The sequence below is a fragment of the Hippocampus guttulatus genome, chromosome 11 (assembly GCF_054856545.1).
Source record: "Hippocampus guttulatus isolate MCC_2025c chromosome 11, RoL_Hgut_1.0, whole genome shotgun sequence".
Lineage (NCBI taxonomy): Eukaryota > Metazoa > Chordata > Actinopteri > Syngnathiformes > Syngnathidae > Hippocampus > Hippocampus guttulatus.
In genome coordinates, this window is record NC_141271.1 from 14,993,110 (window position 1) to 15,281,467 (window position 288,358).

At 43.1% G+C, this 288,358-nt stretch overlaps 11 protein-coding genes and 1 long non-coding RNA gene across 16 annotated transcripts; 5 read left to right on the plus strand and 7 right to left on the minus strand.

The window, feature by feature from the left end:
• The first annotated feature begins 2,601 nt into the window (after positions 1 to 2,601).
• gdf3 (growth differentiation factor 3) lies at positions 2,602 to 4,255 on the plus strand. Its single transcript, XM_086123894.1, has 2 exons — positions 2,602 to 2,866; positions 3,422 to 4,255. Exons 1-2 carry the CDS (start codon positions 2,602 to 2,604, stop codon positions 4,252 to 4,254), a joined length of 1,098 nt encoding a protein of 365 aa, XP_085980020.1. The 3' UTR covers position 4,255.
• A 915-nt stretch (positions 4,256 to 5,170) lies between these two features.
• On the minus strand, positions 5,171 to 6,783 carry LOC147198288 (olfactory receptor 10J5-like). The gene has a single exon (XM_086123177.1). The coding sequence runs from the start codon at positions 6,781 to 6,783 to the stop codon at positions 5,866 to 5,868; it is 918 nt and encodes a 305-aa protein (XP_085979303.1). The 3' UTR covers positions 5,171 to 5,865.
• A 2,374-nt stretch (positions 6,784 to 9,157) lies between these two features.
• On the minus strand, positions 9,158 to 10,927 carry LOC147198289 (olfactory receptor 1P1-like). Its single transcript, XM_086123179.1, has one exon. It carries the CDS (start codon positions 10,074 to 10,076, stop codon positions 9,162 to 9,164), a length of 915 nt encoding a protein of 304 aa, XP_085979305.1. The 5' UTR covers positions 10,077 to 10,927; the 3' UTR covers positions 9,158 to 9,161.
• Positions 10,928 to 11,091: 164 nt separating this feature from the next.
• Positions 11,092 to 34,533, minus strand: LOC147198290 (uncharacterized). 2 transcript variants are annotated; one of them, XM_086123181.1, is made up of 9 exons: positions 34,396 to 34,533; positions 18,089 to 18,128; positions 16,119 to 16,194; positions 14,811 to 14,893; positions 14,511 to 14,726; positions 14,313 to 14,378; positions 13,947 to 14,040; positions 13,271 to 13,370; positions 11,092 to 13,196 (listed from the first exon to the last, which is right to left on the minus strand). In XM_086123181.1, exons 3-9 carry the CDS (start codon positions 16,162 to 16,164, stop codon positions 13,100 to 13,102), a joined length of 702 nt encoding a protein of 233 aa, XP_085979307.1. In that variant the 5' UTR covers positions 16,165 to 16,194; positions 18,089 to 18,128; positions 34,396 to 34,533; the 3' UTR covers positions 11,092 to 13,099. The 2 variants fall into 2 exon arrangements, with proteins under 2 accessions (XP_085979307.1, XP_085979308.1); XM_086123182.1 differs by lacking the exon at positions 18,089 to 18,128.
• On the minus strand, positions 18,759 to 20,095 carry LOC147198291 (olfactory receptor 10J5-like). The gene has a single exon (XM_086123792.1). The coding sequence runs from the start codon at positions 20,084 to 20,086 to the stop codon at positions 19,169 to 19,171; it is 918 nt and encodes a 305-aa protein (XP_085979918.1). The 5' UTR covers positions 20,087 to 20,095; the 3' UTR covers positions 18,759 to 19,168.
• LOC147198292 (olfactory receptor 6N2-like) lies at positions 31,666 to 32,559 on the plus strand. Its single transcript, XM_086123798.1, has one exon. The coding sequence runs from the start codon at positions 31,681 to 31,683 to the stop codon at positions 32,539 to 32,541; it is 861 nt and encodes a 286-aa protein (XP_085979924.1). The 5' UTR covers positions 31,666 to 31,680; the 3' UTR covers positions 32,542 to 32,559.
• Positions 33,766 to 37,910, plus strand: rnaseh2b (ribonuclease H2, subunit B). The gene is made up of 11 exons (XM_086123178.1): positions 33,766 to 34,186; positions 34,412 to 34,480; positions 34,636 to 34,749; positions 34,850 to 34,926; positions 35,564 to 35,678; positions 35,747 to 35,811; positions 35,900 to 36,005; positions 36,249 to 36,330; positions 36,420 to 36,465; positions 37,494 to 37,571; positions 37,737 to 37,910. The coding sequence occupies exons 1-11, from the start codon at positions 34,123 to 34,125 to the stop codon at positions 37,845 to 37,847; spliced, it is 927 nt and encodes a 308-aa protein (XP_085979304.1). The 5' UTR covers positions 33,766 to 34,122; the 3' UTR covers positions 37,848 to 37,910.
• A 2,222-nt stretch (positions 37,911 to 40,132) lies between these two features.
• Positions 40,133 to 43,356, minus strand: c9h13orf42 (chromosome 9 C13orf42 homolog). Its single transcript, XM_086124196.1, has 3 exons — positions 42,205 to 43,356; positions 41,834 to 41,978; positions 40,133 to 40,516 (listed from the first exon to the last, which is right to left on the minus strand). The coding sequence occupies exons 1-3, from the start codon at positions 42,598 to 42,600 to the stop codon at positions 40,281 to 40,283; spliced, it is 777 nt and encodes a 258-aa protein (XP_085980322.1). The 5' UTR covers positions 42,601 to 43,356; the 3' UTR covers positions 40,133 to 40,280.
• Positions 43,357 to 44,439: 1,083 nt separating this feature from the next.
• Positions 44,440 to 45,684, plus strand: LOC147198295 (TLR adapter interacting with SLC15A4 on the lysosome). Its single transcript, XM_086124591.1, has one exon. The coding sequence runs from the start codon at positions 44,601 to 44,603 to the stop codon at positions 45,495 to 45,497; it is 897 nt and encodes a 298-aa protein (XP_085980717.1). The 5' UTR covers positions 44,440 to 44,600; the 3' UTR covers positions 45,498 to 45,684.
• A 9,028-nt stretch (positions 45,685 to 54,712) lies between these two features.
• Positions 54,713 to 58,945, minus strand: LOC147198296 (uncharacterized). Its single transcript, XR_015102365.1, has 3 exons — positions 58,801 to 58,945; positions 58,593 to 58,724; positions 54,713 to 55,174 (listed from the first exon to the last, which is right to left on the minus strand). It is a non-coding gene; the product is annotated as an uncharacterized LOC147198296 (long non-coding RNA).
• nr0b1 (nuclear receptor subfamily 0, group B, member 1) lies at positions 58,300 to 60,771 on the plus strand. Its single transcript, XM_086124521.1, has 2 exons — positions 58,300 to 59,340; positions 60,309 to 60,771. Exons 1-2 carry the CDS (start codon positions 58,632 to 58,634, stop codon positions 60,548 to 60,550), a joined length of 951 nt encoding a protein of 316 aa, XP_085980647.1. The 5' UTR covers positions 58,300 to 58,631; the 3' UTR covers positions 60,551 to 60,771.
• Positions 60,772 to 64,111: 3,340 nt separating this feature from the next.
• Positions 64,112 to 242,622, minus strand: il1rapl1a (interleukin 1 receptor accessory protein-like 1a). Of its 4 annotated transcripts, none has more exons than XM_086124363.1 (12): positions 242,172 to 242,622; positions 222,162 to 222,269; positions 158,063 to 158,348; positions 150,905 to 151,091; positions 148,067 to 148,220; positions 114,814 to 114,888; positions 80,363 to 80,495; positions 74,209 to 74,354; positions 71,103 to 71,246; positions 69,352 to 69,522; positions 68,639 to 68,683; positions 64,112 to 66,091 (listed from the first exon to the last, which is right to left on the minus strand). In XM_086124363.1, the coding sequence occupies exons 2-12, from the start codon at positions 222,241 to 222,243 to the stop codon at positions 65,370 to 65,372; spliced, it is 2,145 nt and encodes a 714-aa protein (XP_085980489.1). In that variant the 5' UTR covers positions 222,244 to 222,269; positions 242,172 to 242,622; the 3' UTR covers positions 64,112 to 65,369. The 4 variants fall into 4 exon arrangements, with proteins under 4 accessions (XP_085980489.1, XP_085980488.1, XP_085980491.1 ...); XM_086124362.1 differs by having other exon boundaries at positions 71,103 to 71,249; XM_086124365.1 differs by lacking the exon at positions 68,639 to 68,683.
• Positions 242,623 to 288,358: the final 45,736 nt, after the last annotated feature.

Consider the following 288,358-nt stretch of genomic DNA (forward strand, 5'->3'; position numbering starts at 1 on the left):
ATGTGAAAAGGAAGTGTCTTGTGTGTATGCACCGTATACCGTATAGGACAATTTCTCTATTGCATTGCTATTTTCAAACATTGCACAAATAATTCAGAAAGGTTATATGGTGATTATATGACTACTAAAAACACATGAGATATGGCAAATTAATGTAGAGCTTTGTGTTGGCCCTACCTGTGGCGCAAGAGAAGCCCTATGAACCTAAAATAGTACGAGGGACCCCCGCAGAATTATATAAAAGGCATGACACAGCTTACAGTCATCTATTAGGCAGGAAAACACACAACATGCATCCTACGCATCTTCAGTGGAGCACACACAGAAACAAATGAATGGTGCAGCTGGGGGAAGAAGAGAAAAAAAACCCAGTGACTCATTTGACCCACAGAAAACCAACAGGGAATTAACAGTCATATCCTGAGCTGAATGACAGAGTAAGCACCCATAAAATGATCAAGAGTCATACCAGTAACATTAATGACCTGCCCTCTATTGATATTTACCAAAACTGTCCTCTATTTTATGACAAAAGAATGTACAAGGCCATTTGTTTGTCTAACTGTTTCCCACCCACAATTACTACACTTTTTTTGCAAAGGTTTTGCAGAGGCTCTACAAAATTTTCATTTAATTAGCAAGACTGAACAATTCACACAATTCAACTGGACCACTAAAAATTGAGATGCAAAAAGCAAACAAACAATGGTCATCATCTGAATCATTATGGCCAGTGCGTCCAAAATCAAACCAGTGGGACATTATTTGATTCAAATGATCAGGATTGTTATGTAAGCACTACGCAACGTAGTTTACATTTTGGTGGTTGTGGTGGAACACCCTGAATTGGTAGGGTCACTAAGATAAATACCCCAAAACTTTGGCATCTACAAGGTATGACATTCAATAAAATATGACATTTTAGCTCTGTTTCTATCGCAAGTGTGCGTAAAATAGTATTTGTCGAAGGTCTTGGGTGACCCCAAGCGTCGTTGTTGGAGAACTACATCAAACGTGACGTCACGCCTGTATATACTGTACCACTTTAGTACAGAGAGGGGGAAACGAAGGAAACATAATGCCTAAATTGTATACGTTTATCAAAATGACTGGGCGTAAAAAACATATTTGAACCACTTAAATAATCTTACGAAGTTATGAAAAACAGCAGAATAAAGACCATAAGACCGAAACTGTGGCGATCTCCACCCCCCCCCCCCCCCCGTGACGAATGGCGGATGCTGGGAGAGAGGCGCCTTTTATGAACTAATTTCAAAACGCACACGTTTACAGTCGCTTGAACTTGTTCGATGTCATTCTACGTTGAATAAAAACAAGGTCCAGCTTTTCACCATGGCCTTGAACCAGAAGCGAATCCCTTACGTGTATAACAAATGTTTTAGCTGAGATTCGGCGACTTTATTGGTCTACATACATCCGTGCTGTATGTTGCACATAGAGCACATTTGACAATAAAGTTGACTTGAACTTGAACTTATCTTAACACGGTACCATTCGCCGTGTTAAGATACGTTACGGATAGCTTGTTTGCTCGCATGCAAACGCATCACGGAGGCGTCACTGCTTGCGAATATTTCCGAGTGTTGTCAAGTAGTTAAACTTTAGTGACTTAAGACTGAGTATGACTTACACTTAACGTCTTCTCTTCCTTTCTTTCTCTTGCATGAGATATTTAACCACGTCACATACCTGACTTTGCCTCCAGACTATGTCAGACATGCAGAGGAAAGACGGACAGTGACCCCATTTTTGTGACACATCCATTTCCGGTATTTCTCGGCGGTCCAACTTTATTTGTATTGCACCTCATCATATTGCACAGTTAAAAACAAAAAAATACAATTTAAACTCAACCAATAAACCTGACAACAAACGCCCACAGTGTGGACGCCCACCAGCGAGGAACGAGTCAAAACGGGATGAAATAAGATACAGGTAATATTTAGGTAGCAACGATTAAGAATACAGAATATGGAAATGCTTGCATCACAAGTGGATACAAGACAGACACACTGATATGGGGGAAAACTATTTTACACATTTTAACTTTTCTGAACTATGGACTTATTTTTTGAAGTAATTCGTGAATTGCTTACATGAATATACTTAATTTAGACATTTAACGTTTTTTGCGTTTAAAGTTTTAAAATACACGTGTTAACATTTTGTTACTCATTTTACTGCTTGATATGTGAAACATAACATTACCTGAAGTGTAAAAATAGGATTAATTATTTTGCTATTATATCAACCATATTAACTTTTTGTAACTATTTGTATTTGTTCTCCATTATTGGCACTTTTTTAAAAAAAAACTCAAATGTGGCTCTTGAGCTCAGAGGTTTGTGCCAGAGGTAGAGCTGATCTGTAATGACTTGAGTCACGTAATTGTTGTTTGTTTTCTAAAGCTTTTATCAGTTCCTTGAGTCGCAAAAACTGATAAAAAGTTGAGAACACAAACCAAAATGTTTGGAGCTTCCCCGCCCCCTCCCTCACCATCTTATCGATCACTCCGGGAGGTCGCGCCATTTAAATCAAACGCCCAGCGCCCTGCCGAGCGAAGTTGTCTGGGCGAAGAACATGCGTGCGCTCCTGCTCCTATTCGTCTTGGTTGGCATGGACGCTGCCCCCTCGGAGCGGCTCTTGCTCGGCGCCCTAGGCCTCTCCGAGCCGCCGTCCGCCCCCGATGGTGCCCTTGGGTCCCGGTCCCCGCGCCACGACGTCCCACCGGCCCTTTGGAAGATGTTCTGGAGGTCGCAGCGCGCCCAGGTCGATGAAGGCGAGCCGTGCATGGTGTCCGAGTACGGCGTCCGTGGCAACATCATCAGATATGTGCAAGACCAAGGTAGTGGCAATGGTACCACCAAGACCACGTCATTGTGTGGCTACAGACAATATGCCATTTGTATCTGTGCGTGAACGTGTTTATGTATATGTGTCTGTTTCCGTTAGTGTCTAATCGTGTATACCCACGTGTACCTCCGTTTGTCTGTTTCTCATTTGCAAAACACGTTCATCGCTTTGTGTGTTTCCATGGTTGTGTTTGTGCGTATCAATGTATACCTGTTGCATCTGTCCGCGTTTGTGTGTCTCAGTTGTGTGTCTGCGTGCGTATGTGCACGTGTCTGTCTGTTTTCTCTGCGTGTACATGTCTATTTGTGTGTGTGACCACGTTTTTGTGCACGTGTGTCCGTGTCACAATGTCTGTGAGCATACAGGTGTTTTATTATTTTTTTTTTTTTAGTGTTTCTTAGTTTTGGTATGTCTTTGTTGTTTTGTGTGTGAATCAATGTGCTTGTCTATAACCGTGTGCATGTGTGCGCATGTGCGTGCACGTGTTTGTTTGTTTATGTCCATTTGTATGTTTCAGAGTGTCAATTTATGTTTTGTGTGCGTGCAGGTAGTGTTGTTCCCGGTTCTGGCGTAGCATGCCCGGGCTGTGTGGACCAGCATCTCTTTTTCAATCTTGCGGCCCTGGAGTCCTCGGAGGTCTTGTCTCTGGCCCAGTTGCACATCCACTTCCTGTGGAGGGCCGGACCCAGGGGCTCTGCTAGGATGGCAACCCTGCTGCAAAGTGGTCCAACCGTCAGTGCCGTTCTGTATAAGATGGTCCGGCCCACGCTAAAAGGCGCCAACCCTCGGGCCAACCGCCGCCTTCTGCTGTCCCAGTCAGTCCAGTTGGGCCTTGAGGTGGTGTCGGTCACCTTGGACGTCACCGCCCTGGCCGAGTCCTGGCGCCACCCAGCACGCAATTATGGTCTGCTTTTGGAACTCCGGCCTCTTAATGCTGACCCGGACCAGTCCTGGGTAGCGCCATCTGTGCAGGCCTCGCTGGTGGCAGTGTCGCTCCACCCGCAGCAGTGCCGTTCCCGGCAGAGGAGGAGCGCTGCCCACAGCCTGCCTCCCGTTTCGCCCAGCAACATTTGCAAGGCTCGCCGACTCTATGTGGACTTCAAGGACGTAGGCTGGCAGGATTGGATCATTGCACCGCAGGGCTACGTTGCAAACTATTGTCACGGTGAGTGCCCCTTCCCTCTCAGTGACAGTTTGAACAGCACCAACCACGCCATCCTGCAGACTTTGGTTCATTCGCTGGATCCGGGAAGCACCCCTCAGCCCTGCTGTGTGCCCGTCCGCTTCTCGCCCATCTCCATGCTCTACTATGACAACAATGACAACGTAGTGCTGCGCCACTATCAGGACATGGTGGTGGATGAATGCGGATGCAGATGACTGAAGCTCGATAGTCCCATCCACTCCCCGGCTGTGCTGCTCTGCCAATTTTTAAATGATGCAAATAAAGTTTTGAATTAAAAATGTGAAGCTTTGAATAGACAACATGCTGCGGTTATCTATCACATATTGCAAAAAAAAAGTATTTTGTATTTTTTGTTCGAAACAATTGATCACCCTCCCCAATATTGATATTTCATATGTTTGTGTACGCATGTCCTTTAAAAATATACAATGCCTTATTTTCTAGTGTGAAAACATTACATCAATTTACGTCAAAATCAGTTACCGTATCTGTATTTCCGCCGACCAGTAGTTATGTTACTGAATAAAGGCTGTTATGGTCGAGAGGAACAACAGAGATTGAAAATTTCTCCATCTAGTGGACATAAGGTGAATTATAGACGAGGGCCGAACCTTGAAATTTCGAATTGCGTTCTTACCGAGGAAATGTGCATGTATATCTTCCCCCAGACTTATTGGTACAGTCTTACACCGCACACTGCCATTTCGCCGTAGAGACAGAAAATGACATGAAAACGCTGTGGAGAAATCCATGTACAGTATTTATGTTCAATAAACAAACAAACAAACATGAGACGAGCACAGCGAGTGGCTAATTAAGATGGCTGCCGGTGGCTTCACTTCTCGCGAAGGCCACTAAGCGGCATCGTTTGTCTATTCAAATATAAGTCGTTGGTAGCGTTTGTTTTTGTTGGCACTGACGCGGATCTCATATAATCCTGCCGTTGTAAACTACCCCACCCTGCATTTTTTTAAAGTTTACTGTTGTGTTCCACTGTGTAAACCTGAGAAGTTGTTCTCACCAGTCTAATGGTATGGCGGCTTACAATTATCTTTTAGCTGTGTTATATTTTTCTGGTGTGTCCTTGTAAAAAATAAAACAAAACGGCAGAACAGTGTTCAGCTACATCTTTATTTAACTTCTTTTCAGACAAAAACGTTTTGCAAGTATTAAAGCACAAAAGAAAATATGTACTCAAACATTACACAATCTAATTTTTCTGTGTGAATAAAATAAATATAAAACCTGTTTTGTAATCCTAAAAATATCAAGCTATGAACATGCTCCATGCACTCGTGTTCCTGCAGAGTTGTTACGAATGACATAAATGTAATGTATGAGGAGCTGAGTTTTAGGATGATGGATATTTTGGTCTTTGTTTGGCAAGTGTTGTCATTTTTGAGGAAGAAGCAAGGCAAACTAGCCTCAAAGTAATCCTAATTCCGCGAGTTACATGCTAACACTAATTCCTGAAAGACACGCTTATTCGCTATATCTGTAAGGCCATTAATAAACATCTCAAGTTGATGTTAAACCCCTGGCTAAAAGTAATAACTGCTGAAAACATAGTGCAGTACAAAAAAAAGTAACAATGCTTCCTGAAAGGAATCTGTGTGTTTTTTTTTGTTATCATAGGTGACACACATTACAATCAGTTGTGCTTTGAACACATTGAAATACAAACTCCAAATGACATCTGACAAGTGTTAATTATCTAAAAAAAAAGCTTTATATTTGATGAAACATGTTTGACGAGCTAAATGCCCAACTGGATTTATTTGACAGAGTAATGTCTAAATTCGAAATTATTTGACAAGGTGATGGAACAACTTTTTAATGTGTTTCCAGATTTCTTTCATCTTCACTCCGTATATGATTGGGTTGAGGAGAGGATTGTACACCACTATTTGCAACATCATGATCAGGCGAACCAGCTTTGAAAGCTTTGACTCCATTTTGTCCACAATGATGTCGAATGAAGCCAAGCAAGAGAAACAGAATAAAACCATCAGATGAGGGAAACAAGTGTCGGCTGTTGTTTTCCAGGCTCCCCCACAACTGCGATACACGACAACAAATATTTTGAAATACGTATAGAAGATGAACAGAACAGGGAGAAATCCAATATTGATAAAGATGAACACAGTGTAAGCGACCAGCATTTGTGATCTCACACAGTGAAGCTTATTCACAGAAGTGTTACAGAAAATGCCACCTAAAACAAACCTGCACAGTTTTTGCTTTGCATTAATGAAAGTTGCCACCGCAATCTGGCAGCCAGGCAGAAACCAGGCCAAAGCCAAGAAGATGGTGACATTGGTTGTGCGCATGGCGGTTGCATAGTGCAGAGGCTTGCAGATGGACATATACCTGTCGTAAGCCATGGCTGACAACAAAAAAAAGTCTGAACCAGCTAAAGAGTAGAAAAAGAACAACTGAAACATACACCCTGTGTGAGAAATGCTCTGCCGGTGAGACAAGACGTCCACAATGAGTTTGGGGTAGATAGCCGTGCTGAACAAAAGCGAGTTCAGAGACAAAGCTGCGATGAAAATATACATGGCCTCATGAAGGCTCCTGTGAATCCAGATGAGACAAATGATGGTGCCATTAGAGCAGAGGATGAGAACGTAGAGCATCAACAAGATCACAAAGTAAACATATCGGTACTTATCTACATCGACATAGCCGCCAAGACTTATTAGGCCGTTTGTTACGTTCATCGTGTTCCATTCATTTGCACCATGCACACAGGCGGTCAAGAATCACGGGAGTGTCAAGTCTTTTATGATGGCTGTTGAGCCTCCACGGATCTCATTAAGAGCCGCTGTCATGTCAACAAATTCCCCCAAGTCCTTTTCGGCTTCGCGTTGTTGTCCGTCACATGCAGCAGGGTCAAACATTTGTCAGACATGATGTTCAACAGAGATGATACTGTAAGTCCATGATATGATTTGACCCTTGTTGTCTCTCAACTTGTTCTCTTCTTGCAACTGTCCTCTCGCACCTCTATGATCAATTTGGACCACAAAGTCAAGGACACAATCTAGGATCTAGTTAATGTGCTCTGTGTGTAGCTTTGTTAACTTGCAATTTTAATGGAAAAGTGAATAACTGTTACAGAATGACTGATGTCATTAAGAAATCTCAGTGGCGTGTTGAAGTTGCGTTGATAGCCGATGTGAACGTGCAGTTACAGGTGAAATTTTACCCATCGGAAAACAAATGTCAACCGGGCCAAACGTGTTGACGGACAATTCATGTCAACCTGCCTCGATTGAGCGCCCATCCGTCAAGATGAGCTGCGAGTTAAGTTCATTGCTGTGGAGCTTGAAGTCAGCGATCAAATCCAATTAAAAAAAGGACTATCAAATTAAAAACTCATTAATTTCCAAAATCTGATTTTTGAGGTTTTATTTTAAGGCCAGATTGCCCAGCCCTATATTCGTCTCAACAAGCTGGACAATTGAGAAGAATCTCATCTGTGGGTCGAAAGTCAACAGACTGGGATTGACTTATTATTTTCTGCCTTCATTACAAAGCTTAATTTGAATGGAAAGAGCAATGTAAGGATTGTGTCATAACAAGGTCAGCCTCAGGGGAGCTGTTAATGATGAGCCCGTGGTCACAAGTCATGAGAGGCTGTATCTGACAAACAAGTAAATACTCTAGACGACACCAGAACCTCCACGTCACTATTTTACAAACAACTCAAGTCACAGTTTGTTTAGAAAAAATAAAAACAGTCCAACATATGCAATCAAACAAATGTCACAGTTAAATATGACACACATTCAACTTCCGTTAACACAAACACACAAAAGATTAGCATCCTTATTGCTTCATTAATTAAATGGATCACCCCATGCAGTGCATTCTGGGAACTCATCGCCTCATGTCATGATGCTACGTTCAGACCGAATGTGAAAAAAATCACGGCGCTGCGTGTCTCACGTGGGGTTGTACGCGGGGGTGACTCACTGACTGAAATATGACTGTGACTATAGCTAGCCGTTTGCGACTGAAGCCAAAGGACAGCCATCTTAAATTGCCACTCTAACTAATGACTTCAGTTATTTTATTTCCCTAAAAACACTGTCACCAGTGTGTTTTACACCGGGATCCCTGAATGGAGTCCTGAGGGCCTCTGAAAGAATTAAATTCACTGTTTGCATCGACTGTGATCGAATTGTGATCGCCAGAGCTTAGGTTTACATTGCGCAGCGAATTTTATTTTATTTGTAATTTTATTTCTGAAATCAGATTCATCAATTAATCGGTGGGCGACTGGTAGGCGCGTCGGCCTCATGGTGGAGAGGTGCTTGGTTCGATTCCTGCTCCTTCCTGTGTGGGGTTTGCATGTTCTCCCAGTGCCTGCGTGGATTTTCTCCGGGTACTCCGGTTTCTTCAGCGACATTTGTATTCATTCAAAGCTGTTTGTTTCACATCATTAATGATGTATTTATTGAGGTTGGTTACTTTTTTTATTTTGTGAAGCTTTAGTGTATTTCTGTCAGTAAAAATATGAATATTATTTCTGTGCTGATGCGAGTTACTGAGAGGTGCTGGGGAAAATACTTGCTGAAAAAAAAGAACACTTTCAAGGCTTGTTTGAGAGGAGAAATGAGGTGAAGCCTGAAAGAGGGGAAAACAATGGGTACAGATTTTAATCATCTTAAATCTGGAAAATCCATGTCTCTCACCCCTGACAATCATTGCATCCTTGAAGCAATGGATAGCCGAATAGGTTGGTAGATAGAGTCTTGTTTTTGTTTTTTCATCCTGTGATGGCAATTAAATAGTACGTTTCAATTAAAAACAGAAACAACACTTCCTCAATGTGCTTTTATTTCCTCTCTTTTTTTTTTTAACATGAGTGAAACACATTCCAATCTGTTGCGCACTGAACGCACATCAATAAAAACACCACCTTAAAAGTGTGAACCACTCTGAAAACCTTTTGCAGGATGAAATAAGGATGGTCATTCATATCAGACTTAATTTATTGGATACATACACTGACTGACTTGATTTATTTGAAAAATAGAACACCTGACTTGATTTATTTGTACTTTTTGACAGGCTGAACGTCAATAGTCGTTTATTTGACGCGGTGACAGAACAACTTGATGTGTTTCCAGATTTGTTTCATCTTTGCCCCGTATATGATTGGATTCAAGAGAGGACTGTACGCCAATATTTGCAAGATGATGATCATGTGAACAATCTTTGGAACATCTGACTCCATTTGGTCCATAATGACGTCGGACGCAGCCAAGCAAGAGAAGCAGATTAAAACCATCAGATGAGGTATACAGGTCTCCGCTGCCTTTTCCCAGGATCCGTTACGACGGCAATAAACGGCGATAAATATTTTAACGTATGTGAAGAGGATGAACAAGATAGGGAGAAACCCAACATTGACAAAGATGAACATACCATAAACAACCAAAGTTTGTGATCTCATACACTGAAGCTTCTTCACAGAATTGTTACAGAAAATGCCCCCTAAAACAAAACTGCACAGTTTTTGCTTTGCATTAATGAAAGTTGCCACCGCAATCTGGAAGGTGGGCACAAACCAGGCCAAAGCCAAGAAGATGATGACATTGGTTGGACGCATGGTGGTTGCATATTGCAGAGGCTTGCAGATGGACACGTACCTGTCGTAAGCCATGGCTGACAACAGAAGGAAGTCTGAACCACCTAAAGAGTAGAACACGAAAAACTGCAACATACACCCTGCCTGAGAAATGCTCTGCCGGTGAGACAAGACGTCCACAATGAGTTTGGGGTAGGTGGCCGTGCTGAACAAAAGCGAGTTGAGAGACAAAGCGGCAATGAAAATATACATGGGCTCGTGAAGGTTCCTGTGACTCAAGATGAGATAAATAATTGTCCCATTCGAGCAGAGGATGAGAACGTAGAACGTCAAAAAGACCACAAAGTAAATATATCGGTACTTATCCACATCGATATAGCCGCCAAGACTTATGAGGACATGAGTTCCATTCATCGTGTTCCACTCATGTGCACCATGCACACCGGCGGTCGAGAATCGCGGGAGTGCCAATTATTTTATGATGGTTGCTGAGCCTCCACGGATCTCATTAAGTCATGTCAACAAACTCCCTAAAGTCCTTTTCGCCTCTGTGTTTTTCGTGGGCTTGACCTGTCCATCACATGTAACAGGGTCAAACTTTTGGTGAACATGATGTTCTAAAGTGACAAGTCCATTGTCACATTATAATATGATGTGACAAGAGAGGAAACCGGCGGAAGGCAATCATGGAGTCAAAGGCCAAAGAAGAGTGCCAAAAACATGCTGATGCTGCTCATTTATAGTTTTCGTTTTCCACGTTGGAAACTTTTTGACCCAAGATATGTACTTCCAAGTAACAAATGTTGTATAAAGGTGACTCACCTCACTTGTACGATTCGACATGAGAAAAGAGCAAGAGAGATTTATGTCAAGATACATTTTTTTTCTGATACGTTCTGATATATGGCCTAATGATTTGATACAAGGCGATTATCACTTTTTTTGAACAATACAATTCATCCATCCATCCATTTTCTGATCCATTTACCCTCACAAGGGTCGCAGGGCGTGCCTGAGCCCATCCCAGCTGTCTTCGGGCAGTAGGTAGAGGACACCCTGAACTGATTGCCAGCCAATCGCAGGGCACACAGAAACGAACAACCATTTGTGCTCACAGTCACACCTGGGGACAATTTGGAGTGTTCAATCAACCTGCCATGCATGTTTTTGGAATGTGGGAGGAAACCGGAGTACCCGCAGAAAACCCATGCAGGGGAGAACATGCAAACTCCACACAGGAAGGCCAAAACCTGGAATCAAACCCCGCACCTCTCCGCCGTGAGACCGACACATTAACCAGTCAACCAATGGGCCTCCTCACAGTACAATTCAATACCATCAAGGCGATTTCGATACAATATTTTAACACATTAACTCTTCTGGACATAAACCTGTACTAATTAAAGGGAACTCCAAATCCACGATAGAATGCTGTTTCATTGGATTTTATTTTCAAACCAACAACGCTTTACTGATTCCTAAATGTTGAAAAAAACAACAACTTTAACATCAGAACAAGATAGTTCTCATAATATTCTAGCATACATACATATACATTATATATATTATAGTTTATTTATTTTTTTTAGATTTCTTATTTAAAGCCACATTTTTGTTTGTCTCTGAAAGGAAATTACAACAAGTTGGACAATTGAGAGGAAGGTCATCTGTGTGTAAAATGTCAAGGGACTGGGGCTGATTTGTTTTTTCTTGCCTTCATTATAATGCTTAATTAGAAAGGGAAAGAGTGATGTAAGGATAGTGTCATAACAAGGTCAGCCTCGGGAGGCTGCTAATGATGAGCCACAAATGATGCTATCATGGGAGGTTTGTCGATGGCAAACAAGCAAATTCTCTGGACACCGGCAAAAGTGTCACCTTTAGTTTGCCCCCTGCAAATCGCAGGAAGTCGGTTTTATTTATATGATGCCAATTCACAACAGAAGAAAATCTCAAGGCCTTTTACTTTTATGGCAATCAAAGGAGCCACCGTTAGCACCCATGGAGTTGGGCGGGCTTCGTAAGCAGCGGTGAGGAGTGGAGAGGTGAAAATGGAGCAGCATGTGAGAGTTCTCAGCACAATGAATGGAAAATTTACATTCCAAAAGCGCCCTGACGACACAATTGATGAAAGTAGAGAGTTGTGCCTAATTTGTAAGGAGTTTGCTTACCACCGAAGCAGCTCAAATTTAGCCTCCCACATCAATGCAAAGCACCGAGTCGTGAGTGCAGCCACAGCTAACGTTAGCATCAAAAGCGTCAGCATGATAGCGAGTGAGCCATACATAGCAAAGCTCTTCGGCAAACTAAACTCGAGAACACCCCACGTACGAGGCATAGTTGATGTGCCCTCTGTAGACTACTAAAAGTGATTGATGCTTTTTTCAGCGCTTTTAGTTTGTTATGAGGAAAAGTGTTATTTTAGTTTAGAATTTTTTTTAATTGTTTATTGAACATAAAAACATATACAGTAATAAATTGACAGAAAGTAAAGGTAAGTAACATTATAAAAAAGGAAATGAAAACAGTCATCATACAACACAATTATATGTTCAAAAGAGTAGGAAGAAGTGAAAAAAACTTATCTGGTCGTACCCCACATTATGTATTAATATATAAATCGATCATTTTATCAATCAGAAAAGAAAGTAGAAGTCTGCATAAAAACTAATGTTTTTACCCTTATCTGTGCTATACTTATCTATTTTTACAACTTTTGGTTTGTATTGAGATTATATACATACATACATACCCTAGCACTTTTATATTTCAATTTTCTCTTGTATTAATAATGGATATTGCGGTACATTACTCAATTTATCAACTTAATTCTGATTTATTATTATATTTAATGAATGTTTCGAATTTATCACCTTAACTCTGATTGATGAAGTTTTGTTGTACTATTCTCTTGAATTTGTTTTTGAACTCAGCAATTTACAGCACTGTGATTGAAGGGTCTGCTTTATTTATTGTTTATTATCTGAAGCAAGTTCAGTGTTGAATACTTGTATTGCTTAGAAAATTGTTCTTATTGTTTTTGATATGTTAACCTAAGCACTTTCTAAGGACCTGATGTTCTATTTTATTTTTATTTTGTAATTCTTTGGAGATTTACAAAAACAAACAAAATGGTGATATTCCACCTCGTGGTCGAAACTAAAGGTTGCAGGTAGGACTTTGACGAGTCTCAAATGCAACAGAAAGTAAATGGCTAGGACTGCATCTGTCCACGTATGCTGAAAAACAATAAAATACTTTATAATGCCACTTTTTCTTTTATCTTTTGATCTGCCTCAATAATGTAACAAATCTAAAATGAAAATAAGGCTTTTCTTAGTAATTTTTAGATGAGATTAAATTATTGATTAATTCGATTAATTAATTACAGACCATAATTAATTAATTACAACCTTTTTTTCAATCGCTTGACAGCACTAAATAGCTGGAATAGGAGGGGTCGGGAGAATTTCAGCTGGCTGGTTAATGGGGCTCCAAATCACAGTCATGGTGCACCCGGACTTCCTTGAGCATCTAGCAGAGGTAGGGTGGTTCGCTCAGCAGATTGTGGGAGTGGCCTCATGACAAATGACACAGAACATGCTTACCTTGGGTCATCGTTCGAAACGGTGAGGAAAGCTGTTGAATTACATGTCACAAAGACAGTTTCGGAGACACATGTCTCTGTTCCCACTGGATAGAATTGACCTGGAAACAACACACAGAAACAAGGCATGTGAATCCCAGATGCGGATTCCAACACAAAACAAAGGAGGACACGACCTCGTAAGCAACAGGGCATGACACCATTCATTCATTCATTTTCCGATCCGCTTATCCTCACGAGGGTCGCGGGGGGTGCTGGAGCCTATCCCAGACGTCTTCAGGCAGTAGGCGGAGGACACCCTGAACCGGTTGCCAGCCAATCGCAGGGCACACAGAGACGAACAAGCATCCACACTCACACTCACACCTCGGGACAATTTGGAGTGTTCAATCAGCCTGCCATGCATGTTTTTGAAATGTGGGAGGAAACCGGAGTACCCGGAGAAAACCCACGCAGGCCCAGGGAGACCATGCAAACTCTTCACAGGGAGGCCAGAGCTGGAATTGAACCCGGTACCTCTGCACTGTGAGGTCAACGCGCTAACCACGAGACCACCAGGCTGCCCGGGCATGAGTTCACTGACAGGACTGAGAAGGAACTGAAAGGTGTCATGAACGTTTTGATCGGTGTTTGTTAGTCATGTGTACAAGGTACATGTTTCAAAGAGCTGCGCTTACCCTCGTGTCTGCAGCCTCGAAGGTAAGCATATGTTTCAGGAGCTGACAAGTCTGTCGTGCTGACCAGCTGTCGCCTCACTGATGTCGTGACGGTCTACATGCAAGACAAGCAGGTCATATGTGAGAGTAGGAAAGCTATGAATATCACCTTAAAACTCATTCATCCATTTTCCACATCTCTTGTCATGTCATTTGTCATTTTGATGTGGCAAACATTACTAACAGAGGAGAAATGTTTTGAAAAGTTGCTCGTCTTGACACAGTGGAATCATGATCGGTCGACGATATTTGGGGTGCTGACAACCGATGCGTGCTGCTACCTTTGAGTTGCTTTGATTTCAAATGCAGGAAAAGTTTTCTTCTTACCAGTGGCACGAGCGAGGTAACTAGGTACGCTCCCTGATTTCCAAATGTGCGGAAATGCAAAAGGATCTGGATGTGAGAGAGAGAGAAAAAAAATGTATATATATATATATATATATATATACAGTATATAAATGTGTGTGTGTGTGTGTGTGTACAAACATGTAGCTAAAATTAAGAAATACAAAACACAGTACCCACCGTATTCGGAGAAGAAAACAAACTGATACCGTAAAAGCACGGTGACGTCCCAACAAGGTCTGGCAGATTTAGGGCAAATTCAGAAGTTTCATTAGCGACAATAAAGGTTGGCCCAAAAGCAACAAGTTGCACTTGGTCATCAAAGTTGAAAGTCATGAAGTCAGAGCTAGTTTGGTTGCCAAAGTACAGCGTAAATACATTCTCCAGAGCGATCCCCTGTTAACAAGACAACAGCAGTTATCGATACGTTAAAATTTATTCTGTGTTAGAGAACAAGACATGTGATATGAACTGACTCACAAATGCTTCACTGTAAGTCTCTCCATAGTAGTTAATGGGACACTCCGACAAGGGAATAACTGGACCAACTTGAGATGTTGCGCCTACAGACAAAAAGACATGACAAAGTCAGTCGGCAGCAGTCCACACGTGACATATATCCTGAAATCAAATCTAAACACTTGTAGCAACACATCATAGCGATTCGCTTTTGTAACCAACCATTACCGTGTACAAGTCAAACATTCAAGTAAGTAAAGCACATTTGTAAGAGAAGTACAGCAACTGTACGACTTAAATTTTAGGCCCCTCTTTTCGTCGAGAGGCGCCTGTACGCTCGGTGTAAAAAAAAAACAAAAAAAAAAACGGGCGCATCAAGTCAATGTTTTCTTCCGCAATGTCAAGCTAATGCATGCTTCAACCGCTCTGATTTTAAAGGGAATGTGGGCTGCCGCTTCGATTGGCCGGAAGTTCGACGGCGTTCTATGCCACAATGGCGCAAATGCGAGATTCCACCTGTGCAAGTCTCGGAAAAGATCAAAAGAAAAACAATTCCACCCATGTGCAAAAATTAGACTGTGCTTTGCGCGAGACTATAATGTGATGAAAGTTGGTATGAAGTCAATGAATCAATGACGTCATTGATCATTTTCATCACAGCAACATTTTTTTTTTTACCGTGGACGAGTTTCACGTACGTATTTATTCCGACACACTGGAAAAGAAACAAAAACAGTTGATTCAAAGTTCAACTCACCATCATGCTTCGTGTAATTGTTGTAATTAGTGGGAGACCTGCACGTGTGTTGTTCTATCAACGGATCTCATCTTGTGTTCCATTGCATGTAGTGTTTTAACACTGGACATTTTAACCAAGCACCCCAAAAGTAAAACGTCTCTCTCCTGTTTCTAGTTCAGTTGTGCTTTTATTGTATTTGAGGAGAGACTGCCATTTGTTGTTCTAATTTTTCCTTTGATAACTTCGCTGCTGTGAATTGGGAATTTCTCCATTGCGAGACTAATAAAGGTTTTCTTATCTTATTTAGTTTGGGGTATTTATGCGTATGCCACACCAACAAGCTTCAACCATGCGGACTAGTAAAGTAGACTTGACGACTAATTGTTTCAACCACAAGTATAAAGGGCCGTTCATATCAAAAAGAAACAGTACATTGTGAATTTGACAGGCGTTATGACAATCGAAATTCTTTTGCCCATTATTGGTACCGTGAATCATTTTACGCTTCACGCGACATCAATGTCCAAGTTTGCAGAACTACAAAATGGCAGAGGTGAAGAAGATGAAACTGAAAGCGTATAGTTAGTTACCTGGCAGCAGGCTGATGGCGGCCGTGACCACCAAGACAAAGCGCATGTTGGGCACGATTAATTAGTTGGCTGAATTCTGAAAGACATAACAGACAAGTTGTACTTGAGAACACTAAGTGTTCCTACTTGATTGCGCTTCACGGGTGCTAAGAAGCACTCGTCTTCAGTCGTAAAAAAAATTGTAGCAACTCCTTGCTGGTCCATCAACAAAAATAGCACCGTGTTGTATAAAAACATGAAACATAATAAAAGCGATTGTAAAGAAAAAAAGTCATGGAAAAGAAGTCACAAATAAAGTTGCCTGCAATGCAATGATGCGTAAGATCCAGCAGGTGTCCGAATCGAACAACAGAGTGACACAGGACCAATATTGTGCTCATTGTGCTTGAATCCTACACCAGCACTCGTCTACCCATAAAGGAACAAGCCAAAAGAAAAAAAAGAAGACAGAGCAAAACAGATAAAAATTGAGAAAGTGACTACTCATCAATGGAAATACTGATATATCGGGGCATTTGTAAATCAATTTTGTTATGGTTAGCGTGGGGTTGAGGATAAACTTGCAGGGAAGGGAGGTGAGGTCGGTATGCACTCGAAAGTAATTTAATTTTCATAGAGCAAAAAGAAGATATTTGGGTTAGTCAAAAAGATAAGAAGAATAAAATGTGTGTGTGGGGGGGGGGGGGGCGGGGGGTTAACATCTAAAATTACAAAACTGACGGAAATCCAAATACAGTACTGTACGAAAGCATCGGGGCAAATTGCGCTCTCTGCTGGGAACATTTGATACTACACCCATCCAACTCATTACAGCGTCATGTCGCCCATTTTCAGGGCCCCTGAACACGCTTGACCAGCCTCCATGGCCCTACAATCCTCTGTTCACCCAGAATTTATGTCAAATGGCCGTTTCGACCACTTCGATCAAACAGCTTTGTTAGCTCCACCCCGAATGAGGGTTGATAGTTTGTAATTTTTTACTGTTCAATAACATTTTAATGAAGATAAGCGTTGCGTCGTAAGACTGCCCATAATCAAAAAGAAATAGTTCAACAAAAAAAAAGAAAAAGAAAAAAAGGCTCTTAGAATACGTGTGGGCGCAGTCAAATATTTCGCTTCGCCCACGTTGAGCCACGCCTCGAACTGCACTCTGCATCTTGGGCTTCTCGGAAATTTCTGCATGAATGGGTGAGGTAATTACGCGGAGGTTTTCGTGCACTGCGCCATGCATGCTATGTTAAATTGACAACTCTTCCTCCTGGAGTTGTACCTTTAGCGAAATTCTGCGTGGGTGGGTGAGGCCATTTCGCGTGTACGCATGCGATGCTTTGTTCATTTGCGCCATGGAAAATTAACAACTCTTCCACTCCCAAATAATTCCATCCCCAAAGTACAGTTTTCACTACCCCATCCCTACAACACACGCATACAAGACCTTCACTTTGAGCATATGCTGATTCACTCAACAGCATTTCTTGTTGCTAGATTTGCCTCACTTTGTGTCTTTTGGACACATGCATTTTTTATTCATTTTTGTGTAAGTCAGGGGTGTCCAAAACTCGGTCCTCAAGGGCCGATGCCCTGCCTGTTTTCCATGCCCCCCTGCTGCAACACACCTTATTCATATGATCAGGATCGTTATCTTTCTTCTTCAGAGCTTGCTGATGAGTTGATACTTTGAATCAGGTGCATTTCAGCAGGGAGAGCCCCTGAGCACCAAGTTTGGAGTTATATTGTTGGGTAAAAAATTGTTTAATCTGCACATTGTTATTGTATATTTTTGTCGATTTGAGCGTAATGCTCTGATTTAAAAAAACAACAACACCACGACTCACTGGTTACTTAGTACTGAATACTTAATCTTAATTATTTGGAGGGCGACTTTTTAATCTTTCTTGGGTCATAATATTCAATAATAACAACAATAATAACAATACTTTTTCTTGAGCAAAATTGGCGGGTCTACCCACCTCTGAGTCCGAATGAAGATCTTCTCAGAGTTGACTTTCCCTGCACCGATGAATCCAACTGTAAAACCTGCTCCTTTTTATACTGCTCTCGTTTTTATAAAGCAAATGACATCCGGACATTTATACCATCCCAAACGGGGTTTCCCAAAACAACATTTAACATCAAACAGGACAAATGAAAATACGAAGAGTAGATCAACGATAACTTCAAATGCAACAGCACCGGGATATGTGACAGAGAGTCAAGACTCTTTGGTTACGAGGAACTAATGTGCTGATTAAATACCAGAAAAACCGGAACAGTGTGAAGATGAGCACGATCGCGCTGCTGTCGCTGATTAATTGTCAGATCATCAATTACCCTACTTTCGAACAAGTTACATGCCAGAAGACTGTATCTCATGCAACAGGCCTAATGTAACAGTTCTGTGTTCCGATTGTCTTTTTCTTGGCACCATTCTCTGTTCATTGAAAACTTTGAGTCAATTCATTCTCAATACTGTATGGTTCCTGAGAATATGGGAGCAAATTCTGAGAATAAATATTGCAATAGGATACTGGAATAGCGGTCAAACTCCTTTTCCTCGTGGGCCACATCATAAATACGTATATGGTTGGATATACGTATTTATGATACTTCTTAATACTGTGGAAAAATAATTAAACAGATATTATGACCTATTCTTCTTTGCACAATTGCTGTGAATCAGCAACACTGCATTTTAAGGCTGTAACATTCTTGGAGCAACGGATAGCTGGATAGATAACGAGACAGATATATATATATATTTTTTTTTTTCATCCTGTGAAGGAAAATAAATAGGTCAGGATAATAAAACAGTAACTAGACTTCCTGAATGGGATTTTTTTTTTAATCTTGAATGGAACACATTACAATCAATTGTGCACACATAACACATATCAATACGACCATCAAACAACAATGACATGTGAATTATCCAGGATACCTTTTACATTATGAAATACGTGTGACCGGTTAAATGCCAAATGCAATAGACAAATTAAATCCCGGCTTCATTCATTTATTTATTTTGTGCCGGGTTGAACATCTAAATCCATTTATTTGATGTGGTGACGGAACACCTTCTTGATGTGTTTCCAGATTTCTTTCATCTTCACGCCATATATAATTGGATTGAAGAGAGGATGGTACACCACTATTTGCAACATCATGATCAGGCGAACCGTCTTCGGAAGCTCTGACCCCGTTTGGTCCACAATGACGTCGAACGCGGCCAAGCAAGAGAAGCAGACTAAAACCATCAGGTGAGGCAAACAGGTCTCGGCCACCTTTTCCCAGGCTCCGCCGCAACGGCAATATGCGACGATAAATATTTTAACGTATGTGAAGAGGATGAACAAGACAGGGAGAACCACAATGCTGATGAAGACAAACACACCGTAAATGACCGTCATTTCTGATCTCACGCAATGAAGCTTATTCACAGTATTGTTGCAGAAAATGCCCCCCGAAACAAACCTGCACAATTTTTGCTTTCCATTAATGTAACTTCCCACAGCAACCTGGCAGCCAGGCAGAAACCAGGCCAAAGCCAAGAAGATGGTGACATTGGTTGTGCGCATGGTGGTTGCATATTGCAGAGGCTTGCAGATGGACACATACCTGTCGTAAGCCATGACTGACAACAGAAAGAAGTCTGAAGCACCTAAAGCGTAGAAAAGGAACAACTGAAACCTACAAGCGGAGTGCGAAATGCTCTGCCGGTGAGACAAGACGTCCGCGATGAGTTTGGGGTAGATAGCCGTGCTGAACAAAAGCGAGTTGAGAGACAAAGCCGCGATGAAAATATACATGGGCTCGTGAAGGTTCCTGTGAATCCAGATGAGACAAATGATGGCGCCATTCGAGCAGAGGATGAGAACGTAGAGCGTCAAAAAGACCACAAAGTAAACATATCGGTACTTATCCACATCGACATAGCCGCCAAGACTTATGAGGACGTGAGTTCCGTTCATCGTGCTCCACTCATGTGCACCATGCACACTGGCGGGTCAACAGTTGCCGGAGTGTCAAGCCTTTTATGATAGCTGCTGAGCCTCCACGGATCTCATTAAGAGTCGCTGTCATGTCAATAAACTCCCCAAAGTCCGTTTTGCCTCCGTGTTTTTCGCCTTTGGGCTGTTTGTTGACGTTACCTGTCCGTCACATGCAGCAGGGTCAAACATTCGTTGGACATGATTTGACCCCAGTTGTTTCTCAGGTTCTTCCATCGTCATCAGTTAATGTCGCAAGTGTCATATTCACACTTGTATGATCAAGTTGCACCATGAAGTCCGGGATACAGATGCTTTGTGTGTGTGCCCTTTTGTGAACTTGAGATTGTACTGGAACATTTGATATCTGTTACATGATCCAGATTGACAGGTTGTATGCTTCAAGCAGAGCAGGAGAAATTTATCTGTGCTTTTCATCTCCAGCAGACTTGATTATTGTAACGCTCCTTGTATTGGTATCCTTCAAAAGAGCATCAAACAGCTGCAGCCCATTCATAATGCCACATCTTGCTTTCTGAACAGATGAAAGAGATTACGAAAAGAGTACCCCAGTCTTGAAGTCTTGACACTGGCTCCCGATCCGCTGTAGAATCGATTTTAAAATTCTGCTATCAGTCTATAAAACACTGAATGGTTTGGGTCCTGAAAAACAGAGGTGGTCATTGTACGAAATTTTGCTGGCACGTCATTCTTTATCCGTCAGCGGCCAGGACACTCGGCCGTCATTTATCAGTCCGCCATTTTTCGTGACGAACAGAATTGTAATCGTCAGGCCGTCAATTAAGTCTGTCGGTATGCCCGTTTTATTTTATTTTATTTTTTAAATTACTTCACATTTGGTCTTAAAGAGAACCAACACAGCAGTGTGGCCCAGAACAGCCGAGAGTGGCACCAACACTGGAAAATAAAGAAATGTAATTCATCCGAATGTTGAAAGCAAAATTTGCATTGCAACATTAATATCTCGTAGCAGGGAAAAGGATAACGAGCTCACAGCAAGCGACCGGAAGAAGCATGCAACCCACCTGCACAATTAATGGCCTGGAGAGGAAAAAAACCCAAAACATTCCCCTGCCCATCCAAAAGTGAGACTTCTACTTCGGACCCACTTTTACTCTAAAAACTACAGTGCTTGGTGATTTTCTTTCTTTCTTTTTTTTTATTTAATTCATTCAAATTTGGCAGGCTTGTCATCCATACTCTTCTCTGTGGCATGTGAAATTTACAAGACTTTTTTTTTTCCACTTTACTGAGTCTTTAATGAGATAATTGAATGAAAAAGAAAAATAAGTGAGTACATTTTAACAAACCGATTTACGGAGCAAAAACGACTAAATTAATGAAACAAACTATACCACAATCTTGCGAATGTAAATAAATGGTGGTCTTGATTAAAGAATGGAGGGGGCCATATGTGGTCCACGGGCCACATTTTGACCAAGACCGTTTGAGACGCTGCTCGATGCTGCTAAACTCCACCGGTCTCTTTAAGACTCTGTATTCAAGTGTGAAACCGCATCATAGCTAAAATAGTTGAAGTTCCTCTACATGGGCCAGTTGATTGCAAAGGCTGAAAGCCTTGGTTGGGTAGCCACATCCGATGAGACGATTACCAATTTCATGGAACCAAAAGGAGAATCGAGGTGGTAAACGGCTGCTAATCAGTGACCCTTGCCCCGTAGTGCGTCGGCAAGCAGAGAAGGCCTTAGCGGCTGTGATGGCTTACCACTGCTGCTGCTGAGGGGCCAAGCGTAAGAGCATGACGATTGTTATTCGCAGCATGCTTCGGGTGATTTTTTTTTTTTTTGGTGGCATCGTCCAGAGATTTGACTTGTTTGTCAGAAACAACCTCCCAAGAGCATGACAGTGACCACTGGATCATAATTAGCGGCCCCCTGAGGCTGACCTTGTTATGACATGTCCTTACATCACTTTTTCCCTTCTAATTAACCCGGTGGGCTCTATGTGAGGCCATTCGTGACCACCCTGCTTCCCTTCTTTTAACCATTTTATCTGCGTCAATGCAAATATAATCAAACTTTCCAAAGGTGTGGATTCTTGTCTAATTTTGTTACTTCCAGTTTCAACTACTTAATATATACAGTATAACATAATTAGGCAATTTGCAAACTTGACAGATAACCCCTCCCAAAGTTGAACATGCGTCTGTATGTCTGTTACGCATATATTGTGACTTTTAGAAAAGTTCTGACCCATCAACAACTCATACCAGGCTATCATACATACATCAGTTTCTGTGAGGACATGTGTGTACCAACGAAGTCCTTCCGCTCCTTCAACAATAACAAGCCATGGTTTACTCCCAAACTCAGGCAACTCAGGAAAGAGAAAGAGGCCGCATTTAGAAGTGGAGATCGGGCACTGTACAAACACGCCCGAAACCAATTGACAAAGGAAATTAACATCGCTAAGAGAAGCTATGCAGAGAGGCTGAAAAACCAGTTCTCTGCTAACGACTCTGCATCTGTATGGAATGGCCTGAAAGCAATCACTAACTACAGAATGCCATCCCCCCAAACAGTGAACAATAAGGGTCTTGCTAATGAACTAAACATGTTTTTCTGCCGATTTGAAAAGGACACCCCCATTTCCCACACACACCCACCTCAACCAGAAACTACTCTATCTACCCCTCCACCCTCTTTTTCTCCACTACAGATCCACGAACAGGACGTGAGACGGCTCTTCAAGCAGCAGAAGATCAAGAAAGCTGCGGGGCCCGACAAAGTGTCCCCCTCCTGCCTGAAAGTCTGCGCTGACCAGCTGGCTCCGGTCTTCACACAAATCTTCAACAGATCTCTGGAGCTGTGTGAGGTCCCATCCTGCTTCAAACAGTCTACCATCATCCCAGTTCCCAAGAAATCGGCAACATCGGAACTGAACGACTATAGGCCTGTCGCCCTGACGTCTGTGGTCATGAAGTCCTTTGAACGCCTTGTGCTGAACCACCTAAAGAACGTCACCGGACCCCTGCTGGACCCTCTCCAGTTTGCCTACCGGGCAAACAGGTCTGTGGAAGACGCAGTCAACATAGGTCTGCACTACTTCCTCGAGCACCTCGACAGCACAGGGACCTATGCAAGGATTCTGTTTGTGGATTTCAGCTCTGCGTTCAACACCATCATCCCGGAACTCCTCACCCCCAAACTTCTCCACCTCGGTGTGTCCCCTACGATCTGCCAGTGGATCCTCAGCTTCCTGACGGGACGGACACAACAGGTGAGACTGGGAGCAACAACATCATCAATACGCACCACCAGCACTGGAGCCCCACAGGGATGTGTCCTCTCTCCACTGCTCTTCTCTCTCTACACAAACGATTGCACCTCAACAGATCCAGCTGTCAAACTCATAAAGTTCGCAGACGACACCACGGTCATCGGTCTCATCAAAGACGGCGACGAGTCTGCGTACCGCCAACAAGTGGAGCAGCTGGAGCTCTGGTGCAGCCGACACAACCTCGGGCTGAACACGCTCAAGACTGTAGAGATGATCGTGGACTTCAGGAAACATTCTTCTCCACAGTTGCCCCTCACACTATCCAACTGCCCTGTGTCAACCGTCGAGACCTTCAAGTTCCTGGGAATCACAGTCTCCCAGGACATGAAGTGGGAAGTCAACACCATCTCCATCCTGAAAAGGGCCCGGCAGAGGATGTACTCCCTGAGGCTGCTGAGGAAGCATGGCCTGCCACAGGAGGTGCTACGACAGTTCTACACGGCAGTCATCGAATCAATCCTGTGTTCTTCCATCACGGTTTGGTTTGGGGCCGCCACAAAAAAGGACAAAATCCGACTTCAACGGACAGTTAGGACGGCGGAAAAAATCGTTGGCACCGCCCTACCCACTCTTGAGGACTTGCACACTGCAAGAATCAAGACAAGGGCACGGAAAATCCTCCTGGATCCCCCGCACCCTGCCCACCACCTTTTCCAGCTACTCCCCTCAGGCAGACGCTACAGATCCATGCGCACCAAATCCAGTAGACACTTAAACAGCTTCTTCCCTCTAGCCATTAACTCCTTAAACAGTCACTGACGTAGTCACTCTTCTTGTACTACAAATACTGCTACTGGTTACTCTAAAATGGTTCAATGATTTGTTGTTTACGATGATACGTCATCGGGCGCCGACAGGTATGGCAGCCTCGGTCACACGCTCCCTAGTATTATCCCTGTTTTTGTCATTCGTTAGTTTTTGGCGACCCTGAGCGGCTTACTTACACGAGGGAAAAGTTGCTGCGCATTGGGGAGTCTACGCTCGGTCTTTTTTCACCAGCACGCGAAAACCCACAAGGTTTTTCGGAGCTAATCGCGAGCGGAGCGGCTGCGCTGTACGGAGCATGGAAACGCCGCCGGAGGAGGGGGAAGAGAGCCGGCGTGCTCGTCAAGCTCCGGCAGCGCGGATTTCGAACCCCGCTCCCATCGATCCATCTTGCTAATCTACGATCTCTGCCAAACAAGATGGATGAACTTCTTCTCCTCGCAAAGACCAACAAAACCTTTGCACGTTCTGCTGCGCTCTGCTTCACTGAAACCTGTCTCAGTGACCGCCACCCGGATTCCGCGCTACATCTACCCGGCTTCCGCCTTCTCCGAGCCGACCGCGACACGGAGCTATCAGGGAAATCGAAAGGTGGCGGGATTTGCTTCTATATCAACGAAGAATGGTGCACTGATGTCACGAAGCTCGACGCACACTGCAGCCCGGACCTGGAGTCGCTGTCTTTAAACTGCAAGCCATTCTACTCGCCACGTGAGTTCACCTCCTTTTTACTAATCGGTGTTTACATTGCGCCACAAGCTAACGCTAACACGGCGATACAAACGCTAGCCGAACAAGTAAACAAACTCGAACTAAAATACCCAGAGTCACCCCTGATAATTTTGGGCGATTTTAATAGAGCACATCTTAACCGTGAACTTCCCAGATATAAGCAGCACATCGACTGTTTCACCAGAGAAGGCAACATTCTAGACCACTGCTATACAACAATCAAAAATTCATACCGATCGGTCGCCCGTGCAGCATTGGGTCTTTCTGACCACAATTTAATCCACTTAATACCTACATACAGACAGAAACTCAAATGTGCTAAACCGGTTGTTAAGACTGTGAAAAAATGGACAGATGAAGCAAAGCTAGCTCTACAAGAATGCTTAGACTGCACTGATTGGGGCGTCTTTGAAACTTCAACGGGCACACTGGATGAATACACAGACACTGTAACATCATACATCAGTTTCTGTGAGGACATGTGTGTACCAACGAAGTCCTTCCGCTCCTTCAACAATAACAAGCCATGGTTTACTCCCAAACTCAGGCAACTCAGGAAAGAGAAAGAGGCCGCATTTAGAAGTGGAGATCGGGCACTGTACAAACACGCCCGAAACCAATTGACAAAGGAAATTAACATCGCTAAGAGAAGCTATGCAGAGAGGCTGAAAAACCAGTTCTCTGCTAACGACTCTGCATCTGTATGGAATGGCCTGAAAGCAATCACTAACTATAGAATGCCATCCCCCCAAACAGTGAACAATAAGGGTCTTGCTAATGAACTAAACATGTTTTACTGCTGATTTGAAAAGGACACCCCCATTTCCCACACACACCCACCTCTACCAGAAACTACTCTATCTACCTCTCCACCCTCTTTTTCTCCACTACAGATCCACGAACAGGACGTGAGACGGCTCTTCAAGCAGCAGAAGATCAAGAAAGCTGCGGGGCCCGACAAAGTGTCCCCCTCCTGCCTGAAAGTCTGCGCTGACCAGCTGGCTCCGGTCTTCACACAAATCTTCAACAGATCTCTGGAGCTGTGTGAGGTCCCATCCTGCTTCAAACAGTCTACCATCATCCCAGTTCCCAAGAAATCGGCAACATCGGAACTGAACGACTATAGGCCTGTCGCCCTGACGTCTGTGGTCATGAAGTCCTTTGAACGCCTTGTGCTGAACCACCTAAAGAACGTCACCGGACCCCTGCTGGACCCTCTCCAGTTTGCCTACCGGGCAAACAGGTCTGTGGAAGACGCAGTCAACATAGGTCTGCACTACATCCTCGAGCACCTCGACAGCACAGGGACCTATGCAAGGATTCTGTTTGTGGATTTCAGCTCTGCGTTCAACACCATCATCCCGGAACTCCTCACCCCCAAACTTCTCCACCTCGGTGTGTCCCCTACGATCTGCCAGTGGATCCTCAGCTTCCTGACGGGACGGACACAACAGGTGAGACTGGGAGCAACAACATCATCAATACGCACCACCAGCACTGGAGCCCCACAGGGATGTGTCCTCTCTCCACTGCTCTTCTCTCTCTACACAAACGATTGCACCTCAACAGATCCAGCTGTCAAACTCATAAAGTTCGCAGACGACACCACGGTCATCGGTCTCATCAAAGACGGCGACGAGTCTGCGTACCGCCAACAAGTGGAGCAGCTGGAGCTCTGGTGCAGCCGACACAACCTCGGGCTGAACACGCTCAAGACTGTAGAGATGATCGTGGACTTCAGGAAACATTCTTCTCCACAGTTGCCCCTCACACTATCCAACTGCCCTGTGTCAACCGTCGAGACCTTCAAGTTCCTGGGAATCACAGTCTCCCAGGACATGAAGTGGGAAGTCAACACCATCTCCATCCTGAAAAGGGCCCGGCAGAGGATGTACTTCCTGAGGCTGCTGAGGAAGCATGGCCTGCCACAGGAGGTGCTACGACAGTTCTACACGGCAGTCATCGAATCAATCCTGTGTTCTTCCATCACGGTTTGGTTTGGGGCCGCCACAAAAAAGGACAAAATCCGACTTCAACGGACAGTTAGGACGGCGGAAAAAATCGTTGGCACCGCCCTACCCACTCTTGAGGACTTGCACACTGCAAGAATCAAGACAAGGGCACGGAAAATCCTCCTGGATCCCCCGCACCCTGCCCACCACCTTTTCCAGCTACTCCCCTCAGGCAGACGCTACAGATCCATGCGCACCAAATCCAGTAGACACTTAAACAGCTTCTTCCCTCTAGCCATTAACTCCTTAAACAGTCACTGACGTAGTCACTCTTCTTGTACTACAAATACTGCTACTGGTTACTCTAAAATGGTTCAATGATTTGTTGTTTACGATGATACGTCATCGGGCGCCGACAGGTATGGCAGCCTCGGTCACACGCTCCCTAGTATTATCCCTGTTTTTGTCATTCGTTAGTTTTTGGCGACCCTGAGCGGCTTACTTACACGAGGGAAAAGTTGCTGCGCATTGGGGAGTCTACGCTCGGTCTTTTTTCACCAGCACGCGAAAACCCACAAGGTTTTTCGGAGCTAATCGCGAGCGGAGCGGCTGCGCTGTACGGAGCATGGAAACGCCGCCGGAGGAGGGGGAAGAGAGCCGGCGTGCTTGTCAAGCTCCGGCAGCGCGGATTTCGAACCCCGCTCCCATCGATCCATCTTGCTAATCTACGATCTCTGCCAAACAAGATGGATGAACTTCTTCTCCTCGCAAAGACCAACAAAACCTTTGCACGTTCTGCTGCGCTCTGCTTCACTGAAACCTGTCTCAGTGACCGCCACCCGGATTCCGCGCTACATCTACCCGGCTTCCGCCTTCTCCGAGCCGACCGCGACACGGAGCTATCAGGGAAATCGAAAGGTGGCGGGATTTGCTTCTATATCAACGAAGAATGGTGCACTGATGTCACGAAGCTCGACGCACACTGCAGCCCGGACCTGGAGTCGCTGTCTTTAAACTGCAAGCCATTCTACTCGCCACGTGAGTTCACCTCCTTTTTACTAATCGGTGTTTACATTGCGCCACAAGCTAACGCTAACACGGCGATACAAACGCTAGCCGAACAAGTAAACAAACTCGAACTAAAATACCCAGAGTCACCCCTGATAATTTTGGGCGATTTTAATAGAGCACATCTTAACCGTGAACTTCCCAGATATAAGCAGCACATCGACTGTTTCACCAGAGAAGGCAACATTCTAGACCACTGCTATACAACAATCAAAAATTCATACCGATCGGTCGCCCGTGCAGCATTGGGTCTTTCTGACCACAATTTAATCCACTTAATACCTACATACAGACAGAAACTCAAATGTGCTAAACCGGTTGTTAAGACTGTGAAAAAATGGACAGATGAAGCAAAGCTAGCTCTACAAGAATGCTTAGACTGCACTGATTGGGGCGTCTTTGAAACTTCAACGGGCACACTGGATGAATACACAGACACTGTAACATCATACATCAGTTTCTGTGAGGACATGTGTGTACCAACGAAGTCCTTCCGCTCCTTCAACAATAACAAGCCATGGTTTACTCCCAAACTCAGGCAACTCAGGAAAGAGAAAGAGGCCGCATTTAGAAGTGGAGATCGGGCACTGTACAAACACGCCCGAAACCAATTGACAAAGGAAATTAACATCGCTAAGAGAAGCTATGCAGAGAGGCTGAAAAACCAGTTCTCTGCTAACGACTCTGCATCTGTATGGAATGGCCTGAAAGCAATCACTAACTATAGAATGCCATCCCCCCAAACAGTGAACAATAAGGGTCTTGCTAATGAACTAAACATGTTTTACTGCCGATTTGAAAAGGACACCCCCATTTCCCACACACACCCACCTCTACCAGAAACTACTCTATCTACCTCTCCACCCTCTTTTTCTCCACTACAGATCCACGAACAGGACGTGAGACGGCTCTTCAAGCAGCAGAAGATCAAGAAAGCTGCGGGGCCCGACAACAGTCTACCATCATCCCAGTTCCCAAGAAATCGGCAACATCGGAACTGAACGACTATAGGCCTGTCGCCCTGACGTCTGTGGTCATGAAGTCCTTTGAACGCCTTGTGCTGAACCACCTAAAGAACGTCACCGGACCCCTGCTGGACCCTCTCCAGTTTGCCTACCGGGCAAACAGGTCTGTGGAAGACGCAGTCAACATAGGTCTGCACTACATCCTCGAGTACCTCGACAGCACAGGGACCTATGCAAGGATTCTGTTTGTGGATTTCAGCTCTGCGTTCAACACCATCATCCCGGAACTCCTCACCCCCAAACTTCTCCACCTCTGTGTGTCCCCTACGATCTGCCAGTGGATCCTCAGCTTCCTGACGGGACGGACACAACAGGTGAGACTGGGAGCAACAACATCATCAATACGCACCACCAGCACTGGAGCCCCACAGGGATGTGTCCTCTCTCCACTGCTCTTCTCTCTCTACACAAACGATTGCACCTCAACAGATCCAGCTGTCAAACTCATAAAGTTCGCAGACGACACCACGGTCATCGGTCTCATCAAAGACGGCGACGAGTCTGCGTACCGCCAACAAGTGGAGCAGCTGGAGCTCTGGTGCAGCCGACACAACCTCGGGCTGAACACGCTCAAGACTGTAGAGATGATCGTGGACTTCAGGAAACATTCTTCTCCACAGTTGCCCCTCACACTATCCAACTGCCCCGTGTCAACCGTCGAGACCTTCAAGTTCCTGGGAATCACAGTCTCCCAGGACATGAAGTGGGAAGTCAACACCATCTCCATCCTGAAAAGGGCCCGGCAAAGGATGTACTTCCTGAGGCTGCTGAGGAAGCATGGCCTGCCACAGGAGGTGCTACGACAGTTCTACACGGCAGTCATCGAATCAATCCTGTGTTCTTCCATCACGGTTTGGTTTGGGGCCGCCACAAAAAAGGACAAAATCCGACTTCAACGGACAGTAAGGACGGCGGAAAAAATCGTTGGCACCGCCCTACCCACTCTTGAGGACTTGCACACTGCAAGAATCAAGACAAGGGCACGGAAAATCCTCCTGGATCCCCCGCACCCTGCCCACCACCTTTTCCAGCTACTCCCCTCAGGCAGACGCTACAGATCCATGCGCACCAAATCCAGTAGACACTTAAACAGCTTCTTCCCTCTAGCCATTAACTCCTTAAACAGTCACTGACGTAGTCACTCTTCTTGTACTACAAATACTGCTACTGGTTACTCTAAAATGGTTCAATGATTTGTTGTTTACGATGATACTAATGCAGCGTGTTATACCGGAGACAAATTCCTTGTGTGTTCTACATACTTGGCCAATAAAGATGATTCTGATTCTGATCAATCAAACTTTTTACACATAAAAATGCAACTCAAAGTGTTGTACAATTAAAACTTTATAATTACAACATACACAGATACATATCCCCATAAGCATGCCTATGCTTGCTCGCACACACAATATATATATATATATATATATATATATATATATATATATGAACTATTTTAAAATAGACATAGCAAGGCACAGAGAAGCTATACGAGGAAAAGAGCACCCGAGGAAAGCTAATCTGGCATGTGTGCTATACTGTTTTGTACTACCTGTATTCAGAGTGCAGTTTGGCAGATAGTCAAACGTTTTTCAAAACCAGATACTGTACGGCAAACACACACAAAAAAAACCCAGAATGAAACACGTCGTAGAACAGACCCAAACACATGCTTTGTCTGACAAACTCATGGCCGCATCGCTGTGAGCTTCATGTTTCGATAGAATACAAAGCATCGCAGGTGGGCTTACAAACATCATGAATGTTGCCGTGTTAACCTTGAAATAAATATTGAAATGCATACGGGGAAGGAAAATGGAAAAGAAGAAAAATCCAGAAGGAGGATATAGGCTCCAATACAATATTCACAGGCATATATTCTTCCTTGAGGAAAAATGATTTCTCGCTGCAGCGTTGCTGCGACATTCTGCTTTGTGTTTGTTTTCAATTAAATCCACACGTTTGATCGGCGGGAGGGCCAAGGTGCTCACGTCAAAGGCACAGAACACAAACTCAACTTTATTTTGAGAGTAAAAACACACACACAGCTGAAACGAAGTGCTGGACTTCGTAAAGATATCAATATAATAATACTCATTATATAATAATTTGATGTCGTGCCCAATCAAAGATTTATGCAGTAAAAGAAGCAAACCAAAAAAAAAAAAGAGTCTTAAAAATGACAAAAGTCTGTGTAGTAATAATGTACACAAACAAGGTCAGAGGAAGATATGCAGTTTGTTTCGCCTCAACGTACCGAATGTGAACCTAACTATGACCTGAATGAGGGTGTGTAGCGAATTATGAATTTTTGGGGCACCATTACACCCCAGAGCAATTATACACGTTTCAGCGTGATAACAGGCCCACGAAGGACCACCGTGACTTCCTGTGATGAAAACAAGTTTGACAGACAAGTCTTGTTCAACTGACCGTGCCACACGTGACAGACAGGTGATGCCACACAATCCCTCGAAGAAAGCGGAAAAAGCCTTGGAGCAGTTTGTTGACATGACAGCGGCTCTTAATTAATGAGATCCATAGAGGCTGAGCAGCCATCATAAAAGACTTGACGCTCTGGCAACTGTTGACCGCCAGTGTGCAGTGCGCACGTGAATGGGGCACGATGAACGGATCACACGTCCTGATAAGTCTTGGCGGCTATGTCGACGTGGATAAGTACAGATATGTTTACTTTGTACTCTTGTTGATGCTCTACGTTCTCATCCTCTGCTGTAATTGCACAATTATTTGTCTCATCTGGATTCACAGGAACCTTCATGAGCCCATGTATATTTTCATCGCGGCTTTGTCTCTTAACTCGCTTTTGTTCAGCACGGCTATCTACCCCAAACTTATTGCGGACGTCTTGTCTCACAGGCAGAGCGTTTCTCACTCCGCTTGTATGTTGCAGTATTTAATATTTTATTCGCTAGCAGGTTCGGACTTCTTGCTATTGTCGGCCATGGCTTTTGACAGGTATGTGTCCATCTGCAAGCCTCTGCATTATGCAGCCACCATGAGCACAACCAGTGTCGCCATCTTCTTGGCCGTGGCCTGGTTTCTGCCTGCCTGCCACGTATTGGTGGCAACTGTCATCAGTGCAAAGCAAAAAATGTGCCGCTTTGTATTAGCGGGAATCTTTTGCAACAATTCCATTCAGAAACTTCAATGTGTGAAACCGATGTTTCTCACAGTGTGGGGTTTGTTTGTTCTCACAAATATTACTCTCATCCCTGTGCTGTTTATTCTCTTCACGTACATAAAGATATTTCTGGCGACCTATCGAAGCTGCGGGGAAGTCCGCAAAAAAGCAGCAGAGACGTGTTTACCCCACCTGATGGTTTTAATCAGCTTCTCGTGTTTGTGTGGTTTTGATGTCATCATCGCACGACTGGAGTCGGATCTTTCAAAAACTGTGCGGCTGATTATGAGTCTACAAATCGTGGTGTATAATCCTTTGTTCAATCCGATCATATATGGAGTGAAGATGAAAGAAATCTGGAAACACATCAAGCGATTGTTATCGTGCGGAACGCATCCAAGAAGTCAAATGTCTTTGTCAAAGTAGTCTTTTTTGCTGTTTTACTGTTTGGTGCTTTCTACCGCCTTTATTACCGATTTGTCTTACTGTTTATTGTGCATGTTAAATTGCTCCATGTACAGCACTTTGTATGCAGCGATGGCTGTTTGAAAGTGCTCTATAAATACTGTTGACTTGACTTGACTTGTTGACTTTTTTGCTGTTTGTTTCAATTTGTGAAACTGTGCTGATCTGACGTGTATTGTTTACCGTTTTTGTAGAAAGGTTCAGAATAAATTGTATTGAGGATCATTCACTTGACTTTCTGATTTTATTTGTCATTTATGACATTTCTTTTGTCCCCACAGGAAAGGACAGTAAAATGTGGTTTATTTATCTAAACTTTATTTATCCCCGTGGGACATTTCGCAGCAGAGGGCAGCACAATTACCGGTATTTACATAACATTGTTTTTTTTGTAGCATTTCAATGACTCCACGAAGGATGGAGTTTATTACAAAGTGAAATTATTTAAACACAATTGGGAATGTGTAACTCAAATCCAATCCAATAATTCAAATTCATCTTCACCTTTCGGTGCAAAGAGGAAGGTTTTCTTCAGATGATGATGCTTATTGTTCCATACAAAATTAGCAAATACCTTATTCATGTCTTTGCCTGCAGAATCACTAACATCAAGGGGGAGAGATGGGAACACAATTCTGTACTCTAAAGAAATCTTCACAAAATTGATAAATGTCATTGAATCCTTGTATGCTGTACTGTTATTACTATATTATTAGTGTTGTTAATTTTGTTTTAATATTGGTATACTGTATTCTGTCATCTGGGGGAGAAGCTCGGTTATTGGCGCTCCCTAATATTCAGACAAACACGGAGATATCGAACACACTTCTGAAGAGCTTTGGCGCGTTTTCCCCAAGAATTCTATTTGCACTAAACAACAAATATACCAGTATTATATATTAATATTCAAATTTAACAATATACAATAATATCAGTCAATCGATTCTTAGTTACATCTGTGATTTCACCATCAAACAAATGTATCTAAAAATAAAATACATTCACTGTGAAAATAAAATTCACAGTAAAACATATATGGATATTTTTCAACAAAGCTTTTATTGGGGAAAAAAGTTTTCAAGAGTTCCAACAGTTTCCTGTTTTTTTTTGGTTGTGAGATTTGCCTTTCCGGAGAAGACCCGATACGAAAACGGTAACGTCACGACTGTACGTACCACGGGATTACACAAAGGGGGGAAGCAATGACAACGCGATGGTTAAATAGCTTGCGTTTCGCAACTTAATCCAAATGATTCGGCACAACACATTTGAAATTAAAATAGAGCAACCTAAAGGGACTCAAGATGTACTGACAAGTAGCAACAAAAGCTAGTAAAGACGCAACTGTAATTGCATTCACCCCTTGTGAGGAAAGTCCGGATGTTCGGAGAGAGGCGCCTTTTCTGAGCACTTGTCATAAAACAGTAACACATCATCCCTTGATTGAATTTGGTTCGTTGTCTTTGAGCGATAATTGAAAAACAAAATCGCACACAGTGTGACAACTGCAAATCATTTGGAAGCAGGGTCCCACGTTTCACCATGGCCTCAAAAAAGAAGCGAACGCTGAACGTGCAGAACGATAGCTGGGTTGTTATTGCTGCAGGTAACTACTGTCTTCACTAGGCCCGGCGAAATTAGCTTAACACACGGTGCCTTTCGTCGTGTAAAGTACTTGATTTGTTCGTTTGCTAGCATGCTAGCGCACCACGGAGGCGTCGCTACTTTCAAAGATTTCCGAGACTTGTCGAGCACTTATCCTTTCTTAGTTTGGCTGAGCACGATGTTTGCATGAAGTGTTTAACTGTCACCTACCTGACTTTGCCTGGAGACTCCGCGATAGACAGCCAGAGGAAGGACAATGACCCGACCTTTGTGAGGCTACGGAATCCAGCCACAGGTAGAACTTCCAGTCCATATGCACGTTCTGGCCACTCAACTGTACTCCCGCTCTCTACTGACATAAAGGGAAACAAGTCCTACTTACTAAGAGTATGGGAGAAGTGTTATTACGGTAAAAAAAAGTACCTTTTTTAATTTGTTTTGTTTATGCAGATGCAGCTTCCCTCTACATGCTGAGCGGCGGCGGTTGCAACTTGCAACTGTACGAAGTCAAAGCATTTGAAGAAGACTTCCGGTCCTGGTTTGTTGGGCAGACTGTGCAGAGAGGTCATTGTTTTGATCAAGTCTGATATAAATCCATTCATGATTACGTATTCGTTGTCAGTGTTCAGTGACTTGTCAATCAGCTGCTCCTGTTTTTACACAGATGGGAGGCTTCTATTTGTCACACAGATGGATCCGCTTTTTCTCATATTGCCTTACTTGATCAAATCTGCAAAAGAAGTAAGAGATCATTCACCTTAATCCAGTGAATCCCTGTTTGCTGTGGCACATTGTTGTTGTGCGGGAAATAAGCACATGTTCAGTTATATTTAATTTAATTTGTCTGGAAGTTATATCCACTTTTTCTGACATTTTTGTTTGGCCGTGTGCTGTGAAATTATTTTCTAATGTAAAATGTGGGCTCAATCAATGTTTGGAACCACGGCCTTAATCACGCATACAGCATCTACATCAGGGGCGCTTAACCTACGGCCGACTGGCTAGACGGGCCTGCTTTGCAATTTTATAAACAAGTAAATTCTGAAAAAAAGTCTAAAAATGATTATATCATCATAAGACATAATGAAAAATGATCAATCGTTGCATCGTACTTTTTTCCCCCCGACTTTTCCATGGCTCAGGCATGGCCCCCTGGTGTAGATGGACCACTACCATCTTTCACTGAGGCTGAAGTGTGATGCAAGGTGTTGTTTTTCTCAAAAGCAAAGGTCATGTCTTGATTTATTTAAGCGTCTTGACTGTCCTTCACTCCACACATCTGTTTGTTGCCCTCTTACCCGCCTTGTGAATCACTTTACAGTCCAGAAAGACTATAAATAAACGCCTCCTTTAATGATGCCCTCTGGTGTCTGTTTAGGGCAAGTTCCAGCGGCTGGATCAAATGGTAATGGACGAAGAGTTTCCGGCGTGTAGCGGGTTGCTGAGCTGCACTCGTTCCTTGGCCTCCATGCATCACATTGCGGATGAAAAAGGTTAGCAGCTAATATGCTCAAGGTTGCCGATATAGAAAACAGGGGCCTCACTTTTGTTTTCTTGCTAGAGGTGGGAAGCCATAAGTTTCACCGATACAGTCAAGAAAAAACAATGGCTTGGTTAAAGAAGAAGGTATATCCTCTATTCAGAAACAGTCCATCTTGTGATGAACATTCCTGTTGAATTCATGTGTTAGTTCCCCCCCCCCATGTTGCTGTAGGTGGAGAAAACCGTCCTTGTGCTGAAGAAGAAGAACATCTCTGTGGGGGAGGGAGTCAAATCCTCCTCATATATCCGAGTCAAGATGGAGTCAGATTCAAGCAAGGGTAAAATTATTTCTCCTTTTAAAATGACATTCAATGGCGGGCCCTCTCAGGAGCAATTTGGATTCAACTCTGGTTTTTTTTCAGGTTTTCCTCTCCGATTAGATTATTTCAGAGGTACTTGTAGTACTCTTGCAGGTCCAATAGATGGTGGCAGCAGCGTATCTTATCTGTCTCAAAGTATTGACAACCGTTTCATTCAACCCTGTTGTAATGATTATGGTTTGCTTGCATCCCCCACTTCAGAGGACTACCTTGGCTACGCCCATGGCCTGATATCGGAATACATCAACAAAGACCTGAGCAAGGACCTCCGCCATCACCTGCAGTATGTTTGCATGCGCGTACACAAATTTTTGGTCTTGCCAAGTCTTTATGAACGTGCATTTAAATGAGGCCCGTTTTGTCGCCGCGCAGGTTACCAGAGCTCACGAGTCCAAAGGAGAGCGAACCAGCTTCAAAGGTGCAGTATCTTGCATTTTCATGCAAATCGAACAGACTTGTCTTGTCATGTTTGCTGTCGCACCAAATAGAGATCATTGCGAGAGAAAAAAAAATCAATCGGGATTGATAAATTGTGGTTCCTTTGAGGAGGAACCACAATTTACCAATGACCCAATGGCAGCGATGTCTCCTTTGAATGTCTGCCTTCCTACTTTCTGAAACCAAAACAGGCAGATAATGCAGAGCACCTTCTGTTCCTAAAGAAGAACCTTTACCTCGCCTTTTTTTAAAAATCAATAATTATTGATTTTATTTATTCATTCATTTTCATCAGTTACAATAAGAAAACAATGACATTGATTCAAGATAAAATAAAACAGACGTATCCAGAGGAAAGTACCGTTCAAAATATCTGGTAGGAAAAAATATATATATTTTGTCGGGAATATACACCATTTTTGTGTACAATGTAACGTAGTGTAACGTGCAACGTTGTTTCCATCCATACTCCTCTCGCAGTGTCGTAAATGCGGAGGATGGTACCTCAAAGTCAGAACGTTGATACACAGTGACATTAACCTTCCTTCGTTGCTCATACAATTTAAGCGTGGTGAACTAATACTCGATTGTAGTGCACGTTTTACAGTTGACCAATCGTCTGAGGACTACTTTATTGTTTTACTTGCCTGGTTAATTTGTGACTTCAGTGCAATGCTGAGGCTCCGAGCTGGCTAACATCTGCACTACACTTCCCATCCAAAGGCGTGTCAGCTTGCAATATCACCTTACATGTTTTGATATCATGTGATGGCAAGAGTTGCACTGAGGTGACATTTATTTGAACAAAGTTAAGCCCGTTTATTGGAAGTGGAAATTCGTTTTGAGTGGATATCACAGCCATGGCCATACTTATCCATTCCAACAAATTCTCCTGAAATCTTACTTCCATGTGTTTGATTCAGCTTTAATGTTGATTTTCTGGTTGTGTTCATAGATGCCATAGACACTGTCCACACTCTAAAACACATTTGTCTTCCTGATCGCCAGAAGCGGAAACTGTCGGACAAGCCGGTGGAGGCGTTAGACGACTATACCAAATTCAACAGTGGAGATTTTGCTCGCAAAGTGAGTGTCAGTGATTGAGACCGCGATTCGGTCATGACAGTAGGACTGTGTTTGTCATCTTACATTCAAGCTCCTTCAACCTTGAGAGATTGTGTTTGTGTCCTCCTCGTTTCTTTGAGCGGAAGGTCAGGCGACACGTTCGACGTTTTCTTCGTCTCTTTGCAGCCGCCCAAGAAGATGACAGCCGCGCAGAAGAACCTGGCAAAGGTGGACAAGAGTGGCATGAAGACAATGTCGTCCTTCTTTAGCCCCAAAGTGAAAGCGGAAAAGAAATGATGGTTTCTCCCCTCTGTGCTTGCTTTTGTACATGACACTTTTGTAATAAAGCAAAGAAAAACACTTTTCGAGAGGAGCTCTGTTGCTAACCCACGCAACAGCCCCTACTAATTCTTCATCCAATGTTCCAAAAACGATCTGAGCTCAATTGAAGGCTCCAAATTGTCCATCGCTGTGAAGATAAATAAATGGTTGTCTGTCTACTTGTGCCCCGCGACTGGTTGGCGACAAGTGCAGGGTTTCCAAAGTGCGCTCAACCGTCACCCTAATGAGGAAAAAGCACTTTAAGATGATGGATAATTTTCTCACTGCTAACAGTTGTCACCAAGGATGCTGTGTCATGTTATGTGCAGTATTCAAATCTATGTTAGTTGGTTGTCTGTTAAAAGAATGAAGTAGTCCCCATTTGTTGTCGCCGCGGTTTAAGTTTTTGGGCCAATGACAAACCCATCGCTTTTATGCTGCCCTTCATGATGGTGGTCTGTACTCATTGAGGGCACTTGTGTATTTTATTTGTATTTTTTTATGCCTCACAGTTCTTTTCTCCTTTCAGCGCACTTAATACAGAATATAACCCTGAATATACGCATTAGAGAGGTTCAGTAGTTTGGATGCAAGTTACAAGGAGGATTTTATATATATATATATATGTATTCGTTCATTTCATTTCATCTTCCGAACCGCTTCATCCTCACTAGGGTTGCGGGGGGGATGCTGGAGCCTATCCCAGCAGGCGGGGGACACCCTGAATCGGTTGCCAGGCAATCGCAGGGCACACAGACACGAACAACTATCCACGCCCACACTCTAACCTGAGCTTCTTGCCAAGTCTAAAGGCCTTGAACTCTTTTGGTGAAGCAGCCCTGAAAACATATCCGGCTTCGAGACAGTCTTGTTGCTGGAGCAGCTGTTGTTGTGTCGGTTGCCTTTGATGCCTTTCAAAAACGAACGCACTCTAAATCCCTTCAGAACTTATTTGATTATTTTTTTATTTTGATTTTTTCCACTTGAGTAAAAAAAAAGTTTTTAACAAGGGGCTCTGAGTTGCTGGATGGGGAAAACATTCATTCTCAGATGATAGATGTGCTCGCTTGCTTTGATGCTTCATTCGGTACAATGTTCTGACATCCAATAACAAAAACACCGTCAGAGTGGTTTTAATCACCTCTGCCACGCACAAGGCAGCAGGTTTGGTTGTCAGGATATGTGTAGATTCAAAACTGAACAAACACTATCGTTAAAAAAAATGACTGATGGAACCGGAGATTTACCATAATAAGGGAAATCAATTTTCAACATATTTTAAAGTAGAGGTTTTGAAATATTTCCTGTATATTACCATTATACATTCAATGTATTCCTAAAAGGAAAAACCTGAAAACGTCTTCACTCGATTCTGCAAAAAGTACCGGTACTTTAAATGGCTCATATACAGTAAATTAAATGTAAATGCCAAGCTGTGCGGCTTTGTAATAAACAACATGGAACATATTTTACCCTATTTTTTGGGACTCCAAGTCACACTTATTTCATAATTTATCTGTAGGTGCGATTTCTATTATATTAATATTTTATGAGTGAGTGTATTAATATTAAAGCTTGGACACCCAAAATTCCCTTTTCCTGATCGTGTTGACTTTCTGTACATGACTACCACCTTGTGTCCACCAGCGGTAATGCACCAAAAGTATTCGCCCACTGCCACATTGCGACACGGCATTCGAGTAAAGGTAAGACATTTTCAACAACAAAGAAAAACCTTTCCAGAGGCAAAAACCGAGGTTTAGTTTCTTAGTTGGTGCCGTCAACATAGGCGTATTCGGAAATTCACTTCTTAATTTCAGAATGCAGACAAACTAATCAGCAGCTCATGCTTCAACATCTGTACTGCCTGATGCACTGGCACGACAAACGCATTCACGATTAGGGAACAGGGATTTTGGGGACAAGTCCGAGCTCCACTCTTGATCTCATTTTTTGCCAAATACTTACCTCAAGATGCAAATTCTACTCTAGCTCGAGATGTTTTGACTGGTGCGACTGGTCTGAAAAATACAGTGCATATACATATATATATATTTTTTTACCAAATGACCCCTGAAATACATTATTGTCACAGAGTCAAATCGAATTTTAAGTGTCCGCCTAGTCTTAGAATATTCAAAATTGTTACAACTTGCATTGGCGCTATATGAACTAATAACCCACTGTATCCAGCAGAGGGAGCTGTGAAGTTGCTACTGTTTCACCGTCTGTTTTTTTATGCCCAATACGGCCCCCTACAATCCAACAAGTCAGACTTTCATATTTGGTCCCAGTTCCATTCTACTAGTAACAGTCTTCCACTATGGCGCCGGCGCTTGAGTTCATTTAAAAAGAAAAAAATTCTCTTACCATTCGAATGAGTGTCAATCCTAATTGTCTTGAGCATTTTCAGGACTTTTTGGACTTGAAGCGAAGTGTCTGCAGGGCGCTCTCCACCACTTTGGGCAAATGGATGGGGTTCCTCTGTAGGCGCAACCTACTGCTCGTCGACCCGCTCTTGTTTTTCTGGAGTTTTTCTTTGTTGGCATGGACATGAACCTCCTCCTGCTGAATGTCACCTACCAACCGAGGAACCCTCAAGACCCAGTTGGAGTGGAGGTCATGTTCTGCTGAGCTAGACGCCACTGTGTGGGGAGACAGGGCAGAGTAAAATTTACCATCAACAGCAGTGATTTTAGCATAACACACTGTTTGTTTTCTTTTGTACTTAAAAAGAAAATTAATAAATGATGTCCATTGCTCCATATTGACTTACCTCTTTATGACTTTATAGGTCAAGGAACCATAAAACTGGTGTATCATTCTGAAAATTCAGTATTTTGAGTCGATATTATCACCTTACCATCGAAGTGGACATTGAACAAAAATATGAATGCAACGCTTTTGTTTTTGCTCCTGTTTTTTTCTTTTTTTCTATGTACGCAAAAGGACCAAATATTGTTAACACAGCTAACTAAATATATTTTAAGACACATGAGAATTGTTTGACCATATGCAAAAATTGCATTATTATCTCATTTACTTAAAAATAGCGTTGCAGTTTGCGTCCAATCAGACTTTGTAAAAATGAATGCATTATTTTTAATCTAAAGTTTTAATTCACTCGTTGTTCTGGTTTTCTCTCCTTATTTGGGCTGGGCGCTGGCAGGAATTTATTATTATTATTTTTTTATTTTTACACGGTTGACATCACCACCAAGCCTGCTGTTTTGATTACACTGATAAAGACGTAATTTCTCCCACGCCGACGGCAGAGCACTGGAAATGTCAAGGTCATATTTGATTAAACACCCACAGTGAGACGATACGGCGCGCTGAACAGCCACTTTAGATGAAAACCTTGCACTACAGGACACGCATAATTCAATTTGCACCATCAACCCTTGATTAAAATGGCATAATTTACAACACTCTCCATCTCAAGACAAAGTAATATCACTCAACCTTTTGCTCATACATTTCATGGCACCTGTAATTCAACATTACGTACCATGAAAAAAACAACAACAAAAAAACACCTGTTCATTTTCTCACAAGATATGACAGCTGCTGGTCACAACATTAGGTACGCCGCATCGCAGATAGAAGCCGAACACATCTTGATATGATGTAGTGCATGCAGTTCCACACCACTTGTGCCAATAATATACAAATCATAGTGAGATCAATAGTGAAACTTAAGACTGCTCGTGTGTTTTTGACGGCATTATTGGATGTAAAGTGACCCATGACCTTTTTATACTTTTCACTGCACTTAACTCTTTTTTTGAGATCGTCATTGCCGCATGGTCTCGACTCATCAATTGAAAAATGGTCACCTTTTTCAGATGAACAAATCTAGAAATCCAGGCATATATCTGTCAATGAAATAGATTGTCACTCCGATCAATATTAATCTGCACTAACATCACATAACGGTGATCACTGACGGAATACGTCACCTATAAAGTCCACGTCGTCATGGCCATCATCCAAGTAAGGTTTACGCTGAGGTTCACTGTCACAGCTCGCAATCACCTCATCTAGAAATTGCAACGTGTCTTCCACGGTGGGCACGGGCGGTGCCGAGGGAGTGGCTCGAGAGACCTATAAACAGGCACAAAACACAGTTATGTTGCTTATTTCGAATATTGCGGCTTCACTTTTGAGGTTCGGAGTTGGAAACTTGGATGCCGGTGACTTCAGTTCTTGAGACGGTGAGCATTACGTGCCCAGGTTATTTTTAGATAACCGCGTTGCCCGCATTGTTTTGAATTGATTTAGGGGTCACATGGCTGTTTTTGTTTTGGAACCAAAAAAAGTGGAAGCTTACCGTGTTTCCTGGCTGTGCCGGAAGTGCCGCGTTCTTCTCGGAGGACACCGCGGCTTTGACGTCGCCATCGTTCAAGTCGCTCACGCTCTTTGCGTAGCGCCGCCGCAGAGCCACCAGCGCTCGCAGATACTCCAGACAGTTCTGCTCGTGGGAGTGAAGCCACACGCGGTCCTCTTGCCTGTGGTAGTGGTACAAACTGGATCCCACACTCAGGGTGCTCTTGCTTCGTTTCAACGTGGCGCCCTCACAAGACTGCGTCCTCTCTCCCACAACCAGCATGGAGCTGCTGCGGACCAGCTTGACGGTGCAGGCGCTGTGGTACTCCGGCCCGAACTCATCTCGCTCTCTTTCCCAGTGATGATTGGAATGGAACGCGTGGGCGATCTTCCGAAACATCCCTCTAAACAATCAAACGCTCGCCTCTGAGGTCCATATTCCTCACTCACGAGCGAACTGAAGCAACCGCCTGACGCACATAGAAGCGAGGCCGTCCATGATGCTGGATGGTCGCTGGTTCAACCTGATCTCACCGTCAATGTTATCAGTCGCTGCTTGGCAACATGGAGGCCTCTGTAAGACAACACTACTGAGCGGCAAAGCCCGGTTCAGGTGTCCTGACCCAGTAACTGTCACTCTCGCTGAGGCCTATTTAAACTACTGCCCTGAAGAATCATTCAGCAAGACATCTTGATCAACTTTTTGTGGGGGGAATAATATCTGCATTATACCACATCATGCCAAGGATCGATCCACCTGATTCAAACGATCATTATTAGGCTCAATTGTGTCTCGTTGGAACTTTACTTTTGAAGATTCTTCAATGCAGTCAAATTTGGAGAAAAAAAATTGTCCTCAATAAATGGAAGCAAAGGCAAAACTCATTTAGGTTTTCACTTTGACATGATGCAAATTTCATCCGCTCAGGCACGACAAGGTTTCTCGGGAGGAAATGTCCTCTTGTGGTTCCAGAACGAAAGTTGCACTTCTGCTTGACTAAACTTGACACGAACAGTGGCGCAAATGTATCTGATTACAATCTGTAAAACTGCATTCAGCTGTAATTTGGAACTAATGAGACATTTGTTTTTTGGTGGCATTTTAGAGCGCAAAATTAGACCAGTAAATGAACAGTCACATAAGGTTCTTATCCGTTCGATGATTTCATATAATACGATCAACGCTTTTAGGAGTGCAACCAGCTGCCAATCAGTGGGTGAGATAATGAGATTAAAATATCTGAATACATTCAATGGAATTTTCACAATCATTAAAATTGCTTCTAAATGTGGACGCAGTTTGAAATGAAACAGCTAAGTTGGGATAGGAATGAAATAATATAAGATGTATTTTTGCCATTATAAAAAGGAGTGACCTTTTCTTTTTCCTTTTTTATTATATCAGGAGAAACAAAATAACCCATGATAAAAAATATTGTTGCTGTATGAATTCAGAACATGTAATTATAGAATAATCCATAATGTAAAAAAATAAGTTATCTGAAATTAATAATGCTGTCACTTTCTGAAAATAGAGTTTGATATTAGTTTGTATTATTTGATACTATTACATAAATAATACATAAATGTTATTCCTTTTGGCTTTTAGTCTACCTGAGGGATTTTTGGACAATTTTTAAAAATTGTTATTTTAATGATGATGGATGGGTGTGTACAACAAATAGGGGCAAGCCTATACTCACGTGATTATATGCAAACATGATAATGAATTGTATTGTCACTCTCCCATATAAAGCTTCTAACTTAAAATTAAACAAAATATATACAGTATATATATTTAAAAATCTGTGTTTCAAAATTTGTTTGGACCGCAGTGATTTTTATTTTTTTTATTTTCATGAGCAGACATCTGCGGAAACAATCAGATTTTTCTCCTCGCCGTCATGAAACTCAGTTGTTCGTTGGTATGTTGAAACGCGGCCGTGTGCACTGACAAGGGGATGAGATGAGTCGTACGAAATGAACACAATTTGCAATTCAAGATGCTGCAAGGATTATTCCAAACTTTTCATTGTGTCCAAGTTCCTTGTTAGAAGCCGCAGTTCATCCCACTTCTCACCTTGAAAGTCCCCAGAAATGTCACTGAACTTTTTTGGGCTAGCGGTGATAAATGCCACCAGCTGGAGCAGTGATTAAGAAAGGGGAAGAGTGATTATTTAAAAAAACAAAACAAAAAAAAAATCTGTCTTGCTTCCTCTCAAGGTGGGTGCATGGAACCAAGCAGACTATTAGACTCGTCATTTGATTCACAGACAGTGCCTTAAGGTAAAAACAAGTTGTACTTCTCCGCTGGCTTTTTTTTTTTGTGTGTCAGTGACTGATCATTTTTTAAAAAATTCTATCATTCAGTAAATTGCCACCCAGTGAGACATTGCAGAGATGCTTTGTGAAGTGAAATTGCTGAGCATGGCCTACGGAGAAGCAGATGAAGCGTGCTCCCCGCACTGCGAGACGCGGGAGAGTACTGTCGGATCCTCTTCCCGCTCTACGGGCGCCGTTGCGCACCTTCATACTCTCTCAGAGCAGGAGGGCGTCGTTGTCGGCGGGACTCCTCCAGAAGTCTCCCTGCTGGAGTCTTTGGATCTGTACAGAAACCAGCCAGGCAGAAAGAACTCTCCCGGGGTCCAGATCGCATCTCCCCGCTCGGGAGGCGACGCCACCTTCCTGGTTCCGTCCTTCTGTCAGAGCATCTGCCAGAACTACAGCGACCTCCACATCGGGGGCGACCAGGTTCTGCCGATGTCGACGGACGATGCGGAGGAGGTGCATGTCGATGCTCAGGCGGTGGGTCCCTTCTTGCAGTCCTGTGACGTGCCCCCGCCTGGGGAAGATTCTCCTCCAAGACGAGCTGCGCAGATCGGGCTCCTGCTGCCTCTCAGGGGGGGCTCCAATCACTGGAGACAGGGAAGTGGTCGAGATCGCAGCTTTTTGTTCCAAGGGCGCGAGGGTCCCTTCACCAACTCCCTCCTTAACGGCTATCTGGAACAGAAACTTCTGGACCTGTACCAGCAGTACATGATGGAGAACATGGCCAGGAATTCGGGCCCCCTACTGGGTTCAGAGATCTTCCTGACCAGCCTGGACCAGATCACCTTGCAGCTGAGCCGGGATGGGAATCTTGAAGCGGGCGTGGCCAAGGACATGGTGATGTCGTGCCTGCTGAGGGTGGCTGGGGAAGTGGAGTCCAGCGAGATTAGCACACCTTTCCTGCAGATCTCCAGTGAGGCTTCCAAAGAGCTCGTCAACCAGTCCAAAGAGCAATGGCGCTATCTTTGAATCCAGCAAGAATAACCCACCGGTGTTTAATCCATATCCTGCCATTTTGCTCGCTTTTCCAATGTCACGTGACCAAACTCCGAAAACCGGTGCGCCGTGATGTACGCAAGCTGTGCCCACGTGGGCAAGTCTCAAAGCTTGTTTGATATCAACAGGAATAAAGCAAACCATTTTTTATTTTCAAAAATCCAGTATTGTGGTTTTCATCTGGTGCGACGAAAATTTTCAGACGAGCAAGTACGGTATCCTCAAAAGGTCATTAAGGTGCGCTTCATGGAGCATGAACATGAGTTTGTGAATATGTGTGATGTCACCGAAAGCTGCTTTAAGAAATGTTTGATAGCGGCATGTTTCACAGAGGCTGCGATACAAGTCGCGCTGCTTCGTGAACAAGACGGAGATTACTTTATTGTGAGGTGAGTGTGTGATTTGCAGACCGGCTGAGTGCAGACGAACCATGTTATTTTTCTACCTTTCCTCCCATTTTAAAGGATGTCTGCGCGTCACTGCAGTTCAACGCACTGCTGACCTTCCTCCGCTATTCCTGTCTAAACAAAACGCCAGCAGGAGGAAGCGACCCGTTTACAGAGCCGAACGCCGGCCGCGGGTGGAAACCTGGGAAGTGTCAAGGCGACGGAGAAACTATTCCTGCCTTTCTTCCCAAACATTCCCTGCCAAACATTCCAGGTACGCACGGAAGTAGCCTGTCCTGTACCAGGAAACAACAATTTAATTCCAGCAGAAATTTCATGTCAACTTTAATAACAGCCATGGCTGAAATAAAGTAATGTACATGGGCTGAGTGGCCTTGGTGGTTCGATCCCCGGCTACAGAAGCTGCTTCTATAGGCACGTGGATGATCACCTCTCTGGCCGGGAAAGGGCCCAAGCTTGTGTGCTAGGTTGAAAGGTTCTAACCAGACATCGGCTGTGTCCACATTTGCAGGCTGCATCCTCCGAAGGCCGCGTTGTTTTCCGCTTTCGCCTCGACTCGACCGCATGTGGTTTTCAAATTCTAGAAAGACAAATTGCAGGCCGGGTCCTTCGACGCTGTCAAAGGCTCCTCCTCATGTAGCCTCAGTGGAGCGCATAAACTATGGAGAATTTGGACAAGCTTAATGTGAATTTGAACTCCACGCGCGTTCAAGTCGTGCCACCTATGGAGGACTCAGCCTGTGTATTTGGACGCAGCCAGAGTCGGGCTTGCCATGTCACACAGCTTGGACTCTGGTTCCAGTCCTCTTGAGGTGTTGGACTCTCACTCTGGAGTTGCCCCCACTGAGAGGCACTGAGGAGGTGAGGGCATATTTGTTGCCCCTTTGGGTTCGGTGTTGTGCATTGAGGTTCCCTCTGGTGGACAAGAGGGTATTAGGTCAAAAACAGCCTCAAGCGGGTCAAAAAGGCATTTGACCCCAAAAATCAAATGATCAAAAAAATAATCCATGAAACAATCGCCCAAAATTAAATTTTGCAAGAACACCCCCGTTTGTTTATTTTAAATTCATTTAAATATTCATCCATCCACCCATCCATCTTCTACCGCTTATCCGGGGCCGAGTCGCCTGGGCAGCAGCTTTAGCAGGGAAGCCCAGACTTCCCTCTCCCTATCTACTTCTTCCAACTCTCCCCGGGGGATCCCGAGGCGTTCCCAGGCCAGCTGGGCGACATAGTCTCTTCAGCGTGTCCTGGGTCGTCCTCGGGGTCTCCTCCCGGTGGGACATGCCCAGAACACCTCACCAGGGAGGCGTTCAGGAGGCATCCGAATCATCTGCCCAAGCCACCTCATCTGGCTCCTCTCGATGTGGAGGAGAAGCGGCTCGACTCTGAGCCCCTCCCGGATGACCGAGCTTCTCACCTTATCTCTAAGGGAGAGCCCAGACACCCTGCGGAGAAAGCTCATTTCGGCCGCTTGTATCCGGGATCTCGTTCTTTCGGTCATGACCCATAGCTCGGGACCATAGATGAGGGTTGGAACGTAGATCGACCGGTAAATTGAGAGCTTCGCCATTTGGCTCAGCTCCTAATTTTCCAACCACGACAGACCGATACAAAGTCCGCATCACAGCAGACGCTGCACCGATCCGCCTGTCGACCTCTCGCTCCCTCATGCCCTCACTCGTGAACAAGACCCCAAGATACCTAAACTCCTCCACTTGGGGCAAGATCTCCTCCTCCTGGGGCAAGATCTCCTCCCCGACCCGGAGGAGGCAGTCCACCCTTTTCCGACTGAGGACCATTGTTTCAGATTTGGAGGTGCTGATTTTCATCCCAACCGCTTCACACTCGGCTGCGAAGCGCTCCAGTGAGAGTTGGAGAGCCCTGCTTGAAGGAGCCAACAGTACCACATCATCTGCAAAAAGCAGAGATGCAATACTGAGGCCACCAAAACGGACCCCCTCAACGCTTCAGCTGCGCCTAGAAATTCTGTCCATAATTTTAATATCATTTAAATATTATCATATTAATTTGACCCACCCTTTTTGACACAATGGTTAGAGTGTGTGGAGGAAAACGGGAGAGCAAACAAACTCCTTCAGAAGGTTGAAGCGAAGATCTGAAGACAGAACCTTAGAGGCCATACTCTAAAAACAGTTTGGTCAAAAATTGGGTCAATGAATAACCCACAAAACAGCTCCAAAAATGTGGTTGTTTTGTACCAAAAAAAAAAAAAAAAATTAGGGTCGTTTTGACAAAACAACTCCAAAATTATTTGGCATTCAAGCATTCTGTCTGTCTGTCTGCACATGATTAATAAAAAAAATGAATGATATGAAATGAAAAATAAAGGTTTGTCTGTGTTGGAATAACAGATGAGGTTGAAGCCTTTCAAGGTGTTTCCAAAGCACTTTTCCTGCTCACAAAGAGCTTTTAACATGTGGGCTGGCCCAGACAAGGTCGTGCGATTTCATATCAAACCCAAGGTCCACGCCACTCTCGCCATTGTGGCTTTAACGCTGCAGCCGCGTTGCCTGTATTCAAAAAAAAAAAGAAGCTTTTAGTGCCTTGCTTTGTAAAAAGCAGCACAATCATATACTGTTGTGCGTATATATTTCGTATTTTTCCGCTTCCCCTTGCCACTTGATGATATTTCAAAAACAATTTCAAGGACTTAATTAAGAGTCTAAAACTCTTTACAGGATTAGTTAGGCACACAATATTAGTGAAAATTGGAGTACTTTCCCTTGGTTTGTGACTGCAACCTTGAGGCCCGTGTGTGAATCCAGATTACACCTCACATGTGCAACTTGCTGGAACGTTTAATGAGTGCTCCGTTGCCATGGAAGGAACATTTCCTGGTCAGTTAGCCCCTCGAGGTTGCCTGGGAGCCCAGTGACCTTGGCTGCACCCCCCCCCCCCCACCAATAAAAAAAAAAACACCACCCCAAGCGGCCTGCGAGCCCCACAAGAATCATGTGGTAATACAGATATTGCGCCATATGGCGTCGACTTGCTGAACAAATGCTCTCATTTTGGTAATGGCTTTATGGCAGCCCTGTATAGCTTGTGTTACGCACCTGCTTTTAGTCAGCCTGAAAACTAAATTCATATTATGCTTCAGTATGAAAGAGCTAACCAGGGACAAAAATCACTTGCAAAACATTAAGAGCTGTCTCTTTCATGTTGCTACTTAATGGCCCCTGCAAACTGCAAGGTTAGACTACTTGGTTCCACATGGCTTCCAAGTTGCTCAAATGTTCCAGATTCAGATTCTTTAACTGACTGGCTACCATCAGACACATGAAATTTGTAGCACCGCATCTCAGAAAAAAAAAATCAGGTACGTGTCACATAAAAAATCTGAATTGAAGTGTGGTGTGAAAATAGACTCAGTCAGTATACACTGAAGAAAGCCAACTTCATTTCATTCCGTTTACATATATTTCAAGCCGAGTTTAGTCAGAGGGGGTTCAAATACATGGTAATACTAAATGTTGAATTCATATTTATCTGGCGACGTCAGTCAAAACTGTCTATTATTACCTTTTATTTACATACTGCTACAACACGTGTCTTGGCTACCATCAGACTGTACCTAAGGTGAATGTAAAAATATGATTTGGAAACTCTCAAGTGGGCCATGGTCACAAACCTACCCAGAGAACTCTACCAGGTGAGGCTCGTGTTTGAAATGCTTTATAGCATAAACCTGTACAAAGCTAACTCATAAATACGTCCCAAACCGTGGGCGTAATCTTATCCTTCTCCTTCGTTCGTCGTGTATCTAAAAGGGCAAACAATAAGTTCAAGCATCGGCCTTGGTAAATATGGACAAGAATGGACGATGACGTCATTGTGGAAGGGGAAATATAAATGTAAATATGAAACTGTGGCGGACGAAGGACGTGACCCTGCCTTTCATCCACATGAGCGAGGCCGGTGGACACAAAGAAACATAGCGCGGTTACACGGATGGAACTCGGCCGGGTAGAATATGAAGGGCAGGCGAGAAGATGGTTGGAGGTGAAAATTCTGGTGATAATTCCTTTCAGCACAAGGCTGACCGGTGTGAGGCAATACGGTGCCACGGGGCAGCTGAGTGGATGGAATATACAAAGAAAAATAAAGATTAATTGTACAGTCGAAAAAGAAAGTTAGCTAAATGCTAGCTGCTAGCTAAAGGTGTCACAACATTGCTGTGACAAACTTTTCTCCCTGCGATTTTTAGTGTTGAATGACTAATAGCTAAATGTTAGCTGTTAGCTAAAGGTGTCACAACATTGCTAGGACAAACTTTTCTCTTTGCCAATTTTAGTGTGTGGATTGACTTGGGAGCCATTTTACACCAACACTCAACTCAACTATTTCCTTTACAAAGTGTTCGGCAACAGTGCGGAATAAAGACTGCTTCTGCATTGGCTATTGTTGACGTTCGCGTCACACTCAACGGTGTGTCAATGAACACAAAAGCATATTATTCAGCTTTCAGGTGCTTTTCACGGCGAAACTAATTGATCGCGATGAATCAAGCCACACATGTTGATTTGGCGAGTATGCCTCCAAGCAGTTTTGAAGCAATGCCGTCATCAAATTAACATGCTCGGTGGCTAGCTCATCGGCAAATGAATAACAACGTGATAAGTCAAGTCGGAGATATGAAGGACAACCGAAAAAAAAAATACTTACAGACATAAAGATAACTTTTGACGCAAAGATTGATCCTCCTCTGTGATTTTATTGGGAAAATAAACGTGTCACACCCCTTTTATTCCCTTTATTTCCATTGTAAACATATGAATCTTTTGCCTCACCTTGGTCTGTCAACACCAAACACCGCCCTCTTCATGTTGCCACCTCCCCCCCTTTTTCTTTTTTCTTTTTTTGCAGCGCTTGGCAGCCGCCACTGTTATTAGTGTCGTAATTTAGCTGCCTATGCAAACATGACCCCGTCCTCCAAAAATTCAAACGGTAGTCACAGCGAGGCCAGTAAAGTGGAAGATAAGAGGGACATAAATTATCACCGTGCTCCCCTCCTCCTCCATGTTTTTGTGAGTGTGTGATGGTTATCGTAGACGGGCACTGTTATATGACATCGTGACATATATTTGGATGCAATGAATTTGAGCAGCAAGGACGGAGACAGAAGGGACCAAGAAGTAAATGGAAATATGCAGACAATTTACTCTACACGAAGAGGAGGCTGCGCGGAGCAATCTGCATTTTAATCACTGCCATGTCGAAAACACATTTTTATGACCCTGCCCCCTGAATAAGGAAGTCTTTTGTGATTTAATGCATGTGCATGTGGTCAGCGAAAGATGCAGGGAAAAATAGAGAGGGTAGTTGAAATGGTAGCGGACTGCCGAGTGTGTAGCCCTTCAAAGTGGCACTGTGGGGCTTATTGCGCTATGGATTCAACTCATGAGTTTGACCTTGGCGCATGCACACACACGCACACACACATTTACCCTGGGGTTCCACTCAACCTTGACTAATTAGCTGGCGTCCCCCGTGGCATATGTTCGCCACAGAGTTGATCAAGGACGTTACATCTGCAGTGTCCCCCTCCTCTCCCCTATGTTAGCCCCCCACTTTTCTGTGGCCTGCACTGTTGTGGCAAGTCTATGACAGATGTTCAGGCAAAACCTCATAAGTCACAATTTGGTAAATGTCATATTTTTTCAAAAATCTATAATGTTGTTCAGTCCAGATGTGTGCGTGTCCATTTTTTTTCTTTTTAGAAATTATTGAGCAGTCGAAAGTGTTGAAAATGCAATGTTAATGGTTGAATAAAAATGTTGTCTTTGAGGTCTAAAGTGACTATTTTGGAGATACAATGTTTTGGCCAGATTCCAGCGGGATGCTCCAATGCTCCCCAGTCCATGTTTTTACAGTGCTGGAAGTATGATGTAGCAGTTCAAATAGCTGAATTTAATGTCCACTCCAGTGCCTTTCTTCTCTCTTCTGCTACTGTATGTCCTGCTCTGTCCGAACAAGTGAATGCTTCGGTTATTTAACTGGATGTATGAAGTACTGGTTCACATAGCAGGGCCTTAACCTGCAGTGTCCCGCCTGGGTCATGTCGACTCTGCTTTGCGGTGACCAATATTATGCAATCAGATTCTTCAATACACTTGGATGATAGCGGTTCACCTCGATGACTTCAATGCTCGCTGCAATGTCCTACTTTTTTTTTCTTTGCTATTTTCCTTTCAAGTCTGCTTCTACTTGATACTGGAAGTATGATGTCGTGATTCATATAGATAACTTAAATGCCTACTGCAGTGACTCTTGTTCCTGTTAACACAGCCTTGCAGAGACGTGGTCTTCACTCACAAGTGTGTGCATAGCCTGAAGTACTGTAGTGGTTCATATAACTGACTTTAATGCACCCGACAGATGAAAATAAAGATTTTTTCTACGGTTGCAGACTGTATTTAGCATCCCGCACGGGTTAGCGCTGCGTCGATGTGGCCCATCCTGCGCTTGCTAGTATGTCACAAAACTGACTTCAATGCTCGGTGCAGTTTCTCGCCTCGCTCTCTCACGTTAGTGCTACCTTGCTGTGGCCTGTCGGTGCTCACAAGTCTATAATCCTGCATTGTATTGTAAGTATGGTGTAGTGGGTCACATTACATTTTTGTCATGTTGGGACTGCAGTGCTGTTAGCTTCTCAATGCAATCTGCTTCGATTTTATACCTGGAGTATGGTGTAGCACTTCACACAGTGGTGTTCATAAATCAATATTGTTGTAATTATTAATTTTTCTGCATAGTTGCGTGTTTTCTAGTTGACTACATTAGAGGGGGCACATCAATGAGGACAAGCGCGACATCTGCGGCTTTGTTTGCTGTGAGCCCGCCGCGCAACCTTGTGCAGTGCAAAGCAACCTTGAACACCACGCTGTTACCAAACAAGGCAAACAGACATCTGGTGAGCGGTCCGCAAATGCGAGTAAACAACATGCAAAATATGTTTTGTTACATACAGTAATATTTTATACACATCTACAGATCTATATATCTGTCTCTTTCTAAAGCCAGCAGCTTATTTATTATTTGTTATTTGTTTACTATTGCCATCGACTCTTGTTTGATGGATTGGATGCTTCAAGTTTGAAGAGGCAAGGGATTTTGGGCAATTTATTATTCATATTTATTCATGTTATCAGGTGACAGGTTATCATTATCGGTGCATGAAAGGGTTAATTCTTCTCAGTAGTGTGTGGCAGGACCATCCAACGCCACAATGGCCGAGCGCCTCCTCCTTAACTCATTCACTCCCAAAGACGTTTTTAAACGTCTTTTCAGACTTGGTCTGGAATTGGCTGGTACTGAATGAGTAGATGGCCACATATTGCTACGGGATAGCATCAAATTCTTCAACCAGCATTTATCAGAAGGTGTTGGTCACTCTGGCACGAAGACCACGGCCGAGCCGATGCCACAAGTGTTCAGCGCTGTTGTGGTCAGGCCATTACATCCTTTCCACTCCCAAATTCTGGAGGTAGTCTCCAATAACTCCTGATCCGCGTTTTCACAAATGCATGTGTATTACAAATGCGGCTTCATTGGGAGACCAGAGCTGTAGATCCAGAGAATGTCGTGCATTGATGGTTCACTGCCCGCATTCTTCTGGAGGTCAATAGCCGGGATTGAATCAAGACCCCGACTTTGTTGAAGGAGCCAAACTAAACTGGTGCGTCTCTCCATACATGGCGAGTCTGCCACCCGTCACAACAGCCGCTTGTCCAAGGAGTTTAGTTGAATATGTTTTTGGAGGACACGCAGGGCACAACTCAACTCAACTCAAATGTATTTATAGAGCACTTTCAAACAGCCATCGCTGCACACAAAGTGCTGTATATGGAGCAACTAACATATACAAAAGTAAAGCAAAACAACAAATCAGTATCAAAGACGGTAGAGAGCACCAAACAGTATAACTAAGATCATAATTTGGGTCATGAATACAAGTGAGTTTTGAGGCGGGTTTTAAAGATGGGCAGTGAGGAGGCTTGCCGAATGTCCAATGGGAGGTCATTCCAGAGAGTAGGACCAGCAATGGAAAAGGCTCGATCCCCTCTGAGCCTCAGTTTAGTTGTTTGTACCTCTAATAATGTTTACTCGTCATGCACTTCAAACGAACTGTCGACGGTTCTTGTGAAGCAAAAAGAAAATAACAGTTGTTCGTGTATTTTTGCTGAGATCGGCTCCTCTTTCATTCCCAGCATGTTTTGCGAGATCACAAACCTTTTTATGTAATAAGGAAGCAATATCTGGTGTGTCACCTGGACACGTTACTGAGAATGACACGAGAAGGCTTTCGTTTTTCTTTGGGTTGAAAGAGTTTCCGTTAGCTTGAGCAACAGTTTGTCTATATTCGTCTTCTTGTAGTGGAGAGGAACCCGGGAAAGCGATGTGTGCCATCTAGTGGTGAGCGGTGTTTTTACAACTTAAAAAGGATCAAGTGTGGGTTGTTTTTTTTTTTTGGTCAGAGGGCCAAATAAAGCGACAGGAAAATAGATTATGTGTACGAATACAGTACCTAATTATTTCAAAGACATTGACAATGTGTTTTTTGAAATATATATATTTTTCCTAACTTGATGACATAGTCCACTTAATAGAGTTCTTTGTGTTTACCGAATGCAATGTCCCATAAGAACATGTCATCATTACAACCATTTAAATTGTCCTGCTTGACATGGTTTTGCCATCTGTTCTGCTCCTCCCAAAAATGGAAAACTATGAAAAAAAGTTAAAAAAATTAAAAAGTTCAAAAAAGTTGCTGTTTATTCAGCTGGTCTTCTCTAATGCACGAACACATTTTCACAGTGCTCTAAGTCGACACGAGTCCTTGGAGAGTGCAGTATTCAATTTGTAACTATTATAGAGACAAGGACACGCTCCTTTATGTCGGCCGCGGCGATGAGAGAAAATGGAGGCAGTCGCCATGGTAACCGCCAGAAGAGTGCCCAACAAATCAACAAACAATGCTCGGCAAGACTTTTGCAGGGCAAGTCATTTAGTGCAAAGCCTTGAATCATACAAAGTTGTGCTCTCATGCTGCCTTTCGAGTGCCTGTGGGTGTCAAAGCTGAAGGAAACAAAAAAAATAAAACCTTGTGCTCTTCTCCAAGGCCGAGCCGCCGGGAACGTGCCAGGGAGCCATCGTCTTTTGGTCATGCTGACCTCTCGATTTCACTGGTGAGTTCACATCTTCCAGAAATGCTGAGCCCTGCACAAGCAAATGGGGGGGGGGGGGGGGTGTTACAGGGGCTCCAATGGCGGGAATTCGTTTCAGCAGCCCAAAAGCCCATTTTTGTTTTATTTGGAGACAAAAATAAAAAATGGTCAAGATCCACATCCAAATTTGTAAAAACATTCAATAATCGTGAATTTTAACAAAATGAAAAATGGTGACAAAATACTCGGAACATTTTGAATGTTTTTTTTTTTTTTAAACATTTTTTCAGTCAACAAGAATGATTTGTTCCGTCGTCATCGCATCACTCCAATTCTGTAATTCATTTCTGTTCTTTACTCCGACAGAGACGTTATCCAGCCATCATCACAGTTTGAGTTTGAACATGTTTCTTTGTGGTCACGTTGAGTCGCCATCGTCAACGACGCCTGTCCGGCGGCAAGTAATGCGCTCAAGGCGAAGTAAGAGCCACTAGCTCACCAAAGGTACACCGTGGCGAGCTCAAAGTACACCTCGCGCAGTATACGGGACGCAAGTACCGGGGATGGGCTGATGCTGGATTTCGTAACGGCGTGTTTGCAACAAGACATCATGTCATCTCTCCTTGAGACGGGAGCGTTTTTATAAGCGCTGCCGGCTGGGCCTTGAGCGCGCAAGAGAAGAACTGAGTGAAGGCTGTTTATCCCGCGGCGACCTTGATATAAACATGTGAAAGAAGCTCGTCGCTTTCTCTCGTCTGCTCCATCAATACAAAGATTTTCAGCGGAGGCAACAATGTGTTGCTGAGTGCCTCTGCAAAAGCGTGTTTTTTTTTTCTCTTGTTGTTTTACGACGCCGACTTCATTCACGTCGACCTTCGAGGTGACGCAAGGGGTTGCGGGGGTCGCGCTTGTGCCTTGCGCGTGAATGCGAACGTGCCGTTTTTGTGTCCGCTTTTACAAAAGGCAACAAAGCTCTCGCACGTGACGGTTGACCCCAACGCCGGGCCACACGCTACACTTCCCCTACTCGACATTGACTTTTACCTTCCACAAAACTTGTCAACGCCTTTCGTTGTTGGGTGCGTTTGTCTTTATTTGCTCACAGGTTTCAGGTCGCTCAACCGCGTTCCCTCTGAGGAACAATTAGGCGAAAGCGCTAATTCATCTGCTTTATCCACAAGTGTCTTTTCCAAGCCTGACTCCGCCCCAGCCATCTCCCCATCCCTTCCTTCCTCTACCGCTGCAGCTCCTCATTCCTCTTTAGTGACAAAGGCAAGGAGAGCACTGAGTCATGACATCATAATTCACCAGCTCCTGTTTTCTCCGTTGAATCAATATCAGTGTGTCCGAGTCAAGGTTGTTGGCTGGCCTTCACAGCTCGCCTCTTCCAGCTTCTTTCTCGTGGAAAATCGTATAAATTGTCCCTAAAATAATTAAGCCTTCAGATCTGTCACTGCCCTATATATAATTTTTTTTTTTTTGGAGGGGGACCAACTTCCTGCCTTATAAACAACACTGACGCAGCGTCAAGGTAATGCTGCGGGTAGAGCCGACTGAGATTTTAAGGACTTGCTGCTTAAGGACTTATTTTTAACATCTTGTCTAAGAATCTGAACGAAACTTTTTAAAGTGCTAGTCTTTGAAGACGTGTCTTGTTAAACTCAAAGCGTTTGGAATTTGTTTTGAAGGACTTGTTTTTTTTAAAGACTTTGCTTTAAGAACTGAGGTTTCAAAACTAAGGTATTTTTGCAAAGGAGGAATTAGCATTAAGGTGTTGCCTGTATTCGCAAAGTTTAACCTTCCTCTGAGTTCTTACCTTTAAGGACTAGTCTCCGAAACTTTGGTTTAAAATTTTGTCTTGCGGGACGCAGCTTTTAGTACTTAGCAGAAAGGACTTCTCTTTGATTTCTTGTTTTTGCTCTTGTCTTAAAGAACATAGCCTTAAGCGCAATAACTTCTTTAAGGGTACCACCTTAAGGACTAGTCTTTGAGAACTTAGCTTCAAAGATTACTCCTAGCTTTTCTTTCACTGGTCTTTAAGAAGTTAGCTTTAATGCCTTCTCAGTGGCCACTAGTCTGTAAGAACTTTGAGCTAATCACTATTTTTTTTAGAAGTTAGCTTCCAAGACATAATTTTAAGGACTCGTCTTTGAAAATTTAGTTTCAAGGACCTCTCTTTGCGTACTTGTACTTAAGAACTTGATAACCTTTAAGGACATCACTTTGGGTGTGGGGGACTTTTTTAATGACTTGAAGAATGAAATATCACTTTGAATAAAAAAAAAAAAATTCTTCACAATTCTCAATGCCGCTTTTTACTTCGGTTTGCTTCTGCTTGTGTAATGAATGTCTTAAGCAAGGTTGTGTGTTCGTTTTATTTCATGAAAGCATGACTGTGGGTGGTATGATAAACAATGACTTCTCACCCATGTTTGCTTACCAGGGTAAAAAAAAAGATAAAATTGATATTGACTGTAGGAATCAAACACTCTATTCTCAAAGACAGATTCTGAAAGAAACTGAAATGAATTTATCGCCGTGGACTGCAGAAGAAAAGGCAAGAGATAACAAGCACTTGTTTTCAAAACAACCAAAGCTTCTCGACTGACAACAGCAAGAGCCAGACGCTCCTACCAGTTACAGTAGCACTGCTGATGGAGCATGCAGGCGAGATGACACGAGTGACGCTTTTCGTTTCGAAGATGCGAGTACAAAAGTGGTTGAATTGGAAACTGTGTTAAATGTCCATTCGTGTTTTTAACAGTGACAGAATAAGCCTTGAGACAATCCATTTGTTCGATAGTGAGCCCCAGTCAGCATTTTAGGGTCCTTATTAGCGCAAATAACGGCCTGCTTCCATTTGATGATAAACATTTGTAAGCTTATGTTAAATTATTCATTATTTTCATTTTATATTTGAGCATTATATTGTTTTATGTTATAGTTATCTAAATTATATTCTGTTTAATAATTGGTGAAACATTCTTATGTTGCTTGCGTCTGATTGGCTAAAGAGAAGCAGGAAGTGTTTTCATTACTGAAAGGAGGTTGTGTTCTCGTTCATCCGTTCGGAGGTATAGACGTTTTTTTTCTTTCTGCTTTTAATAAACTGCATTAAAGGATTCCATCTCTCCTTTTGTCATTCGTAAATAAGAACCATCCACTGAAAAAAACCCTCAATTTACACATGAATGCTTAATCCTTTACAGCACCTTGACCGGTTTGCAGTAACGGGGACAGTACCTTTGCCCATAGCGAGAGGGAGAGAGGAAAAATAAAGCGAGGGAGGTACCTTTTACTTGTGGGAGGCGGAAAGACCATCGGATGTGAGTGGAGGAAGAAAAAAAAAAGCGGAGAAAGTGGATGCACACACACGGGAGCGCCCCCCCCCTGCCCCCCAAACAGCGCGTCGCCCTTCGCTCGGAGGCTATCTGGAGCTCTAAATTAAACGGCGCCTCCTCCGCACTGACCTCCGCCGAGGGACGCGCCGCGCTCTCCGGCCAGCGGTCATGGCCACGACGCTGGAGGGCTGTCACTGTCGGGGTGCGAACCTCCAAAGCAAGAGCAGCGGCGGTAGCGGCGGCAGCATCCTTTACAGCATTCTTAAGAGTGACAGAGAGGAGCAACAACAGCAACATGAAACGTTACAGAATTTACTCCACAGCCACAGGACCTCACCGTCTTCTTCATCCGCCTCGTCTGTAGCCTCCGGGCCGGCGTGGCGACATCAGGGGCCCCGGCAGCAGCAGCAGCAGCAGCAGCAGGCGGGGTGCTCCTGCGCAGCAACGCGGCGTCGCGGTGTCCTCAGCTCCCCGCAGGTGACATGCAAAGCGGCCTCCGCCATCCTGGTCAAGACGCTGCGATTCGTCAAGAACGTGCCGTGCTTCAGGGAACTGCCCGAGGAAGAACAGGTGGTCCTGATCCGAAGCGGCTGGGCTCCCCTGCTGGTGCTGGGATTGGCGCAGGACCGCGTGGACTTCGAGACCACGGAGACGGTGGAGCCGAGCATGCTGCAGCGGATCCTCACCGGGGCGCCCCAGAGTCACAGCGAGGCGGCGGCGGCGGCGGTGGCGGTGGCCGATCCGAGTCGAGGCGGGGGAGCCGGCGTGTCGTTGGCCGACATCGAGGCCATTCGAGGCTTCCTGAGGAAGTGCTGGAGTGTGGACATCAGCACCAAGGAGTACGCCTACCTGAAGGGAGCCGTGCTCTTCAACCCGGGTAAGTCCGTCAGCCCCTTGAGGGGCAACACTCTGGGCAGCCTAAATGGGGGTGTTCACCACACCGCTTTTGGAAAGTCACCCGCAAGTTCACGGTTATGTCAAAAGTACGTATTTGAGTAGCTATTTGGCCAGAATATCAGGGACACATTTGCACGGCATTTCAATGAAAGCAGCAATAACATAAATGAAAAACACACGAATGCTTGTGGTATTTTTTTGATGTCATAAAATCATGTTACATCTATATATTTTTATACTTTTTAAAAATAGAAACTATATATGGATGCAGCTGTACACCAAATCGTTAAAATTCAACTTGTTATTCTTTTCATAAGGTCTCTTATTGACACACACACACATAACTTATGATACCAATTTTACTTTTTCATTTAAAAATGCAATGTTTGGAGAAAAAAATCTTGGAACAATTTTTTCAATACACTCAAAAGCTTCCCAAAGAAGGGCTATTTTTACCTGATGCAGGGTGCCCCTAAAGTTTTGTTTTTTAACAACAACAGCAAATCTCTTTTCCGAGATCAGGACCATTCGTCAGTCGTTAAAATATACCCCGTATTTGAATGTTAAAGAAACTTATTTGACAACTTAATTGGGCATAATATTCTACCGAACGTTACTTAACATTTCAATTAAAAAAGAAAAGGGAAAGAGAGAAATTAAAAAAAGAAAAATAATAAAGATGTTATTTAAGAAAAATAGACATTTGCATTTCCTAAAGCTGTTTAACATTTTAATGACCCCCCCCCCCCCCCCAAATAAACCTTTTAAGTAAACATTTAAATGTTAGGCACATTTATTTTAGGAAGATATAAGTAAATCATGTATTGGATATCACTAGATTGCACAGATGTATGAGTTATCCGAAATTTGTGTATTACCATCATACTGGAAGTTGGAGCCATCTCTTAACATTGCCTTTTCTCCCTCTCGTCCTCTATGTCTTTTCAGATCTGGAGGGTCTCCGCTGCCTGCCGTACATTCAGTCGCTGCGGCGCGAGGCTCATCAAGCCCTTAACGAGCACGTCCGACTGATCCACCGCGAGGATGCCACGCGCTTCGCCAAGCTGCTCATCGCCCTGTCCATGTTGAGGTCCATCAGCCCGTCGGTGGTGGCCCAGCTCTTCTTCAAGCCCATCATTGGCAGCGTCAACATTGAGGAGGTGCTCATGGAGATGTTCTACGGGAAGTAACACAATACTCCAAGCCCTCCAGTATATGTGACCATCCGGTTACCCGACAGACTGTAAAGCTCTTATTGGACAAGTGAAAAGCATCTACCAAAAAAAACAAAAAAAAAGGAATGCGTGTGTGTGTGTGTGTGAATGCTTTATGTTACGTTAAAGCAAGCCACTGTAATTCATAGCTTAACTTATTTGTTTTATAAACTATTTTTCTAAAATAAACTCCCTCGAGTGTTCTTCTTCAGTGCTGTTATTGACATACTTTCCACAGGGTCAGCTGACCTCGGTGATACGTGATACATGCAGATAAACGGCTGACAAAACTCACACGGTTACCTTCAGTGAATTTGGGTCACACTGATTTGGGCCAGCAGCTTGTTTACGTTTTGATAAAGCTCCATTGTGACAAATGTGAGCCTGCAGGAGGCTTCATTAAAGTAGAATCAGCATTCACTGAGCCTTAACAGGTACACTTGCACAATGCGATGAAATGCATTCAAAACGTCCATCAAAACCCAAATGTAGTATTTTTGGAATGGAACGATTGTTTTTTTCAATTTTGAATTTTATTTGCTACCACCAGAGTGTGACAAACGCACCACACGTACATCATTTTATAAACAAGAAGTGGCACCAGATTTTAGATATAGACTTGATATTTAGCTTTTTTTGTACTAAAAATAATTTAAAGAATGACTATAAAAATCCTCACATAAATACAGCTTTATTGTAAAGTAAAACATTTTCTTTGACACTTAACTAGTTGTCAAAAAGGAACTACTTTATAACAGTATGCCTTTTCCTTTCGCCAAAACAAAACCTAATTGTAGCATTATTCCAAAGTTATTTTTTTTCCTTTAAAAAAACAACTATGTTGTCAAACCATTTATCCTTGAAAAAAATGGCTATTTTCATTCTAGGTCATTTTTGCTTAAAAATATAGTTTTATTGTCACAATAGTCCACCAATTTTCCCTAAAAATACAATATTATTGTCATAGTATTGATTTGTTTTTGGGTTTTTTTCCCTAGAAAAGGCAAAGCACGAGTCACAGAATATATTTATTTTTCCCCGTTGGCTTTAGAACTCCTTTGAGATTCAAAGTATAATGCTGAGTGCTACTCTAATGACAGGAATACAGCCAAATGTGTTAAAAAAAGGGGGTAAACTAATACTGCATGTAGGACAAATAAAGTGGCATTTGTAAGGAGGAGAGCAAGTCTAATTGTGTGACATATTTAATAAAAGGTTGTTGAAAATAGAAGAATAAGTATTTGTACTGTGAAAAAAAAAAGGTAGATTAAATGCGCTGAATTTCATTTTATCAGGTGGTTGAAGAAAATAACATCATCCGTCCACATATTTCTTTTTAAAAGTAGATGTATAGTCTAGTTAAAAATATACAGTGTCTGGATCGTAGACGTTAAAAAAAAGTGCTATCTATCAGATGAGCAAATACTGTACCGATTGGCAACAAATCTCTTCTGCCCTCTAGTGGTGCAATATGAAAATGTAGGTAGATAAGTATGATCTGTCACTCACACCGACGCCCACGCATTCGTACACACGATGGGTCTTTCGTACTCAGAATATTCTTATTCTTGCCTACGTTTGTTATACATTCAGAGAGATATGCTCCAATTTCTTGGACGAGGTGCGAATGTCCATGTGAAACTTTCAACGAATCTATTGGTAAAGATTTTTGTGCTCCCCAGGGCAGAAATGCGCCACAAATTAAAAAAAAAAACACAGATTACTGAAACGGTTAAATAGTAGATAAAGTTTATCCTGCTCATCAAAAAAAGATATAGCCATCTGATAAAATAATTTAAAATTTCATGTCTTGATAATATTCATGCAACCTGGCGCCCTCTATTGTAATAGCACTCTATGGCCATGTCTGAAAAGACACACAAAGTCTTCCATTTTGGTTTGAAGCAGCCATTTTAGGGTCATTTTGCACATTTCCAGGGGGCCCTATCAAGACCAATTTTGAGAGAGATTTCATCCAATTGCAAGCAAATTGGAACCACATCGACTGGCAATAAGTTCACGGTGTATCCCATTTCGCGGCCGAAGTCATCAGCTAAGGTATCGGCCCTAATGAGGATAAATGTTAGAAAATGTAGGGATATACTAGACAGAATGCTTGTGAAGTTTAGTGACTTGACACAAAAACAAAACAAAACTAAGCTCCACAAGGTCAGAGGAATGGATGACCAAACGTGACTCCAAACATGAAGAATTAAGATTCAGGTCAGAAGTCAAGGATTAACAGGGGAAGCTAATGTTCCTGCATTTGTGTACACAGCATTAGAGTGGTAAACTATTATTTCTTGATTTTACTGTTTAATTTTGGCCTACTTTGACTTTTCCTCTGTGGTGTTGCAGTGTTGTTTACCATTCATTCTAAAGATTGTCTGTGTGCGCGAATCCCCAGGAGATGGCACTGTCTGGCAGCATTTATGTAGCAATCATACAAATAATCAGATTACTTGTGCAACAGTGAAAAGAAATGTGAATGGTTTTAGTTTGTCTACTTACGTGTCAATAGACACAGCATGCTTTCCCAAACAGGAAGTGCAATGATTGACAAGCAGTTCTGTCTTATAACTCTTAACTATACCTAATGGACTCCTCACAGCAAGAGTGCAATGCCGGATTGGCCATGAAGTGCAACGTTAGTGCATAAACAGGAAGTGTGCTTGTTTTAATTGGAGAAATGACGTTTATAGACTGGAAGACAGCCGTTTATCCAAGTCCACTATGAGGTCATTGAGGTGCGTTATTTCAAGTGAGAGTGCATGTACTTAGATGTAAAGTACACCAGATACTGTACTTGATGTGTTTTATACTCACATGGAAAGGAATCCGATGAGACACACACAGTAGTTCAGCCGTCAGCAGTCTTCGGTTACTCAGCTGCGGACCTGGTGAAGTGTTTATTCAGAGTGGGGCTTTTACCTGCAGGCATTTTTGTCAAAACTTCATCCACCCATTTTCAATAGCGCTCACCCTCATAAAGGTATTCCCAGCTGACTTTCGGCATTACGCAGCCCATTGCAGGTCACATAAGTATCTGTCGCGACCAAGTCTCGATCTGATACCTCTGCATTACATTACGAAGAAAAAAAAAAAGCACAGCCAAATCGGACCAAGCGCCTTTTCGAGTCTTCAAAGATTTTATGGAGCAATTTTGTGTGATGTTGACAATAGCTGGCAACCACTCCAACCACTCGTCCGTGATTCTTGTGAGCATAAGCAGCATAGAAGATGCATGGAGGCTGGGGAAACGCCAAGAAATGTGACCCCCCCCTCCGCAGCGAAATAGGAATACACAGCATTGTGGAGTGTGTCTGAATCCCCGAAACGCAAATTGTCTCCACGTCAAGTACAATCCTGTTCAACACTGGAGACTTTCCGACAGTCCTTGAATTCATCTGAGGGACGTACGTCACATGTTGGGGGGGGGGGGGGGGGGGCTGCTGTTTTGGTTCGCAACGGAGTTCCGAGACTTTTGAATTTTACTGTGCAGAGTTGCACACAAAAGGGGAGGCGTACAAAGGAAATCAAGGTTGTTTTTAATGTGCAGTGAGAAAGTATAAGGGGCAAACTGATCAGGACTCGTGTTCCTATAAAGATAGACATTTCTCTCCACGTGAAAATTGTGTTGATATATTTATATAAATATCTATATTATATATAGAATACAGATCTATTTGCTATGCATACTCAAAAAAGTCACACCTTCAAATATATCTAAAGTCTTTGCCCCCTGAACACAAATGTACTCTTTTTTTTTCTTGCCTTAAACATGAATTATTGTTACATAGGAAACCAAAGTAGTTATCAGAATGTGAATATTGTTTTTTTTCCTTTTAAAAACAAAACAAACAATGAGAATGATTAGAGTTTGTGTGGGATTCAAACGTCGTGTACAAAACACTGAATTGTCCTCCCGTGGTGGATGAAACAATAAAATTTGAGTCCTCAGGCAACTGCTTATAAAAATAGAGTTATTTTTTTTAAAATAATCTACACGTTCTGTTTTTTTTAAGGTGAGGCATTCTCAAACAGCGTCTCAAATAGAAAATACCAAACGTCTTCTTCTTCTGCTGCAGGGAGCTGATTGATGTGGACAAGCCCCACCCCCTCCTTCTCAGCCCCACACTTTTCATTTTTGCATATTCTATGTTTTTTTTTTGTTTTGTTGTTGTTGTGATACACCGTTTTTTTAAAAGTAGATACACCCTTTACAGGTCAACCCCCCCGCCCCCCAAAAAAAGTCATTACAGCTCCTGGAAGCTGTTAAAATGTCCAGGGAAACCTAGAAAGAATGCAATTATTTCAAATGAAAGAGTACACTGCATAACTGGCTTTTCGAACAAGCACATGGGCATTGAATAGTAAAAACAAAACCAAAAAAAATAAAATACTGCAGTGATAAAAATATACACCTCTGGAGGTTAAAGCAAACTCCTAGGATGGAGAAGGCAACAGACGTGTGAATGAGAGAACAGAAGAGGAATGCTACAAATGAATGCAGATGCCGTATATGTACAAGACCCTGTTTTCCTTTTGCGTGGATGGATGCATGTGTGTGTGTGTGTGTGTGCATACGTGTGTATGAGTGTGTTAGTGTGCGCGCACCAGAGCGTTCTTCTACGCGAGTGTCCTTGGACGCTTACAAATCACCACGTAGAAAATGACCCAAAACAGAGTGTCGGTCCTTTCAGTGGGAGGGGAGACGGGGGGGAAACGGGCGTCTCCCGTGGAGAAAGAGAAAAGGACTTTTACCGCGTGGACTCTCCCGGCTTTGCGAGCGGGTTTACCAGATGACGCTGGAGATGCTGGTCTCGCGCGGCAGCAGGGGCAGCATGGCGTTGTTGGCGTGCGCCTCCTCCAGGCTGTGCTCGCGGCTCTTCCCGGGCGGCCTCTGGCCGTTGAGCAGCGTCAGGGGGATGTTGCAGTAGGTGTGCTGGCTCCCCAGCGACGAGAGCGGCGGCAGGGTGCCCCCCGCGGGCAGGTCGAACTCGTAGCTGCGGTAGTAGTGTTTCTGCCTCACGGTGGTGTGGTAGGAGTTGTGGAAGGACGAGCGCAGCTCCGGGTGGGCGGTGGCCATGGCGGTGGATGTGGCCGCCGCCATTGAGATGGCCGAGACGGTCTGCAGCTCGCCGAAGGCGCCCTGCTCGCTGACGTCCAGCGCCGGCTCGTGGCCCAGCATGGGCTCGGTGCGCCTGAAGGGCATCTCGTACTGCAGCTGCTTCCAGAACTTGGAGTGCAGCTTGTTGCTCTTGGGGCCGCGCCACTTGATGACGGTCAGGGTCTTGATGGTGTGCTTGAGGGCCTCCACCTCCTGGTAATTCATGATGCCGCGCAGCTCGGCGCACTCGATGAGGATCACCTTGATCTCGCCGGTGACCAGCATGTTGCGCAGGCGGGTTTCCAACTCGAAGATGCTCCAGCCGCGCCGCACCACGTAGTTGGGCGTCATGACGATGATGAGCCGCTTGCTCTGATCCACGCAGCGCGCCACGTCCTCGATGTAAGCTGCGGGAAACAGGAAGGCTGGTTAAAAATGAAAAGAAAAAAGAAAAAGGCAATCCAGGGGGCGGGAGGATTGAAGAGGTTTGTTTGTTGGAGGACAAGGGGCAACACTGAACAATAGACGCACAGAGTTTGACGCAAGACAATAGCTCATTTCATATCCAAGCCTGGAAGGCGTCAATTCGGGATGGGAGTGTCGAAGTCGACTCAACAAATTTGCCAGCTTCTCGCATTCGGTAATTTTTCACAAATTTACCGATTTGGCTTTTTTTTTCCCTCAGTGTAACCTTTCCATATCTACGGTGTAAAAAAAAAGGTTGGGTGACCCCAAAATTTCAACGCAACGGAATTTGAAAACATTCTAAGTTGGGCAATTTTTGCTGTTCTGACAATCGTCTTTCCTGCATTTCACAGCAAAGAAAGAAGACACATTTGTCCCTTTAATGGGACTTCAACTTCAAAATATGGGTGAAAACAACTCGCTCACTTTTAAATGTCAGGAATTTATAACGTTTTTCAAACTAAACCGATTTTTTTTCCAACCCCAAAATACAAGTTGAATTTTTTATAGTGCATTTACAGTATTTGCACTCTTTTTGAAATACACTAAGATGCCACAAGGTGCCGCCAAAGCACCGTCTAAATAGCAAAGTGATGCGTCAAGGAAGTATGTAAGTTTAGCCTGGGTTGTTCGCGGAAGTTACAAAGACTCTTACTTGCAGGCTTCTGGTGCATTTTTTTTTTCAAAAGTAAAATCCTGGAGGTATTTATTTTGAAAGATATTTTTGTAAAATGACAACGTAAGAATACATCACGACACTGCACAACAAGGCTCTCTCACGTTATCATTGTACTTCATCTTTTTTTTTTTCCAAACATATCTCTACTGTAATTGTAACACCTTAGCCTACGGCAGTGATAGACTACAACACATTCAGTCGTAAGCGCAAATTCAGCTGATGTCACCAACTCTGTCCAAAAAAAAAAGGACCCCTGTATTGTTCGATAGCAATGAAACAATACCGGATGTAAGATGACTGGAGCTGTGGGACCAATTTCCTCCAGGTAACCCACCCAAGATGCCTGGAGCTTGAAGGTTTTATTGTATCGTCTTCAATTTACTGCCTTCTCTGTTGCGACCAATCAGTTCCAAGTTTGGATCCATAAATCAGAGCGATTGTCTTTTTTTAAGGCTTTGGCATAGAAGGATGATTTTCTCTTCTTGGACTCGGGGGCTGGAGCTTAGTAACGGGCAAAATAGTGTCTAAAAATGTAACTGATAAAGAAAAAAAGTTGTCCGGAGGTTTGTTGAGACTGCAAAATGATGACACAACTATACAGTGGAACCTGAAAAATTCAGTTTTCCACAAAATATTTGCGAAAACAGTGCATACGAACATGGAGTTCCAACTGACCTTGGCAAAAGACTTTTGTGAATCTTGCGCGATTACTCGTCACAGTGACGAATTTGACACAATTGAATGACAGTTAACATGCCTAGTTCAGGTTCGATTAGAATTATTTGCGATGGGAAAAAAAAAATGATTGAAAGTGTTCCCCAGCTCTGTTGTGTTTCATCCGTGGCGGATTTGGGGGAAATTTATCTCCTTGTTTATTGCGCAATCCCTGATTTGTGGTTTGTATGAGGTTTTATCGCTTTTTATAGTCATATAAATATTGAAGATATATCAATATGGATGAAAATGCAGTACAAAGTACACGCACGTAGCGAATGTAAAATAACGACAATTTAAGCTTTCTTTTTTCAAAAAATCATGATTTAAAGCATGCAGAGCGGGTAAAATTATGGTTGAAAAAACAAATCTTTTTTTTTTTCTAGACAACTATACTGCACGGTAACTGTCAGGACGTCATCGACTAAAATAAAAGAGAAATGCCTGATTTGAGTCGTCACCTACTGTAAAGTCAGGAAAGACAGTTAAGTGTTACATAACTCCCAAAAATAATTCTAAGCGATTAGCCTGTGGTGTAAGGTGTGTTTATTCTTTCCTCCCGGTTCTGCTCAGAAAGCAGCTGACAATCGTGAACGTTCAACCTTTTCCATGTTTACAATCACAAATCCTTACGTGTGTGGTCAACACGGCCACGCACTCCGTGATAGCGAAAGTGGACGAGAAGCACATGGGAAGCGCAATAAAAATGACAAGGAGAACGGTTTCCACGCTAGTAGTACTCAGGGAAAAACACAACTTGTATTCTGGGGCCCAAAACAGTCATTTAAGTTCCTGAAATTTATGGCAACAATGTTAGCTAGCGCAACAAAGCGAGCAAGTTGGGGTTCCATAAAAGGCATAACCGTTCCTTCCGTAAACTCTCATTTCTTTGTTGTGAACTGCGGGAAAGCAAAACTTAAAATATTCATTTGAATCGCCCAACTTCAAATGTTATCGAAGCTCTAAAAATCGGTATTTGTGCGTACCACCGTCTTAAGTTGAGGCGTCTCGATGCATCTAATTCGTATCATCCTGTGAGGATCTGAACTTGATTGGACAGCGTTTCGGGGAAAAAAAAAAATTCAGGGCAAAGTACCTCCAAAGAGTCGCGTGTCATCCTGGTAATGCTCAGTGGTGAGACCTAAACATAAACATGTTGACATTCAGGTCATGAACACACAACACGAGACATGCTCAACACAACAGCCTTTCGTCAAAGTGGCCTCATCTGCTCTCATTGATCTTTCGCGTCACATTTGATTTCAATCACGAGCCTCCCGAATTGGACGTTCATCTGCCATGATTGTGTCAGGCGCAAACGCCGCCGGCAATTTTGCTTTGATAAATAGCAAAGAGGCAGAGCAGTCAGCAACGGCTCGGAGCCTTCAACACATTTCCCCACTGATGTTTAATTCTGTATGGTCCAACCAGGACGTGTTTGCGTTTCATCTGTTCCGCATGAAGCCGACAGTACAAACACGCCGCATCGCTGCTAACTAGAGCACGCTATGTACTGGCGCCTCAGACAGCCTACCGAGCACAGTTAGCATGCATGAAAATTTGTTCAGACGGAATTTTCAGCGGTTTAAAAATGCATGCGGCGAGGCACGCAAGATGTGAGCTGTCTTCATTACATCAGCTTGCCCCGTGCGCTAGATTGCACAATACGATAAACATTCCAGGAGAAGCACGTGTGTTCGAAAGGCTCGAAGGAGAAACGTCCACAAAACACGAGACACAAAAAACCCAACAAAACACAAAAGACACAAAAACACTCAACACGAAAGGGTGTGGCAGCTCGGTGCTTACTTCCAGTCGGAATGAGGTCCCGGTCAGGGATGAAGAGTTTGTAGCCGTAATGCTTCTCCAGCACGTCGGGGAGAATCTCCAGGGCAAAGCGTTCCTCCTCACGGGTCTCCTGACTCCACTGGTCGGGGTCCACTTTGGTGTAGGACAGGTAGGCGTCATAGTCCTTGTTTTCTAGAAGAAGATATTCAATTATATTCAATCATTTCCCACTCTCCAACACGTTAAAAGTACCGTATTTTCCACACTAAAAGGCGCCTTGGATTATGAGGCGCACCTTCAATGAATGGCCTATTTTGTAATTTTTTTTCATACACCGCATTATAAGATGCAATCTGTAATGCATCCACTAGGTGGCACTACGCTCCAGGAAAGGCCAACAGAACAATCAGATGTCAGTACACTACTTATTTAATAAGGCAGCGACAGATCGGCTTAAGTTTGAACTCTACCTTGTCAGCATGTCTCGAGCAAGGAGCCATTTTGGGGGTTGAAATATTACCGTAATGATCATACACAAAGCGCGTCGGATTTTAAGGCGCGCTGGGAGCTTTTAAGAAAATGGAAGGCTTTTAGCTGCGCCTTTTGTGCGGAAAATACGGTATATTCAATCACTTCCCACTCTCCAATGCGTTAAAAGTAACCGAGTGGCTTGACTGATGACCGGATGTGAAAAGTTCAATTACAAGTTACTTTCTTCGTTAGTTTCAGCAGAAGCTGACAGCCCCACTTCGCATAAAAATGATTTGCAACTACTTTACGGGAAGCGCGGACTTTCTGACTTAATGCCTTTCATGCACCCTGTAACCTGATAACATGATGAGCTGTCCACTGTAGTAACCGCTGTCCCTGAGAGGGTTAATATAAGCAATTTTTTTTTTTTCAGAAAAATGTGACTTTCCGCGTCGCGCTGCATGCATGGGTCAGACTTTGGATTTTTTTGTGTCACTCTAACGTCAGTGCCTCCATAGTCCGGAACCTCACAGCATGCATGCCACGGTATGGATAAAACAATAGTTGCCATGGCAGCGCATCGAATTAACCTCTTAAAGCAAACTTGGAGAAACAACAACTTCACAATGGCCATATTCCTGTGGTGATTGACAAATAAATTGCTGGAGGAAATACCGAACCACCTCCAAATGATTTCCCACGAGGCGGTGGAAAGAAGTGAACAGGCAGAAAATAGACGACCGGAAGAAAGTATTAGTTGTGACATGTTCACTAAGTCCTAGTCATTATTCTCTGTGGAAGCTGGAATATGGGCCAACCCAAAAGGAAAGAGGGACTTTTTCATCAACTCTTTGAGGAGCACATGCAGCTTTGAAACGACAGCGAAGGAAGGCCACGCCGGGCTGCCTGCGCTCAGTAGGACGGCAACATCAAACACCCCCCATCTCAAATTAGCAACCAACCTTGCAAATTAACCACCTAGCAAAGTTGCGGGAATCAAAACAGCTTGTACCGGCGCGGCCCCCGACAGTATGACTTAATCATGTGAAAGTTTTTTGACGGCAAAACAATGTCGCATATCCATTATTCATGAGCTCGACAGAACGTGCGACAAAGGACAGCGTTTTCAAAAAAAAAAAAAGATGATTCTGAAAGTGAGCAGACTCTGCGGAAGAAACAAAAAGTTCACATTTTGAGGCTTCTGCCTTCGCTGGCCCTGACGCTTCACCACCGATAGATTTCCCGCCTCGATGCGGACTTAACCTCAATTCCAGGAACAGGAAGGGGATGATGAGGCTTACCTCCGTCCAGGTCCTCACTGCCAAAGTGCCTCCTGTAGAAGAGCATGAGCTCAATCCGGTAGCATTTGTACAGCGAGATGAGGAAGATCAGCAGCAGCAGGATGGCCCCGAGCCCTCCGGCCAGCTCGACCGTGTACATGAGCTCTGCTGAGGATGACACACACACACATACACACACAGACAAGGCCCCCCCCCCCCCCCCAAAAAAATGTCAGTCGCGGTGGGATCAAACCGAAGCAGACAATTTCAAAATGACAGTGTCAAAGTCTACTGTCATTTTGTACCGAGATCCAAGAAGGGAGTGGAGGTCTTTCATTACTTTATTCCTCAAGAGGTGACATTGAGTAACTGTATGAATGATGGCACCACACTACTTTCAGGGGACAACTTATGTGAAATTAATTTTAGTTGATTATATGCAAATTATTGGACTTCTGCCTGCCTGTCCATTGAGTGAGATATGAAACAACTCATTCAAGCTTTTGTTGCCTGGAAAATGTTTCAGTGAGGAAGAACTACTGGGCCACATTGGCAAAGAGTAGGGTTAATTTACATAATAACACAAAGTTTCTCCACCCATGACATGATAGGCTGGATGGGTGAAGATTCAGGGCCACTTTCAAGTGACTGATAGACTACACTGTCTGAAACGGTTTCCACGCAGAAACACCCTCAGCCCTCCACAGATGGGACGCCGATATGATCATTTCAAAGCCAAAGGTAAGCAGAGCTGCATTACGTTGTGGTGGATGCACGGCGAAGTATTAGCTAACAGCGCTAAAAGAAAAATACTTGATCGCTGAGAGAAGTTGTCAATGCAGTAGCTGACGGTATTTTATTATTTTTTTTTTGTGACGTGTCCACGCACCAAATGCACGCAGTAGTGGATGAAGTACTGCCGAACGTTATACCTTGGTGTTAAAATGACATTTTTGACGACAGCGTCTTCATGAACTCACCTGGACATTAACCCTTTCAGGGACAAGCGATTACGACAGTGGACAGTTTATCATGTTATCAGGTTACAGGTAATCATTGGTGCATGAAAGGGTTAAAATCCATAGTCGGGCATAGGACATCCACTTGTGACAATTCTAAAAAGAAGAAGTGAGCATTTTCTTCTGACAAATGTTCTGCTTCTGGGTGTCCCTCGTTTGATTCGGGCCTCAATAAGAAGAAGCTGGGCTTACGAATATGCAACTTTAAGCTGACAGTCATCCACTTGGTTACACATCCACTCCCTGGACTGAACCATCATCAGTATCGCGGGAAGCTAAGCTCTCAGCGAGGCGGCATCCATCATCGGGGGGAGGGGGGGCAGGCACAAGAGGTTCATCGGTTGGGGAGGGATGACGGTGCACGGGGGAGGAAGACAAATAGAAGACGAGCAGAGAGTGGATTCATTCGGTTGGCGCGGCGCAGCAATGAAACGGCACTGCACTTTGGATGCCTTCCATGAAAACGGGCATTTTAAAAAACGAGACGGGCTCGCTTTCCTCATCGCACCAACGTCCCTTCTGTCTTTACCGCTTAAAATTAAACCCCCCCAGCCCCCACGACACTCTTCCACCCCCGTGCTGCATTTCTCTGCTCATTTCTCTTCTCTATTATCTCCTCCCAATCTCCCCTGTGGGTTAGCACGGGGCGGGATGACTTATGTTGTGAATTAAAGCAGCATTTACCTGCTTTCCCTCCGCTAAAGAACTGCTGCGCTTTAAATCTTTGGCGGTTGAGCCCCGAATGGCTACCATCGGAAACATAAGCTCACTTTGCACTTGCAATTATGAAGGTCCACTACAAAACGAAAGCTATTTCAGACATTGTGCTAGTTTAATAAAATGGGTGATTTTCAAAACTAGCTATGAAGTCAGGAACTTTCCCTTTATTATTATAAAGGTCTTCTTAAGGATACGATTGTTACACTGGCCGTACAGTCCATATAGGTCAGATTACTTCTAATTCCATTACGGTCAAGTAAGCATTTTTTTTTAAGCGGGTGCGGTGTCATGCAATGGACGATGTTGGACCTTGGCAGTTCCACTACATCAGCAGTCAAAGTAGCTCTCTAAGATGCACAAAACGATGATTTGAGTCGGCAGAAATGTGGAGCTGGGAAGTTTTGCAGTGTGGCGTCAAGGGAGAGTCGGGAGAGCATGAAAGAAAAGTGAGCGAGGAGAGTGAGAGAATGAGAGCGACTATTGGACTTTCTTCCAATCATTCGAAGGATATCTTCTTTTTAGTGTTGTTGCCGCACGCACACATTTGTGGGCTGTTGATGTGCAGTGACCAATTCAAACAGAATTGCTGTGTTTTCAAAAACCTCCCACAGAGATTGTGATAAAAGCTGTGGAGTGCCCTCATGGGGACAAGAACGCTGTACTATCAAAACTTGTGTCTTCGGGGCCCCTGAATGGAAAAGCTGCACGATCTAGTGATTTTACGAATGATAGTCATGCTCAGTTTCAATTGACACTGCTAGCGATGTATTAATTTTGCGATACGATTATTATTGTGGCTGCAATTTTGCCAGACATGTTTCCAAGAGCGCTTTCGTTGGCCATGACTGAAATAGGCTATGACCACTCTCACAGAGGCGCAGCCTTCCCTCTCGCAGATCTGCCGGTCAACACTCGTTGGCGAAATTAACATCGGGTCTAAACTTTCTCTGTGCAGAGTAACACAATCGGGGAAAGACGTCATGTACAAGAACAAGTTGTACATTTCTGCAAAGAAAGTTGTAAAAAGTGAAAATAAACCATTCAATCTGACCAAAAAAAAAAGGCTGGAATGTGTAAATATGGCGATAGTGTTTTTGGTGGTCAGACAACCTGACCTCCTAAAAGTATTGATAATTCAAGAGAAAAGTTTTGGTGCACTCTCCAATGAATATGTAAAAATGATGCATATTTCCATTTCATTTATCAGTGCAGTCTGACTTGAAAAAAATTCAGCGGGTGGCTTTAATGAAGATTTGGAATTGGCTGTCGGACTCCTGCTCGACAAAGAGCAAATAAGCATTTCTCTCAACCTTGACATGATCTCTCGAACGAGACTCATAAAATGCGTGTCAGTGGGTGAACACTCATTACGAATGTGGCGTGCTCACCCTTCCTGAAGAGCTGGATGGTTGCCTGGCGACGCCCGTTGCCATTCTCCACATAACAGGAATAATTTCCCAGATCCTCCTCCTCCAATGAGTCGATGATAAGGGAAATGGCGACTTCCTGCTCGCCCAGGTGCTCCTTGACGATCCTGTGAGGTAAAAGGAGAGGAACTTTTCAAAATAAGATAATATACTGATTTCATTTGCATTTTTTCTATCTTCTCCATCCATTCTCTTCCTGTTTTCCAGAGTTGGGCCGCAGGGGCTGAAGCAGGGAAGCCCAGACTTCCCTCTCATTGTTTATAATTTGAAATCCAAGGTCAGCCATTGTCAGGAAGAGGACTCTGTTGCATCTTTCGAGGTTCCATATCATCATTTTTCACTTTTCTGCATCCATCGATCATCAAGTGTATCCCTACTGAGCTGGAGCCGATGCGAGCTGACTTTCTAGAGATGGGGTACACTGTGGATTGGTTGCAACGCAGGACACGACACAAGAATCGAACCTCAGAACTGTGGAGCAGGTGTTTTTCACCACTCGCACATTAGGCTGCCAGTTTTCTGCAAATTAACTTTAACTCCTCCCAAGTCTAACGTCCACTGCCACAACGGTAATGAAGTTTGACAATTCTTTTTAAGACAAACTCAACATAAAAATGTAATCCGGGGCTAAGTCACTTTGGAAGAAATACTGCAGCTTGCCTTCATTCGCTTTAGGAGTGCTTTCTTGAAGACCTGACGATAAAAAAAAAAAAAAGTACCTGCATGTAATGGCCCCTTCACTGTCATAAAGTCACCATATGTTAATTTCTTTGCCTGCACTCAAAACATATGAGATATGAAAATCAATAAGGGTTCTTCCTCAAGACCACGCACCATGGAGGGAGGGAGGGAATCAAATAATGGCGATGAGAAGAAAATCTTTTTATAGCGGCTGCCATGGTAACGGAGAGGATGTAATATTCCATAAAGTAAATGAGTGTCCCCGGCCCGGCTGGTTGAGCCTGATGGAGGGGAGAATAGGGATATCATGGCCTCCTCCCCACCGGCACAAACACTTCTACTTAGCTCACTTTAAAAGCACCCTCTGCACAAAGGCGAAGTGCAAAGGAGAAAGCCAACCCGCTTGTTTGTGCGCGAGCACCGGCTGAGCTGAGTGAGGCGGCCATGCGTCATTGGCTGGATGTGTTAAAAGAGGCTGAGAAGAAGGCTGTGTGCGTGTGTGTGTGTGTGTGTGTGTGTGTGTGTGTGTGTGTGTGTGTGTGTGTGTGTGTGTGTGTGTGTGTGCGTGCGTATGCAAGTATGTGAGTGTGTAGGTGGGGATAATGACTCCAGCAGCCCTCAACTCACTTTCACTCGCTCTGTAGCCTTCAAGCCGATAAAATGCGCATAAGGATGGCGAGCTATGCCGGTTTTGGCACCAGTAATTGAAAGTGTGTCACGGACTCGTGATATTTGTACGTCCGGTTTGTTGTTGAAAAGGAGGAATAATTCATGTCCCCGGCTTCTCCTCAAGGGTTTCGCGTGTACTTTGAAGATTCCTGGTTCACCAGCAGGCACAGCGCAATGGCTTGCTATCATAAGATGGCAACCTGCATCTCCCATGGAGGAGAGAAGGCGAAGTTGAGATTGCGACACAGAGATACAGGTGAACTGCAACTGTAGACAGGAAGCCAGCTCTAACATTTCAAAACAAAGTTTGTAGCTGGTCCACTACATTCTGTTCTCTAACATTGAAATTGTTGAATGAATTCTTAAAATGAGCAGGCTAATACTCACCAGCTAACATGGCTAGCCAGTGTAAGTTAATATTCGCGATTCAAACAGTCAGCCATCAAAGTCCCTGACAATAAAGTGTAAAAATCACCTGGCTAATATTCACCAGCTAACATGGCTAGCTAGTGTTCGGGAGTATTAGTTCATGCCATCTACATTTTTCAGACAAAAGTTAAACTTTTGCAAGCAATAACGCAACTTTAGCTAACTGTGACTCCATTTTGTTGTCATCAAGGTGTGAGAAGACACCACACTGCTCGCGTACCCGACTCGCACCTGCTGGCGAGTGTCATCGGCAAGCGCAGGAGTGACATGAGGATGCCAAGTTGTTGTTTCTTGCTTGTAGCTATTGCTATAGCATTTTGCTACTCTCACGTTTGTTCCGCATTACACGTTTGTTCAGTATAGTCACTTCTTGTCTCATGTTTTCAGTCCTACTGTGATTGTCTTGTGGCTTTTTGTATTACCTCATGCTTGCGTGCGCCTTTAGTTCAAATAAATACTGTATTCATTCCTGTATATAATGTACCCGTTGTTTGCGTTTGCTGTTCTAATTAAGCAAAACATACTGTCATGGTTAGCCTGCAAACTACATTCAGCTCAACAATGCACTAACTAACTAACGAGTGGACAAATCGGGGGTCTCATGCATTTAGTGGACATGCTGTACGTCAGAATATTCATCATTGATTAACACAATATGAATACATCAAAAATACCCCTCCCCCTCCAATACATTGTGTGGATCTGTATAAAAGGTACAATCCCCACAATCATGTATGGTTATAAGAGCATCTCACTCATTGTGTCAATCAAAACTAAGCACTAATGCTTTTCAAGGCAGGGTTTTTGCCATATTGGATATCTTTATATCATGCAGGTGTACCGAATATTAATCTGGCATTAAGACAGTCAGTGCATCAAGACTTCTAATTGCATGTAAATGTTTTGAAAAAGTGTGTGAAGTGCAGTTCATGGAGAGGTACAAATGAGTGCATTGATTCAGTGGCTGCTGCAGGCGCATTTAGCGTTCTGTTACTTCCTCATAAGAGAAGTCTGGGTTTGCTACTTAAGTGATTAATTTCAGACTCATTCCATTTATTATTGTGCCCACAAAATATGCCCGCAAAACACCACCCGAATTGGGTCAGCGGTATATTGATCACCTTCCTCAAATATGCAAGCTAGGATTTTTGTTTTGCTTATTTATTAATCTCCCGCACGATATGCTAATGTCCATTCATCTGCGCTATGACAGCGACGGTGGCCCTGTCCTGGGGTTGTGCAAATGAAAATGTATGGGCTCGCTGTAGAAATGAGCTCGCCTGGATCAATAAGTTAGAGAGCTGGGTGTATATAAATGGCAGAAGTGAGCTGTTGCTCTAAAAGCGCAGGTTTGATGCATTTGTAATGAAGGCCGAAGTCTGTGTGGGGGCCAGGGGGAAGTCTGCTGTCGGATGAGTGCAGATTTGTTCACGTGGAGATGCTCCCATCCCTTAAGTGCGCACTGCGTATCGCTGGATGACTCCATGGGAGTAAACTTGAGGCCTTGGCTGGATGGGGTGAAAAAAGCCGACGCTGGCAGCATTAGTAGCACAGGGCGATTGATCAAATCCTTTATTGATCCACCGCAAGGAATATAACGGTGCATTTGGGGGAAATCCTCGTACGGGCGTGGGTCGCTTAAAATGAAATGTATTTTCCTCGCATTTTCAGATCGCCGCACACACACATCCCGGATGCGTATCGGATACCTTCACCCTCGGTTCAATCTTTCAGTCTCTCTCGCCCATCTGTGTGCTGCTGGAGGTGGGTGCACAGAGAGAGATAGCACAAGTGGCAGCGGTGTGAAAAATGGTGGCTGTTAACCATCTGACAGGGGCTGTCTCCCCCAGAGCTGCAGCCGCTCCAAACAGCCCTAATGGCAAACCTGCACGCGGAGCGCCAAATGGACTTGTTTTAAAATGTGTTCTATCACGCGTGAGGAAGACGCATCAGAATTGAGCTCATTTTGGACATCTTTGAGCGGTAGTCTCGAAAGTGAGGCTTTTTTTTTTTTGTGCCGCGCTTTGAATGTCATTTTTAACAGCGCATTAAGCAACACTTGCTGGGCTCTGTGTAGTGACAAAGGAAAGAGCAATGGAAATGGACTGAAAGGAGAACGCTTGAATGAGGGAAGACGGCAACATTGACACGATTTCCCCATGAGAAATTAGGGAATCAGAAACCATCGGTTTCGAGGCGAAACCATTGTGTCATAAAAGCTTGAATAACTGTGCGGGCAACTTTTTAAGTAACATTTCATCTTTTTAATGGCAACAAAAATGTAAAAATAAGTTAACCACTGTTGATTTTACTAACTCTCCTTACTTGGGTCAAACTGAACTATTTTGAAGTTTAAGCTAGTTTTTTTTTTGTTTTTTTTAACCTTTATTGGACTAATGTAAGTCTAACCATCAACACAATCCAACTCCATTTTAGATTATGAGGCGCACAAAAGCTAGCCTCTTTGTGGCTAGCTAGTTAGCAGCTGTCGCTAATATCCGAGGTTAGCGACCAACGGTAGCTTCAATGTCGTAATATAGTTGGCTGGCATATAGCAATGAAATCATCTTATCTTCATTGGCACACACTGCGGTTTTAGTGATTTGAATGCGAGTCTGTGTACTTTGCTCAAGTGCAGGCAGACAAAAGCCATACATACTGTATGTACAGGTGAATCCTTTCACGCGTGATAACATGAAATAAATGACAAGAATATAAATGAAATAAAGGTGATTTACTAAAGTTGAGCTGGGCTAATCCATTTTAAAGCACCGTCAAGATATCAGTTTCGTCACATACGAATATTTATATTCAGTTTGTTACTTCCACCGTAATGGAATTGTGACGACGCTTGCTGGTGATTGCAGTGAAGGTTGCGACACATAATCAATGTAGCGCTGCAGCAACACTGACATCAGTTTGCTAATATGCCGTGCTAGTGAGGCAACATGTACGGTATTTTCTTCATTTTAACTCATGAATAACAAGTTGAAGCAGCATTACAGGAAAATAAATGCAGAGCAGCAGCTGCTCGGAATGAGGCAAATGCATCACCGGAAAATTGTGGGTTTTAGTAATTTGGAGTCAATAGGCTGAAACATGCAAATTAATTTTCGACTGAATGTATGCCATTCCTCTTGGTGGCAGTACTACAGCCTATTAGGACACTTAGCTTTGTGACTACAGCCTTGCATGTTCATGACCAACAATGCTGGGAAAATGTAAATTGAAAACAACAACATAATGTACAGTATACTGGTAACTTTAGGGGCAATATTACACGGACATGAGAGCATGAGAGCTGACATTTGAAAAAAAAATATGTCCCGTGATCAGCTTTCCTCATTACGATAAGTACTGTAGTATAATATGATTATATTATATTCATGAATGATTAATGAAAGATCAACTTCTCCAACTCTACATGTTCACTATTGGGTAAATATGACCTACTAAGTATGTAACTTTTCGTGAATGTCAATGTATTGCCAAAAGTACAACCTCTGATAATGATGAATGGCTTGCGTATGGTAAAAAAAAATAAATCTGCAATGCGCCAGTTTGTTATTTAAATCAATGTTGGTCAACTGTACTTCTCCGACTTAATTGTTTGGAAAATCAACATGTTAGTTTGCTAATTTAACTCAGTGTCAGATAACACCTCTCCTATTGAAGAGGGTATTAGTTGACTAATTTAACTGTAACTCTGTGAATTTGGGGTCAATTTTTCTCAGTAAAAGGTTATTTCTTCAACTTTATTATGGGGAAAATCAACTTTTTGTTGGCTAATTAAATTTCATGTCAGTTAACATGACCTTTTGTTCAATTATTCAGTACAGAGTACTTGCGATCCGAGTCGAAATTGTTTTGTGACCACACATAACTTAAAACTCTCGTGCTTCAAATCCTCTTTTCTCTTTTTTTTTGTCAATTTAACTTAAAGTCAGTTGATTTTACTTTCTCCAAATGAAACGTTAGATGAATACAAACGGCTAATTGTGTAACTGTACAAAAATGTTATTAACGCTGAACCTTTTACAGCCAGCTAGCTTGCCTTAATCTTAGCTAATGTTACTTCTCCAACTTGCCGGGAAAACAGACATGTTAGTTTACTAATTTAACTCAATGTTGGTTAATGCTACCTCTCTGAGTTAATTGTTAAGCAAATAGATGTGCTAGTTTGCTAATTTAGCTTAATGTCAGGTAACGTTCCGGCTTGCACTTCATGGTCGAGTAAATGGATACATTCATTTGCTAACTACACAAGACAATGCTAATGTCATTACCATTTAATTAGGCCCGATCTGAACTTCAGTTATCCAGTTGTGTTCCTTACTTGATTTCAGACTCCTGCACTCGCTCCTCGTCCAAGTCTTCGATGAACTTGTCTCCCTTCATCCAGTAGATGAGAGGGATGACATCGCCGCTATAGCCGAAAAACGCCCGGCACGTCAGGTTCAGTGCGCCTCCTATGAAGAACAGAGACACCACAATTAAGCATCCCCTCAACTTACATCCTTATTAAGCAGATACAGTACAAGCATTGCTACATGACAAGTAATATAAAATGGAACCGCCTGTGTGTCTGGTAATGGTGATGTCTGAGTACTTTTGCCTATTTTTTGTGTACCATCAGCTACATGACGTTACCTGTGTGACACTATTGAGGGCAAGGCCCCGGGTGAGAGATTGGCGAGTGAGAACAGCGCACACAGAAACCCACTGATATGATGTCGTGCAAACTGTAATGAACACATGAGGGCACTCCACAGCTTCCCAATGACCCCCTCGGAGACCGCACATCAACTGTCGGAAGAGAGGGAGGGAACAAGGCTATCGGAAGTGAGGGGAGGCTGACGATCACATTATTTTATTTGCCGCTTCTGTTCATGAGGCACGGTCAGAGGTTCAACATTTGCAGCCAATCTGTATGTGCAAGTGACAATCTTTTATTTATTTTTTGATTTGGCTCCACAGACGAGTTTAATATGAGAACAATGGGATTGATAGGGCATTTAAAAACAGATTCAATAACATGAAGGTAATGATGTTTTTTTTTTTTTTGTCTGCAGAAGATAACAGTCGTGGAGAGATGCGTGCGCGTGAAAGCGTGATTAACAGCGAAGTCGGTGTATTCTTTCTCTCCTTCTCACAAGATGCATTGCAAGTAGAGAACACACATGTAAACAACACGCCAATGAGGGAGGCTCATAATTCATGATAGGGTGGAGAGGAGGAGGAGAGACATTGCAGTGACTGGCTCCCAGGCATGCGATCTGAGACGAATACAGAGGGCAAAGTGTGAGGTAGGAGGCGCTGTTTCACCGTAGCTTAGAGCGGCACAATCTCATCAGATCCAATCACAAATTCTGCCTCCACAAAGATAATAACGCTCAGATTTGATTGACACTCGCAAGGAGGTGTCCATTACCTCTGCCAGCAAGGTTATGGATTCGCGATATTTTATTTGTCAGGAGTACATACATTAAACAAAATTGATTTCCGCGGGGTGGGGAATGGGCTTGACTTATGGCATTGAACTTAGAATAATGTCAGAACAACAAAACTCTAAATAAACTCATTTTGTTGAATTAACCCACGTTTTTTGTTGAATTGAGTTGAACTGGTCTAACAAATATTTCATCGAGTGAAAACATAAGAAGAATATAAATAATTGAACAGTTTATGCAGGATGATTTAATGCTTCAATGCCCATTGGCATGGTGCTCCTTCTTTTGTGCACACCTTGGCCACAATGGGGCCGTATAAAACAGGCATCCATAATACACGAAGAAGAGTTTCACAACAACCTGTCTCAGTAAGCTGCATGTTATATTTTTCGGTGTCGCTGCACCGGTTGTGTTCGAATATCCATTCCTTAAAGGGTTATAAGTACCGACACATCGACGCTAGTTTCGGTTGCCCGTCTATGGCGCTTTGCACTGTGCATGAGCATTAAGCTTGCAGACCTCTGTGCGTTCTGTGATTTGATTAAACTCACAATGCGTAATTCAATTTGTTTCATGTTTTTTGTTTGTTTTATGCTTGACCATTTTTTAATGGTTCACTAACTACAACTTCTTTTGAAGTTCGCTGCCATTGTGTAGCACTTGTAATTCAAAATTTTGCTCACACCTCAAGAAAGAAAAAATATGCCCGAGCAACACTTGTATCTTGAAAAATTTGTGTGGGTCAAGTCAAGATAGCGCTTAACTTTGTATTTTACACTACACGCAAGCTCACACATCTAACTAAGCCCTTGTTCAGACTGCTAGCCATAAATCCCAATTTTAGCCCACCCAGAGTGAAACTGGACGTCTCTTTTGTCATCTGAACAGCAAAGCGGTAAAGAATGAAGCACATTGAAGAAACTGAAAACAGCTATGCCTGGACACAGGACGATACAGATTGCCTTATCGGTCTGCGGGGTGAAAGCACCATACAAGCAAAGCTGGAAGGAATGTCAAGTCAAGTCAAGTACAACTTTATTTGTCAAATGTGCTGCACAGATGAAATTTCTTCCCTCTCAACCAGGCAACAAGACAACAAGAGGAGCCGCTGCGGGTGCCCGTGCCACCATAAAAAAGAACATTTAACATAAATGTATCGAAACAAGTCCATTCATGAACGTATTTTGTGTGTCTGAAAAGCTAGCTTGTGAGTAGTATGGGCAGACAACACAAGAAGGTGGGACTTTCTTCCCAAATTTCAAAATGGCTATGATAATGCTGCTATCATGACTGACACAAGACCAGTCAACAATTTTTGCATGGCATCATGCTGCTCTAACGATTAACAGGTAAGACTGGCCAATGACTGCCAGACCAGTGACAAACGGTACATTCAGACTGAGCAGCAAGGCGCAACGTAAAAAGATTCCTTTCTGGAGAACCAATTATTTTTTTTAAATGGTGGGCTGTATGCTCTTTGTATGTCCTCAGAAGTGGGTGTGTTTCAGGTCAAACAAAAATCTGGTCACCGTAACTCGAGGAAGACTCTAGCACCTGTACGCAGGGAGGATGCTGAGGAGATGATGTCGGCAAGGAGCCCTGGTTGACATTTCCCAAATTCAACAGCCTCTCGCAGCTTGCTGTTTGAGCACAGTCGGACTCGGCAAGCGGCGACACGGTGTACTTAAACACGACGCCAACGTATAGGCGTCGACGAGGCACATCTCCCCTCTCTGCAAACACTTGATTTGTGCGGCAAACATGCAAATAAGTGGCCCACTGTGCAGCTGCGTGCGTCGCAGCTGCCGCATTTCCCTTCTCTGTTTATCAGCTGTTAGTTAATCCCACACATCACTTGCAAATTAGACGTGTCGTGCTGCTGGCAGCCATGACCCACCGAGGAAGTCTCTACTGAGCGCCCCGGGATTGCCAGGAAATGGTTGAGGGCCTCACGCGGTTCCTGGTTGGACGCACATACAAGTCAAAATGCTTTCTTTTGTGGCAGCCACACCATCAACTCTTTTGATAACACGAAAGATGAGGAGGAAGAACACGTCGATTTGGATTTGGGGCTGTTACACATCCGAGTGCTTCCGTTCCCCAGTGATGGCCGTTCATCCGAAAAAGACATGAGATTTATATGCAGTTTGACAAATGTGTCTTTTCTTGTGGCGGCAAATTGGGCTTTTATTTATTTATTTATTTATTTTTAATTGTCGTGCCACAACTTGCTTCGGTGAGCGACTGGGAACACTCGGCTAGACATCAATACATTATTGATATTCAGCGTGTGCAGGATCTTCCGCTTCTCTTTGTTTGAGAGCAGCTCATATACTTTGACCTCAGACACTCGATACATACTCTGTTATTTCTTCATTTTAGCAAGTCATTAAATTGTTCACGTTTTTCCATTTTTAACCCTTTCACGCTCCCTGCAAACCTGATAACATGGTAAGCTGTCCACTGTAGTAACCTCCCTGAAAGGGTTAATTTATGAATTCTTGCATCACGAGCACTGTCTTTTGTGTCTTATGAGTAATCCTGCTAAATCCTGCTAAAACTGAATGACTATCAAACGAAGCAACGAACTCGCAGATCGACCCACCAACTGCCTGAAAGACTGATAAACTAACCGGCCAAACAACTAAACAGACGACAGGTAGACTAACTCACCGAACAACCAACCAAGCGGCCAACCAACCAACACACCTGCTAACTAACAGACCCGTTCCCAAGCTCATTAACTACCCAATCAAACAACGAAATAGCCGACTCAACGTTTGAGTGACAAACTAACCAAGCCACCAGCCGCTAATTGGTCAGTAGATTTCACCAACTGATCAATCAATCCTAATGACCGGCCCATCAATAAATTTACCGACCAAACAACCAAGCAGCCAACTAGCAGACTGACTGACTAACCCACCAAATAATCCAATGAACAGCCAAACAACCAACTCACAGATCCATCAGCTGATTGACCAACCAACCAACCAACCAACCAACCAACCAATTCAAACTCGGAAGATTTGATCGCCCAAACCAACCAAAGACAACCAACCACAAGATTAGTTCAGTGAAGTAATCAATCAACCAACCGACCAACCTGATCAGGTTCTAATGAACAATCCACCTGGCATTTTACTGACTGATTACGCTGACTGGTTCCGAATACCAGAGCGCATCGTTTCGAGTAATTTGCCAAGCGTGTATCTGGCTTTGTCCGACGGACTGTGCTCCTGGTTCTGCTTCGTTGTGTACCGCTGGTTTTCAAAAAGGAACTGCCTAACAACAAGTGGCTGCAAACATGATTTGATCAAGAAAACAATTCAAGGAAATCCAGTCGTAATTCTACAGAGACCAGCCATTTAAATGGCTGCTGCCATTTGTTTTAAAACATACGATCCCCGACGGATGTGAACCACCATAGCAGCCATGAAATGGACAGTAAACAAATACAGCGGTATTATTACTTCCTGCCCTCTGCCTACATTAAATATGCCCCCCCCCCCCCCACACACTTCCACCAACGCCTATCCACTATTTGCAGACAAATCCAGTCAGCGCACAGGCGCAATAACAGCCAAGTTATTTAAAGTGCTACTTCTATCTACCCGCCTTACATAAACATTGTGTAACTACAGCTGCGGTTTAAATTGGCGGTTGTGAAAAGCATTGGCGCTTGCGAGGCTTTGGAGAATGACGTCCAAATATTAGCCGGGCGTAGATTTGAAGGCCGCTTTACATATGGCTCACATGACTCGGTCATTAGCCTCTGTGCTCGAAGCGCTGTGATGCACAGGCAGTTTGAAGTGAGCAGATGGTGCGACTGGAACAATGAGGTGAATAATTTGCACGCTATCAAGTTACAGAGTTGAAGGAGGCGGAGCCATTTAAATCCCTCTTATCTCCTGTGGCAGTATCATTGTTATGTGATTACTGTTAAAACCGGCAGCCTGCGTTAAGAGTGAGATATTTAAAGCGGCCAAGCTTCATATTGAAAGGATGACCTACGCTAAGAGCTGACCTAAGATTGAGGTTGTGCATTTTGCTATTTTTTTTTTTTTAAATAAAAATTTTTTGTACGGTGTTCAACTGATTAACACATCTGCCTCACAGTACAGATGTTCGATTCTGGCCTTCCTGTATGCAGTTGGCATGTTCTCCCCGTGCCTGCGTGGGTTTTCTTAGGGAGCTCTGGTTTCCTCCCACATTCCAAAAACATGCGTGGCATGTTAATAGAAGACTCCAAATTGTCCGTAGGTGTGATTGTGAGTGTAAATGGTTGCCCATTTATGTGTGCCCTGCGATTGGTCGGCAACCAGTTCAGGGTGTACCCCGCCCACTGCCCGAAGACAACTGGAATAGGCTCCAACTCGCTCCCGCGCCCCTCGTGAAGATAAGCGGTTTAGAAAATGGATGGTACTGTATGCCGTTAACATTAGCTTGAAACCGATTAGCACACCAGCAAAAATGATGCATAAGTGGCATCCTGAAGGCAGAATTTTCCTCAACTGTATTGGATTGATTAAGATTGTAGAGGCATATCTCATCCGTGACTAACAGGCACCAAATCCAGGGTGTACTTTGCCTTTCAGCCAAAGTCAGTTGGGATGGACTCCAACTCATCGGTGACCTCACTCAGGACAAGCACTATCAAAAGTGGATGAATGGGGATGTACCTCATATTCAGATTGATAGTTGAAGTAACAGTGGAAAAGATGAAGACAATGTGATTTATTTTTCCAATTAATCCGGAATGCTCAAACAAGGATGCTTTTTTTAAAAAAAAGGATGAAATTGACAACAAGTTGGCTATAGTGTCCATATATAAATGCTCCCATGAGAACGTTTTGGCAGGAATTGACATGCCAAAGTATCCCTTGTGTGTGTGTGTGTGTGTGTGTGTGTGTGTGTGTGTGTGTGTGTGTGTGTGTGTGTGTGTGTGTGTGTGTGTGTGTGTGTGGGCGTATGTGGACCAGATCCATGTAATGTGGCTGATTGACATCTTTCCTGTAACTGAGAGCTGATCACGACACCTGTCGGAGATAGCAGCAGAGTTATCTCCTCTTTCCGCCTCAGATCTCTCAGTCTTATATCTTATATTAAATGATACAGTATATCTGTCTTTCACATTGACTTCATGAGTCTTCTGCTCTGTCACACAAGCTACAGATGGTTGAAGAGCGAAGAGCAAATCAAGTAATGAGTTTTGAAGAGTTGTTTTCCTGAGCAGGGGTAGCTTCTAATGTTACACCCCGAGGCTAGCTATCTCGCTATCTAACTAATGAACAAACTGAAGGAAGAACAGACTGGCTGCAATTAATATTTATGTGGTGCATTCTGACATCTATCGACGGACCTACCTAACGTAGCTGATCGTCTAATGAACAGATTCACAAACAAAAAATTCATTCACAAGATTTGCTTATTTAAAAAAATGACAGCATTACATTTTGTACAAAATCTTCAAGTTGTTATTAGAAACGAATCTCGTAGTGGGAAAGAACAAGATGGAAAGCGAATGCGAGTCATTTCTCATTTGATCGCCTTCTTTTAGAATCCACTCCCACATGGTGTTGTTTGAAGTAGACTTTTGCTTGTGCGACACCCACCAACATATTCTCAGAATGAGAGGAAAAAAAACCTAACAAACAAAAAAACAAGTCACATCTCAACATAAAATGGCTCGACTTCAGGGGGGAGGGGGGTGATTTTTGGCACAAGATGTGGTGTCATGCTTGTGGCCCTCAAAAAAACACACCGGCACCAAAAGAGGTTGCCCTCAATTCTACTCCAGTGCCATTTCCCCCCCACACTACCACGGCACATCAGCGGAACTTCCAAATCTGAATACAATTTGTTCTGTTCTGTGATACTGGTCAACCGATAATTTGTTTGGAGTCCAAACTGTCAGTTGTCAACTACCTTGCAGCAAACGTAATAATAATCTAGCAATGTGCATCTTCAGCTCCTCTTTGTCAAACTTAAATGGTCAATAAAACCTGTAACATGACAAAGTATCATCACTAATGGGAATTAACAAAATACCAATATTTCAACTCTGTACCAAAATAGATTTTTCAGTCATTTGTACTTCACTTGAAAATTAATGTTTTTGACGTCTTGAGCATGAGGGATGGAGTGTTGCGAGTTGGGGTAGGTTGTTGAGGTGCACTAATATTCTGTGTTTTTTTTTTCGGGTTGCACATGCCCAAACGTTGGTTAGCGTAACATTGTGTCCAGCCACTTTGTCAAACTTTGAGATTGACCACAGGATGGAGGCAAGACGGAGAATAGAGTGAGATTTGGTTTCGATGGAACAAAACAGAGACAAGACAGACATGGACCAGTGAGCTTTAACAACAACAATTTTGACTTTTTTTGTTACTCGGGTCACACAGTTAGCAAAGCTATAACAACACCTTGTTTTGATGGGCATAAAAATTGAGCCAGTCGACAGTGTGAGTGCTCATAAACCTCACGTTTCAAGTTGCCTCTGGATAGAAGGCTGCTTCGTGGTGTTCTATGCCCGCACTATCTTAAGGCTGTCTGCATGCGTGTTCAATAAACGGAGCGACATCCATCTGTGTAATTAAAAATTGATGGATTGCAGTACAAACATTGCCATCTTCCAAGTCTCTGGTGCGTGTTGCATATGATAATCCATACATTTTCTTGACATAAACCCTGGATTTACCAAACAATGAGGTGCAATGGGGGGGGGGGGGGGGGAAATGGTTGGGTGGGATTGTCAAAGCTTATTCTTATCCGGGCCATTCCAGTTTCTATAAAGCCTTTCAAGGGGATAATTTTACATCCAAAAATAATGATCAGATAGCTAGCGAGCTACCGAGCTAGCAAGCTACCGAGCTAGATAGATGGATAGCTATCTAGCTAACTAAATAGATAGCTAGAGAGAGAGAGCGCGAGAGAGAGAGAGAGAGAGGGAGAGATAGATAGATAGATACAGGTGGTCAATGAAAAGATAAATTGGGTTTAGAACTCAAACACCTCAGCATCTTCTCTTTTCTTATCTCCGGAGACAAGCCCTTCATTACCACGAGATGCCGGAGGGCTTTTTTTTTTTTTTTTTGAATCCTTCTTTTCCCCTCTTGTAGTGCCTCCCCCACATTTGTTCTGTGGTGTCTGATGGTCCATCAGGGGAAATGTAAGCCTTTAATTACTGGTGGGAAATTTCGGGCTTTGCGAACAGGTATTTGGTGCCCTCACTTTCACCCACTCTTTTGTCTGCTAATTGTTACTTTGTGATGACATAATAGGTGTGTGTCCGAGGCGGCAGAAGAATGAGGGCCCATTATACGATGAGAGGCACCGCCGGGGATTATGTGATGACGATATGAATAATGCTCTTTTATCTTTTCAGCATTTTATTACCGAGTGAGGGATAAACAATCCCAGCTTCCTCAAGCTCACATTTAAACTTTGTCCACTTCCCCCATGACTACGCACCAAATTCCTCTGCACGCAATCAGCGTAACCGTAACCTGCGATACTGACCTGAAAAAAAATATATAAAGACATCACTATGAAAATCAACACATGACCCCAAGTCTCCGTAAGCTTCTTCTCAAAGGGGCTCATTGAAATTAACTTTGAGTCCGGTCTCACAGATCTTTACTCCTCGGAGCCATGACGAAACAATGTGTTAAATATTGAGCCCAAATAGAAATGATTAAAACATGCAGTTGAGTTGTTAAGAACTGGTATATCAATGACTGATTTTAACATAAACGGCAACTTTAGAATAACACTACGGTCTAGCGGGCAAATGGAGGTCAAGGTAAATACGGACACTTTGGGATAATATGGTTGGCATATGGTTAGCATAGGTGCCTCAAAGTCAAAGATTTTGGATCTGAATCCCAGCCTGGGGCTTTTGATGCAGGGTTTGGATTTTCTCCGCATGACATGATTTTCCCACATTCCAGATGGAATGAAACCCTTTTTATCATTTCAGCAGGTTGGCAGCACGGCGTACGAGCGGTTAGTGTGTCTGGTTCGCAGTTCTGAGAAACAGAGTTCAAATCACAACTCTTGTTCTCACCGTACTTACTTGGGTTTTTCTGTGGGTGCTTTGGGCCTCCACCCACATTCTGAAAACCAGCATGTTCGATTTATTTAAGACTTTAAATTGTCCGTAGATGGTTTTTTTTTTTTTTTTTTTTTTAAACATGTGACCTGCGACTGACTGTCGACAAGTACAGTGTGTATCCTGTCCCTCACCCTAATGGGAACGAGCGGTACATGGATGGGTTCAAGTACCTTTCCACATCATCCCTACTTTGACCAGGTTTCTTTACAACCACCCTGACAGTATTGGTACAACTCTTTAAACAGACAAATGGACCCATAACCTCTCAAATCAAATCTCCAAAGGAGAGTGAAGAGGAATCCTGCAGCTAATAACGAAGCGCAGACATGCAGAGCGAGCGAAGGAGTCACAACTGGCTACTTTCCAGGGTTGCCCCAGGCCAATTAAACGGTGGGAAATTTAACACTCGATGAGGAGAAATCACTTTAACGAATGACCCGAGAGTTGGCTGGCTGCAGGCACTGACCCACTGACCAGAATGCCCAAATGGGACCTGATGACTTCACCCGAAATGGGAGCTAACAAACCGAGAGCAAGTCACATCGACTCAGACGGCCGTGCAAACCCCATTTACACACTTGTGTCAACACAGAGGTCCTCGAATGCCTCGGTGCGCCATATGCCCAAATCGAAACGAGCAGTGCAGTTCGGTATTAAAACCACCAAGGTCGAGGTCAAATACGATCCAGATCATTTTAAAAATAACTTTTCCCAGAAAATACTGTAGGCCATGACAGAACCAGATTTATTCTCCCCGAGTGGCCATTACAAAAAATTTAATTTGCTTCTCCGGTTTCTTATTAAACATCGTGGAGCACTACAGCCTGGATTAAGGAAAAAAGCCAGATCCATTTTGGGGGTAGATCTAAGCAATGCTGTGCTTGATGGAGGTACATGCTCTACAGGGTGCCCTCCTAGTTGTGTTACATCTTTGAAAACACACTCTCTGGGGTTTTGCACATACTGCTGGCTTAATGCACGCACCCTCGTCTTGAGAATAGCACATCTAAAGGAATTAATTTACTCTTTTCTCTTTCATCTTGTTTTTCGGTGCACAACATCCTTCTGTTTTGCGGCCAACTCTTTTCTCATGTCATCCTTTGTGGGGTGAGGGTGTAGTCGTTTGCCTAAACCAATTCTTATCTCAAGAAAGTCTCGCCACGTCCCTCATTCGCCAGTTTTGAAAAATTTTTAGGTCTTCAAAAAGTACATATTTGCACACAAATGCAACTGTGTGTCTTTATGTAATGCCAAGGATTGCTCACCACAGCCAACCCACTCGAAGCTTCTACTTATGGAACCTGACACCATCATCATCATCATCTCCTTAAATGCTTAACGGAACTTTTTTGTTTTTTGCCGCCTTGTTGTCTGGTTTGATCGTTTCGAATTTCAAAAAGATGTTGGTTTTGAACATCCTCGGAGAAAGATCCAACCACCCACCTTAACACTATCAAACCATTCAACATCAATCAATCAAACACCCACCTGCCCATAGACTGCAACCCTTCCTCATCACTTTATCCCATCCAAGCAATACCCACCGACCCAGTGATCCACCCAGTGAACCGCATTGACTCTTCCATTTGTGATTATTCTGCGCATGGTCGTTAGATCCTATCCCAACTGACAAAGTGTAAAAAGGCGGGTTACATCCTGGACAGATTTCCAGGCAATTGCAGGGCTGACAGAGTGACAGGGACTTTGTTCATCTTAAAAGTTTTATTTTTGACACCCACCTGACCTATAACATACCCCACTTCTCCCTCCTCTGCTCTCTGATGTTTCTCTGTTGGCTTGTGAAATGTGCCGATTGGTGGGAAAACGAAGAGGGTGGTCAAAGTCCATCAGCGGATTTCCTGGCTGAGAAGCGAGTAGCAGAGACAGGAGAGTGGCTGGGCCCGAATGAAGGCCTACTTTACTGTTGTTGCCATGATCTGGCAATTTTGCGGGAAGTGATGTGAAAGGGGCTACAGACGCTCGTTTCTCACGAGAGTCTTCCTTCCCGTAGCATCTGTAAAGAACCTGCCCAATGCCTTTCCACTGAAAGCAAGGCTGACAAATGACGCGGAGAGCCGGATGGGCCCCAGAAGTGTTTACGCACTAACACAGGCTGATGATGTCCCCCGATATGCGAAACGCTACGACATAATTTCACTGTGGCGCAATACAAGGGGGAACGGTGCGCTCGCTGCATCTTTGGATGACTTGCAGCCAATCAAAAGCGTAGCGGGGGGAGCATGGTCGGATGTTAATTACCGAGGAGATTTGCTTCGAGAAGAAGGCTGTGTTTCATTTCAGAGTCTACCCACTGAATGTGGCGTTCTTGCTAAGGCGGAGCCGCACTTCAAACAGTGTCTCCTTGAACCCCAAAGGTGCGCTAAACAAATCCTTACAATGAGAAGCCATTACTCCTTCTGGATTCACTTCAACACTTGATGATTTCAGTCATTCGTTCTTGCTAGGACCTCATTTAGAGCACATCAAAATGCAACAAATCACGTCGTATTTTCACTCGTCTCTTTTCTGTCCCTTAGGCTCATTATCAAGATGATATCGTTTCTATAGTAACACTCCTATTTCTTGCCCTTTCATTGAATCAATGAGGAAAACCGGATCACCCGAAATGAAATTATTTGCACACCAGCGCAAAAACAACAATCTGTACACTTCTGAGGTGGACGCCGCCTGGCACAGCGCGTTGCAATTACAAACCATCTACAAAGAACTTGCTTTACGTCACATTTGTTTTCTAGATTAAGACACATTTCAACACAGTTTGCATGCCGCTCATCATATTAACACAGACACTAAATCAACGCTGACATGAAAATATTTTCTAGGCCCTTTTCCAAATTCCCCTGGGCAAAAATCACTCATACAGCATTATGTTTAATGGGGATGGTTAGACATGATACATATCCTACTCTTGTTTTTTGAAATGATGTGTTATGATTCACAGATTTATTAGATAAAGGAATAACATGTGAATTCAACGGGTCAGTTTCTTTTGAAACTGATTCCAAATTGTGATGATATGCAGAAACGTAAGGCGAGTCCAGAAATGAAATATCTGAGAAAAAAAAAATGCAGCAAACGCAGGCAACTGCATGCGATACAATCATTTTTGTTTCTATGGTGAAAACTCAAGAAAATTCATTTGTTGACCAGGGCTGATGTGTCAATGATTAACAATGAATTTTGAGACAGTTGTTGGAATAGCAGCACTATTTTTCAGACTTCATTTATCAATAGTTATTTCAATGGATTGCTAAAAGGGATTTACTTGATTAAAACCAAATGTTTGGGCAAAGTTATTTTAGATATGAAATTGCCAAACACTATTTATGCCAAAATGGACATGACAGAATGGAGATAAAAAGCATAATAATAAAATAAAGAACTTACAACAATAGTAGTCAGGATTTCTTCAGCAATCAATTGGACGGGAACAAATTAAACGTTCTAAAAATGACATGAATAACCCGTAGCGCATTGGTTATTCATGATTTGCTTTATTGTCAGAGCAAGGGCTGGCACTTTGAGGCAATTAGGTGTTCAGTTTGAGTCTCACTTTTTGTTTTTGTCCGTGAAAACCTGTTGACACATTGTGCTTTTTGAACAAAGGAAAATAAAGCAATTTTTGTGTCAAGAGGCAAACTGAATAATGGCGGATGAGTTTTCCCATTCAAAAAATGAAATGTGAAAGAATAGCAAATTTTTATTTGCCACACACTAAATATGACAGCCTTGAAGCCTGGGAAGAGCTTACATGCCGCCTCTGTTCAAGTGAAGAAATAATTGCTTGTCACGAGCGAGAATATTTTTTGTTTTTTTTGTGTGGAAGACACTTTACTTCCAATAGTTACTAGAAATGGTGTTTGTTCTGAGGTTTTTTCTCGTGAGCCATTTTGTCTGACTTTATGTTGAGGAAAAGACCCACAAAACATGACATGGTGAACCTTTGGGAGTGTAAATTATACAGCAACAACTTTCCCACTCTCAAAATCATTTTGCAATTGCATTTTTTCATGCTTGTGTGCCGGCCGCTGGTGCTGCGGGAATGATTAGCATGTAAGACTGACCAACATATGTTTGACCAGTGACTGTAGAAACGGCAGTTAGATCAGTGTACGTACTGTACACTATGTCTGTATACAGATGGACATATTGTGTAAACCACAATCGGAATAATGTGCGCCACTGTTTTAATAATGGTTAACTTTCCCTAAAGTGTCTCTGGTTTGTGGATCCACACACCCACACTAACACCAAGCAAGGAGGTGAGATATTGGACGAGCATGGCGCCCGGAAGCCTGTTAGCCAGCGAGCTAACCATGAGCTATTCAGTGAGCTAGCTGCTAGCTAGCATAATAGACAGTTAACCCTCCCTGAAGTGTCGCTGTAGTGTGGACCCATGCACGGCGTATGATGCGAGACAATAGCAAATTGGACTGCCCCACCGCTGGTCCTCATACCAGCAAGTGAAACAGCGGCTAGCTACTTCCTGTTAGTCTCACCGCTGACGAGTGCCATTAAACATACTGTAATTGTAAATGCATTTTTAGCATAGTTTTCGAGCAAACTGCATGCTGTAGTGGTCAAAACGGTTCAAGTTATTATTACTGAGTAACTTATTGTAACCAATTTGCTAATGAAAAGATGACACTCAGTTCCTGTGTCGTGAGGGAGGGCTAACTCATGCCAGAGGCCAGGTTGCTCCACTGGCCCCAAAAATACAGACAACTGAGAAGTGGAAAGAAAAACAACAAAAATGCTAATGACGGTAGAGTCACACTGTGAAGGCGGGAATGAAACATCAACACAAATCATAACGAATACACTAGCTAAAATAACAGCATAACATGACAGATGAGGGATGCCGCTTTGTGTAAGTACCTGAAACCTGACACTGAGTTCTCTCGCTCAATTTTGATGAACATAATTCTCTTGCAAAACAATTGTTTTCATTGCCTCTATAGATGCTGTCGCCTTCATGCATCTACTTATCAATTTACAAATTGCCGTGTGTTACCAGTATACCTTCCTTTGCCATATTATGTGACAAAGACTAGCGTGGATGAATGCCTGGCCTTGCGGCATAATTGCAAGATCTTTGTGGCTGTGCATTTACTTAAAAAAAAAAAAAACGTTTTGCTGGAAAGAAGCAAGTAGATGGCCTCACAATGATGACTTGAGGCAAGCCTGATGCATGCGGAAATAAAAGCGCCACTTATTAGTCACTGTATTGCAACCGTTTGATTTCTCGCACCCTGGCACAAAAACAAAACAACCTCCCCAAAAACAATTCCGACAGCAAACTGCGACAAATGCAATCGTATTATGCCAGAAAACCATTCGTGGAATTTTAATAGTTTTTGCTTATGTTCCAAATCATATTGAAATACGGTCAGTTTGTTAGTTAAGATGCAAATGAGAAGAGCATGAACCTGTAAACATATGCTGGCAGGAAAGTTTATCTAAAAAATAAAAAACTACAAGAAATTAAGAAGAAAAATCATATTGAAGCAGCGATAAGACAAACATCCAAAGAAATAGACCTCCTTCCCTTAAGCTGCATCTTCATTCTGTCACTTATTCCGGTTTTGCTTCATCTTTCCTTGAGAACTGCGGCATTTTGCCTGCGTGGAATCTTGCCGCAGTACTCTCTCAGAATGCTAATATGCTCGGCTGATGTGGGTCAGGACTTAATCCTGTAGAAATGATTATCGCTGCACGACTGGAACTTGTGCTGTAGGATATCATTACCATTCTGCACTTTTCCACTGAGCTATACGCTTGTTTTCCCACCAAGACAATCAAATCACTCAGGAGAAAAGCGGAACAATTAGCATGTGCACTGCATGTGGCAGCAACCTGGCAGGTACGGTATTTATATTGTCTTAATTGAAAATATGTTGGAGTTTTTTTTTTTTGAGGTGCAATAGGGTTCAGGCTTCATCAGGTGGTGTTTTGCTAAATGTTTGTCTGCATCACTGTTGTTTATTTGCTGCTCTTCCAAGCCAGGCTTGGACACCCAACCTAAGCGATGGCATGCTCCATCACACTAAATCCGCTTCCGGAGGTGTAACGAGTGCTACGCCTCGTATTTATTGCACAAAGGTCACCTGAGCATGTCAAGTATAGCCTTCTGACACCATTTGTCACTGAGGAAGTGTAAGTTCAGCTCACATTTCAAGGTGTTTAAAAAAAAAAAGACACCTCGATACTGACCAAGACACTAAAGATCCAGATTCTTTAGCACAGGTGGTCAACCTCGATTTGAACTCTGGGCAGGTTGGCTCGAAAACCTGCACGCTGGCCGAGATGAGCCTGGTGTCCGCACAGGTGTCCCGTTCGAGGAACCGGGTGCCTCAAGGGGCCTTCCAATTGAACAGGTCATATGTGGCTTCAAAGTTCCACACCGCCCACCAATACAGAAATGTTATCCAGTTAACTTTTGATTGTGTCTTCGACATCTAGCGCTCACCCTCGCTGCTGCACTTTTTTTTTCCTTTTACATCGGAATTCTGATTGGTCTGCTCACTTTTCCCCCCAGGCCATAATCCGGATCTGCTTTAAATTTGTGACACTCCTTCCACAATCTCTCTGCAATACAAGCTGAAGTGCTCACAAAGGTACAGGCAATCACTCGAACTCCCCCCCCCCCATAATAAGCCAGTGTGGCTTTTCATGTGGTGGTTTAAGGGCTACGCCTGAAGGTGATGAGCTCAGGCCAGAGAATAGCAGAATGAAAGCACGAACGAGATAGCCGCAAGCTTTTATCTCAAAGTGTCCGGGCTCGCCCCTCGAACCGGGGGATGCGATGAGCCTGGAGGGAGGGAAGGGCGGGTGTGGATGGGCGGGTGGGGCGTTGGGCAGCTAGAAGAAGCGCCCGTGAAGCCGCACCCGCACTTTGCTGATGAAAAAGTCAGCGGAGATGCACATCAAACTGTGAGAAGAACTCTGTGTGGATGTGGCTATTTAGGGGAATGTGTGGGAAGAAAATGGGTAGATGGAGAACTCATCAAACAGCAATGATTCTTGACTCAGGCATGGTGTGTGCTCAGAGTGTGTGTGTGTGTGCGTGCTATCAATTCACACGTAGAGCCAAGCTACCTGAAAAGCAAGGGGATCTGGGTAATGGAAAAGTTAAGCCCAAGAGGAAATGCGATTTATTCGATCATAGAACTAGTGCACTCGTGTGTGCTTGAACAACCAAAATGTGCCTGCATAGTTTCCAAGCACCGACACATGCTATGAAAGCAGTACCGTATTTTTTATTTGTATTTTTATTGCCGAGCCGTCCAACGAGCGAACCTTTAGTGTACACCTAAAGTCCGAGAATACACATTAACATTGCATAAGCTCCATTAAAAAAAAATGACTCTCCAGTGGAGAGGATGCAGGGGATGGAGGAAAGCCAGCAAGGCAAAACCGTTTTGATTTTAATTAGTACTGCCGCTGCAAAGCTAAAATGAAAACACAGGTCAAGTCTATAGATTTGCCGTGATTGTTGCAGTGTAAAAAGCGAGATCTACATTTATGTTGGGAAAAAAAAAGATGGCAAGCGATAAATTGAGGGAACCGTTGGAAGGAACCAAAGGTGACAGATGACTTGCGGTTCCGTTCTACCGAGCAGAATGTCAGAGGAGGCCTTGCAAGCTTGGTCACATTCATGCATACACGCTACGGAGGTGACATACTTTCTATATTTTCATTTGCCTCCAGACTTTCTCCCCCTCGGAAATCAATCCAGCTTATGTCTTAACGGTCCGCCCCGTTCACAGCTAACTTTGGCTTCGTACTCCCCGCAGCATAAGAAACCACCATCGCGTTAAAGGTCACATTTGGCAACAGCGTTTTTAAAAGCCACGCGGTCCTGGAAGACCTTAAAGAGAAGAACTTCAAGAAGAAAGCGTACAAAAGAGACTTGCGGTAGAATGTCGCAACTTCCAATGCTTCACTCCAAGCACGAGTTGGACTTTGAGCTGGACTGTGGAAAGCAACGTTTTCTGGTGCTTGTCAATAAAAGCGGATCAGAAAATGGATAGACTGATGGATGGCTTTCCTTAATTGCTTTTGAAAGTCGAGAATGTACTTTGAAATAAGGTGCCCCAAAACAGCAAAATTATCTAAATAGAAAGCAGCACGTTGTACTAGTGGCTAATTAGTTTGCCCCACAGTACTAAGGTTTGGGATTTGAATCTTGGCTCAGGGTTCCTTCCTGTGCGGAATTTGCATGCGTGGGTTTTCTCAGGGTGCTCCAGTCCCATTCCCCAAAACGTGCCCGCTCGGTTTATTGAAGACTCCCGATTGTCTTTTCTGGCGCGAAGCTGTGTGGCTACATCTTCCTTGAGAAACCGCCCTTGCTGGGATGTCAACAATCTGAATTCATGTGAACAAATCAAATGCCTGAGCTTGTTTCAAAGCACAACATTGCCTGTTTGGCTGAACATTGCCTCTTTGGACTCCTCACATCTCAAGCCACTCTCTCGAAGTCGGACTCTGGATAATATTTGATTGGCTGAGTCATGTGTTTGTAGACATTCACGACTGTCATAAAAAAAGAAAAGATGACGGCAAGGCTCGCCAAGGATGCGCTGTTGAAATTACACGCTGATCGAAATTTTCCAATAAAAGATCTGGATGTGGATTTGGTCTGGGTTCTGGTTTTAGTATGTTAGAGTATCCTGATCAAGTGTTGATAATAAAAATAATACTGCACATACAGTCGGTGGTTGTGATTCTTTTGGACTTTCCCGATTCATTTTCTGTTACTCCAAAATAAAATGTTCAGGATTTATTTTCTGCTTTTGCAGCTTTTGTGAATCCGGCTGTTTTTAAGCTGCACATTGCTCTCTGGATCGCATGAATCACTTGAACAATCGTAAATCATAGCTACTTCCTCCCTTCCCTTTGCCCATACGCACACATCCACACTGAAGTCACTTATTCTTGGACTCGTGGCAGTCAATTCATCCCAATGGCAGGTTCCTTTTTTTTTTTTTTTCTTTGCCCCGACTGCAATTTATGAAGCAATGTTTCCACTCTTCATCCTCCTCGACTGCCTCTCACTCATTTTGCAGCTTCGCCGTGAACGATGTTCATGCTGAGGCACACGATGCCACGTGGTCTAAGGTCACACTGCCGGGGGTGCTCATGATTTATACAATGTGCTACAATCATGTACAATCGAACCTCGAAGTGGAATACAATACATTCCATGATACTGGTCGACATTCATAAACAAGAATATAGTCAAACGACAGGAAACCTACCAAATGGACATTTTTGAACATGCTAATTGGTGTCAAGGATGTACTTGGAAGTGATATATCTTCAACATCTTTTTTTTTTTTTTTTTTTTTTGGGTGGTGGGGGAGATAAAAGTTAACAGTCTCCCGCGAGTGCCTCAAGATTAAGCGTTATTAGTGTTATTCGTGTTATCGGCCGCACACAGCATCGTGAACTACAGTACGTAGACCATGATATTTTCGTTGCTGAGCCAGTATGATCAATTCAAAATAAAATGACTGGCCATTCCTATTTCTTTGTTATGGCTTTCATGTATAAAAACATAATATTGTGTTTTTTTTCTTTTTTCCAATTCCATTTTTTTTGTGTGGGGTGGGGGGCAACTTCCTGACAATATCGTGATATCACACCTTGAGGTTCATATCATGCTAATTTTGTATCATGCCACACATGCTGCCACACAACATCCTTCATCTCAATATGTTAAGTTACACGGGGTTCTATGGTTATTGTGACGTTATTGCTAGCATCCAAAAGATGGGAAATACAGTAATCCCTCGTTTATCGCGGTTAATGGGGACCAAAACCACCCGCGATAAACGAAAATCCGCGAAGTAGCGTCCGATTAGCATAAACAGGTAAAAAATAAAAGTTTTTTTTTAAAAAAGTCCGCAAACGGTCCGCGAGAAGCTGCAAAACAACAGCGAGTCACATAGAGCAACATATACAGTACTGTACTCCATGTATATGTTAAAAATATATATATAATTTTTTTTAATCCGCGATGCACTGAACCCACGATAAACGAGTAGCGAGGGATCACTGTATAACATGCTGGCGGAAAGCAGTTATGATCCAAATCATGCCGCGTCATGTGTTAAACATTGCTGTGATGGCACGGGCGTGTAACGTAGCTGACAACTGACCTGCACTCAACCATGTTGTGCTGAATAGAATTTAAAAAAACAAAAAGTGTTTTACTGAATGTGACAATAAGCGCTGAAGAGGATTGGTTGAAAAGTGTGACAGGTAGGATCGTGGCGAGAGACCTGCACTTTGACCCCAGCCACGTCGGCCATTATGTCATGGGAATAATTAAAAATGAATAGGGTTCTTCCCATTTACTTCGACCATCTTGACATTATTAAAAATGAATGGAACTTTGCCTTGGATTTATCAGATCCCGAAAAGGATGACCTCAGCTACCTGCCAATCGTTTGGTGGATGTCATGAAAAATAGATTGGGTTCTTTCTTGAAAATAAGGGCGGGGGGGGGGGGCGATTGGAAGGAGATATACAAAAGCTTTGCTCTTGTCCGAATAGTCAAATTCAGTTCAATATATCTGCTAGACGTCTTCTTGACATCTTGAATCTTTAAAGTTCTTCGTGTGCCCCAGCTGTGCATCCATGGTAACAGAATTTCCTCGTTTCCTTTTTTCCTCTAAAAGGCGTGATTAGTACCACAGAGAGTAGTTATTAAAGGAAGTAAAACTGGTAGTTAGAGTTCCTGATGAAGAAGGTAGTTAGCAGAGGAAGGAGATAAGCAGGGAGGAGAAATTGCAGAGAAAGCCGAAATAGCGACAGGAAATTGTGAGTGTCGTCTTTGCACTGGGTAAATTAGAGTCTGGGAGAAGATAAACCCCGGTCGGTATCTTTTTTTTTTTTTTTTCTCATTTAAACCATCATACGTGTGTCAATGCATCACAGAAAGCGAAATTACGTTTGAAGAAGAAAATCAAGGTTGAACACAATCGAGTCATATCACCGGGCAATTTCCTCTCCTTATGAGACTTAAAGAGTATGATAAAGAGGCAAATCAACACAAATTGCAACTTATCATCACCTGTTAGCAAGAATCATATTGAGACTATCGCGCAACGTGTTGGTGCATGAATGTCTGTCAGGATGTGATGCGTTTTGCGCTAAAATATCTAAAATAATGCAAAGGTTAATCATTTGGCCTTATTGGCTATAAACAAGATGGGTTTAGGCTTTTTAATGTGTCTACTAGGGAGCGAAAGAGTGAGATCCACCCCCCACCCCCGCAAAAAACAAAACAAAACAGTCAAATTAAAGCTAACTACATCCGATCATGAACTATTAGCGCAAGAATCATTACCATCTAATAAAGAGGAGAGGGATAAATTCTGTCAGGATATTGAAGAGTGGCATAACTAGCATCATTAGAAAAATCTATACAGTGCAGAAGCAGCTGCGCTTTTAGTGCTCCAAATATAACAAATCTGCGCAGGATATCCGAAAATGTGGTTATTTTGGGTTGCATCTCAGTCACCCGTATCAGGGCAGTCCACCAAGGTTGATTAGAAGCATCTGTCCTTTTTTTTTAATGACTTCTTGGGTCGGAAGGACTGAGAAAGGCTGTTTTCTTTTTAATAGATGAAACATCTTCCAGTCCAAAAAAACAAAACAAAACAAAAAAACAACTAAATTCTGGTGCCTTGAATTCAACCTTGTGGATGTATTTATTTATGAAAAAAAATGACACACAAGTCCATTTTAATGGCACAATTACTGCGCTATGCTTCACATTTTGACCTCGTCTTGTGGAATATGAATGCGTAACGAGCGGGCCCGAGAGGCTGGATGGGGGAAGACAACCATAGAGAGTCCATTAACCCACTTGTAAACCAGTCAAAGCTATTTACCCCATGCTGTGCCTCTCGAATTACTGACTGCGCTCAGGATGCATACCGCAAATGGCAATTAAAGACGAACCGTCGACACACACACACACACACACTTGCATGCTCTCCCCAAGACAACCGTTTGATGCCGATCCACCGATCTCCATAGCAACCTAAACTGCTGTGGGCGATGGTGGCATTAAAAAGACTGATCGTCATAAGAAAATCAACAGCGGAGCAGAATGAGGGCATCGGTAAAAACAATCGCACGCTTCAGCGCAAAAACTGGAGATTTAGTCGGTTGGCTTCAGTCTCTTCCCGCTGCTGAATGATAAGGCCCTGGGAAATACAACATTTAAGTCACATTTCGTCGGTCCGCCACCTACTGTTTCCTAATCAAACCTTGCGCTGACAACAACGGACGGAACAGCGGCGGCCTTTTGCTCTGAAGGTGCTTGTTAGGTGTTTAAACCGCAAGCTCAAAGAGTGCTTCGGTTGTTCGCGGAGTCACGCAGAGCCAATGAATGGTTGTAAAAGCCGCAAGGCAGGCCCGCAATGCCGCTGAGGGCACAGATTGGTCTCGTATGGTTGCATTCACAACTCCTTCATGACATTTGTACTCAACGCGGTCTTTTCATGGTTCGCACTCGACAGGAGATCCCTTTTTTTGGATTTTTGTATGAATTGTTCAATGGCGATCAAAACCATATGACAGACCTTTTTACATTAACCTCTCTCTTTTTCTACCTCTCTTTGGAAGCCTGATGAACATTTTCTACACCTCTGATCCTTCTAATGGACACGAGGAGCTGGAGCCCATCCCGGCAGACTTAAATTTCAACCAAGCAACATGGTTCACAGTTTAGTTTCAATGCAGATAGTCCACAATATCCAACTCATACGGCCTCAACTTTTCCCTTTCGCTGGGGTGATGGTCGTCCTTCGGGATTGCTTGCGCCATCTAGAGCAAGACACCCTTGTCCCCGTAGATTAGTTGAGAGAGAATTGCAACTTGAAACGGTGCCATGCGGATTACGACTTTGAAAGGAATTTACGCCCAGGTGTCGCTTGTTCACGGCCTCTGTGGGATCTTCTTTGTTAATCCAGCGAGAAACAATATCTTTTTACAATCATGTCACACTTTTCAAGTTATGAATGCAGCTATCCCTTCCCCAAGGGGTGGAAACACGAGCCTGAACTATAACACAGGGAACCAAATGAATGCGGTATGTTTGGATGCTGGGTACCATCAAGCGGCCAAGTATTCAATGAACCAAACCGAAATGTTTGTGGACTGTGGGAGGAATCCACAGTACCCGGAGAAAATCCTCACGAGAGAGAATAACTCCTCTCAGAACCTTGTTGCTGAGATGTGGAGGTTACCCTGTTCTGGGTAACATCTGAGCTGGAGCCAATCCCGGGCAAGGTACAACCTAAACGGGTCCCCGGTCAATCCCAGCTAGTCGAGTTACAATTATTCACATTCACATTTCAGAAAAAGTGCAACATGCTTGGTTTTGGAATGTCACAGGAATTCCAAGTACCCCAAGAAAACCCACACTGAGAAGAACTTTTAAGCCCCGCCCTACACAAAGATCTGAGCCCAAGATTCAAACTCTGAATGTTCTTACTTTTTTTGACACATGGGAGGCACATGTTGTCCTCACTTATGATTGAGTTGAAAAATATGACCGATTAGGTCAAGGAATATACTCAGAGAAGCACAATTGTTTCCATGTTAAGTTGATATAAATAGAAAACCCAAGAGTAGGTTTTGCCTTTGAAAAAAATAGCTGCGAGTTCCCATTTGATGAGACCATGACAATTGGTCGTCCAGGTATTTCATGAGTCATCGAACTCAAAAATCCGACTTGTTTACCATCGTCAACATTTGGGTGGCAGCATCATTCTTCAAGAGCATATTGTGTTGACTATTTAGGAGGCCCCGGTGGCAGTCTCGCCTTTCTCGTCGTTCCTTGTTGCTGATCATCAACTGTCCGTTAAGTCTGTTGTCGTATTGTACCAATTAACCACCATGACTATGTACGAAGCGGAGGGACTCGGCTGAGCTCAGCCTTCAGAGCTTATGTAACGAGGAAAAGGAGAAAATAATGGAGGGGCAAACTGTAGGGAGCCCTCTGGGAACGATCCTCCACTCTCATCTGTTTATCCTTTCCCTTCTTCCGTTTCTGTCTCTTCATCTTGTTCTGTCCAGCAGCTCTCTGCAAACGCGTCGTTCTATCTTCTCTCCGCACCACTCAATGATCTGCCTTTTTTTTTGTTGTTGCTGGGTTTTTTTTTTTTTTGGTCCATGATGCATTACTCGACACCAAAGCGCTGTGTAGCTAAGTATCAAACTTCGTGGACCAAATTTTGCCACTAGATTGTCGAGAACATCAGAAGGCCTGACTCTGACTCGCCTGCTTTTTCATCCCCCCTCTCTGTACCTTGCCTTGTTTTTGTGGCACTTGTTTTTCTTCATCTGTCTGTTACGTAAAGGCAGACAGAAGTGGAGCAAGCTTCAAAGTGAATGGCAAAGCTGCCTTTTCCCTACTCGCTTCCCTCTTCATGCATGTCGTTCCAGTGCCAACGCCATCCTCCTAGCCCTGTCCTCATCATTTATTCTAACTTCGCCAATTCGATCCTGTTACTGTAAATTTACTGCGCCATTTTTGGGAGCCTCCGATTCTTACTGATTGCGTTACAGACAGATATCCTCTTGCGCTACGAGGTGGCAGTTTTCCGGAACGTGGAAAAGCTCAAGCGGGAGATGGATCTCATTACTGCTGCCTCTTCCTCCTATCTGCCTTTGTTGTATCAAAAAGAGCGAGGCAGGGATGAGCAGGGTGCACCTTCCCTTTGATTACCTGTCAGTGAGACCCAACATCAGATTCAGACGAGGTAAAAGCCACCATTACCTAAATCACTTCTCTTTAAAGACATCGCCCTCGCTTAAAAGGGAAGAAACCCTTACCAGCGACTGATTCGACGAGAGTGCCCCACACACACACACAAACACACACATATTGTATATGTGCATACACAAAGCGCTTGAGTGACAAGACTGAATATACAAGTTGACTGATATCATCAAGTTAAGTAAGCTCAGGCTTGGAAGACGAGTCCAGTCTGATGAACTCATGGGGGCTAAGGCTCTTGGCCCTCACAGTAAACCGGTGAGGCTTATGTTTCTGGCCACTAAAAGCCACTTTGGGCATAGCTTAAATTTTGGCAACAAGGTCAAGCATCTGGGGCATGCCAATGCCTCTTTTGAACAAGCTCAGTTCAACTTGGCTCGACTTGACTCTTGTTATTTTGGTTATATTGAACATGGGCGGGCAATGATAGGACACTGACCGGGATTTGTCCCTCACTACCACAACAGTAGTAATAATTCACAAAAACATGCAAGACTTGGAAGGAAGCCATTTATATCGCACAACTTGATTTTAAGGGTACACTCCACCCTGGATTCGTCGGCAGTCAATCACAAGGTTATTGTGAATTGGGTCGCGAGAATGATCTGACCCTGTGGCAGCAGCATGAAGGTTTCTGGAAAAAACTAAAAAAATCAACTATCCCAGAGGACTTTAGCCAAAGGTAGACTACAGCCTGGACTGTACTGCAAACAGGGTGATTCTGAATGAGTGAGTGAGATCTGTCCTTTCAAAAGCCGCGTGAAGGCCGGCGATGTGAAGCACTTCATGAGTAATGATGCCATCGAAAATATGACGCTCAGGTAAACAATACATCTACTCCAACTGACTTGAAATCCAGACCCTGGACTCGACATCCTGGACTTATTGTCAGCCAACTGAATGGAGCGGTGAGTGGGAACTGACCCAGCCCCAGCTGCATAAAAATCAATGATTGTACATGAACAACCACATTATGAAGGTTGCGACAGTATATCCGAGCCGTCTTAGGCGGAGAGGTGGACTACAGCTTGGACTGGTCAGCAATCTGTGATCGTGACCGGGGCAGCGAATGGGATTTGACACTGATCCTCTTTTTCTTTTGTCATGTACACATGTGGACATGAAATTTGACCTCTGCATTTACACTCACTGTTAGTGGCACCCACTGGAGCAGGGGGCTGCTTAAGCACATGAGGAGCAGTTCGGAGTATCGGTGTCTTGCTCCAAGACATCACATCCATGCGGGATGGTCTTGACCAGGGTACCGGTGGCAGGTGATGGTCTTAACCACTTGGCCTTATTCGGCGCAAAGGTGGACTCTCTCTACCATCTATTGCATTGCTCCTGCTGTCAGCGATGTGAATCACTATACTAGCAACTGTGTGACAGAACTGTGAATGGAAATCAGCAATCCAACAAATTACTTCGGGCAGGAAGTGTTTGCAAGAGTGAGTTTTTTTTTTTTTTTTGCCCTTTGCTCGTTATATGCTTGACATTCTCGCTGGTTGAACGTTGTCACCAAACTTTTTCTTTGTGCCTACTTTTTCAAGACTCATCTTTTTCTCCGGGAAGGCCAACGACGACATTAATTGGGCAGTGGAGTGAGGAGCTAGTCAGACGGCTCTTTCGCAGTGACAGCATCTGCCACCGATTCGAGGCGCTGAATCGGTTCAACGGCTCCTGATAAGGTCTATTAGAGGCAGGGATGCTGGACGGGCCTGTAAAACTACAGCCACTGGAAGACAGTGGCTGACAGTCCAGCGACAGGCGGCTGCCTTGGTAAAAAAACAGGCTATTGTGAATTAAGGCTCAAGAACTCAATTCTTGTTCAGTTCCTTGCCCGGCTAACATCAAGTGATGGCTAAACAAGCATCTGAATGTGACCCACAGTGGTTGGTTGTGTCTGTCTTGCATGTTTCCGTGCATCACGGCATCCTCCTTCATCTCTCTCTCTCTCTCTTCCCCCCCCTGTCAGCCCTGTGCCGCGTCGCACTCGCTTCATTTATTACACCACAGCTTTCTCTCCCGCGCCGATTCCGGGCCTCTGTGAAAAATGACGACCACTCACATGCTTAAACATTTCGTTTTGTTCAGCTGACACACTAGTTACCGTGCCGGGCACCACAGGTCACCAAACAGCTGAGGTACTGGGGGCGGGTTGCAAGCAACTTGAATGATACCACCCAAAAAAATTGTCCACATCAAAATGACCTTTAACGCTTTTAACGCAGTGGTGTTGCATCGTTAATGCAAGTATGAGGAAAATATTGTGCCTCGGTAGCAAAGCTATTCAATCATGATGTATTTTTCATAAACTCCTGTATCCCTACTTTTGCCAGAAAATCTTTATCATCAACTCAACAAAGCTACATACATTTATTTGTGCAGACTTTTGATGTACAGAATTCAACATCTATTCCCCTTGCCTAAGAGTGACAAGTGCCCGTCACCCTGCTGTGTGAAATTTCTGACACACAGGCCCCTGAATGGAAAGCACTGGCTTTTACAGGCAGAGTAAAAGGGGTTGAAGTAACAAAAAACACACACCACAATGATCCTGAGAACAGGAGAGTTTCAATTTTGCACTGCATTTGCGCTATTTTCCATCCTACCCGCTCAGCAGATAATCTCTTTGATGACGATACAAAATAGCAGTGCATTTGCATCTAATTAAAACATATTTTTTTAATGATTAGACTAACATTCATCTGTATTCTCTGAGGTCCCACACTGCACCACTACAAGAAAAATTGCATTCGCATTCAAAAATAGGGCAAGCATTGAAAAAGTCAACGGCAACAAAGTCAACCAAAACCATGGTGCCAGTAACTCCTTATCAGTCTCTCGCAGCAGCAGAACACTGAAAAACAGAACACCGTCGTCAATTCTGCCTCTACTTACGTACTTATTTTAACCTCATTGTTCATTCTACTCAAATTCCGCTTTCCCAACATTATTTGTGCCTGTGAGAGATGTTAAGAGTTTAAATGTTGCACTTCCATGAACTGTGTGTTTTGTCTCTGGCTATTGGTTACTATTTTGCACAAAAAATTCCAGCTTAAGAAGCAACTCCAGAAGTTAAGGTCTTAAAGCGCTAAAGTCGCTTTTCCATTAGCCCTGCCCTTATACGTGCATTCACTGAACCCTTCGTCATTAGAAAAATAAAATGTGATTTTTAATTTTTTTTTTAAATTTCACAACATACAAGATGTACTTTTACGTAGGCCCGGTGGCAATACCAACAAATTTGGCATTTCAAATGATAACAGTTTTACGACGGCGACAATTTGAACGAGCGTATTTTACCGCACCTTCAATGAATGGCCTATTCTAAAACTGTTTTCATACAGTACAGGTTTATAAGGCACATAGAATAGAAGCTGCAATCGTGGCTGCGGTTGCGTTATGCATCCACTAGATGGAGCCACGCTAAAGGGAATACAATACAATACAGCTTTATGTATAGAGCTTTCACAACCACTGCAGCTGTAACAAAGCGCTTCATAGAACATGTAAACACTACATCCAAGTAATCAGAATATTGATCCATATATAAGGATTATCAGGTGCACAGTCGGCCTTTGAGAAAATTAAATGCTTTTAGGTTCGCCTTATAGTACGGAAAATACGGTAATTATTTCTATGGGATGAATTGAATGTCAAATTGCGTTTGACTTCCCACAGTATGTGAATTGACAAGATAGTAAAAAAGATGTGCTGCTGTCTCATGCCCCCTAACCCCCGAAAAAAAAAAAAAGAAATCCAAGAGAATGGTTTGAGATGGCCTACCAGATATATGAGAGAAGTGGACCAATGAATGTATGTGTATGTGGGCAGATAGAGAGCATAAAAGTGACAAGAGGCAATTTGGAGACGTGACTGTGGGTTGACCCCCGTGTAACTCTCCAGAGCAATGTCAATTTCAATTTCACCCACTCGCTGGGGCTCGGTGACATGTCACAGCTGTGCTCAGCACACAACACCGTCACACTATCGAAGAGGGGAAGAAAGGGGCAGGGAAAGTTTGGCCGGTGGACTATGGGAGAGCTGAGGACGGGAGAGGGCAGGCTGCAACTTCAACACTCTTCAGAAAGCCGTCTGATCTTCACTGATGTGTTCTGCGGAGGTCAGCGGACGAGGTGATGAGGGTGGGCACCCAACAAAGGGATTTGAGTTGAAAGAAATTCCTTTTACATTGGTTTGACAATTTTCCACGTTGCTGTTCTGTGTAAACGGAACATGGAATTGGGGAATCAAACCGACTTGGGAGTTTTCCACCATTAGAGAGAGCATGAGAGCAATAACAGAGGCGGAATGGGCCTGTGCGTGAAGGAATGCCGAAAAGGCATTTTTTTCCCTCAAAAAAGTGAATAGCGAAGTGTGAAATAAGTGCTCATCATGTCAGCAACTTTATAACACAATTTCCTACCCAGTGGGGGTCAGATTGCAATCCACCCTGGCAATGATTTGTGAGCCTCAACTATATTGAACAAAAAACAAAACAATGCAATACTTGATTTTGCTCACATTTTTCTATGAGCCGAACTCAAAGACATTCAGAAGTGGAGTATCTCTCTCAAACATTGTCTATGATTCTGGCCCCGTACTTCCTTTTCGGTTTCTTAGAGGAAACCTTTGGAAAATGAAATGGCCAACCTGCTTTACACACAGGCGTCGTCCTGCTGCTGATACAATCTCTTAAGGCCGAAATTGGGCAGGTTGATTTGTTGAAGGCCTTCACATGTAGCCTTTAAAGAATTTGAACTAATACACACACTGCGGTTCGACATGACTGCAAGATGTAACCACAAGGAGAAAGATCTTGTTAAATTAACGGACAATATCGATTTAACCGTGAACTGTTACACGTACTGAATGCCTTTCAGGAATGGCGACATCAACAAATACATACAGCTCGCGTTTCTTGTTTTTATTTAACAGTTTTTGTACTTTCACAGCAGCGCCCAAACGAGCACTAAATGGCAAATCTAAACAAGCTGAATCGCAATTTTAAAAATGTCTATGAAGGATATTAGCGCTGCTCGGAAATCACTTTGGAAAACTTGGAACAGGTAAACAGTCAACACATTGCACATTGTGAGAATGAGCGCCAAGGTTGACATAAGCATTAACCTGTCCGTGCTCACAGCCAATCCGTAGGTTTGCTCCGATCTATTCTGGCTACACCAGCAAATCTGCTAATTGCTGCCCGATTGAAATGAAAAATGTGCGTCCTAGGCGTTGGCATTCCGACAAGGCGCTCGCGGCGTTGTGGGTGTTACTAAGATGGAGATGATAAAGATAGATGGGAGCAACGCGAGGGAAATCAGCCATCTTCTGAGTTGCCGTGCTTCTGCAGATGGCGAACACGTAAGCGGAGAGATGTTTGTCGTCTCTCACGCCGTCGTGTCCCGCTCTGTGAAACAATGGAGTTTCATTACATTCCGCTCCAATGCGTCCATCTGTTTGCTTTGGGGGACAGTAAAGTCCTCAATCAGTTACAATTATCACACTGTTTGCGAAGACTTTCCCCGGCGAGCGTGTGTGACCTGATCAGTGCAGAGACTTTATGCACTAATATCGGCGCGTATGTGAGTCGAATCACAAAGCCTCGTCCTCCAGGGAGCCAATCACAAAGCCTCCAACTGGAAGTCACAGTGGACCCTCAACTCTTGAATGTCTCAACCAATGCTCATAATATTTGATTTCCGGGGAAAATATGCCCAATCATAACTGTTATAATGCACAATGTCAGCTTAAGATGCCAGTTTTTTCAAGTTTTATTAAAAAAAAAATGGTACAGTGAAACTCCTCTACAACGTAACATCTGAGATCAAATTTGAAAACCCTCCTGTTGTGAAAAATGTCTTGCTGCAAACATGATTTCATTGTAGAGGAGTTTCACTGTACACCTGCCTGTGTCACTGAGAAATACACTGCTCGTTTTGGTCAGTATAGTTACATGCAATAGTTAAAAAGGTAAGGCCGCAGGCTAAGAAAGATGAATAAAACAACAAATGTGTTCGACGAGCTCCTTCACAAAGAGGAAAAGGCTAAATGATGAAATAGAAGTAGAAGAGCCCAGCAAAAAAAAAAAAAAAAAAAAAGCTGCGTTAATTAAAAGACACTATCAGGAGTCCTACTCACAATATGGCTTTGTGGCTCCCGGTGATTGTCATGCACCAAGCCCGCTCCGCATAATATTTAGTGACAGGCTCCTAAATGTGACAATGAAGCCTTCAAAACTGCCAAAAAGAAAAAAGAATGGCATACCTTACTATGATGTGCAAAATCTTATTTTTGGCAAGTGGGAATTTCTGAAATGACACCGACCAAAACAAAATTACCAAGTAGGCTAGACATAAGTAACAGACGTCTGGTTTCATTGGTTCCCATCACCTTGGGACCAAAATCGATTGTTAAAGCCAGCGATGTGAATTAAGGCAGGATACAGTTTATGAAGGATACTCGACTAACAAATTATTCCCTATCTAATGATTCCCCCCCACCCCCAACCGTCCGTAATGACTGCACGTACATACAAGGTGAAAATGGCTGCAAGGGTTGCCTCCTGTGTAGTGCACACATTTTACTGCCCTTCCACAACATCCCATCACATTCCTACTTCATCTCCCTCCATGTCCAACTTAAAAAAAAAAAAAAAAAAAAATCTAAGAGGGCTGGCCTCCATCTGTGTGCATTCTGGCCACCGTAAATCTGCCGGGGCACCTCCATAAAGCTGCCCGGGGCGTGACTCGACAAATATTAAGGAAGTGGGATGGAATAAACTAAAAATAAATACTCGTGGGAGAGACAACTTGTGTGCAGACAAAGAGCTGTCAAATATTTACCTGGTGTGGGACACTCTGCAGGGAGTCTACGGCGGATCAGTGCATGAAATAATGTACCTTTTCCTCTGGTGCCCTTTTTTATTTTTAAAAACCTAAAAAGACTCAACAATAAGAAGCTGCGAGATGACAACTTGACAGAGAGAAGCCATACAAAATATTCTCTTTAACGTCCCTGTGTGAATGATTTGTGGGTTATTTAAGGGATGAATTTATTTGCTAAGTTGAATTGTACACAAGGTAAGAAAACTCATGATGTCATCAATGCATTCTAATTCATTTTGACATGAAAGCAACAAAAAATAAATAAATAAAAGGCCGCTTGCTCGTCAAGCCCACAACAATAGCTCAAAGCAACGGTCGACAGGAAGGCGATAAGTCTAAATCTAAATCACCTGCACCGTCTGACTGTGCCAGGTAATTTGACGGTGGAATTAGGATCTCAGAACTTTGCAATTCAATCAAGCCGGACTTCCATCACTTGACTCCAGATGGCCATGGAGCAAAAAAAAAAAACAAGAGTGTGATGGCACAATCAGAGGAGTTCAAGTGCCTCTCGGTAGAACTTCGTTGCCACATTGCTCACGTCTATTGTTCTCATTCCCTCTCCCGGAGTCTCCAAGGCCGACGCGAGATGCTAAATCACCCCGAACAGACGAAGACAAGGACAAGCTACAACCAAACTGCTGCCGGGACTGCGGCCAAAAAGCTCGACACTGACCGATGGCCGACCATTTGTACTACTACACACACAAAAATAGACAGTCTGGTGCGCACACATGCAGTGGAACGTCAATTTCTGAATGCCTTGAAGGATATAGCTGCCTTAAATTTCAAAATAGTGATGTCAGCAGGTCATACGAGCGAGCCTCACTTGACTCCATTTCGGTCAGCATCAAAGGAAGGACTCTCTTTGCTTTTTTTCTTGGCTTTGGAGACACTTTTTTTTTTAATAGCTCATTTAAAGAAGAAAAGACTGTAAGAGATGTCCAATGATTATTTCCTGAGCATGAGGTGGGTGTTTTATGGGTGTCATGATGTAAAATAGTGGCCAGCAGTCATGTGGATGACTTGCTGTGAGCATTGTTAGCGATTTTAAATCTGGCAAGGTTTTTACTTTCTCTTGATTTTGTTTCTATTCCCCTTGATAGGATTCTCTGTCTGATTTGGATTTGACGAGGAACACTGAGTGATCAAGGCTGCTACCTCAACTTTGCTCGCTCGCCACCTAATGTCAGACTTGCAGCAAACCTCACCAAGTCTGTTTTGGAAGTGCACGTAGACCACCTCAAATATCGGATCTTGGTCCGCACCAAGATTCGTTTGTGTGTATTCACACCCGCATAAAAGGTCCAGAGCGGTGTGGGGAACAAACGCTGGTATGTGGACCGAAAAGTGCAGGTGTGAATATACCCTAAAAAACAAAAACTTTAAGCTACAGCTAATATGTGAATCCAAGAGAACGTTGCTTTGCGTGCGTCGGCGTGATAGTGCCTCTGCGCAATCGAGTACGGTGGCCAGATTCCAACCGTTGTTGGATCTGGATCGTCGCCTCTTGTCACAATGCAAAAAGCCATTGCAGGGGTGGTTATGATGTACATGAGCCCCACTGTTATGTAACAGTAAAGCAGAAGTGCAAAACAGAGGCAGGTAGCTAAAGATCTAGTTGCTTGTGTAATTTCACACGTTGTAATCACTCCACAGTATTTGGATACAAGCCATTAATGAAGTCAATTTTCCAAGTGGCCCCCTGTTCCACTTTGCATCACATTAGCGTTTGAATCCATTTTATACCACAATGTTAAAATACAACTAGCATGACGGAAAAAAACATAAAAATTGCGTTTTACTTTCTAGCTTTCTGCGGCGACACATTTGCTTCGCATCTCAGTGCAAACAATACAAACAGCAGAAGGGCCTGTCATTGTGCAACCTCTTCATGTACGGTCACGCTGGCGTGCGCGGCTCAGCTTGTCAGTTTATCAACGGCATCAATTTTTCACTCTTGATCAGCCAACTGTGCAGCCAGATACCTGCTCTGCTTTGGCGGCGTGAGGCGGGAGACAAAAAGCTTAACTTGCTGTGAATCATTACGCTGTCTCTGTCTGGACCCCCACCCTCCCTATCAGCCCCTCGTCGGCTTTTCCAGACCTCTCTATCTTCTGTGATGCGCCTCGTCGTGACAGACACCATTCAGCAATGCGGCCCCCGCCGACATGTGCCTGGCAGCACGGGCTCAGAAACCAAGTGGCGCGCTATTGCGCCCGAGCGGCATGCGCGCACACGTTTGGTCGGCCATGTTTTGACCCCCACGTCAGCAAGAAGACAAACAACGGCGATTGGCAGCGACCGCCTCTCCATGTGGCGCGAATCAGCGTATGGAACCGGGCGCCATATGGGCTCGCCATTGTTGACAAAATAGCCCAGGGGGTCTTCGCACTCACCGCCATTTGGAAAACACTAGAGATGCGGAGTCATTTAAATAGCATTTAAAAAATATATATCATTACTTGGAGGCGGCCCGAAAAATGAATGAATGAATGAATTATTACTTGGGAAATTAATTTCTATATAGAAATTGATCATTGGTTAATTTGTCCTACTCTAAACTTCTGAATGCCCAGGCGAGTCCGCTCAATATTTCAGAGCTTTTTGCACAAATTGTTGTGCATTAACAAGAAGCAGAATGGGGAGAATTCACAACAGGTGTTTGATCCATGAATCGATAAATACATCGCTGAGGACGTCTATTCCCTCGCCTTTCTGTAACTCTGTGTCTCTTTTTCAGTCCGCCGATGACACTCTGTTACACTTTTAGCTTGTCTCAGAGAACCTTCTGTTTGAAGCCCCAAAATGGCATGGAGCTTTTGATCAATTTTTTTTAGGTGTTGTCTGGATCAAAGTGCAAACAGAATGACGAAGAGGAGCGTTCAGTCCCATTTGCAACTGAACCAAGAAAAGTAGATTCCATTTATAGATCAAACACCTGTTGTGAATGTTGACGCTCAGCTCTTTCTTCGAGAAAAGCAAGTTGTGCAAAAATACGGAAGCATTGAACAGTGGGCCATGTGCATTCCAAAGTTTAGAAAAGGTCAAATGAACTTCAATCGTAAAGGTTACACAGTAGTGCATTTCCATTCATACTAAAGTTTCCCCAAAAGACAAAATGTGCCTAACTTTTGTGAGTAGTTTATATTGACCAGAATAATCCCTGTAACGCCATCAAGTAGCTTCGCGTGGATGTGAATTCCCGGAGCCGACGTTTTGTTTGTCTTCCTTTGACAGCAATGGAGAGCGAGAGTGCCTCTGCTGGTTGCAGCCAAGAAGTACACTTTATTTTCCTTCACTTGCTTCAAGACTCAATGAATCACCAATTAATTTCAGAATTAACACTCAATCAGTCCATTAGAACGCCCACCCCTAGAAAAGCTCGTCAACACTTCTTTTACGAGCAAAAACAACGTCAGCCAGCATCCTCAAGCGTGCTGGAGAGGTCTGTCGGGTGTCATGCGACAGCCACACAGCGACTGATACCAGCGGAACAAATCTTACCTAGCTGCAGCTCCATGTTGCTAATCTTGTTTTCCAAGGGGAACAGGATCTTGGGAGGCTTGTCGGTCAAAGGCGCTGAAAAAAAGAGGAGACACACGTTAACATTATTGGGGGGGGCAAAAAATGGAAAATCGTTTTCACAGGAACATTTGTCGAGCAGACATTTGCATGAACTTTCCAACTGAGCTTCTCACCCCCTTTTTCATTTTCTATCCATCGCATCGTTTTCGGAGTCACGACAAGGTTTGACCTGTTGACTTGAGCGGACTACAATCACGGCTGGTCACCTGACAAGCGTGAGGCAATTTTTAAATGGGACGGACACTTTTTTTTGCTCTTTATTTCGTTTCTGTCTGACACATTTAAATCGTTCAGGTGGGAAGTTTTGACACAGAGTGTTCAGATCGGGGTGTGTTAACATGGTTGGAAGCTTCAGTGTTGCTCGTTTGGCTTTTTTTTTTTTTTTTTTTTTTTAAGTGCTGAAAATCAAAAAAAAAAAAGATACTTGGTTGTTGCATATTTTCGGGCAAAAATAAGTACACAATGTACAGCCACATGTTTTGCAACAATGGGTATTTTTCCATGACGACCTTTGAGAAAACCGGTGGCTGAGATCACAAAGCATGCGAGAAAGTGAAACCTCTGGAAAAAAAAACAAACCCAAAAAGACATGGAAGATGGTTGAGACTCATGCAATCTTTTTCTTTTTCTAAATTCATTTACTGACGACAGCATTGATTTTTATTTTGTCCAAAATCAGGTCAAATTCTCATCCTAAGACGCACAAATTATTGAAATGCGTTGGGCATTTAACCGCAAAATAGACATCGCAGGCCTCGGAAATGATGCTAATTACACAGAAGCTTGCCTCCAGAGCTGCGGCTACCTCCGGGAAATGCTGACAACCTGGAGCTGTTGCACTGTTGTGAAAAGGCAACCAGGTATTCTGCGAGGAAGGCCGCACTCCGACAGGGGGGGGGGGGCGTTCAAAGAACACCAAAAGCTATTCGTTGTAACCGCAAACCTGAGCAGCTAAGAGGCGATTGAAACGCATCTATGTTTGGATGCCGGGTTACCACCGCTGTCCTACTCAGTAGACAAGACCAACATTTCTATTGTGCTTTCCTGCTGAGAGTACACACACATTTGCAATTTAGCGATTAAAAAAAAAAAAGAGAGAGAGAAGCCGGTATTGAATAAAACAGACGACTCCCGGCAGCATACTTTTCAGGCACATCTAATTACGAAGCGCCGAATTTGCAGCGGCAGCATTTTTTGGCCTTTTTTTTCCCCTCCCCTCCCCAAATAAAGATGCTTCCTCTGAGTGTCCTCACAAGATCTCTTCTCCGGACTTATTACCAGACCGCTCTAACAAGCCCTTTGAAAACTCAGCTCTTTTGAGAAGAAGTCGACAACGCAGTGTTTGCCGGACTTTGGGAAAAATGATCAGCAACGCATGGCTCATAGGAGTTGAAGCAAATCAGTTAAAGGCTTTTGAAGGCAACTGGATATTGCTCAGGGAGTTAAAAAAACAAAACAAAAAAAAACGCTGCCAGCAGTGGAGCTGTTTTTATTTTATTTTTTTCCTGCACCTGCTGGTTGGTAAAAAAAATGTCAGTGGAGTCGGGTGACGTCAACGAGAGGGGCGGTCACAGGCTCTTAGGCACAACTGCTTGCACTGTTAATAGGTAATCAAACGGCAAACAGATAGAGTTTTAATTACGCATCAAAGCGGTTTACGTCAGTACACAATGTGTGATCCGACAGATAATTAATGCACTGGGCAAACAAATGAGGACAAGCTGTTGAGTGGATAGGAGAGGGGGGGGGGTGCAGGGGGATGACCGCTTGACGATGGTTCGGTAAATAGAAGCAAGCTATTAAGCGCAACTGTCAACAAAATAATCTCAAGATATTTCATAGTTGATTAGTCGGCTTGATCCGGAAGTATTTTGCTGGCTTTCGTCAACGTGATTGTACCCGCTCTTTGTTATTTTGGTCATCGCCGCCTTGTTTGAATTTTTTTCCGTGCGTTTTCTGTGCGTGGGGATGTGGTGGTGGTGGGATGGAGGGCTGAGGATCAACAACGGGAAATACTTGGTCAGTATGAGCTTTTCGAATTGTAATTATTATTCATATCAAATGGAGCCACTTGGATGAGCAAAATTCTACTTTGGTTCTCGCTTTTTTTTTTTTTTACAAGAGCCAAGTCAAAAAGTAGGTGGCCCTGTGGTCCAATGGTTTGCGCCTCGACCTGACACTGCAGAGGTTGTGGGTTCGATCCCGGCTGTGGCCTTCCTGGGTGGAGTTTGCACGTTCTCCCCGGGCCTGCGTGGGTTTTCTCTGGGTATTCCGGTTTCCTCCCACATTCCATAAACATGCATGGCAGGCTGATTGAACACTAAAAATTGTCCCAAGGTGTGAGTGCGGACGGTTGTTTGTCTGTGTGTGCCCTGCGATTGGCTGGCAACCGGTTCAGGGTGTCCCCCGCCTACTGCCCGGTGACAGCTGGGATAGGCTCCAGCAACCCCCCTTGTGAGGATAAGTGGATGAATGAAGTCAAAAAGTGCATGGGGTCGCTTTTTGATCGATTTTTTTTTCGTATTCAAAACAAGAAGTGTTGCGATGACATCTGGTTTTATCTCCATTCCGATCATCGCGACGGGAAATTTTCCACAATTTATTTTTAGAGAAAGTCAAACTCCATCCCGTTAAATATCCAAATACTTCTGCGATATCGTGGCAGTAAAGAGAGCGTCTTCCACCGCTGCGAACGAAGCAGAATGTAATTCCACAAGGTGACACAAACTATCTCTGCAAAATCTTAGACAATGTGAGAATGGTGCTGATTGCGATTCCTATCTTGATGAAGGAAGTTGGCATAAATGGCGCGATAAATGGGCAAGTCTGCGCGATGAAAACTGTGAAAAAGAAGGTCTTGATGTGTATTTATTTTTAATCACCAACCCTGCGATATGGCACTGCGAGTTGTCTTTAAATTCAATGTACAGTAGCTCGGTGTGTGCCGGCATCCATGTAGATCTGCTAAAAAACAGAGCAGAACTCTGTAACTATAAGCGGTATGATCAATCATCCACAATCCCATTAGCGCGCAGTGGCGGGAAAAGCGCTGTGGACTTTCTGGATGAATTGTTCAGTGTGGCCGAGTGGAGGAAAACTCCAAATTAATGAAAGCCTGGTAGAGTCTCGGATTTTCCTGCATATGAAATTTGCACGAGGTTTAAGTTTTTGCATTTGCGGTTTCGAGGGTTAAATCAGTGGCGGTCAACCTAAAGCCAATGAGACCATTTGATCCAGAACGCCATGCAATTCTGAAAAACAACAAAAGGTGGGAGCAAAGGTGAATGGGCTGTCGGAAGTCCTCGGTTGCGACGATCTTGTCTTGCTTGAGTAATTTTTCAGACAAATATTTATGAGCATTATAACTTTACTATCATAAGTTACAGGCAACTTTTTTTTCCAACTTTGATGTCCTGGTTCAGCTATCAGGCTCCTTCCTTGGCGGACATGCAGCACTCTCTCAAGTTTCAAGCTTTTGCTTTTCTTTGCAGACTGGCGAGCATAAGAAGCTTTTTCAGGTGAGAGCATACCAATGGATACGGGCGCGTCGGGCCCAATACTTATGCAATCACCGGGTGGCTGACTTTCACTGCCTCGCGGGTTCTGTGTGGTCCTTTACTCGGAAATTGTCTTCTCCTTTTTGCCTCTTTTCAATCAGCACGGCACCAAAGACCCCGCGAAGGCCGCTGAGCTCCGCTGGAGAAGCGTCTTTGCACCTCAAGCATCCGCCGCTATTGTGCCTGTCACTCCTGTCAGCTACTTCAACTACTGATGATGACATCGGCACAAGCAGAACTATCCTTGGAATATATAGAGAAAGCCACATGCCACTTTTTCCTCCTCACTTTTGAACAGTGGTGAGGCTTCATTTATTTACATCTACCTAAGTCGATTTTCACGTTTCTGTAATTGACCCTTTCATGCGCAGATAATAAAAACCTACATCAGGATTATTTTTTTCTGAAGTGTTTTGATTAGTCTCTAGGCATTAAAAAAAAAAGAAAATTGCTGTGGACGGCAACACACGTAAGGGCCCACTGCAGTGGTTGATGCACAACTGTGACATTACGATTAATTAATATAAGAGAGAGAATCTTAAATACCCAAAGTATCAGTACCTGTACTTAAGTGCAGAGTGCAACGCTTTTGAAGCTAATAAAAACATCTCCACTTACTGGCCACTTAATGAACAGAACATTTTAAAAACCATATTTAAACGTTTTTCAAAATGAATGACTTTGACAGTCTCACTCAAAATGAAGCGCCACATTCATACCAAGGTGGCCATTTCACAATAAATCAGCATCAATTAAGTGTCATTTTAAATCAGGCTTCAATAGGGCACAAAAGGAAACATACCCCCCCCCCCCCAACACATTATGCACCCATTATGCAGTGTTCATCATTGAAAAGGCAGCCACATTGACTCCTAATGAGTTTATTTACACTCTGCTAGAGTTATATTTAAGGCAGGTTGATGGAACGCAATAAGAGGTACAATTAAGCAGTCGGCAGATGTGAGGAGGCAGTTTTGCAGAACAATGGAACGCTTGAATGCAGCACTCAAGTAATTCACCCTCATATTAAATCACCATTTTACATGGGCATGAAAAAGTGGCGGGCACCGACTTCAACCACGAGCTCTCACTCTTAGCGTCACTCTTCTCCTTTTCGATGGCCATCAATCAAAGACTCAAAACCTGGCCCTGTCATTTCGTTTTTAGTAGGCCAGTGAATCGTTTTGGAGGGGTCCCTTGATGTGAGACAGAATTAGCGCGACACAATAATTTCTCCCCTAAATCCAGATTAAATTAAGATGGAAATTACTGTTCCTTCGTGCCTGCTGCGCCACAACGAAGAGAAAGGACAGAACAAAGGGTTGAAGAAAACCCTTTGTAAAGGGCGTCAATGATCCGCAGATTTTTGCTATTTGCAAGCCAGCTTGACCCCTGTGCCACTGTGAACAATTTCCTCACAGATTCAACAAATTCTAACCTCAAAACGTGAACAATCCCCAAAATTTTCAGTGAAAGTTTTCCCACGTGAATCGATTTATTAGATATATTTTTTCACAAATTTACCTCTACCCTATAATAAATTTTTCATCCAATAATATTTTTACATTATCCATCCATCCATCCATTTTCTGTTCCGCTTTACCCTTACAGAGGTCGCGGGGGGGGGGGGGGGGGTGCTGGAGCCTACCCCAGCCGTCTTCGGGCATTAGGCGGGGGACACCCTGAACCGGTTGCCAGCCAATTGCACGGCACACAGAGACGAAAAACCACCCGAGGTCATACTCCCACGCAGGGAACATTTGGAGTGCCGAATGCTAATTAACTGACGAACCAACGACGACGCCTGGAGTGGTTGCAAAGTATTGCGCTCCCTTTCGCCTCATTTGCTTCTCGAAAAGAGCGTAATAAACAATCACTTGCACACAAAAGACAGAAACATTCATGATCATCTCGTCAATTATTATTCATTATGACGGCCATCCCGACTCGTAATGACAAAAAACGTCGGCGTGGTTAGACTACTGTTAACCGTGAAAGGACAGCAACTGTGCGACTGATTTGCACGAAACAAGTAATTACACGCACAAAGCCGGCATGGTAGCATACAAAATGGTTCTCCCTGCTCATTTGCACACGCAGGCATCTTGGCCACGCAGCAACACACTTTTTTTTCTTTTTTAATTTGGTACAGTCCGTAGGGGATCTGTGACACATATAGCGAGATAAAGTTACACCATTCCAGCCTTACAGTTCACAGATGCTCAAGTCGGAACAAAACAGAAGGGCAAACAGTTCAGGGTGAACCTCGCCAACTGCCTGAAGAGAGCCGGGAGAGGCTCCAGCATGCCCGCGACCCTCTTGAGGATAAGCAGCTTGAATAATAGATAGATGGAGCTTTACTGGCCTGGACGTCACCTACCACGGTTAGTTAGTCCGAGGTCAAGGGAAGCTCGGTCCTACTTACGCCGCAGCAACCAGTCAGCAACAAGATTTTGCTGGCTACTCGGGCTCCAAAACACATCGCCGAGACACTCCTAAGTCACGAATCATCACCTCTGTGGTGGCGAATAAGCTCCAATTCTGACAAGTATCATTCTCATGAAAGGATGATGACACCAGACGGAGAAGCCAAATGCTAATTTCAGAGCGAAACTAAGATTGACACGTTTAACACCAGAATTAAGTGCTTGAGTGATCGAGTACACTTTTCTCAAAGCGGAGACCGTCTCACTTAAGGTGCATGTCAGCCAGAAGGGGTCGAAAGTATATAAATACAGAATTAAAAAAAATATATATATATATATATGTGTGTCACACACAAACATTTGTAGCATACAGCCTTCCAACAAAGGCAATGGAATCCACCACACGAGGGAAAATATTCAAACGTTCTGAAGTGTGCTCGTGTGGTGAGTGTGTTGGAGTGTGCGTATTCATGCGTGTAAATGTAATGTAATTTGGGAGTGGCGAAGGGGCATGGAGAGGGAGACAAGAGGAGGAAGGTGGAAGGGGGAAAAAAGAAAAGGAAAGAAAAGAAAAAGCATACGCTGCATGTTAGAGGTTCGCTTGTGAAGGCGCATGAAAAAGGAGCTTGTGTGTGTGGGCAATGCTTGTGATCTTCAAGTGCACCGGAATCAATGGGGTGGCGTTATGGGAATTATGACAAGCTTCTTGGAGGTTGCTTACTTATGCGTATAGAAAGGGGAATGAAAAGGGATAATAAGCCACTGGACGACCAATAGACAAGCTAACAATGGGCCCTGCACCTCGCTTTGAAGTGGCGTGCTTTCTTCTAGCCGACCAGCAAAAAAAAAAAGAAAAAAAATGAAGGTGATACATAATGTAATTTACTGTAGTACCTCAATGAGAAGACAGTACTGTTTAGTCAAGTACTAGGCTAGGCATTTATCTCTGTCATTATACAGTATATATATATATATATGTGTATATATATATATATATATATATACTATATATATATATACAGTCAAACCTCGGTTTTCGAATGTCTCTGTTCTCAACCAAATCGTTTTTCGACCAAAAATTTCGAGTTTTTTATGCCCCGGATGACGACCAAAAATCGGTTCTCGAAGAAACTGAGCGCACTTGACTGAACGTCATATTTACTATAACAAGACTGCCCTTTGTCACGATTTTGTTCATAACTTCATGTACTTAATTCCTTGTCACGGCCAAGGCGTTAAGAAGGTTGCGTTTGGTGGTCTCCGTATTGTGTCTATGCTCTTTGCAGATAATTTGGTTCTGTTCGCTTCATCAAGCCACAAACTTTCACTCTCCCTGTAGGGGTTTGAAATGTTGTTGCGGTTGAAATGAGAGTCGGCACCACTGGTCCTCAGTTTGGAAAAAGGTGGAGTTTTGTCTCCGGGTTAGGGATGTGATCTATCCGGAAGTGGAGGAGTTCATGTATCGTGGGGGTCTTGTTCATGAGTGAGGGAAGACTCGCGTGGGAGGTCGACAGGCAGATTATTGCAGCGTCTGCAGTGATCCGGACTCTTCATTGGTCTTTTGTGGTGAAGAAGGAGCTGATGTAAAGCGCTTCATTTACCGGTTGATCTCGGTTTCCACTCTTGCCTAGAGGGGCTAGCTGCTCTGTGACCAAAAGAACGAGATCGCAGATATCAGAGGCTTAAATTAGTTTTCTGAGATAAGGTAAGAAGCTCAGTCATCTGTAAGGGGCTCCGCAAGACGAATTGGTTCGGGCATCTGGTTAGGATGCCTCCCTGGCATGTCCCATCGGGAGGCGGGTCGAGGGATGACCCATGACACACTGGAGAGACTTTGTCTCCCGGCTGTAATGGGAATGCCTCAGGATAACCCTCAGAAGAGCTGGACGAAGTGGCTTGGGAAAAAGGAAGTCCAGGCTTCCCCACCAAAGCTGCTGCCCCCACAATTCAATCCCATACAAGTAGAAGACAATGGAAGGATTGGATGGACATCAAAAAAAAAATGAAGACAGTAAATAGCTCACAAGCAACCGGACATGCGCCCATGAAAAATGACTTCCTCGGCAGAGGTAGCAAAGATGAGTAGAAAACGACTGACAACAGAGAGGAGATCTGTGCCAAGTACACATTGATGCTCGTCGCCAGTGGACGTTCAATGCTACTGTTGCCTTGGTAACGCTCTGACAGATGTACCACATTTTTCACCTGTCTCTGGATATTAGTATTCTCTGCTCTTATTCGGCTGAGTTGTGTCCCCTTGTCTGCCCCTTCATAGCGTTTGATCTCACTTCTTTTCAAAAGAATCTCCCCTGCCCTATTTTGCACTCACTAAAAAGGCACTGCCGGCTAACTTTTCACCCCTCTGCCCCCTATCCCCAAAGTAAACTTTGCTACTTTCGTTTTTTTCTGTCTCAGCACTCCACTCAGGTTGGCCTTTTATTGGGCCTTAATACGCGCGTGTCTTTCCAGAATGGTATGGCTGTGAACATCCTCCAAAGGTTGCAAACGCCATCCTTCCATTAAAGGCTCGGCGTGCAGGTTATCAATAATGCACGGTGAAGAATTGACCACACGCTGACATCAAGCACGGTCACATTTCCCATGATGCACACGGCTGATCGGAACTCTAGCATGGACAATTCAGAGTATGCTTCACATTAGCTAAAGCACGTGATAATTCATGTATTTTTAAGCAACCCATTGCATATTACATATTATGTTAACTTTATTAAATACCTGAAAAAAACAACAACATCTGCTCAGTACGCAAATGTCAACATTGGAAGTAAACAGCTATTCATTTTCAAAGCGTTATGTACCGTCATAAAGTGTGATGTTAGATACCATTTCGATGGCCAGGAGTTGGTTTAAAGTCAGGTAACCTCCGAATTCTATGGCCTGTTCCCCTCTGATGTTGCATATTTAAAGGTGTCTATATACTAAGTAGTATAGTTTTTATCATGGGTTTCTCCGATCTTTCCGTCTTCGATAATGGTGTCCTCGATTTACGACGGAGTTCCATTCCGACGGTGGCAACGCAACCCGGATTTGTACAAAATTTGGAAGACGCTAACCTGTGCTAAAGTAACATCAGAATTACTTTCAATGTGTGTCGGAAAAGTGAATATTTAAAAAAATCGAATGAAAAACTACGTACGGCAGTCAATGAGCATGTTTTATTGTGCCCTGCGACCGCATAGTCTTAAGTCCAAGTGCAAACTACTTCAGAACGTGTTCTTCATAAACTCAAAATGATGGTAGCAGCTAGAACCTCCATGAATGTGTTTGGTGTGATTCTGATCGGAGAATATCCGATAAAACAAAGAAAACCCGCAAGCACGGGCAGTATACGCACACAGTAGGTATTTTTTTTCCTTTTTTTTTTCGTCGTGGCCTTCATCGAATCTCTCTCCTCCTCTATCATGACGTCGTGAGCCACTTGAACTCTAAACCTCTGGGTCTTAACAAAACTAGTGTCATTACAGAAAATGCGAAAAAATACGACAGAATAATGATGCTGCCCTGACTGAAACGATATCTTTTCACACATTCATGAACTATAAATTCTTCAGCACTTCAACGTCCCAACACGGGCACCTCAGAAGTGGTCATTCAAATTTTGCACTCAAATGTTTGATCAAAGATGTTGTTTTCGTTTACAAGTTGCTCTATTGTTCGTGCCTCTGCTCATTCTGCTAAAACGCAATTTAGTAAAAGTATGAACTATTTCCCAAAGAAAAACACGGTCACATCAAAAAAATTTTTTTAAGGATCTGCAGATCTTTTTAAATTATCAAATGTAGGATGTTGTCACATTTTAAATCCCACTTCAGCAGTGATGGACTGTCAACCGCAGCCATTTCCGCTGAGCTCTTCACATCAACGCCACAATTAATACGCGTGTGCGGGGCTTTTGTGGTCATGCAATAAAGAAGAAGGAATCAATACAGAACACATGTAAAACAAGAGTGAAAGGGCCATAAAAAATGTGTCCGCAGGCAATGATGGAGAATAAGGTCTCGTTTTATCAGTTGCAGATCTATTGAAGAGGACTTTCCAGAGGGGATAGCCATTGTGTCTCAGAGCAGGAGGACAACGTCAAGGGGTTGAGCAAAGCAGGTGGATTCACAGGATTAACACAATCCTGGCATATTATGAGCAGCATGTTGGACTTTAAATCCAGAAGGGGAGTCCTTTCCATGCAAATTCGCCTCAAGTGCGTGCCCATAAATCACGCCAACGGTGTCACCGTGCCTGCCGAGGTGAATGATACAGCATAACGCTGCGTGTTTACATGAAGTACACGAGGAGCGAACAGAGAGGCGACCCGCAGAGGCTCACCTCAATGCCATCTGCTCCACCGGGTCCTCTTTACTCGTCTCCATGACGCTCTCCCTAATGCGCCTAATCCTTGACCCCCCACCCCATCTCACATCTGATCATAACAGCAATACGGGAAGCCCTCGCCACTTTACGCTTCATGTTTCAGTGCTTCGCGGGTTTTTCCAAAAATGTACTGTACATGCCACGGGAACTCATTCAAGGTACGTGATTGGTTCTCGGCACTACATTGACCAATGAGAGCACGAGTGGATTAAATCCGTGAGCTGACTGGCTGCGCATCACCGCAGCCTCACCCAGTACCTGCCCTTGTGTCTCGTTGACTGCTTAGCCTACTGTATCTTAGTTTTGTGTATTATATATATATTTTTGGAGCAATATCTTTTTTTGATTAGTTATACTGCGCTCCAAACCCTTGCCGCCACTGAAACAATACGCGTGTGGGAGCATGTAAGCCGGCTTGTCCCTCCACGGTGATGGCACAATCAACAGAGACACATTGCTTCAACGGCGGCGCTGGGGGAGGCCGGTTCGCAGCATTTACCGGGTCAAGGAGATTTATTTTGAAGGTTTCCCCGACCTGGGTTAGCTGTTTAGAGACGTCACAAGGAAGCAGTGAAAGCTCAGACGAAGGCTGAAGTGACAGCCGAAAGTGTCAGCTAGGTAAGAGTTTGCTTCTTCTTGAAAAAAAAAGACCATTGTCTGATAAAAAAGAAACCTGTTCTCGTGCCGCCGTGATTATTGCCTCTGTGCTGTCTTTCAGTCCAGCTTTTCTTAGCCATGGGTATTTTTTTTTCTCAATGTCAGACACTTCTTCCATTTGTTGGTGGTACTTGACATGCAGGGATTTGTCTTTTCATGAGAGTCCATCTGGCTCCTTCTTATTACTTGGCTTCTATTGCCTGATCCATTCACTACACAGGTGGTCTGTGGGGGGGGGGGGGCCCTCAGGGACCTGAGTTTGACACCTATGCAGTATAGGCTCGTCAAGCAGCACTTAATTTCAGGAGCATTTAAAACCATCAAGTATGCATTCACAATTAAGAGCAGGAAACCAAATTTATAGATATTGTCAAAAATAAAAAGATGATTTAAAAATACAAAATATGTGTGATCTCAAACAAGTCTGTCCTTATCTTGGCATGTCTGATTACTGGCAGGCCAAAGGTGTCCAAAAATGCGTCAGCCCTCTCCTTTTCTGGAGTTGAATAAATGACACCCCCTACCCTCTCAGTTAAGCTTTGGCTTTTTAATTATATTCATCCATTTCATTCTCTTACACTTTTATTGCGTTTCGCGGGCAAAACTATTTGACATCCATCTTATTTTGTAGTAGTCTAGTGTGTTGATGGCGCGAGTAGAAATCCAATACACCCAAATGCAGTTTTTGGTGGGTTTGCACGGCTGAGAGAGCATCACCCCCTCCTCATATATAACACATGTGCATCCCTATGTGGACGCCAGCGGAGAGCTAATCTCTCAGCTAAATGAGAATTACACACTCGTAGACACATTCCTCGGCTTGAGTTTATTTAATGTTCCGCCCTCGGAGGAAAAAAAAAAAGAATTGTGGCGTGGTGGGGAAAAACGTCTCCAGCATTGAGATTATGGCACACGGAAAATAATAATAAAAAAAAAACAATGGAGGTGCTGAGAATTTTTTGTCAGCAAAAGCAATTTCCCCAGCAAACCAAATAATTATGCACTTCTCCCTCAGAGCGGCTCAACTGTTAATTACCACTCAAATTTTTTTTTTTTAATCACGGGGCGGTCATGTAATTTTGACTTTACTCAGGTAGCAACTTAAGTCTGAATTTAGTTGATGAGGACACCGTGAACTCTGTTTCAGTGAATTAGAATAGAGAGAGAGAGCTCGAAAAACAACGGTTCTCACCTTCGTTCAAGAGTGAGTAATTTTAATATATTTCAAGGGTTCAGTGCGTGTTGAAGATGTACAAACACAATTCAATCTGCTCATTTCTCCAAGGTAATGTACATGGAAGCAGAAACACTCACGTACGCAGTGGATCTCGAATGTCTGCACTCCCCTGTTCAAAGGCCAGATTTTTGTAATAAAAAAAATAAAAATAGACCAAGAAAAATATTTTCCAGATATGAACGGAACAGAGGTGTGTTGTCTCTTTATCAGCATCTCTGGTGTGTATGTTTTATTTAAAGTTTTTATATTGATAAAATATTTCTTGTGAATAGTGATATTGTACTTGAGAGGTTTGGAGTTGTTTGAAGGTGAGGTAGTGCAAAATACGGTCAAGGTAACTGTGGATTCTTCCTCAAATATGTGAATTGCATTTTTGTACGTTTTTGTATTTTGCGTTATTAAGAGGTACTTCAGGTCACTTAAGTGGGGATCACTCACACCTCAGGTCCAAAACTCAACAGACATGGCAATGTGAGGAGCAATGTTGAATTTGTGCAAAAAATGAAATTCAAGGACACTTGTGGTGATTATGCATTCACAGTCATCGTGGCCCTCTGAGACGTATCAACGACATGGCCCGCGCTGGAATTTTGTTTCATATCCCGGCACTGATTTGTCCATAAGTGCAAATAGTTTAGCACGATTGGCTATTGTGACCGCACCTGTCACCCAAAGTCAGTTCGAGAAGGGTCCATCTCACTTGCAAATGAATGATTGCCACGGTAAAGGCAATACTAAGAAAAAAGAAAGCAACACCGCATGTAAAATCTTAGCATGAGTGATAGTTTGCAATGTTTTAAGGCCCCCGGAAGGGTAAATAGTGACACGCAACCTGAGTCCAAAATAAATTCTATTGATCACACAAAGGCAAACGCGCTGCTCCGCTCATCATCAATGTGACTGAAGTGATGATCCAAAGTGCCCGAGAGCGACGGTGACTCAAATGAAGCCAGTCACTTTACAAGCTGCCAGGGTGATCGCTGCAAATCATGTGTGTTTGTTTCCCCCCTTATTCCCAAAGCCAAACGATGCTCTTCTCTCCCAGCCTTCCAAGACAGATGGAGATCATTAGTTCCTCTCTCGCCACCTCCCCTGACGCTCTTTCCAATCTGTCACATCTAAACCATACTGCGGGCGCCATTTCTCCCACCTTTACCCCCCACCCCCACCCCACACACCTTATGCCCTCCCTCCATCCCATCTCTCAAACCTCCTGCGCTCGGCGGCACAGTCCGTCCCCGACGCACAGATTTATATCTTCTGACGCGCCCCGGCGCAATCTTACAACTTTCACCTCTACTTCATCACTCATGTCTGAACAGGTTATGGCAGTCACTTCCCAGGAGGAGGGATTGATGAGAAACCATCCGTCGGATGTTTCCCTGAACATGAAGACCTGAAAGCACGCAAACATTGATGCATGGCCACGGACATCCTTTCGCATTGGGTAACGACTCCCAGGACTGTTTGCACATGGATCTGCGATCAACAAAAGCGATAAGGTTTGAAAACCGCAATGGTGGAAAAGTACAGTCCTCCAACAAGGCTTGGAATCAGATTTCCTGAACTTCTGCTTGAAGCTGTAGTTTCATTTGTCACCGATTCCACCTTTTTACCATCAGCAAGTACCGTATTGGCCCGAATATAAGACGACCCCCTCTTTTTCAAGACTCAAGTTTGAAAAAAGACTTTTTGAACACCAAATTAATTTTTATACAGAAAATAATTACAGTACATCTGATACAAATGATTATAACAATATATTTGAGAGAAAAAGCATGTTATTTTGCCTCATTCAAATCTTAATATCTGAATATTTAAATATGTAAACTAAAGTGCAATCACGTTAGTAAATGAATGGCTTCTGGTTTTTGAAATGTAAATTACATCATAACTTCTCCTCAGCTGCCGGTTAACCTGGGTGATCTTCGACTCACTTTTCTCCCGATTGTTGCTACGTTTCTCCATTTTCTGTTATCTCTTCTATTATTTTCTTCTCGTTTCTTTCTTACCGCAATTTGTTATTTTTCTTCTTGTGCTACCCGCTATTTTTATTTTTATTCTTCGTGACAGGGGTTCAACTTTGGCCTGGGGAGTCAAGTTCAGCATTCCCTTCAGTGCCGTCCCATCTGTGAAAGCGCTGATACAACCTCCGAAGGTGAAAAAAAAAACTTTCAAATCAATTCAGACTTTTACAGGTCGCGTAAAATGGGCTTAAGCCTCGTGTATTATTCACAGAGCAAAAGCCTTTGCTCGCAACGTTGCCTCAAGGGGAAAGATTTGTGGCTCTGCAGGAAAAATTAAATGTGTTCTTTTTGGCTCACCCGCCATCAAGCTACATTAGTGGATTGAAGTTTCTTTCGCAAGTGTGGAAACATATGGAAGTGGAGTTCATATATTTCCAACGATTGCGAAATGTACGTTTCCGAGACTGCGACAACACTTTCATTTTCTAAAATAAATAAATAAATAAATTTACATGAAAATAATACAGATGTATTTTTAAGGATCTTAGAAGCCTAGCTCCAAAGTACAATGTTTGCGTGAGCGCACTCAGTATTAAAGTATGTCATGCCATCAAGAAAAAAAATATTTTACTGCAGTAAAACCTTAGAGTATTTTGACTACCATAAAATTAAGAACTGTTCTTTTTAATGTTATTTTCGTCGGCCAGTGATGAAGATATAAGCATGCCCTTTGAGAAGTACAATTACCAAGGATGAACGGATTATCAAATATTATGCATTTTATTTTAAACATTTTTTAACCGAAAAGTCTCGAAATTAGGGTGTGGAAAAAAGTGTGTACTGTACCTGTAATTTGAAATCTCAAATAATTTCATTCATAATTCTATCATATTATCAGATCACCCACTTGATGATTTTTGCTTGTCGTTGCCCACCAGACAAATCTGCAACAACCATAATAAAATTCTTGAATTTGATGATGGATTTATTAGTAGACCGGCGAGGATAAAACAAACACTTGCCGGGGCTTCATTGTTCGCGCTGTTAACAGTTATGTGCCTGTTTGCAGTTGTTGAGAAGTGCTTACAGGACTCCTGCTGTTGTGCCTGAGCTCGCGACCATCTGGACGGGATCCATCACGTTGTCTTCTTTGCCCTCAGTGGCCTTGATATGGCGGGGAAAAAAATAATCTGTGTGGCGCGGTGTAACGGCAGCCAAACACAATGGAAAGGCAGGCAAATGAAGGAAAATGTGCTATTGAGGTCAAAATCGTGTAATAATAAATCATAACCTCTCTCAAACTGATGGCGCACCGAAATTGTTTGAAAGTCAACAGGGAGAGTTCAGGGCAAGTATGGTTGAAAAGTGATGTTTTTTTTATTTTGCAAAAAAACAGTCAAATGTACAATTCAGTGTCATTTTTGACCGAGGCTACTTTGAGAGGGAACATCTCAATAAAATCGACCTGGATCCAATCTTACAATTAATTAGGATTGGTCATTTGATGAGGTTTACTTGCTAGCATAGCCTCATCGGAGAGGTAATTAAATGTAAATTGTTAGAATTAGACAAAGATTTTGGATTTTGACCTGTCGAGTTATAAACAAACAACAAAAAAAAATCAGTGAGACCTCACACTTGAAAGAGAGTTTCCGATAAGTGCTGCTGTTTTGGTTAGCAACATGAAAATGGGCATGTCAGCAACGGTTTAATATCTCTTTGTGTTTAACTTGAACGAATGAATGAACTCAGATCGTTTTGCCACTTTTTGCCTTAATGGGAAAAGCGAGGCATTCATTTGTATTAAACGGATGATGCACGTTGCAAGTCCAATAAATGAGCCAACAGCATCCATTAAAGGGCCGGCCATAAATTCAGGGTTTGCCTCCCTCGCTTTTGCGTTTTCCTTTCACGAATGTGTCCCAGAAACGCAGAACATAATGAATCCCTTTCCCCAAACCTTGGCCAGATACACCTTTATCTACCGGCAAGAAAAGTCATTGGAAACCGAAGTGTGTGATTTATTCCATGGCAGTTATTTCACTCGGGTTTCATAAATACGGACAAGTACCGGGTTCAAAATGATCAAGCCTACCAAAGTCCCATTTAATTCCACTTGGAAGAAATCATTTTTTTGCAGAGGTTGTGCTGGCAGACGCAACCGCACGAGCATCAAGTGCATTTTGGAATGAACCACCTGTTAACTTCAAAGATTTCGACTCGGGGAAGAGAAGCGCCAAGGGTTTGATAGTAATGACTAATAACGGCCCAGCGATGCAAAGTGAGTCTCCTCACAGGGCGGGGGGCTTTGATGCAGGTGAATCACATCCTAAACATACTTAAAAGTAACGGAGGGGAATTGGGGAGACGAAGGGAAGGGTGAGTGAGAAAGGAAGACCAGAAGGAGGAGAAATTTGTTCCGCGCGTTAGCTGACATGCTTGGGTGCGCGAGAACAGAAGGTTGGCATAATGAATTTTGGCATGCAAATGAAATAAAGAACCCCGCCCAGGCAGAGGTGTGAGCGCGTGTGCTGAAGTGTGCAAGCAGAGCACGGAGGTCTTTGAATGCAGAAGAAATTATGAATGATTTAGTCCTCAATGTTTGCGGCATTTAAAAAAAAAAAAGATTAATAATTATTAATTATTTAAATTGTTAATCATATCTTTCCATTCTCAGGAGGCTCGGTTTGAAACACTTTTTTCGTATTTAAACCAAATAATATGGACGGAAGAATGTGCAAATTCGAAACCCGCGACGGAGGGGCGTTTACTGTATCTTCGTTTTAAAATGTTTCAAGATGCATTGTGGGATACACTAAGGGTACGCACAGGGCTGGACTGATTAGGCTCACTCCAAATTTGAACAGTGCAACAAAATGGCAAGTTCACCATACGGTGCAGTACATAGTGGGGTGTGAATTTCGACGAGATGTGTGATTGTAGAAATAAACATGGATACACATAGCGGCACTTTCATGTCAGTGTCTACTGGCTCACTGCTGTCTCTGCATAACTAGCCCAATTCATGACTCCGCAATGACATTCAGAGCAAGATGCTAACAAGTCTCTCAGTGCTGGATTAAATAACGACGTAACATGACCTGATTTAATTTCTATTCAATTTATAAACATGCAGATTTGGTGAGTGAGGGAGAACCGGCAAAGGGAAAAGAACTCTGTCTCATGCAGAAAAAAATTATATATATACCGTATTGGCCCGAATATAAGACGGTGTTTTTTTGCATTGAAATAAGACTGAAAAAGTGGAGGTCGTCTTATATTCGGGGTCTAGACTTTATACCCATTCACAACGCTAGATGGCGCCAGATATCATTGAAGTGAATGCTGAACTTGACTCCGCAGGCCAAAGTGAACCCCTGTCATGAAGAATAAAAGTAAAAATAGTGGTAGCACGAAGAAGAAAAATAAAAAATAGCGGTAAGAAAGAAACGAGAAGAAAATAATAGAAGAGATAACAGAAAATGGAGAAACGTAGCGACAATCTGGAGAAAAGTGGGTCGAAGATCGGCCAGGTTAACCGGCAGCTGAGGAGAAGTTATGATGTAATTTACATTTCAAAAACCAGAAGCCATTCATTTACTAATGTGATTGCACTTTAGATTTGAATGAGGCAAAATAATATGCTTTTTCTCTCAAATATATTGATAGAATCATTTGTTTCAGATGTACTGTAATTATTTTCTGTATAAAAATTAATTTGGTGTTCTAAAAGTCTTTTTTCAAACTTGAGTCTTGAAAACAAGGGGGTCGTCTTATAATCAGGGCCATCTTATATTCGGGCCAATACGGTACATTCAGCCAAAAATGTCAAAGTACGCAGGGAATGAGCCCACCACACACAAATTCGTTTGTGATTATTTGCAAACACCGGAAATTCCAACCATGCGGAACCCACCGCTGTGGTGTGCCCTGGACAAATTTCCCCATTCGGTTGAGTTATGCAAATGTTGCACAGCTCTCCAAGTGGCAAGCACACCGAGCAAAAAGATATTTTTTTTTCTGGCTGGAAACACCACCATCACATGACAGCAAGTGGACCTTCACCCGGACCACCTCCTCGCTCTTGTCTTTTAATATTTATGAGCTGTTCATGATAGATGAATATACTTTGGACTATTTCAAAGCATCGCCTGCTCCTATAATGCTCTTTTCGATTGTAAAATGTATAAATAATAAGACTTCATCGATTCAAAATTGTCACAGCCACAATGCATTGAAGGCAGACTTGCAACAAGTTGTAAACAGTCTGACATGAATCCGAAAGTCCCGGAAGACCGTCTGTCCGCACCCTCTTAACGCAGATTCCCTAATTGAGTGTTAATTGGGCGCTAATCATGGAACACGTTCTCCCACAGAGACACCCCCCAGATGTCACGAGATGAAGGTGCGCGGAACAGTGTGCGCTCGCCATGTATGAAGGCATACGCTACTCGTTGTTTTGTCGGCATCTGTTTCCCAGCGTTTAATGACTTGGAGTGACAATTAAACCGCACTCGCAGAGCCGCTCTGTTTGATTCCGCATCAAAATGAGAAAGAAAGGCGTCCTCACGGGTCCTATTGTTCAACCTATAGTCTTATGTCTAGAGCCGATTTGCCCTGGGTGGTTTGGCCACCGCGTGAAAAATGAAACATGTTTCACAGTGACACTTTGCCTTGTGTTTTGTGCGCATACATTTCATAGCAGGCGCTAAAAATGATGCCCGCTAACCATATCGGGTGTTCACTTACACAAGAGATGCATGGTCATATACAACTGTAGCGTCGGTTGAAATAAAGTTTTACGGGTGGGAGAAAGTTTCCTTTTTATTCTTTTCGTGCCGTATAAACCTCTCACACCGGAAGAGCTTCAGCTACAGAAAAGAGATATGAGTCACGCTTATCTACTATCAATGGTAGACTACATCAAGTAAAAGGAGTCACGAGGAGTGCGCCACAGAACTCAACTGAACCTCACTCACATCTCTGCATTCTCGAATAGATTTCCTTTTTATTTTTCTAATTTCAAAAAGAAGACCCCCCACCCACCGCCCTCACCCCCACACACCTTCAAGGGCCATATTGCCGGCTAGCGGGGTCAGCAAGAATCCATCAGTTGTGGTGCAGGTAATCAGCGCAAAGCCTTCTCCGGTGCACCGTGGGTACCGACGGCCCGCATGGTAATGGGATTCAAAACCGTGCCGTAATACAGGCGGGCAGGCCTACGCGGGAATGTTTGGATTCTGCAGAGGATGGCAATTCCCCGACAAGAGCATTTTCTGCGGTAATGAAACAAGATTTAAATATCGACCACGGGGACTGCCGGCGGGAGCAAAACGGCAAGGGAGTGAGAGAAAAGCAGAAGGTGTAAGGACAATGAAATAAAAGATTGAATTAAACAAGAATGCAGGAGGAGAGCTGTGATGGAAGGAAATAGAAAGAGGTGGCTAACAAAAAAGCTGAAAAACCAGGTCTGACACCTCCATTATGACTCTTTTTTTTTTTAAACACATGGGCGTGAACTCCAGGTCAGCTCGAGACGAGTGTGCCTTTCTCTGTCTCTATTGTTTCCTCATTTCACCCCAATAATTTGAATCCACACAATGCAGGGAGCGAAAATTCACCTTCAATATAATTCTATTCAAAGGAATTGTTCTATTAACGGAATTATTAAAGGAAAGCTAAAATGTAGATGAACGGTTAAATAAGCAAAGAGAAGCAAGGTGCATTAGTTTGAAATTAATGTTCCTGCCTGGAGTATTGAAAAAAAAAAAGATGTTGAAAGCAAATGGAATGTAAACAACACGAGTACCAAGTTGGAGTCTTTTTTTAAACTTTTTTTCTTACTCCTATATGTTTTTTCTCACAAATTATGAAAGGGTTTGTTCACATTTGATTGTTTTGATGGCTCATATTTCAGTGGTTCAATTTATTATTATTATTTTTTTAATGACAGTTTGGAATATTATAATGTTACTGAAACATTGCCCGTACAATAATACACGATTTAGGATGCTGAGAGTTTGACTGAAGACTTTACTTGTATCCTCACGGAGGGGGAAAAGAAAAAACGTTTCAAAATCGGAGCGAATCGAAAGTCGGCCAAGTCTTGAATCCAATTCAGCGGGCTTACCTCACATTTTGGAACAGCAGTTAAATAAGCGACAAAGCGCTTTGGGAGCTCAGCTATTGTCAACGAATCATCTCGAAGGATTGCCGCGAGAAGAAGATCGAACATAAGCGACATTCAACCACACTCGTCAATCCCCTCCCGCGTATTAAAAATGGAGACACGGGACGAGAGTTGCCTATGCCAGTTCTTTTTAGACAACTCCCAGGCTGAAGGGAGACAGGCGTGTGCCTGCCTGAGAGCGGCAACGAGCCACAAACAGACCTGCGAGAGCCCAACGTGACAACGTGGCTTTGGGGACGAACAGGTGTAACAGAGCCGATGCCCTCTTTTTTTTTTTTTCCTTTGCAGCTGTTACAGCTGGCCTGGCTGGCACGCGCTGATGCACACAAACTGTACGCCGCACACCGAGGGATGCGCAGGTGTAGGAAAACAAACAGGCGCGCAAACGCGTCCAAACGCGAAGCCGAGCTGTGCTAACACTGACATGACTTTGCTTAGCATGACGTGCGGCGCGAGCGACAATGACTGGAGCGCAGTCATTACTTTTGTTCTCTGACAGTGACAGAATGAGTTGAAAATAGCCGGAAGGGCGCATACAGGCGAGAAATCATACGATTCAGTGCACCTGCGTATAGTGACCCAAATACACGTTCAGTATGTATGCACGGATGCACAGCCGTCATCTGAAAGAGGGCCGAGTTCGAGGGAAGTGTGGTTTAAGCCTTTCATGCACCCTGTAACCTGATAACATGATGAGATGTCCACTGTAGTAACCGCTGAAGCTGAAAGGGTCAAACCATTGCTTCTCAAGAAAACATCTCAAGGCACGCCACCAAACAAAAATGTCATGAAATGTAGGTTAATTACTGGAAGCGTCTTCTGCCTTCTGCGGAAGAACGATTAATTGCTCTGGCTGTCATGATACATCACTGACATAGATAGCTAATCAAAGATAGAAAATGTTGTTCGTAGTGATTGCAGTTGGATCATTTCCTGTGGCGCAACCTGATGATCTGTCAAGGCAAACTAATGGCTGGGGACAGGCTTTGAATAGGTTTGGATTTTGTAATTTTATACATTTTATAATTAGTTTTCATTTCGTTTTGACGTTTGTTGTTCAATTTCACATGGTTTGAATGCATTTTTAGAGCAGGTTTGTTGATTTTGGTTCGTTTTTAGGTTTTCGAAAATGCTTTGTTTCTATTTCATTTTGATTTGTTTTAGTGTTAGATTTTTTAAAATAATATATGGAGTATTTGTCGAGTGAGAGACTAGAAAATAGACCATTAAGTGAACAATAGCAAAATAAATAAACTTCAAATGAACTCTGAAAGCTCAGTCAAAAATTAAGTACATTTTTATCATATAAATATAAAATATAAATGTAAAATGCAGTTGTTTTTTAAAAAACTTTTTAGCAACTTTATTTATATTGTAAATTGGGCAACTCAATGTACTTTAAAGCACTTTTGTTTTTTATTTTATATCAGTAATGATTTTTTTTTTCAATTTCAGCTACAGTTTTTAAAATGAGTTTCAATCAACTATAATAATTTTGGTCAGAAAGCAGTGTTTTTTTTGAAGGCATTACGTAGATACAATATTCCAACGCGATCTCCTTCCAGAAACCCGCAAACCTGACTGAAAATACTGTGACTAAATACTTTAAGAAAGTAGATCTTGGCTTGGTGTTTTTTTTTTTTTTTTTCGTGTGTGATTTCTTTCCTTCCGATATCGTAGGTGACACAGCTTTACAACGGTCCCGGTCATCTACGTCACCGCCAGGTTCCGCATGGCAAACGATGAGCTCATTTGAGCAACGATGGATGAATACGTTGTATGATGACGCACTCGGTCACCGCTGCACTTTCATTTGATTGTTTCACATTTCGCGACACTGTTGGAACGGAACTCAGTCTAAACCCGGGGCCTTCTTTATATCAGCCTTCGTAAGAGATCTGTCTGCACAGAAAAGAGATTGTACCACGGCGGTGACAAGTCTTGGGTATATATTTGGAGACACGCCAATAGAAGCGCGCACAAACGAGCAGAGAGGCACTCATGCACTCCTATTGCCGCCCTTAATTAATTTAGCCCATTAAAGCCTGTGCCCGTAACGTGCGACACTCTATCCTCTGTGGCTGTTAATGAGTACCTTCATATATTTTAATTGATATTGGGGCATTTCCAAAGCGCTGTTTGTTCTTCAGGACTCTCATTAATGGGACGGTCATTTCATCCTCCTCTTTGAACTCAAGCCTTTTCGTCTCTTACGAAAAAGAGGGAGCGAGAGGAAGACCGTCACGCCGCTGCGATTACAACGGAGCCGCGAGACAAAAGGCAGGTGGAGGGAGCGAACAAAGACAAGGGGAAGAGGAAGAGGAGGATGTCGACGGCGTATGTAAGAAGCCAATTAACAGCGCCGTAGCCAGATCTCAGACACAAAGGCCATAGCCCGTTCCGTGTCAAAATGGCCCACGTGGATTTTGACTTCATTAGAGAATCGAAAAATGAGCAAAGATATGTCGACAATCACTGTAGGTACATGAAGGTTACGGTGGAAGTGGCACTGTGTGGACTACAGACCTCTGCCCTTTCAACGACCGCTGCACACCAACCCCCCACCCCCCAAAAAAAACCAACCCCCCGCCCCCAAAACGGCATTTCTCTATCATTGACAAGCATTCAACAATTTGGGTTGGTGTACTTGATGCAGTTCCATTTAACGCGTTACCATTTGATAGTTTGCCGTCATTCACGTCGATTCCGGCTGACTTTGAGCGAGAGACGACACGCAGTCAGCCAATGGCACGTCCCGTGGAAACAAGCGACCATTCACACTTAATCGTGTGGTTATGCCACCCATGAGGGCTAATCCCATTCCGTTTCGTGTGTCAGCCGGATCTGAAGGAGGTCAAATTGTTTTCTCGCCGCTCCGGAAGCATATCGCTTCCTGCTTTATCCGATTCGATGAATACTGTCACAAATGAATAAAATGTAACAGGGAATATCGTATAAATTAAAAATAAACTCCTATAAGTCAGGCAGGTGTCCCCCCCGCCCCCTTTTTTTCCAGCAGTAGAAATGATGAAGTGAAGTCGTCTTATTTTCTCAAGCTTTCATGTGATATTCGCAACTCCTCAAAGGATCCCGGCTTCATTCCTTATCTAATTGGAGTCATGAACGGGAGCTAATTAGTTAACCTCCGCTGCATTAGACACCTGCTCCAAATTAGCAGGTCTAAAGATGTCACAATTAAAGCGAAGAGACCAAAAAAAAAGGAAAAAAAAAAGGGGGCTCTGCAGAGGAGGTTCACTGCACACAAAGTGCTTCTGTGAATGCACCAATTGACCAATCAGCCACCGTTTTCAACAAAATCGGACAATCCCACATTCGGAGGGGAGCCTCCATCAAATTCTGTGTTTACAGTGCGAAGAAAAAGGTAATCAGAGCACACTTTCAAAGTCTTTGGGAAGCTGGAGAGTATAGAGCAGCAGAAGGAGAGTTTCCATGCTGCTAGCGTTGTGAGCAGAGCGAGAGTGACAAAGTTCCCGTGCGCGCAAGGCCTAAAGAGTTTTGTGAAAGGAAGCTGACGCGGCATGCGAGGTTACACCCTTTTTGCATATGACCTTCAAGAAAAACAATTTCAGAGTAGGAAGCCAGAGCATGTTACGAACACTGATAACATTTAAAAGGGACAGCGGCGGTCTCAAGCGTTTTAACTGCCGTACACCTCGCCGGAAAGAACGATTCCGTATAAGCTTGTGGTGTTCTGCCCGGCGGAGTAAATCTGGCAGAATTCACATTATATAAGAACGAAAAACGGATTTATAAGGACATTACAAGAAGGTGTCAGCTCAGAGGGAATGATTTACATTTTATGACAAAGAAAACGGGGAAAGTGGTGGTGGTGGGGGTGGAGGGGGGTTAGGAGGGGAGGCCAACTCCTTTAAAAGATTATACGAGGACGCACACTCCCTACCATTGCTGGGCCTGAAGAACGCAGCCAGAAAATTTGAAAAATCGGAGGCAGGGTCATAAAAAAAAAAAAAACGATGATTGAAGGCAATTACAACCCGTTCCAATCAGATCGCTTGATCATTGTTATTCTTTTATTTGTTCATCCCCACTATTTTGGCATTCACACACATTACGGAGTTGATTATTTTCACCTTTTGGAAAGTGGAAGTTCCTTGCTGGATGAGATTTCAGTCGCTCTATAATTTTTTTAGTCCACACGCTTGTCGGTTTACAAACTATCAGACCTTTCCCACAAGAGACTTTTTTTCAAGATGGCGGCCGGAAGAACGACAATGTCGTAAAATTGTCGCAAACAACCATGCTCCGATGTAATCTCTTATTTTTTCAACATTATACCCCAAGCGGTCCCATTTTGCAAAGAATGTGAAGATTTCTATGATGAATGCTGAATGGCTTTCGAAAATCTCAGCAGGTCTCAAATTTGTTCCTCTTCGCTAAGTCGAGCCACACGCCATCGAGTCGACTCGACCTTTTCTTTATAATCATGTTGCTTATATTCTGCATTTTGTTCCATATAGGGGACACTTCCCATACCCGTGACCTTCCATAGTGACAAGCACACGGGATGGCTGCTATGTGCATATTTATCACATAAACATCTCAAATGTAATCTCAGGCCTGAGAGCATGAGTGTCACACCTAATATGTGATTCCGCCCATTCCTGCTTGCGGCGTTACGGTGCACAAAATGACCTTCAGGCCAAGTGGGAAATGTCCCGGAGAGCTCCCGATGGAACATTCTTCGCATTGGGGGAAAAAAAAAAAGTTTCTTAATTGAACCCGCGCACCCTTTAAAGAAAAAAAAAAAGGGGGGAGGGGAAAAGAAAAAACCTCAAAAGACAGAATTGTGATGTTAATTTTTATCCGTGCTCCAGCAGCGGCTCTCTAGCCGCTTGATAATGATTATAAGCGGGGAGAGAGAGGGTGGCTGCGTGGGCGGAGCAGGGTAGGTCAGCCAAGATTAATTGTGGGGGATGTAAATTTCATTCGTCACATGCAGATTGATGTCAGTTTTAATTGAATTAAAACAATGTGAGCTCGGAGCCGAGGAGGACAGCTGTGGACGGTGATGGAGCGAATCGGAGAACACTTAAGAGAAAAGGGGGCGGAGAGGACACGCACACACACAAAGATTGGCTTGGGGGAGGAGGGGCGGGGGGGCCAAGAGCCAAAGTTGACCCCAAACTAATGAGCCGTTGTACTCCACCATACACAGTGAAAAAAAAAAAACACTTTGACGATCGACGCCGTCCTTTCCTTGTGGAATCAAAGCGTATTCGATCGTGTGGACCCGCACATCACACAAGGTCAATATTTTCCTTCTCTTTGTGATAGTCCAGGTGCTCTGTTGAGGTGCACTTTGAAAGCCTCTACTCGCCCCCCCAATGTGTCTGGACTATGACGTCTGCCCCCACCCAAATGTATTTTGAGTCGTTCTTGTGTACGTCCCCTATCCATGCGGCTGCCGCAGTTTTTTTTTTTCCGATCCCGTACTGTGCTTGTCCCTTTCAAGAAGCAAAGCTTGGGACTATTCCCCCCCCCCCCCCCCCCCCGCCCCTCCTCGTTTTTCTTTTTCCATCAAAGAAAATCAGGCACCATCTTCGGCGACTCAGGTTCCCCCTCTGTTAGTAATTTGTTTTTTGTTTTTTTTGTCTCTTGGATGGTTTGGAAGTGTTAAGTGGATTTCGTTGCTCTGCATGCTCATTGACAATATATTTGATCCCATTCAATAAAAGCGATTTCATTCCACGAAAACATGAATAAGCCAACGATGCATTTAATGCCCACTACATTCAATGTGATTTATTGACAACTTGTGTGGAGTTGGTATGTTCTCCCCATGCTTGCGCGGGTTTTCTCCGGGTACTCTCGCTTCCTCCTACATCCACAAACACGCCTCTTAGGTTAATAAAATATTTTAGGGTATAAAAGTTTGTGTAGTTCATCATCATTATTATCATGATCCTCATCATAGCAATAATATAGTCTGCAATTTAGTTATACATTTAGTAACATTCAGGAATTAAGGGTAAGCTTCAGCAACAAGTGGATTTTGTTTTTCTGAAAGTCAGCTATACCTACAGTATAACAAACGGTAAAAGCCGTGAGCGGCACGGTGGGCGACTGGTTAGCACGTCGTCCTCACAGTGCAGAGGTGCAGGGTTCGATTCTGGCTTTGGCCTTCCTGTGTTTCTCCCTGTGCTTGCGTGGGTGTTCTCTGCGTACTCCCGTTTCCTCCCACATTCCCCAAAAACATGCATGGCAGGTTAATGGAACACTTCAAATTGTCCCTAGATGTGAGTGTGAGCGCGAATAGTGTGGCCGGAATCAAGCTGGGGCGTGAAAAGTGAATCACGATCAAACGGCGGACCAAATATGTGATATTTCATGTCTGTCATCGGATGCCACACCAAATCAAGCGAGTGTTGATTTGAAATTTTAGTGAGGAATGCTTGCCCGTCACCCTAATTCGAATGGCTCTTTCGAGCAGACTGTCTCTCATTTGTCCACAACCAGAAGACATTTTGCCCCGCGTTCAAGTAGCTTACATTCAGCTCAAAGTGCAAAGTCTCGAAGGATAGCCCAAACGTTGCACCGCAAACAAATTGCACGGGTGTGATTTTCATTTGCTCATACAGTATGTGGGCTTACTCTTTGTGTGAAAGTGAAGGAAAAATCAACTTCTTGTCTGGGCGAATGGAATTTACAATATCTCAGGTGCGATGGTATCATCCTTTGGCCCACGGGTACGTTCAACCTTGTGTTCACATGTCATATATAGACAGAGTTGGAAAAGATTTCACTCAAGAGCAAACCAATCTGGCTTCTCTCACTCTGCACGTCTTATCTTGCTCGCCGCTCTCATATCAGTGCGAGCCACTTGCTCTCCATCCATCCAGCCAGCCATTCATTGGCCCATGGATCAGCCATGCGGGTTCTTCTTTCCTTTGCTAGCACACATAAGATTTCCCTCTGCTACCTCCGTCAGAACGTCATTCATGCACATGCACGCAGGCTGTAACATTTTATAAGGTCATATGGAGCGATCGCGCTTTTTAAGGTGACCCGATAGCGGAAAGCAGCCTTTCACAGCAACGAAGCAATGTCCTGGGTCACTTCCGCACACACATACGTACAAAACGCACACGCACGCACACGCAGACGCACCTCGTCAAATTCAAATGTCAGTTCATCTCATGAAACTTCAGCTCAGTGAGCAATATAACCACAGAATGGTACCAGTGACGGCAAAGATGAAACGATGCGATCAGAACCACTGATACAGAAATGGACACTATTAAGGCGTAGGAAAAGGTTTGGAAAGTCAATATAATAAGGCCACTTAAATGCATTATTATGATGATTATTAATTTATGCGAACCCATATAGCATTTAGCTCAACCATACGAAATGAACGGGAAAAAAAAAGATTATGTACTCTCTCCGTCTCTGTCTCTCATATACGTTAGCTGCCATGCGTCTTCAAAGTAGTTGAACTTGATTTTCCAGTGGTCTACCATTTTTGGTTTTTAATCACAGGATTTTAAAAGTTGGACAGTGTGCCCGAAAAAGTTTCAAGATAGTAACGGTTTCAACTTGGATAGAATTTACCTCAACTAATTCCGATAGAACGTTTGTTTACAAATGAGAATGGCTTCGAAGTCAAGCATTGGGTGTTTTATCATCAAGCCCATCTGATTTCTTTGCCCGAGGCCCGTTGTCAAGAATCAACTTTTATTTTGCGGTCGGCTTGTTACTATGTACGCTGTGGCTGTTGAGTGTTTACAGCGTGAATGTAAACAAACAAAACACCCGCAGCCACCGCACGTTCTGTTCCCTTCTCACGATATTTATATGTATAGATTCCAAATGCATTACGCTACCCCCAGTCGCTAACTATGCAAGGCGCATATGATCCTCCTCCCGATTTCGTTTTGCCCCATGCCGCCCCAATCCGCCTTTGCCAAACGGCTACATTTACATCGGCTGTAACCTCAATCAGCGCTTTCGCAGCCCGCGGTGAACGCGCCGCGCGCAGGTGTTTGCGCAGCGAGTGAACGCCGAGAAAGCGGAATGGAGTGGGGGAGGGAGCGAGGAGCTCGGATAGAACGGGGCGCCTGAGGCATCCATCAAACCAAACGACTCCATTACAGTAAGTCCGACGGAGGCAAACGATAATGTGCACTGTGATAAACACTAGGATAATAGTGTGTTTATAGTCTTGAACACACGCTTTCTGCCGCAAAACACCGGCGTGGAATAGCGATAAGATACAGGATCACCAAAGGTTTCCTTTTTTTCCCGCCTTTCTATCGCTCCTCTACTTTTGGGTTATCAGTCACTAGTTCTCTTTATCCTTCCCTCGCTCGCTCTCTATAATATTTTCACCCCAACACAATGCAGGGGGGAGCCGCATAAATCAGCAGAGTGCGTGTATTTTTATTTATTTTTTTTATTAGGTGTTAGCAAAATTGTAGTCTTGTTGACGCTGCGGAGGACTGAGCTCAAGAAGAACCGCAGCCCATCGAACCGTTGATTCGCTTGCATACACTGGATTCTTTTTTTTTCCCCATCACATGATCAGTGTTTGCTTGTCCGCCATTTTGGAGTTTGAATCGTGTTTGTTTTCTCCGTATCACGGTAACCAGCTAGCAATTTGATAATGTACATGTGTACATGTGCTAAGTGCTAAGTGGCAAAGACACGAACAACAATGTTGACACAATAGACAAAGTGATATTGACATGAAGAAACGGGCAAATTAGCTCATCAATCTATTAAAATAATTGTTTATTTTTTTTGTTATGTAATACTTTTGTGTACATTTGGGTTTAGATGCTCACTGACCTGAAGTCTTACTAGCATAGTCGGATTTGCAAATTCTACGGTTGTTGTCTCATTTTTCTTCTACACTGGTATCTGATAGCCAAAACCTGAGGAAGAGCAAATCTAGATCATGTGTGTCTTAAAGTCCAGCACGGTGGCCCTTTGAGGCCACTTTTGATTTTATTTAACAATTAAATAAAGAAATAAACATCACGCAACTTTATACTTCACAAATAACAAAACATAAATGTTATATTGCCGTTTTGCTGGTTAACACCAATCTGAGGTGTGAATTGTACCATTTTTTCCCCCAATACATTTACGGATTTAACATATTTTTTCGCCCTGGTTTGTTTCCTACATTTCTGTACATAGGGGAAAATCTCAACACATTCCCCGCTTTAGATACTCGTTGAATTGAGGTGCTGACCGACTAAAAGAGGCCAACATTCCCCTCGGTGGTTTCCTGTGGCCTGTGAGCGCAATTTTCCGGAGCGTTGGGGTCAGTTTACACAAGGGCGTTAGAATGTAGAGGTTCCGCAGAATTATCGATGCACTCCATTAGCACAGTTCGCAACGCGCGATAAGAAGACAACGTTAAACAAGTCAAAGGCGACTCCGTTTCTTTTACATTTCCATTAACCCGAAGAGCACGGGCGCTTGATTAAGGGTCTCGCGGATCTGCCTGATGTGAATGAGCCTGTGTCTCTACCCATAGTTAACCTCGATTACAAGCCTGACCTGGGCTCGGATGATGGCTGCGCTACCGCTTCTAATGTTGGGGCCGTTTAGCATCGTCTTCACACTGAGGGTTAAGGCAAAGACAAGCGTCCGCGGCTCTCGATTTAAGATCACTTTAACTTAACAAGCTCCTTCATCCTCTCGAGATATCGAAAAGAGTAGCCATCAGTCCTCTGACACTATTTGGACTTTATTGTTTGGGCGAGGTTGATTATTAACAGTGTAGGATGAAATATGCAGAATTGATTTATATTCGAACTGATTTTGGTGGGATGTGCAGTAATTGATCGAAATGTGTCCGTGTGCTTGGGATGTGCGGGAGGGTTCTAAAGTTAAAGTTGTGAAAAAATGGCCAAACAATTTCCCGAGTTAGAAACGCCTTCGCGAGTGATTTCACATGAGATGTCAATTTAGCTCACAAGATCTTAGTTTAGAGAGGCATATAAAATCACTCGTTTCATTTTTCTTTGGCTTTTTCGGGGGTGGGGGGTGAAGTGGAGAGGACCCATAAGCCTCAACAAAAGGACGTTAAAAGTTCAATATGTGAATTGTTATTTTCGTAATACGCCTTTGTGACAGTTTAATTTGTGTTACAGTGTTTAATGTCTCTTTATATTTAGGAGTTGGTTATTGATTAGTGATGTTAAAAGTTATTACTTTTATTGTTTTTATGTCTTGTCATTTTTTTGTCAAACAACTATTTGACTCCACATTTTGCGATTTGTTCCCACTCTCCCGCAAAAAGAAGATTAATTGGAGCATTTATGTTGTTTGACCATGTAATCGATTATTTTTTTCAGTTTTTCCATTTTTTCCTTTGGGGTGGGGGCAGAAAGTCTGAAAATCCCACTTCAGCGAGATTGACCCTCGATGTTCCATCCTATTGTCAAACAAACAATAGTATTTTTGTGAGAAAGGAAAAAAAAAAAGGACCCCATCCAAACAATGGTTTTTCAACATGCTGAATAATTAATAACTCGGAGTGAGTCACCGAGTTGATTTTGTCAGGGATGCACACCTCAGTGGTAATTATTTCTTGTGCTGCGAGAAAAGAAGCAATAATGGGACCCCCACATCAACCTGGTGCTGCATTCAAGCACAAGGGTGTCACATGTAATTACCTCCCCTAATTTGATGACTTATTACTTATCTTGTGCGCTTCTAGGTGTGCATACGGCCACAGAGGCGTGATGCATGAAACGAGGGGATAGGATATTAAAAACAATGGGCGGTTGAATTCAATGGCTGGGTTATGGATAATTTGTTGCTTTTAATAGAATAAAAACGACCAGGGGAACACAGATGCATGTTTCCAATGAAACAGGGCCCAATATTCTTATGTAGTGAAATATAGGGTTGAACTTTTTGCATGATTTTCTTCAAAATTCAATATCACCGTACAGACCGGCCCCTTGAATAAAAAGAAAACGGCTTAATCTTTTCTCTGACCTCCTTTGACGACGGTCTCGTACAGTATCATTAAATTGAATGATGGAGTATATTTATAGCTGAATAAAGATTTTATGATAGCCATCAGTGATGAACGAACGCGGACGTCAGGCTCACTCAAGGCCCTCGGGGAAACAAGCATGTTCATTAAACAGACAAGCAACAAAGAGTTGGCTTGGTGACGTGAACGCTGGATTCTTTAACCTTCAAGTACACGGGGGATTAACCCTCTCGTGCACCATGTAACTTGATAACATGATAAGCTGTCCACTGTAGTAACCGCTGCCCCTGAAAGGGTTGAAAAAAAAAGAAAAACTCTGCCAGCCGATCTGTAGCAACATGTTGATGACTCTCTCGGCTCACTCCCCTCTGAGAACATCCTGTTTGAAGCCTCACGATGGAAGCGGACTGATGATCAATTGCAAAAGTGTTGCCTCTGTCTCATGATGTGGAAATGTGAACGGCAAATTTGCAGTCCAGCTCCTTGTTGCAAGACAGCCGGTTGTGCAAAAAGTATTGAAACACTGAGCAGTTGGTGTCTGTGCATTCAAAGGTTTACAGAGGGTTGAAGGAAGTTCAACTGTAAAATTTAGAATGCATTACGAAAGCTTAAAATTTTTCTGAGTCGGGATATTGTTGATATCTATTTTACTGATGCGATATTGATTAATTTACCGATAATTACATTGACCACTATGATTTTTTCCCCCAGTACATTTTCTCAATACAGTGAAACTCCTCTACAACGAAATCATGTTTGGAGCAAGAAATTTTTCACAACAGGGGACTTTTCACTGTAGCAAATTTCATCTCAGATGTGAACACGAACAAACAAAAAACGAATATGTGGACTTTTTATTCCAATACTGCATAAGTATGAGCATACACTTATTTGACACTTCATATAGCCAGCATAGAAAGAAAAAAAGGGAAAGAAATTGCGAAATTTACGATCAGCATTTACTTTCACTTACATCAATTTGGATTAGACTTTTTGCGGAAGGCTTGTTTTTGTTGTCGTGAACCTCATTGCAAGCCAAGAGCAGAGAAAAATATTTTGTATCATGGAACAGGGGGACTTTTCCTCGTAGGGGGAGCAGAAATGTGGGAATGGCTTTCATGCATGAACATTTTTTCACACTAGGGGGTATTTTTGCCCATGTAGGTTTCGATGTAGAGGAGTTTCACTGTTGTCTTATTTTATTATAGTATTCCATTATTTAGAAAAAAATGTCTTTTTTTCTGGCACATTAAAAAGGCCACGTGCATTAAAAATAATTCCACAAATGAACAAATAGTGTTGGAGCATGAACTCCAATGCGAAGATGACAATCAAGGATATGAAATTTAGACCAGGGGAAAGAGACTGACCGCACTATAGCAGATAAAGGGTGCAATGAATCCCCTCACCTTGGCCTTTGCGCTCTCCACGTGTGTGTGCTTGAGTGTGTGTGTTTAACCTAGTACCTTAAGTACAGTATTTGACTGCCAATAGACTGACTGGAAAGCGCTGAGGTGGAAAAGGAAGCAGAAACGTGGTAGCGGGCCGGGCCCCAGCCTCCCGAAGCAATTAGCGCAGCAGCGGGATATTTCAGCAGTGCTCAGCGGTGTGCATGTTGTGTGTTTGCCATCAATTCATTGCCTCAAATACACCTCCAGCGCAAACGACTGAAGCTGATTCATCCAACATTAGCCACACTTCCCCAAGCCTCCGACTCCAGACGCGCCTTTTTGTCATTCCGAGCACCTCTTACCGGTCACGGCGAGTTCTGTCGTCCTCCTGACCACAAAGCCGGCAAACTGGACCTCGCAGGTGTAATTTCCAATGTCGTCTTCCTTCACCTCCTGGAAAGACAGAATGTCTCTCTTCTGGATGATGCTGGCACGCCACTGCTTCGGATGACATTCCTGGGAATTACAGCATAATCTGGTTCCACTGAGGGCTTCAGCTAAGCACATCACACGGTGGAGACAAAATTCACAACCGGTGTTTAATCCCTAAACATTTCTTAGGGTGACTACTTATACGCCTTTCTGTGACGCTTCCCGTTTCTCTTTATTTCTGTTATACGATGCCGATGACACCCGGCACTCTGAGACCTTGGTCACTTCACTCTAAGAATCTGTTTGAAGCATTGCGACAGTGAGATATTCTTGATTCAGTCAGCTTGGTCGAAAAATTAACAACATGATGGAGAGGACGGTTTAAATATCAACTCATAATCATTCACTCCCTGAGACATATTTAGATGTCTTTTAGGGTAAAAAAAAAAGGGTCTGAAAACAGCTGCTACTGAATGAGATTCCCTTCATGAATGGAACACCTGTTGTGGATTGTGCCGGTCAGCTCATTTTGAGGAAGTTGTGCAAAATATATAGAAATATTGAACAGTTGCAGATCCATCCATCCATTTTTTAATCCGTTTATCCTCATCAGAATCAGAATCAGAATCATCTTTATTGGCCAAGTCTGTAGAACACACAAGGAATTTGTCTCCGGTATCATCAGCGTCGAAGGCGTGCTGGAGCCTATCCCTGCTGTTTTCGGACAGTAGGTGGGGGACACCCTCAACTGGTTGCTAGCCAATTACGGGGCACACGTAGACGAACAACCATCCACACTCACACTTAGGGACAATTTAGAGTGTCCCATTAATCCGCCACGCATGTTTTTAGAATGTAGGAGGAAACTGTAGTACCCGCAGAAAACCCACCAGGCACGGGGAGAACATGCAAATCCCACACAGGAAGGTCGAAATCGAACCCTGCACCTCTGCACCGTGAGGCGCTAACCAGTCGACCTTCGGAACGCAGTTGGAGATGTGCATTTAAATGTTTATGACAAAATAAGTTCAACTGTAACAGTTCTAGCGCATTCTAGGTTCCTCCTGAAATTTCATTTAGCATCGCTCATGGGGATAGCAGAACTCATGGGGAATAGGCTTCGATTGGCTGGCAACCAGTTCAGGGTGTTCCCCACGCCTACTGCCCGAAGACAGCTGAGATAGGCTCCAGCATGTCCGCGACCCGTATGAGGATACGTGGGTTAGTAAATGGAGATGGATGGATGGATGGATGGGGATTGAAAAAAAACCCCAAACCCAAATGTTAATAAATGCTTAACTATCCTTTAAGAGCAATACGAGTGGCAAAGGACCACAAATGCTTTTTGTGTGCTTTGTCTGTGCACGTGTACACATTTTATATGGGACCGAGACAAGATCTTAGGCACTCATGCCAGGACAACGATGGCTCTGTGGATTCCATTTCTCCGTTGCTCCCGGCATTCTTCGAATTCAATCACGGTGGCCCCGCAGTGGTCCAAATAACTCCAGTTTCCAGCGCTCACTGTCATTACCTGGAAGGTAATTGAATTCTGGAAAAACCTAGAGGTTGTGGCTGTCCACCTAATCTACTGCTGATCTGCCTGTGATTAGTCTGGCCTGAACCCTTCACCGAGGGTCCTCTGCGCTGTCCGCAAGCATTGCCAAACCAGGGAGAGGCGAGAACCCAGGAAAGGAGTAAGCTGGCACTTCCTTGTAGGGACGCCCACTTGTTCCACAGGGCAGTGGATAACATGGCATCATTTCCCCCGCCTTTGTGTTCTTTCCATCTCTTACTCCCTTCGAAAGGCACTGTGACACAGTACATGATACATCGCAGTGATTTGCATCCAGTCATAATCTGCTTAACTGATCTGGAAAGTCAATTTGAATAACATTTTCAGAGACAAATTTGATGAAAACAAACCAATTAATCTTTTCGCAACGTTTCTCAAGAGTATAAACCAAATCCTCTTCCATGTTTCTCGCACCGCACTGCTGGATTGGCCTTAGGTGAGACATTTTATGCATATTTTTAACAACTTCAAATATGTCCCAAGCGTGGTAATCACGTCTTTGACGTACTTTCTTTGCCCAAAATACACAAAGGATCAGTTATTATAGGACATTATGCACCCGATATTTCTTGATTCACTCAATGTAGCCTGTTTTTAGGGGCCATCTCTGTCTCAGGCAAGCAAGCGACTGTATGTAGCAGCCCTTATATTGCCGGGCCAATAAACAAATATGGTAGTTGTTATATAATGATGACCTGGGTGAACCGTACGCCTTGGGCTTCAGTGGCCTGTACTCGAGATAGCATAGCACAGAGTGTGCAGTCATACACTGCATTGTGTCAATCCATAAATATGGCCCCACCACTACTGCTCTTTGTGTGTATTTAGTGTGTACTGCTTATCAAAAGCCAATCATGTTAGCTAATGCTAATCTGTGCATCCAACTAAACCCATTGCAGCTCTGCTTACCCTGTATGTTTGACATGATAATATGGCATTGCACCCGTAGGGAATGTGGGTTGATCTGATCCTGTCATGGTTGGACAAACCCAGCGTGGGGGGTGCTTATTATGCAAATTAGCTCCCCCGTTACCCACCATGTCATTAAAAATAGGCAGATTACAAAAGATTTTGCAAGGCTGGTCGATTCCACACTTTGTGTGTGGGCAGGCACTTCAGAGACCATTTGTCAACAAACCATTAAAAAGTAAAGTTTCCATTCTAGGGCCTTTCAAATGTTAGCCTCACTCACCTTGTACCAGGTAATGTCCGGTTGTTTGCCGGACTCAATGTAGTCGTCAATGTCAGGGCACACGATGTCTTTGCTCTTGCTGAGCTCAGCCTTCTCCATCCGTCGCATGTTGGAGTTGTAGCACTTGTTGGTGTCGTTCTCTGCGACGATTAACGACATGGAAACCTTCATGCAATAAGTGGAATTCCTGCGGAGGGACAAATAAAGACCCTCGGTTACACATCGAGCGTTCTGAAGTATATCTTGATCTAGTACATCTTGAGCTTCAGAACACATTGTACTCTTCGAGGTTCAAGATTATGACTGAGTGCTTCCCAGCTGAATGAAGACAGAAAGTGGTGGCAAGGCCTGGCCAGATCACCTGCCAATCACAGGACCGACCAAACCAATCACTCGTATTGACACCGATGCACAGTTGACAGTCATCACGAAAGACGAGTCCATTGAGAGAAGAAGCCCGGAACAGGACGACGATCCAACTTCTCATCAAAAAGACCCGGGCTGAGATGCAAATCTCTTTACTCAAGTGTCATCTTGAATCATAGATCAGTCATGTACAGTCATGCGTTATTGTTCTTACCGTCATCCTACACTTCAAAGCACATTTCACTGCTGTGGCGCAATGAAATTGACTCTGAGGCCATGTTCAATATTGTTACCGTGGAACCAAATATCTACTGCCGGATGATGCTTGACTTCCAAGTTATTATAATTTCAAAACCCATTTTCCCATTGGAAATTGCCTGGATTTATTAAATTCTTTCCAAGCTGAACCTGTTGGCATCATGAAACTTTTACTTAACTGTACAGGAAACATTACCACCTAGGTTTAAAAAAATGTTTTTTTCTGTTCATTTCATGTGAATAATTGGTCATTGGGCTTGCATCAAAATTGTATTTGAATTCGCATTTTATGTGGGCTTATAATGAATTTTCCCATGTTTTAATATGTTCCATTCCTCCCTCAGTGGTTATCATGCTCTGGTATGTTTTTGGTTGATTTTGTTTTTTTTACAAATATTTACTGCATTCGATGATTCAGATCCAAATCCAGGTTACATCACCGTGCAGGTACACTTGAGGACTGCCTAAACGGGGGTCAGTGCTCTCCCATGTAATGTCCTTCCAATAATTTTCATCCACCTCTCCTTGGCCCCTCCCCACTGTTTCACCACATTTGTGGGTTTAGCAGTAACTACGTATTCCAACATCTTTAGTGAGTCAAGAATTCATACCTGCGACCAATATAGGATTTATGGAGGAGTGGGGAGGCGCGGGGCGGGGGGGAGGGGGGTAATCAGACGGAGCCTGGCAATGCTAAAAAGCAAGCAGACAAACCCTCGGGCCTCCCACCAGGAAGGACAGAAGTGGGCGAGCCGACCCTGCCCCCGCTTCCTCGTTTCCTAGCAACCATCAACACACTTATGCTGTGATGAATTTGAGCTGGAGGAGGTCCCCCTCAACCTCGCCCGCCGTCTCTCACTCCATGTTATTTTAATACCGCATTTATAATGGTCATCGTCATTATCTGAGCCATTACAAAACAAACTGTGTCGCTGCATCAATGACACTCGGCCCCCAAAATATATCGACACGCAAACAAAGCACAAGGGCACCTACGGTTGCCATAACAACATGGCTGCAGGGATTTGCTGCCATTCATTCGCCAAAGCATTAATAAGGTCAAGCAGTAATGTGGCGGCACGCAATGCTTATTGCGTCGCGAAAATTCGCTGGTCGAGGAAGCACAAACACACCTCACCTTGTGTGAGTCTAAAATGTCACCAATGGGTATAAAACCAAAAACTTTTTTTTCCACAATGCCAGCCCTTCATTAGATTTGGTTTCATCACCTCAAGTTTATATCTAACTAGAGATTCAGTTCTTACATTTGGCAAGTAATCTGAGCCAAAGAGGAGTTCACCACCTCAACTTGACAGCAAGCAAGTACCGTATTTTCCGGACTATAAATCAGTTTTTTTTCATAGTTTGGACAGGGGGGGCGGGGGGGGGGGGGTGACTTATACTCTGGAGCGACTTATGTGTGAAATTATTAAGACATGATTGTCATTTCATATGTTATTTTCACATTAAACCACAAGAGGGCGCTCTCGGCCTGTGTTGATAAATCGACGATGAGTCTGACGTAAGCGATGTAGAAGAGGAAGCGGCACATCGTCTACCTCCCGAGTTGGGGGAGTTGTTCAAAAGTGACACAGAGGATGAAGATTTCATTGGATTTAGTGATTTGGAGTGAAACTGATAGTTTGGTAAACTTGTTAGCATGCTCTTTATGCTAGTTATCTGAATAACTCTTAATATGTTACATCGTGACTGACATTATCAGGCATGTCAGTCATGTAACGTTAGTATACCGTACACTTATTCAGGATGTTGTTCTCTATTTTATTTTTATCTTAAATTGCCTTTCTAGATGAAATGTATGTTTTTGGTTTTGGATTTTATCAAATAATCCCCCCCCCCCCCCAAAATGCTACTTATACTCCAGTGCGACTTATCTAATTTTTTTCCTTCTTAATTATGCATTTTTTGGCTGGTGCGATTTATAATCCGGAGCGGCGTATAATCCGAAAAATACGGTACTTGTATGGAGAGACAATTTTTTGTTTGACCACCACTGACACTTTTGTTTTGGTCGCCAAACATTGTCACCATAGTATCCCATGTGGAATGGGTCAGCACTTCCAACAAAAGGCCCTTGTCGTGTCCAACATGCGTCCTAGTGCAGAAAGCAAGGTCCGCTGAAGCACGCTCGGATGCGTTTGGTGTGGAAGAACTAGACTGGAAACCTCTTTGCGATAAGCTACAACAGAGATCGTGAGCCCTCAACATTCCGCCAAACGCTCTTGTCCATAAATGCACGCAAAATCCCAAGGACAAAATCTTGTCGTGACACTTTTCAGTGACTGCGGGTGGTATTAGCCAGCCTTCTCGACACTTGTGTTCACCCAGTGTTCATCATTGCACCACTTTGCCCTGCCTGAGCGATCCTGGTCATTTTTGAGGACAGGTCCGCACCGGCTTTTCATTCCATTTCATTACATTACATTTAAGGCTCGGCAGATACTCCCATTCACTGCAAGCGACGGAGGGCTTCATATGATCTACTCAGGTTATGGAAGCAACACACTTTTGCCCCCCCCCCCCCCCCCACCCTCCCCCACCATGAAGCTATAAAACACACATGCACATACGTATCCTTACAATGTTCCAGAATTTGGCTGTAAGAATTGCCGTTGAACAGGACCAGGATCAGTCGAGAGTCCTGCTCTACATCACAAAGCGGACGACAAAAGGTGCAAATGGAAAATGCTGCCGGAAGCAAAAAGAGGCGATGAGCAATGGCCTTTCAGGTAGCTCGAGTAGAACGAGCGAACACTTCAGGCCAGTCCTGTCCACTTGAAGGATATTTAAAATCATGCATTGTTAACATATATTTGCATATGTAGGCAATCGCCTGCCTGGTTAAGCAAAGCAAATATGAGCAGAAATAACACAGCTGAGCCATGGAGGCCCACTGGGAGCAGACGGATGTATATTGTAAACATCCACACACGCGCGCGCACACACACACACACACACACACATGCACACACATGCACACACACACAGTGTCATTGCGGAAGGGTGCGTGTGCAAGGTCGCCGCATTGATGGACAGCCAGAGGTCAACTTAGTGGTGAACGTGTTGTCAATGTCCCACTTGATACATCTGCAGGAGTTGAATAAGGTGTGATGTGATTCTCCACACGTTAATTATCACATGCGCGATGGCAGAGACACATGGATTACACCGCTTCTCTTGACAGATTCAATACTGGGATTGTTATGAAAAAATACGTGGCAGTGTTGTTGTTGTTGTTGTGTATGTGTGTGTGTGTGTGTGTGTGTGTGTGTGTGTGTGGTTGACTGATTGTCTGATCCTAATCAGTGTTGCATCTCATAGGAGAGGTGAGGGAAGGGAACTGCAGAAGAAACAAAGAGAATCAGTTGCCTTTACAGCTGGTCGACAATTTCTAATCTGCAATTTGTTTGAACTTTAAAATTATTTCACAGGGGTCCTAGGCTGACAGCGGCCCCGCCATACAGTGCTTTGACATTACGAATGGCGCGCAATCAACTCGTTTCCACTGCGGCGTAAGAATATGTTGTAATGCGGCCCAAGAGGTCAGACTAAGTCAAACATAATTTACGCTATGCGTGTTGAGTATCAATATTATCATGATATTTAACATGTACCTCAACAAATTACATCATGTTATCTAACTATCCATCAACCGAGCCTGTCCCAGCTTTCTTCGGGGGGGAGGCGGGGTACTCCCTAAACCGGTTGTCAGCCAATTAAAATATATATATATATTTGTGCAGCAAAAACAAACAAACAAACACCCCCCCCCCCCCGATATGTTTCACCTGGAGTCAAACACAGAGCAAGAGGAGACTTCTGCTCAAGTAGGCGAGTCACAGATACAAGAGGAGTTTAGTAAATGAGTTTTGGCACATATATGACATTTGTGGCGGCTATGCTTGGGATTGCTAGCTTTGAATATGATATAGAGTACCTGGGTGCCGCTTATCTGAAGCTAACGCTGACAACACCAATCTGCGCATCCAACAACACGGCAGCTCTTCTTTGCCGTTGGCGGCGGCATGATAGCGGCTACGTACGAAAATAGCGGTTGCACGCTCAAGTGGCAGCCATTTCATGAGTGGAAAGGAAATGCTGGAGGAAAGACTTTTGCTTCCAGACACATTTTCGGCTCATAAAAATGTACTTGGTTGTGTAATTTCACAGTTGATGGGCGGGCAGCCACTCCGGAGAGACTCATTTCCACAATTTGCCCCCCCTTTAACCATTCATAACGGTCACGCAGGTATCAAAATACGTCGCAGCTGTGGGACAAAACAGTACACAGCGGAGCATCCAAAGTGGAACACGATGAAATTGGTATAATTTGGGAGTTTGACAAAGTCCTCATGAAAAATGTGCCCCCTGAAAATGAGGAAAAAGGCAATGTCTGTAAATTGCACTGAGACCTTGGTTCGGTGAGCATCAAAACTAAAGCCAAAAGACAAAATCTATGTATGGCATTACGTCCTTGGGGTACATACACGAGCCCCCTCACACCTTGTGTCAACAGTGCAGGGGACATCTATTGCAATTGACTTTTCAACTGTGTCGACAAATGATGGAGTATCTGGAACTCCTACTCCATCCATTTTTCGATCTGCTTTATCCCATCTTCGGGCAGTAGGCGGGGGACACCCTGAACCCGTTGCCAGCCAATCGCAGGGCACACACAGACGAACAACCATCCACGCTCACACTCACACCTAGAGACAATTTTGAGTGTTCGATCAGCTTGCCATGCATGTTTTTGGAATGTGGTTACAAACCAGAGTACCCGGAGAAAACCCACGCAGGCCTGGGGCAGAACATGCAAACTCCACACAGGAAGGCCAGAGCCGGATTGAACCCACGACCTCGACACTGTGAGGTCGACGCGCTAACCACTGGACCACCGGGCCGCACTTAAACAACCAAATATATTTTTTATTAGCCTATTTCTGAAAAAATGTGTCGAAAATCAAATGTTAAGCAGAGCTGCAGTGAGTTTTTCAGAATACACAGATTTGTCAAGGGGGTTATCTGCACACAGTGTCGTGCTCAGCCCTGATATAGAAGCTCACGTGCGTGAGACAAGGCTCGCACGTTGAAATGGGTTATTTTAGAAACTAGGGTGTCTACCGTTTCATCAGTGCATGTCACCAAAAAAATGTGATTTAAGACACTCCGATCTGTTTAAATTGTGAAAAAATAATGCATAAAAGAGCAAGTAGATAATTCGCTGATTAAGTTTTACACTATATCGGTCCTGACACGCGAAGTCCACCCACCTCGATTTTGCGGTTGATAAAAGGCTGCATGGAGGTATGCAATAGACAGGAGCATTCGAGTGGAGATGCTCAGGTCACAAGTGTGACTCAAAGGCTTACACTCCAACAAAAAAGACAATCGATTTCAGCTCAGAGGAAAATCTCTCACATTGTGCCATCCGAGAAGACAAAAAAATAATCCCAGCGGCTCCAAAGCACATTAAATAACCCCCGGGCGCTTTCTTACACCAGACTTCCCATGTGCTCGGAATTCTAACTTTTAAAAACAACATTCTGTAGTCAGATGTTAAAAAACAACAACAAAAAAACACCAATTTGTTGCCGAAAACTGCGGGGGCTTCAATCACATATTCACCATCATACAAGCCCACTTAGCGCACTTCAAGCCTCTCTGGCTCCTTGAGAGGCCTTTAACCCAATTTATTAAAAACTCTGCGAAATGAAGAGCTGCAATCAGACAATTATTGAAGGATGTTATCTGGCATAAAGGTTAATAAGTTACCGTGACACCAATGTGCGTCTTAATTTTATTACGCACCTCCATGGCAACAGAAACTACCGATAACTTGAGCGCCTGCTTTGTACATATAACTGCCACACCATTAGGTACATTGTGTTAAGGGTCTTTTGAAGTTAACTGGGTGGGAATCGAAACCTGTCACGACTTTTTCACTTGGTGGAACAAGAACCCGAAGTTATGGCAGTGGTGAGCAAAATACGGCCCGTGGGCCACACATGCGCCGCTTCTTTCTTTTTAATCTGCCACACTGATCGTTGACATGATTCAGAGTCTGGAATATTCATTCATTCATTTTCCGATCCGCTTTATCCTCACAAGGGTCGCGGGGGTTGCTGGAGCCTATCCCCAGCCATCATCAGGCAGTAGGTGGGGGACACCCTGAACCGGTTGACAGACAATCGCAGGGCACACACAGAGATGAACAACCATCCATGCTCACACTCACACCTAGGGACAATTTTGAGTGTTCAATCAGCCTGCCATGCATGTTTTTGGAATGTGGGAGGAAACCGGAGTACCCTGAGAAAACCCACGCAGGCCTGTGGAGAACATGCAAACTTCATTAATTTAGATGCTTTCACTCCATCCATCCTTCCGTTTTCGATTCCACGTCTCCTCATTAGAGTTACAGGGGAAATGGAGCCTATCCCAGCTGACAGTGCCTGCTTAAGCTTCTGTCCTCGTTCAAAAACCATTATCCACATATTTCCGCCATCTTACCGTAAGACGCAGGAGTAGAGTCCGACGTCCTGAAGGTCGGCGGGTCTGAACCAGATGGCGTCCTCCTCCTTGCTCATGCGCACGCCGTCGAAGGAGATGGGTTCCTCGAAGTCGCTGTGGCCCAGGCCCGAACTGCGGTACCACATGAGGCTGAGGCCGACGCTCTGAGCCTGGCTGTAGTTGGCACGGATGTAGCCATAAAACAGGGCGCACTTTAGCCGCACCGGCTCGCCCTGCAGCACCTGGTACTTCAGATAGTCCACTGACCAGTCTGTGCAGCCGTCCACTGTAAACAAACCAGACAAAAACCTTCATCAGTACTTGCTGACATTTGCTTTCGACGCAACAGGACGAGGGGATTCCCTTCTCCTGACACCACATCCTGTCTGACCTATTTTTCACTTTTCAGCCTTGCAATAATAGTCCAATGAACTGCTGTATTGATGTACCACCCACTAAAAATGAACATGTTTGCAAATTCATTGGACACTTTTCAACAGTTGAAACCGCAGTTCAGTATAGCCTACACTACAACCAAGCTTGGGAATGCACCAATCAAGATTCAAGGCCCGGAGAGCTAATTAAGGGTCTAGCGCAGTGCATTATGGGTGTTGTAGTGTCAACAGCGTGAGTATGTTCCATTCTCGCCAACCGAGTCTAATTTGCATTTTGTGGGAAGCACTCTCCCTCCCGTGCTTTTGTTGTGTATTCTGAACATGTGTGCCATGTTGGCCTCAGCAGGCAAAAACTCCTGCAATATTCAAATGCAACAACTCGCGTTGCATCTGGGAGCAGCCTGTAAAACGCTCCATAAATGATGTCAGACTCTTCTATGTGCTGAGGATGCACAACGGCACACCTAAAAAAAAATGCAAGGCAAGATATTGAACCAGGAATACGCTTATAAAGGGAAAAAAAAAGGCAACACTCCTTAACTTTCCTATGAAGAGATATTTGTGCTGAAGCTCCTCTGGGTACACACCTCTACTTTTTACATGACCCCTGGATACAATTATTTATGACTCTAGTTCGTCCTAACCGGATACGAAAGTTGCTGAACATGGTTGACATTAAAATAGCTTATATAGAAGCATTTGTCCCCCTGAAATCGGGGAAACTGACCAATTAGTCAATGATGGAAATGTATTCAAATACCCATTCTGATATAAATGAGCTTTGGCTTCACTCGCACGTCGTATGGTCAAACTGTTGCATTAAGAAATGGGAAGCACATTGCTATGCAAATCCCTCCCAATAGTCAAGCTTCCTTATGGGCCACTATCAGTCTTGTACCGGCATGTCAAGTGCCGCAGGTGTACGGCATATTTGGAGTACATGACGGTGTAAGAGAGTGAGTTGTTGTTGGTGGTGATGGTGGGCTGAGATAAAGCCATAAGAACGCCAAGTGGGAGCGATGCGCTGTCTCAAAGGAACAGCTACGATTGTAATTAATACTCTTAATTAGCGGGGAAGTCACACATGCATGCATTCCCTATATGAATAGTTGTCTGCCTAATTACAGCTGCTAATTATCAGCGGGCTTGGTCACAAAAAATAAAAAAATTAAAAAAGAAGGGTTACGTGAGAATGTGATCGGAAAGGAACTCATCATTATGGCACAATGTGTGAAACCTGGACTAATTATCGCTGCTAATAATGAGAGCGGGACCCATCCAGTGTACTTACAAGCAGGAGCACGTGTGTTCAATCCAAACTCTTATTAACACAGTTGAGAGCAGGATAAACAGAAGATTTTAATCTGCGGCTATTCAAAAAAAATGCTGTTGATTTAGTTTCTGAAAAGGCACCAATAATAAAAATAAAATCAATGGAAAGTTAGCCAACACTGATTGCCTGTAAAATAAACCAAAGCGCCAAAATACCATATTGCAATATTATTCCCGAAATATATTGCTAAAATCATATTGTAAGTCGATCTGACATTCCTGAGATGATTAAACAGTTTTTCAATATAATTTATGAAACAAGAAAAAGGACTCCTATAATATGGAACACTGCGTATGAAATTCACGTTGGCAAGTGAAGCCTCCCCAAACAATTTTGCCGCTTGGTGAGACTACCGCCTTTGCACTCTTGACTGCTTATAAATGATGTATGCAGACACACCTCATAAACATTCAGTGTGTGGGACTGGTCAAACTTCAAATTGGGTAAATTTAGGGATTGTATACACACACACACACACACACACACACACACACACACACACACACACACACACACACACACACACACACACACACACACACACACACACACACACACACACACACACACACACACACACACACAGAACCTCCAGAGACCTCCCACTGGGGTTTGTCGAAGTGGATCCCTTTTGTGCGAGTGTTTGTGTCGTGTGTACTGTAGATATTTTGATATGAAACTCAGAATGTTTTTTTTTTTTTTTTTGTAACTAGCATCTTTATTATTTCAACCACACATAGGACCATACAAATCTGAACATATGAATACAGAGGACGTCGTACATTTCCGCCCGTGTTCAGTTTCCACAACAGCGTCCATACATGGCTGTGACGGCCCTTTAACATAGGAAACAACAAATGACGTACAAAAACATATTTGGGGAAAAAAGGAAAAAGAAAGAAAAAATAAAGGATAAAAAAATAAAAATAAAATAAACAACACACCTACAAATAAAAATAGCAGAATATTGTGAACAACAGTGACAAGTGTCCCTTTTAATGGATTTATATCCATAATCTATAGTGACCTCTCCCGACTTGTGGTGTCATTCCCTCCTTCATTTGTTTTTGTACTCCTCCCATTTTTCCCATCTCGTTTTAAACTTCCCTACTTGGACCCTTAATATGTATGTGAATCTTTCCAACTCAAATATTTCTTCCACTATTTCCAGCCATTGGTTCTTTGTTGGCGGGTCAGTTTTAAACCATGTTCTTGTTATGGCTTTCTTGCTGGCACCCAGCAACACTTTTACCAGGTACTCGTCACTCGTCAGTACATTTCCTTGATTTATATCGCCCAGATACATCACTAAGCCGGTCTTTGGTATTTCATATCCGAGTATCTTCTTCAGTTCTCTCCAAACCCCTTCCCAAAACCTTTCAGCCTTCGACATTTCCAAAATATGTGTGCATGATCCACAGATCTGTCCTGTCCACATAACCGCCAGCACTCACTCTGCCCTTGTTTGTATTTCCCGGTCATCTCTGGGGTTATAAAAAATCTCATGATACAGAATGGTTTTATCAACTCAATTAGAGGCTGACATTTCCCCCATCCCCATGCTGGGCTCCAAATCAATGTTTCCCCACTGGAAGCACACCGCAGTCACCCCCCCCCCCCCCCCCCCCCATGCAAAGCACCCACACAAACTAAACGTGATTCTGCCGACACCTCTGGGACATCACACCTTTTCGAACGATTGTGCTCGGCCACCCCTAAACAAGATGCGACTTCGAGGCAGGCTTTCATACGCATGTGTTTACAGAATGGCTTCGCTTGTGAATTATACTGCAACATCCGGGACTGCAGCATTCTTCTTTTTTTTTATTACATTTTATTTTCATGCACCATCAACGCTACTGAACATTCGTAGGGGCCATAGGTGTGGGCGGTTGGCTTGTCAAACAACTAGGATTTGTGCGCACCTCGGAGCATTTTTACATTGAGTTTTTGACGCAAATGTGACACAACACTAAGGCAATAAAAACAGAGCCAGCAGCTTGAATAAATGTACCCACATCCATGCATGAACACACAATGACAGAGTTTGCGTGTTGCTTTCTTTGTGGGACTTGAAAAAGGCTCGGTCTGGGATTTTAAAACCAAACGGTTCATGGGTCGGTCAACATGTAGAATAAATCACAGAATTTGTCAGTTTGTCACCTAGTAACCCATCTTTGTCGTTATGGCTCAATTTCTTGAATGAAGTGATTCATTCAAGAAATTGACTGAAAAATCAGTCACTTTTAGGCAACATGACTGATTGGCTGGTTCGTCACCTGGTACCTAACTCTGATCTTTTGGTTCCGCATTATAAAATAGAATCGAATCTCATTGTTTAACGAGTAATTGGCTGATGCACATTTTAACGATTTATGGGAAAATGAAGCTTCAAATTTGCTTCATGAAGCAGTTGTATTTTTTTTTTACTCCTCTGGATGGCACTCTCTGTTCAACATTGGGCTGAAAGCACAATGACTTGCCGTTTCTTCAACCGCTTTAAGTAAACCAACCGTGCCATCCAGAGGAGTCAAAAAATACAAATGCTTCATGGAAGCAAATTTGAAGCCTTATTTTCTATCATCACTCATGATAAAGTTCCAGTGTATAAAATGCACTCGTGACGTCGTGCTGGACTAATCGAACGCAACGACCTAAATCCGAAGCGCATGCATTGTGAAGCTCGTGCATTACGGTGCCACAGAGAGACCACACTTCGCAAGCAGACCACAGTTTCCTCTTCAGTAGAGGTGCAAGCAAAATGTCATCACAAACGACTTCTAGTGTTCCCTCAAGTGACAAAGTAAGTACATTGCATTTATTACACATGTAGTCGCTGATCCAGATAAGCCCGTTCGCTAAATGTGTCTCCTTCGGGTATAGGTAGCAGAAAGATGGCGGTGTAACATGTCAGCCTCCTGTAAGGTGAGGCACGACCCATATAATATAATTGGTGATTACGAGACATTAAAAAAAAAAGTATATGTTGATGTGATAGAACATTGAAAAATCAAAAACAAAATTCCACACACTGTCCCTTGAACCATTTCAGGGACAGCGGTTACTACAGTGGACAGGTTATCATGTTATGGTTACAGGGTGCATGAAAGGGTTAATTGTCACAGGGAGCACAGATGACTGGTCGGTTCTGTATCCGAGTAACTTGTGTTTCTCTTTGGGTCCAACCTTCTTGCCTGATCTTTGAATGTAAAAACGGTATCATCGTCATTGGCTGACATCTCTCACGCTGTTCTTGATAACTTGTTGGAGGCCATACAAAGATATGGTCACCGTAGCCAACTCATCAGTTCCTCCATAATTAAAATCCGACCATCTTTTCAAACAAAGCCCAGTATCATCCTAAATTGCTTCTCTCACTCTAAGCCTCATCACTACCTGCTCCTCTAATGAAGTGTAATTATCAGATTTTCGGCAGGCGGAGGGGTTGCAGCAGGTCGCAACGAGAGTCAATGATCTATACTGATAAGAACTCTTAATAACGATCTGTCACATTGGCTTTCTCTTCTCCTCAGATTATTTCCACACACACATCCGTCCATCCCCGCGCAAGCTAAGGCGAGGCCGGTGCTTGTTTGAGGGAGCGGTTGGCCCAGGTCTTAGGCCAACCGATCTAACGTGGCGGCTTTACAACGGGAGTTTCCACAGCGGCTACGAGCGAAGCCTTGCGATAACGGGGACTGTACAAATAAAAGTCAGAGGCGAACGGAAAAACATAAACTGCAATCATGCAGCAATCATGCAGCAAATCAGCCCCGTTTGAAGCATGCTATCCAATCAACAGTGGACAGCTGTAAGCACTGTTTGTTCTCACAGCTGGTCTTAAAATACGGCTCTATCGGGTTCTCCGCCCTCACATCCAAATAAACCCAAATAAAAATCCAAATAAACATGACATAAGGCAGTAATGCATTTCCGTAATGGGCCGGCCTGGGTTGTGTTTTACAAAGCAATTTGGCTCACGGATTTGTTGGACAGGGAGTGTATCAAATATATCATTTTCAAATGATTCTAAAGTTATAATCAAAACAAGAGCACCTCCGCCAAGGCTTAAGCTGATTAAACAGAAAATAATGACTGGACATCTATGATCCAATTAGCTAAAAGCAGGTTATGTTTCTTTTTGGAGCCACAGGAGCAAATAGGAAGCAGTGAAGCTCCGTTCAAAGTTGACAGTGGTTGTGATTGATGACGCGAGAAAGTTAATAAATCATCCAGTATCATAATTATGATGATCGCTCTTAGGGAAATTATTATTGTTATCTATTGAATGTATTCAATCATTGATTTATTATTTTTACTATTTTCAGTCCTAATGTAAAACAGTGCTCAACATTGAGTAGCGTCGCTGACTAACTTACTTTTGAGATCTTGTGAAATGTAATGACTCGAAGTGGCTGATGCCAAACGATTCCACGCTCTGCCCAAGCGAACGCTAAGCTCGATTATACCCGCCCCGCTTTGCCGTTTCAAAGCCTGCTTATATTGCTCACAACAATAAAATCCTTATTGTCATCCATAAAGCTCATAAATGGCAGCGCCATCTCAGATCGAGTCATGTAAATATTTCCCATGATCATCGCCATGGCGATTGAGTCAACTCCGAGAGATGAGTCAAGAAAGAAAGTCGAGTTGGAGCCTCGGGTCTCTTTTAAAATGAAATTTGAAGCAGGATTCAAGTTTGACCGCGATAATCATGTAAGAACACATTAGACCGATAAGGCCTTGCTTCATTCAGCTCTGCTGTCTGGGAGTCACATGACCGCATCCCGTTGATGCTCTGTTGCCGGTCCATTAGATTAGTTCTGATAGGAATTGGCATGGACTGTATAAAAGTTACGATCACACTTATGTTATTAGATAGGATCGGTCACGTTTATGCATCGCATCCACTAAAAACCTGACATTCCACCTTTTACAATACGGTCAAATCCCAACCGACATTTTCAGGCAAAATATGCACCAAAAAGCCACAAAAACATTCACGTCACCGTGTTTTTCGGTTTTTCTTTAGCCGTATTTGAGTAGCAATGATGGCAAAGAGCTAACATGACAATAACCATAGAACAGGAACTGGCGCTCCTTACGACTAGCCAAGCGGCACACAGAACACACAATAGTTTTAGTATCCATGATGAGACTTGTATGGCAGATAAGAACCTTAACTCTACATTTCCAAAGATATGGTTTGACTGCGGAATGATTGAAATTCACAATATTTAGATAAGAATCCAAGGTCGAAACGCATTCGGAAAAGGACCTTGTAGTTTGCGCTGTATTTATTGTAATTTGTGTGCATTATCCCCCCATGTTCTTCCTCATTGTCTTTGCAATAACACTAGAGAAGTTTATGTCCTTTTAATCTCTCCCGTCTGTGTTGCGCCGCTCCAAATTTCTCCGTCTCCGAGCACTGATGGCTCACCACTGCTCATTTAAATGCAAATGTGGACCAAACACCGATAATTTTTAGACGTGGGAAAGATTTCCCTTCTCGTCACTTTTCCGTCACTCACTTTCTAATTTTCCCGTCCTATTCAGTGATTAGAATAAGCCAATTCGCTTTGTCAAGATTACATCAGACGACAAAAATAAATAAATAAAACCTGCCAAACCAATGTTAGCTGTATGATTTTTTTTATTTCTACAGGATTGCACACACAGTCACTCTATGGAGATTAGTGTGACTATTAAATCGTCCTTCAAACTCCATGCTGAATGACTGACACAGTGGCACCGAAACGTAACCTATATTCAACTCTTTACCATATTGTAGCGCCCTCGCTGCCTCGAGAGCGCCGCAATCTTAACACTTACTGCCCATACAGTTATTGATCAGTCTGCATGCAGCAGTTTTGACCGGCCAATATTGTTTAACGGCCACTCACATTTCTCTGCAGTTCAATTCAATCCAATTATATTTATATATTAGAGAGCAAAATCCCAACAGAAGTTCTCTCAGGGCACTTTTCACATATGGCAGGTCAAAGAGCACACTCTTCACTGATGAAAAGACCAACTGAACCCCACGTCGAAAGCAATAGGCGACAGAGGCAAGAAAAAAAAACTCTGGGTAGGCAAGTGAGGCAGTGCCATCCCCTGCTGGCCATTCTTTGCATGTGAAGATTGTTAAACTATTGTTAAAAGTTAAACTGGAGGGAATTGCGACCTTGTCAACGTGTCCTTGAGCCAGTTACTAAACCCCCAATTGCTCCTGATTCTGCATCATCAGTCGATACATTAGGAAACAAAGGTAGAAACATGCTGTAAAAGTGACACCCCATTTACCAAAAACTTATGATGATTATATTAAATGATGGGTCATTCCAGAATTGGAGATTTTACATCCCACCCATCAAATTTTAAATATGACATAAACCAAGTACTAAAACATGCAGTACATTTACTTGTCCTGGATTACCAAGGTTAGTCTCATCTTCAACAATTGACTGGAAGAAACGACATGGTTTTACTGCCTCTCCATTTTTATTTAAGGTGCCACTAATGGATCCTTGCCCTTTAAATGACTAACCATGTTTATCCGTATTACCCTTTTGGTTAATAAGTCCGTTATGGGGCTGTATGATAAAGTAGCTGGCCTTTTGTGCAGGTTTTTTTTTTTTTTTTAAAAGACAAAACAAGTGGCACTGCCACTTGAGTTGGAGCTTAATTGTGCAGAACAAAAGCCGGTGTACAATTCGGAGATCGGGAGGGTAAACAGACTCAAGCCGGGAGAAGGAGACAACCTTTGATGAAATGTGATGTGACGGCCGCATATGCAAATAACACAAGCGGCGTGTCTTGCAGGCCTTCTGCCATGCAGCTACCCACCGACACCAGCTGAGCAAAACCAATGCCAGACTGCTGCGGGGCAGCCTTTGGTGACGTACTGGCATTTGGCCGCTTGCTGCTAATTATTCAATGAAGAATACAGTAATCTACCTTTTTACCTCATTGGGTCGATTCACATATGTAGTCAGTTGCGCCACATTTTCCTGCCCGCAAGCAGAAGAGGCAGTGAATCATCTGTTTTGAAAATGCTGCTGTACGATGAACAAAAGTAATGGGTTAAAAATACTAAAAAAATGAATGTGAACGGGGATTTAAAATGAGGCCAGTGAACATTGGTTTTCCACAAAACTGCAACCACCAAGCTAATTTGACCAATAATGGCATTTATTATTTTTGTTATCGCTCATCTGCATACAATAACCCAGAAACTGCTTGACCAATTAGCGGGCAGCAGATGTTTATGACTGGATTAGAAATAGAACCTCACAGTAACTTGTTTTGCCGATGCGGAAATGTGCAATTTAAAAGAAGCCATTGGCCAAACGCAGTACTTGCGGCAGACGAGACGTTGATAGAAAACGACCGCAAAAAGTCGTTTGCTAGCTTTCTCGTTAGGCTAACTTGGCTGAAACGCAATGATGCATGCCAAATGAAAGCAATCTCATACCACGAATCGCTAATGACGGAGAGACACACGATTATTACCTTGAAACATCAGCTAGGTAAACAGACCCTGGATGAACTTGTGTGTGCCACTGTATGATTGCATGCTGATCTGCTGACATCCGCTCGTCACCGCAAACAAATTGAATCACAGCCTCCAAGTCTGGTGCAGTGTGCATTGCATCTATTTTTTTTTTCCTCCCCCACCCACCCAGATCATATTTGTAGAGAGCGTGCTGTAAATTGCGCCGGAACGCACGCCGCCGTTGCACTGGAGCACAAAGCTCGCCACCTGAGAACCACAAAGACGGATATAGACAACAACAGGGAAATGAAGCTAATATAAGTTCTCCTATTTGCATACATAGTGGCAAGACTATAACTTGAAGGGCTTAGATTAACAAAAAAAAAAGAGCTAAAAAACAAAACAATAAAACAATACCTGCGTCTGTGGGATTGACTCAACGGGCAACATTAAAAAGCGCGCGGGGTCATTTAAAAGACCTTTGCGCCTGAAGGTGACACTGGCTTGGAGCGTGGATTTTATTGCCCTTGACCAAGTTCATCCCAGCTCACTCAGATCCTTTTAATAACTCTCCAATTGACTTCAAATTAACCAGGACCCGTTATAGAACAGAACCATTTCCCCTGTTGTGCGCGAAAAGGGTGTCAGCGAGACATGAGCTTTTTGACTTACCTCCCTCTCTATTCCCATTTCTCATTCTTGCTGCCTTTCTTTCTGCCCATAAAAGGCCTCTTTTTAAGGAGAACATAAAGCTTGTCAGGATTTGGGCAGCTGGTGAAAGTCATTTGAGGCCCAAATTGATGCGCTCTGGACTCTCAATAGTATCTCGCCAATGCTTGGGGGGGAGGGGGGGGGATAAAGGCGTCTTTATCTCGTCAGGGTGAAAGTTGGGAAATGAGCAGCAACGGGCGTCGGTGGCGGCTACTGGAGGGTCTATTTTTAACAGATCGGGCTGTGAACTGACTCGCCAATCTTTCATACCGCAAACCACACCTTTCGCCCATTCGTACTGCAACACGACTGGCACTTTCATGATGTAACCTAAAAACCTCACTTTGAATCCCAACCAACACTGTCATGAAACACTAATCTGAAATCTTAAAACTTCCTTTTCAACTTTAGTTTCAAACTTTACATTTGAATAAGTAATTTGTAACAATAACTCAAACCATTGGAACCGCATTTGTAAAAAAAAAAAAATAATAATAATTCAAAAGTCCATTTATAGACGTTGGTACCTAATGGAGGATTGTACGCGGGTGTTCTCGTGAGGATGACCAAGCGTTAAATAGAATACAGGGAAAAGTGTACATACACACACACACACACACACACACACACACACACGCGCATACCAAATAAAGTCGTGATTAGGCCGTGCGTGAACTTCATCCATCATGCTGACGAGGTGTGAGCAGGACACCTGGAGGCGGGCCGAGCCAAACCCCATCGGAGCGTGACCGCGGTGCATTTCATATCCAAAAGGTCTCCAAATGCAAAGCGCATGGGAGAGATGTCTGTTTGTTTATGCAGGTGTCAGTCTGCCGCATGGAGAGCTGCCAGCCATTCTTTCTTTGTGCGCGCTTCCATTGTGTGCGAAGGCGATCCCATGAGATTGTGACGGCGCTATGATTCGCTAATCTCCCCCCGGTAGGAATGGGAGAACGTCATCGGAACATGTCAAATTGTGTTTACGCTTGCCGCTGGTTTCATTACTTCTAATTTGACAAGTCATTATCACCCTTTCTCGTCACCCCTCGTCCCTCATGACACCAGAAAGAAGAACGGGGAGGAGGGGGAGGAATAGAGGAAGCCGTAACCATAAGACCCATAGATGATATTTAAACAGCTTGAAAAGAATGTTGTTTTCATTAACACCAGCTACGCCAAGGTGGGGGTTTTGACACATGAAGAGTGGCACCTCAAAGTTGGATGACAGTGCGAGAGAATCATTCATCCATTTTCTGTAGCTCAATCCATTACGGGGCCGCTAAACAGAACTTCATTCAGCACCGCAGCATCACACTCTTTAAACATACATAGAACACAAACTCAACCACCAATGTAACGTTAAAAAAAATAAAAGAACACGCTCCTCCTACACTATTTCAACACAGGTCACAGTTATGGCAGCTGGTCACTCAGGGTCTCGCGCAAGCTAACTTAGCAGTCTTTTCTGAGAGGACTCAAACGCACGACATGAAGATTTAGCTTCTCACGAAAAACAAATCAAATTGGATCATTTTCAAACTGGAATTGTTTATTGAGCATTCCTACACACAATGTATGTAGTATTTGCTTGACTTGTTTGCTTGCACTACAAGTCGAGCTACTGGATCATCCACAGTAAAAAAAATAATTGACTGCTTATGTTTAAATTCAATTGCTTTACAATATTTTGTTCGTTGTACTGAAAACAAATTTGAAACCCTAGTTCTTGTTTGAAACTCAACTACTTGAAACCCTGACCATGGCTGGAAGCCATATCTTGAAAACTTAGCTCGAAACCTTAAATTTAAACACTCAGCCTCACCTTTTCTTGAAACCTATATTTGAAACCCAAACACTGTATTGACATCCGAAATTGAAATCCTATCCCTCAAATAAAACTAGCTCGAACCGAGGCCAGAAACCCCAAACCTGTCTTAACATTTTTACATGAAATGCTACATAAAGGCCAAAAATACAACCAAGCAAGAAACCCGATCGTGATATCCCTTTCTTGAAATATTTTGAAATCTCTGGAACTTACTTTGCAACCCTAAACCTAGTTTGAATCCTATTTTCAAACCGTAAAACAAGACCCCGGTTTGCTTAATTCTGCATTAAACTGCATGACTTCATGTACTCAACCATACCACGGAGTCACAAAACAGAAGAGGTGTCTGCACGTACTGCGTGGAACACCAAACGACGGCTTCAATACACTCAGCCTGGCAGTTGGGTTACCGTAGCAACATGTACACAATATAATCGACTCCTATGTAAAGTAGCGCGTGGCGCTGTAGGGAAAACATGCTTTGTGCCGAGTTGGTGGCAAACGTACAGTAGATTACGCGTGTCGAGCAGCGTCCAGCTGCACATTTTCAAGATGCATACCGGATTAGTCAGAATTATCATGAGATTAGTGGATTTGTTTAAATGGCCCACAATGCACTGCATCGCTTCCAAGTCTGCACAGTTTGGGATTTTTAAGGCACACACACTCTCGGACTGTTAATACCACAGTTTTGTCTGGAAATATGGGACGGATTTATCAAATAGAGTAGTGATTGTATCCCGCAGGAAGAGACGCGTGCAGCTCCAGGAAGACAGAATGCAGTGTTACATTTATACTGCATGGGTGGGAAACCTGCACCCTAACGTGCGGCAAGTGCTTTTCTGAGTAGGCGCCACTCTATAAGACGATTCCAGTAAGTGGAAGGCAATCAGCCCATGAAGTGTTCCCAGTCCATTTTAATCATTCTAATAAGCGCATGTTTGTATTTGATTCAATAAACATGTAGTGGCTTGTGAGATGAAATTTAAAACCCTCACTTGCAAACAGCGGCGGTCTCTTGAGTATTTTGTCCATCGATTGTTACGCACAAACCTCGACGGCTTATCGGTTTTTCCTCCGTTCTTCAACTCGTAATAACTGCAGCTTCCATCACGATCGTGTTCATTTCGAGCGCTCGCTCTAAAAATCTTCCCCGAGATCAAAACACGTAATCTGTGAAGTCAACTCACCTTCGGCCAAAATTGCCTTCCTGACTTCCTGCCTCTGTCAAGCACCGAACAGTGAATCGTTTTATCTGCGAATGGCGACTATGCACTTCAAACATTGTCTAAACATGTGATTATTATTTTAAACAGATGAATTCATTTTCTCTTATCGCCTAAAGACATTTAATCATCCAAGTGTCACAGTACATCAAGTAGAGGATGGCAGATTACAATCTCTTTCGGGTTCCCGGTATGTTTTGATAATTAAAAAGAAAGCCCCAAACTTAATTTTCACTTTGTCATTACGGCATTACAGATCGATTTTTGAGGGAAACTCTACAAAAGTTGATAACACATTCTGAGGTGATGATTGTTCAAAACTGCACTCCGGCCTTCCCGTATCTCCTCACATATTCCCAAAACATGGATGTTAAATTAACAGATGACTCTTAACTTGTACAAATCCATCCATCCATCCATCCATTTTGCGATCCACTTTATCCTCACATGGGTTGCAGGGGTGTGCTAGAGCCTATCCCAGCCATCTTCGGGCAGTAGGCGGGGGGACACCCTGAACTGGTTGCCAGCCAATCGCTGGGCACACAGAGACGAACAACCAGCCGCGCTCACACTCACACCTAGGGACAATTTAGAGTGTTCCACAGCCCGCCATGCATGTTTTTGGAATGTGGGAGGAAACCGGAATACCCGGAGAAAACCCACACAGGCACGGGGAGAACATGCAAACTCCGCACAGGGAGGCTGTAATCAAACCCGGTACCTCTGCCCTGTGAGGTGGATGCGCTAACCACTGGCTCGCCGGGCTGCCCAAATTGTACAAATGTGACAGTGAATGATTCTTTGCCAGCAATTGACCGGCAACTAGTCCAGCATGTACACCACCTCTCGCCCAAAATCAACTGTGATGGGCTACAGCTCACCTAATGAGGAAAACCAACCAAAAAAGGATTGATGGATGGAAAGATAACACATTACATTACACATAGACTCAGCATTTACCACTGTGGAATAGCTCTCGAGTGACACAGTAGACACAGTGCAAAATTGCGTAGTATTCGCTCACATGAGCCACTTTTGGTGTACTTTTGTGATACTGGGATGTGTCTTTGTGGCTGAAGAGTGGGTGAGAATCCAGTCACAAATCCTGCCATTTCCCCTTTACGAAAACAACCTTCCCGAACTGACGGTTCTCTGCCGATGTTTAGAGCCCAATTGGATTTTGTACCCTCGGGGGCTTTTTAAGTCAGTATTTCTCATGGGTTCTCTTACAAGGCCTAAAAGCTTCCAGCCTGGAGATGGCTTTGGGAATGCGTAATGTGGCCGCAAAAAAAGGGAAGAAATTGCATATTTAGCCGACGCCGCTTGGACTAAAATTAGCTTTCAATCTCTCGACATGTCGGTTCTTTCGTTCGCATTTGCGCTCAATCGTCGATGCCGGGTGACCGTCGCGGGCGGAAGGGTGCGCACCCGCACCGCCGGCAATGTGCAGGCTTAATGCGCCATCCTGCATCTAGACCATCAATGTCACATTCATTATATAGCATCTTTCATTAGTCATGCCTGTACAAAATCTCACTGATACCGAGATGCGAATGCCAGTTACGGTGGGACAAAATAACGACATTGCAATGCATCGGTACAGTATCTCTTGCTTACATTTGCATTCCAAATAGGCTGCATATCAATGCAATGCTTTCACATCATGAGCTGTAGTTTAAACAATTGTAGCGCTAACCTGCTTGCAGTTTTTAACAGGAGACTTGGCGCCTCCAATTACCGGCTCATCTACTACATACGCATGATGAAATTCAAGTCTGTTGAGAATTGTTAAAGCTTCTACATATATTTTAAAAAGCAGTCCAAATGTTCATACAAGTCGTCTTTGGGTTTATGCCCCCAATAAATAAGGTTTCAAAGAAATGATATGAAGCTCAATCATTGGGACTGTTTTTCATTTGATGATGGCTAAGGAGTGTTTTCCATACAACCATACTTCATGATGCTGGATGTTCTCGTTCTTAAATTTATGACGTGTCCTCATACATTTATGAATCTCTCTCTCTCTCCGTCTCCCTCCGTATATAAATATATAAAATAAACCATTGGCATGTAGAGGACGTGATGTTCAATCAAAGTGTCGATGTGGAAGGAGTGACGCGGAGGGGAATGTGGGTTGTGTAGCGGTCAATGAGCCATCCTGGCCATAAGGGAGAAAAAAAAAAAAAAAAGAAATTTCCCGTGAGATTTGATACTCAGGGGACGACTGGAGTTAATGACACTGTCCCCAAAGCTTGGACCCAGGCAACTGGTTAGAAAGAAATGTTTGACAAAGAAAAGTGAATTGGAGCGTCAGTCGAGATTGGGACGGATCAATCAGAGCATGGCGTAAAAAAAAAAGAAAAAAAAGACCAAAATTGCAGCAAGTGGACCTTATGTAACTTGATTAGAATACATGTATCTGTATTTTTTAGAATAAAATAATTTACGATACATGATAATACCTTTGTATGTTGATAATTTTTGAATTTTTTTGCGGCCCAAAGATGCGTTCTTGTCAGGACTGCCGAGAGTTCTAAAAATGCCTTTAAGTCCGAGCTCAGCAAGCTCGTCAGCTATGTGAACCGGAGAGGCTTCCAATTTCTTCGCACTCTCCATTTGCAGCACTGTTTTTGCAACACTAGGGTTTGATTGAAAACACATTTATTTGCTTTGCTAAATCATTTCTGTCACGCCACGTTGGTTTGCACTATTAATTAACGTCACAGCTGGAAATGAACAAGACTACTTGGAAAAGTGAGGATGAAATTCGAGCCAAGTTTTATTTGGTCTAGCTTCATAAATAATATGAGTGGAGGAAACAAAAGTTATGCAGCGAATCAACTCTTGTTACCGTGAAAATCTAAAAATTGTACAAACAATTTTTTTTTGTGTGGATGCTTTGCAATGCTAGGAATCTTTGATTACATTCTGGCGCGCTCAACAAAAATAGCATCTCATTTCAAGTTGAAGCAGGCAAAAACTGTATTGGAAAATAAAAAATAAATATATGTTAAAACATCACTTTGGAGAGCAACAATAATTTCCTGAGCCCTTGTGATACTGTCAAAAGTGTCCTGAAGCAAGATATTGAACCATCAATCGCTCCTGGTGCTGCATCGTCGGTACGTGAATGAGGAGACGGTGCGGTAGTGTTTTAAGTGTGTTGAACGAACAAACAAGGGAAGGAAATAACGAATAAATAAAGGGATATTGAAGCATCACCAGTCAAGGACCCTTAAAAAGGCAGATTCCAACAAAAAACGGGAGACTTCCTGTGCCTTTTTGGGCATTTTTGATGCATTCATGATGGATAAGCCATTCGATCCCGAGAACAATTTGGACCCAGACAACAACTTCTTCCAGAACAAACAAAGGGTAACAAACTCTGACTATTACCTGGATGAACAATTCAACACTAATATAAAATTGGAAAATGCACTTTCAGTAATACACTTAAACAGTAGAAGTCTCTATAAAAACTTCACAAAAATCAAAGAATACCTGACTAAATTCAATAAATTCAAAATAATTGCCATATCAGAAACTTGGCTTGATGAAGATAAAACAACTGAAATGGAAATAGAAGGTTATGAAATGTTTGCAACTAATAGGGAAAACAAAAAAGGAGGGGGGGTTGCAATATATGTAGACAAAGCACTTAAATGCAGTAAAATCGAGAGATTGACAAACACAATAGAAAACCTAATGGAATGTCTAACCATTGAAATACATAATAAAAAGGCATCAAATATCATCATAAGTTGCATCTATAGGACACCAGGATCATGTATTGACACATTCAATAAAAAACTAACAGATATGCTCAGTTACAACAACGATAAGAAAACACGAATAATATGTGGTGACTTTAACATTGACTTATTAAACCCAAATGGACACAAAAAACAACCGACTTCATAAATACTATGTACAGCAACAGCTTTTTCCCAGTAATCCTGAAACCTAGCAGAATAACAGTTGACACGGCCACATTAATAGATAACATATTTATAAATAAGATTGACCATAAAATGGAAAGTGGACTTCTCATTAATGACATAAGTGACCACCTACCTGTTTTTGCAGTTTTTCATAATTATTTTGATAGAAAAGCCAAGTCAACAACTCGCATAACAGAAATAAGACTAAGAACCCAACGCTCCACCGACGCCTTTAAGCAAGACCTAGAAAAACAAAACTGGACCGAGGTCTATTCAAACGAAGACCCAAATACAGCGTTTGAAGTATTTCAGTCTACCATAATCTCCTTATATGATAAACATTTTCCATTAACTAAAGTCTCCAAAAAGTATAAAGACCCAAGTAAGCCATGGATAACGAAAGGCATAGAAAACGCATGTAAAAAGAAAAACAATTTATATAAATTGTTTTTAAAATTGAGAACTGAAGAAGCAGAAAAAAAATATAAGACCTATAAAAATAAACTAGTAAATATTATAAGAACCAGTAAAAGAGATCATTATCATGCACTATTAGAGCAGAATAAAAGTAACACACAAGAAATATGGAAGATACTTAACCAAGTAATCAGAAATAGTCCTAAAAAAATGGATTATCCAGAGTATTTTATCAAAGGCAAAAATACTATTTTGGAAAAAACTGCAGAAATAGCAACTGAATTTAATGAGTATTTTGTCAACATCGGCAGTAACCTAGCAAAACAAATTCCTGATCCAACAAACTTGTTTGAAATAGATAGATATGTAGAAAAAAACTCCTCCACGATGTTCCTTACTGCTGTAAAACAAGAAGAAGTATCAAATATTATAAAAACTTTTAAAAATAAAAAGTCAACTGATTGCTTTAATATTGACATGACAATAATAAAGCAGATTATAGAATATGTAGTGCGACCTTTCACGCACATATGCAACCTGTCATTCAAAGCTGGTATCTTTCCATCAAAAATGAAAATTGCTAAAGTTATTCCAATCTATAAAAGTGGAGAAAGACATCGGTTTACAAATTATAGACCAATATCACTACTACCACAATTTTCAAAAATATTAGAAAAACTATTTTCTCGCAGACTTGATAGCTTTATACAAAAGCATGCGCTGTTAAGTGAGAATCAATATGGCTTCAGGGAAAAGCGGACCACCTCAATGGCAGTTATGGAGTTTGTGGAAGCAATAGCCACTAATATAGACAACAAAGAATTTACTGTTGGGGTTTTCCTAGATCTAAAAAAAGCTTTTGACACAATAGATCACAGTATATTATTGAAAAAACTAGAAAGATATGGCATTAGAGGTGTAGCTTATAAATGGATAAAAAGTTATTTAGAAAACAGATATCAGTACGTGCAACTCAACAATAAAAAAACTAATCAACTAAAAATCACTCACGGAGTTCCTCAGGGGTCAGTGCTTGGTCCAAAACTATTCATCTTATATATAAATGATATCTGCAAGGTCTCAAAACAATTTAAATGTGTCCTATTTGCTGATGATACAACTTTCTACTGTTCTGGAATAAATCTGAAACAGCTCCTGACAACCGTAGAAAACGAATTAAACAAATTAAAAAACTGGTTCGACAGAAATAAATTGTCACTTAACCTGAAAAAATCGAAGTTAATTGTTTTTGGCACAAGACCAATCAAACACCAAGCTAAAATTATGGTAAACTCAATTGAGATAGAAAGAGCGTATGAAACCAAGTTTCTCGGATTAGTAATAGACTCAAAACTATGTTGGAAGCCACATATCGATAACGTAAAAAGAAAAATAGCCAAAACCGTAGGGATCCTCTACAAAACCAAGGAAGTGCTAAATAAGAGATCTTTGTACACATTGTACACTTCATTATTATTACCATATATGACCTACTGTGTGGAAATATGGGGAAATGCCTGCAAAACAAACACACTCCCTATTCTCAACCTACAAAAAAAAGCAATTCGAATTATTAATAGATCAAAATATACGGAACCCACAAATCCACTATTTATCAAATTAAATACGATGAAATTTTATGACCTGGTTGACTTTAAAATCGCCCAATTAATGTACAAAGCACACAATAACCTGCTCTGCCAAAACATTCAGAAGTTTTTCGAAATTCGAGAAAGCAGCTATGATTTAAGAGGTACCAACTTATTCAAAAAACTCAAAACAAGAACAAACATCAAGCAAAGAAGTGTATCTATCAAAGGTGTTAATCTGTGGAATAATCTCGAAACGGACCTGAAAATGAGTAAATCGCTTGCTGAGTTAAAAAACAAATTCAAAAAAATAGTACAAACAACCTACATCAATCAGAGTTAAAATGATAAATTCAAAACATTAAATATAATGATAAATCAGAACTAAGTTGATAAATAGAGAAAGGTATATAAATATCCATTATGAATTTAAGAGAAAATTGACACAAGAGTGTCAGGGTGTGGAAGTATATAATCCCGATACAAACCAAAAGTTGTAAAAATATCACGGTTAAGGGTAAAGTATGAGCCTTAATGGAGACTTCTTTCTTCTTACTTTTCTGATTGATATAAAAATGATTTATTAGATACAATCACATAACGGGGTAGGACTAGATAAGTTTTTTACTTCTTCCTACTCCCTTGAACATAATAACTGTGTTGAATGAAGATTGATTTCTTTCTTTTTACTTTTTTTAATCTACCTTATTTTCTGTCAAATTATTACTGTATATATGTTTTATGTTCAATAAACAAACAAACAAACAAACAAACAAACAAGACAAAGTTGCCAAATGCTGTTTTGGTGAGTAAAACTGGCAACATTGCCTGATAAAAAAAAGGTTTTGAAGACCCCTGAGAATGGCGATATAACCCAAAATGTCTGTTTTAAACCAAAATGGCAGACTTCCTGTATATTTTCCTGTTACTATTCAACACTTTTTTGTGGGTCTACTCATGGTGGATACACCGACCAAATTTTGCAATGTGAAACTATTTTCAGGGCTTGAACGTTTTAAAAATTCCAAGCAAGTACTTGGGTGGTCACTCCCACCACCACGAATAACAAATCAGCATGATCAACATGCCCACAAACACACAACGCGTGAGTTTTGTGCACCAGAAAGCCCTCAAAATAGATATTTTTTATTTATTTAGCCCAAGGATAATAATGAAAGAACAAAGCAATTTCGAGAAGGGCCTTGGCACCGCGGGCCCACACACTCACAAACACACAAATATGCAGATAAAAATCACACATAAAATGGTTTTTTTTTGCACAATCATATGCCCTTCGTCTTCATTGCAATAACCTGCATGCGTGTGTGATTAAACCTTTGCATTTTGAAGCGCCGCGCATCGGGAACAAACGCCCGCCTCCCATTGGCAGCGTCTCTGCGTTACTGCAATTATATTGAGAGCGAGGATAAATGAGCCGACGCTAAAGATGAAGGAACATTTTCAATTAAGACGGCCTGCCTCTTTAATAATTCAAACCGCCTTTATGACGGTGCCCCAGATTACAAGACGCACATTGCAGCCGCGACGACAACATAGGAACGTTTCCTCTTCCGAGTCGGCGGTTGCGTACGCACTCCTTTCAATGAATGCGTACACCTGCGCAAGAAGAAGGGCTGGCAAACAAAACCGACGGGAGGGAGAAGCGGGCTGACTTGTCTTGATGCGTTCCTCTGAAATATTTATGCGCCTCCTTGTCGCTGATTCTGTGTGCAATTAAGGCTCCTCCCGAATGATGCTAGCGCTATCCCCGCCGCTACTCATTGTTAGCCCTAATGCATCACATAAATATATGGTTTTAAACCCTTCCGAGCGCGCAACCAGCGCCTTGCCTTTAATTGCCGAGCGCGAGCTGACAACGCAAATTACCGCCTGCGTTTAATGCGACAGCAAAACTCGCCGCCGCGAATTAAAGCAATCCCGTTCACATCCGGAACTGCTGAATTATTCAGCGGCTCTTGACGATAAGGAAGAGGATCGCTGGGGCCTACGGGTGGCCACTTCAAAGACAAATGACGCTACTTTTTTTTTTTTTTTTAGAAGACTCTCCACCGCCGCAAACATTTTCGAAACAACACGAAAAAAGGGTTGGGGGCGGGCAGGGTCGGGAAATAACGGATGAGAAGAAGGAGAAAATGGATCCTGTCGCTAACTCTCCTCGGCCGGGAGATGGGTTGGGGGTGCGGGGCCTGTGGGGCAGCTTTAAATAGGAATTAGCAGCATTTCATTGTGATACTTATTGAGTATGTGTCCCTCGGGTTGTTGTGCTTGTTGGCGGGCCTTGTAAATCTACAATAATCCTCCCACGGCATGCGTCAACATCGGCCATACACGCATGGCTATATTGTATACGCATGCACGCGCCGCGCAGCGCGAGTCGTACAAATGGCCGCGTAGAACGTATTGTCAAGAAAATTCGGGAGTCGATTTCCTCTTTCGTAGGTGCTGCTGTTTTGGGCCGCGACAGAGTTAAAGACATAGAAGTCTTTTTCTGCGTTAACAAAAATTCCTATGGATGGTCTAATTACACTTGCCGATTTTTTTTCTGAGGAGCATTTGTCGAAGTGAATGGCCGTTTGAGTTCTGTAGAATTTCAACATGGGCAATCCCGTGTAACGCAACTCATCTCTCTCATGTCAACTTTTGTCACGTAGCACTTTTACAACAGCCACAGCGCAAAGCAAAACAAAAAATCCTCACACAGTCGTAAATAACCAACCAAAACGTCTTCGACAATCCAAATAAAACACAGCTGGTTTCACATTGGTGCTTCACATCAAGGAGCTGCGGAGTTTTACTTCCTCTTGTTGCACCTGTTGTTTGAAACTGTTTGAGATGAAACAAGCGTGAAGTGTCCATTGACCGTCAGGAGGGCGGCAGGATCAAAGAAAACGGCGTGCATGGGAGCACTCACGTTTGCTCCGAGCTCAGGTTTGAAAATCAACAAGCGACTGTTGTTTTTCTAACAGCGGATAGTTCGTCCATTGCCGAGTTACAGACATGCGGAGAGATTGGTTCAATCCTCCGGCGTTCGTCAACACCCCTCGCAGAATCGGACTCTACAAAACAACAACCACCGTGCAGCCGCGCCTTTGACGCCACGCGACATCAGTCCAGTCGGGCCAACTCAGAAGTTGCAAAAATGCCGCTGTGAAAAATCGACATAAGGTGAAATCATCTTTAATCATCTGCAAGAAACTTTTTTTACAGCATGTGGTTATGCTCCACACTTATTGATTGCTACGTGCTGTTATTTTCATGAGCAAGTTCCAAATGGCTCTGATGTTTTATGTGAACAAAAGGGGTCTTTCAACTGCCATGATTGCGCTCATTACCTGTTTCGTTTCTGGATGGTAATACCATCTAGTCGAGGGAAGCTTTTTATCTGTTCAAGTGGCCCACCGCAACGGAGAAACGGCACCTATTAGACTAGCGGCCACTATATCCTCCAGTCGAGGATATACAGTAGATTCTTATAGCGCATATCGCTCACTGTGTAGCATTTGGCTCCCGCCCACACGTCCGCGGGGGAGGACAGTTGGTTGAGACTCGGCGAGCGGAGTACAGAACTCGAGGTGATAAAGACCGGACGCAGATCGGGCCCCGCCGATCGGGCCCCGGCTGGTTGACTGGAAAATGGAGAGGCGAGGAGAAATGCCGGGTCCTCTTTGTTCGGCCTGTGGCAAATAAGAATGGCCGCTTCACAGGAGTAAAAGCTACAATCCATCATATTTCTCCACCACCCCAAAAACACACTCGCACGCACATTTCCTCCTCGACTGCGCTAACAGGCGACTCCTGTCAGGGTTCCGGAAAAACGCTTGCATGGTTTCCTGAGTTTGAATAGTTTATTCATCTGTCATTAATCACCCGATTTGAAACCATAATGGAGTCCCGGTCGAGACGGGATGAATTGATAGAGTACACCGCTAGCATATCAGCGAGGGAATTTCGACTTTATTTTCCTGATCCATTACGGGCAAAATTAACAACTGATGTTCTAAAATCGTGGTTCCATACCCGTGTGCTAATGAGGGGGAATCATTTTAATGCTCGAAAGACTCGTGCCATCGAGTGCATGGAGCTAAATTTCCCTTTGCTAATGTTGCGGCGGTCTTCTTTAGGAAGCAAACTAGGGAATCGACAATTCCTCTACTGATTGCGGCCAAGTAGTACACTTGAATAAATTGCTTCGAGACACGATCAATCAACCAAATTCTTGGCAATTAGTTCATCGATTGTTACGCCCGTACTGTAGCGAGCACCACTTTTACGACTAACCTTGAATATCAAATCTTTCGGTCTGATGGAATGTACATGCAAACACATATTAATTATAAAACGATAATACATCAAATTAACACCAAAACTAAATTTGGTGGTGTCTGATTTTTACTGGCCGGCCTCTATACAACATGCTCGTCATCGTGTTTGTAGATTATTGCATTCCATCATGCAGCCGTTTCAAATATTGTTACGTGCTCGTGTTGCTATGGCAACCATATGGACACTGCGATTTAAAAATGGACCATTTGATTTAAAAAAAATAAATCGAAACAAATATTTGTAAACAAGCTCTTTCGTGTCTTTTTTTGCATTACTCTTTGTCCATTTGTACGTAATTGCTACTTTTATTCTACCGACTAAAACTGCAAGCATCTAAATGACAACATCTCTGCCAGTGTCAATCAAAATCGAACCTTATCATCTTCACAACGGCCTATACATCTCTCGTACGGGATGCCACGCGAAACTGCGAGGCGGCAATCCATCCGCGCCGCTAATGTTCGATATTAGCTGCGCCGAGGCAGTGATCTGTGATGTGATGGAGCTCTTTGTCATTTCACTTCAGTGTATGAAAGTGCAATAAAAGGAATTTTATTCTAATATATGAGGCAGGCTCATAAAATCAAGCGCAATCTATTTGCACGGCTTCGCAGACGGAAAAAAAAATAAAATGCTGCACTCTCAGGCATCCACTTAATACTTAAGCGCTGTGTGCGTGTGTGTGCGCGCGCATCTGTGAGCACGCGCTTCCTTGCGCAGTAGGTGTTGTGGAAATGCATATTTTATACAGGCATCTAATTGCATTTAGTGGCCCCGAGCGCCCTACCAGACAATGCGCAACAATGCTCTAATGGCTACACTCCTCGGTATGTATCACAGAGCGCACAGTGCACACACCCACATACATTGAGACTCACGCATACACAATTCCGCAGTAATGAGCGGGAGGACTCGACATGGACACAGCACGCCCCCCCCCCTGCCCCCCCCAATGGAAAACTAAAAAAAGCATCAACTTGCTGAAGACAGCCACTTAAATGATACGAGGTCTGACATTTACACACCTTGAAATGCGCTGCATACAAAACTCTCATAAAAGGCCACACGAGTGCAGTGTGTTGAGGTTTGATGTACGGCATTCATGCATCCGGGCTGAAAAGCGCGGAAGCGTTGACAAGCATAAACAGGAACGTCGCACGCATTGGTTGGCCTGCTGCATGGAAACTTTCGCACCAACTGGTGGGCCAGCCCTCGTGATAAAGTTACAGCGGCACGTTGGAAAGCTTGGAAATTGAACAGCCATTTTCCGATACGCTCGATCCTCACAATGGTCTCCCGGGGTGCTGGAGCCTATCCCAGCCGTCTTTGGGCAGTAGGCGGGGGACACCCTGAACCGGTTGCCAGCCAATCGCAGGGCACATAAAGACAAACAACCATCGGCACTCACACTGGGGCAATTTTGAGTGTTCAATCAGCCTGCCATGCATGTTTCTGGAATGTGGGAGGAAACCGGAGTACCCGGAGAAAACCCACACAGGAAGGAATCGAAGGGATCGAACCCACAACCTCTGTACTGTGAGGTCGACGTGCTAAGCACTGGTCCACCGGGCCGCCCAATGAGTCTGACCTGCTCTTTGCACACGCCTTGACCAGGATTCGAACCGAGTTTGCTGCTGCCACAATGTTGAGTACAAACCACAATACGATCATGGCTTGAAATTTTATTTTGCATGTTGCACTTTTGTTGTTGACAATTTTTACTCTTTTAATATGAAAACCTGCCTTACAACAGTTTGACTTTGTTTTGTGTTTGTGAGCTAATCATATGTTCGTGGGAAACCCTCTTAGAGTGGCTCGTGCACTCCCTTTCTCCTACTCAATCTACACTTTCATAAAGTCAGAACAGCATCCATAAATCCTTCTATCCACAGTTGTAACTATGCCTTATTCGTTGCTCTCCAGTGATGGTCTTTATCATTATTTTTTTTTTTTAATGAACAGATACACAATCAATCGATATGCAGCCTTGGAAACAGCCGTTAGCACTGCCCTGATAGCCCCAAAAGCCTCTTTGAAGCACAAAGGTCACAAAGACAAAGCCCCGAATGCTCACTTTTCATAAGGGAATCCAATTAATCACCACGGCAGCCTTGGATCATATTTTTTCGGGTCTTTTTTTTTCTTCCTTTTGTTCCTACTACCAAGACTGTGAACTTGATATGGAACTATCTAAAATTACAGGGGGGGGGGGGGGGCAGTGCATATACCGACTCCAACAGAGAGAGTTAATGAACACCGTCCTGTGCTCAAACATAATTTTCTAAAGGTCACACTCTTTAAACAGAGAAAAGACACCACTGCAGCGAAGAGGGAGTCATTAACAATCAACATTGTCTACTGCATAACTTTAATTAAGCAGCTCAAGAATTTAGTTGGATTTCACCAAAAAGAAAAAAAAAAGAAGAAAAAAAGTGAAAATTTGTCGAAGAGGGACATTTTGAGGGTTATTTGTAAACATCAGACTCACTTTTATCTCCTATGATTACGAATGAGTTTTTGGAAGATTCTGACTTTTTGTCTTGCATGATTCTTTGTTTTTAACTTCATTTGTGTTTGCAATTATTTTCGTCTTATAAATGTGTGGGCCATTACAGAGTGTGGCAGTTTCGCTTCAATACATCACTGATAGCGGATTAGAGATGTTCTGTTGATGACAACACTGCCACACAATGTGGCGAGAGCAAAGGTGAAGCCGCATTCAGTCTCGGACAATTAGCTCTGCTTGACGCTACCAAAATATTGGATCTACCCTTATCAGAATCAGAATCAGAATCAGAATCATCTTTATTGGCCAAGTATGTAGAACACACAAGGAATTTGTCTCCGGTATAACACGCTGCATTAGTATCATCGTAAACAACAAATCATTGAACCATTTTAGAGTAACCAGTAGCAGTATTTGTAGTACAAGAAGAGTGACTACGTCAGTGACTGTTTAAGGAGTTAATGGCTAGAGGGAAGAAGCTGTTTAAGTGTCTACTGGATTTGGTGCGCAGGGATCTGTAGCGTCTGCCTGAGGGGAGTAGCTGGAAAAGGTGGTGGGCAGGGTGCGGGGGATCCAGGAGGATTTTCCGTGCCCTTGTCTTGATTCTTGCAGTGTGCAAGTCCTCAAGAGTGGGTAGGGCGGTGCCAACGATTTTTTCCGCCGTCCTAACTGTCCGTTGAAGTCGGATTTTGTCCTTTTTTGTGGCGGCCCCAAACCAAACCGTGATGGAAGAACACAGGATTGATTCGATGACTGCCGTGTAGAACTGTCGTAGCACCTCCTGTGGCAGGCCATGCTTCCTCAGCAGCCTCAGGAAGTACATCCTCTGCCGGGCCCTTTTCAGGATGGAGATGGTGTTGACTTCCCACTAAGAAACCAAAATATCCAACATGTGATCGTCCAATGTTTTTAACGAAAGCAACGGTGTGACTCCCCTCCTAAATTCTCATAAAATTGTTCTGAATTCTGTGAAGATGATGAATCTTTTTTAAGATGATCACAACTTGATTCTCTTCAGATTTCATTTTTTTTGCCCTCTTAACATCATGACATTTTCTCATGATATTAAGAGGTTATTATGATAACATTGTACGATTTTTCATCATACTTTGACTTGCAAGATTCCTCCTTTTGTACTTTTTTTTTTTTTTTTGCAATAATACAACTTTGTACCGATGAGATTCTCACAAGATTACAAAATGTTGCTCACAGTTACCTCACGATTGCACAGTTTGTTTGGGGTTTTTTTCTTCATCTTCCTCATACAATGTATTTTTAATAGCATGCTTATTGTTTTGGGTAAATTCCTCCGAGATCCTCATGAGAACTACCTTTAAGATGATTCCAAGTGAGTGTATTGCAGAGCGTGCTCGGGGAAGGTGTTCATTACGGCTCTCTTTTGGTGCACGCGGAATACTTTCATCTGAATAAATATATTGGGGAGGGGGGATAAAATGAAAATAAGGATGAGATGAGAAAGCGGGAGAATAATCCTGTTAGAGATCAAACAGACTTCCATTCCTCCCCCCCCCGACTCTCCGATTTATAACCTATATTCCTTCCAGGCTCCTCCTTTTCCCTCCCGGGCAAGTACCAACACTTGCAATATTCAGCTGCTCCTTGTGCCTTTTCTTTGCATCCATTCTCCTGCTCCTCCTCGTCCTTCCCCTCCTGCCCCTCCTCCTCGTCTCCCCTCCTGGCCTCCCATCTCCATTTTGATGGCCAGCCATATCCTCAATCCTCGTCACCGTGCCCGCATCCCGCTTCCTCCACAGCGAAGAACTAAATGGAGATTAATGAAGGAGGGGGAGAGATGCGTCTCTCATCCAGACAGTCCCATGCAGCCGCCACAGCAGCCTCCTCGGAGCTAGATCCATTCTAAACAAATCTAGGGGCAGCCAGGGAGGAGGTGGTGCGCTCCAAATGAGAGAAACAACAGCGTCGCACTTCGATTTGGAGATGCTTACAAAAGCATTGCTTCTTATCACTAACGTTGTACTGGTGTCTTCCCTTTAAGCTACCTTTGCCGTATGTTCCACGCAAGCACACACCCCCGCCCCCCGCCGCCACGACCACTACCATCCCACCACCACCCCCCTGAGACCCATTTCCTCATCCTAAATCCTGACAAGTGACGGCTGCTCGCCGCTCACGCGCCACTCAAATCGACACCGATAATGCTCCGGCCTTCTTCTCCCTCTCCGACCGCGTGACATTGACTTGTGCTTTTCACAGCTTCCTCTCGCGCCGGCCGGCCCATCGCGCCTTTGCTTGGAGGTCAGGAAGCTACTGCTAATCTTGGATGCAAATGCGCGCGCGGTGATAGTGCAAGTGATGCATGATGAACCGTGTGAGAAATTCACGAGGCCTTTGCCGTGACGAATAATCTCGCGCCACCTTACCTCTCTGAGCTCATCCGCCCCTACACACCTGCCCGGCGCCTCAGGTCTGTGGACCAGACTTTATTAGAAGTACCAAGAACTAAACTGAGGCTCAGAGGGGATCGAGCCTTTTCTGTTGCTGGTCCCTCTCTCTGGAATGACCTCCCACTAAACATTCGGCAAGCCTCCTCGCTGCCCATCTTCAAAACCCTCCTCAAAACTCACTTGTATTCTTTGGCATTCGACTCAGCATGACTTAGATTTGTTCTTGGTTTTACTGTTTGGTGCTTTCTACCGCCTTTATTACCGATTTGTCTTACTGTTTATTGTGCATGTTAAATTGCTCCATGTACAGCACTTTGTATGCAGCGATGACTGTTTGAAAGTGCTCTATAAATACTGTTGACTTGACTTGACTTGACGAGATAATCAATGGCACTTTTTACTGTTGCTGGTTGTCCTGGTACACAAATGCTACCTGGGTGTATTTTGAAATCATTTGCTCACTTTAACACAAGCGCCTACCGAAGTCCGAAAACACTCAAGCAGTGACTCTTCCCCAATCTCAGAAAAAAATAAAAACGTTTCCGCCCTCTACTTCCTCAAATAGTGAGTCGAGACCAGATGAATCATCCCACTTAAATATTCCCTTTCCCCCACCATCAGGAAAGATAGTCATTAAAATTTTTTAAATGTTAACTGCTGAGCTAACCGCTCGGTTGCTAACCAAAACAGCAGCAACTAATAGGGCACATAAACAGTCTCTTGAAGTAATTAAAGTGTGACGTCCCTCTCCCCCGCGGGAATAATTACCGTTAGCCACTATATGTGGCAATACCGTACTATCTCGAGAGGTGCGTCATCCACTGCAGAAAATTAGACTCCTCCCTCAAATAAACATTTTCCAAAATCAGGACTAAAAATGAGCGGAAAAAGTAATGATCCCAGCTCATATATTCTATGGGTGAAAAGGAAATATCAAACTGCTTTTAGGCCAATTTGCTAAGCAAAACAGAAGCAGCTAGCGAGGTACTTAAGCAGTCGCTTGGATTAATTGGAATATGGAAGTTACCATAAATACGTTATTTGCTCTAATAGTCATCATCCACCGTACATATATAAATGTTTTCCTCAAAATAGAAAATATGGGCAGCAACTGCTCATTAAGTACGTCAGTTGAGTGTCAAACACATTTGATACAGTAACTGCAGGGTCCATTTGAACCCTGAACCCAAATTACTGTACTCCCTCAAATAGTGGCCATCCCTCCAATAGAAGCTGAGCCCCAATTAGTCACCGAGCGGGTCCCCCACTTAGGAAAATTAACCTCGTACCTCAGGTAGATCCATTTTGGATACTTTTTTTCTTATGCGGCCACGGGGCGGTTCCTGGGCCTGGTCTCGGAATTCCGTTACAAAATAGTGAACGCAACTGCCAACCAAACAACAACATCTACGAAAGCATATAAACAGTGTCCGCACATTTCTCCCGAAGTCTCAAATTTCATTTGACATAAATTGTAATTCACCAGTAGAACTGAATGACCTTTGGCACAGCATTTGAGGTTCGGCGACTAGTTTTCATGAGTGGATGACTGCGTTGGCCACTGGTTTTGGCTGTGATGGATCTCCATTGAAAGTGAATTCAGACCCCCAGCCACTCTTTGTGGTTGTCACAAAAAAAGAAAAGAGACAAAAGCGAGAACAGGAACATGCTCCACATTACCGCAAACATCACCTTCATACATTCTCAATTTCATCACGATGAGGAGATTAGGATGACATCTATCTTAATGTGGCCGTGTGGGAGTGGTTGTGTTTTGGAAGAAAGAGGAGGCTCATCTCCAAAGAACAAGTTAACACGGCGGTGGCGGGTGACGGATAATTAAACGTGTCAGTCATAATGAATGTATGAACGGGGTTGCGCGCGCTAAAATTAGCTCTACAAACACACCACCTAACCTATAGTGTGGATTAGCCTCTCGTTTATAAACATCAATTCATCCGCGCATTGTGGCGCTCTTAGCGGCGTGCATGGTGCTTTCAAGGCACGGTGCTGGGTGGGGTGTTTGCAAGCTGTCAGGCTGACAAGCACACCTGGGACTGCGTTTAAGTCGACAGGAAGACTCTTGAGAGGCCGCAAATATGCTTGGGGAAATGTGGGAATGAGTAAAATGACAGCTCAGTTACAAGATCCATGTTTCCAAATTATACCACGCCGCAGTACGCACAGTACAAGCCTGTTCTCCAGGGATGTAAGTAACATTATTTATACGCAGTAGACACCCGCATATTGGCAGTTGGACATTTGCAAATTCACCGATTTGCAAACGTCCCTATTATTCATGGAAATAAAAAAAAAAACTCGCTTATTCGTGATTTTTTTTTTGTATGGTGGCAAAAGAATCCGAACATTTTTTTTACTGTAGTGGAAAAACGCAGTCAACAGAAGATATGACATTCTATTTCAGCACATGCTTTGAAACAACAAATGGTTATGGTCAGCCGTAAACGTGACCAAAAATCCATCAAACTATTAGTCCGTACAACCAAGGCAGGAAAGCAGAAAATGGAAGATGAAAGTGACAACACAAATGCTTGCTTGCTTTGCTCCCAGACTCCTTTTGGTTGAAATAGGACTAAACACACCATCAAAACTAGTAGAATATGTAACGACAGCTCCGTGGAAACCTGCAGAACCTGCGATCGCCACTTTGTGTTGTCACAACATGGCAAACACCATTTTAGCTCGCATCATCATCAGAATTATTGACATGTACCTACAGGTATTAGTCATTCTGTATCTGCAAGCTCAGCTTCAAAAAATTTTTTTCAAGGTTCAGCAATGTTTGAAGACATTTGTCAATGTTTGAAATGCTATTTAAGTGTTTCGGGATCATACTTTGTGGAACATTTATGTTTAAATTATTAATATTTGTAATTAAAATCACTTTTAGAGGATCTTGAATTATTTACAGAAATTTGCTATTCATAGTCTGGTTTGTCCCGATGCCCTGCGAATAACAAGGGCCCCCTGTAGAAATGATGCTCAGCAAATTGGGAGGAAATAGACATGCAGTACAGAGCATCCGGCGTAAGGTTGATGCGACAGCTTCCCGAAATGAAAAATATTGATGAACAACAGAGCACATTTTCTGTAGCGAATGCTGAAGAGCTGACGCGGAACAGAAATGTGGACATAATTGAAATATAGAAAAGCTGAAACCTTTGAAAATGTTGAACATTGATTTTGAAGTTAGAAATGATTGAATCGGTTCACTTTTGCATCTTGGCCTGTCATCAGTTATTATATTTAATGAGAATTAGGGACAAAAAAAGCAAACTTGCTACCACATACTATGGTAACAAATAGCCAAAGAGCAAAGAAAGTTTTGAGAGCAATTGATAAGGATTTGACATCTTTCGCGAAATCAAAGTATAAAGAGAATGGATACAATGCTAATATACTAACAGTTACTATGCTAGCATCCAGCAAGATAGCAACAGTTTTCATTCATGAGAGTTTTATCAGGCATGTCTGACATGTACCGTAGAGACCCCAGGACATCCTCAGAATACATTTAGAGGTTTTTGACGCAGTCTTCCTCGTTTGGTTGAACAACCCCCATTAAGTATAAGGAGAATGGACAAAATGCTAATATACTAACAGTTGCTATGCTAGCATCCGGCAAGATCGCAACAATTTTCATTCAGCCATGTCTGACATGTACCGTAGAGACCCCAGGACATCCTTAGAACTCGCTTGTAGGTTCTTGACGCAGTTTTCCTCCTGGTTGGTGGAACAACCCCCATTCCAACCATGACCAAGATAAAGTACAAGAAAATGGATGCTTGAAGGGATGGATGGATTTGATATACAGTATATTAAAACTATAGATAAAAAAATGAATCACCCTGACACCAACCTTTTACATGTAACCTCTTTGAAATGATGGCAAAATATCGAGCATTTGTGTGATAATGCAGCCTTTTCAGCACAGCATGGACCCTGTGTGGCGCAAGCGAGGGAAAGAGACGTCTACACCCCCCCTGCTTTGATTGCTGCCCCCCGCGACCCACACATCCGGATAAATGGAAGAAAATGAATGGGTGGATGGATGGGTGTTATGAAAAAGAATTCCCTAACCTCAACCCCTTGCCCCTAACCTCTTTATGGCAAAATATCGCATTTCCCTGCCATAAAATGCAGCACTGTGAGCAAGTCTTTGGAGCGGGTGGAAAATACAAAACAGACCGGGGTGAGGCTGCTACGGGCTCATAAATGGATGTGTCACCCAAAATCAGAATGGTTTGTGATGACAAAGAAAAAGGAAAGCACCATCCTTCATCATTTGTATGACTATTGGTACTTAAAAAAAATGAAAGGAAAAAAAGGAAAGATAAATGCATGACTTCCCATTCCAAATTAGCGTCTTTATGCATTCACTGAAGCGAGGTAATGTCATTCCTCTTCAAAATGCCAAACCACCACTAAAATTGAAATAATCCCCTTTGAAACGCTTCACAGATGCAGCTCGATGCTGTCTGAGATGAATAGAAACAACATAAAATATATTTTCACCACAGTTAGTTCAAGTATCAAAATATATTCTGAAAGGCTGGTCCTGCTACTTCAGGATGGACGGGCCCAACACCGCTTTAGGGAGTACCATGGTCAGTCAATGGAGCTACTTGCAATAACCCGAGATAAGAGCGCTGTATGGTGGCAGGGAACTCAACTCAATTTAAATCGCACACACAAACAGCACTTTAGCAAGGAGTGTTAAATTAAACATAAAATGTATGCATTTAAAGCAACCACACAACTTCACCTTTGACTAGCTTGATGCTAAGACACAATGTGAAATACCATGGACGGGATAATGACTACACTGACAGTTGCGGTGTTTAACCCGCTCAAGCAAATACTATTTTTAACACAAACAGTGCACCAACACATGTAGAAAGACAATACAAAAAAACTCTCACAGGCACTATTATAGAATGCTATTTTCCCCTGATTAAAAAACATGTTTTTTGTTGGATTTATTTTTTGGGTAGAGGCTGGAGTGGCTTCATGGCATTTTCATTGAAATGCTGATTTATATATTTATATACTGCAATTATACCTCGAAAGTATTGCCACCTGTATTCATTTGCATTTAAGTGAAATATCAAAGCAATTTCATAGCCTCACACATTATCCTGAACCCCCCCCCCCCCCCCCGAATAAATATATTTTTTTCTTTTGTTTAACCACGAAAAGCTGGGGTCATGACGGAACACCCCACCTACACAATAGCTGCTCACATTGTTCTTGTTTAAAAAATAAATTAAAAAAACATCTCAATGCAGTGGTGGAAATGTATACAACGATCTGCCACAGCGCGACCTCTTCGCATTACATCGCTCACTCGTCGCTGTTATTTCTGCCTGTACCGCGCACATCTCGCCTCATTGGGCCCGAGGCGAACTAACGCCGGCGTTAGCTTGGCTCATCTGCGATTCTTATGAGGTAACTGCTGCTACCCGACTCCAAATCATACATTGAACACACACGTGCGCGCGCACATACACACACGCACACGCACATGCACACCCATCCTGTTTCACAGCCTGACACTGTTTGTCGCTGACGGTTGGGTTTTACTGCAAGCTTCCACGGTTTACACAAACTTCAGAACTCGGACTGCATTCAGTTAGGGTGTGAAAATATGTTATTTTCGTCTCATAAAGATGCTATTGTCCGATCCTGGCGACCTTCTTCATTAGTCAACGCAACAATATGTTGATGATCAGTTGCTTTGTAACGATGAAAATAGCTCCAGCTCAACTACTTTAGCAGTTCTCAGTATTGCATTCAGTTCATTTTTCACATAAAAAAAACTGTAGCGTGGGACACTGCAAAATCAAGAGTACAGTATCATTGTGGGCGGCCCGGTAGTCCAGTGGTTAGCACGTCGACTTCACAGTGCAGAGGTACCGGGTTCGATTCCAGCTCCGGCCTCCCTGTGTGGAGTTTGCATGTTCTCCCCGGGGCTGCGTGGGTTTTCTCCGGGTGCTCCGGTTTCCTCCCAAATTCCAAAAAAACCATGCATGGCAGGCTGATTGAACGCTCTAAATTGTTCTTGGTGTGAGTGCGGGCATGCATGGTTGTTTGTCTCTGTGTGCCCTGCGATTGGCTGGCAACCAATTCGGGGTGTCCCCCGCCTACTGCCCGAAGACAGCTGGGATAGGCTCCGGCACCCCCCGCGACCCTAATGAGGATGAAGCGGTTCGGAAGATGAATGAATGAATGAATGAGTATCATTGTGGGCCCAAGTGTCACCTGTATTTCAACCAAAGGGAGAGAGCGATGGAAATGGAAAACGATTTAAAAAAAATACAGAAACTATTGGTACTTCTAACTACTACTACTAACAATAACAACAATAATAATCATAAGATAAGAAAACCTTTATTAGTCTCGCAATGGAGGAATTCCCAATTCACAGCAGCAAAGTTATGAAAGGAATAATCACAATAGAAAGCACGAGTTACATTTGTATAATTAAAATGAAAAAAGTATGAGCAAGAATCGTTAAAATAATTCCATGAAATCTGTAAAGTATTCACACCCAATTTGGGGGGGGGGGTCATTTTATTTCATGCTGTGCTAGCATGTGTGTGCTATCTTTCCTGATCCGAGTTGAATTCACACTTGTTTTTACTGCAAGTTGAAATGATGCCGACTCTTTTTTTACCAGTCACATTTTCGGCTAAAGAGTGAGTGCGGTTCGCGAAAATAACTACAATATAGCACATGCCAAACAAATCCATCCACCCGTCCAGTTTCCACTTATCCTGCTCAAGGTCGCGGGGAGCTGGAGCCGATCCCAGCTGACTGAATGATTATCACCGTTATAGCATTTTTCTCAGACGACCCAATAACAAGTTTGAAAAACACCGCCCCCCCAGCCTTGTGTACAGAATTGAATCACCTTGAATCACGAGCGAGCTACTCACAATCAACATCTAAGCAAAAGCGCTGAAGAGGACACAAAGAGTGTCGCTGTGAAGTGCATTGTGAGTGCATTTTTCAATTAGAAAGCAAAAGGGGAGAGCAAATGAAACATGGTCAAGGGTTTGTTGGGAATTCACAGTGTGTTCCAAAAGCTTCACCTGTCTGTCAATTACGGTGCCCCTTCACTACTCGGTGACGTTAGCGTCGGCGCACTCTGCATACACTCCTCTCCTCATTCATATGCTAATATTCCGATTTTAATTCCATTCCCTCCCTTTCGCTGGCAGCGTGATTTTCCTCCATGCAAAGCGTTAATATCTGCCAGTCCCCTCCCTCTGTCCTCTTTTCAAGCCGAATTATTTCATTTTACCAAGGCTTTTAATTCTCTTGATTGAGCCAATTACCGTACCTTCTGGCTGGATCAATGGGTGCTGGTGGTAGTGGGGTGGGAAAGGTAATCATTGAAATGGCTGCGACGTAAAGTCACCCAAACTGCCTCACGTCCTGAAAATCCATGCAGGATTGAGCGTGTGCGTTTGGAGCGCTGCATTGTGACATGCCGGAGCTTCCAATGGCGGCGCGAGACAGCCGGTTTCTTCGACGATGATGTAAAATGTATGGCGCTGGCTGGAAACTGGGTCACCCGAAATGGTGCCAGAAACGCACCCAGTCAATAGCGCTCACTGTGTAACACATTTCCTTGCTCACTTGTCATCCTCAAAGGTACCTCTTCAACCCCCCCCCCCAACACACACACACACACGTTTTGCCGTCATTGCCACTTGTCATCTCTTGTTGAGCGACCTGTCCCATCCAATTTGATCATCCTCACTCATCCTCCCAATCTATTATTGATACAACGTGTCCAAATGCAGCTCTGCCGACGACACGGCGCTCTTCAACCCAGAGGGAAGCAGCCAGGTAGGCTGAAGTCCCAGGAGGGAGACCCCCGTGGCCATCAGGTCAGCAAGGGGATGGAAGGATGGATGGATAGATGAAATCTCCAGTTGGCGGTCGGATTCCACTCAGATGTACAAGTTACAGTATGTGAAGACATATTTCAAGAATATTCGCTTTGCAAGTTTTTTTTCCCACCAATATATATATATATAGCCACAACCATTCATACACATTCTTAGCTCTCTAGACAATTTACAGTCTTCAATTCACTTAAAATCCATGTTTTGGGAATGTAAGAGGAAGTATAAAGTACCAGTGAAAAGCACAGGGGAGAATGCGCAAACTCCACAGGAGAGAGAATAAACTGAAATTCAATTCCAACTCTGAACATCTTGGCGCGCAAAGCACTCGGCCCACCTGAACACGCTACTAAAAATCGCCGAAAGCGAGTCAGTAGACTTCCTGTCTATACCGTACATTCTTTCCTTTCTCCTACCGGCCCTCGCTCCTTCTTTTGTAATAGAAGCCAAAGAAAAAGCACACGTGCAGAGTTAATCGCAAGATTAAAGTCTGCCCTAATTGTTCATTGTTCCGACGCGTCTGACCACTTTTATTTCTTTTTCTTCATTGTTATGGATTTATATTAATCCCCGGGGGGGGGAAACAGTATGTGCTGTTTATGGCGCACGAATTAAACCACCAAGGCACCAAAAATCGTCACTCAGTTTTGCTTCCGCAATGTATGTCAGGCTTTGTGAAAATACCGGGGGGTGGGGGGGGGGGGGCGTCCAAGTGACTAATCAATAATGTAGAAAAGCCAGACTGACTAACTTTCCTCCTCAGGATTTCACACGTTGATGAGCAAATATGATGCAACAGTCAAACAAGTGTTTATTATGACATGTACAGTGTATGTCATCGTCTACTTTAACTACTGCCCTTTTCAAGAAATCTTAAACGGATTAGCAGCATGAGTTGGCCCCCCAGGAGATATCGCAATGCTTCCATACCCATTGAGCTGCCAATAGTCGATCCCTACTTAATTAGCGCAGTTTTTTTTTTTAATTACTGAAAGCAAAAGCGAGCGATCAGAAACAGTAATTAGCGCAATGCTCCGACTTTCATGTGCGCCGTCTTTGTGGCAATACGTTCATTTCTTACGCAGTATGTCACTGGCAAAAGGGTAAGTTGACGTTAACCATGGATACAGACTAATCACGGTAGATGGAAAATATATATATAAATGTATGAAAGACTGAAAATAAAGACGCACTGTCTGGGTAAAGATGAAAACGCTTCCCTAAAAAGGTCCTTCCCTAAACTCGTCCCTCAAAGTCGAGGATATAAAATTGTCCCTTTGGGGCGGTGTCTCAAAATGGAACCTGGCTCCATTTTGATTGCCGAATATCCAAAGCAGTCAAATGCTCAGAAGTTTTGTTTAATATCATTTCTCATCACTATGTATAAAAGGGAACCTCAGTTTATGATGGAGTTTCATTCCCGTTGCTGTGCTTTGATCCATATTTTATCGTCTGAACTTGACATAGTCCATCTCAAAACATTGCTTGAGCTGTAATAAGTCTGAAATTTAAAGTGCGCGTACGCGCCGAAGGCGTCAATATAAAACAACAAAATGCTCTCACCGAGTGGGCCGTCTTGTGCTGCATAAATTATTAACTATGCTTGCTTTGGAATCTCCAAACGTCATTTTGGGACTGCTGTAACACATGAAACCCCAAAACAACCGGGTGGTTGTTAAAACCTTTGCTTTCTCGTTACTGATTTCTAATCAGTTATCCCCCCCCCCCTAAGAACCAATAGAAATAATCCAGGAATTGATTGATCACCATCATAAAAGCTTGATTAACAGTCCATGTATTTTTTAAGTTAAAAAAGAAATCAATAGGCTCTCGAGCAGAGGTCTCAAACTCGACTTAATAAATGTGGGGAGCCGCTCGAGAATGAGTCTGGGCTGCTCAAGTATTGCACAAAAAACGGCTTTAAGTATTCCAAAAAAAAAAAAAGTACAACTCATCCAATCTTCTCAATCTTTGTTAACAGTGCAAGAACATTAACGTTCTTCAGACCGTGAACAAGATTGGTGAGCCGACCCTCTCTTTCATCTCCCTGGTACTTTGCATACTCCTCGGCAGGTCTAGTTGAGTAATGATGCCTGATTTCTTGTGCACCGCAACTTTTCCGATGCATTCAAGACATGTCGCAGTGATCCTGTGCTCTACGAAAAATAAAAAATAAAAAAAGAACCAAAAAAACTTGAACGGGGGCTTTTCTCATCGCCACATAATAAAGGGAACACTTAAAGAGCACAATGTAACTCCAAGTCTTCCGTTATATACACACACACACACACACACACAAAACCTTCGCATGTACTTCCATGGGCCATTTAAAGTGCAGGGTGGACGAAAAGTGGAGGCCTGCAGCCGATTTAGTTTCCAGGCAACCACATGCAGGGGTCTCATTTGAGGGGTCACCGGCGATGGGTTCTCTTCAAGACAGATGATGTTGGAGAGGCGGCGTGAGCTCAGAGTCGGCCTAGCTCTGCCTTCCTCTTCAAAATCCATGCTCGCCGTCTGCGTGGAGCATAACACACTTTTTGTGTGCGCATGTTGGATGGAAGCTCATTCGTAACCTGAGACTCTGAATGTTTTACTTGATGGGTTTATTTGCACAAGAACAAGCTGCAAAAAGTGAGAAATTTTGATCCAGCATCTCGAAAAAAGGGCTACTGAAGCAGCATGTGGCTGTTCGCCCAATATGAAGACAGATTTTATCCAGAAAGAGAATAAGGGCAGCATAATAGTGGACTCCTGTGGTACGGTAGAGACTGTGGATCTTAATACAGCAGCATCCTTTAAAAAAATTCATCCGGGTGCAGATGATTTTATTTTGTGCAAAGACCTGACGAAATAAAATCGAGTAAATTCAACACAGCATCTTTTTCGGTGTAGACGCTAGCAATAGCCCCTGGCTAGGAACTCGCTCGCTAGCTCGGTTCGATTTATTATCAAATACGGATATGGAGTGCTGCAGCATAGTGGAGAGTATGGAGCATGATACCGCATCAATAAGTTTAGACTTGTCCAAACAAGCAATTAAAGCCAGGAATCAAGAGCCAAAGTCAGACTCTCCTTTCCCCACCCCCGTCATTCAATGCACCATTCGGAAAAAAAAAAATGGCTGCCGGGATATTGTCTCATCCTGCGGCCATGTCTCCATAAAAACACATAACAGTCCGGGAAGTCGCAGAGCTTTCCGCCCTGGAGCTCATCCATCATCTGGCATATCCATATCAACACACTGGCCGTCATCGTGAAACAATCCTCTCCTCTCTGTGCACCCTCTGGCTGCCCTCTTCGCTCTTTCAGCAGGGGGGCGGGGGGCGTTAGGGGATGGAGGGTATTGGCTCTCCACACCGCGGTCGCCGTGACTTCGTTAAAACCAGAAGAGTGCGGTTGGAACTGCCGCACAAAAGGCGTTCAAGGACAAATATAGATGAATGAGGAAAAGTAAAAAGTAGCAGGGGGCGGGGGGTGCGTTGGAAGCCTTGGGACACTCACTAGCTTGTTTGGAAGGAGCTTAAAAACTCACAGGTAGAAAATTGAATTTAGTTTGGGTCTGAAAACAGAGATAAGACAGTGAGTTGCTGTCAAACGATTGTGCCAAAAAGTGAAAAGTCTTTCCGCTTTGAACACAATGAGCTTTCGTCGAGGCAGCATGGCCGCTGCAGTCTCGTGTTAATTAAATGGGCGAGTTCCAACTGAAATTTGATTTAAAAATCCGGCGCCTCAACGTGAGCCTTATTGTGTGCGTCTTAGTCCTGCAAGAGAAGAGGTGCTCCCCGGTCTTTCACAATGTCCACGGAAAGCAATTTATTTTCCAAAATAAAACAAGTACTGATAGTTAGTATTTAGTATTTTTTGATTATTATTATTTTTTTAATGACTTGTGTTTTTCATATTTGACCGATAAATCTGATTCTGACTGAACTGCGCGTGTGGTGATAATAATAACATTACCTGGGTGGAAAAAAAGAATATAATTAAATTAAGAGTGTGATCATTTTTGGATTCCTTGTAAAATATGAGACAGCTACTCCTGGCAAAATTAAAATATATCTAAATAAAACAAAATGCAAAAATTACATGAAGTAAATGAATCAAGATCATTTGAAAATATGAGCTGCATGTAATTTGTACTTTAAAAACTGAGAATGAAATCAAATACGATACCTTTTCGGATTTTGTGTTCTAGTTTGAGTTCAGGAGAAATTTTGAGACAAATTTTATATTACAAATGTTTATGTGAGCATTTGTCTGTTAATAGTTTTTTTTTTTACATGTTCTTTTTAATAGGCAACCCCCCTTTAGATTTATAATCTGTAGATCCTACAGTACACGCAAGACATGACAGTAAATGCAAAAAAGAACAAGCGAAATAACAGAGGAGACACGGCAACAGTACATCAAGGAAGTACAGCCAAAAGCATCCCAAAACACAATCAAAAGACACAAAACAAAAACATAAAATTGACGGTCGTCAATTTGATCACACCTTACAAGCACAGATCGGCCAGACTGGTAAGCGGGAAATAGATCGAGTAACAAAACAAGTCGCATTTGTTTTTACAATTACCTGGCGGAATTTAAATTGCCTCGCCCTGCATTCAGTTGTACCGTACAAGTGTCCCAAATGAATTGGCCACCGCGACTATGTTCCCAACATTCTCCTGGAGCAATTCAAATGTGTTTTTTCCCTCGTTATACACATGGTACGGTAACCCATCCTCCCTCACAAGCACTTTTTTTTTTGCCCACTCTGCAGTTTCGTCCCATTTCCTCAACTCAGTGTCCAATAATCTTAGCGAGGTTTCGCTTCAGTTTTTCTACCTGCTTGCTTCCTAACATTTTTCTCCAACACACACACACACACACACACACACACACACACACACACATACACGCGCAGTGTCTTCCTTGCCACATGCCCTGAAGGAGCGTAATCCCTGTCATATTGTCACATTACATGAGTTCAGATGCTAATGGGAGTTAATCCAGCTGCTGGTAAACCTGGACCACTGCCCGAAACCTGCCCGTTCCCCATAACAGCTGTGCCTTGCTCCGTCCATCATGCCAACTCGCCCCCACGGGGGAGTAAGACCTCTGAGCTGCTTGGTTGGGGGATTAAAGTACATATGTGAGAAGGAGCAGGAGGAGGATGTGCCCCTGTGCCATGCAGTACAGATAGAGGGGCCGAAAAAAAGTGTCGCATTTTGCAATTTCACCATTTGATATTTTCCCATATTTTTTTAAATTCAACAACTTTCAGGTCTTTTGTTTGGCTTTTAATGTTCAATGTCCTCTTCTGTTGCTGAGAGGGATGGAGTCAAGTGGATGTCAACAGGCGGGCAAGGAAGAAAGATGAGCTGTATTTAAATCAACACAAACTGTCAAGCAAAAACTCGAATCTGTAAGCCTTGAGGACAGCCACGAAGCAGCAAAAAAAAAAGGGGGGGGGGGGGGGTGGGGGGATGAAAGGATGAAGCAAAGTCAATTACGGTCATGACTGGCCCCTTCAAAATAAAAACTCCCGCCCCCCCCCTTCCTTTTTCACTCAAAGGAGAAATGGAGAATGTAGTTAAGCTCCAGGGCTTTCCGTGTCTTATTGTTCCAATGGAGCTTTGCCGACAATTTAAGCATGAAACGTTCAACTGGCATTAAAAAGAACCTTGCAGTTTCAATAAAAAATCCACTTAAAAACCCAAGCTGCATTGGTGGAAGGGAGCCAAGATAGGAAGGCTCTTCGAACAAAGTTGTTACCATTGTTATGGAGAAAAGGACCCGCCCCACTCCCACCCAAAAAAAAAAAACAAAAAAAAAACTTGTTTGACGATGGCCGCAATCAAACTCATCAATTTGATGAAAGCGACATGATGACCAAAATAAGCGCACACTCTACAAAATAATGCAAATTTCGTTCATGGCATAAAACTCAACATTAGCTCATGATAGCCAAGTTAAAAAATAATAACATGTCATTTCTTTTTCCTTTCATGTGGTACACAGCAACAGTTTTGAGACCAGACCAGTTCGAGGAGGCACCGAGCTCCTTTCCCCAAAGTCGCTTCGGAAAGCCTCCAGATGTCACATTTTTTCTTGCTGCCTGATTGGACAAAATTCATCTCTGTAAAACGGCCTTATCAGGCCAAATATGAGCATTTTTCTCCCACTTCAAAGTGAGCAGTGGCCTCGTTCCCTGATGTCGTTGGATGATGCCTCTGACCGATTAGAATCCAATTACAGAGAAGCGCAGACAGGAAACCGTTGTCCCCTTCCACTGCCATTGCAGTTTTCGAATTCTACATGTCAAGGATATATTCAATGCAGTATGGCTTTCTTAGTTTCCAGCTGTACTTTTTGGGACGGTGAATTGAGGCGTGTACAGTGCAGGAAAAAAAAACAAAAATAAAAAGCAGCATTAATTGGTCTGTTTCTGACCAGCCGGCTAGTTTAAGCCTGATCATAAGGTGACAACATAGCACACGATATCTACTGCGCACTGCATCTTTTCACCACAGGGCCATAAATCACAGTCATCTAGTGTGCAGCACAGAAGCCTTCGCCGCCCCAAACAGGCCGACTGCACGTGGGCAGAGCTTCCTTTCCATGATGCCTCCACTTCATATAAGAAGTGCAGAGTGGCTTTTCCAAGGACCATCGAATATTAAAATTTGATATCCAACGCTGCCATATTACGAGCATGAGAGGAGAAATGATGATTAAAAAGTCATCTCAGTTCATCATGGCAGCAAGAAATGTTTTGTTTTGGTCTGTATTTAAATGTCCTGAGCCCCCACCCGATAAGCTTTAAGGAGCTTCTGTGGGGCGTCTCTTCCATATGTGCCCGAATAGTAAACTTTAGGTTGCTCTCATGGTGGTAAATATACAAGTTTAATATTTGACGTAAAAATCCATCCATCCATTTTCTGAAACACTTTATCCTCACAAGGGTCGTGGGGGGTGCTGGAGCCTATCCCAGCTGTCACCGGGCAGTCGGCGGGGGACACCCTGAACCGACCTCTGCACTGTGAGGCCGATGCGCTTTATTGGCCCATCGGGCCACCCTGAATTGAAAACAAAAGCTCTAAGTATCTTTCTGTCCACTGTACAGCAAAAGTGTTCAGTGATTGGCTGGTGACCAATCCAGGGTGTTCTCCACCTCTCATCCAGTCAGTTGGTACTGCCTCCAGTTCACTTGCAACCCCAGCTCTGCAGAAAATGGATGGCTAGATATTCTAAATCTATTTTTGCAACGTTGCATCTTTCTTTCAAAATATCGTGCTATTCAAGAATCACGTGTTTAGTCTGGTGAATCTTCTTTGTGAACGAAACCATTCATAGCGATGGAATCAGCATTACCGACAACACTAATTGAATTGGTGCGTATCTGCTACGACAAAAAAAATAAATAAAAAACAGGGCTGGCCATAATGCGATTGAGGCATCATTTTCAGACATCGCTTATCAAATCAGGAAACGAGACAGACCCGGCCGGTGATACTTCACAATTGTCCCCGAGAGAGGACACATTCGCTTCGTGTTTACAAAAGGCCGACCGTTGACCCTCAAACACGGCGACGTTTGGTGAGCGAACGGAGCGACCGACTGTGTACTCAGTGCTCATCGCCGCCTTGCCTGTGTGTTCACGCCGTTTACTTTTCATCAGCCTGGGAAGTGAGAACGCTTCCTGACATCATTTACTCCCGTGACATGGAAAATATGGAACAATGTCATTTCTGGAGTTGCACAGCAGATGTAAATTGTGCCGTTCTTTCATTTCCAGGTCAGTACGTTTGAGAATGGTGACCAGCAGAGTCACTGACTAAACGCTATGGGGTGGGTCACTCACAATATGGCACCGTATTGTAATTTGGTACCTCTGTGGTACATCACAATGGCATACTTGAAGAAACAAAGACTTATTTTTTCCCCATGAAAAAAACCCTCAATTTTCTACAATATGCGCGGCAGCTCATGTTTCTAATGGGAAGATTCGGAGGCGTACGAGCTGGTGACATCATTTGGAGGAAAAACGTGGCCTACTGGAATAGGTATATTCAATATCTCGTAGTTGCTTCTTTTCAAGGTGGAAATCTAGGAGTGACTTTTTTCAAGACGAAATGAACAGCACCTCCGACCAACTCTGCGGTGTGCTGGCCATTATGTTCAGCTTTTTCTGTTCTGTTTCTGTTGTCTGTGATGAGTCTGTCTCACTGTCTGTTGGGGTTTCATTACGTTTTGTGTCTTAAAAGGGGAAAAAATATATATAAAATATGACAAGATGCATCCATATTTGATCCACTCTCCATCGAGAGCCATTTAAAAATGCCTCGTGACATAAGAGCAGCATAATGAGCATCACAGGAAGGGAAAAACATTCCGGATGTCTCCTTGTTGAAAGCCCTCAAGGGTAACAAGAGCATCCAACAAGACAGTGACACATTTTGAAGCTTTTTCAAAATGTGACTGGGTGGGGGCGGCGGTCGGGGAGGGGGGGGGGGGGGTGAAGAAAAAAATAAAACAGTTATTCTGATGAACAGACAGCGATTGAAGAAAAAAGGGGGAGTGGAACTTAGGGGGCTTATAATGTTAAAAAAAGAAAAAAAATTGATGGGTTCAAGGTCTGCAGGTTGAAAATGTGCACCAAAGCCGTTGGAAGTGAAAAATGTTGTTTGTGACGGATCCTCTATTGAGAAGAAGGAGGAAGCCTCTGAGGCAAATCTGTCATTAGCATTCAAAAAGGAACCACTGGGACTTAGAGGGGACACACACACACACACACACACACACACACACACACACACACACACAAACAACAACAACATTAGCCTAAGCCTCATTTGTGACAATGCAGGCACAATATTGAATGGATCATTCCGAACACATGGATACACACCATGGACCACATTCATCTTTATACAAGTAGCCTGTAGTATATGCTAATAAGCGTGCATTGTACTGGCATTTCTCCGCCATTGTGGTTCTCCGGATACATAGGTCATGGCATTCTACCAGTCGGATGCGACCAGGAAGTATCAAATTTGTGGGAAAATATTGCAACATAAGTGGGATACTTTTCTGATTTCATGAGATCAAAGTCAAAATTTTGTGATTTAAATGGCCTCATATTTCTGGAAAAGCCCACATATAGGTCTTGTAATTTTAGTTCTTTGCAACAATAAGTTGCTGTGTGTCCTAATTTTAAAAGACTAACGTTTTCATTTTAGAAGAAAAAAAGTTGCTTTGCCAAAGTAGAACAGGAATTTTGCGTGAAAAACTTTGCAATATGACTAGAACCAAGTCACAATGCTACAAAAGGCCACCATTTCGCAAGAAAAAAAAAATGAAGTCATAGTTCAGACTACGACTGAAGGGTGAGTACAATTGTGATTTAGCAAAAATACCTCTCAAAAGTGAGGATTAATCATTTTTTGTAAATGTAAAATGTAATATTTCAAGAATGAGACACAGTTTGTGAGAAAATAATTAAAATAAAGAAAACTCTTGCAATATAACTGGAATAAAGTCATAATTCAACAAAAAATATGCATCAGAAAAAAACATGTCCGAAACTTACGAGAATACTGTTGTGACATCACAAGAATAAAGTTGTCGTTTTTCAATGTTGGAATGTTTTAAGAGAATGGAGTCAGTAAATTTTATAAATAGAATAAGAAACGCATATCTCGGGACCCTCGTAATACGGTTCCTCTATTGAGAAAATGGTGTCCCTCTGGAGTCACTGCTCAGTCTCCTTCTGGTTTTCATCTACATGCTTTATTCCGGTAATGTTGTTTGACTTTGACTAAATCTTTAGTTTAACCAAGCACTCCACCCATCCCATAGTTCACCTCTTTGATTTTGTCTGTTACCATGCTTCTTCTCCGTATCTTCTTGCGTAACGTTTAGTTTAAGTCACCTTAACTGTGCTTCCGACTCACAGTTTGAAAAGCGATGCACTCCTTTTTCATTTCGAGCTCTCGACTGACTTCAGAAGTCTTCTATGATGCTAAATTGCCATTACTATCATGTTCTGTTATTTGAGAGTGTGGGGAGCCACCAAAGATAGGCTTTTTGATAGATGTACACTACCTTACGGAGTCGATCAGCATGGCATGAAAATAAGCCTTGTGCTTTAGTATGGCATGTGGCGTACACCTGAGTGAGCACGATGGTGTGTTGTAGCGTAGCAGTCAGGCAAGCGCTCTGCAAAACTGCAGGAGCGATCAGCCGGCACAAGTGGGACTTCTTTGCCTTGCCTCCTGGCCTTCATTCTGTTGTTTGTGCGAGACTAAAAGAAGAAGTTGACTCTTTAGTGCGCTGCTAGCGGAGTTCTCCAAAGTGAGGATTGTCGGTAAAAAGTGTGAATGCGTTACACGCTCCGCAGAGGGTACCGGGAGAGCAACAACACGTGCTTTATTATGCACACACACACGCACAAACAAACTGCAGAGGAGTTTGATGTTGTTGAGTCCATTGAATGGTAAACACAATGAGGTGTATTCCTGTAATGAGGGAACCCGGAGCGATATTGATCACATGCTTTGCTTCAAGAGGACCCTCTTTCAGTCCTCTGGAGCCCACTTTATCCACATCTTTGAATAAAGAAAGACCGAAAGAGCAACAGGCAGCAGTCTCATTTGCCTCCCTACTTTTTCCAAAACACCCATTTTCGACCGCAACGAAAGGGGGGGGGGGGGGGGGGTAATAGCCCGCTCCCACTAGAATGAACGCAGGAAAATCGGCTGGCAGAAAACCTCATTAGTAAACAACAGAGAAGTCATACTACTGCAAGAAAAATTGTATGATACAACAATGTGAGAATTATGTTGACGGAATATTTACAGAAATTTAAAAAGTCCTTCAATAAAGTAATTTTACCGAATTTTAAAACTGTTATTGCGTTATGAAAGCAAGTCTTTTTCAACAAAAAAGTCAATATTAAAAAGAAAATTGAATATTTTAATGTGATATACATAATATACATCATTTGGAAAAAGTGTGTACAACTGCTATAATTAATCCTTCATGTTATGGGGGGGAAAGGATAAAATCTTACAAAATGCATTTTAATGGAAAAAAAGCTCCTGTATTATGAGGACTTTTTCTTATTGTGTCAAAAACATTTCGGGAGGCAAGTGGTGATTTTACCACATTACAATGTGAAAATAACAATGTTGCGCCATTAAAAAAAAATCTTGGAAATGTATGACCAATGAATTTAAAACATTTGAATTTTCATAATAACGTCATTTTATTGCTTCCCCTCTTCCTCTTCTGTTTCCACATATCAAACTCCTTATTTATGTAAATCCATTCACTGCTGGAATGAAGCTTGTCTAATATCCCGAACACTGCTGCAATTCATGCCGTTTCTTCTTGCCGAGGGTAGAATAATGAAAATGTAAATAGTGTTAAGCTGGGGGAAGGCTTAAAAACAGCCTCCTAAATGACAGCGCAGAGTAGCTGGGCCGACGGGAAGCCGCGTTTACGGCTTCAAAAGCCGCCGTAAAAGACATCGCCGAAGTGGCGGTCTTCGCGTATGGCAAGCTAATCAAGCGCCAAGTTGGGGGACAGGGCGGGGTGGGGGGTCTCCTCAACCGAAAAAGGCTTTATACGAGCCACACCACAACCGACTGCTTCATTCATTCATTCCGTCACGTTAGCCTTCCTCAGTCAAAACCTGACAAGTGGAGCTTTTTCAACACATCACCAGGATAAACCCTTTTTGAGAAAAGGACGCCATTGTCACTTGGACTACCTTGAGCGCTCACGACGCTTTTTTTTTTCTTCATCACGATCGTACTTATGAACGAGAGGGTGAGATTGAGGGCGGTGTCGAGCTACATTGGAGAGGAGGATTTGGGAGGGCTTCCCTTGAGCTTTGGATTCAAAGCGAGAGGAGAAAGCTTGGGGGAGGAAAGAGGCGGGAAGGACACCTCCGGCAGGGAAGGCAGGCTGAAAACATTACGATTAATTAGTGAAAACGCAAAAAAGGCAAACTATGATCAGGATCAAGTGTGAAATTTTCAAGAAAAAAATAAGTCATCATGTTGGGTGGGGTGGGGGACTAAATATTGCAAGACATAAAAAAAAATGAGATGCTGAAAAAGTCATTTTGCTGGAATCAAACGTTGCAATGCTACTAGAATGGAGCTGTCATTTTGTCGGGATGAAAATGCAATGTATTAAATTTTACGAGAGTTGAGGTTATTTGATGTTACGAGAATAAAGTTGGATGTGACACAATAGTCAGGACTGTATGTTAGCAAAGTTAAAATATTCCTACAGGAAAATTATGTTACTGACATGAAGATGGGATTTTTTTAACAATTGTCATAATTTAGCCAGAACAAAATTCAAACAATAAAACGATGATGAATCCACTGGAAATCTGAACAAAATGAAAAGATGCATGAAGGTACATTTTTATGTTATGTTGGGGATTAAGTTGGAATTTCGGAAGCAAGAATGTTGGACTAAAGTTGTGATTTTATGGTGAAAAACAACATAGATGAAGATGAATAAAGGTACTTGGATTTCTGGAAAAAAAAGAGAACATTACAATATCATAATGTAACATCATTAAGGTTGAAACAAAGCTGTAAACAATCAAATTTTCATGTTACAAGTAAAAACAAAAGTAGCAAGAAAAAGTGAAAAAAGAATGTGACCAAAAAAAAAAAAACTTTCATTTTGTGATGATAAAAATGTAATTTATTATCATATCTAGTTGAATACAGTTGTATGTTAGGAGAATAAAGTCATTTGGCCAGTTGAAAGTCCTAATAGCGGATGAACAATGATCTATTTGAAGCGCTGATTAAGACTGAAGCCAACGATAAGCGTTGCTCCACCGTGGGCAAACCGAGCACTCTTCGGTGTCCTTTCCCTTTTGTGTTCGCTCAACCTTGGGATAACTCCGCATTAGCACATCAGGCTGTTCAGTCAATCCCAGAGCTGCTCGGCCAAACGCGTGTTGGCTTGATCTTTGATTGTTAAAAAAAAAAAAAAAAAGAAAACCCTGCCAGGCTGTCGAGTTAATCCCAGAGCAGAGCGGCCCAATCAACTTGTCAGGCTAGACATGGCCGTCAATAACGCATTTAGGTCGAACACGAGGCAATGAGGAGGACTAATCCTCTGGGGGGGACCCACCTAGCCAATCACGTCTCCAGCAGCCGGCGTCTTTTGAATGACAACGTATGAAATCAACACACAATAGGCCACTTCCTTGGATAACGTACCATATATACACATACAAAAAAAATATTCTAAATCGATTGTACGCCAGCGATGTGCGGGAAGGAAAGGTTATTGTGCAGTCACCGAATCCACCCACATGTGCAAAGGCACACAGAAAAATGAACCCCGGCGTGACAAGCAAGCAGCCATGAAGGACGAGGGAGGCGGCATCGTGGCAACCAGGAGCTGAGCGTGCACGCGCCCAAAAAAAAAAAATGATTAAAAAAAGAAAAGCGAAACAGAAAGTAAGGGGGCAGGCGTTGTGGAAAAGTAGTTGTTATAGTGATAACGGGAGGAGATACAGTTGTCACGGTGATGAGGCGGCAATTGATGTGGCGCATAATTCGCTCATTACCTTTTCATACACACACACACAAAACAAACGATACACAAAGAAGACAACGCGCTGCTGTAATACGAAGCCTCTCATCCGTACTCTCAAGATTCCTCCCCCGCGTTCTAAAAACACTTTTTGCTAAGAGGAAAAAGAAACTTTGGACACCAGAATGCACTGCCGCGGTTTGCGATACGAAGAAACATGCTCGTCAACTACAGTTTCACATAGATTGGCCGGGGGCATTTGTTGACTCAACTGCAGATGGGGAAGGCATCTATGAACTTAAAGGTCTTCTTTGTTGTGTTTTTGGCAAACAGTGAAGTGCCTCTTGAGTGGGCTACAGGAAGTCAGGTCTGACCTGATTTTAACTCTATTTCCGTGTTCAACTGCGTAGCCGATGGCCTTCAGTTTGAACTCTGCGTTGTCAACATGTCTCGAGCAAGGAGCCATTTTGGGGTCGAAATATTATCGTAATGGCCATACACAAAGCGCATCGGATTTTAAGGCTGCGCTGTGAGCTTTTAAGAAAACGGAAGGCTTTTAGGTGCGCCTTTTAGTGCGGAAAATACGATACAGGTTATCGTTATTGGTGCATGAAAGGGTTAAAACAGGAAGTCAAACGCTACGGACAACAACAAATGATGGCGGACAAAGGCACAGGGGTCTCTATCCTGTTTGACCATTTTTCAGTGGAACAAAGTTCTTAAAAAAGCCAATCGTGATAAAATGCGCAAAATAAAAAGCAGGATCAAACTCGCACCGCATTCTTCTTTCCGTGTCGAGGTTGGTAATTGTCAAAATACGAGTGCAAGGATTCATCTTTTGATGTTTAGCGATGCAAGATCTTGCTTGGCGTCTGAATTTTTCGCAGGAATTTGGAGATATATTCTGAACGACTTCTTTGATCCAATTTCAAATGATTTTTGACTTTCAAGCGTTCACCGTATCTCCATCGTCGAATCGAGAATCGTGGACTGTAGACGTATCAGCAGGGGTCCATTCCATTAAGTGCAAGCACTCACACTAAAGATAATATGTAAGTGCAAAGATAGCAGTTGCTAGGCAGCACGGCAACCAATGACAAAGTGTCCATCTAATCCTTCCGTGCTATTGCCTCCACTTGCGAAGCATGTTGAAGTTGAACTAACACTGCGTTGGATGAAAGTAAAAGATATTTCAAGTGTTGGTGTGATGAGCTGAACGTGCAACATTGCTACACATTTTGCCAGCGTAAAAGAATCAGGGGTGAGAAAAGTCGGAATAATTACACACAAAATAGGTGCTGAAAGATTCGTATTGGAGAAATGCAACTTTTTTTTTTTTTTTTTTTTTTTTTTTTTTTAACCAGTGATTGTATTCAAGTTTTGAATAGAGAATACAGAGACTGGAACCTGGTCTTAAAGAGACTATTTGGAATTATTATAGTTTTTCTTGTCTTGATGCTTTCCTTAAATGAGCAATTTGGTGTTGTTATTAATGTTGGAAAAACAAAAATAAAATGGAAAATATTTATTTCTACAACATTTCCAATACAAATTGGATATAAATTAATCTGTTCCTTCTGTAAAAAAAAAAAGACGTCAACTTAAAAATAAATGATTCTTCGAAAAACTCACTGAAGAATAACACCAATAAAAGATATACTGTATCTTAAAACAAAACAACAAAATGTTTGAAAGAGATAAGTTCTTTGAAATAGCTCCAAAATGTTATCATCCAAGAATATAAAATCAAAGCCAAATTCAGATAAACATTGATAACCAGGAATTGGTTCAAACGTGCGCTCACCATACTAAATCTAATAAATAAATATGTACATTTGAAACTGTATCGCTGTCACGTCGAAGGTTATGAAGGCATTTTGAACACATTTTCACACAGTATTCAGCAGCACCACTCACTAACAAACGACAACACAAATATTAGACAACCCGAAGCCGCTTGTCAGCATTTCCACAAAAGCGTCTTACGACTCTCCTTAAGCCTCACTCAACATTACCAATCAATCTTTAAAAGAGCCACGTTTTATATTGCATTACACATTACGTTTTATGATATCGCTCGTGCCGCAAAAACACGAACTACTTCTTCAGCGTTACAATTGCTTCATTATCAGAGGAGACCAGGACGCATCATCTGTCAACATTAGTAGAACGCCTTCCACGACGCACACATGCACTCGCACGCACGCTCAAATGCACACGGGTCATGTCAGCCATCTATTTACAAATAATTCCAGTAGCACACCGCCTTATTATTGAGAGAATCAGACCATGTCGTCTGTGTTGTTGCCACGCCAACCGCAGATCACAAACACTATAGGAGCAAAGGTATGGAGACTCATCCTTATATGTTGGAACGTTTTTATCGCTAGCCGATATCCAAGGATAAAACGCAGACGTGGTGGTAGGATAGCCTAAGATGACAGGAATGTACCATTTGTGGTGCCGGGTTGATTAAAGTATTCTTTTGTTACTAAAAAGAAAGAAAATGACATCTGTGTGTGAGTGCCATATGTTTGTTCGTATGTACTGCGAGTTAGGAAATGAGCCACTCTCTGACATCAGTTCACAGGACCCCACCAACTATTAGGTTACGTCCTACTTCACAGCAAACGATGCGAGAAAAACAGGACTGTTGCATTTTTCATTCTAAGGAAAAGGAATGGATCCATTTTGAGCAAATAGCAAAAAGGGTCTGTCAGATTTGGTTGCTCGTTTGTTAGCTAGCAGGCCACTTCGTGTGTCACAGAAAAAGACTGGATTGCAGGTATAGCTCCACACCGAGGCTGGGGGAGCGAGTGGGGGGGGGGGGGGGCGGGAGGGGGTATCGCCCCGTCTGAAATCCGTGTAGCCCTTCCAGCATTTTATATTGATTTTCTGAACTATAATTTATAACGGGCGGCCTGTTGGGCCAGTGGTTAGCACGTCACCTCAGTGCAGAGGTACGGGGTTCGATTCCAGCTCCGGCCTCCCTGTGTGGAGTTTGCATGTTCTCCCCGGGCCTGCGTGGGTTTTCTCCGGGTACTCTGGTTTCCTCCCACATTCCAAAAACATGCATGGCAGGCTGATTGAACACTCGAAATTGTTCCTAGGTGTGAGTGTGAGGGCGGGTGGTCGTTCGTCTCTGTGTGCCCTGCGATTGGCTGGCAACCGCTTCAGGGTGTCCCCCGTCTACTAACCGAAGACAGCTGGGATAGGCTCCAGTACGTCCAGCGACCCTTGTGAGGATAAAGCGGATCAGAAAATGGATGGATGGATTATCTATAACTGATATTCTTTGCTCCCGGATGCCACCTCTAGTCCCGGGGGAGTACAAAAAAAAAACCTGGACCTGTCGCTGCTGGACTGTAGAATTTTTGATTGTTTTGTGGGGGGAGGACACTTGTACGAATGGGAACCATTGGAACGAATAAAGAGCATTTCATTTCATTTCAATAAGTACAAATAATTTGATATAAAGATATGTTGAGCTACGAGTATGGTCACGGAACAAATTAAACTTGATCGGCAAGGCACCACTGCGTAAGTACTCGGTGGTTTGAGAGTTAAAATCGATCGATCTAATCTCTGTCTATGCTCTCCGTATTATTGCGAACACGGGTGAGTCCTAACAATTTGGCGAATAAAAATCTTGACAGATGCATAATTTGGCATGTTTATTAGCCAAAGAAAGCGGGGCAATATCAAAGTCAATCACACACACACACACACACACACACACACACAAAGCAATAGGTTGTGGATTGATCACATGCAGATGCCGCCTCGCTCCGAGGCGACGGGGGCAGCAGTCTGGCTCGCTACAAGAGAGCCATTTAATCTCGGGCCGTCTGCGCGTGATCAATCTCTCGCCTGTGTTACCGCAGCGCCGGCCATTCCTCATCATTTGGAGAGCGAGCTATTGACCGCACCAGGACAACCTCCTGAGTGCATCTAGCGGATGCCGACGTGCTGTACTGTCAAAAATGCCCTTTTGTTTCAACCGGCGCCTCCTGAAACATGGAAGCACACATGCTGCGTTGTCAACAGCAGTTATGAGTGAGCCGCCCTATCGACATCAATGGCTGTGATCCGTACTCCGTCAATGCGGCCCCGCGTTTGTAATTCCTGCTTCGTGGTCAAATCAGTGACCACGCATCAAATTCTTTTGAAACGTGTCGAGTAAAAAGCTGGGCGTGATCAATCACGCCCTTCACGAGTGGCAGGAATCTTATACAAGAGTACACGTATGTCAATATGTGCATTTCACGAGCCAATAAACTCCTAGCGCGCTTTCCCCTCGGCTAAAATAACAAGTGATTGTTGTTTTCCCACAACGCATTATTTGTCTCACCTCGTGACACCCCACACTGAATTTGAAAGGAGATTCATTTTAACTAAGAGGAGACGGAGGTCAGCATGTACGAAAACGAGCACCTCATAGTACCTGGTATAGCCTACTCTGGTATTTTAGATTATAATAATAAAAATAATAGCATTTTGAGTATGTTGGATGATTTGTCCATTTGCCAGTTCACAGGCCATGTAAGATGGCCCAAGTTTCCTAATTGGTGGAAACAACTTCATCGTGATTTTTTTTGTTTGCAAGCGGGCTACTTTTGTGACAGTGACGAATCATCTTGACCGATCAGACACCAGCAATGGTTAACATCAGCCATATGGTATCGACTTTCGAATCCCGGCTAACCAGCTCCTAGAATAGTACCTCCATTAACCTGGTGTGAGATACTACGAGGAATTTTCGAGGAGGGTGAACAGCGCCATCGTGACTCTAAATTGTCAATAGCGGTGAGCGCGATAGGTAGCTGCATTGAAAATGGAGATTAAATGCTTAGACTTAAGGAGGTGTGCCGTATAGGTGACAGGCGGGAGAAAAGGTCTCACTACGCTTTTATTTATATTTGCCATTTCAGCTATCTGCTCCAGAGGAAACGTATGGGCTGGGCAAAAAAAAATTGGGGTTGACCGGGAAATTGCGGCGATATGATTTGAGGGCGCCTTGACAAATGAATTAAACAAGTGACCGGCGTCCTCCACTCACTTTCTGCAGCATCAGCCTGAATCAACCCCCCCCCCCCCCCAGCCGCCACCCCCCTCCCGGTAGGAGGACTTCATCCCCCACACTGCCTTGGGGCCATGTCAGATTTACAGTTATCCATGACAGGCTCTTATCGGGGATTTGGAGCGGAGACTTTGCAGAGTCATCGAGAACATTGGCGGGGATCGTTTTTATCCCTTCCCAGAGAAACAGCGAGAGATCAAGTTTGGAGTTGAACAGTACATACACACATATACACACACACACACACATGTCTAGAGAGTATATATATGTTCTCACACACACACACACGCACACTCCTGACATGGTTGATAAGTCCTGGTGGGAACAACTGGGTAGCAAGACTGTCATATCAGCGCTTGTCAACAAGCCAGCTGACATCAGTGGCTTTTGGGAACAGGGAAGTACCAAGAAAAAGAACGTTTTTGAAGACATATTTATCCAGTTGCATGTAGGACGCCATCAAAATATACTGGCTTACTGCAGATTGTGCCAAGTCCTTGACTTGCTCGCTCATCTAAATCCACGTTCAGAGGATTCTGCTAAATAGGTTTTGTAGTTTTCAAAAAAAAAAAAAAAGGGACATTTGTGCAGTCTTGGCTGCTTCGTACAAAATGAATCAAATGAAAAAATGAATCATGAATCAAATATTAACACAAATGTATTGTTCCAAGCATTTGCCAATGTAAATATACTTCGTTTTAACAACAGAACGCCATAAAAAACCACATGGTGCCATAAAAGGCTGCAGGTACCATAAAAAAGGTGAAGAGTTTTGCTTCATTTTATTTTTATGACGCAGCCATTGAGGTCTCTTTGCAAAGTGAAATAAATTAAAATGATTGCAAATGTAATCGCTGTAAATAAAATGTTTTATGAGCCTATAATGACTTGATTCAAATTTGTTGTTTTGAATTGCATGAACTGTGTGCTATGCTGTACTTTTTTTGCTCGAGATCATGTTTGAAAGAGACGGTTGACCAGGTAATGACATTCCAATGAATTTACCTGCAAGGTTTTATTTAATTTTCTTCTCTTTTCGAGGTTTCAAGGAGATTATGTTCGCTATTTTCATCATTCAGTTTGTTTCCTGGGGCACAGCGCAGAAATAATTGGGTGTTAAAATGTAATTTCCGGGATGCCTTGTGCATAAATCAGAGCCGCCCAAAAAAAAAAAAACATGTCAGAAATCCGCCAAATTCACTGCAAAACAAACACCCTTTTTTCTCCACTTTGATTGTACTAAATCCTTGTTATATAATCAGTTTAACATTGGTCACTGTTTACTTTATTCAATGTTTTTATAGGAAAGTGCACAAAGGAGCATTTGGAAATTTAACATCCACTTGTAAGGCATTGGTTGGTAGGTGGGACAGTTCTGTCTCAAACAAATGAAACATGATTCACCCTACTCACCAGCACATTGATGAATACAATTTTCATCGCCATGACGACCGCGACCAAAGCTGAAGTGTTGCGACCAGATGGATATTTCAGCCAGCCTAACTGCTAATTCAATGATGGTAGAACTCAGTGTGGAGTTATTTATTTTGTAAATGAGCTGCACTGACATATCACGATCTGGAAAAATCCGAGAGGCGTTCACTGAAACACATACCAAGGTTTGTCGTTCCCAATCGATGCCGCAAGATGGCAACAAAACATTTTTTGATGTTAGACGAGGCTACGGCCTGAGCAAAAGAATCTGCTCTCCTCATGTCAACATAGTTCATTGACCACAAAATGGCACCAAAGCGATTTTTAAAAAAAAAAAAACGTGGTTTTGGTCTGAGTATAAACAAACGGCAAATGGGTGGAAGGGAATTATAAAATTTCTGGGGAAAAAAAATTCTTGATGTACTCTTTGAACTGACTGGCAAACATCAGCCATACAGTAACACACTCAGCCTATTCTTGCGCATGAGTTGTTCACTCATCCCTGCAGCCCGTGTTTAAAAGCTATTATTCTTCACGAGCGGGCCTTGGATGTGTTCACTGGTGTGTACTGTCTGCTGCTTTCATGAAATGCATAAATAGACGGGGCAATCATGTTGCCCTTTTTCTTTATACTATTCTCCCTGTATAGGCCAGCTGAAGTGGAGAGGCTTGGAGGGCAAAGGAGGCGGCCTACAATTACTAATCCCGCACATTTGCCGCTTCACATCCTGGCAAGGGCGAGGTGGTATGAGCGGGGGGTGATGACGACCCTGCATGATGATTCGATTCAACCTCTGTTCAACCTTTTGACTCGACTGACACTGATTGATGGACCATGTAAACACTCTGCACCTGCTCAGCCAGTGAGGAAACCTTAAAACTATATCCAACCATATGATGTCATAAGAAGCTGACGACACTGTAAGGTCTTCAAGGCCCTTGAATGCACAGGTGTGTGTGTGTGTATATATATATATATATATATATATATATATATATCTCACTATACTCGAATTTGCTGTCTTGCTACATATACAACGTCACTGCTGTCTTTCGTCCACGCAGGCCTCTCCACCATTCATCTTTTCAATCCGACACTTGGAAACAGTTCAGGACATTCAAAGGAAGAGCAATTTAAGGTTTATCAGTGAAGCTGTCGCAAACTTGTAATTGGGTTTGTGAGAATGACCAGGACCTCACTTAAACAGCCCATGTCTGGTTTCATTAATGTTTTTTTTTTGTAGCGCTCCAACCAAAAGGCGGACCCTTGTCTGAATGGGGCAGATAAGCCTGTGATGGAGAGTCTGATGGATGGAGCCTGATAGCTTGTGTCTGTCAGATAGCTACCAGAACGAGCCTCTGAGGCGAAGTTGCTGCGCTTCCTGGCCCCCATGCACTGATTCATGGAGAAATAACACGTATTAATGGCTAAAGAGAATTTATGGCATTGACCAATTGTCTCATGCTCCTTTCATTGCATTTACTCCTGGGTGGCGGCTAAATTTATGCAGGCCTGGACATGTTGAATAATGAACCCCCACCTGTATTCAATAAGTCAAAAGTAAAACTATTTTGTTTATTTTTCAAGGTGGAATGTTGGCAATTCCGTGACAGTTTTGCCCTGCTAACATGCTCTCATTTAGTGGCTGGGGGTGTTGGGAGAGGTAGACCCTTTAGTAGAGGCAACATTAAAATTGTCTAAAATTAAAAAAATAAAATAAATAAAGATTCTTAAGTGCTTGGATGCTTGTGTCTGAAATTGTAGGGCTAAGGAGGACTTAAAACGTTTTTATGACTTTTTCCGATGTCTGTTGAGCATGATTTATACAGAGTTTATTGTTTTTCCTCTTAAGATTTAATATTTCCCATTACTTTTTTTTCCCCATTCAATATGTTCATCTATTGATGTACTACTACTCCCACCGATACCAAATAATCTGTTTAATGTAAAAGGGGAGTTTAAAACAAAATAAAATTTATCCTCAACTCAATTAAATGCATGATTTAATTGATTTTTTTTTAATTCAGAAAAAAATGCCAATATTAGCCATATATTGCACTGTAAGTCAAGTGAAAGTGAGGTTTGAAATTAAATCATACAACATTTTAAATACAATCATTTACATTTACAGTAATCATTTTTAAATAATTTATGATATTTAATTTATCAACCTCATTAGCCTATGGCGAAAATGGCGTTGACTCAACCCTCGTATCTCTTGAATCCTCCCTTCCACATCATACCAGTAGTGATAAAATATGTTTAAAAAAAAAACAACCACCACCTCTGGGCTGCTTTTGTTTTGTTTTATTTTTTATGAGTATTAATATATTCTTATTGGGAAAGTTGCCAAAGTCATAATTGAGCCTGCATGTTGATGGAAACGCAAGCGACTGTTTTCGGGGCATGTTATTTTGTATTGATCACCAGAGCCACTGAATCGAATTCATGTTGTTGTTTTCAGGCACTTCTACAACTGTTTTGGACAATACGATATTGTTTACAATATGCAGCTGTCAAATCCCGTGACTGCTTGATGTCGAGGAACACCATGGTATGTCATGAGGAATGCTAGCTCTTGATTAGCAGTTAATTGTTTTGGCTCCTACCATCATAGCTTTCCTAAAAATGCTCATCTTGATGTCTCGGCACCGGGGGTATAAAGCGCCGCAATGTTTGGTCTTTAAGCGACAGTGTTTGTGCCATCGCTGGCCTACTTAGGCCACTTTGAGGATTATCAAGTCTAACATGTACCTAGGGGGCGTTAATCAGGCTGAGACGAGGCAAACAGTGAGGAAAGGAGAAGATTTCCCTGCATGGGTCCCACGCTCAGGGGGGATGGATGGCCAGCAGCATTTTAAGGAAGGATCTTTACGACATGCTTCAAAGTGACACAATTCCAGCTCAGATATTTCTTGTGGTATTGCGAAGATATAAAAAAAAATAAAATCATCTAATCTCGAGTGTAGCATATGTTAAGTCATGCTCATAATGCTAGTATGCTCTTGCTAAAATGTGTCTTGTTTGTAATTAGCTAAGATTTCTTGAACACTCAAAATTTTCCATATTTGTAAGTATAACTCGCCTCTCATGCAAAGTCAGTTAGGATCATCTCAAACTCATCCGCCTTCCGTAATGAGAACAAGAGCTACAGAAATGGGATTGATGGTTAACTACTTCTGGGTTGTGACTGCCCAACGCAGACACTTGATTCGTTGTTTAAGTGTGTTTCAGGTAATGGAAGCACAGTGAGAAGGCTCGCTTGGAAAGAAATCTAAATAGCCATGAATGGGAATTGACCTACAGGGTAAATCCAGTCTTTGATATGGAACATGCAGAGCCTGTGCAGATATAATTGGACAAGCGCAAACCAGCACAGGCAATCTAAGCCAATTGATATCCAATTGTGCGAGGTCTGACTGGTCATTAAAAGCCGAGAGCTGGAATTGAGGGAATAAGAGACACTTGCACACCTTTGGCAAACTCTTTAAGTTGCAGTAATGCCGGTGCAAGCTTTCTGACTTGGCGCCGAATGATCTTCCGTACGATTCATCCTGGGACTCTATAGAGAAATCGGGGAAGAATATCAATGGAACAAAAAGTGTCTCCCGAGGGACAATTTGGCCTCCATAGCTCATTTTTCCACAATAACTATTATCGGGAGAGAATCCTGAACTGCTCTTGCAATTCCGTATAAGAAGAGAATGGGAGAATTCCCGCCAGCTTTTGGAATGCTGTTGAAACAATGCAGGGAACAATAATCTCCCCTTTTCCTCACGGTGAACCTTACTTATTGCGTAAAGGGCAACAGATGCTTATAAATGACATTGCCCCAGGTGCATGTAAGGAGCCAGAGGTGGTCACTTGAAGTTAATTTAATAGAGGCCGTGAAAGTCCGGCCACTCCATCTCCTTCACATGCGGCACATGAAGACAAATGTCCAAAACCTTTGAACCAGAAAACAATCTCCCACCAGGGGCTTTATCAGCCAATTCATCTCCTTTAGCACTACGCTTCATCTTAAACATGGACAGCCAACCGGCAGATTTGCTCAATCTGTCACTGACTAATAATGCTGAGGAGCGTAGAGCACGAGTCCCATTCATTTGCCATGGCAAAGTCATCCCTTCAAATTAAGAGCCAAATACTACAACAACGCACCCGTGCACTGACTGAAAACTTTTAAAAATCTTTTTTATTTTTTTATTTTACCATTGCATCTTGTCTGAGCCTGCATTTCTGGGATCCCAAACCATTATTCGGTTTGGTTCCGAACAGAAGAGAAGCCTTTCAAAGTGCCAAGCAACACAGTGAGCACTGTCAACTTTGACCCTGAGCTCGTGATTTTATTGACTTCCCCTGCTATCAGGAGTTGACCGAGAAACCCAGCTTGATTGGTCTGAAGTGCTTCCTTGCCTTTAATCCAGATGGGAATCCTCCACAGAAGAGAGCCGAGCAGCACACAAGCACTCAGGTGCAGCAAGCAGTTAAGTACGGACACACCGTGACAAACGATGGTTCAAATTAAAACATGGCGTTGCATTCCAGTCACTCAATATGTTGTCTTACGGCACCCTCACACAACAGATGAGTAAAACGAGTGATTGTCACAAGGTGACTAATTTTGCAACAAATATGTTATCCGTAGTGGTACAAATGTGCTTTAAAATAAAAGTCCTGGAAAAAGAGTTTGATTTGCTTGTTTTTTTTTATGTTCAGAGATGAAACAAAAGGAAATACCAGGCATGAGGCGTGAGAGGCTTTACTGCGGACGCTTTCAATTTCAGTGATCTCTTGACGTGTAACCATTTTTACCATTATCGAGCATTTAAAATGTTATGCCAGCATTCTATTTATAACATTTCATCAAAAAAAAAAAACGATTTTTGAGGTGCAGCGGAATCTCTAAATCTGGAAAGAAGGGAGCCGATGCGTTGAGATTTAAAAACATGTCGTGGATGTCACGCATGATAGCGGTTCAAGTTTTGATTCGTGTGACATCAAGGGTGTTCTACCATTGAGGTTCCAATGCTTTTGGTGTCAAATCTGTAAAATCTCACACCTTTAGTGCACTTCCAAACTGACTTGAGGATGCGAACACCATTTCCAGGTCAGACTGTGTTTGTGGAAATGCATAAATTATGCATTTGTTGCCCTTCTGCTTTCTGAGTGCAGTAGCCGATGTTGAGTGAAATGTTTCGCTTTGGATTGCCGTGTAAATTCTTTGAAATGGCATCTCAGGAAAACGAAGTTGCGTTGGATGGATGGATGGATGGATAAAAAGAGAGATATGTCTGAGTGGTCATTAAAAGCCGAGAGCTGGAATTGAGGGAATGAGAGACACTTGCACACCTTTGACAAACTCATTAAGTTGCGGTAATGCAGGTGCAAGCTTTCTGACTTCAAGTTGAATTGTCTTTCGTACGCTTCATCCTGGGACCATATAAAGAAATTGGGGAAGAATATCAATGGAACAAAAAGTGTCTCCTGAGGGCCAATCTGGCCTTCATCGCTCATCTTTGCGCAATAACTATTCATATTGGAGAAGTGCTGAACTGCAACTCTTGCAATTCTGTATGAGAAGAGAATTGGAGCATTCCCATTGGCTCAGGAATGCTCTGTACACAATGCAGGAAACAATAATTTCCCCATTTCCTGACAGAGAACCTTACTCATTGCGTAAATGGCAACAGCTGCTTATAAATGACATTGCCCCAGGTGCATGTAAGAAGCCAGAAGTGGTCACTTGAAGATAATTTAATAGAGGTCGTAAAAGTCTGAATAGTTAGCTTGCGACATATCTAGCTAGCTCGCTTCGCTTACTAACTTGCTACATCGCTAGCTAGCTCGATACATACCTAGCGAGCTATAGATAGATAGAATTGAGCTCTGAACACGAGTCGCCTTCTGGCCACCAACATAAAATTCTTCACTTTAATTTGGAAAAGGGAGCATCAAAACTGACCTCAAGCAATAAGCCACATACTGCTTCACCGAGTTTGGGTCTTCTCAAAGAGCTAAAAAAATAAAATAAACCAAAACCTCTCATTTTCAGTTAGTTTTTTGCTCCCCATTTTTTCTTGTGACCTTTGCATTTGTTGCCAGTTGATACTCAATTTGCTGGCATTTAGAAAGCAAAATGACTTGACGTTAACCCTTGGCGACCCAACCGCTACCAAATTGGATCATTTGGGAGCTGTCACTCACTGCAGATTGAGGCGGGTCAAGCTAATGCCACTTTTCCACACCTGACAATTCAAACCCAATGCCTTTAATTTGTTGCCATGAAGGCCAGTAATATACAAAACATTAATGCAACACCTATCAACTGTCTGTAAATGATATCATGGATGTGTCTTTAACCCTTTCATGCACCCTGTAAGCGGCCCACTGTAGTAACCACTGTCCCTGAAAGGGTTAAGAAGCTGTGCCAAAAATTTCAATGAAAAGATATTCCCATTAATAAGAATCATATTCCTTTTAATAGGAATTTGGAGGAAAACATGGTCTTTTGTAGGATTCAAAAAGACGTTGCCTCGAGCGTTCTCACAATAAAAAATGAGAATAATGGAGGCGCGTGGATTGAGAAAAGAATATCTATTAAAACTATATTGTGCAGTCTATTGCCATTTCCAAATGTGTCATTGACAGCTTTAACTGAAAATTTGGTACGCTTCATGATTCATTTTATGGCATAGTTATAATCCTTATCATGATTGTGTAAGTGGGTGAGCTAATTTAAGCAATGTAATTTAAAATATGTAGAAACATTCCATCAAGACGTTTTAGGTGACCAAAAAATAAATAAATAAACCTTCAAAAACATTCCTGGAATTGACTGATTAAAATGTGTGCTTTGGCTTGTGTCAAAAGCCTCCACTTTATCTTGTATATTTTCATAAATTTGTCAGCTAATTAAATGGGGACATAATTAACTGGAAGGATATATAACTCAATCAATGTTTTAATCAAGAATGAAGGCCAAAATCCCGCTTGAAAAGGCTTATGTCGCACACATCCACCCACACACGGGCACGCACGCACTTCATTGTAATTGTGTATGCAGAGGACAACGTTGGCAGGGACCATCGCAAATGGAGACATTAGGCTAACTCTGGACACAAGTCTGAGGGTTAAATGTCACCAAACCACTTTAATTCCAAATTCCAAAGAGTGGCACAGCGGTACTTGGACTTGAGCTGTATTTGTGCCTTTCAAGGAAGTCACCTCAGCAAAGTGGTCGATGAATTTGCATGTTTGACTGTTTGTTTGGTTCAATAAACATCTGTAAATGCTTCCGCCACTGTGGCTTTTCTTTTTTTTCCACACTTCACTCAAGCGGTGTTGTATCTGATGCAAGACAGCAACTTCAATTTTGGCTGACGACATCAAGCTAAAACGAAATAAATGAATAAATTGACCAAGCAAGTGTGCGTGACTCAAAAAAACTCGCAAATTGGGGTGCTCATAAGACAAGACGCCACTGTATTGGAATGCAAGCGGCGGCAAAATACACAGTGAACCGGGCCGGCCTGCGAATAATGAAAATCAGCATATAAATTACAACCAATATTGAAAAAAAAAAAACCCAAAATCCATACATAGTTGAATCCGCGGGTGCCGACACGCAAAGGGGCACAAGAGCTAAGAAACAAAAGCATCTGAAGCTTGAACGTCCACAACTTGAAGAACACGGCAATCAAGCGGCACATTCCGCATAATAATCCCTGCTATGAGTCATGCTATTTATATTCAAAAGCTTTGAGTAACACCACCCGTCTAAAGTCGAGACAGTTGCGCATGGGCTCATTAGAACATAGCAATATGCAAGCACAGTGCAGGGTTGTCGCCGTGGAGACGGATTGTTAAATACCTGAGCCTCTCTTGGAGACCACCTTGAGACACTTTGACAGTGTGACATAGAGCAGAATCAGCAGAGGGCCGGGAGGTCTCATCTTCAACCCTGTCCTCGCTTTGCAGCCTGAAAGAAAAAAAAAAGGGGGCGGGGGGAGAGACAGATGAGAGAGAGCTCCAGCATGAGTGGATTCCACTGAGAAAAACAGCAGGGTATGCAGAGAAAAGCGGAATACCTGCTCATTTTTATAGAGTTGCAAGTCAGTGTTGTAATTTTGCTTCCTACTGTGATTTTTCCAAGTATACTTTGTGGGTGGTGGGCGTCAAACAACAAACATAATTGTCAACAACATGGTCCTTTTTTTTTTTTTTTTGGCGGACATAATTCGAGATAGAGCAGTGATGCATCGCTTTAAAAGTCATGACAATCTGGCGGAAAAAAAAACACAAAAAACAAACAGGTTTCCTTTCATATTTCTTTCTAGTTACAAATTGTGCCCATAATTACGGCCTAAAATGTCAATTTTGATTATTTCATCCTCTTTTGGATCTCAAATTGTATCCGTGCCACGTCAAGGTTGTCGCAAGTCTCTGCCAAATCTTGTAGTAGCCAAAATCAGGCTGCAGTTTGGATTCATCACCAAACTGATCAAGCAATTAGAATGAATCTTCTTGGAATTGGAGTGAATTGCATCATATTGCACCTGCTTCCTTGAAAACACACAATACCATTAACAGTTTTATCCAAGGGAACATCTTAACTCATGTCCACACTTCCCAATTTCTACTCGTGGTCTTTCGCTCTCATGAGTGCCAATGGGACAGATTATCATTGCCGGTGGATATATTACAGGCCGAAAACCATTCCCGGAGATGCTGACAAATCAATAAAGAAATAATCACACCTGTAAGAAACAGCACTAAAAATAGGCATCGTCATTCAAGCCAGGCAAGGGAATTTCAAATCATTGCCTCTTGACTAACCGAGTTATAGCAAATATCCCTCCGATATCCCTCATCGACTCGTATATCATATTAATTGACAGAGGTTAGCCATTCTCAACACCTCATCATCTGTGAGTAAATGACATCATCTAACATGAGGTAATTATGCTCTAATAGGAGCCTCCCAAATTAGATCCAGTTGCCGCTGTATGAATTTGATGTTAGATGAAACAAATAAGGAAAAATAAAACAGTAATTAAGGATGATGATTGTTAGCTTAGAAGGCTAGCTAGCTGATTGCAGCAGCTGCTGTTTTGTCAAACAGCAGAAATGGAGGAGACTTTATGGAGATAATGAAGCCAGGGAGTATTTCAATAAACAAGGAAAAATGTGTATGATGGGCCACTTTATTTAAAACCAAAACAAAATTTTCAATCGAGTGTAGCACGGACCTTGATCAAAGTACTGTTTAAAAATCAGAAAGAAAACTTGAGATGTCGGTCCTGAAAATGGAAAAAAGAAAATCTAAATTTTATATCAATTGTAGATGGGGGAGGAGACTACAAAATGTAAAAAAAAAAAAAAAAAAAAATGAAGAGCCCGATCCTCTTTAGACAGTAAACTCGCCAAAGCTCCTGTGTCCACTTTGCCTCAATGGCCTCCAGATGAAAATGATCATCAGTCTATTCCACGACAATAAATCAATTATTAAAATATTATATGTGAACATCGTTTGCAGATACCCTTGCTAACTAAATGACCTGGGCTCCTGTTTCTATGCCAGGTGCGGAACGCTGTGCTGTCTGTATGATGTACAGATGTTCAAATTCCAATTTCCTGTTTTGTTACACATTCTTCTTCTATACAAAACTAGGTATGTGAATGAAACAGCGCCCCTGCTGGTCACAGCTAAGTGTGAGCAATATACTGTATAGCTTTCAATTTTGCCTCAGACATGCTCCAAAACACGATGCATTAAATATCACTGAAATTGTTAACCTACTGGGTCAAACCTATGAATGATCAAAATATTTTAACTTGAAGAAAGTAGATATATTGTCTGTATTATCTAAAGTTTTACTCTGTGCCTTCAGGACCAAACTGTCAGGTCAATGATTGAAACAATCATCTGTGTAGAATGTATCTGTAGAGTCAGATATACAGCAATCCATCCGGAAGAGTCTTGAATTCTCAAGTCACATCATGTTTCTGTCAGTGGCTATGAGAACAAGCAACAACCGAAGCCAATGATCCGGAAACTTAAGAAGAAGAAGAGGAGGAGAGGACCCTGGCATTTGGAGAAGAGAAAACTAACGTCGAATGGGGAGCCAGCGAGCTGCAGCAGGGGTCACGTGTCAGGCAGATTAGCATAGCTAATGAAAGGAGCCTCTCTAAGCGTACGTTTGGACAAGAAACCTTTCTCTCCTCAATCATTTTTTTTCAAATTCACACATGGAGAACACAGCACACTGCAGCGGATGTTTCGATCCGTTTTTAATCCTTTACTAAATCAGCTGTTGGTTTGCTCGTTGATTTTAGCTACAGTTGGAACCCCACACAGTCTTGCAATTACGTCTACAAATGGAGACACCTGCTTCCTTAAATATGCATAACAACATTAAGGAAATGAAAATTGGACTGCAAAATGAGGCACTTATCCATAGGGAGCTAATTCTGTGCGATAGTCCACAGAAAATCACTGGATTTCCTCACCTCGACGCCAATCTGCAATAATTCACCATGCGCATCATTAGCTAGAGATCAGTAGCGAAAATAACAGGTGGTTTCTGTAGTATTTATTTCAAAGAGAGAATCTGTTTTTTTTTTGTTTGTTCTTTAATGGTACGTAGTATGGAAAAGGTTTGGAACAAGAAAACAATGCCCAGTCTGTCTTGGTTGAGTTGGACAGTTAACATTCAAGGGTAACTGGGAGTCCAGGCCGATCTATGATTGACAAATCAATTGACCAAAAAGTGGTTTGGAATGCTTTTGTCTGTATAGTGTACACGTGAATTGCTGCAAAGAAGTTAGTCCTCTGAATGAACCCGAGCACAGTTAACAGACCACCTCCTTGAAGCCCACGAGAGAGCAGCTGCACGGTACACGCAGTTGGTCACACAAGCAAAACAAAGTGCACTAATTAGCCAGGAGTTTATTTCGGTGAATGCCTCCTAAATAATGTCATTTGCATCCCTTCAATGACCACACTGTAGCTGTCCGACATGGGAAATACGCCAATTATACTTTGATTCACTCGACCGGAGCCTCAGACTGGAAGCGAGTGGGTGAATTGAAAAGGAACAATGTTGTCCCGCTCATGTCTCGGCTTCGCAAACACAGCAGGACTCGGGTTCTGCCAGCCATGACATCACCCCCCTCACATCTTAACGGACACGCACACACACACACACACACACACACACACAGAAGTGCATTGTAGCCCTTGCAAAATGCCAGGAAAACACTGGACACACTTTTGTTGTAGCACCACAAAAAGGTAGCTAAAAAAAGAAACTTTTGCTCATTATTGAAAAGATGAAGACAGACTTTTGAAACTCTAGAATTTGCTTTTGTCAAGGGTTTTCACCATTTAAGGATGATTGTAGCGGTTATACATTGGTCTTTGGCGATTCGCGCATCTGTCTGGGATAGCTGGTTCTGAATGGAGCCTATGAAGGTGAATTCCCAAGTAGGAGGTTGTCAAAGCCATGGGCCATGGAATTCATCTAAAATGGCCGACTTTTTTTTGGTTTTAGCTATCAGGGGTTGATGAGACTTTATGGTACATTCCAACACCTTGCTTTTTAGATTCGCTGAAGACTCTAAATTGCCCACAGGTGTGAATATAATCATATATATGGCCACCGACTAACTGGTGACCTTGGATACAATCCAGCTCACCCGGATCAGGATAAGCAGGAGGAAACAGAAAAGCATGGATGTTGTTCTTCTCATGCGGTTTGATTTCAAGACTGGCTGAATGTTAGCGGTGTTGTGTACAAGTGTATACAAAGTTGTACAAACGGTGATAAATTTCATGTATTTCAGCAACAACCGTGATCTCGTACAGTTGAAGCAAAGTTGTATATTCATTAGCATTAGCATTCTTGACTGACAGGCCTTGGCAACACCTTCCTGATTTAGTCTGGAAATCTGGAACAATTTGAAAGTGTGCTACTGACAACTACAAGACTTAAGTGGAACAATACTTCACTTGTTAGCGCTGACTATCGCTTTTGGCTTTGTTGCAGGCGATTAACTCGCTGCGAGCTGGACTCTGAAATGAACACTTGTAAAACCGTACAGTGTATGTCTGGCTTGATACATCAACAGTTTTCCGTGCCAAGATGACGTCTTGCCGATCTCGCCCCAAAATGGCACAAACATATATTTTATTTGTTCGGATCACTGTCGGGGAGGACAAAAAAAATGGCACATTGACATATTTGGATACAAAGCAGAGGGGGAGATGTGCTGGACTAGTCAACATTTCAGGGAGGTCATAAGTGTACGAATAAATTTGACTCCAACAACAAAGTAGAAGCATTTGAGTCCTCAGCTTGAGTGTGCGGGCCGAGCCTTACTGTTATCTTTCTCCTCTGATAAATAAAGCAGTAGGCAGACGAGTACAATGATGTGATGATGTGTGCACGCTTCATGCATGGCCGCCGCCCGGATCTCACGGCATGTCTTTGTGCCCATCCTCAACCCCACCTGCTCCCCTCCAAGGAAAGGCGCTCGCTTGGCGTTGTTGAGCCACTGTGCTAGCGGCGGGGATGTCGTGTAGCAAGCGCCGCGCACATCTGCATTACCCGTCTGTGCGCAGATGTTGAGAAGGCAATTACAGAGAGACGGATTAGTCTTGTTCCGTTCATACGAAAGCATGAGCTCGTTCTACGGTTATACGGCAGGCTACTGCTCGTGCTATGTCGATGGGGAAAATATGTGGTGCGTTCTCACCTTCAATAAATTGATTTTGAGTCTTCAGAGACTTACAGCAGCTCATGAACAAAGCTCGCGCGAGTACAGACACATGCAAACTGCAGACACATGGCCAGAGGCCTGATTCAAACCCCAAATCTGAGAACTGTGAGGCAAAGGTGCTAACCGCTTGGTCATTTGCCCCATTTTGCTCCGACCAGCACCAGGATCAGTGGACATACGCAAGTTGTAAACTGTGACCTTTTTTAAAAATTTTACTACACCGTCTAATGTGGGCGGAGCACAGCATCAAAGTTTGATGATCATTTAGAGGATTCCCTGTGATTTTGTTTTTTAAATTATGATCGTTTTGCCAGATTGCTACTAAATATGAACCATGTCAACAAGACAGATTGGTGAGGCAGAAAGGTGCCTGGAGCACAGCAGCAAAGTTTGATGTTTAGCAGTAAAACACAAATCCCTCAATTTAGTGCCTTGTGTGTGATGCTGTCGTCTCCTGAAAAACTTCGTAGAAATCCCTACAATCAGAAATCCGTAAACGTGCCAGTCCTTCACTCCCATTGCCAACACTGACTTCACCCAAATTTTCACGGGCATTTAATATTAACTTTAATTATTGTTTCCTAAATGGACCAATTGCATCATGGACTCAGAAACACTCCTTGCAAGTACAACGATTTTCTTAAACACTAAGTGCCATGAATAAGTAATCACAGCAACTATTTATTATCGGAATAAAAGGCTTAATAAAACAAATACTTAAGGAGGAAAAGTTGCACCGTTCTGGAAGAGGGCGGAAAGGGCAGCGCTCTGAGCACAAAGCCGTAAATAAAAGAAATTAAAAGTTTCTCCCGCACACATTCTGCACTTCAAGGCCCGGAGTACCTCTTGATCAATAATGCATGAGCGATAACTGTGGAAAGTGAAATGAGAAGTGGGCAGGTGGAAAATAAAACAGTATGTGATCATAGAGCCGGTTGTCATGGGATGAGCACGTCTCCGCTGTATATGAGGACCGCATGTACGGCATCGCAGCCCCCTGTTCTGTGAAACGTTACATTATTGATATGCTATGCGGTTAGCCGCTGTTTCAGAGAAACCTTTGAAGCAATGTAACGAGAGACACACGAATTGATATTTAATTCAATAACGCCGCACAGCTGCTGGAGTCAAACAACGCAATTAAGGGGAATGAAGAATTATTCAAAGCAGACGAGTCGTGCCAGAAACAGACGAGTTATACTCGTATCCTGTCCACTCTTTGGTTGTTGTTGAGCTCGTCAAGTTTTAAGTTATAGCCCAGAAAAAATGATGCATTAGGTGGTCTACAGCACGTCAATCGAATGATCGTGATAACGCATCGTGTTTGTCGTTACTGCGCCAACCTAATCTGCAGCTCTACACAATTTGCACGAAGCGGTGAAAGCAGTTTCACTTGGATCAACTACGTTGTCCGTTAAGATAGTGATTTCAATCAATATGAACATCACTGGACAGCGGGACATGCGGCTGATTTCTATGAGGTTGTTTTTGGGTTTGATTCCCCAATCAGTGGGTCCAAAACAACCACTGCCGGTGCCAAGCCAGGATTTAAAAAAAGGCCTATTAACACCGTTACCATATTTGTGACTTAATGTCAAAGCGATTCGTGCGTAGGTCACAGACCAGCCAAACCCCCTACTTGCACCCATAGCGTTATTTGTTGCCGTGACGACGTAAACCACAGACGACGATGAATGATGAACTGGGTCGAGCCAAGCGGCAGATGTTTGTTAAACGCTTTTGACCACGGGCAGGCCTTGTTCCTCTCCAGAGGCTGCCCAGAGGAGGTTGGCGCTAACAAGCGAGGCGCGCTGAGCTATGCCCTGCCTCCGTCCCATCATGCACCGCTCTCTCGGTGGCTTGCTGAGTGAGATTAATTACCGAGCTGTCCTGAACTGCTACCAATCCTCGCTGCTCTGTTTGAACATACAAGGAAAGATGACACTAAAAATCTCACGGGACGCAGCTCAAAAAACAAAATAAAAAAAAAACAAAAAATAAAAATAAAACAAGAAGTAACGATTGACCTTGTCTGAATTTACTCACATTTTGCTCAGCGTGAAATCTGGGCCTATTGAGGTGAACTCAAGTCTATCAGTCTGTTGAGTGAATGGCAAAATATGGAAACACGGATTCAATTTACTTTCTGCCATTAATTGGACGAGCATTCAGTTGTTCAGCCTGTCGCGACAGATCGCTAGCATTGGGCATCATAAACAAAAGGAAGCTTTGGAAGCAAAGCTTTTTCCCCAGGATCGGCCGAGGTTGGACAGAGCGAGCTGCGAGGTCGTTGAGTCACCCAGACATGCTGACGGGATTGAGCGGAGAAGCTAGCGAGGCATTCCCACCCCCTCCAGAGCTAGTTGAGTTCCTCTCAGCTATGTGGCTCATTGTCAGCCGTCTTAAGGATGACTGGCTTGCAGTCAATGCTGTCTTTGTTGGCGAGCACAGCCAAGACTTAGCTGACCACCAGTGACGCCACACAGGCATGCACACATTTCAATTCAGTTCAGTTTTGGAGACGTATTGTGTCTCGTTTTATTGAACCGAAAAATCCTGGCCTTATTTTCCTGAGATTAATCAAGCAATTCAATGAAATACATTCAAGCATGTTCATCTCCATCATCTCCTAGTTTCTGTCTCTTGTTTTTTTATGATTCTCCAGTGTTCCCCTTTGCATCATTATTCCAATCACCTTCCATTTTAAATCTTTAAAAGGGTCTAATTGCAATCCCATTAAATCCGTCGTCTTCATTTTATTTTGAAAGTCATGAACTGATCTCAAGGACAACCAATCAATAAAGTATTAAAATAGTTTTTTTCCCCCTCATTATTTGTTCAAAGCCAGAATGGAAGTATACGAAGCGATGTTGTTCTCATACACAGTCAACATTAATTTAAAATATTTGAATATCTTATGGAGTGTTGATTTTATCGAAAAAAAATCCACATCAACTATTATCTTGAATAAAATCATATGCTGTTAAATTAAATTAATTATCCCCCCCCCCCCCCCCGCAAAAAAAATCACCAAAATACTTTAACTGATGAACTTTTTCATTATGAACGGATGATATCAGTATTTGGAATATTGGACCAGATTGATGCCCTCGATACTAAACCTTACAATCTTGCGCACAGGCACGGATATTCTCTGCTCTTAATCAAAACAATAAGAACAGAGCGGCCAAATATTACAAAAATGAAATGAAACAAAACGAACAATACAGACACATTCAATTGTGATGTCATTGATTTTGTTGTTTCCCTACCATGTCGCTGATCCAAACTGGGCCAAAGAATGCCCCCCCCCCAAAATTGAAACCGGGTCACTTGAAGCGTGTAGTGTAAAAATCCACGTTTGACTAGAACATCACCTGTAAGACCGCATTTATTTTCATCCTTGTGTGGAGTTATAGTCCCTCGAGGTAGAGGCTCCGGGTGCATTTTTCACTTTAATCAGCTCAGCCCGGACACCGGCGAAGGTAAACCTCGGCATGGTGTGAAATTGCTGAAGCATTCCCCGAAAGCTTTCAATCCGAGAGCGCAGAAAGAGGCCTGCGATTGGCTTTGTACACTTGAGCTGCTTGACAGACACACAGCTGCTGTCCCGCCATGGCGGATATGTTACCATATGTTGCAAATAGAGAAAAAAAATAACCCCCCCAAAAAAAACAGCGGGAAAAAGTGAGCATCGGAGAAGAATAGGACCGTACATGTGCTGGGTGTATTTCGTTCTCATCTCAACTGTGCTGGATGAAACACTGTGGTGCGACATTTCACTTAAAAACAAAGCTCCCTAAAGGCACAGAGGGCCGGCTTGAGCTGTTTTCAAGAGGCGAGGAAAGAGCATGCACGATGGTTTATTCACTGTAGAGCCGATCCCGTTGGCTGGAGGAGGCAGCCTCGTGTCAATGGAGCCTAAACGACGCCAATAATGGTCCCACCGCTCGGTCCCCGGGGTCTTAACTGTTTAAAAATCGATTCTGCGCTCCACTAGGGGCAGACTGGGAATACCATACAAGAGGAAGAATTTGAAAGGAAAGGAGGAGGTGGCAAGGGAGATGGAGAGCTGAGAAAAGGTTGCAAAAGAGAGATACGAGTGAGTGGAAACTTCAATTATCTCTTCATCCTCGTCTCGGCCCGTCTGTACAACACAAATGGCAAAGACAAAACCAATCCGGCTTCATTTGCAAATTTCCGGTGGGCTGTGAAATCTTTCCCGACAATCGTGATACAATTACAATTGAAAATGAAGAGCGCCGTAAGCTACTTAAATCAATTCCTCGTGCTGGTCAATTCTAATTCATGCCTGACATGGCTACGCTACATGGACTACTAAAACGACATGGTGAATGATGACCACAACACTGTGTTCTGTTCTATCCACCGTCTATAGCACTTACAGCCGCAGCCCATCACAGCTGACTTTAGGTCCCCCCCCCCCCCCCCCCCCCCCGCCCAGTTGCTATTCAATCACAAAAAATATCTGGACACATTACCATTCACATTTACACAATTTCGTTTTCCTTGAACGTATTTGCTGAATTTAAGAGGAAGTACCTACAAAAACCTGCAACCTCCACTCTGAAAGGCCAGAGCCGAGATTGATCAGCAGGCATGCTCACCGCTAGTTAACCGTAGCGCCTCGATGCGATTTACATTGAGAGCAATTATACTTGGAATTTTTTTTTCCACTTCACCGCTATTGCAAAACACACAACGCGCCATTTCGTCACACCCAATAAGGATACGGCAGTGTGCTAGCACAAGAAGCTAATGTAGCACTCTACAGCTTCGCACAGAGCTCCGTCCTCAAATAGAGGAGGCCAGTCACAGGAAGATTCGAGCCCAAGGTACAAAAACTAGGTCGATAACAGCTTGAAGTGAGATTCCAAACAAGATGGGAAGGGAACAAAAACAGGAAGTGGTAACATCACTAAAAGCAAGACGGTGCGCAGTCATCAACATGATGACTGGCCATCTGATCATATTTTCAGAAAGGGTTGGGAGGAAAAAGCAAAAAACACAGCAGAGTGACCTCTTTGACGCTGGCTGAAATGAGAACGAATGCAAATACTGGTCAAACTTGAAAATGGGAAATTCAGACATCAAGGTTCCACGGTATGATTGAAATTCAGTTCTTGATGCATTTACTGCAGAGATAACACAGTTCCTCCCTTTAAAAAAAATAATTTAAAAAACAAAAACAAACGCCGACTTAGATGTTGTTTAAGGCACAAAAACACAAAGCCCTCTTGTGGCCGCCGAAATTCTGCCGGGAGCGAAAGGAGGAAAATCGGGTGACATTACGCTGGCATCCCAGCGGGGCCCGCAGCGCCGAGATCCAGCTGTGTCGCAGGTTTGATCCAGCCTCGGTGCGCCTTCCCAGCGGGAGCGTTCCAGAAATGTTCCTTGCCGAGCACAACTTGCTGAACTGATCTTTTGATCCATGCTTAAAATTCAGGTGCGACTCGATCATGATGACGATGTGCGGAAGAACCTGGCAGCGCTGACCTCAACGCTCTCTTTGGAATGAACCAACATCTTTGACCTCTTGGAAATTATTTCTACTACTTCGCAATCTTGTACAATGTCATCGTTTGGAAGTGTAAGCCCCCCATCCCCTCAAAAAACGGATAAAAACTTTGACGCAGAGGTATTTCTGATTCACGCTCCATCATACATAATATGTTTTATGTATTTTTCCAAAATTTAGAATCGTGCAACATTTGATTAAACAGGAAGTAACATAAAGCATATAGCATATACCCCCTCAACATGAACCCAAAGTGTACAAATGACAAAAATGTAGACCATCCAAACACTCCAGACTTTGCATCTGTCGAATATGTCAAATATAATAGCGCACCCTTTTGAAAGACACAACGGCGATGCAGGCAGATAATGAAGGACGCACGGGAATCCAAAATATCTATAATGTTAAAATGAGTTTCGTCAAAAAAAAAAAAAAAAAAACAGACTAAACAAAACTGTGAGTTTTTGTCTCTCTCTGAAATGACCGTCGAGTGGAACACTGCGATTGGGCGTCATTCATAAATTTCTTTTAATTGCAAAATCCGTGTTTATGCCAAGAAAAGAAAGCACTGACGGGTGCACCTGAGTGCGGTCGGTCGAAGCCGGCAGTAAATCACAAACTTTTTCCAAGTACCTTTTCTACTTCTTAAAAGCCTTCTAACAAGAAAGATATATGAGCTTTACTGGTTAAAGAAGCAATGAACTTAAAGACAATAAATTCTGAGGAGATTCAGATGTGGGCTCGAAACCACCACCCTGTCCTATCAGTTTATTTTTTTATTATTATTTTTTGTTTACAGACTGACACGAAAAATTGGTGAACATGTCAATTCTAACGGGGCGTCAGTAATGTGTCACAGAACAATGCAGTCATTGCATGCAAATTCCACAGTTCTCAAAGTGAGGTAGACACGAGGTACTCCATCTAGTGGTAAGTGAAAGAATTACTAAATTTCAAGTTAAAATTGCGATGACACCGTGGTTTAATTGTTTTGGGTTTTTTTTAATCCATTTTTTAAGTACAGTTCAGTTGTATTTAACTTTCAAGTGCAATTGTTTTGAATTTAGGCTTTTCTAATTTTTGGTTTTCAAACGTTTATTTATGTCGAATTTTTGTGAACGCATAAAAATGATGAATTGAGTCAATTCCCTCCCCACCCATTCTGAAACCGTGCATGTTACAGTGGCTTATAATAACATTAATCCCACACTTTGGGTTTACTACGCTACGTATAATTAAATTTTGGTCATTATCGTGGTACTTGAAGAGCCAAGTGCTTTTTGAGGTGAAACTAACTGAAGGAATCACTTTTATAGACACATGGCCAATGTAAGCTGCAGGTTTTTTGTTGTTGTTGTTTTTTTTTTTTGCCTGCACCATTGTGTGGTGTCAAATTTGTTGGTCATTCCACGCATTGCCCATGTAACTCACGCCCCTCCGCCCCAAGGTCTGAGCTTGATCAAACTGAGTGTGTATGATGATAATGATACTGTTTGAAAGTCAGCGATACGAAATGCTCCAATAGACCCATGAAATGCCTTGTTCATTGTTTTCTTTTTATACGCATGGATATATTTTACCAGCATTCTTCGTTTCAGCACATGCATGGCAATATAAATTCAGATTATTCAGAGAGTGCACTTGGGTGGGGGTGGGGGGGGGCAATGTGATTTCCAATCAGAGAAAATGGTAAATGCTCATCACTTGTGCTCAGAGTCTGTCCTCGGAGGAGGTCTGCTTTTTGTATAGGCACAGTGTGTGAGCGAAAGCACTCCTGCTGGGCTCAGAAAGAGGGGAAAAACGGTTGCACGGTCCTCTAGGATGGATTTCCTATGACACAATGCATGCGAACAGCAGCACGGGTGTATATGCGCTCCCTCCAACTCGGCCTCTGCGGAATGCCGACACGGGCCGCGTCTTTAGCGCCTTTTGTGCAGCAAATTGCAATGCGCTGCCGTTTTCCCATCATGGAGTCTGTAAGGCCGAAGCATTCCTTATCTGACATCCTGCAAAGCCAGACTGTTTATCCCGGAGGTGTTAGCATGGAGGAGGTAGAGGAGGAGAGGTGCCAGATCACCACTCAGGCCAGGAACACGATTGACTGGGCCTGTGTGTCACATCTCCACACAGACACAGCATATGCGGGATCAACACCAACATACAGTAGATGCCTCTGACCCTCGACAATGACGCTGCAATGTTGCCACGGCTCTTCAGCCTCATGACAACGAAAAAAAGCTCGGATCTCGCCTACAATCCATTTTACGCATTGTTCACCGAAACCCTCAATTGTGTTAAATGTTTACCAATATGAATGCTCGGGAGTTGAAATTGTCCAAAAGTGTGATTGAATCAATTTAGGAGTTGGGAACCCACTTATAAAGAGTAATAGTCAGAAACTGTGAAAACGCACCAATAATGCATCGGTCTGAAAGAGACGTTCGAAAATCAACAATGGAAGGGAACAGGAGTGTCCTGTTTTCACTTCTCCACAGTACAAAATCTGAGAGGAGGCTAAACGCCACCAATATAACACACCACTGCAGCAAAAGGGGAGACCGGAGAGTAGAACGGCATAACAACAGGGTAAGCTCATTTATTTTGGTATTTCTCGGCACGTATCCTCAAACGTTTCACTAACGAGATGGTGACCATTCGTTTGATCAATGGTGCACTTGGTTTTCATCACCCATCTGGTATGAGCTTGGTCGACACGGAACCCTGATCGATCAGTTCCTAGAAATCATACCTTGTGGCATTTGTATGATTATTGCTTGTGATCCTTTGGTGGGAGGAACGCTTGCATCTCGACTCCAATGCCCAAAAGACAAGTAGTGGATAACATGACCCAGAGACATGGTCACGGACTTATTGAGCAACCGCCCTCTACAGCTATGGAAAAAAGGTGGACAGCTTCAAGTTCCTCCTAGTCCACATCTCATCCGACCTGGTCTACCAACATCTCTCGTGAGTTGAGGGATTGTCAGATCTCTCATGGAGAGACTGCTGATCCAGTTTTGGTCCAGGTGGACTGCAAAGAACAATGGGGTGCCTTGAGCGCACTTCCTTCCGGAAGTTACAAGGCATTGGAATCTAGAACCACGAGACTCGAAAACAGCACGTAACAGCAAGCCGTGAAATGCATTTGTCTGTCCCACAGAGACAAAAGACTAGCCCCTTACCTGCCACCCCTTCTCACACAGAGGCAATGGCGAAGCAAAAGCAACTGCATTACCCAAATGGAAATGGATAAAACCATGGCTAAAAAGTTCCATTTTAAATTATTTCAACTTCAATTCGCGAGCAGTGCTTCTGTAACGTCATCCACATTGGGCTCACTCTGAACCCCGACTGATCAGGAACTAGCCATTTGCCTGAGGTAATGCATCATTAGCCGGGTGATTCACGAGTTTGGCGAGTACGTCAAACAAAACAGGGGGCATCCTCGCTTGTGAGTCTGATGAGGAGAAATTGGACAGATTGGCTGGACTGAGAAAGCGTTTAGGACAACTGTCTGTGTGTTGCGTTTAAAAGATCGGAGTGGCTTCGGACTAGGGGCGCACTCATTAGAGCGCTAGGGAGCAAATAGCCGCTATCCTTTCGTCGACATCAAAGATGGCTGTTCAGCACACAGGCGCGTTTATTGCAGCCCTGCGCGGCCCTGGAGACTCATTGCAGCTTAACACACAGCGCTGCAGACGCCAAAATTAAATGTCCACAAACATCAGCGAGCCCTCTCCCGCCTCCCGTCGCCTCAGATTGCTTCTTCGCCAGATCTCACATGGCCTGTTTGTTGTTTGGATTTTTTTGGAGGTGTTGGGGGGGACTTCACAGCTTGAGAGCAGAGGCCATCGTAGCCACTTTCAGACGCGGGTTGACAAGGCAAACAGAAAATTGAGTCCCTCATCGCTCCTTACTCGCAATGGAGTCCACCGAGAGACCGCAGCTTAATATTTCACCGCCGCAAGCAAATCTGATTCCGACGTCGTTCTGACGAGGAACTGCAAGCTCAGAGATTTTCATAAGCGACGTCTCCAAGGAACACGGTGGCGAGTCGCTTTCCATGCCAATCCTGTACGAGCGATGAAATTATAGTTTTAAAGAGATTACGGCCTGTAAAACATTAGTTGAGTCAGACGGTTTTCCCCGAGACCGACCGTGTTGGTATTATGTTGCGGCGAGGAAAACAAAGAGCGGCTGCATCGGTTTGCCTTTACCTGCCTGCAGGCTTTGCAAGGTCATGTGTGTGGGTTGCATATTGACACACGTGAACGCAGTTCAGACATTTATCATTCTGCAGTCGTTTATGATATTGCATCTGTGCACTCCCATCCAAAAAGTATATTTGTACTCGTGGTCAACAGTAGAGCGCTTTCTTGATCGTATGATTTAATGTGGTTAAGTTTGACACAAATGTGACAGTTAAGGTGGGAAAAAAAATGAGATGGGAGGCGACGAGTTTTATTATCGTTAACGTAGTGGCATTACAGATGCATGTCGATACATTGGAAGAGCATGAAAAAAAGAATTGGGTAGTCAAACACAAACATTTTAACTCTTACAGAACGCCGATATTTCTAACGGAATCGGAGGCTCACTGAATGTTTTGAGCACCTTTTTTTCTTGCCGCTGAACGTGGATGCAGCTCAACTTTGAGTCTGACGGCGAACCAAATGAAAGGGAATCAAGAGTGCCTCTGGTGGTCATAGCCATGTACTGCACTCTACTCTGACTCCACTTGAAGACACGACTAATCAACAATCAACTTCACACGGTTCAGCTAATTCGTACCAACCAATTAATTGATCGTTATGCCCAATTTATAAACGGTAGTTCACTTCTTTTGACAGTTGTATCACACAAATGGGATTTTTTTATGCCGTTTCGCATCATAAGCTGCTCAGATATAACGAGGCATGTAAAGTCAACCATATCTCAACCGCCAAAAACATGATTTGTTTCCTCTTTGATTCTTCTGATGGAGTTTAATCACTCCAACTTGTCTTTATGCACCTGAGTGAGGATGAGGACGTCATAAAAGCCAAAACAAACATCAGAGGAAAGCTAGTTGAGGAGGCGAAGCAATGTACATATGACTAGCTTAGCATTACTGCAGCCGGCACACAAATCACTGACAGGTTCCAGGATGCACCAATGCCTTTTTTTTTTAAATTCCCAGACGGCAGCCCCTTTTTGTGTTATGATCATGTGACTGCACGCCCGTTCCTCAATAATTGAGCGGCTTGAACCCTCGAAGCCACCGCGCCTGGAAATGAAAAATCCTCAGCTCGCGCATCCAAATGATTATTCCTAAACAAAGCGTGTTAAATGGACGCCGCCGCCTCTGCGGCACTCTCCATCTGGAAGATGCTGCGTGACAGCTTCCCTTAAATTACAAATATCAATCTGCCTCAGTGGGAGCTCAGCCCACCAGCAGCCTCTCATGGGTCCGCGTCAAAGCGGGCGGCCCTAAGAACCCCGCAACCATCAAAAGCGACGGGCACGATTCATGCTTTATTTGCCGGAGCGTGACGGATCGGCATTCCGACAAAAGTCAATGTTTGGACAGCAAAAGGGATGTCATGCATATACGACGCTCAGTTTGCTTGATGTTGATGCTGTAGTGCTTGTTAATGCGGTAAGAGTAGAAAAGTGTTTGGTGTTGAATCATTTCATGCAGACAAGTGTCGGTGTTGTACCCTCTCAGTGCGGAAAGTACAGCTGTTGAAACACCCACGCAGCGGCTTCACCCCTGAATAAAGTCAACTTGTCAAAATAAGTTAATTAGAAATTAATTAAATTAAATTACAATGAATTGGCATTTTATTAATAAATAAAATGCCAATTCATTCTAACTCTTAACTGTCTTGTGTGATGGACATTTAGGTTGTGTGCGACTCGAGGCAAAGTTTGATAATATTTTTTTTTTGGGGGGGTGTTCTAAATATCTCAATCTCTCAGTACAATATATCCTTCTAATATGATGACTGCTGTGAACTGGCCTAACATGACAAAGCAGCCCTAAAAATAGCATTAAGTTTAATCCATATTTTCTCTGAATCTGATTCCACGCATTCCCATTTTGTGAGCAAGACCCCCCCCCCAAAAAAAAATCTTAAAATTGAGCAGTTTACATCCGTGTTGCCTTTTAATGAGTAATCCTTTTCTCACCAACGGATTCACACAAACCGGCAACTGACTTGCAAAATCAACCGTTTCGAGTCAAGTGTATTTTGCTCGTCGATCTGGGTTAGCGCCGCCCATCCCCCCCCCCCACACCCCCAAGGCACAGAGTGACAGACGTTGGCTCGGAGGGCTCCCAATCTGCCGTGTGATCAGCGGGACTCTCCCCGAGCGTGTTTCCCCCTTTCCCTGCCACCACCACCGGCTGTCCGCCTGCGGCCACGCAAGCGCTCGCGCTCGCCGTCCAACTGCTCCATCGACGCAATTCTCCACAGGATCGCCTTCGAGTGGCGAGTCGGCGGCACGGTCTAATTCAATCAACGCGAGGGGTGACGGGTACACAATTCAATGAAAGGGGAGGCTTATCACAGGGAGCGAGCCTCATATTTTGTCACCTTCATGTCTCTGAATAAGGTGACCGTGTAGCTGATATCATGTTGACTTTTTTTCGACAGCAAACTAGCAAACTCCACCTCCGCTAGTTCTCGCTAAGTATTGCTCAAGACGTTTTTAATCCACAATCAAGTCCATGAAATCGCCGTATATACGTCGGGCTTTGCGGATCCGATTATTGGGAAATCCGAAAACCGCTCCACGACGGTTGAGCGAGGCACACGGCAGAGAAGCTCGAGTGGAGCTTCACCGGAAATTGATGTCATAATTAAGATGGCTCGTATGAAATATGTATGAAGCGTTTTAGCATAATCCGCATGTCAACGCTGGGTGGAGGGAATGTCACCGGTGTGCAATATAAAAAAAATTAAATGGGGAAAAAAAGTGTGAAAATGTCAACGCACACACAAAAAAACAATGTTTAGAATTCTGCCCGAATATTTCAAGTGACTTCGTTGAGAGGCCCGGGGGCCAGTCGAACATCCTCCACATGCAAGATTGGAACAAAGGAGCTGTCTGTTTCAGCACCGCGGACAGTTCCACACGTCTCATCTCCCGCCTTCCGTGTGACAGACAATTGACACTATCGTCCCCCAGATCACCACTAAACGACATCTCTTCTGTGTTAAATTCACAACAACAACAAAAAAAAGAGTTTGGAACGCTATCACGTCGTCATAAAACGCCAAAGAAATCATGAAAGGAGAAGAAGTCATTAATAGGCCCTCGAAGTTGAAGAACTCAACATCAAATTTTTGTGTAGACGTCACCAACAGAAAGCATCACACCCGAATAAAAGCAGGATGCCACCTGTGAGTCAGGTCATTTCACAAAGCCTTTGTCCCAATTTTTTATTTTTTTTTTTTTTTTGCAAGCAATCGTCACTGTCTGCGAAGTGTTTTTATAGGCCACATCACACGGTGCCGCTGATGTCATTGAACGTCAGATGCCTCGCCGCCGTCGGGAAGCTCCGATTGACAATCCGCTTCGCTGGATTCTGTGTAAAAACGCACAGGCAGATGCATTTTGGATCTTTTCGTTCAGCTCTGCCGCGGTAATTTTGATGACGCTGCAGAAAAGGAGCAATCATATGGAAACGATTGAGCATCAACAAAAGCGAAAAAAGATCTATCGTCTAGTGTGTACCATCATTCGTGGAAAACGGTTGTCGATCAGCATTTAGCATTCACGCGATTGAACAGCGGCGTAAAAACCTTCAATGGTTCCCTCAGGCCAAATTCAATATACAAGCACATTGTGTTTACATGCTACATTCACACAGCATTATATACAGCACACCATTTTAACTACTACCACTATTACTACTACTTGGCGACTACCATTATTACTACCCCTAAATTTTACATCGAAAGGCAAGTCGAATGTTTGCAGTGACTAACCTATAGATGGCCCTTTTCGACCTCGGAGGATCACCATACTTTTTGCTAGTACGCGACAAAATGGCTGACACAGCAACCACGACACTGTTTCTTCTTCTTCTATTACGACTGCTGCTGCTGCTACAATGCCATGCCTTAAATTGTCTGGCTTGGATGAGTTGAATATTTACTTTTTCAGGCCTCATGCTTGTGTTTGGCAAATACGAGTAGTCCTACGACGACAATTATTACGAGTACTACAGCCTTAATGTAGGCCTAACGTCTTTGCGCCCCCTTTGACTTTGTAGGGGCGCCATACCGATGCCTGGTTTTGACAAATACAGACGTAACAACTATTAAGAACTTCAACCGCCAGTCCTAGTACTATTACAACAGCCACACGTTTCGGCCTTCGGTGAAGCCAAGTATGTGCGACCCCAAACTGTGTCCACTTTCGACCCTTGAGGGCCACCATATTTTTTGCTTATTTGGGAAAAAATGATAACTACAAGCACAACTTTGACGGCAAATTTGATGCCACGGGTGAGTCGGGTATGTGTTTCCCCTCAGGGATCTCCCTTGTTGAATCTGTATGGTGCCGTACTCTCTGCTTTTCGCTATCATTCACTCGCACTGCGACTAACAGGTTTTTTTTCCTTTAGAATTTTATTAGCCCTCAAAATTTTCAACCTTGGTCCCCTTTTCCTACCTGCCAATCTTTGCACAACCAAGCAACACACGCACACACAAAATCAACACACATAGATCGATAGATCAAGGGATTGTTTTTTTCTTTTTTTTAATTCAACTGGGGTAGCGTGACTGGATTTCCAATCGACAAATGGGAACCCGTAATCCTGCGTCATTTTGATTGACGGCAAGTTGGCACCCCATTCCTGCCACGACATAAGAGCAAAGGCTTACCATTAGAGGGTCGAGGTGGGGGTAAGCATGGAACCTGACAAGCAACATATATTGCAAGGTGCAAGTTTGAGGTCTTGTGCAGTGTGGTGTGCACATGATCAAGTGAGTCAATTACCACCCCCCCCCCCCCCACACCCCTGCAACCCAACCCCAATAACACTGCGACTGTCATATCATGAGAAGTTGTTGTGCGCCCAATAAAAATTAAAAGTTGCCTTGGATGTCATTAGCAATAAAACTGTCATTGCGTAGTATTTATTATTATTTATAATGGTGTTTTTTATAGTCTTAAAGAGACAGTGTCTCTTCCTATTACACCTTTATCTAAACCCCCTTTCTCTACGTGTGTGTGTGTGTGTGTGTGTGTGTGTGTGTGCGTGTGTGTGAGTGTGTGTCTGCACTGCAGATGGCTTTACCGGTGTCTTCACAGTTAAACTGGCAAAAGAGCCGTGAGACAAAGAGGTACATTCCAAAAGAGACACTGCGACAGAAACAAATGGGAGGAAAAAAATCCTGCAATGTTGTTTTCTTTAATGTTTTTTTTTTTTTTTTTTTTTACACATCTTCCCCATAACTGTTGTCATCCCTGAAGCGTTTCTTCATCCCTTCACAGTATCAAAGTGCAAACTTTAAGGAGGATCGGGAGGGGGAGGGAGGGATTTGGGGGCAAAAAGTGGCCTACCTTCAACTGGATTCCCAAAAGAATAATATTAGAAAATGCTCCGGAGCTCTTTCCCGAGTCAGTTAGTCAGTAAGGGGGTAAGTCTTCTTTGGACATGACAACTCCAAGAGGAAAAGAGGAAGGTTCCATAAAATGGATGGATGGATGAATGGATGGGAAGTGAGGTCACCCATTCAGCCCCAAATAATCCCAATTGAAGGCAGGAATCTTGTCAGAGGAAAAGGACGGAGGCTGACAAGTGCGTCAGGAGCTCTTAAGTAGAATATTTCAATGGGTGAAAAAGCAAGGAGATTGGGGGAACCTGGGGGGATGGGGCTAAGGTTCCCAAGAGTCACCCCACTGTCCTCCTCCTGATGACTTTCTGAGGCAAAGGGTGCCCGGTGTCTAATCCTCGGCCATCCCAGACGCGCTGCTCCTCGTGCGGCCACGCTGCTGCGCAGGGAGAGAAGGCGGCAAATGAATGCACGCAGAAAAATGGTCACATCCAATAAGGGGGAGGATGGAGAGAGAGGTAGGGAGAGAGAGGGGGTGGGGGGAGCTGGGGGGCGGCATTCCTCCTCAGTACGGCTCTATGGCTGCGGTGCGACCAGTCTGCCCATGGTCCTAGTGCCCGTCTATTCCTACGGCGTGCTATCCCACCGCCGCTGCATCATTCTTCATCATCAGTCATTCATGGACTTGATTGCTCTCACGGAGTAATCAACACATCTATATACTGTACATCATCTCTCGTGCTGTTTTTCTTTCTATCCATCTATCAGCAATCATTCTCTTCATCTGTATTTGTTCTCCTCTCGTTCACTCATCTGTCCGTCCATCCATCTCTCAATCCAGTCATCTTTTGACTGTTATTTGTCCCTCTCTGTTCATCATTCTCTCAGTCGATCTGTTTTGATCCAGGTGACCATCTATTAATTGGTCAAGCTATCCATTTATTCTCCATTGCCTTACATTCAACTTTCTCTCAAGAGCCTCTGTCTGATAATCCACGAGTCTCCTCGTCAAATACATCTTTCAGTCCGTCCGTTTACATGGAGACTCATTTACTTGTGACGTGATCTATTCCGATCTGGCGTTGACATTTGCCAATAAATGTAATCGGAACGGCTATTTTATAGCCACGTGACACATGACATCAACGTCCATGTAACATTCACTCATACATGACGGAAACGCTCCCTTGTCAACAGTTCCCTTCAACCATTTTCAAAGTTGAGTGCTAGTTTCAGTGCCATCCTGCTGATTGACTCACTATGGAGCAAACAAACATAACCTCCTGCGATCCACATGCAGCGCCGTCTCCGAGCAGTGGCGCGCACTGTGTCCAGATGGCCCGCGGAGGAGGTGAAGATGGACGCCGCGATGGCTCTTTGTAGACGCGCGTGTGCGTCGTCATTCGTCGTGACTGGCGACTCGAACGCGCACAGCTGCCACAGGAAGACCACCCTCTGTTCACTGACATCATGGCCCCAATTATAGATTTTTTGAAAAATATTGTTAAGATGTTAGCACGTCGGCTTCACAGTGCAGAGGTACCGGGTTCGATTCCAGCTCCGGCCTCCCTGTGTGGAGTTTGCATGTTCTCTCCGGGCCTGCGTGGGTTTTCTCCGGGTGCTCCGGTTTCCTCCCACATTCCAAAAACATGCGTGTCAGGCTGATTGGACGCTCTAAATTGTCCCTAGGTGTGAGTGTGGGCGTGGATGGTTGTTCGTCTCTGTGTGCCCTGCGATTGGCTGGCAACTGATTCAGGGTGTCCCCCGCCTACTGCCCGGAGATGGCTGGGATAGGCTCCAGCACCCCCCGCGACCCTAGTGAGGATCAAGCGGTTCGGAAAATGGATGGATGGAATATTGTTAAGATGTGGGTGGGAATTTTATCGTAGTGAAGTTTCACGATTAAATATTTGTCTAACAGTTGGGAATATTCAAAACATGGCATTTGAGGTTGTTAAACTGAATGGTTAATGACATAGCAGCATATTTTATTGTTTGTCAATGAAAAAAAATCCGGCACGCGCCGCGGTCTAAATATGCATGGAGGCAGGTTAAACTGGGTGTTGGTAAACTTGCGGAGGCATCCAAGACAGCATATTTAAAAAGACTGTTTTTCACCGTCGTGGGCATGAACACAAGTAACTCGATACACCACCAGTCAAAGTGGCTCTTCTCATTCCCTTTAAATGCAGTCACCGATGAAGACATATCTGTTCTGAAAAGGACGCGGCAAGCCGTGCGTGACCGGTGGCAGATGACGTAGGCGGGTACTCTCATTTTATGAGCTGGTGATAACTGCTGGCCATAAATAATTCTGCAGACCTCATATATCTCACCTCACTACTGACAATTTTGACAATAATTCAGGTTTGATTTCTTCAATGACTCATATTGGATTGGATAAACTTTATTTTGAAATGTACTGTATGTGTAACATACATCACAGATGAAATTTCTTCCCTCTCAACATAAAACAATATTCATGGATGAAACACAATGACATCCTCGCACATGTCCATGGAACTCAGAATCCGTCTCCCTGTGCCTCAATCAAATTCAGCAAAACTGCGTTCGACCAGCTGTAACGATACGGAATTATCCGGGTAGGGGTGGATTCCACAAACAGACAAATATCCTGGACCCGAAAAGGTTTATTTACAAACAAAAACGCAAGTACGAATTATGATGCTGGTATAGTAACCAGGAGAACAACGAGAAGAACAAAAAGGCCTTGCAAAAGGCAAAGAGAAGGAAATAGCTTGTCACAAAAAGATAAGAGGACCAAAACGTGTACAATACAAACAGAGAATATTCTTACAAAACCGAGAATACTACTTACGCAAGAGAACTACGGCGCTAAAACATGGAACGGATAGAAAACTACAACCTGAACAAGGGCTTGAGCAAGGCAAATTTTCCAACAGTTAGTTGTCAGCTTGGAAGTCCTTAAATAGCCCGTTAGTCATGATGGGTAAATAGGCGCGCAGCTGGACAGATCGGAACTCCACCGCCATCTGGTGGAGACTAACAGAAACTGAATCATAACACCAGCAGTCTATCTGTGGCTCCTGACTTTGATGTGGTCTGAGTAGACATATAGTTTGGACCAAGAGTGCCTAAGTGCAGTCTATAAGAGTCCCCTATCCAGCCTGTTTTAAACATCTTGCCTTTCCAACACACCCGATTCAAATTATCGGTTCATAGTATCAAATCGGCTGATACTGTGGTCAAGAAAGCTGTTAAAGGACTCTGAAGTCGCCGTTTTACTGTCACCTGGATAGAGGGACGTTGACAGTGACAAGCTAATTTCCCACCTCAACACGGTTCCTACCGCGAATTTGGCTTACACATTCAGAACTATACAGTCCTGTTTTTGTTCTAATGCCTCAGAAAATAACATAAAAAAAGAGCAGTTTTTCCTCACGTTTCAGAGACTGTAGTGGGAAAGTTGCAGCTGGCTACTAATGTGGCCTGAATGGGGGGGGAGGGGGGGGGGGCACCAATGGGGAAATCATAACGCCAGTATTTTGAGAGTAATAGCTCGCAGCAACATATAGAGGGAAAAAGAAAAAAGAACTATAAGCTAATTTTTGGAACGGTGAACTTCGTTGAAAATGTTAAATTATGAAGTGAACCAGTTCATTTTAAATTTTGTGACCTGAATTTTGAACTAGTTTGCGTGGAAAATGAACTTTCCTAACATTGGCTTGAACGGTAAGGGATCGTTACTGAATGCTTCTTTCTTCTTACCTAGGATGTTATATTGTCTGAATACTCTGTATGCCTCTGTTGCATTCAGAAAAAAATCTGATTATAAATACATGTACTGCTTTACACGGGGATATAATATTTCTAATGACTGCTTGCCAAAATCTATTTTTTGTTTTATCAAAATAATAATAATCTGAGGGCAGTATTAGGGCTCCCAGTAAACATTGTGCAGCTCGCACACACAACATTCAGCATCAGTTAGGATGCGCTATGTGTGTGTGTGTTGTATTGTATGCGTGCGTGCGTGCGGATGCGGAGAGATGTTCTTGTATAAGCACCGTGCAGCCGTGCAGTGCTGAGGAAGGACGTCAAGTGCTTGCCTGCCTCCACACTTGTTTCCTTTCACGGTGCGAGTAGGATCCTGAAAGTTGCATGTCATGCACAAAATATAACCGTGACATAAATCCACCTCCACCTCACTGGCCTGCAGAAAAGAAAGAAAAAAAAACAAAACTTCCTGGCTACTCACAGGACAAACTCTACTGCCTCCCTCCCTTCATCGACTCCCACGAGCCACAACAAAAGATGACTTGATGATATTTCACACGGCCCATTGTGAAAACTAAAAATCTTGAATTAGTATCGTGTCCCACTTCTCCGAAGCATGGACCGAAATAAACTTTTGTTTTAGGATGGCATCAGGTTTTAAAAAAAAAAAGTTTTAAAAAAACTCAAGCGGAAGATGGAAGCACAAAAATCTAAACTAGAAAGGACTCAAACAAGCAGACAAACTGATCCCGACAAGAAAGTCTGCTGCTGTCTTTTTCAAAGGCGCTTTGATCCAAGTTTATCTGAGCTTATTATGACACCACATACAGTGCAATTATTTTTGGTCAAGCGCGTTGGCAGCATCTAAATCTGCCGTTTAGCTTTTTAATTGCGAGACACCGTGAGCTGTATTCGGTTTTTAGTTTGAGAAATAAAAAGGTGAGTTGAAAGAATATACCTGGTGGCGCATGTACAGAACAGAACAATTTGGACATTTGGCAATTTGAGTCAGCCTCTAATTCAAAATGAACGGGATTTTGGCGTTTTAGAGAATTCCTGCTAGGACGGAACACAAGTTATATTTCAATGCATAAGAGGACCTATGGTGGTGGTGGGGGGCGGGGGGGATACTGTACTTCTATAAAGATTGAGACTATGGAACAAAAATTGCAAATTGTAGACCACGTGGGGGTTTTTTTTACTGTTGAGAAAATCTATAACACTGATATACGTGTACAACTAGTTTAACTGCACTGTATACTAGAACTAAAATAAACTAAAACTCCTCAACCTTTAAGACACCCAACAAAAGACCATAAGCAAGCATTCTGTACATACTGCACTTTGTATTAAATTCTTTTCTTTTTTTTAATGTACTGCTCCTGTGAGTCACACTCTGTTCCATTTATGGCGCCGTGGTTCTCGTCACACTTTCCTTTTCTTTTTTTTTTTATAAATACGATCTGAAGGAATTTTTTAAAAAATAAATCAAAATGGAAACCGAGATACCTCAGCGGGGAGTGTGGCTCGAGAAAAATATAATTGATTTTCTTTTGCCTAACATACACACAATGCTAGGTGTAAAAGAAAAAAAAAGAATAATTTGTTAGAACATATTTATTCCCCAGTGAGGGATGCTCCAGTGAGTTTAAAAACAGCTATAAATAATAAAAACAAGTAAAGAGGCGGGTGGGGGGGGGGTCATTTTGCATATGTACCAGCAGTTTTTTTCAGGGCGGGGATTTCAGTCTACATGCATTCGATCTATTTGGTGGATTCCGCTGCTCCTGGATATAGCGATCATCTCCTCTGACACCAGCAACAAAGGTCTCCTTATCTGCACTTTTTTTTTTTTTTTTTTTGCCAGCCAAGCATGCATTTAAGCCAGACTTGAGACGCGAGTTATTTGAGTCAGTGGGTAGAGAACAGAGAGCCTCTCAGCAATGTGAGATTTTGTACAAATTGAGTTATTACAAGTGTGAAAATGCTGGGTCTTTGCCGTCCGCAGCTCCTGTGGCACCGGAGAGCGTTAATTATTAAAAGATTGCAACATCAGGTACAAAAACGTATCTGCTTTCGAGCCCGTGGACTAAAATCAGCTATATTTGTCAACGACTTTCAGCAGCCGGCTTAAAAATACAGTGACAAGCAAGCAAAACATTCAGAACCGTGCCGCCCCCCCGCCCCCCCCCCCCCCCACGGAAGCATGCCGAGTATTGCTAAATATTTCAGCAGGGATCTAGATTTTCTCTCTCGCTTTCTCGCTGCAGCTCACCAACTAGCTACCTCCGAGGCTTTGACGGTATTACAGGTAGCAAACGGCGCGAGCGTGCATGGCGGCATGAAAAGAAAAGCGGGAGGGAAGCAGCTCGGCGAGCGTGTGGTGAGGATGCTGACGAGCAGCATCGGCTTAGATGGTGAAAAGCCATTTGGAAATAAGACAAGGAGCGCACCCGAGCTTGGAGGAGTTAACGTGAGCGAATCCACCTCGCTGACAAGAAGAGTCAGTCAAGGAGAAAGAAAATAAAAAGTTTATTCTCGTCTTTACCGAGGGTTTTACAATTTCGCATCCATCGACAAGAATATACACACAAGTGAGATAAAATATTGTTGGATGCCATGCACGACGATTGACGGTACATTTCAAGGACACAAGCAGGGAGTGGTTGGAAACTCATAAGGAACCAGTTGTGATTTTTACGGTTTTGATGCAATGTATCCATCTATCCATCAATTTTCTGATCCGCTTTATGCTCACAAGGGTCGCGGGGGGTGCTGGAGCCTATCCCAGCTGCCTTCGGGCAGTAGGCGGGGGACACCCTGAACCGGTTGCCAGCCAATCACAGGGCACATAGACACGAACAACCATCCGCGCTCGCACTCACACCTCGGCACAATTTAGAGTGTTCAATCAGCCTGCCATGCATGTTTTTGGAATGTGAGAGGAAACCGGAGAACCCAGAGAAAACCCCCGCAGGCCCGGGGAGAACATGCAAACTCCACACAGGAAGGCCGGAGCCGGGATCCTTTGCACTGCGAGGTCGACGCGCTAACCACTGGATCACCGGGGCGCCTTGATGCAATGTAAGGTTTTTGTTTTTGTTTTTTTTGTTCCTCAAGGACATGGTTTTGGTCTGTGGCAAGTTCTGAAACAGCTTTGTTGTGGTCCCCGAGCCCAGTTAAAAGGACACGTCTTGTAGACACGGCGCTGCTGTTGGCTGAAAGTCAATAAGAAGTGATGTAGTGAAGACCGCAATCATCAAGACCAAGTCAAGATTAAAATCTTTGAGAAGTCAAGAGCATGACTTTGAGACGTTGAGGCAAAGTCAACGACAAGAGGTTTTGAGTCAAGACCAAGACTGAAAATTCAAGGCTGAGGGTTTGCATCGTGGAAACCAACAAGTTCACCGTTTTTTTCCTCTTTTGAAAAAAATGCATGTCGCCATTAAGTAAATCAAAAAGCCAGGATTCAAGATCAATTATTTCAGCATCCGACGATGGAAATCCAAAATATTGATTCCCCATTTCACACATTCAGGTGACGCATTTTCATACAATCCAGCAACGTGTTGTCACTCCAAATTCATTGAGAAGCCAGTGCGCACCCGCAAGCAATTTTTTTTCCCCATCTTTACCGAAACACTTGTCAACATCATTATCCCGGCTCATTAGGATCTCGCTTCTAACCTGAATTATACATCAAGCAGCCAATCCGGAGCCGGCATCCCAAGCTGTCACGGGAGCGTTGCTCATGTTTCCCCCAGCTGAGACGGTTCCTTTTAATCAGAGTACTAGGTTTAGGATCAGCATTCCCCCCCCCCCCCCAGCCCACCCCCATCTAGAGGAATACAGAAAAGAACGAGGAAGACGATGAAGAAATGCAAAGAAGGGAATGGAAGAGGTAGAAAGAGCAGTGGGGGGTTGTTGGAACCCCACAGGTGCGAGAATGAGGTTCCATCCACTAACACCCCCCCCCCCCCCCCCCGCTGTCATTAGGACGTAGATGCATGAACATGAACAGTATATTCAGGGTTTTTAATTAAATTGTCCAGCACGGTCAGGTCAGTTTGTGAACTCGAGGGGTACCAGAATAGAAAGTTCCCGGGGAGAAAAAAGTAGGAGTGGTGCCTGAAAGGTTGATCACCGTTTGTCACATTGTAACATCAATTGTGGAAGTTACAAAGAAGAAGAACAAAGAATCCAGACACTGAAAAAAATTAAATAAAAATCCGGAAAAAGGGTAGGAAGCAAAAATAAAACTGCATCAGAACAAACGCAAAATTCAAAATAACTGACTCCGAGGTGTGCGAATGGGAACAAAAACTAGAAAGGAGTCGAAACCGATGGAATATTTTTCAGGAAATATTTGTCCTCTCCAGATTGTATAACATTCGGCATGTCACACGTTAAGGTAGCACTATCTTGAAAAGTAGCACCTCAGTGACAAGCCTTCATACCCCGCTTAAAGTTCAGTGATGACAAGTGTGGGCGTGTTCGCTTCTTTTCATTTCACCGTGAACCCAACGTACCTAGCGGTCATTTCAACGGTTCCCCGGGAAGCCAACTGTATCTTGAGACGATTGCACCATTCCCTCCCGTAGCCTGTGGTGTTCATTAACATCGAAATTGATGAGCCACAATTGACGATCTAAAGCAAAGTTCAGACAGCAAGGTCAGCCAAGAGCCGGTAATTAAGCCCCGGCCCTTTAAGTGCCGCTATTATTATTAGCAAAGCGGGCCAGAACCCCATCCGCGGAACACTAACATGCTCTCGGAAGCCTGCAGGACATCAACTTGGGAGTGTGAAACAATTACAGGAGATGGCGTACGGCGTCAAGTATTGACAGCATGCAGGCTGGATATATTCATGGAAATTTAAATCAAATTCATTGCCACGGGCGCAGTTCGTCTTCCTCCAAGTTTACAGATAAACGGTAGAAGGACATCCATGCTTTGCGTGCGCTTCAACCTGTTAATGACGGCGTTTGCATCTGCACGGGGAATCGGGCAGAGCATTGCGGCACGTCTAGGTGGGGGCGCTCGCGATAGGCTTCCCTGGGATTTGGACGTCAAGACCATGAGAGGAACGTGTCAAGGTGACCTCATCGCAGGATTAAACTGTTAACGTGCCTCACGCATGGGATGTAACGAGCACAACTGCCTCGCCCGTTTATAGAGAAGAGAATTTATGAAGAAATCGGGAAAATGGCCAGGCAGGCAGAAATTGATATCCAAAATACAGATATCATTGCACTACGATGATGCAAGTCCTTTTTGAGGATTTTTCTCACCGTGAGATTCATTGTGTTCTGCCACGTGTAACCGTGATCACCGTGTTCAAAGTATGTCAACAAACAAGTACAGGTGTACCTCTAGTTGCGAAATTAATTGGTTCTGCAATTCTGCAAAGATCCAGGGGTGGCGCATCCGACTGGGAACGAACGACCTTGGCTTGCCAACATCATGGAGTGAGCATGAGCGCTTTAAGATGGACTCAATTTTCAAGTTTTGAGGTAATAGGTCAGCAGGGGATATCTTATCTTCTCCTGCTGATCCAATGCAAAAGAGCAAAACCATCCCAAATAATTAATTAGGAACAAGGACACCATTCTGTGCTGTGATTAGCCAGTCTGCATTTCCAAACTTTTTGCCAAAACGGTCTGCTTCCGCAACGTACTACCATGCCAACCGCGGCATTCACAATATTTATTTCAGATTTGATGGGACTAAAAGTACGACATTATCTTTTTGTCCAAACCCAGGACATCCACTCGACCTTCAGTTATCCTTTTCAATACTGTATTATATTTGAAACACCAATAAGGAAAAGTGATTACAGACTTGGTTAAACTCATCCCGTTATTCGTAAGACAAGAAAGTGAACAAATAGGGGTGGGGAGGAAAGGGGAAGGATTATTTAGTGTTGAGTGGTGCCTGAAACAAACAAAATTCCCGCGGAGATGTCATCACAGCGTGCACTTGAAGACAGCTGCGGGAACATCTGCTGCCTCGGTGGCAATCATCGGCGTTTCGGCTCCTTCCCCGTCGGTGCCGGCCAATGAGGGGAGAGGATGGTTGTACTGTCAGTGCACCCCGATTGCGCGCCACGTACAATCTCCGTAATTGCAGCGCAGTAAGAATTAGTCAGTGACAATCCTCATCGTCGTTTTTGTTTTGCATCTGCATAATTGCGATCTTTGTCATGTGATTGAGCCAATATAAATCACATTTACATTCCGCGTTATTTTCCGCATGTCACAGGATTTTGTTGGTTCATTTTTCATATGCAGGAACACAAAAATAATCCTGAATCTGGGTCATCGCTGGGGACATTTTTTTATTTTTGTTTAATCTTTAAAGATAATTCTTGATTCAACATCTTGGTGGCTCAGGAAATGAGTTGTGTTCGGAAACAATTTTTGGACTTGCAAAATGAATAAATCGTACAAATGATTGACAATTCTGATAGTTTCAATTCCGTTCTACAGAAACGTGAAGGTTTTAAAAGTTTTGAGCACAAATATGATCAGGCCTGCCAAAAAACGAACGAGAACGCTTGAGTGTTAAGGTCAAGAGACAGACTGAGGAAGTGAGAGAGATGGAGAGAGAGAGAGAGAGATGGGGAGAAGGACGGAAGGAGAATAATTGTAGCCTCAAGTGACAAAAGGAGGAGTGCCGCTGTTTGGCACTTCATCATTTTTGGCTGTGAATGACTTTGCATTAATTTGTAGGATGACTCACGGCGAATGATTTGCTCTGCTTGTAATTGGTTGCGTATATTAAAAAAAAAAAAAAGTTTGTTAGTCATCTTGCCTCAATGTTTTTTTCCCTCCTTTTTACCTGCATCAGTGATGAGCTATGGAAATGATGACCCCCAAATTGGCTCCAAAGCAACCTGTGATTTTATTTTTTTAATACAGTCCTCGAGCCATCCCACATAACAGGAAAGCGTAGATCATACATCCTTTTATGTGGCAGGCAAATGCAAATCAAACCTGCGTCTTGCATGATGCTTGATAAAATCTCTTCCTCAATTTTTAAATGGTCATATGTAATAACTAGCAAAGCATTTTCTGGTTACGTTATCACGGCAAGTTGAACAGAACTATTAATCTTGACTTCTTGATTTTCAAACTACTTATCCATCAATGTATTGTCGAGCGGATGTAACATTACAATATATGAGGAGGCGATTAAACATTTAGATGCTTTCGACAGCCACAACGGCCCTCTGAGGGAAAACCATAACACAGTCTATCGTGAGATGATGTGCACGGGAGTCCGTCATTTTGCTTTGAAACAGCCTTTTACGAGCCGTGTGATATTTTGTCGGTTTGCTCTCACATTTGAACCACATCTACGAGACAGATGAGCAGTTTGTCATGCGGGCTGGTGGAGCAAATTGGCAAACTTCCATGGCTCACCATAAAACACAAACGCGGCTGTGATAATCCACAAGGCCGACGCACGAGCAAGAAGCGTTGCGTGTGATGATGGTCCCCCGCTGTTGAGATTCAAAGCGCCACCCAATCGCAGACATTTATGCACCCAATAACTCTGCATTCCTTCAAAAAACGGAAGCACAGAGATGTAAGGACCCCGTTGAAATCACATGGTTTTATTAGATATTTTTATGACCAACGTTCTGGCAGCTAAATCACCTTTTCATGGGCTTTTACATCCTTCGAGAAATGCGAATTTTGCTAGCACGATATTGATACTTTGTTAAGGTCCCAAAATGAATAAACGTTCTTCAGGTGCCTTTGAGGGACACGATCATGTTACACGTGTACAGTAGTACCCATCGGTAGTTTACAAAATGCAATTAGAGCAGGCAGCTGTGCCACGTACGTCATTTTGAACAGTTCAGAAATAAAAATTGACGTGTGTGTAGATCACTACAGATGTGTCACCAAAGACGAGATTCACTACAACGAAAACAAGCCTTCCGCAAAAGTCTAATCCAACCTCAGCATGCCACAGCGACCTCTACTGCTTCATTCAGAAACGGCCACAGCAACCACCACACTGGTTTACACATGCACAGTAGTACAGGAAGTATTTGTTTCAGACGCAGCACAAAAGTTGCATTGCTAAAATGGCGACAAAACGGACCTTTGCATACCAAGGAGTTCAGAAAAAAAAGCTTCAACGCTTGAAGACAGGATAAAGGTAAAAAAAAATGAAAGATGGAGGAAGCAAAATAAGACATTCTGCAAGAAATTGATTTAAGTGAAAGTAAATGCTGATCGTAAATTTCACAATTTCTTTCCCTTTTTCTCTTTCTACGCTGGCTATATGAAGTGTCAAATAAGTGAATGCTCATACTTATGCACCATCGGAATAAAAATAAAAAGTACACATCCATTTTTTTTGTGTGTTCATGTTTACGTCTGATATAAAATTTGCTACAGTGAAAAGTCCCCTGTTGTGAGCAGCAAACATGATTTCGTTGAGGAGGAGTTTCACTGAATATGGCACAAATATTAGAATAAACTGTGGCTTTGAAATGGAGTGTGCTTGATAGTAGGCCAGCAGAGGTAGCCTTGCTGACCATGACAGCTCGCCACGGTATAATACAGCCACTTTGGTTGAAAGGTGCTGATCTTTAGTTGTAGTTGAATGAAATCGTCCTCGTCATCTTGTAAAATTGCACGGCGGCCCTCATATCTGGTCCACGGGGTCATAGGTTGCCCTCCTGTGTTTGTTCAGGCGGTCAAGGGAACCGCATAGATTGATTCTTCAAATTGAATGTTTGACTTTCGGTTCAAGTTCCTTTGTACTTTGTCGAAGTTCGTAAATTCTCAAGTTCAGATTGGTCTCCGTGGCCTCGTTGTCGTAGAGAGAAAGCTCCGAGCTTCTTTATTTTTTCCCCCATGTGCTCCTGATACTTTTTTTTTTCCGCAAACCCTGTTTCCTGCCTTAGTGTTTTATTAGTTTATATAAGCGCCCAACAGGGGGATTTAGCCACTTTTTTTATGAGGATTCAATGTGTTATTGGAAAAAAAGTATGAAATCATCGAAAAGGTTTTAAGTGGGGTTAGGTTCATATGGATTTACACAAACGACGTCTCAGGGAGGAGCCATTCGATTGGCATATTAGGCTCAGCGTTTTCTCCAATAGCCCCGCCCACTGCCCCCAACAAAGTAAAAATCCACACTGGGCCTTATTTACGAAAGGTAAACAGGCACAAATTTGATGGCTCATGCAGACAGATGTGGAAGCGCATTTTCCCCAACAAACTTATCTTCTCAAAATATCCAATGATCATGCCCAAAGACGTATACAGTCATACCTCGGTTTTCAACCATATTCCATTCCAGAAGGCTGTTCGAAAAGCAATTTGTTCGAAATCCGAAACTATTTTTTTAGCCCATGATTAAGGGCTAATACACTATGCAGAAATAACAAAAACAGTCAGATTTGCGTAAATCACAATAAACATGTCTGCTCACAATGAACGCTACATGAGGAAGCGTCACTTCCTCGCGTAAGGAAGTCGAGAGGAGTCACGTGGCGTATTCGGGTTTGCTCAGTTTGGTCGAAAACCGGTTTTCAGTCATAATCCGAGGTGTAAAAGTCTCGAATTTTCTGGTCGAAAACCGATTTGGTCGAGAACAGAGACGTTGGAAAACCGAGGTTTGACTGTATTATTAAAAGAACCAACTGCCGTTGCTTGACGTAGGCTTAAAAAGCAGGATTACAGTGGATAGTATTCACAAATTTTGAACAAGAACTAGATTAAGCTGAAAAACATGACTTCCAGTTGCATCATTTTTTTTTTCAAATTCACACTCTCAAACTACAAAAAGCATGCCACCATCTAGTGGGTGAAAGTGGAATTACAGTGCACCAAATCGACGGGTCCGTAAGGCCAAAATGGAGTTATTAACTGGGCAAAACAAATCTGCGAAATAGTGAGACTACGGACCTGGAAACCATCATGAAGGGGGCACAATGTACATTATTAAATCCGGGACTAAATGTTACAGTGATTTTGCTTCTTTAAATAGTGCATCTGAAAGACAGAAACGCAAACCGAGCTGGCACAGCAGTACCATCTGAGTACAAGCAAAATGGGAGGAGGCGGTGAGAATTTTTTCCATTCACTTTTTCCTCTCATTTGTTGGCACAAATTTGTGAAGCGGCGCAAGCAAAAAGGAAGCAAGACACGTCACCTATTTCGCAATGTCATTTTGAAGTTTCTGAATAAATGAAAGGCACAGGTGTCAAACTCCAGGCCAGATTGGGCCCGCCACATCATTTTATGAGGCTCACAAAAACAAATCGTGCAAGTCTACCTGCTAACTATTTTTGTAAATATGTAGTAAGTATTGAGAGTTCATCCTGGTGTATCAATACCGAGATATTGTGATATCGATAACTAACGTTGCAAATTGTCCCGCTTTCTATATTTTGTTACATCATGTGTGATATAGACCCGCATAAATGATGAAAGGAGGACTCCAACATAAGATCAATTTCTAACCAGTAAGTCATGAAATGGTTCAATCATGTTCCATTTTGACGGTTTGTGCACCTTCCATTGAGAGCAATGGGACAATGGAGAATTAGGCCTTGATCCACTCCATCAACAGAGATTTATCAGTACGCTACTGTTCGTAAATCCCAAATTGATCCTCTTCGGGGATTATTGTCCTAAATCTGAGCAAGAACCTTACTAATTTTGAATGCCGTCCAGAGAGAATAAGCTGTCAATCGTGCATTATTTTTAAAGTAACGTGGTCGTACAAGAAGGTTGCGGCAATTTTCATTTATATAAAAGTTCCGAGAACATAAAATTTACACACAAAAAAAAATTCTGAAAAGAAATGTATGTTGTTTTATGTTGTGGTTTTCAGTTGGGCCAGTATATTGGATTAGTGGTTAGTACATCTGGCTCACGGTTAGAAGATACAGGGTTAGAATCTCTTTTAGAAGTTGGAATTTGCATGTTTTTGTGTGTGTTGTTATCGCTGCCTGCCGATCGTCTGCCAACAAGTCCGGGATATCCTACGCCTCTCGCTGGGATGGGATCCGGTTACTCACGGCTTTAAATGCGGACGAACGGGATAGAAAATGCATTGATGTATTTGGCTTTTTAAGGCTTAGTCTGTTCTTGGTCTGCGGGCTATAAATGGCCTAAGGGCTGCAACGTTCCAATCCCTGGTCTAAAACGATTGAATATAAATTGATGACGAGTCTTTCACACTCGAGTAACCCCCCCAAATACTCAGACGCAAGTGAGCTGGCTGAGTAGGTTTCCGAGGCCAGCGCTGTCGGAAAAAGTTCTCGGCGAATGAAAGGTTCCCAAAGTGGCGAGGTATTCGCAGGTACTTGACAAGCCCACACAGCCTGGCCTTCACACCGCTTTATGTGAGCGCAGAATAAGAGAATGAGGGGCAAGGCGAGAGAAGGACAAGTGCGAAGAGAAATCAAGGTGCACTCGCAAAAAAAAAAAAAAAAAAAAAGAGACAAAACATCGGGAAACAATGAGCATCCAAAACCATCTCAAACTCAAAGTCACAGTCCTTGACCGGATAGCAAAAACACAGCTCAGTATCAAAACCACTTCTTCCTTCCATTCGAAAAGATTACGCGTTAAGCAAGGCTCAGTGGTCGAGTGGTCGTTTTTCCCAAACTAGAGGTCGGTGGTTCGATTCCCGGCCCGTGCGGTCGTGTCAAAGTGTCCTTGAGCAAGATACTGAACTAAATAGCCCATTTCTCATTACCCTTGCGCTAACAGATGCCATGTCTCAGTTATAAGTATGCACTTCACCAAAAAGAAATGCCTCTCCTCAAATCAAAGCCTACTTTAATTCAGAAAAAAAAAGTGTGACATTTCTACATCAATGTTTCAACGGCTATCGTGGCGTTGACTGCTGAGCCCGTTTGAACTCACTTGATAACCAGAAGAGCACCTACAGATGTGAATAAATCTCACCATGCTGACACCAACTTACCGTTTTTTTATTTGAATCATTTTTCCCCACTTTGACCATAGCAAATATCTCTTTTTTCTTGTCTCGGACATTTTTTTTTTTGATCATTCAAGGCAATTATTCTCACACTATTCATGGCATCGAGATAGAGCCCTTCCGCAAATACTGAAAATTAATAAATGAAGCCCCAACCCCTCCGAGAAACACGTTTTATAATTGCCTGTAGATGCCACAACATTGTGTCAAAGCCCTACATTTGTCTGAACGGAACTCGTCAGCTCACTTCAACATAGCTCCGTGGCACCAAGGTGGCAGCAAAGCACCACTTTTGCCCAAATTATCTCCATTCCCTTCCATCTAGTTTGTGTATGGAAGTCAATCTTAAACATCCAGTTTGCTTGTGACTTTTGGCTTACCCGTTTTGTTCGGCTGGAGAGGAAAAGCCGCTGGAGCTCCAGCAGTGGCTGTGTTTCAGGGCACTGGCTGGGAATCATCGCGCCTCATCTGCACTGCAGGTGCCAATCTAAAACATAATTCAAAGTGAAAAAAATAAATAAAAATACATTCAGATCATTGAAGCAAAGTTGAACATGATAAAGTTGTAGTCTGTTTGTTTGACCAGAAGGGAATGCACAAAGAGGGCAAGCGGTGAAAGGGTTGTCAAGACTGGGCAAAATGCCAGGGAAGCTTTCTGGCTGCAGAGAAAACTTTTCTGCTTGTGGTCCTTCCACTTACTCATCAAAGCGATCCCGCGTGAGATATGTGTGTGCACGTGTGTGTGTGTGTGTGTGTGTGTGTGTTTGAACTATGAGTGGGCAACTTTGACCAAAAAAAAAAAAAGGTAATATATAAAATAATAATTCTTGGCTTCTTTTTTTCTTGTTTTGTTTCCAATTAAAGGCTAACTCGTCTTCTCTTGCTCGCAGATATTCTAATCTCAAGAGACTTGAGGTTAAGTAAAGGCTAAATCAAATAAAATGTGAAAAATCTTGCAATTCATCCTCATAAACGGCGGCGTGTGGGCCCTGGTTTGTTTTGTGTTTGGAGCTCATCCATCACCTACAGACTCACACAATGGAAGTGAACAATGAGAGCTGTTCATTTTTATTCTAATGAATACATGCATTGTGTTATATTCATCATCAGCATTTCAAACTTTTTTTGGGGGTCGCACTGCGATCCTTTTTGTTGTGCCTGCTTGGCTGACTGTCACTTCAACTTTTTCTGGATGAAAAGTTTGGCACTCCTGCAAACGCTGACATTTATTTTTATTGAATTCATTATAGACTTGGAATCAGAGCTCACTGTATCCAAAACCAAATCAGGCAGCAACTCTAAAACTCATAATTTCACCGGACACTTTATTCTACACAATCTAATTAAAAATGAAAGGAAGGACTGATTTACTTAAAGGGGTGAGCAAGCAAAATCGGATGCAAACTTGATTTGCTCGCACGTCCAGGATTCTGCCGGTTAAACACAAAGAAGTGCCGTGCAGTTCATTGAGCATGTTCTGGGTGGAGTAAATGCAAATATTAAACTTCAGCTCAACTTTGATAACTTTTTAAAAAAATTAAATCTAAAATAAAGGGAGTTGTAATGGGAAAAACTCTACATGTACATCGTTTATAAATATGGTTATAGAAGAAAGCTTGACGTTCTGACACTAGGCCATGCCCAATTCTATTTGACAAAATAAACCACGGTGCCAAGCCTGGCTACATTCCTTCTTTGCTCTCCCGAATCAAGTCTCCATCCCTCACAGACACAAACACCTCGCCGCTATGTGCTAATTTTAATGGGCGGAGCTTCAAGAGTCATTTCTATATTTTACAAGGTACGCTTTCTCTCCGGGTTTTTGCCTTGGTAGTAATCCCACTGGAGTCGAAAGCGCCCAATCCCGCCTTCTTTGCCAGCACCCTGGAAGGATTCTTCCAGGATCCTCCTCAAAGTTGCGTTCTAGTTTCACATCATATTGCACGCTTGATGTGGAGATTGTCATACCTTGAGATCACTGTCACAGAAATCAGCTTATTGAGAGAGTGCACTGCACGATATGTTGCTTGCAGCTACGCCTTGTTAAACTCGGAAAGACTGGAGCGAACTAGAGCTGTTCTACTTGCAGGGCCATCGGCACGTAATCCCTAGAAGTACATCCAGGCCGACTGGGGCCATGCTGACTGGCCGGCTATACGTCACATCGCATGCTCAGCGTATGTCACTGTGATCATCATGAACTGAAGACTGCGCATAATATGGGGCTTGTTGTTCTGCTTCGCTGGGCTCGTAATAAAAAGAACACGTCGTACCCACAAATCTGCAGACCATTAGCATGACATGATCTTCGACAATATGACGGTAATGTAGTCTAATGACTAATTTCTCTGAATGACAATCACCCCCTAAAAAAGGAGGGGGTTTTTTTTTGCTGTAGTACAGTCCCCCAAACTTGCTGGTATCGTTTATTAGAAGAGTGAACAATACGAATGAATAAAGATTCACACATTTACATTTATTTGTAAATGCTTTTCAATGAAGGTGAAAAAAACTATGATATTTTCCCAGCCCTAAGATTAGGGTGTTTCAAAGTATTTTGAAAATCAACTTTTCAAGATTTTCAACAATGGATTATTTTTCTTAAAAAAAAAAAAAAAAAAAAAAAGGCAAACAAATGTCTGTACATAAATAAAACAAAGATGGAATAGTTACGAGCTTTAAAAAAAACTGCTTAAAAGGAAATGGAACGTACAACAGTATGTTAAAATTAAGCAAATCAAAAATGAAGACCTTTAGTGCTGACTAAACCTCTTCATTCCTACTTTGCTAGCTTTTATCTTTGCAGATATTGATAGTATTGACTTACTGGGAGAGTCTCAATTGTGACTGTACAAACAAGTCGCCACGGAACTGAAGATTTATAAATTCCATGATAATCAGCTATTCTACCACATACCACAGCGAGTAAGTGGAATTTTGCTTACCGGGAGGGTAAGTTGTGGAAACAAAACATTATGTGCTGGGGGTGGGGGTGGGTTAAATTGACTATTTATTTTAAATCAGCATGCCTATTTAGTTTTATGAAAATCTTACTCAACTGATTCCCCCTGATGCAAAGACGGTAAAAGTTCAAGTTTTTGGTAACTACTTTCAATTCCAATTCAATCAATTGTTTCATCTGGGCATATGTTTGAAACGTCATGTTGACGAGTTGAAATGAAGAGCTTCAGTTTCCGTACCAGTTCCTTCAGAAATCCTGCGCGTCGAGTGGTTTGGATTCAAACGACTTTGAATGCACCTGAACTTGCACTGCAACGTGGCAACGGCGATGTGCCAACGTGTCCTCCCACAACGCTGGGGAAACAGACGAATTGCGTCCACGGAGCCCTCGAAAATAGCTCATGCTCTCTTCTCTGAACTGCTACCGCTCAGTTACATAAAACTCACTCGGCTCTCCTTTGAAGCCGTCCGTCGTTATCGTTGGCGCACTGTCAGCCAGGCGCATCGCACCTGAGCTGCGTTGCGTCATCACAGCACCGATGACACGTGAGTGCAGGGAAAAGCTTCCAGGCGATTGGCTGAAAGGAAGGAGAACCGGGAGATTTCATAGGCGACTTTTAGTTTGGGATTTTGACCCAAATTGTGCACAAATCTATGGACAAATAATGACGCTTAAAATTAAAGTGGGGCTTACTGAAAAAGATATCATGAGGAGAATCGCACTTTGATGTCGTCGTCTTGGGAATCAGCTTTTATATTCAAGACGGTGCATGTTATGCTGCCTGCAAGGGTAAGAAAAAAAAAAAGGTGAAACTCTGGATTCATACCGTGGTTGCATCACACGGCGTCACAACCGTGCAAAAATAAACCTGTTTGGTCAAGACAATGCATGATATGCTGCTTGCTGCCTTTTCGCATTAACCTCAGAAAGAAACAAAAAAAAAATGTGCTTGCATCAAATCATGTTGCTCTGACGCAAAAAAACCTTTCTTTAGTCGAAAGCAGCGCATGATGGGCTGCTTGCTGCAATGCCTCAGTAACATCAAGAACACACAAACAATGCCACTGGACCCCAAATTTTGTCTATGCATAAGGTGCTGCTTGCTGCTTCAGTAGAACTCATTAAAAAAAAAAACCCAGACGGCAAATTTTTCCATGATTATTTAAGGACAAACCAAGATTTTTTGGGCTTCACGTGACATGATTATTTGTTTAGTTTTGCTTCTTTTTAAATCGCCGTTGATCGTATCATAGCTGATTTGATCTTTAGCCCACTTCTCCATTTCACTTTGAAGGGGGGGCTAAAGTATTAATCACAGATAGAAATGCTGGTGGTGGTGGTGGTGGGGAGGGGGGGGGGGGGGGGGGGGTACAGATGAAAGCATCGGAGTTGAGAGGTCATCTTAATGTCACCGGAAAAAAAAAATGGTTGTGAAGCCGCCAACCTTTAGTATGGATTCACCTGCCAGCATGATGTCTACTCACAAGCGCTCATAAACACAAACAGAGTGACACCCGGCACGCTGTTTGTGTAAACGACGACTTCATTTAAATGACTCGTCTTACCTTTTCCGGACCTTGACATTGTACAATTTAATGTAAAGGGAACATTTCGTCGATGTGAAATTGTGTCATCCATTTTCTACCATTTGCATTTATGAATCAGTTTGGATCTATGAAGGAAGACTGGGGCCGCACGAAGACAAAAATTACATGTAGTTTTATGTGGAAATTGTACAAGAATAAACTTGGATATTTGAAGAAGTGGTTGTAGCAATACAGTTGTGCCTTGAGATAGGACTTGAATTCGTTCCGTGCCCACCTTTGTCTGACCTCCACAAATATCAGTTGTTCTTTGCAGAAGATAAAGAATATATGACTAGTGAGTACCTCTATACTGTCTGTCTAGATCTGTTGCTGCACCATTTGTGTTCAAGCACTGCAGTCACTTATATCTTTCCCAAAAAAAAATTCTTCTCTTGTGAAAAAAAAAAATCTCAGTTGTAATTGACTCTCAGACTAAATATAAAATGAAAGGAATTGCACTTTCTGTATTTAAAGCGATCACAGAGCTTAGATGTCAAGTCTGCTAGCTTGACGCCAACAATAAAAAGCGTAAATGTTGGGCTGGCAACCGGTTCAGGGTGTCCACCGCCTACTGCCCGAACACAGCTGGGAAAGGCTCCAGCACGCACCTTGACCTTTGTGAGTATAAGCGGATCAGAGAATGGATGGATGGGTATAACTTTCAATGGTATGTGAATAAAATTGTTTATTTGAGGAAAAAAAATACAAATTTTCCAGATTGTTTCATTGTTTTTCCGAGAATTAAGTGGTATACTTTCAATATTTTTATATTTAAATCCCAAAAGTTACTTTTTAATTCCGGCATTTATTTTTAAACATATTTTAGTCAATAAATTCCATCTTAATGTCAATGTTTTTTATTTAAGCTGTGTAAATGGAACAGCTATCAGTGCCCTTACAGACTGTTCAAACAAAAGAGGGCAAATGGCTGACCCAGTCGCACTGTGGATCACACACACACACACACACACACACACACACACACACGCACACACACACACACACGCACACACGCACACACACACGCACACACGCACACACACACACACACACACACACACACGCACACACACACACGCACACACACACAGGCCCACAGATGCACAAATAGCAAATAAAATAATCATGTTAAAATCCCGCAGCCAACATGTAAGCTCGCTGGCTAGTTAAGCTTTTTGCCCCGGACATCTTGAAGATGAAATCCAACCACATGTACGCAAAGCGCACAACTCCTTCTGCTGAAATGCCGTATGCCAAGAACCTTGTTGACAGCGAATAGATTTCACTCTTACGAGTTATTGCATCACGTCTACACACGCCGCAAAATGACAGTGGAGTTATTTCACCTTCAAAATTCAGCACTGATTTCAACATGTCCAAATCAAAAGCACCGCTTCATTTTTGGACATTTTTTTCGATCGCGACGGTCACTCTGGTAAATCTATTGTATTAGCACCTTAATGAGCCGCACAGCAACATTTTATATTGTATACGCCCTAAGTGCTGTATAATGAAATCTGCGGTTAATGTACTGTAACCATAACAGCGACGTAACTAACAGAGGCATGCTTTCTATAATGTATTTCCTAATTGCTTCATAAGACACTGTTTTGTTGCAGTTGTGATTTTGGGGGGAGGCGGCGAAGGATATTTGAAAGAAATGAGGCGAGACAAAAAGAAAAGACTGATGTTTAATATACGGTGGAACCTACAAATTCAAAAGCCTCTTAAACGGTAGTTGCTGTGTTCATTATTACACTCCAGAGGAATTAATTAGCTTTTGGGTGGGGGGGGCGGGGTTGACATGGCAATGCACGTATCCTAGCAAAACTGTCTCTGGTTCAGGTGTCCCAAACAAAAAGGCACTCAGCAGTGCCACCTTGGAAAGCTAGATAAAGTTAGCCGCCGAGGCTAGTTTCACTGGGCAACATTAAAATTGGGTGGATGTCGATCATAACATCCATCCATTTTCCGATCTGCTTTATCCTCACAAGGGTCGCGGGGGATGCTGGAGCCTATCCCAGCATTCTTTGGGCAGTAGGTGGGGGACACCCTGAACCGGTTGCCAGCCAATCGCAGGGCACACAGAGACGAACAACCATCCGCGCTCATACTCACACCGAGGGACAATTTGGAGTTTCCAATCAGCCTGCCATGCATGTTTTTGGAATGTGGGAGGAAACCGGAGTACCCGCAGAAAACCCACACAGGCACGGAGATCGAACCCACGACCTCTGCACTGTGAGGTCTACGTGCTGGACCTCGATCGATCATAACAGGATGGCCGAAAACGTCTCAAGAACCCGTGTCCAAACTTGTCAATCTGTTAATTCCGTTCACATTGGCACATTCAATTTTTTTCAGACAGGCACAATTTGTCAAATTAAATTACATTTATAAGTCAAGGCACAGGCATAGCTTTAAAGCGTCTTGAAATATGTTGCTCCATACTGGGAGCACAAATGAGCATCATATTCCATCTGTCTGCATTCATATGGAGCCATAATAGTGCCGCGAAGTGTGATGATGCGAATGTGTCGGCGTACAGTAACTAATCAGCGTATTTCGTTTAAGTCAGGCTTGCATTGACGGAGTGGAACCGATCTTTGCGTTGACGCTGCAGTTGAATTTCCAAAATATCTGATTTGCGTCCTATTTTTATCCATGTTTGGAAGAGGCCTGATTCCAATTTGAGGATATCCCATTTCATGCATTTTCTTCTCTTTGCATTGCTGTGGCACAAATTGGAATGGCGCCAAACAACACCACCGATGGAATTGCCATTCCAGTTAAGAATGCCTTGGACAGCAGAAGGCACTCTCCTATTCTCAAAACCCGAAAACGTGGTTTGCAAACTTCAAAAAGTTGAAACACATGTGGGCAAAGTGTCACATTGCCAGATTTGGGGGTGGTTTTTTTTCTTTTTTCATCCAGTGATCTGCATTGACGATTGTCAAGGTCAAGGTCATCTTTATTGTCAAATATGCTTACGTATGACATCACTTGTCATCTCAGAACATGACATTGTCCAAGTTTATCTGTACTTTTTTTTATAAATTCAAACTCACAGTGCTCTACCGTGTAGCCGAAATACGCTTGGGGCAACCAATGCAGATAAACTAAAAACAAAATGGTGTCACTTAAACTGACTGATGTGTACATCCAGCCATGTTTTCCATTTTGTGATGGTTTTCCGCCCACTAGTGACAAAGCAAACTATTTTGTATTTATGTGGTGATCCTTTTCCTTGTGAATTCACAGTGAATGCTTACTCCCCCCCCCCCCCCCCGCCCCCAATTTTAGAACAGGGCTTTTGTTCGTCTCTGTGGAAAGTGCCTCACTCCATATGAATTAATGAACTTCCCCAGTAGCGCCTGAGTCACTCGCCGTCACAAAACACTCCAACCCAATTACCCAACGCGGCCCGATTTCTTGTTTTTAAATCCGATTGTAGTTCCTGCGTGTATTTACAACCAGGAAACAGTCACGGAAGCCTCATGTTTCACCTCTTGCTAGAGCAATGCCTGAGGAAATGCTGCTATGACTTCAAGGTCGTGATGTTCTGGGAGTGTTCCGAACTTGACCTTAATTTGAGGTTATAATGTTGTTTTTTCTTATGACTGCCTGTAAAGGTGTAGGGAGGATCTGGGCAAATGATTTTTACCTGTGCATGAACTGTGATTTTTCTCCCACTCACTGAATAGTGATGACTATGTTTAGGGTGCAGACTCAAATCTCATATGCTTATGTACTGTTGTTTACTCCAGTGAGTCTCAGCTCAAATATTCTTAATTGTGTATACATACATATATATATATATATATATATATATACAGTATATATATAGATAAATATATAGATTTATTTTGTTTATGCTTTCTGTGGCAATAGCGAGGTGGTCGAGTGGTTAGCAGGTCCGCCTCACAGTGCGTATTTTATGAATAGCAGTGCTTGACTTATTTTTACACTTGTATGTCAGGAAAGAATGTTAAAACGTTCATTTTAAAAGAGTGAGGGGGGGGGTAAGAAAAACTTTTATGGTGGTGACAGCTTGTTTGTATTTTGAAACAAATTATTTTCATTTCCATTCAAGAAACATTCCAAAATGTTGCTTTTACAATCAGACATTGACCGCCCAGTCGTAGATAAAGCATATTTGTCAAACGGTAATAGCTATTCACCTGTCAGGAAACACGCACGTCCACTCCACTATCTGTATTCACGGCGTTTATATAACATAAATCCCCAGCCTACAATTGGATCGGCTGATTCATGCGGCTCATTTACATTTTCCCGATGACCTTGCCTGCCCCCTGCAGTCCCACGCATTCCTAAATACAGCATGCCATGTCCACACATATGTAGGACAACAGCAGAGGAGGGAGGGGGCGGCCAGGATGAAGCCACACACACGCACACACAGACACTTAATTTTGCACATGAGTATACATAAAAATATAAGAAAGGGAAATCTATCATGGTTCCTCATAACTCTCGAAAATCACTAAAAACAGTTATTTTCTGATAGCCTACACAGCATGCTGCTAGTGGAAACAGAGCACGTCCGATATTAATATTTAATTTGTTTATATATACAGTATATATATTAAAAAATAACTATTATATATACGGGCGGCCCGGTAGTCCAGTGGTTAGCACGTCGACCTCACAGTGCAGAGGTACCGGGTTCAATTCCAGCTCCGGCCTCCCTGTGTGGAGTTTGCATGTTCTCCCCGGGCCTGCGTGGGTTTTCTCCGGGTGCTCCGGTTTCCTCCCACATTCCAAAAACATGCATGTCAGGCTGATTGGACGCTCTAAATTGTCCCTAGGTGTGAGTGTGGGCGTGGATGGTTGTTCGTCTCTGTGTGCCCTGCGATTGGCTGGCAACTGATTCAGGGTGTCCCCCGCCTACTGCCCGGAGATGGCTGGGATAGGCTCCAGCACCCCCCGCGACCCTAGTGAGGATCAAGCGGTTCGGAAAATGGATGGATGGATGGATATTATATATACAGTATATACTGTATATATACTGTATATATATATATATAAATAAACATACACATACACACACATCCATCCTTCCATCCATCTTGTGATCCGCTCCGCTTTATCCTCACAAGCGTGGTGGGGCTATCCCAGCTGTCTTCGGGCAGTAGGCGGGGGACACCCTGAACCGGTTGCCAGCCAATCGCAGGGCACACAGATAAAGCGGATTGCAAAATGGATGGATGGATATATCTCTATATACTAGTTGTTTGATTGGAACTAGTATATGAAAGGGATGTTTGAAAAAAATGTAGTCCCTGGACCCTCCCCCAAAAGTCTTGAGCATCCACTCGAGTGCTCAACTTGTGCTCATGTATCCTCACAGCACTCCTCACAGCAAAGTTGTGTTGCAGGCTGGCGCCTACACAGCTTTCACGCTTGATCCCTTGTTGTTGCAGACAAACACTCTTCAGCTTTAAGTGGAGGCAGAGATCAGAAGCCACTTGTGATAGGCTTCATTTCCCCTTCTTATTTTGCCTCCCGGTTCTTTTGCCCCGCATGATCTTTTGACATCCAAGCTCTTTTATGCACTTGTCCTTACTTGGAAAATACCCACCTTTCTGCGCCGCTCTTTAGATTTTCATTTTCTGAGAAGCTACTCAGCCGAATCCTCAGCATAGACCCCGGCAGGGAGATTAGTGTTATATGAGTGTGTGTTGGGAGGTGGAGGGGAGATGGAGAAACAGAGAGAGAGAGAGAGAGAGAGAGAGAGAGACAGAGAGGGGATTTCCGATGCCATTGAGACGACAAGCAGGAATACCGTCATTGTCTTGAGGCGTTCGAGGGGGAGGTGTGAAGCCAAGGGACACTTTGTGTGTGTATTCCCTTCATGTATCACTCTGTACGAATATACTAAGACAATATATGGACAAAAGGAGTCCTCCAAGGGACACGGGTCTTAATTAACGAATCAATCAAGGCTTGGATCGACACCTTCAGTCCTTTCTGAATCCTAATTTTGGATTGGAGTTGTAGGCTTCAAATTTGGTGGGAACAGTTTGGAGATGGATTTTCATTGCCTGAAATGGATAGATTCTTGAATCAATAAGCTTACAATTGGTGTTGGCTCAAGGACAATGTTGTTTTCATCTTTTACAGTTTGTGACTTTGATGACATTGACAGGGCACCTCTGCCTACAGACTACGTCTGAAAACTTTTTATATTCACGGGCGTTCAGTCATACACCCGCATCGTCTAGTCGAAGGGCTCTTGGGTTGCGAGACAAGCTTGTTGTTCAGAGATCAAGAGGTCAGCCCAACAACAGCGATCACACAAAGCAGGTGTGACATCTGTTCCGGTGGGGTGGCCACAGTAAGCGCTTGGAGCCATGCCCGCTCAGAGCATGCAAATGTAAAACACCCCGTGGCTGCTGGCTAGTACTACTATGAAAAGAAATGAAGAGGGGGGGGGGGGGGGGCACCTGACAGAGTAGAATACATTTGCCGACACTGCACAGCCTCTCTTTTCATGCCCTGATGCTTCTTGTAAGCAATTCGCAAATGGCTGGCAAATCACTGAACAAGACATAATATGTTTCACTCTACCTGTGAATGTTGCTTTGATTTATTGCGCTTGCTCGGATTCTCAACAGGCTTTAAGCAACACCAAAAAAAAAAATTGTAGTCACCCTCAAGTGAAAAATGATACATTAAAAAGCAGCTCTAGTTCACATTGGGATCAAGGAGGAGGCACTGTTTTGGAATAATATGAATGAATTTTAATAACAGTTTATGCCCACTGAGGAGATGTGTAACGTTGATGCACAATGCCTACAACATTGCGGAGCAGCAGCATCAGAGTCGATTGGAAAGCACTAAAAAAAAAAAAAAACACTTTACGATAGTCGAAAGATTTGATGTTGTCAGCCAGTTTTTGCCATTCCTGCTGCTGAGGCATGTTTGATTCGCAATGGTTGCAAATTAGCTATAGTCTCAATGACCACAATATATTGATGAAGCAATTTTTACAAATCTAATCACTATTTGCAGTCCAATTTACGAGTGAGTTTGTTTTCCCAATCCAAAAAGTCACAAACTTGCATAATTTTGTGATTGCAACTATGGTATAGGCTCCTTAATAGTGTGATCTATAATTTGCCACAAATGAAACATTAATAAAGAATCAATGTTAAATACATGAATATTAAATATTGATTCATTCATTTAACCCGCCTGATTTCAGGTCTTTCAATGTACAGTCGAGCATGACATCTCGTTGCTTTTCATTGTCTTAAATTATGAATGCTGCACTTCACAGATGGCTCAAGGATGTGTGTACGGCTCATTTAGTGAATTTTGTTGAAAATGTTTTTGGGGGCGGGAACACAGGCACCTTTACAAAGCAGATGGTGTTTTTCTTGCAACATTTTTTTTTTTTTTTACGGTGCACATCAAAAGAGCATCAAACAGCTACAGCTCATTCAGGGTGCTGCAATTCCGGTTCTGGCCAAGACAACAGGATTAGAAGATTTTATTTTGAATTTTTTCAAGCTGTCGAGTCAAATTTAAAGTTCTGCTACTGGTCCATGAAGCACTGGTTGGTTGAGGTTCTGAATACATTCAAGAAATGCAACTTCAGTATAAGTCCAGTAATGCTCAGAGGTCTGAAAGGTCTATTACCGGTACTAGAGCCCAAAGAGAGGTATGAACATTTTCGGGCTTGACTGTATGTTTTTCTTGCACAGTGCAATCTTTTAGTAATTTTAGTAAGCGATCATATTTTTGGATGCTGTTTTCAAATGTCTGTAGTCATCCATCCATCCATCCATTTTCTACCGCTTATCCGGGGATCGGGTCGCGAGGGCAGCAGCTTTAGCAAGGAAGCCCAGACGTCCCTCTCCCCAGCCACTTCTTGCGGGTCTTCCAGGGGAATCCCGAGGCATTACGGGAAACATAGTCTGGGGAACATAGTCTCTCCAGCGTGGGTCGTCCCCGGGGTCTCCTGCCGGTGGGACATACACGGAACACCTCACCAGGGAGGCGTCCAGGAGGCATCCTAATCAGATGCCCGAGCCACCTCATTTGGCTCCTCTCGACGTGGAGGAGAAGCGGCTCGACTCTGAGCCCCTTCCGGATGGCCGATCGTCTCATCTTATCTCTCAACGAGAGCCCAGATACCTTGCGGAGAAAACTCATTTCGGCCACTTGTATCCGGGATCTCGTTCTTTCGGTCACGATCTGTCGTTCTTGAGGCAAATGCCTTCAAATGTTGTGCTTTTAATCATGTAAAACACACAGAGTTACGTATTAAAATTTTCATGAAGTTTGTTTTTGTTCAATGCGCTTTGAAAAGTTGCAAAACTGATCCGTGTTTGTTTGTCTGCGTCAGAATGAACATTTTGACCTCTTTCTCTTTTCGCTGTTTACGTCCACCACCCTGCGCTTCCAATCGGCACTTGCCATGCCATCGGGCAGGAGGGGCAGCAGGTGACCCCGCAGATGGCACTCTGACACTCAGATGTGGAATCAGGTGTTGTGCTGTACCGGGCTGCATATTTAGTGTCACATTATACGCTATATTAACACAGTCATGTTTGCAATTCAAGGTAATATCGAAGTCAACGGCGGCAAAGTAATCACAAAGAAAGGAGGGGGGATAACTTTGGGAATAAATTCCTCCATTGCTCACTTCTTCAAGGGTAACAAAAGACGAGCGTTGGTGTCTCTCAGGGAGAAAAAGGAAACCCGGGAGGCTGCTACTTGACGGATTGTTTATGTAGTTACGGCGTCAAGTGGCAATCGTCCTTGCGGCTCGGGTGCATTTTCATTAACGGCATGAGGAGTGAGCCTTGACACTGGGATCATACATGCAGACACATAAACATTAAGTGCATGGATCAAATCGGGGAGTGAAAGGTTGCAGCGAGTCTTCATACGAAGGAAACAGAGATGCTGATGAACGTGGATGATTTTAGTGGGAAATCACACAAAAAGTGCTCAAATACGTCTGAACTTGACTGTTGACGGTCTCTTTCAGAATTTTTTTTTTCATTCATTCATTTTCCGATCCGCTTATCCTCACAAGGGTCGCGGGGGTGTCGGAGCCTATCCCAGCTGTCTTCGGGCAATAGGCAGGGGACACCCTGAACCGGTTGCCAGACAATCGCAGGGCACACAGAGACGAACAACCATCCATGCCCACACTCATACCTTGGGACAATTTGGAGTGTTCAATCAGCCTGCCATGCATGTTTTTGAAATGTGGGAGGAAACCAGAGCACCCGGAGAAAACCCACACAGGCCCTGGGAGAACATGCAAACTCCACACAGGGAGGCCGGAGCTGGAATTGAACCCGGTACCACTGCACTTTGAGGTTGACGCGCGAACCACTGGACCACCGGGCCGCCCGCATTTAAAATATTTTTTAAAAAGCATATGTCCTACCTAATATTGTTTTGTGTTCTTGCTGACATCACTGTATTACCACTCATTTACACGTTCGTAAAGGAAAGCATGTTTGGTGAGACTGGACGCCCCCCATCCAATTTGAATCTAGTGCTTTCGATGGGACAGTATTTCCCACGCCTCATCGTAGTGCCCCCTCATCACTCAGGCCTCAATATAATTAAATCCAGCGTCCAAAGCACCACACTTTGTGGCAGGAGCGCCCACTTCGATCCATTTTACCCATTGAGATGCGCACGTGGAGGCCGCTCACCAAGTGTCGTTTTAAACTTCAAGCAAACACCTCACTTCCTGTCTTTGATCTGCATTTCTAATGTTCCTCCTTCAGTGACAAGCAGCCGGGACACATTCCTCGGTAAGCCGATTTTAATACCGATGCTCAACGTCTTTTATCTTAACTGCTGACAAACTTTACAGAATGTCAGGTCTAATTTTTCATGATTTAAGGGTTGGTGAAAAGCATATGTTTCGGCTTGGGCGCGTCCCAAAGCATAAAGGGAGGCTGGAATTGATGAGATGATACTCTTCTCGGCCATTCTCTATTGTCTTCCTCTGGCAGGCTGTATATTCTGTGTCTCCCTGCGGGCTTGTAGGAGGGTGCCGAAGATTTAGATGAGCGAGCAGGCTGTAGGATGGAAAACACCTCGCAATCACACTCCCACTGCGCGCTCCATCCACAGCGACATTAATCTATATGCGCTACCTGTGGGGTTTTTTTTCTTTTCAATATGTGAGAAGGAATGGGGAGGAATATGACAACTTGCGCCTCCAGAATTGATAGTCTCTCTCTCTCTCTCTCTCTCTAAGGGAGTCACCAGGTATGTCTTTCGGGGCCATAAATGTATGCAACAAGTCTGCAGCCGTCACACTTAACCTCGCAATAAACTGGCATAAAACGAGATGGATATAACTTTTATTTTGGTTTTTATTGTACATTGCACTTCACATTCGGTCCATTGCAAGCATCCATCTCGCCATCTAAGTGATGTTTACGGTCACGACGCTTGAAGACAAGAGACCGCGTCTTCCATCCCTCTTCATATAACCAAAGAGGTCTCATTTGGGTAGTGCTACACAACTGCAAACGCAATATTAAAGGGAGTGCAGAACCTAGCAAGTTGAATCCCCTGAGGTTGCAGAATTCTGAATTTGACCAAAGCTTTCGGCAAAAAAGTGCCTTTAAAGTCCAGCACAATGCCAGAGGCTGAACCACGAAACTTGCGTCACGATACTTGCAGGAGCTCACTTTAGCGAGCATCTTAATGAAACTTTGCTTCTTTTGAGTTCACCATTGAATTTGTTGAACTTCGTCCTGAACATCACCGAGACCAAAGAAACCATTTTTGAAAGATTGGGTGAACACATCTTTTGAACGATTATTTTTGATGAACGGATTCTAAGGATTCAGTTCACTTAAAATAACTGTCAAGCCCATCACTTTAACATACATACCATATTTCCTGCACCTAAAAGCATTCAATTTTCAGTGCGCCTTATAATCCGATGCGCCTTGTCTATGGATCCATTTTCTGATTTCTTGGGCGTAGTATTTTAAATGTCCTGTAAAGCGTTTTGGTCTTGAAAGCTCTATAGAAATAAAGCTGTATTGTATTGTATTCTCTTTAGAGTAGCTCCATCTAGTGGATGCATAACGCAATCGCAGCCACTATTGTAGCTTCTATTCTATGCGCCTTATAATGCGGTGCGCCCTATATATGAGAACAGTTTTAAAATAGGCCATTCATTGAAGCTGCGCCTCATACTCCGAAGCGCCTGATAGTGCGGAAAATATGATACATACCATACATTGATGGACCGCTGTCGTGCATGATGTCAACAATTAGATAAGTATTAGCATCCGTGCCTTGACCTCTGTTCAGCAAACATCAAAGTGTTAACTTATTGTTTTTAGCAACAATTATTCCAACAACTCGACCGACGTCTTGTGAGACGTCTGAACTTGTTTCGGGAATAAATCGAATCAATACAATCGAGCCAATTCTCAACAATTGAACTATGATGCCCAAGCTTAGTGCAAAAACAAAATAGCATTATTGGATGAGGTTTGTGCTCTGCTGAGTGGCACGCTAGAAATAGTGAATAATTGCATCCTGCGCAATGATTCATGTCTTTGTGCTTACTGTCGCTCAACGTTTCATGACTATCTTTGACTGTTTATTTATTATTTCCTCACCACACATTCCGAGACATTTTATGAGCACTCTTTCCGCCTCCCTCTCTCCCAACCTTCCTGATGCTCGGTCCGCCTCTCTCTCCCAACCTTCCTGATGCTTGGTCTATTTCTGCCAGTGTGAATCAGCATCCCGCCCTTTTCAGGCCCTCATACACGCTGATGCATGACGGGGAGATGAAGACGTAACCTGCTGTCTTACACCCTCGCCTCCCTACGCTGACGCCTGAGTTCAACGATTACATCTTTTGTGGAGTGCGTTTCGGATGGGAAGAATGAGCAGTGAAAATGGAGTATCTGTTTTTAGTCCATAAAAATGGCATCGCATCACACCCATTTACCCCCCACTGGGCCAAAGAGAGGACCCTCTGTCCCAAAATGAAAGCGCCCAGCAGCTCAAAAAGTTCTCCCAAATCCGATTCTTCAGCTGCTCCAATTCCACTGGAGCTGTGGGAAAATTGGCCTGGAGTGAAGCTTACGTGGGATGCACTGTGGGTGTTTTTTTTTAATCTACCAAGTTCAGTCCAGTTGAATTGGACCGTGGGGACTGCGGCTCTGGTTTTCCGAGCACTTCAGTTGGGCGGATTCGAACAGTCAACAGCAATTCATTTTTGGTGGGATAGGAAATGACTGCCTGCCCTCCTAGTGACCCCAGTACAACTGAACTTAAATTGCTTTTTCTTTTTTTTTTGTCAAAAACACTGCTGTACAGATGAATGCAGTAGCAGTGATGTGAAGTCTAATTAGCAGTGTTTTTCCAACTGTGACGGTTTAGGTGAAGGGAGGCATTTATTCGTAAAAAGGCATGTGGAGGGGGCGGAGCTAAATAGGGATGCCCATTGATTGGCCGTCGGTGATTCGTAATGTTCTTTTTTTTTTCTCACAATGGGACCAGAATGTCTAACTGTGTCACGTTAGCATTCTCGATTAGCGTGTCCGCTACCAAGAAGGTGCAGTTAGAGGTTGAACATTTGGAAGGAAGGATGGAAGCAGAGCAGAAGCACTTGGCATGGCTGTAAAGCTAAAATCAAATCTGAAGTGTTGATGCCTTCCATGAGTCTGAGTGCACTCCCTAGAACATGTGACCACGATTAGATGACTAATGATAGTGGAAGTGTCATTGACTAAACGTCACACTGTCACGATTCAGTGTTCCCGTATTGATTTAAAAATTTTTAATAGGGTGGTGATGTGACCAATGTCAAGAGTTCCTTCAAATTTAGCATTTTGTGACTTTAACTGTTTTTATGCAAAACTGTCTCTGGAGTAGCCAAGCTGTACCCACCTATCAAGTGCGAATTTACACAAGCAAGTATTTCTTTTGTGAGCTACCTATTTCATAAAATCTTGAAGTAAGCCTTTTAGATTTGACTGTGGAATAGTTCCACCCGCACACAGAATTTCTCTATCCATGACTTGGCTTACCTGGAAGAAGATTCAACATTTTACGATCTAGCAAGCATTAATTATGGCACCAAAATGGTGTCTAGATCCCATATATAGCTTATATCCCTCTACGCACTCCGTCCAACTCCCAGCGAGACGATAACGTGCTCCCTTCCCATTTATAAAACAACCTTGTACTCTGCAGTAACCTCTCCAGCTGTCTGCTTTCGTCAAAATCTTTGCCGCTCCCCGCTGTTGTAAAACCGTAAGCAGTGAATGTAAAGGGATCATTCTGTAATCAGACGGAAAGTCAATTTTTACCTTTTCTAATAAAAAAAAAAGGGTTGGTAGGAGTGTGTGCGTGTGTGTGTGGGGAGGGGAGGGGTTTCATAAAAACGACATTGACATCACTGGATTACCACGGCAGATTCATGACACTTGACCCCCCCACCCCCATCCCGTCAACCTTCAGTTTGACTTTACGCCTTCATAAATTGTTTTGAGATAACATCGTAAATCAAATCTGCATGTCACGTTGGCCATTGATTTCCTTCATGTTACATGGTTTAGATTAAAAGACCCACTTTAGGGTTCGGTCTGCCAGATGCTCGCCTTTACCTGACTATCATTTAGCCGCATTGCTAAACAAGCTAGAGAATGACAGCGACTACATCCTCAAACACAAACAAAGCCATGACAGATCATCACTACGGCAACCTCCATCAAATGAAACACATTAAATACAGTGGAACCTTAGTTCTTGAACATCTTGTCATGATGGGTAAATCAAATTTCCATTTTAGCCATCATCAAACAATTAAGTCTGTGTTTAGTGCTGTTCATTTTATTTTGGCAGTTTTGGACAAACCGTTTTTGCGCCACTGTCGTTGGATTGTCTTTTTTCGTGAACCAACATTGATTTATTTCACCTCTGACCGGTGTTGAATCTGTGACATTTGACAAGTTTGAGCACGTAGTAAAGAGGTAGACTGCTATGTTAACTTCTTGCACTAGCCGCCATTTGGCTAGCTGCTACATGCTCGCCAGTTGTGTTTAAACATATAGTACAGGTGCAGCTCAAGAAATTAGAATATTGTAGAACAATTCAAAAAAATCTGTTATATAATGTTCATGTTTAAAGCTTGCAGCCAACAAACCCCCCAAAGTACCATGTTAAGAAATGTAAATATTACAGTACATTTAGATCTTTTTTTTAAACATTAAAAAAAAATAAAATTTGGGAGGAATTGGCCTTCTGAGAAATATGTGTGTTTCGCTCTACATGAATGGTTTATTTCATTGTGCATCCAGAATCTCGCCTACAATTATTTCCTCTCCTTATTCTTTAAATTTAAAAGTGTGTTTAAATGGAGCCTTCCATTACTTTTACCTTTGTTTTTGATTGATGCCATGGTACCGTTTCAGTAATCGTATGAAAGTATTTTATGAAAGTATCATGGTCAGAATCTAGGTATCTTGACAACACTGTTTCAAATAATTCACCTCACTGTCAAATTTAGTTTTAAATCCAAACAATAAAGTCGAGCAGCAACGCATTGGGACTTGTCGTGCTTTGACTGCATGCATATTTTCTTCCTCCACTGATTTGCTTTTAAGGCCTTTTTGGGCCTCGGGTGCAACATGAAGCGCTGAACAGAATCAACTCACAAGTCGTTGGAATCCTCCTTGCATAAAAATGTGCTACTACAGCAAAGATTATATCCATCTTCATATTTGATCAGCTATTAATGCATACAAAAGAGGGCCTTGAGTGAAAAAGAAAAAGAAATTGGCACTTAAACAAGTCAGACACTCAGGTGACCAATCTGATGCGGTCACATGAAGCAGCGTACAGACCGCTCGCATGGAGATTATGTAATTAATATTCCAAAGGGACGCTTAGTCGAGCAATTAGGGGCTGAAACTCAAGTGGACTCCATTAATGAAAAGTCACTTCCCGCACTGATGAAAGATTGATTGTCTGTCCCGGCACCTTATTCCACTATTTTCCTTGCCATGCCCTTTGCAATGTTCTCTGTTCAGGAAGGGAGAAAAAAATGGTGTCGGCTGGGAACATCGCACGTCCTTGTTAAGATTTCGTCACGGGCCAGAAAAAAAAGAGCGTCTGGACCTTGAGCCGAGGGAAAGAGGCGGAAGAGAGTGGGAGCAGTGAAAAATGCCCCTTGTCACGGGACACTCAATCCTGCCTCGTTTATGTTGACATATTAAAGCAGCCACCACTGGGGGGGAGGGGTGGTGAGGCGTAAATACAGCGGCCGTGTCCTGAGCCAACATGGCTGACCTCTGACGCGTTCACAGGGCTAGGGCAAAAGACTAGAGGATGCACAAAATGCTCTGTGTTGGGCGAAACCAAATTTTGAGTGCATTTACATGACAAACATTGCAAAAAGAGGGTAAAAAAAATAATAAAATAGGTCCAGTGGTTAGCACGTCGACTTCACAGTGCAGAGATACCGGGTTCGATTCCAGCTCCGGCCTCCCTGTGTGGAGTTTGCATGTTCTCCCCGGGCCTGCGTGGGTTTTCTCCGGGTACTCCGGTTTCCTTCCACATTCCAAAAAAAACATGCATGGCAGGCTGATTGGACGCTCTAAATTGTCCCTAGGTGTGAATGTGAGCGTGGATGGTTGTTCGTCTCTGTGTGTCCTGCGATTGGCTGGCAACCGATTCAGGGTGTCCCCCGCCTACTGCCCGAAGACAGCTGGGATAGGCTCCGGCACCCCCCGCGACCCTAGTGAGGATCAAGCGGTTCGGAAAATGGATGGATGGACAAATATGTCACCTGTTTTTTGTCTCCAAGAGAGTATGACATAAATAATTGTTTGCCTGACAAAAAATAATTTTACAGTAGACAACCTACACCTTGGACACTACATGTAGCAACGGAGCTAAACAACAAAGGAAGACTCAACACATCAAAATAACGACATCGATGAAAATATACAGTATAAGTGCCCACTTCTTAGCAATGATCTGTGCTCATCCTTGTAAACTTCACATCATCCACCTACAGAGGTCTGCTGGCCGTTCCTTATAAATGTCATTTGCACGATCTCCAGCGAGTCTATTTTTGCCTTCGCAATGTCAGATTGTGTGCACCTAATCTGAATTAAAAGGGATCGAGCTGGCTGTGTTCACTCCCACAACGGCGCCTCTTACTACTTGCATTCCTGTCCTGAAATCCCATGCACAGTTACACTGCACTTTCCGCTCGACTTGCATAAAAACAGGACCCTGAGGATTGTTTTTTTCTTCTCATCATTGGGATTCAAAATGTGAAAATGGAAAACCAAATCTTCATGTCAGTCTTTGTGTGAAGTTATGATATTCATCTACTGATGTTGTCAGACCATCAGGGCCACCATGCTAGTAACACCTGGTCGACAGCGCCACACCTGTTTTCAGGGTACTTTTAGAACAATGATCCATCGACTAAATGGGACTGGTCACCAATCAATCAGGATTATTGCTAAATGAGGTGGTCACTGGCTACCAATGGCAGTACAAAAGGTAAGACTCACCACTCACAATGAGGAAAGGGAAATTGCTTTCAAAGGCACTGACGGGGTCTTTGATTCCGCGCCTTTGTGTACCCTCCAAAAGTGTTCAAGATTTGTGACAGATGCAGTTATGGCGCGAATGTCTGCCAAAGTGAGATTGAAGTTAGTGCCTGTGAGGTGGCGGCATATTGCTGGGCGGGAACGGACAACCGTGTCACGCTCTGCACCAACTGTTCGCTAAGTCAGGACAAGGTTTGCCCTTTGCTGGTACATCATCTTCATTTCTGCCAACATCTGCTGTTGAATAACTATGACTAAAAAAAAAAAAAAATGCTGAATCCTGATATTTGACAGCAAGGACTGTTTTCTACATATGTTTGTGAATTTAAAAAATATATATGTTATACACGTTGCAGTGTCCTTTCTGAGGACACAAAGAAGGTGCCAAGAAGGTAAATCAAACGCTTTTAGCCCGGCAGAATGAAGGTTATTTTCGGTCTCCCAGAAAGTTTGGTGATATCTTCAGAACTCCAGTTAAGTGCATCCCCTTGACTTCCATGTTTTTGCATGTCACTTTGCCGTCGCCTCCCTCTCGGCAAGCACATTACTGCTGTGGTGACAAATCCCCAACATTAGCAAAAGAACCTGCACTTTTTATTTTTTTGTGATTCCCCACAGGAGGAAAAATCGAACGTTCAAAAATATGTCGGGAACAAAACGAGTTGTGTTTTTTTTGTTTTGTTTTGTTTTGTTTTTCTGAAAACGTTGCTTTTAGCTTGCTAAGGACAATTATACGTGACATACCTCTGTGACAGGAACGGAGAAAATTTGATCAGAAACAAAAACAGTTTTGTTTTTTTAAATCAAAACCATAAAAGGTTGAAATCCTTTTCACCGTGACAAACGTGTGCAACCGACAGCGACATTACCAAGAGCCAGAACACTCTTGCCATCAGTCGCACTGCCGTCAGAGTCAGCTGAAGAGAGTCACACGAGTGGCAATTTTCAACATTAAGATGTGATTACTAAAATGGTCGACATTGTAAACGACCGGATATTAAATGTCAATTCATGTTCAGGCGGCCCGGTAGTCCAGTGGTTAGCACGTCGGCTTCACAGTGCAGAGGTACCGGGTTCGATTCCAGCTCCGGCCTCCCTGTGTGGAGTTTGCATGTTCTCCCCGGGCCTGCGTGGGTTTTCTCCGGGTGCTCCGGTTTCCTCCCACATTCCAAAAAACATGCATGGCAGGCTGATTGGACGCTCTGAATTGTCCCTAGGTGTGAGTGTGGGCGTGGATGGTTGTTCGTCTCTGTGTGCCCTGCGATTGGCTGGCAACCGATTCAGGGTGTCCCCCGCCTACTGCCCGAAGACGGCTGGGATAGGCTCCAGCACCCCCCGCGACCCTAGTGAGGATCAAGCGGTTCGGAAAATGGATGGATGGATGGATTCATGTTCATCCACGACAGTAAAAACGTTGAGATGATTCAGTTGTTAGATTATCATCCTCAAGAAGGATTTTTCTCATTTTATCGAGCTCGGTGGAACGTGAGAATTTTCTCAAATTGGCACTTTGTCGGCGAAGAGAAACAATTTGATAAATATCACATTCACTGGATAAGGGGAAGAGAAACATATTCAAACAGTTAGGCAACTAGTAACTCTAGATGTCAGATAAATAACAGATTTTAAGCCTTGCAGGGACAGTGGTTACTACAGTGGACAGTTTATCATGTTATCAGGTTACAGGTTGCATGAAAGGGTTAAAAACACAGAGAAAGAAAAAAGTGGCCAAAATGACATACTCACCTGTCAAGAGTAGTGCTCTTTTGATGCGATGTTTATCAGAACGGGACAATGATGAGGAATTTGAAGAGGAACCTGCAGTCCGCCACTCAATAGCGCAGAAAGATCCAAACAGAATATTTCCAAGGAATCAAAAGGGGTGCAGATTTACTCATGTTTGTTTGTTTATTGAACATAAAACCATATACAGTAATAAATTGACAGAAATTAAAGGTAAGTAAAATAGTAAAAAAGGAAAAGAAAACAGTCATCATACAACACAATTATGTTCAAAGGAGTAGGAAAAAATTAAAACATTTATCTGGTCCTACCCCAGATTATGTATTAATAGATAAATAGATCATTTTTATCTCAATCAGAAAAGAAAGTAGAAGTCTGCATAAAAACTAATGTTTTTACCCTTGTCTGTGCTATGCTTATCTATTTTTACAACTTCCATCCACACCCTAGCCCTTTTATATGTCAGATTTACTAATATTCACAACGATATGCACGTGACGAACGGCGAAAAGATAAGCAGGCCCTGGCTTGCGTAGAACGAAAAGTGTTCTCTGCTTTTGTTGTCGCCTGGTTGGGAACCGAGGCAACAGGACTCATTTCAGTGTAGATCGGAATGAAGATCTTGTGAACAGTCCTGTGAATTATTTAATACACAAATGCACCTTTCTGTGATGACTTTGGCTTTATCAACGGTGTGTAATGCCATTTGAATCATGATTACCAGTCACTAAGCGCTGGTGCTTTATTTTAGGGTTTTTTCTCCCCTCATGTGTTCACATTTGTCAGCTGAGCTTGGCTGCTGCCCAGCAGAGGTAAAGGCCGGCTACACGCACTATTAGGGCCCTTGTGACAAAAGACAAGTCATTACTGTCAACCCTTGCTGCTTCAATGTGCGCGGTCATCGGAGTGTCAAGAAACAAAGAAGCATCTCTGTCTTTCCGCCGTCATTTTCTGCCGCCGGCGAAGCTGTACTTAAATGTGTTGCTATGCTATTAGCACAACTAAAGCACAGCTCTTGGCTTGCAAAGGCCGACGTGCGGAAATGGCCAGCATTGTCTTTTCTTTTTTTCATTTAGCTGGTGAAAGTGGTCCATTCCTGATTCGACACGTTGCTTGGCGCCATCACATCACTATTGTTGCTGTGGGAAATTACACCAAGACCACTTCAAGAACTTAAGATATGAACAGAAAAATTCCACAATCAAAAACAAGTGGGCCCATTCTGCTTCCATAAAAAAAAAAACTATACGGTTAACTCGCTGCAAGATTATAAATGGACCACTTTAAAATGTGTACCCGAGGTCCATTTTTAACAACAAATGGACCACTCTTTTAGAACCTTATCACCCCCGAAATATGCGCTGAAATGTTCGTAGTTAACCCTAACCCTAATTACTCTTATATTACTTTTTTTTTGGTCGATTGATCCATTTCCAAGTGGAGAACATTTCACTTCATATGTAGGCAAGCGAATGGGACCTATAATGTATGTATTTCACTCCGATCAAAAAGATTGTCTCATATTTTAGATCGGAGCATTGTAGTGATGCTGCAATCACGTCGGCACATCTAATTCATATCCGCTTTTCAGACACATTTTTTTTAAATGGCCTTATTCCATTCTGAGAAGCCCCACTTCCACCCTTGTTTTGTTCTCTGTACACCGCCATGGCGCATATTCTGACTGTGCCATTAAATCAGAATTGTGCCCCTTAAAGCATGTCATTTAAATATATCGCCTTACTTAAAACAAAACTGAAGGCAGCAAGACAACAAGCTCATTTTTCCTTCCCGCTACCTTCAAGCTCGCTTCGCGCATGTTTATAAAATATACATGCTGCAGCAATAGTAACCGGGGCTTACAATGATAGCTGATGTTTCTTTCATGACATCACAAGCAGCCTCTTACACATGCATGCAGCTCATATATGTCCCGAATCATAAAATAGATCACCCATTTGCCAATAAGGGCCCACTGCTGCCGTAGCGTGTGAATGGGCAAAAATGTTTTTTGCGCGGCAGTGTATTGTGCGTAGACTGACATAGGGCAATTGACCTCTATGATAATCTATACGCACCAGCTGTCATTGATGTATCTTATTGCGGGACAATGCAATTCGCTCATTATTTTCTTTTAGCTCCACCTTCAAGGCTTTGATATTGTCAGCTTTGCCGCAGAGTCTGCTGCTGCGAAAACGAACTCAAATCAAGAAAGAGGCTGCTGTCGACATCGCAAGTTCAGTGTTGGGAGAGGAGCTGATCGTACTGTACAGAAGGCATACTATCACAAATCAAAGCCTTTGCAATGCGTGGACCGCGTTTGCACCATTCGACAGTTGCGAGCCGATAAAAAGGCGGGAGAATCCCACGAGACTGGAGTACAAACAAAATCATGTTTGCTGAAAGATGCTCAACTCGTTGATGGACGCAGTCAAGATGGCATCGCATTTGCTGGCATATGTACAGCAATGGTCCCCAAAAAAACAAAAAAAACAAAAACAGAACTCGATCAAGAGACAGCAGCTCCAGATAGAATGCTCATCTAAACTATTTATGATGCTCTGCTGTCTGTGTACCCTAAACCCTGCCCGTTCCCCTGTGTGCATGCAGGTGTGTTGGAGTCAGCCAGCTGCTACGGGTGATCCAACTGATTAGCAGCTAGCTGCCTGCTCTTAAGCCGGTCTTAGACTTCAACATGTGGCCAGATCAACAATGCTGTTTTTTCAGTATAGCCGCTTTGAGAATTGCACTTGGAGCGTCCCCCTCCTCGCCCCATCATGTCAAACCGCACGTTTTCGATTGCCGGTTTATCGTGGGGAGCCTTTGGCATGCCTATGCAATTAAGGTGTGGCATTGTGTGAGAAAAGGTTTGGTCAAATAAAACACTGACTTGATATCTTTAGATGCAGGGGGCTGCAATAGATAATGGTGATGAGTGGTGGAACGGCTGCATTTTAAGGAGCCTTCAAATGGGACAATTTGAGCAAAGCTGAAGTTAAAATGTCAAATTTGCCCCAACGAGAACATAAAAAACACATGGTTTTCATTTGACTGTGACAATACCAAAACCCCATCAAATTTGGTTTCCCAAACCTTTTCACGTCAAGACCCAAATTGCATTATCACCATTTTAGAAACAAAAATTGTACATAATGATACATTCTTGATACACATGCGTCATTTGTTTCCCATTATGTACTGTTTTGACACTGCATTGAATGAAGTTGTTTTCATCTATCGCCACTACATCTTGTTCCAGATATGGCAATACTGTATCCATGTTTTGAGAACCGGAGGGCTATGATCAAAATTGGCAAGTCATCGCTTTGCCTTTCACAATGTAGTTGATAACCACAAAGGACTCCCGGGGGAAATTTTAGCCTCAAAAAGTTGTCCGCCACAAGTTTGTTCTTTTTTATTTATTTATTCATGTTTGTTTTACTTTGGAGCATCATCTGCTGTCTTATCTGCCCATAAAATGTTTCTAGCTAACATAGCATCTGAGACTAATCCAGCATTAGCTGGCAGCAGCTGTCCCAAGACATCAAAAAGAACAGTGGCTTGTGATTTCGTTGACAACATTTGAATTTCACCAGCTGGGCTTTGTTTACATATTTAAAAGCACACCCTTAAATAATCAATGTCATCAAAGTCAACACAAGGCATTTATTTCAGTGCAGGACGTGATGAAAATTTTTCGAGAAGTGTGGTTGCCCTGCGATTCCTTTACTGAGTTTTAATTTTCATTCAATGGGATGTAAACAACAGGAGGCAGTCTGGAAGAGGAATACCAACAACAGAAAAGTAGCGCCAAAGACAAAAATGTCCTGATTACCCGAAAACTTGGGTGTTGAGATCACTATGTACCAGGCAACCTTGGATAAATAAGGAACAGAGAAGCAATACATGGAGAAAAAAAAGCACATATGAATCCCATGAGATTGGAAAGCTGTATTCTTGGAATTTCCACACATGAGAGCTACAATTTGTACTCGAGCCTGATATGCAATCAAGCCCCAAGAGCAATTTGGTGAACTCATAGTGGGAATCACTGAGAAACTCTTGGTACCATAAAGATACAGCGATATATTGGAAGAAAAACGCTCGCAGTAGATGATGAAAGCCACAAATCAGTGAGAGAAAACATAGGAAGGTGTGATATCATTTTTTTTTCTTTGCAGAGCAGTTATGCAAATCAATTATTTCATTGGAAGAGCAACTTTCTCATGTTGTGCAGCTTTTTTATCTTCTTTTTTGCATGTTAATCCAAGAGACCTGAAGCAAGGAATTTCACTCCCACAGTCCAGCAATGACATTGTCCCACATTCTAACATAGGAAACACGCAGCCATATTTGCTCAGCTTGCGTTCTGTCCGAAAGCAGCATGAGGCTACTCGAATTCCATTTCCTAAGACTCTCATTTTAAATTCTTTAAGCATGAATCCCTCAGCCAAACCGGTTGAGGAGAAGCGAAAAAATAAAAAAACCCTCAACTTCGCACACCACCTTTTTACCTTTTATACAGACATCCAAAAATCAGCCTTTTCTTACTTTGATCAGAGGGAGGGACAATGCTCAAATACAGCCCCCTGCCTAAACCATTGCGTCTATTATGGATAGATGATTCAAGATAGCGGAGTCCTCTCTCTCTCTCTCTCTCTCTCTCTCTCTCTCTCTCGCGCCCCCACTCCGATTACATTTGATTGTTTGATGATGAGTTTGATGTTAAGCACTGCAAAGTGTGTAAAGCCCTTTAATATCCCCCCCCCAAGTGGATTCAGAAATTAACTCGATGCTTGTTTGCGGGAGAGCGTGGTGGACAGATTGAGGTGCAATTATAGCATTGTGCCGTAAGAGACCTTTTCGTCGTCACAGACAGCGCTGCTTGAAAAATAAGACAGAGAAGAGAGGAGGTTTCATTCACCAGTGATGAAATTGCCGCTCGCAAGAGTGGGAGATTTCATTTCAACGAACTTCAAATTGAAGTCATCGCCAACCACGTTTTTGGCACGACAACACGGACGTCTTGCTAATGTCAACAGTTGGTCATTGGGCGCAGCAAATTCGCAGCATTGCTTGAAACGTTTGGAAGTATTTTACTAAAAAATGAGACCGGTGGCACGTAACTTGAGAAAGATACAAATCTATCCACAAATATAACAAAATTACAACTGCCATATCAACGAATGCTAACGGAAGCACAGCACAAATCAGCCAGGCATCAGCCAATTGAAACCCAAGTTCCGGACCATTTTGTTAGCATTCAAAATCTTTACCAAAAAAAAAAAAGTAATAATACGGTGAATTGTGATACTAATGCTTTGACCCATCTTTAGAAGTAAATTCAGATTGAGATTAATAAAGACAATTGTCACAAACTGGTTTCCACGCTGTTGGATGACCGAAAAGCAGGGACCCAGGAGGAATCTCCCAAAATATTTATTCTCCAAAAATAAAGACAATCAAAAAAAGCACGGAGGAATGAAAATCCACCAAACGTCTTACAAAGCGACATACCAAAACTGGGAACAACCTTACGACAAAAGGAAACAAAGCCATGACTCGGGCTAACGTGACTTGACGGCGACAGAAACGGAAGCAATGAGGCGACAAAGACGGAAGGAAAGAAACCAAGGCACTGCATAAAACCAAACTGACGAGACAAAGAGGAGCACCTGGGCATGACACCAGTGGCTGAGGGAGCTGATTGGTCGACACAAGCAACCGGCCTGACGAGACCAATGGAAACAAAAAATGAATGAGCAACTAAATATTTCTAAAATAAAACTGATTAAGACAATGCTAATATCAAAAAATATGAACATCAAGCGGTAGCATACAATATAGCATTTTATGATATGACCATAAAGACCATGAGGCAATTTTCTTGACGGTATAGGAAGTTATTTGTCAAAAAAAAAAAAAGAAATGAAAAGGTGTATGTATTTGGAAGAAATCTGTCTGTCAGAATTCATATGATCCCTCGTTGTGAAGGGAATATAACTAAGATCAGAGGGAGGGACGCTGAGGGAGATACAGACATGAATATTACCATAGGGCGATTCCTATAGCGCTTGAATTATTGATCACCAATGAGCATTCGCCGCCAAAGCCGACACAATCTCCGGGAACAATCGGTTGAAAGGAGCGTACGACGTGAAGCTTCAGAAGAACGCTGTGGTGATGAAACATTCATGGCATGTTCTGACTGTGGATGGCAGGTCGATTGCACTTGTAGCGCCACTCTCACCACAGTGAGTCTTTTCCCCCGAAGAGATAAATGACACTTTGCAGTACTCGGTACAAAGAAAAACTAAAACTAAAATGACAAAAATAAAGTCTGACTATCCAGGGTTCCTAGAACCCTTCAGTCCACCAGAATGCCAAATCAAGGTGCAACGCAGTCTGCCAAATTCCCAAATTCGACTTGCCCGGGCACAAAAATTAAGATGCGTCAGTTCTTCCGCCAAGCGCACACGCGTTTGTCTACGACAAAAAAAAAAAAAAGGGGCCCTCAGTCCAGGGTCCGCTCCAGGTTTCTTCCCAAGGGGGAGATTTTCCTTGCCTCTTGTCGCCTAGTGACTGCTTATGTGTGGTTCAGTTGGGGCTCAGTCAGTCTTTTATTAAGTGAGGAGTGTGATCTTTGACCTGTTCCGTATGTAAAGTGCCCTGAGAGAGAACACTTTCTTCTCCTATAGTACTAGGTCTTTTTTCAGGTCGTAGGGTAGTGGGCAGAGTTTAAGAAGGATTCACATGGTGCCGCTGGCAAGTGTGTCCTTCAGGCATCGTGTGTGTGTGTGTGTGTGTGTGTGTGTGTGTGTGTGTGTGTGTGTGTGTGTGTGTGTGTGTGTGTGTGTGTGTGTGTGTGTGTGTGTGTGTGTGTGTGTGTGTGTGTGTGCCACCATCTGTGGCCTGGTCTCCCGCCCACATTTTTTATTCTGCCAGAGGCTCCCTCAGAGGAAAAGTATTGGAGGGCGTGTTGAGATGCACTGTTGACTCCCTCCCACTCACAAGCCCACAAGCAGGTCATTAAGGGAAGGTCCAGTTATTGGGGGGGGGTCCCTTTTTCATTTTTTTTTTTTTAGGGACAGTGTCAGATTCCTACAAATGTTAATTCAATATCGGATCAACACAAATGTTGAGATCCAGGGACATGGCATGACAAACATTTGAAAAAGTCATTCAGGGTGAAAGTTTTTCAAATCAATACTTTTGGTATGCCACAAACAAAAACGATGGTGGATCACGGTGTCAACGGTTGCATTACAGATACTTTAGCGTTGCTTGAGAGAATTATTTCACTAATGATCTCTCATGAAGTAGCAAACTTAAAATCGAGTCGTGATGGGAAAATGAAGCTTCAAATTTGCTTCGCGAATAAGCCCCAATGTGTTTGTGTTTTGTGCTTTTTCAGTATGAACGGTGCTATTGAAATAAAGGATTGCTTGACTGATGTTGATGCGCGTGAAGTTTTCGAGCAAACATCGTGCTCTAGCTCGCATTTTTAGTCATTTTTGGAGGAACATGCCGTATAAAAGGGCGTAACAGATTGAGATGG

Coding starts and splice junctions, on each gene's coding strand:
- gdf3 (XM_086123894.1), top strand. CDS start 2,602: ATGCGTGCGCTCCTGCTCCTATTCGTCTTGGTTGGCATGGACGCTGCC. Junction 2,867..3,421: donor CAGATATGTGCAAGACCAAG/GTAGTGGCAATG, acceptor GTGTGCGTGCAG/GTAGTGTTGTTCCCGGTTCT.
- LOC147198288 (XM_086123177.1), bottom strand. CDS start 6,783: ATGAACGTAACAAACGGCCTAATAAGTCTTGGCGGCTATGTCGATGTA.
- LOC147198289 (XM_086123179.1), bottom strand. CDS start 10,076: ATGAATGGAACTCATGTCCTCATAAGTCTTGGCGGCTATATCGATGTG.
- LOC147198290 (XM_086123182.1), bottom strand. CDS start 16,164: ATGCGCTTTGTCTTGGTGGTCACGGCCGCCATCAGCCTGCTGCCAG. Junction 14,894..16,118: donor CGCCATCAGCCTGCTGCCAG/GTAACTAACTAT, acceptor TTTTGTCTGTAG/GCGCAACATCTCAAGTTGGT. Junction 14,041..14,312: donor TTACCTCGCTCGTGCCACTG/GTAAGAAGAAAA, acceptor TCTTGCATGTAG/ACCGTCACGACATCAGTGAG.
- LOC147198291 (XM_086123792.1), bottom strand. CDS start 20,086: ATGAACGGAACTCACGTCCTCATAAGTCTTGGCGGCTATGTCGATGTG.
- LOC147198292 (XM_086123798.1), top strand. CDS start 31,681: ATGCTCTACGTTCTCATCCTCTGCTGTAATTGCACAATTATTTGTCTC.
- rnaseh2b (XM_086123178.1), top strand. CDS start 34,123: ATGGCCTCAAAAAAGAAGCGAACGCTGAACGTGCAGAACGATAGCTGG. Junction 34,481..34,635: donor GCTACGGAATCCAGCCACAG/GTAGAACTTCCA, acceptor TTGTTTATGCAG/ATGCAGCTTCCCTCTACATG. Junction 35,812..35,899: donor TGGCTTGGTTAAAGAAGAAG/GTATATCCTCTA, acceptor ATGTTGCTGTAG/GTGGAGAAAACCGTCCTTGT.
- c9h13orf42 (XM_086124196.1), bottom strand. CDS start 42,600: ATGTTTCGGAAGATCGCCCACGCGTTCCATTCCAATCATCACTGGGAA. Junction 41,979..42,204: donor CGGCACAGCCAGGAAACACG/GTAAGCTTCCAC, acceptor GCCTGTTTATAG/GTCTCTCGAGCCACTCCCTC. Junction 40,517..41,833: donor TGACGACGTGGACTTTATAG/GTGACGTATTCC, acceptor CTCCCCACACAG/TGGCGTCTAGCTCAGCAGAA.
- LOC147198295 (XM_086124591.1), top strand. CDS start 44,601: ATGCTTTGTGAAGTGAAATTGCTGAGCATGGCCTACGGAGAAGCAGAT.
- nr0b1 (XM_086124521.1), top strand. CDS start 58,632: ATGGCCACGACGCTGGAGGGCTGTCACTGTCGGGGTGCGAACCTCCAA. Junction 59,341..60,308: donor AGCCGTGCTCTTCAACCCGG/GTAAGTCCGTCA, acceptor ATGTCTTTTCAG/ATCTGGAGGGTCTCCGCTGC.
- il1rapl1a (XM_086124362.1), bottom strand. CDS start 222,243: ATGAGACCTCCCGGCCCTCTGCTGATTCTGCTCTATGTCACACTGTCA. Junction 69,523..71,102: donor CAGTGAGGACCTGGACGGAG/GTAAGCCTCATC, acceptor ATCTTCTTCTAG/AAAACAAGGACTATGACGCC. Junction 68,684..69,351: donor GGACCTCATTCCGACTGGAA/GTAAGCACCGAG, acceptor GTTTATGTTTAG/GTCTCACCACTGAGCATTAC.